The sequence below is a fragment of the Platichthys flesus genome, chromosome 1 (assembly GCF_949316205.1).
Source record: "Platichthys flesus chromosome 1, fPlaFle2.1, whole genome shotgun sequence".
Lineage (NCBI taxonomy): Eukaryota > Metazoa > Chordata > Actinopteri > Pleuronectiformes > Pleuronectidae > Platichthys > Platichthys flesus.
The window spans coordinates 13,786,782-14,075,139 of record NC_084945.1 but is presented as its reverse complement, the minus strand read 5'-3'; the positions used below and the strand labels follow the sequence as shown (position 1 = coordinate 14,075,139).

At 42.7% G+C, this 288,358-nt stretch overlaps 1 protein-coding gene across 1 annotated transcript; it reads right to left on the bottom strand.

Annotated features, from left to right (window-relative positions):
* Window positions 1-97,706: 97,706 nt before the first annotated feature.
* zfhx3b (zinc finger homeobox 3b) lies at window positions 97,707-231,332 on the bottom strand. The gene is made up of 11 exons (XM_062385771.1): window positions 230,903-231,332; window positions 182,845-185,346; window positions 182,107-182,686; window positions 179,465-179,961; window positions 154,984-155,215; window positions 124,544-124,651; window positions 114,137-114,273; window positions 113,447-113,647; window positions 110,789-110,912; window positions 104,735-110,326; window positions 97,707-104,431 (listed from the first exon to the last, which is right to left on the bottom strand). The coding sequence occupies exons 2-11, from the start codon at window positions 185,308-185,310 to the stop codon at window positions 102,639-102,641; spliced, it is 11,730 nt and encodes a 3,909-aa protein (XP_062241755.1). The 5' UTR covers window positions 185,311-185,346; window positions 230,903-231,332; the 3' UTR covers window positions 97,707-102,638.
* Window positions 231,333-288,358: the final 57,026 nt, after the last annotated feature.

The window sequence follows — 288,358 nt, the reverse complement described above, 5'->3', positions numbered from 1 at the left end:
GTTGGACAGAGGCTTTAGTCCAGCGTGCCTGATGCTGCTGCAGTGTCGTCGACGCAGAGGGAATCAAAGCAGACAAGATGGAGACCAACACAGGACCCAGGATAAACCATGATTAACCATCGGCAAACGGGTCGACAAATACTTCCATGAAATCAGGAAAAACCAAGAATTGAAGAAAAAAACATCTCTTTCCATTCCTGCCCTTTTGTCATCTCCGTGTCCACTTCAGCTTCTTGGAACAAGTCATACAAAGGAGGCTGGCTGTTATTCCTAAATAAAAAAATACAGATTATTCAGAAATCCATTTCATGGATACGCTCAAAACGTGTCTCATCCGTTAGCACCCGCTTCTGTGTGCGATCCACACTGATAACCCTGGTCTGGCTTTCTTTCCCTCACAATCGCTCCCTCTCTCTCTATTCTCCCCTCCTAAACTGATCAATACTTCATTTAAATCATGACATTAGCACACTACTAGTGGAAAAGGAGGGCAAGAACAAATACAAATGAGCGTCTTATGTTAAGTGACATGGTAACTGATGTTTTATGTCCGAGGAATGTAGGATTTCTTAAAAATGTAACATGAAAAACAAAGGCAGAAGTATATGCAAGTGTGCGGGGGCTGTACTGCTGGTTTGATTTGAGCTCCTGAGCCTGCACCCTGATCAATACACATTTAAATCCAGGCTGAGGAGTGCTATCACAATATCTTGTCTCATCAGAAAAAGGCAAATATTCTCTCCCAATTATCATCTCAAATGACTCGTGTTGAGGGGACACAAGTTGGATGCTGATAGAGGCATATTTCATATTTATTCAGCAGAATTTTTACATTAGCACCTGAGCACATAATTGCCTAATATATATGCACGCTCACACTTTTATCTATTCACATAATTCACAATGAGCACAATCAATACTTCCCTCACCATGCTCATAAAGTGCGTCTGCATTAGATCATATAATAAGCCGTTCAGAAAACCCCAAACGAGACTGGCTAATTTCCTGGCGCTTGAAATTGCGAGCGGGAGTAACTGGCTAATCTTCCTGTTCGTCATTAAGCCGCGATATTTACCTGAGCAGCGCAGGAGTCAAGGGCCTGGTGCGAGAGCAGCGCATCTCCGAATCTCCAGACGAATCTCGTCCCGCTGGGATAACTGAGAAGAAGCCGATCGGGTCAGGATTTCTCTATTCGGAACCTGGGTGAACAGAGGCGAGGACAGGAGAAAATAGAGAAGAGAGAGGGGCAGACTGTGAGCCCAACACTAGGTGGGAAGTGGTGGAAATAGAGCCGAGTCGGTCACTCGGGGGAAACATGCACTTACATATAGTCTGGCGCCAATGCCGACCAATGAGCAATTAGGCAGACAAGACTAAAGTTATTGATCGGGGTTCAGGCTCTTTTCTCAGGGCTAACTAGCCTGCCTGAGGTTGTGTGATGGCTGCTACAGCTGTGGACTGCAAGACAGAGAAAGGCAGGGCTAGAAGAAGTGGAAGGAGGAACAGGGCAGGTCTTTCTCTCTCCAGGGCCTTCAGCTCTTGAGACAGGGACTGGACATTATCATTTAGGCTGCTATTGATTGCAGAAGGCTTAATAAGCCTTCATATCAAACAGTCACACACACAGGGAAAAAAGCACTTAACAGAATGCAAACATCTGCTCAAAGATATTATGGAAAGTGAAACACTACTGCCATTGATGCTTTGCCAAGATGATGAGGTTTTATTTTCAATTTACAGGGTAATGAGAGAGATTAGTGAAAAGGAACAACTTGACCAAATATACTTATCCAATACCTAAAATGTCAACATGTATGAATAATATAGTTGCCTTCAGTAGATATAGTTTAAAATGGTGAACATACGTTATAATGCAGCAATTTAGCAACCACTACACCTGTTTACTCGCAGGAAGCTCGGCTCAAGTTGCACAAAGCATCTTAGAAGTCCTTACTCTATAGTTAACAGCTTTTCAAAATCCATGTCTCCTTGTCGAGGCACAAGTTTGCTAGCTAGTAACAAAAGAAAGTAAGAAAGTACATATTTCTTAAGCTGTTGATGTGCTTGAATACTAAGTTAGCGAAGCAATTTGTTTTTACCCGATGAGATACATACTAAGTCAATGTAAAGGCGCGAACAGGTCCCTGGCACTGATCCGAGCTAGTTGTTCATCTAACCGGATCAGTCTCAGTTAGCACTGGAAACGGCAAGTCATCGCAACACAGCTCCTGGATAAGACTGTGAAATTCCCAGGGCAGTTCGCACCTCCAGATGTTCTTATGGACACACACATGAAGGCTCTATCTTCTCGGGCGAAAATTTTTAACAGGTAAATGCAACAATTGTCACTTCAGCTAGTAGTCTTCAGGGATCAGGCCACTATTTGCAAGTTGCCTTTATTCGTGCTGTTGGCGCTAGTACCATGAGGAAACACAAATTATCCTGCAGCCAAACACTGGGAATGTAACGTGAAAATGTTCGTTGGTGTGAATGCAGCATTCGAGAGTGTGGAAAAAAACGGATAAATATTTCCTTACTAAAAACCAGAGATATGCAATACAATGACTCGTTTGTCTTCCTGGTTGATTTATCCACATATTGTTAGATTTTGCCTTTATTTTGTCTGGCCTCTGTAGTCGTTACAACCACTGCCAATTGAAGTGATGCATTTCACCATACAATGGTTTAGGTGGGAGGTTAAAAGAAGAAAACTTGGACCCCTTGATTAGATAAGGTTTTACTGTCTTTTGTCTTTTTAGCAGATAGGAAAGATGCATTGGTGTTGATTTGTTTTATTTATGAGGAGGATACAGAGAATGTTTTGTATACACCACGATGAGAAAATGAATGAACTAAACTTATATTCAGAGGCAATGTTTTCCCCTTTTGCTGTAGCTTCTACATAATCCTTTCTTGTGTTTAGAAAATCAATTTTGATATTTCAAAAGACAGAGGCCTGATAATGAAAGGGCACAAAAAAGCTTCTCTCTGAGGCGATTGCTCATTCCTCACAGCTTCTATTGCCTCTGAATCAGAGGGACACCTTTAATATTTTGACTTTCCACGTCACTCTAGGCTAAATCCCTAGCAACCACCGTAGCAACATACTCCGAGTTCAACATGAAATGCATGGCAAGTTCTCTTTTGCCACCAGCCAAAGAAATAAATAAAAGGGGAGAGAAGAAAAAATAATCAGGAGAAAGAGGCAGATTTGCTTGAAAGACCAAAATGAAGTCGAGCTGGGAGCGACACACCACAGAAATGCTCATATCAATTAATCACCCACAGTTAGGATCTAGTTGAATGGTCTTGCAATAAATCCTACAATCATGAAGGTTATAATGTCCAGTCTTTTCTTTAACTGTTTTAGAGAGGTTTTCAGTGATTCAGCGGCATGATCATTTTAGAGGAAGTAGTCCATGTGGTGCATTCGAGCTATTCTCTGATACACAAAGAAACATTTTGTTATTTGGCCTGCCCTCAATAAAAATGGGGTGGACAACTGTCAAGGCAGTAAAACAATGTAAATAACTATCACAATGTAATTTTCATCAATACCAAGATGACCAAGGTTAAATTAATATGGATATATTACTTGTGCATTGTTAACAGTGAGGGGGTTTATCATGTTCTGGTCATAAAGCTGAAAACAACAACCTTCACTCATGAGCAACAAGCTGTGTTTAAACTTCAAGGAAATTGAAATGTAAAACACAAATGATAATTAGCAATTCAGACTAATATTTATTTTTTTTATCTTGATATAATTTTGGGCATTGTCGACCAGCCGTACATTTTTCTATGTAAAGTAATACAATTAAATAACACAGTAAACTGCAGCCTTTACAAATACACTAAAACAGTTGTAAGCTATAAATTATATTTCTCATAAAAGGTAAACATTTACATTCACATGGCTGTTAGTTTGAGCTAGGTGTTCCTAATAAACTGTGAGCCGAGTGTATATGTCAGAGATAAATACATAGTTATTACTTATTAGTTGTCTGTGCTGTCTCATTTTAAACAAGAAAAGCAAATCTCATTTGGGCAAATACATAAATTGGTATATATGTAGTTATAACTAGCTTTGAGCTGGTACAGACACATAGAAAATTAAGTGATGCATAGCTTAATAATTCACAAATAATTATTGTATACAGCATCTTTTGTTGTCCGTACTTAAGTTAACAAATTAATCCAAACCAACAAATGTGAATTGTGAAACAACAAGGATCATACATCTTCACACATACCCTCACATTTTATAAATGGGAACATTATTGACAGAAAAGAGGTGGATTATGGTGCAGGAGTGGTTTTTGGACCATAACTGTTGTGAGTCCAAATTAATTACTACTGCACCCATCATCCTCAGAGCCACTATTCAAGCCCTCAGAGGTTGAGTGATTGATTACATTTTGGTACTATATTCCTTTAAAAAGAGGTATCCCTTTAAAACACTGTGAAAAGATAAACCCAGCCTTGTCCATGAGTATTTATTACCAGTCAGGGTAAAAACACACTCACCAAGGTGCTCTGAGTAGCTATTAAACAAGTGTGGAGGTGACCTCTGTTTTTAAGCGGCTGTATCTCTGGCTGCCAAAGCAGCAGAGGCCATCCTAAATGGATTTTCTAAAGTTTCGTTCAAGAAAATAAAAAATGGAGAGTAATAAGGCAGGGCTGCACTTTCTTTCACAGCTGAGTTTCTATCACATGCCAGGCTTCTTGAGGTCTTCCAATTTTTTGCTTTTTCAATTTATTGTAGTTGGAGAATTTCTGCACAGGAAAGTGTGTTTAAGTAAGAGAAACTTATGGTATAAATATGGCTACCTCATCTTTACACATTAAACATCTTCAACAACATGTGCAACAAACACAATTATTAAACTGGAAATGCTTCTGAAAGAAATATATTGGAGAAAGCTGTTGATACATTTCTAGTTGAAGTTTTTGATATGTGACTTAAAATACCACACTATATGATTCAAGGTTTATTGTTAAAGAAATGAGAAGATATCATTAGCATTGCCCTCACCTCAACAACACAGGCAACAGAAGCTGCTCTCTCAAGATGGCTGGCTGTTAAATAAATGTTGCTACTGTATAGACATCACAGCCCCACAGTTTAGAGTTAACTGGATAGAAAGGTACATTTAAATGAAATCACCCTTTACCTGACCCATAGCCTTTGAAATTGACAGGGGCTTTGTGCAGTCAAAGCTGAACAGGGCTCAAAAGCAGGGCCTGAATCAGCTAGATTGCATCTGTCCTTAAATGCAATTAATGAACCTCACAAAGGAGGATTATGCTGACAGGATTATTTTCAACAACAATGCAGCACCCGCTGCCAATTACAGACACACATACGCTCCTCTTGCAAACACTAACCCTCTAATCCAAACACACATCAGCTCTCCGACAAACACCATCAGCTCTAGTATAGTCGAACGTCCATTAAAGCCACTGACAACGTGTTTTTCACCATGACAAGGATTTGTTTGTTTTTGTATTCTACATATTTTGTTCTTTTACTCCTTATCCGTTTCTTGAGTCACAGACAGAGTTAATCTCTTTCTGGTCTCAAGTGAAATCATCTGAAACGGTGCAGCACTAGTAACTCAATCAAGTCCTGTGAACTTTGCAGAAGAACAGAAATGTTTGCCTTCCTCACTAACTTTTGATCTCCATGTCTTGACAAGGATCTCAAACTGTCTGCAGGCAGATGAGAGCTGTCTGGTATTTCTTAAATCAATCTTAAATCAAATTAGTCAAAGCAATGTTAATTTCAAGCAGCATTTCATTAAAAAGGAAAAGACAATGAGCCACAAAGACTCCATGTCCTTCGGACTAATCTAATAATGCTGCGTTTGTTTGCTTTAATCACATTTAACGATTAAGAAGGAGAGACAGGGCTAAGTCATGTGGATAGAGGGATCGCATAATCTGCCTGTCATGGCCAAAATCTGATTTCCTGCAATTCGTCACAGTATGGATAGAGGGACGGGCGGGTGGTGTTTAAACCCAGGTGCTGTAGCCCCAAGACGGGACTGCTCATCTCCAAGAGAAAGGAGAAGAGGGGGTTCAGGTATCACCTTACCTTAAAGATTTGGAATACCTAACCCAGGCCACAGGCAGACATGGCTATTAGCTCGGAATTCTCTATAACTGGGGCCTGGATGCTGAAAGAATAATCTTCGTAAGTCCCTTTTATACAGCCTTTATTCCCCATTCTCTATTCTGTATAAAATATATGAACACGGAAATGGGGGCATTGTTGTTCCAGCTCTATGCTGGCAGTGGAGGTGGTCAAGGAGTCTGATTGACGTCTGTGTGAAAGGAAGAACCAGCACTGCAGGACAGATATGTGTCACACATCACTCGTTTGATTCCAAAAGGTCTCCATGCTATTTGAACAAACACAGCAGCAGCAATATGCCGGCCTGTTTGGTTCAGTGTAAATAAGAAAATGTGGTATAAACAGCACTACAGCAGGACCTCTGTATAAATTGGTTTACAACAGAGACAGAGATTAGGGAACATCTGTGTTATGCGAAGATCTGTCATGTCAGTTTTTCCTCATGGTTGACATTTAAAATCCTACAATAGTTCACCCCAAAATATTTAACCAACCTTTACAATATTGTTCTGCAGTAGAACAGACCTGCAATGATCACTTTCTTTGTGAAACTTTTCACAAGAGATTATAATTTTTGTATATTTAATATCACTGTGTTGCGGGTTCCATTTCTTGAATTAATTCTGCATTTCTCTATAACTCACAAGGCAGCCATGTTTCTTACTGTAGCTAGAAACTGCTGTTTGTAGAGATTTAGCTTCATAACAGGAATTTATGATGACTGATTATTTCTGCAGCTGGGACTGTGAGGGGTAGGTTTTGCTGAATAAGGGATGAGCAATAAAAGCACTTGTGTTGAATTTTTTAAAAATCTGATCAGATCCTCCTCCTTTAGAAAAAAAAAATAAAAACCATTCCTCATCAGTGGGTGCGATTACGTGAATGGAATCAATCAATTGTGTTCCGCTTGGCTTTGCTCTTCTTTGCTCTTCGTTTCCAAATCCAATCTCTTCCATGTCATCTCAGAGCACAATTTTAAGGGCCCAGCCTCTTGATTATCTCCCTCCCTTGCCGCAACCCCCCCACCGCTGCATGCTCCAATGTATTAAATTAAATGAGGTGTCTGTCCAGGTCACCCTCGCCTCAGCCTCCCACACCCCCCGCTCTCACTGCTGGTAATCAAGGGAGAGGGACCCCTCCCTGCTGGTTTTACGCCAGCCAGGCTGCATATATTAGCATTAATGAGGGCTGGAAAGACCTGCAGTAACAGAGGGAAGGACTGAAAAGAGCAAAAGCAGAGAATGGGTTCGAGAGAACGGCAGTTACAGCTTCAAATTGAACACCCACAAAAGGCTAAATTTCTCAGTGGTCTTACAGTCGTCTTTTTGCACCTATCTTTCCATTCTGTAACCCAGCCGTCGTCTTACCACTGGCTATCTCCCACAGACAGGCTTGACAAAGCTCTGAGCGGTAAAACAGTGGTGGCTTGGGTTCTGGCAATAAATGAATCATAGATGAGGTCGTGCGAACACTGTTAACATAATCCCATGGCTCAAGCTCAAAAATACTGCAGGGCACCGACATCTTTGTTGTTCATCAAATATTGATGCATACACAATTATTTAAGCGTAAGAGTGCAGATGTTGAGAATATGTAGATATATGTCAGTGGCAGACGTATTTCTAGTTTTTATTTTTATGAAATCAAATTGGATTTCATTACCTCGGGGATACAAACGATTATCTTGTCATAATACAGCGATGAACATGAGTGTTTTATATCAACAGTATTTGTGTGTATTCAGTGGACTATGATTTTGTATGAAAAACTGTCAAAGCAGCATCCTGATGTACAGCATCCTGTTGATGTCTGCTCCTCTCTGCTTTGCTCCCTTGTATTCATCTGTGAAAGCTATGACAACTACAGGAAAATCATTACATCACCTCATTATGCTGCTCCCTAACTTGAATTGCTTAATGCATCCTTTACTGCTATATCGCTCCACTCCTTTCAGTTTCTCCCTCCATTTCATCATTCCTCCCTACTTCCCTCAAATTCTCGTCTCCTTCACTGCTACCTCATTTAGCAGTTTTCCCATGGTGATTAAAGTTGAACCATGTGCTGGCCCCTAGTTTGAGGGCAGCAATTGGGCACAATTATCTCATAACTACTCTGCAGTGTTTTTTTTTAACACTAACTCTAACAAAATATCCTATTCAAAGATCATATATCAAAAAGTCACTAAATGTAGTGGTTATGGTTGCTTGCCAAGAGCTTTAGCATTTGAGTTTACATGACAAGGGGTTATAATACGCCCTCGGCAGCACCACGTCTTCAGGGTAGATTGGATGTTATAGGGACTCACTATCAGAAAGGGAAAACATGGGCTAGCTTGTTAACATGGGAACTTCAGTATACCAACACTGGTTCTCTTCAAATTTGGGACTGGTGTCAATGGATGTTATTGTACACTGAGGACTGATCCATCTCTACTCCTTTGATAATTTCAAAACCACTGAAATGTGGGTGCAGCAGATGTCAAAAGCATTGTACTATTCTTTATCAAAACATTGAAAGTAAACGTACGTCTCAATTTGGTGTCATTTTGAATTATTATATTTGAAACTTTGCTATTTTGGTTGATGACGGCAACAGGAAGTGCAGTTTAATAGGTCAGGTAGTTCTGGTGTCAGCAGACGCTCATCGGACATTGATACAGAATTTCTGCAGTTCTCTTGATGCCACAAACTTCTTGCATTTATCTACTGGCATCACACGAACATAGAAATAGTAGTGTTTAAACCATTCACATAAACCTCCTTTCTGCTGTCCTGCCTCAATATGTTTTAGTACATATTACATGAAGGTACACAGACGTAATTTCTGAAGTGTTCTTTTCATAATAGATGAGGTTGATTGTTGAAATTATTTTTGCTTTTCAGATCTTTGTCTAAATAAGGCAAAATATTTTTTATATATTTATGTTAAAATATTGTCCACTTTGAGAACATCCAAAAAGTAAATGCACATTACTTACTATCCAGTGCAGGCTTAACCATGGATTTAGTGAAGAGAAAATGCACCTTTTTTGTTACATCTATATTGATAGTTTGCTCATAAATGGATCACAGAATACAGATATATCGACGATAGAATACGACAAAAATTCTAAAATGAATGCACAATTGACGACACTAGTATGTACCAGTCAGTCCCTCTAGAACTCAAAAGTGCCTTCAGACATCCTCACATTATACTGCACATGCAGGTCCTCACATGTCTATATACTGTCCAAACTTGAAAATTGAAAAACTCATCACTGTCGAATAATGAATGCCTTATCACTACTGGAGAACTACTAGGGCACTGGTATATGGCAGAAGATTAAGAGTCTGGCTGAATATTTAGATGGAAATTCCAGAAAACATGCAAATAATGAATAGTCACAGGTACTGTACACACGTACATAGCGTACACACAACTGCGGTAAGCCATTATTCAGTGGTACACCTCTCTTGACAGCAGCTCCAGGAAAGGCTGTTATTAAACAGCAGCCCAGTCAGTGCCTGTGCTTGAGCAACCAAGCACAATAAAAATTCCTTTTCTTTAATTAACTTTTATGGCCGGCAAAGAGGACACGCTGACACCTGTCTTGTGCAGTACCACTGATTATTTCTTGCCTTCCCCATCTGTGCATGAAGAGAGAGAGAGAGAGAGAGTGTGTATGTGTGTGTGTCTGTGTAGTTGTTTGCCTGCACTGGAAAAGCACTGCATCAAACGACAATCCCACTGAGGTAAAAAAAAATAAGAACCAGTGAGAAAAATCACTATATACAAAAATAATCTATATAACCATAAGCCACACAAGCAGATGTGCACTATCATCATTATGCATGTATGCTGGAGTGAACAAACAATTACATAACAAATCTTTCTTTCCAAACCTTGCATTAAAAATACCTTTCCCTGTCGTATTGCCAGTGACATCTATCTTTCTTAAATAGTTAAAGTGACCTTTTATCAATAGGATTCAGTTTTTTGTGTGGTTTGTATACAGGTTTGAATGATGTACATAACTAGTGTTATTTTTCTTGCATTGCATGTCGTTTATTTCAATTGAGCTAGATATGAAGCATCACAGCAGAACACATGCTTTAACCTTGCAGACAAATTGCTAAAGAGGAAGTTATTCTTGATATGTTGTTATCATGATGGAGATCAGAACCAATGAAAAGGAAATGTCTGCATCAGTCCGATATGGTGAAATAATATTCAAATTATCAAAACCCTAAGTGCTGGTCCCCTGTTTATTACATCTTTATTAATATTGAAGGTACGGTGTATCTGAATCGAATCAAATTCAACACTGCACTTCCTCAGGTAATTAATAGCTGCTATTCAATCTTAAAGGGATAGTTCATAGTAAAATGAAAATTCACTCATTATCTATTCACCAGTCTCAGGGGAAAACAGTGTTGGAGCCAAAACAATACAATTACTGACTGCTTATACTTTATACGTAATAAAACAACGGGAAAAACACAACATGCCTCCATCCTGCTTGTGTGGTGTCATCCAAGTGTCCACAAGCCTCGACATTCAGATTCAACTCTAAACCAAGTAATTTACACCATGTTTTTAACCTTAATATCCGCTGATATACTCCTACCAGGTGCATTCACGAACCCCCTGACACACCATCGTGTGGCTACGTCCTCTAGCTTCGCTACTTTGTTTTCTATTACATAAAACTGTGTATCTTTAGGTTTTTGACTCTTTGGAACTTCGAATCAACAGATTTGTTTATACCATCTGAGTCTTGATCGGAAGACCTCTCAGCAACACTTTCATCTGACTTGTGACTATTGACAGCTATTGTGACAGCTAACCCTAACCCTAACCCCGCCTGTGTAGACACCCGTTCTCAGTTCCATTTCCATGATAACCTTGTTTATTAAGATGGAGTATTCTTTCTGTTAGCCGGTAATATTCACGACGAACGCGAATGTCATGTTAAAATTAGCAAGCTGATTCAATTAATTTCTTTCAGGTTCATTATCTGACTCAGTATAGCCACTTGTTTGTTGTTGTTAGATACGCAAAGAAGGCAATCTGAATTCTAAGTTCTACAATACATCAACTCTTGCTTAGTCTCGGTGTAACCAGATGCTTTTTTGCAGCTTCCACTGCAAAATATATATATTATTTCATTATGAAATAAGATTCATAATAAAATTCCAAAAACATTCACAATGAAATTCTAAACTTTAAGAAGTACAATGTTTGAGTAATTGTTAATAATAGAAGTAAATAATTATAGATGCATCTATAGCTGGTTATTATTACCTATATTAGTTAAAAGAAGATCTATTTGTCATTCTAATAATATACTAGCTGGTTACATTGCTACACATTGGAAAAGAAATCCATATTTGCAATATTTAAATGTAATTCACAAAAATCCCCACCCTTAGCCAATCAGAAAAGTTGATTGCTGGAAAGAAAATTGCTTGCGATACCGAGTTTTGCAATAGAGCACAGTCTCTCACACACATTTCAGGGTTTACTCTGTCTGCAAGGACTTCTAGTGAAAGGTACACAGAACACTCATTAGGGCCAAAGGAGGTTACCCTAGGATTATCTTAATGAGGACTGGGCTTAATGTCCTCACAAGGTAAAATGTCCTCACAATGTTGGTTGTCTGTCAGAGGTTGGTCCTCACAACTAAAGAGAGGCGGTGGTCTAGTGGCAGAAACTTGAACTATGGGCAGAAAAGATCTCTGGTTCGACTCTGGTTCGACTCCACGGAGAAACAACAAAAAGACAAACCTGGATTGATCTGTCCAAAAATCCAAGAGGATTCTCCCTACCCTGTCTAGTGCCCCTGAGCAAGGCACCTTACCCCCCCAACACCTGCTCCCCGGGCGCCGTACATGGTCGCTCACTGCTCTGTGCGTCCTGCACCAGATGGGTCAAAAGCAGAGTTTAAATTTCCCTACATTGCATGAGTGTGCCTGTGCATGTCTGTGCATGTGTTTGGGACAAATAAATGTATCTTATAGCAAGACAAGTGCACTCACGCATACACGTACACACACAAGCACTGACACAAATTGGATGATCTAAAAATAGTAATGCTTTTCAAAAGCACAGCAAAGTTTTGCAGCAGCTAGAAAAGTCCTTGCTCTACAGGGATTTTAATTAGCTTTGCTCAGTCAAGAGCAGAGCAACCTACTGCTTTCTTACTAATAAACAAAGTCATGCTTCTTTTCATCATGAGCTAAAACACATAGCTGGAGCTGATAGGAACAACTATAATCTCTCGCTGCTTGGTTTCATCTCCTCCGTCTTGTCTTCTGTGGCATGATAAAAGAAATGTTGAAGAGAAACAGAAATTAAATCGGATTTCAAGACTGAAAGAAAAGAAAAAAAATTCTGCCCAATATTTTGAAAAAGTACAATTTATACCAAGATGTGACATAGTAGTTTCTCTTTTCAATTATTAAACCCAAATGGATGTCCCTGTTGCAAGATTACAAGATGTACTTCCTCTGGGGAAAAAAGATAACTTTATTTACCCCGTCTTATATATATATCTTACTGGCATCATGTGATTTGCATCGGTGTATACATTGGGAAGTGGGGTGAAGCTACAATCTATTATATGTGTTAGTTGAATTTAAATAAAATGCAACAATTGGAGTGAGATTTGTTGTACACCACAAAAGATCACCATAACAGGAGGTTGGATAGATGTATGATGGCAAGTATTAAACAGTGACCACAACTATTGTCTATCTGGCCTGAAATTGGGATGAATGACACATTCTCTGTTGATTTAATCTAAATTCTTAAGTACATGACCTTATTACGTTATGATTTGGCTCTTAAATTGGACGAAGCAGAATTTCTTTTGTTACAATCAAATCTTAATTTTGCCATGGACTTTTGTGTGAAGCACTTTGTTAGTTGTTTAGATAAGTGCTATACAAATAAGTAATGTAAGTAAATAAAGTTATACTTGTGACGGTATAAACAGTAGCTCCTAATTGTAACCATTGGACCTCATATCAGTTCATATTGTCACTAAACATGCCATAACTAAACTTACAGTATATAAGAAAACTCGATCTTGATTCACAACTACATGTTTATGCCATCTTTTCTCTATATCACAATTTATTTTTCCAAACCCAACCTTGAAGCAGTTAGAAAAAGCTGCACTGAGTTTATGCTACACTGTCACTGACACATATGTTTATTGCTTGTTCCCTGATTGTCCCAGATATATACGGTGTAAAAAACATCTGCCTAGCTAGAGTGACCGAAACTGATTGTCATTTCTATATTTTGGGTCTTGATGGGTGCCACACCCGAGCAAAACCTACTAAATGATTCCAAAAGAAACCCCTGTAAAGGTGGTGAAAACCAATCCTCACTGTGCTTCTTACCGAAAAAGAATGAAAGCAGCGTTTCGATATTATAGCAACAGTGCAGGGTAACACAAACATTTATAGAATCATCTTAAACCTAAACCACAAGTGCAATAAAACAAAGGTGTTAAAGCTAGGATGATGATTCCGCTCATGCACATGTGAAAGTATGGGCAGGGTGTGGCAGACAGGAAGGTCGGATAGAGACAGACAGGCACGCCATTTTGTCAGAATCAAAGGATTGGTTGTCTCTATTACAGACCTGTGAGGACTCCAGACACCAGCTTTATTTATTGATGGCTATCAGGACGTGAAGAGGATTCCAACAAAAAAGATACATACGATTTTTTCAGAAACAAAGGACCAGCAATCAGTTGAATCCCTGCAGCCCGATAACATCAACAACAGATCAGGCACAATCATATTTTTGTTGTGTTTCCTTTGGAGTGGAAAGAAGAAAATTGTGATTTTCCCTTTTAATCCAGAATCGTGCAGCCCCAGTACATAGCATCCACCTGGTCGGAGGGATAGTTCAGGAATATACCGAAATGTCCTACAGTAAGCTCAAAGACCCTGGCTGAATAATATTCCCCATTTTCTCTACCATTTTCCAATCCCTCTACCCTGTCAACTTTCTATAATTAAACATTTTTAAATCAAATCAATATTAATTACTGAATATTTTAATACATGTAAAGGTGGACTAAAATATTAAATATACTTAAATATAGATAAACCCAGAATTACAAGTAGGATAACACAAGAAATCACTCACTAAATGAGGAACCTTTGGGAGAAAAAATAGATATTCTCTTGCAGAAATCATGGGTCTCTGAATAAGGTCATCATTCCCCTGTTCTCCCCAGTCTAAATTGGAGCTAATATTTATAACTGTACACCCATACCAAGAAATTGACTCTCTACATTTTGTAGAAAATCTCTCACCTTACACACTTCTCTGCAACCTTGAGGTGACGGTCAGCCACCAAACACCAGAACCTCCACATTTGTAGAATTCCACCTCACACTCAAGAAGAATCTATTTAACTGAGGGTTGGTGATTATAAGCATTCTGGGAGGCCATTAAAAGTGGCCTTGCAGTGTGGGCCAGAAGTTCTGTGGAAGGAAGAGAGGGGGCGGGGCCATGATTGATGGCCAAGGATGAGTGATTAGAGCTGCAATACTATTCTCCATGGCCAGGCATTCTGCAGGAACCGACCACAGCGCTGTCAACATGACATTTCATCCCAACATGCTTTAGTGTCTTAAAAAGGAAGGAAATGTGCATTTAATACTAAAGCAAGTGACTTCCAAAGCTCATTACCACAGCCCTGTGTCAGTGCATTACCACAGTCAAACAACCATCAACAAACACACAAGTCAGATGCACCTTCCTGTGTTATCAAATGTATGCAGACCTTTCTGGTACAATGGGCAAATACACACAAGCACATATACAAAAACACATATGATATATAACTGAATCAAGTATTTCTGTCGTTTTTAATGATAGATACCACAGTGCCAATATTTTGTTTAGTTAAAGACAGGTTGTTCAAACACACAATAAACTGCTGGTGTATGTACAGTGCACTGTAAACACAAAAATATTACCATAAAATGTTAAAATTGCTTCTGGGACCGTTGTTTATCTCATCATAAGAAAGGCATGCTTTTATTTGAGACAGCCTTTTATAAGAGACAGGCCTTTATTACTAATCTCCCTGTGCGCTTATGTTAGGTGAATGAAATATTTCAAGGCTTGACACTAACTTTTCTTTCCCAAGACACACATGTGCCCCTCAGTTGAAAATTCTGGGAAAACACAAAGAACTTTAAGGGCACATTGAAAATGTATTAAATAATGCATTTTTTCTTAATAAAAGGGACACGGAGAGACATCTACATACATAACGATTCAACAGCTCCAATATGCCTGACTCGCACTTACTTCAGTTCACCTTTTTACCTGATCTATCCTTACTTACTTCAAGGTCTCTTACTGTGCAGTAGCTGTAATGTTATCTCATAGTTGTAGGTTGTTTTGGATAAAAGCATTTACTAAATCTGTATATCTAGATTTACAAAAGTACACTTATTATTTCTACTGTTACTGTTACTCTTTAGTATATATAATCTCCAAACTGTATATACAGTATAACCAGTATAAAAACATCACACAACCTGCAAACACTTACATCCATCAATTTAGATTGATAACTGGATAGTTTTGTACTGTATGTGGAGACCAGAGCAATGAAAAGCAGTCAGTCAATACCAGTCACTGGAGCACTGAGCTGCCCACTACATGTAATATTAAAATCAAATTACATAGTAATCAACTGCGATTAACATGTCTAACAATGATTATAAGATTGTGGAACTATCATTAACTATTAAATTGTTGTATATCAGGATTTTTTTCGTTTAAGTCACTAACACAGTTCTGAAACAATTCCCAGACACAGTAAGTATGCACAACGAACTATGCATGAACAGATAGAGCAGTCTGTGTTTGTGTTAAGTATTCATCACAGTTTCAGTTTACAACAACAAGGAACTGTGCTATAAGAGAATAGTGTGCTATGGACATTGCTTACTGGCTAACCAAATTACTGTGGATCAGAAGACTTGTGGCGCAGAGACAGCACGGAACCATCAACGTGAAAAACTACAGACCAACAGGCAGGGGTTGTCACCGCCCCTGCACCCTATGAATTGTATGAGGGGTGTGTGAAAGACGTTGGAGAGACGGAAAGAGGCAAAAGAGAGGGAGCAATGACTGTAGATAAATAGAGAAGAGGAGTGGAATGGAAGTGAGAGGGAGTGAGGGAGGGAAAAGGGGTGAGGGATGGAAAAGAGAAATTAGGTTGTTATGTATATTGCTGGCAATTCACACACGCACATTCCATCTGAGATCCCATCAGCTGTCAAATTGGGAAAGCAATGGGGATGTGGGACGAGCGAGAATCTCTACAAGGCCTGAACTTGGCACACCACTGAGACCTAATCAAAACACAATCACGTAGGCTGCCGGAGCAGACGCGCAGAGGCCCGCACCCAAACACTCATTCTCTCCACTTACATTCACGCCCAAGCAAACTCCTCGCCACTCCCTCTCTCTTTCACACAAACCCTGAAAAGAAAAATGCACACATGATCATGCACACACTCGCCGAAAAACATTAACTTGCAGTCACACATGGGCACACACATTCTGTCCCATGCAATCACAACTCGGCCTATTTTAAAGTATCCCCTGCTCCAAGGCAGAGAGATGATGTATGAAACTGCCCAGTTAAATACAGGCTCTTATCTCTTGCTATGACCCGTGACTTGAGTTTATCTCCATTATGCAGTGGTTCATTTCAAAAGCTTCACCTCTGTTGGAGGTTATTGGTATGGGAGACGCAGACTGGAGCTGTGGTTGCATATAGAGATCAGCCCAAATGCTTCTTCCTCTGGGTTTAGCCTTCCTTCCTAACGCCCCAGCTGCACTGGACAGTCTATCTGCGGCCCTAGGTGAGCCCGGAGTCCACTCACTCGGGTGTGACGACACCACGGCTGTCCAGCTCCCGGGTCAGCATTCTCGCCATTAATCCACACAGATAGGCCAAATGCTGACCACTAGCAAATAATTGCTTGCAGTTGGTTCTGCCAAAGTCACTCTAATGTGGGAACAGGTATCTGAATGTAAAGAGCATTTTCCTGTCATGTGATTTGTTCAGTTCTGCTACACTAAGAGATTGTGCAGGGTAGATGTTACTGATAAGATAAGGGTTGCTATGGTTGGTGCAGTTGTTGTAATAATGATCCCACTTTAACACAGATATTGACTGTTTATTTTGTCTGTCCTATCCTGGAGCCAAATAATGTAACTGTGTGCCAAGTGCACAAATATGTCTATTGCTTCAATGGGTAAGACTTTGAAGCATTTTCCTATTTACTACCTTCCACTGAATTTGGCACCCTTTCCTAAGAGAACAAAGGAGGCGAGTTGCCGAGGCTCAGCTGTGTCAAGAGCCCTATCAAATACTCCTGACTTCAGCAGCAGGAGAGCAGACGATGGAGAAGCACACTGAAGATAAACCGATGACAAGATAGTGATGCACAACAAACTTGACTTTATAATACAGAAATACCATAAATAAAACAGAATACAGTATGCCCCTAAAAAAGAAAGCAAACAAATGCACCTTCCGCCTCGCCCTCTTGACATGATTTACATTGCTGTTGTTATAGTGATAAGTGGATCTGTCAGATAGTGAAGAAAAGTCAACCCAGTAACGAAATCACAGAAATCTTGTGGGAGGTTTGTGTGGAATGTTGGGACGTTTTCACCACTTTGCAGATTGCCTATTAGTGAAACGCAGGATAACACTGCTAATGTTTTACCGACAAAATCTTTGCGAACAAAAACAGGGTTAGAGCAAGACTATAAAACGTTGGTTCATTCATCAGCATGAAGTCATTGCCAGGCACGCACAGATCAACTAAACACAGGTTTATTTGATCAACATTACTGACAGGTCTTCAGTGGGACATCAGGCCTCTGGAACAGGCAGTGTGCCATGCTAAGAGAATGTGCTCTGTGCCAGAGTCACTCTGAAGGGAAGGATAAATGCTAGAATCACCCACTGGCCTCAGGGGGTCCTGTCGGGCCAAGGAGCAGGCCAGCGACACAGGGGAATGAGAGGCAAGAATACTTTGTTCAGAGAAAGGAACAGTGAATCTCGAGCGCGTACACACTTAGCTGTCCTTTTGAGTTGGATTACGGGGTTTAGGTGCTACAGTGGAGCTTCAGATGTGCGAGTCCACAGACAGAGGCCCAAAGCTTGGTATCAACTTAACACTGACACACCACACCATGGCTTCAGAGATTACAGGGGGGTAGATGTGCCATTTCTGACACAAAGTGCAGTGTTGCAGGGTTTAACACCCCTCCTTCTCTTCATTTCTCTCCTTCTCATCTACTCGTGTCTCCTTTGCAGTCCCTCTCTGTCAAGTGGCACAGGAGGAGAAGAGAGCCGAATGCCTGTGTCTGCTTACTGGGGCAAGTGAACATCTGAAATGACAGAGGGTGACGTTGGCTTGAGTGCTGGAGAAGATGCCTCAGAGCTAAGTGAGGGACCATTAGAGAGACGTGATAAGATGCATGCATGTAGACAGGGCTACAGTGTTCACCTTGAACAGTCTGGTGCCATCTGCTGAGGAGGCCTATCACACAGTGAGAGCACAGCATCAAACTCCAATCAAACTCACTGCTGACAGCAAAATCAAACTGATGCCTACACGCGCCGAAAGGTGCAATGACCTCCACACCCCGTTATTATTCATGCACAGTGACGAGCTATTACTTTGATGCCCTCTCACTTTGGTTGGCATTCCTGTATTGGTCAAATAAGCAAAAAGCTTTCAAGAGCTACAGTAACACTGATGAACTGAAGACTTCTTGTCAAAGGTGACACTTGAAGTAAAGATACAGCGGGTGAGATGAGGCATATTGAGATGAGGTAACACACATTGCAGCTTCACAGCTCAGGGACACAGCTGGATGTTACCTGCCTAGAGGCACTATTAGGACTGGGCAATAAAATATAATGATTAAAATATAATTTTCATCAATAGCGATAAAACAAAGGTCCTGTGATATCAATACAGTGCTTACACATTGTATAAGCACAGTGAGGGTGTATGAAACATGACATCAGATTGTAAAATGTTTTTGCTTTTACAAGTTTTCTGTCAATAAAGAAGAAACAAAACCGTCCCTCATGAGCAGAAATGGGTCTTTACAACTTGTAATAGATTACATTTGTGAAATTTCATTATTTTTAGTACATTAGTACTGTAAATATACTGTAGGTGTATTTTTTTCTGTATCAATTTCTAATAATCTGAACAGTGTTAAAAAACTGCTTCACTTTGCCTCTGCACTCCATACTCCTAAAATATGACTACTGTACAAACTGCCCAGTGTAGAATTTTAATATTAGATGTTCTATATGTATAAATATTTGTCTCGAGCTTCTGGACTAATCATGGGTGAGTGAATGTTGCCCCCTGCAGAAGCTCACCTTGCGCATGTTCAACCTTGTTAGCTGCACCGGTGCAAGGAGAAAGAATCAGAAAATGGCCTCAGTTTGTCCCTCATGGATCACACACAGACACACACACACACACACACACACACACATACTGGTTTCCATGGTTTGCGGGGCGTGCACTTTTTATCATAACCTGTGGGGACCACCCTTTCTAGAGGTTGTGGAAGTATGAAAAAAATCAGGGACACTAAGAAAAAATCAGTTAGTACATACACACCTTAAAATATCTAAATTCATGAAGTAGTGTTTTGACTGTGCAAAATGGGGACCTTAGAAAAAACGGGTAGGTATGGCTGATGGGGACCTCATTTACATATCATTTGCATGACTCACACAACTTGTTATAAGACTAATGGGGACCATACTTCAAAAAGCATTTTTATATACATTATTACTGATACCGTAAGTCCTTCCATTATTACATTTGTTAGAGCTGTTTGTTTAAAACTAATAAAGTCTAGCCAAAAAGAACAAAAGTTGTTGATAGAAAATGTAGAGATATAACATGATACCTGTAAATGGTGATAGGGATGCAAAGCATTACTTTGTACAGAAAATCTTGCTGTTCATGAACTCCGCCTTACAATGAAGCAGAATTTGATAGGACTATTAGTGTAATGTGGTTGAAGTGAATATAAACTTATCAAACAGTGACGGGCTATCTATATCCCTACAAAGAATAATTCTTATTCAGTCAAATTTGTAAGATATTTTTAATTTCAGACAACCACATAGCAAACGCTTACTGGTGGTAATCTTCCCATTGTTTACTTAATTTCCTCTTGTTGGCTGTAATGCGGTTATATATGTAGAATTTCACATTCTGCCAGCTCCGGTCCTTAAGAGCTTCTGGATCAGCCCTTAAACACTTCTCACAGTCAAACTTTGCTGGAGCAATACAAGATGTGATGAATCGATTCATGTGCCTTTCCACTGCCTTCACTTCTGTCTCCTTCCAGGGTGTTTTCTTCTTTTGGGCAGTTGTACCTTTAAGTGGTCGGAAAAACACATTTGTAAATACAAGGACTCCAAAGTGTGTAAGAGTTATAATCCAAAGTTACAAGTTCTATAAAGTATAAACTAACTTCTACAGTATAAGAAAACTAAAATATACAATTACTCTGCCAAGAAAACACTGATATGTGCATTCTGACTGAAATTGTCAGTGGGAAAGAGGATTTTGATGCCATTTTCTTATAAGCTGAACATGCTGTGTTATATTAACAAATAAACTGTTCAATGACATGGACTCACATTCACTGACATAAATTTCTCAAAATTGTCATGAAGAAAAAACTGTATTTATAAAATGTTGGATCTGTTGGATGAATAAATACAATGTACTGATTCACTCATTAATCTAACTAACTATGGAATTGTGAGGACGTAGGACAGGTGTTTGGTATAGGGACTAGTTGTTGTTTGTATGTTTATACTATTAAAACTGTAACTGTTATGAGTCCTACTTTAAGCACCTAATATACTCTAGAATCAGCCAAACAACCCTTTATCTGATTATTGCAGGCATGAATATACAGATAAAACTACATTAAATGGGGGCAGCAACAGTTATGCGGCAAAGGTCTGAAATGACAAAGTATTGGTGGCAACATCTTAAGTTGGCAACACTGACAACAGTCTCTGATCTGGCCTTTTTTTTATGACTGCTATCTAACGATGTCCTTTATAGTCTGACTTGACCGGGGTTCTTCTACTGCTCTGGGGGCTTCAGGTGTAATGTTTTGACCATCCAAAATCATGTTTAAGAGAAAGAAAAGTGTTCTTAAAGTTTAGTTGAACTGAAGCATCACTGTCACTGTCACTTTCGGAGATGGTATCTGGTACGTGATCATCTGCACTCTCTGATGACGAATCAAATAGTTCAGAATCTTCCAGATCTGTGTCTTTCATCTAAAAAAATTAATGAAAAGATTATAAATATGTAGAGCTGTAACAGGTAGATGAGAAATTATTCTTTGTGCTGTTTTGCCAGTTTTGTGTCATAATTTGATTATTTTAGCAGTTTATATTATAATAAGCAGAATATTTTGACTGTTCTGAAAAAAAAAAAAGACTATATCGAATTGCAGCAACTTGAAAAATTGAAGTGCAACTGAAAGTTATTGTAGGCCGTCTTAATTTTGGTACAAAAGTCTCAGTTTCATTTTTTGAAGTCTGTAATCTGAAAATAAAGGCACATATGCAATAAATAATTTAGTAAAAGTGCATATAAGAATTTTTGAGATCAAAGTTGTGTCTGCTCTGCTAAACTAATTCTGAATTCACAATCTAGAAAAAACATGTTTCACACATTTTAGACAACATTAGAGTTCATCGTGGGGACCAGTTTTATCTAACTTTTCAAAAACAGTTACTACTTGCACACTGTCAGAAGGTGTGTTGTGGGGACCACGTGAATACAAAATGTAGAGTGATAATTTATCAAGAAAAAAAATACTGTGAAGTTTGAAATCGACCATGAATATACCTCTACCACTAACCTTCAAGATGCCATACTTGAAATGTCATTGTATACCAATTTACATAACTTCTGACCAGTAAAGCTATTTCTCATTCACACAACTTAACACATGCGTTGTGGGGACATTTTACACACAACATTATAGTTCATTGTGGGGACCAGTTTTATCTAACTTTTCAAAAACAGTTACTACTTGCACACTGTCAGAAGGTGTGTTGTGGGGACCACGTGAATACAAAATGTAGTGTGATAATTTATCAAGAAAGAAAACACTGTGAAGTTTGAAATCGACCATGAATATACCTCTACCACTAACCTTCAAGATGCCATACTTGAAATGTCATTGTATAACCAATTTACATAACTTCTGACCAGTAAAGCTATTTCTCATTCACACAACTTAACACATGCTTTGTGGGGACATTTTACACACAACATTATAGTTCATTGTGGGGACCAGTTTTATCTAACTTTTCAAAAACAGTTACTACTTGCACACTGTCAGAAGGTGTGTTGTGGGGACCACGTGAATACAAAATGTAGTGTGATAATTTACCAAGAAAGAAAATACTGTGAAGTTTGAAATCGACCATGAATATACCTCTACCACTAACCTTCAAGATGCCATACTTAAAATGTCATTGTATAACCAATTTACATAACTTCTGACCAGTAAAGCTATTTCTCATTCACACAACTTAACACATGCTTTGTGGGGACATTTTACACACAACATTATAGTTCATTGTGGGGACCAGTTTTATCTATCTTTTCAAAAACAGTTTCTTCTTCTAACCAGCGAAGCTCTTTCTCGTTCACACAACTTAACACATGCTTTGTGGGGACATTTTACACACAACATTAGAGTTCATCGTGGGGACCTGTTTTATCTACCTTTTCAAAAACAGTTACTACTTGCACACTGTCAGAAGGTGTGTTGTGGGGACCACGTGAATACAAAATGTAGTGTGATAATTTATCAAGAAATAAAATACTGTGAAGTTTGAAATCGACCATGAATATACCTCTACCACTAACCTTCAAGATGCCATACTTGAAATGTCATTGTATACCAATTTACATAACTTCTGACCAGTAAAGCTATTTCTCATTCACACAACTTAACACATGCTTTGTGGGGACATTTTACACACAACATTATAGTTCATTGTGGGGACCAGTTTTATCTAACTTTTCAAAAACAGTTACTACTTGCACACTGTCAGAAGGTGTGTTGTGGGGACCACGTGAATACAAAATGTAGAGTGATAATTTATCAAGAAATAAAATACTGTGAAGTTTGAAATCGACCATGAATATACCTCTACCACTAACCTTCAAGATGCCATACTTGAAATGTCATTGTATACCAATTTACATAACTTCTGACCAGTAAAGCTATTTCTCATTCACACAACTTAACGCATGCTTTGTGGGGACATTTTACACACAACATTATAGTTCATTGTGGGGACCAGTTTTATCTAACTTTTCAAAAACAGTTTCTTCTTCTAACCAGCGAAGCTCTTTCTCATTCACACAACTTAACACATGCTTTGTGGGGACATTTTACACACAACATTATAGTTCATTGTGGGGACCAGTTTTATCTAACTTTTCAAAAACAGTTACTACTTGCACACTGTCAGAAGGTGTGTTGTGGGGACCACGTGAATACAAAATGTAGTGTGATAATTTACCAAGAAAGAAAATACTGTGAAGTTTGAAATCGACCATGAATATACCTCTACCACTAACCTTCAAGATGCCATACTTGAAATGTCATTGTATACCAATTTACATAACTTATGACCAGTAAAGCTACTTCTCATTCACACAACTTAACGCATGCTTTGTGGGGACATTTTACACACAACATTATAGTTCATTGTGGGGACCAGTTTTATCTAACTTTTCAAAAACAGTTACTACTTGCACACTGTCAGAAGGTGTGTTGTGGGGACCACGTGACTCCAAAATGTAGAGTGATAATTTATCAAGAAAGAACATACTCTGAAGTTTGAAATCAACCTTGAATATACCTCTACCACTAACCTTCAAGATGCCATACTTGAAATGTCATTGTTTACCAATTTACATAACTTCTGACCAGTAAAGCTATTTCTCATTCACACAACTTAAAACAGGCTTTGTGGGGACATTTTACACACAACATTATAGTTCATTGTGGGGACCAGTTTTATCTAACTTTTCAAAAACAGTTACTACTTGCACACTGTCAGAAGGTGTGTTGTGGGGACCACGTGACTCCAAAATGTAGAGTGATAATTTATCAAGAAAGAAAATACTGTGAAGTTTGAAATCGACCATGAATATACCTCTACCACTAACCTTCAAGATGCCATACTTGAAATGTCATTGTTTACCAATTTACATAACTTCTGTACGGTAAAGTTATTTCTCATTCACACAACTTAACACATGCTTTGTGGGGACATTTTGCACACTACATTATAGTTCATTGTGGGGACCAGTTTTATCAAATTTTTCTGAAACAGTTTCTTCTTCTGACCAGCAAAGCTCTTTCTCGTTCACACAACTTAACACATGCTTTGTGGGGACATTTTACACACAACATTATAGTTCATTGTGGGGACCAGTTTTATCTAACTTTTCAAAAACAGTTACTACTTGCACACTGTCAGAAGATGTGTTTTGGGGACCACGTGACTCCAAAATGTAGAGTGAGAATTTATCAAGAAAGAAAATACTGTGAAGTTTGAAATCGACCATGAATATACCTCTACCACTAACCTTCAAGATGCCATACTTGAAATGTCATTGTTTACCAATTTACATAACTTCTGTACGGTAAAGTTATTTCTCATTCACACAACTTAACACATGCTTTGTGGGGACATTTTGCACACTACATTATAGTTCATTGTGGGGACCAGTTTTATCAAATTTTTCTGAAACAGTTTCTTCTTCTGACCAGCGAAGCTCTTTCTCGTTCACACAACTTAACACATGCTTTGTGGGGACATTTTACACACAACATTATAGTTCATTGTGGGGACCAGTTTTATCTAACTTTTCAAAAACAGTTACTACTTGCACACTGTCAGAAGGTGTGTTGTGGGGACCACGTGACTCCAAAATGTAGAGTGAGAATTTATCAAGAAAGAAAATACTGTGAAGTTTGAAATCGACCATGAATATACCTCTACCACTAACCTTCAAGATGCCATACTTGAAATGTCATTGTTTACCAATTTACATAACTTCTGTACGGTAAAGTTATTTCTCATTCACACAACTTAACACATGCTTTGTGGGGACATTTTGCACACTACATTATAGTTCATTGTGGGGACCAGTTTTATCAAATTTTTCTGAAACAGTTTCTTCTTCTGACCAGCGAAGCTCTTTCTCGTTCACACAACTTAACACATGCTTTGTGGGGACATATTACACAAAACACTGCATTTCCTTGTGTGTACAAGTTTTACCTAATTGTTCACACACAGTTTCTACACAAACTCGGAACAAAGAGTGATCATATAATGATAAAACAGTGATGGACATGAATTTACCTCTTCAGGTGTGATCTTTGGCCCAAAGGCACAAGCCACCAGACTCTCTGAGTGGACAGGATCTGAATCATCCTCCTCCATGGTGTTAACAGTGATGCTGGTCGTCTGTAAACAAAAGTAAAACGTTCCCAATATTTACTTATATTATATTCTAATATTTCTATTCAGATAAAGTTTTGAGATTACATCCATGTCATAAGCAGGACTGGATACATTTGGCAAATGACCCTGATTCTTTAACATATAAAGTGATAGCATTTCAATGCTTTTTAATTATGCCCAAACCCATTACCCTAACCCTACCCCTTGTTTTCGAGGGTATTCTTGCCCCTTGAAACAGAGGTTGAAATCTTCCCCATCTAATTGGGACAGCCCTCCAAGAGCTGTTACATAACCAGTGGTCATCGCAAAAACCTGCAACGACATCAGTAGTCTTTGATGTAAACACAAGCGACAAAAGGTTTTCCTGGGTATGTCATTGTAAAAACATTATTGAGATCTCTAATGAACCAATGCTATTGTTTGCATTCACTAAAGTGACAAACCTATAATATCCTAATATCATCTATGCTAATGCAGGTGAATCAATGACTTTTCCATTCATCCAATGGAAGTTGAAAAGTTTGGACACTCTGCACTATTTCACATATAAATCATAATCAGAGCTTCAGGCTGCTTGCAGAGGTTTGTAGACAACCCTGCTAGGATGCAGTGTTAATAGAGGATCATTCAGTTCAGTAACATAATATCTATAATGATCTAAACTGACCTTCAAAAGCTTCTTAAAACTTTTGTAAATTAGATTCCTGTTTGTTATTTCATGTTCCTGTTATTTTCACTACACTAAGTGGTCGCTCATACATAGCAGCTTAAAGCAGGTTGTGATAGGCAATCCTGGTATTTTTTGTATATGTAACGTGTACATGGTTATAACAATATTAATACAGCCAAATTAGGTCCACATATTTCTCATTCTACTATTTGTTGTGATACTTGACGCATTGTATTTGCTGTGTTCTGTGCTACATACCTGTGTTTGCCATGGGCAGTCTTCACCTCCATAGTTATAGGCGATTTCTTCTCCTTCCTTGATGTCATCCAGGGCAAATAAACAAAGGTGGGGTTCTCCATTAACACCAATTTTTTTCATTTTGGAGTAAGGACGTCTGTGTTCATCATTAACTTGTCACCCAATTGAGCCATCTTCTCTGAAGGCATCAATACTTGAGAAATTGGAAAAATTGAAAAAGAAAAAATACAAATGTCACAATATATCACAATAAAACCAGAGCCCCACTTAGTATAACTTAAAATAGTATATGGAGTGTAGTTTAGGAATTCTTAAGTCCACTTGAAGGCAAACATGAATGCAGCACATCAGGGGTGGTAAAGTTTTCTTCTTCTCTGGGATTCTGCATCACTTATTATATCCTTAAAATGCAGATGCAGATTAAGATGCATTTATCAGTCCCAAACACATGCACAGACATGCAAAGGCACACTCATGCAGGTAGGGAAATTTAATCTCTGCTTTTGACCCATCTGGTGCAGGATACACAGAGCAGTGAGCGACCATGTACGGCGCTCGGGGAACAGATGTTGGGGGAGTAAGGTGCCTTGCTCAGGGGCACTAGACAGGGTAGGGAAACTCTTGGATTTTTGGACAGATCAATCCAGGTTCATCTTTTGTTGTTTCTCCGTGGAGTCGAACCAGAGACGAACCAGAGACGAACCAGAGACCTTCTCTGCCCATAGTCCAAGTTTCTGCCGATAGACCACCGCCTCTAGACCTCCCCCCTATATATAACAAAGTTTCCTTTGCAAATTGTACCCTTTGCAAATATACCACATCCTGCAAACAATAAAAACATTTTCAATAAAACAGGAGGATCCATTAATTCTATTCCTTGACAATGAGTTTATGCTAATATATACTACAAAACAAACCAAAACTGACCACTGCAGCATTCTAGTCCCTATTAAATGTACTCCTGAGCTTTTCCTTTGATTTTAAATGATAATTATTTATTGATTATTTACAGCAGATACCACCTTACCTTTTGCTGCATAAATGTACTGGACCTCTAATTTGCAGATGTGTATCATGTTGAATTGCTGGTCCGTGGTGGCATTTCTGAAGGAAAAGATTAAAACAAATGAGTTTACTTTAAAATAATTGTTTGATTTGTTTGCTTAGTAAGATTTTGTGGTACTACAAATTGTTGTTGTTGCCTAAAACCTCATGAGGATTGTTTTTCTTGCAAAATTCAACTACAGAAACATTCTCCTTCACTCTCTGTCATGAGTAACGTTCCTGCCTACAGGATGATGCATACTCCTGTGCGTTGTTGCATAAACTATACACATCTACAAACATATATGCACCGTATATCTGTCTTGTGCATGTGTGAAAGCTAAACCGGGTCAAATCTAAAGCCAATTCTTTAGATTTTACCTGCAGGTCATGCCTGAAAACACCTTAAATGAGAGATGATTATGTCTGAATAATTATGAAGGAGTTTGGCTTTCACATATAAAGAACACAGCAGGAGAATTCAGACAGGAGGAGGCGCCTGGGTAGAGCAAGCCAGAGGCATGACATGATGACAAATTCAGTATCAGAGAGCATAGTATTTTTTTTTACAGCACATCAAAGATGATGGCAAAAGAATGTAATTGTATTTAGTTTTGCATTTACACCAATGTTACAAGCATTTGAATATGTCCTCATTATCAACAAAGAGTCAACAGGGAGATTTTTCATGCGGAGATATTTTTATTATCCCAGTCTCACGTGTGTGAGCTGTTAAAAACACTATGAATTTGCCTACTCGCCGGCTCTGAATCCTCCGGATAATCTTCTACTGTATTTTCTCAATGGCTTATTCGGACAATCTGCAGAGAGAAGAAACTCTGGATTATCCGGAGCGTTTGCGTTTTTACAAACTGTCTGGATAGTCTCTTGGTATCATCCAGATTGCAGTGCATGTTTAAAAGCAACTTAAAGAAAGTAAAGTAAGAAGGAAAACAAAGCAGCAGCTATTTTCTGTTGTGATTTTATACGGGAAATAGATGATTCACTATTTTAACTTCATTTAAATTCAACAAATGTGGTGTTATTCCCACATAATAACTGGTAGTGTTGACACCTTTTCTCTTATCTACCAGGGCAACACAGAACAGAAGTGGGTTAAATGAAAACCATGAAAGAATTATCCATAGACTATTCAATATTATTAAGATTAAGATTAAGATGCATTTATTTGTCTCAAACACATGCACAGACATGCAAAGGCACACTCATGAAGGAAGGGAAATTTAATCTCTGCTTTTGACCCATCTGGTGCAGGACACACAGAGCAGTGAGCGACCATGTACGGCGCTCGGGGAGCAGATGTTGGGGGAGTAAGGTGCCTTGCTCAGGGGCACTAGACAGGGCAGGGAGACTCTTGGATTTTTGGACAGATCAATCCAGGTTCGTCTTTGGTTGTCTCTCTGTGGAGTCGAACCAGAGACGAACCAGAGACCTTCTCTGCCCACAGTCCAAGTTTCTGCCACTAGACCACCGCCTTATGAATACAAATACACCTTTCAATTACATTGACCTCATCACACAAGAACTTCTCTCTCCCCTGCTTTAGCTGTACAAACACTTTAACTTTCTATCTGCAAAAAAAGTAATATTCACAGTAAAATTTCTCAGCTTTTACCTGTTTATTTGCCTGACGTTAATAACCTACTGCTCTACTTTACTATTCTAGACATTTTATCATATTAGTGACTTGTCATTTGTGATTGTAGCTAATTTAACTTAACTGCAGGTTTTAGATTTAATCTTCTATCATTTAATTCCAGATTTATGCCTCTGACCATGTTTCTTTAATAACCTGCTCTGCCTCTTCCACATGAACCTGCCCATGTTAAATAAGAAAATAAGTTAAAAGGGCTGGTTCATAACAAGCTTCCAAATAGAGGTTATCCAGAGCAGCCAGGTTACACTTCCTCTGTTGTTTAAAATTTAAAGCCCCTCAGCGGAAGCTACAGTCAGACTTAAATTATTCTGTATAATGGTACTGTGTAAAATGAGAACAGCTGTAATTTGAATTGTCTGACTATAGTCAAAACCTGTGCTCTATAATGTTCTCTATTAATTAACTTAAACATACTAAATATAGCATAACAGGGCTTATATTGATCTTAAGTTCATCATAACAAAATGAGACTCAAAACTCAGAAATGCTTTACTTGATTGTCTCCTTCAGTTTACATAAACTCCTACACATATGCATCATGCATGCAAGTAGTAATAGAAATGCAGTAAAACATTTGAGGTCTTACACTTAGCCTTTGTAGCTAATCAGAGCTATTAATCATGCTAGCTAGGTACAAGTAATACATGCAATTTGAGGATTCAACACTGCTTATAATTATTTAAGATACAACTGTGCTTACCTTATGCTTTACTTTTGCTCCTCTGCACATGTTCTTATCTTCTTAGCTAGTTTCTCCAGCAAATAATCTTCTTTTACTGTTGATAGCTACCTCTTGATGCTGAAAATGTCCTCGCTGCTTGAATCATTCCTAATGGGGACAAGGAAGTGGGTGGCACCCAACCATATTTGGAAGATGTGTGTGTGTGTGAAGCAGTGGGTGCAGTACTAACTAGAAACAGTAGGGCCACCAATGAGCAATGCTCACACACTCACACTCACCAAAAAACATGTCGTATGGGCCAATGCTTAAAACTTCACGGGCACCTTCAGAGTAGCTCTAGTAGTCATTTAAAAGGGTTATCCTCATGGGGACCGGGATTTTGGTCCCCAAAGCGCAACCGGTCCCCATGACGTGACTGTGTAAACAGTCAACGGTCCCCATCGCGTGATGATTACCAGAACACACACATCCACACACTTTCCTGTATCTTGTCTCTTTCCACCGGTGTTTGCAGAGGTGGAAATTTCTTAAATAATTTATGCTGTTAATAACCAGCTCAGTCTCTGTGGTACAGAGCTGTTCTGTTCAAACACAGGTATGCATGTGTGTGTGTGTGTGTGTGTGTGAGAGTTTCTGGGACAGTGTTTGAACAGTGATGCGAAGGTGTACGTATTAATGTGTATGTGATTGCAGTGTGAGTTATCACAGACTGGGTCGAATTGACTGGTGTGAAAGTTGCGGCTGGTTATAGGGTGGACTCCAGCACTGGGAACACTGGGAAACCACTGATTTCCTCCAACAATTTAGGAGCTGAAGGTCACACATTGAAAAATTTCAGTAAGCACGAGGTAGATCGAATATTGAAACACGCACACTGTAGCTTAGACCTATGTCAACGCTGGCAACCTGCATTACAACATAAGTACTGTACAGGCATAACCAAAAACAGTCAACACCAGACTTGCAATGTAAAAATAGCATCTATAGGCAAAATTCAAACACAGCAGTCAGGGGTAGAAAACACAATTAGAAAACACTGAGCAGTTAGTGCCCTATTAAGGAAGTGACTTGATTATTGTCTTATCCTCAGCATATCATGATCAGCCTTCCCCACTCTGAGTCTCAGCTCGCCTGTACGGTCTCTGTCTTGATTCTCTTTGTGACTTTGTTACAATCGGACAGTCTGCCTGTGAGCTTACCATTTTCTTGCCTGTTTATCTGTCTGTTTCTCGAGATGGAAGGTGCGAGGAAGAGGCGGGGGCATACTCTCAGCACCAATGACCTTGGCAAAAGTCTGATTTGAGGAGCGCGGCAATATCAATAATAATGGAGAAATTAATAAGCTGGTGCACTGGCCTGAGGGTTAGACTACAGGGGGTGGAGGTGGGCGGGGGGTGGGCAGTGACAGCCTGTAATAGTCAGGTTGGGAGGGGGGCATGGATAGAGGATGGCAGGGAGGAGAGAAAAGAGAAAAGGGTGGGGAGGTTAGGGAGGGGGTGTGGGAGAGGGGGTGGTAAGTGCACGATTTCCTTAGCAGCAGTGTGGTGCTGCAGTCCATGCTGTCACACGTCAAAGAGGGAGCAAATCAAAGGCAGCTCTTTTGATGAATATAAAACAGAGAGTCCTGCTGAGAAGCACTCTCCCTCCCTCCCTTTCTAATCACAGAGCCGCAGAGGCGGCGGGCTGCACCAATCCCCCCCAGCCCAGCACAAAATGAAAGGAGAGCCGAAACAAGGAGAAGGGGACAGAAAGCGCACGTGATCAAAACAAAGGCTGCCTTATATTTGCAATAAACATTTGTCCTCTCAAGACATCAGCACAAAAGGATGCAGCGTGGCAAAATGCGGGCGATGCTGGAATAGCATCTACACATTTTTACCCCCAACCCATCCTGGAAAAAGGTTCACCTCCAGTCTCTACAATATGGTTTATGTAAATGTGTCTGCAAACAACAAACAGTCCTCCACTATACCACGCACTGAAGCATTTTGCTTAGCTTGCAGGGTTTTGATAAAATGTCTAATATTCCCCGATGAGATTTTGAAAAACACCATTACCTTATGGGCAAAGGTCTAATTAAACCATGCATTAGAGAAGCTGAAGTGCTGACTGTGCTTCTGATGAATATATAACAATCCTTCCCTAACTCTGAAAATGCTATTACGGTAAGATTATTGCAAATTCCCATTAGCATTTCTCTTGGAACAAAGGCACCAAAGCTTTTAACAAGCAATTTACATGTATTGACAGTATCTCTTCAAAAGCATGTGTATTTAAACTGAAGTTCAATAATGGCAGCCATGACAGGGGATGTGAGATGATAAAGGGCACATGCCCCCCCCCCCATCTCTTCCTCTGTCTCCTTTTCCCTCATTTCTTTTCAGTGTTGACCCTAAAGTTCACAGGCAGCAGGCCGTCACAATTCGCCTTCCTTTAAATTATTCACTTCTTATTTAATATATGCCTTTTTATTTCTAATGCTTAACACATTACTATATATATATATATATAGAGAGAGAGAATTCAATTTTATATATCATTTAAGGTCACTTAGCTGTGCCTTCATTAACTGATGAGGTGCATTTACAGACCTTTTCTTCAAGGCGGCTGTATAGAACATTTTGAAAGGCTATACTTTACTTGCCAATTATTCCATGTACATCAAAAAAGTATGAGCCTATGAACATTTGAGTCATTGCAGCCCCCACGAGATTGAGTCAGGCTCTACAACAGTGCAATGCTTTAACCCACTCCAGTCCACACAGCCTCCAAAGAATAGTCATCACTGTATTCGAACTCAACTCGGCTCCTGGAGCATTGCCTGGCCTCTCCTCCCCTGGGCAGTGCTCCTTTACTGCTCCCCAGGCAGCATTTGAGTGTGACACCAAAGCCCACTCCCACCCAAGCCCTGAGCCCGGAACGTGACACATGCATGGGTGTCGCTGCCGTTTCACCTCCTGCCTGCTGAAGTATGAGGCAATTTCCTGTGAGTGGCGCATGGTGAGAGAGAGTTGGAGGCTAGGCGCAGCCCGGCTCCGCTGCCTCTCTTTGATACTGTCAGGGAAGAGTAATGGCTCTCTGTAGCAACAGCCACCACCAAACTAATGTAGTGTGACTTTGGTTCTCCTTTCCAATGCATTACCACCATAGTGAATAAGAAAGGGATGGCAAGAAGACAGACAAACTGTGAAGAATGTGGGAGGACGGCAGGTCTACATAAGGAAACAAAGAATCCTCCACAGTTAGCATTCGATTTAATTTACTCTTAGTTAAAAAAAGACGTGACAGAGATGTTTCTGTAATCAGAAGACATTAGTTTAGTTTAGTAAGTAACTCTTACCACCCAGACAGGAACACATTATAACAGTGCCTGCATAGGCAAAAGCCAGTCCTGTTAGTTTGGTCAGCTCTCACTAATCTTTACATGATTTCAAGGTCACAGTGCTTTAGTACACAGAGAGAGAGAGAGAGCAGCTTATCACTGGAGGGACCTCATCTAATTGGGCAATCTTCTATCTCAGCAGCTATCACAGCCCTATTCATTGTGCCTGACCTTGCAAATTTAATAAGCAGAGAATAAATGTTGTCTCATTATTTCTGCACATTTCCATATCCAAAAACAAAGAGGAAACTGTCCTATTTGCAGGGCTGCTTGCCACTCTAGTTGAACTCCTGCTCCTTCAGTTACACATGAAATTGTAATAAAATTCCTCCAGAAATGATGGTAATTATGCAGAATTAGAAGCTGATTCAAATTGCACAATATCACAATTCATTAGAGCTAAAGCGAATGCCATGGACTTTAAGCTGGCTGCCAGATGTGTGAAGATGTCAAGAGATAGTGGGTCTTCTGTTAGGCCTAAAGCTGCTGATTGCATTAGTGGGACAGGCCGCTGTTCTACTTGGCCTTGGTTCCCACATTGAGTCTAACATGTGCCTTCATTAGAAATCCAAGCAGCCTTTTAAAAAGCCCCAGCACTGAGCCAGAGCTATTATGTCCTGTAATAACATTACTGTGCAATTCATACATAAAAGTATGGAAGCAGTGATCCTCATACAGAAACAACCCATTCACTGAGGTGCTTAAGTTAACGTGCAGTTCAGCATAGGGACTTTTAGTTAGTGTGTTTTCATGTGTATATTTCTTTGGAAATTAGTTTCCAGTCAGCACACAGCTGTAGCCTCAAGTAATAACAATTGGAGCCTACACTACTCACTTCTCATGCAAAAATTGCTTCAGAATAAATTCATAAATACATTATAATTGTTTAAAATGTTCTCAGCTTCTCAAAGTATGATTGAAGAGGCCCTACACCTGTAACGGCTCTTTAAAAATCAACAAACGAGTCAAGGGACAAACATCACGAGTCGGATGTGTCACAATTCAATGGTTTCATTCAAGAAATGCCCGTCTGTAATCCTGCCATTGCTTAGAGTGAATTCTGAGGTTGTTGGGTTTACATTGTAACTTGTTGTAAATACCCCTTTTCACTAACGGCATCAATGGCCACATTAAACATTTATAAACGTGTAAACATGTATACAAGATTAAATTAAATGGACAGAGACAATAGATCAAATTTAAAAGTGAAGCTTGTTGTTCCCTCTTCAAGTTTCTTGGCTATTTGCCTGTGGTATTTGTATTATTTCATCTTGGCAGTTGGAAAGGGTTTGTAAACTGAATGTTATGATTCAGATATTTGTGAATTGGTACGGTTACAAGCACAGAATACATACCTTTTCTTAAATCTGTGTTATTAATATGAACTCTGTATCTTTAAGATATAAGAGACAACAGCAGTTGATATTGCAGAACAACCTTTCAACTTGTTCCAATAATGTTCAAGTCACAAAGTTTCATATATGAGAGTATGCTTCATAATGAGAGTATGCATTGTTTATTTTAAATTTCCATTCTGGATTTTCTGGATTTATCTATTGTTTGTGTACGTGCGACACCATGCCCTGCACCAGATGGTTCAAAAGCATGTGTTTGGGACTGATAAATGCATCTTAATCTTAATCTTAAAATGCTGCATATTTTAACATAAAATCGTGATAAAGTCTTAATAGCACAGAAAGTGTCCTTGCCTGTTTTTTTTACATGTCAACACACTTTTCATTCAGCAAGTCATGAAGTTGGATGTTTTGGGTTTTCCAAGGCTTAATCTAGATTACTGACGTATACTTAGACATGTTTAATCTATGGAAAACACAAATTTATACATCCTGATTGAGTACACAAACTGATTTGTTTTGAATCAATGCATAGAGAAGGGAAAAAGACAAATGGAGAGAAATAGAGAGAGAACTAGAAACAGAGCGCAAAGTGAGGTGGATGAGGGAAGTGTAACGAGGCAGGGGTTGTCTGGAGCCCATGGCCTGGGGCGGTGCATGGAGAGAGATGAGCTGGCGTGCACACTGCAGGGCTTCGTCTGAGAATGGTGAGGCTTCTCTAACAACTATCGGGGCCAGGTTTTTAGCTCAGTGGGTCACGACCTACTGGTGTCGGGCATGTTTGTGTGTGGGTTATAATGATGCATTTTTTGCCAAAAATTGGGAAGACGTGCAAGACGGATTAAGTTTGAGAAATTAAACAAAGGGACATCGGAAATTAAAAAGACTGGGTTTGGAATATAATTTTGTCTAATGTGCGTTTACCAGTGCTAGGTGAAGGGTTCCCTGGCCTGTTAGTAGTAGGGTAGATGTCCTCAACCCTCCCAGCCTCTTCAAACAGGCTTCCAGGAACACACAGTGCCGTTTCACCTATGAAGCCAGTCTCTACGACTACCCTCTACCAGTGCCTCCCATCTATTTTTTCATTGTTGACTTGTGCAACACTGTGACCTGGCCGCATGTTTACCCATGCTTCTTTGTATCCACCTTTTCTCGGAGAGCCCGCTTCCATGTGTAACGTCCACATTTGAGGAGCTTTGTGTTTCCAAAGGAGATATTATAGCATGCTCATTATTTCTGACCTGATACCAGCCACAGGAGTCCTCTTGCACTGCTTGAAATGGGTGTTCTAGTTCTTCCTAAACCTCAGCATTAAGTAGCCTCTTTGATCTCTCTCCACTGTGACAAAGCAGCACCACCGGGCCGCCTAAATGAACCACTCAGACCTCAAGCAGCGGGCAACAAAATCAAGTAGCGCTGGGGAGAAATATGCAGATCCACAAGAAACACTGGAAAAAAAGGAAGAGATGAGAATGCAGGGTCTTCAGTATAATTAAGTACAATGAGCTGGAGGCAGATGTGTGACTCCACAACATAAAAGAAAAGATTACTGGCAGCATTTTTTCACAAATTGCTCGGTAAATTAGGAGTTTACTTAATAAAACCTTTCTTCTTTTAAAGGTTATTTGTTATCTCGAGGCGCCCAGAAACTACTTCAATTGTCTTGATCTTAACATGTTTCAGTGGCAATCATTATGATGCTAATCACAGATGATTTTCCGGATCTACAATGAAAAACCAAGCTAGTGGAGAGAGTCCTTGTCATCTCAGGATTCTGAAATATCCTTCTATTGCATGTGAGGGGGAAAAAGCTTTTTGACTATAACACAATTAATCCTCCAAAATAAGGCCTGGTTAAAGTAGTGCTGAAGTAGTGCAGGTGCTCCCTGGACTCACACAGGAGAGGCTCGCCCAAAGGCCTGTTTTGTGAAGCAATAATTATCACAGGCACTTTGTAATGAGCCCTCCAATTACAGATATGGAGTTCAATTCAGCCAGCACCTTCCTGTCTTATAAATAAAACATGAAAGGGTTTAGGGTCAACTCCTAAAAAATAAAGTTCTTTAAGTCTGTGTTGATAGAGTTCTGAGACTAAAACTAAACATTAACTGATTTTAAAAGCATATTATTTGAGAGAATGTTTAGGGCATAGCAGTTGTAATGGACAAACATCCCACTAACTATTCAGCCATTCTCTTCCTTTTGAATGTCCTTATACTGAAATTCTAAATAACCGAGAGAGGATTTTTAAGGAGTAATTCATCAACTCACTGTAAAATTGTTTAAGTAATTCATATTGATCTTAATAGTGATAATATGGTGGGCATTTTAGGGTTATTGCCAAACCTGCCTGCAAACCTACCAAATCTAAATCCCTTGTACATGTCATCCCCACCTCAATTAGTTCTTTTTCTAGCCAGACACTGTAGGTTAAATGCCAGAGGTCAGTCGTCTCACTCAGCAAGAAATCAAAATGATAATGACTCCTTATTAGAAATTCTATCTGGAAGTGCACACAGGAAACATCAAAAGGTACTGACAGGTTGACTAGGGGCAATGATGAGGCTCACTGATAATCCACATCAAAGCAGAGGCTCAGGGTGTGGGGACATCCATCGGGGAACTGGGACCATAACACGTGCGCCAAAAATAAATACAGGTAGACAGAAATTCTCAATCTACAATTGGGATAATTCACAGCCATGAAATTGAAATGTATTATTGGTAACCATTCCCAAAAGGAAAATGGCACTTTTGGTGGAACTGATGAGCCCAGTTCAAGGTAAGCCAGAGCAGATAGGATGATGTAGTTTAGTAAATTAGAAATGATTGCCACAGTAAAATGACATAAAGGAAATAAAAAAATAAAACATCTAGAGGAGACATGATGAACGTACACTGGAAATGTGCACTTCAGTAAACAATCAGCCGAAGTCAATTAAATGTAATTGGGCTGGCTATGGAGCATTTCTATTCTGGCACTGGCTCAGTCAACCTTTTAATGGCGGCCTGTTAGGTAATAGCCCCTCTGTCTGTTGGTCTCCAGTTTAAGTTCCCAACAAATCCGCTTCACACAGATCCATTACAGACTGGCGGGACTGGTTCAGAGCTACTGGAGTGGCCTTTTTTCAAGGAGTTTGGGAAAACCAATCACTGTGTCCGGAGACTGATGGAGCTCACAGTGTCTGTCACCTGGAGGCAGAGGTCAGTGACCCAGACTTGACCTCCCTTCCTCCTCCTCTTCTTTACTATCCTGAGAGCCACAGCTCAGGCACATGACAGGCCAGTGTACAGTCCATTTACAGCACAGGTCACACAGTGGGAGGCTCCACAGCTTCACTGACCAAACATCTCACCTGGCTACCAGCACGGCCTGACATCATTCAGGACTGCAGCAACTGTGCAGGAAGACAAAATGAGAACATGTCTCACAATCCTGAGACTCAAGGTTATGGATCCTCTTCTACTGACAGACGATTCCTTCCAATCATTCGTGTGGCTTTTTCACTTGGGTGAAAAGGGACTGATAAACAAAAACTAGCAATGATTACGACAGGAATTATTCTTCCAACACCAACAACTGCATATGCCTGCAAAACAATACAAGTAATTATTTGTTTTTTGGGGATTATGATGATGAGTAGGGGTAATGTTTCTACAAAAGTTATTACTATCCAGATATTTACTAGCCTCTAATCCCAACGGTACTGCTCACACCATGTACACCTAAAGATTAGGCAGCAGGACTGCTGACTTGTCATTTTCTTGTCATCTGCAGGGGCAGAAAATTTGCTTGAGGCTGCAGTTGGCCACCACATAGCTCCTACTCTCTCTTTTCATTACACAAAACCATGCATTTTCCAATTATCGAGTGATATAATTATATTACACTTTAACAACTGAGAGTTCAATCACACATGGATTTGACAGCATTATACTGCAAACTCAGCACAATGCAAAAACTGCTCTGATGGGTTGTAAAGAAATGCATACTTTATTAAAGTTTCATTTAATTACACTTTCTATAAACCTCTTATGAAAACATGATGGAAAATACAAAGCAACATCCATCTTAGAGGTAGGCAATGACTTTAAATATCAGCTGAGAAGTTTGATTTATCACACGGCATGAAAGGTGCATCGGATCTAACACTATTGCTGTGTTGATTCGTCTATAAAGTTCAACAATGAGACAAAATTTAATGTGAATCATACCTGTAGCACAATTACATACAGGGTGAATGATTACAAAATTGGTGCTGGGTGATGGAAATAGATATGAATACATGTCCATGTGAGTTAAATATTTGCTTTAAATTTGGTCTAAACACACCATAAGAATAAATTAATATCCTCCCTCAAACAATGGATTCATGTAGAAAGGAAAAAGATAAACAGAATGAATAACTGTGTCAAGCCTCCAGTGTTGTGGAATATGGTTGTTCTGGTCAAGCAGATCAGGTAGTAATATTGCAAACCGTCTGTGCATCAAATTTATTCTCAACTTCTCCAAGAACAAATACATTATTTTGGCACAAAAATATAAAAGGATTTACATTTTTGAGGAAATGTCTACCAGGATTTGTCTGTCATATTACATTCTGTGAAAAAACGGTTTACGTTGTCAATTTTTTTCCTGTGCGTTGTTTTTGAAGAAGTTGACTTGGTATTCACAAAAATTGCATATTTGAGATCTATGAGATATACTGAAACCAAAATAGCAGAAATAAGAGCAGTAGAGAGCAAGACAAGGCCTCCATCTAGCTCATTCCCATTTTTCATTCCATATTCTCCTCTTTCGCCCTTTCTAACCCCACCCTCCACCTACAAACCCCCTTCTTCAACACAACTGGGGAATTTCAATCCTATTTCATATCCTGGAACAAATTCCAATCCTGATTACTGATGCATTTCAAAGCAGGCATCATTATATTTTCAGACCACTTTCTTTTAAAAATGTACTGAAAACCTTTATGCTGGTTCCCAAGGGCCCCCTTCTCCTCCTCTGTTATGCTCTTATTAGTCTGTCTTTCCCCCTGCCTGCTGGGGGATTCACATTGCTATTCGTTTTCTGTCTCTCTGACCTCTGTGTGGATGGAATTCATCTGGCCTATCCCTTGTTCTTTACATTACTTTGGAGACGAGCAGCTACTGTCTGGTGCAGCTATTAAAACATAAACACCATTAAATAAAAATGTGCAGCAGTAAGGCATGTAGAAAGGGCAAGAGTAAGGCAGAGGAAAAAAAATCTTTCTACTCTCATAGTGGTGTGTATCTATGTTTGTCTCCTTTCTATTTCTATTCAAATCTTTTGCCCAATACATTAGAAGCTAAAAGATAAGAAACAGACGTCAAATTTCAAAAGTTACTAATTTTGAATACAATTATTTTGAATATATTCATAATATGGTCATGTTAAAAAATGATTAAAGCATTATGCATACCTACAACCAGGGAGGAAGATGAACCCACTTTATAAACAATAGTTTAATACATTTAACTTCCAGTTCTCCCATTTTCAAAATATACTTATGTTTCAAACTAGAGTGTGTTAAAAATAATGATGTATCTTCAGATGCATGTCCAGTTAGACTGTCCAGAGAAGCTACATGTGCATTCATTTGAAATGCATTCTGAAAATCGAACGTTATTATTGTTTGAGAGTTAGTCCGCTATTGTGGTCTTTCAAAACATTTTTTGTTCGCCTGCCTCGCTCAATGTATTGAATTGAACGCATATAATACAGTAATGCAATTTTTAGTAGGCAAGTAACTTTAACGATAAGAAAAATACAAGGAATGCATTTCCACACTCACTATTGGTGCTCTGTTTAACTGGACCTGGTCCCAAATGGCAGAAACAGCATTGTGTTAGCATAAATCTAAATGTTTTTTGACCACCAGGGGGCAGAAAGCCTTGAAAGATTTTAACCGAAATATCCAATGTGTTTGGGTTGTTCTATCAAACGACACCCTACATACACATTTAATAGACACACACAAATATCACACTAGGGTTGTGTTTCTGGCCACTGACAGACAAAGATCGTGTTTATATTTCCAGGTAACAATAACAATATTTTAAGTTAGCACTCTGTCCACGAGGATGGTTTGATTTCAGGTTAGCCAACAGTTCAATTGTGTTAACTAATTTTATTGTTGATTGTAAATTGTTCGTCATTTCATGTCTAATTATACAATATATTAACGCAACATTCATATATTTGCCTAGTTAGGCGAAATGGCTGAGGTGATTTAGTGCCATCTGTGGTCACTGCAGAAACATATTTATCTACTCCGTGTGGTATTGACATAAAATATAATCAGTGTCTGTTCATTGTTCTCGATGTTCTTGTGGACCTTCGAACAAGCTCTGATGGAGAGAGCGGCTTGCAACATCTCACAATGGGTGATGAGAGCTGTCAGACTCAACTAAAGTCAATCAATATGTTTCAAACCAAAGTACTGAGCTAAAAGACACAAACATCTGCATAGAGACACAGCGATGGATTTAAATATTGTGTTTGGTAACACTTGAAGTAATTTCAGGGGGAAAAAAAGAGTAATTTTGAATTTATCTAAAACAATATGACATTTGATTGACTTTTGTCCTCAGAGCTTTATGTTTGCATATTTTTTACAGAATGGTGTAAATGAGGGAGCTAGTATAATTGAATGTTATACTAAGAGATTTAATGGGTTGAAAGTGGGAGATGGACAGAGCAGGAAGGGAGGGGCTTTTATTACAGGGTCTTTAATGTGAACCCTGAGTGGCTGGTCTGGCAAGGAAGCCCTGCACAGAACTGTTGGAGTTGATGAGGTATTCCAGCTGAATGATATACATCGCCGGCCACAGGCGAGAGCTGTCCATTAGTTACAGGGGTTCCTGTAATGCCCAGCTCCAGTACATTATTTCCAAATGCATCAGTCAGCGTCGTGCAGCACAGATAAATTCTAATGCTTAAGATCTGTAATGCATACTCTCACCGCTGCTATATTACGCTGCAGGTTAGGAGGGCAGGAAGAGAGAGGGGGAAAAAATGTAATTTATTTTTCACTGCAGCCAGTAGTCTTCCCATTAGCTTCAAATGTGAGATAAGTTATGGACTTTAACGAGCGCCTTTAGCCACCAGAGCACGCTGCACACAAGACTGCAGGCAGAAGACGTGGGCTCAGGGCCAAGGGAGGAGGGACTGTGCAACCTGGATGTACGCCACTGATGACACGACACATGTACCTCGTCACTGAGTTCAGAACGCAGGTTCACCAAGATAGTATGAACAAGCATTTGAATCCAACCAGGATATTGTAATTATGCTTTGTGTTAACCACATCGATAACTGTAAACTAGGTGTTGTTCATATAACAACAAACTGCTGTCCCACAGAAACAATCTAATACTGGGACGATATGCAAAAGCAGAAAAAGGTGGCCACACAGCACAATGGTAAACTGCATTAAACAGAATTTACAGCAGGTGCAGCCTGGGGGAAGCAAACCTTCCCCTCTTCCAGATTAGGTTTTTGATGCATTCAGAATGAGCTTTGTCTTCCACAGGCACACACTCACACACACACACACAAACATTTATACCACTGCCAGTCAAATGTCACGGCTGGAAAAAGCAGGGCTCTCCTGACCTTTTAAAGAGCTCTGGGATCACTTTCTTTGTTTCAGAGGGCTGAGATAGAAGAGTGTACTGTACGCTCACACAAACATTAGACCTATAGCTGGGGCTGTCATGTTTTGCAAGACAATCTAATACATATATTCAAAGTAATCTCTTATTTATCCTTCCATACTTGGCCTGAAAACATTTATTAATGTGATATATCAAAACAAAGTTCAGTTCTCATGTGTTTACAATATGCATTCACTTTGTTCCTTCTTTAGGAAGCCTTGAGCTGTATCTGTCTATCTGCTGGAATACATCATAGTCTCTACTATTGAAAAGTGACTAATTAGCTAAGGGGCTGGAAGATTTTCCTTCAGCTGCATTTAGAAGATTATGAAACATGTATAATCAATACTCAGCTATCATCTGTTGCTATATGTTCAAAGTATTGGACTATAGTCACTCAATCATATACTGATTAACATTTTTTATTCAAATCACTAATACCGCTTAACAAGTTTAATGCTGAATGTCCTAATGAGCTTATCAATGGATATCTAAATAAATAAAGACTGTTTTCTTATTTACTCAGCTTATTTCCTTGAACTTGTTGCCCAGGTCATTTAAAATAGTTCTAAATATCTTACCAAACTAGTAAACAATTCAACTGCATAATCATAATTTAACCACCCAAGAAAATCACAGGGAGGCGGAATCCAGAAGCTTTATATAAAGCAATCCATCGATCGGTACAGCCTAGGACGCGTGCCTATCACAGGGCGTACATCATTTTAGTCTATTGTAAATCTAGATAAAAAAAAGTAAACAAAAAAATCCCAAAATTCAATTCAAGTGATCCTACAATTAACTTAACCTAATTTGACTGAATCCTGATGACAGAAAAAGAGATTAGCGGATAAATGTTTGCACTGTATCCTTAACGTTACAGTTAACACTAACACATGTTAGCAGCTGTTAGTGTTTGTGGTAAGTACACAGGCAATTGAATTTATTATTAACGCAAATAGCTTTATATTGATATGTTTTCATAACATGCATACACATCATTCGGGGTTAATTTTGCATGTTCTGTGTACAACAGATGAGGCTGTGTGGGCGGAGTATAGGAAGAAATATGGATTTTATTTAATCAACAATTAAACCCTCCACTGCCAATGTTCTACCTCCACCCTAAGTAGCCGCAGGCTAAATAAGAAAATATTGCAATTGTGTGCACAAGTGCCATGTTGTTTTATCTAACATCACATTATGTGCCAGCTCATGTTTATCCTGGCAAAACTGCTGGGCTTTTAATGCAGATAAATTATGAAGTGACTACAAGACTCTTAATTACCCCATCCACCCAGTCTGAATAATGCAAGATTCTGCTTACAAGCATGTTAGTGCGCATTACATGCAATAGTTAACATAACTGCTTAACACAGCCCTGGGGTCCCTTGGACTGGTGTGTATTTCAGGATTAGACTAATTAGAGATGTGTATGCATGTGTGAGTACACAGATGTGTATGCATCCATTGACTATGGCATGTGGTGCATGCTAAATGCAGCCATTCAGCAGACGTGTGGCAGACGTGTGGCAGTGGACATGTGTACCCTCTGGCACTTGTCTGGTTCATTGGGCGTGAGAGGACTGGGGGCTTTGAAAGCATCTGCTGGTTAGAGAGCAGCGCAGTGCAATGAGGCAGAAGACTCAAACAAACACACGGACACATGCACATACCTGTGCAGCAACAGCTGCCACAATAAATGTGAAAATATAATTATGCCAGCACAGTAAGTTTATCTGCCCTGCAATGATAGACGTGCCAGTGACAGATACACAGAGTGAACTTCATGTTTACAAAGAAAAGTCTTTCTGAACTGCTGGTTCATTCACAACAAAATGAAGATCTATTCGGTGTTAACACGAAAATGCTACAAAGCATTGATTTGAAGTTCAATTTGGCAAAACTCAGCTGTCAAATCTTTGAAAATGTTCATGCATTTTCATCAAGTTTCCGAATATGCATCCGTCCTTCCACAGCCTTCTCCATAGTGGACAAAGCTTGGCGTACTCTGCAGTATCCTGACCTGGTGACGAGCCGGAGACTGAAGATGTCTGTAGAGCCATTAGCTCACAGTGATGAAATCAGTGGCGTGAGAAGGCATGGAGTTCAGTTTAGTCCTTCCCACCAGTGTCCACTCTCCAGGTATTTATCTGGCCTGCAATGCATGTCTTGGTTGCTCAACCTCAGGAACATTCTACTGCCCACCGCTGACAGGTCACGTCATATGAAGAAAGACTGAAGCCTATCCAGTTTACTCTGCTCTCTTTTGTATAGAATCCCTCCATTGTGAGACCAGTGAACTGAGGTCCTTAGTTCTGCTGATGTTGTCTGGCAGCATCTTCTTAAACCATTTAACAGCACTTACCTAGGACAGTGCTGCGTGGGTGGTTTGAGAAGTTCTGTTCACCTTCTTAATGCGACTACAGACGAACCCTGGAAGGTTCTGACCCTTTGCTATTTTCATAGTTTTGAGTTTTGTACAGTGCCGTCTTGACAGTTTTAGCAGAGCTAACAGGGGAGGAAAAGTAAAGAGGAGAGCGGAGTGCAATTAAAAGAGGGTCAGTGAGTGAAATGTATTCTGTCTCTCCAACAGTCTACTTTCTCAGGAAGAAACACAGCTGGATGATGTGGCAGGACCACTCTCCTCTCTTGCTTTTTGTTTTGATTGGCTGCTTACACAAGTCCCTAAGTTGTGCAGAGAGTACACACATATCATATAAGGTTGTAGAACCATGGCTGAAACCATATTTTCAATTATTCTGCAAACACACAAAACACAAAATGATACATTAATGCACACAACTGTTAAGGCCAAAACTACCTGGTAACTACATAAACACCTGCCTTCCCAGACATAACGCAATATATGTCCACAGAAACCTTTTCAATTCCCATCAAATCCTAAAATCTCACAACGTAACATGGAGACTTTTCTCCAAATGGAAGAGGAGCAATTATATGATCACACAAAGAGCCCAGGCTTACTTTTAACATTGTGTGCTTTTACATAGGCTGCCTCAATTTTTTTCACAGATGCACTGTATTTATGGTTAGACCCATTTGCGTCTACGTGATTTCAGATGCTGTTACCCAGAATGCTTAAACCTTCATGCAAGATTGCCACTTTTATGGGAACATCTTGTGCGGAAATAAATCCTCCCCTACTAATGCGTGCTGAGGGGTCAAGGGGTGCAATGAATGTGAAGGGAGCTTTCAGTGAGGGTAGCATTCTAGCCCGCTTCTCATTCATACCTTCCCTTTAAAATACAATCATTGGGTGTCATATTTTTTAAACACATGCTGCTACGATTCTTCAAAATTCACCTGGCTCATAAATATTTGGGTTTATTGTGATGCCTGGTCAACAAGCAACAACTCAGTTTGTACAACTGGAATCAAATGCCAAGCAAACTTGAAATTAAATGTAGCCAATTAATAAACTGTATTTAGAGGGTTGTCCAACACATAAAACAGCGACTCTTCTATAGCTTGTGTTCATGGAAAGTGTCTGATATAATCTACAGGGACCAACACAATAGAGACAAACACCAAAATCTGAAGCAGATATGGTTTATTAGAATGGAAATAATAATACAGTTAATGAATTTTGATTTTTTTTCATATGTTGAGGTCAAACATTGGAGTTTCCCTGCATCTCATTCTGTAGTTGCCATGCACCCAGAGTTCAACAGCTAGATATCATATAGTTGTTTCTATTTCTAGTAGTATTTGAGTTGAATGTCAGGGTTTACAGACACTTGGACACACTGAAGCAGTATGGAGGCATTTTCAGATTTTTCTGTCTGTTGTTTTTTACAGTTACTTCAATTGTATTGGATTTGGCTTCAACACTGTTTACAACTGAAACACCAAAAGTGTGTTGTGGATTCAAACACTCGCCCATTCTTGGGGGAACAATCCCTTTTAACACCCTTTGCCTGGTATAACACAAAATGACAGTCACAAGTTACTGAATGAGGCATATTGTGAATTGCCAAAAAAAACGGTATCAAAAACATTCAATATGGAGAAATCCCTTTGATTTTACTTAACCAAAGACAGTATCAGTTAAAAGGCCACAACTTTCATTAAATTTAAGATCAAAGCATTTTCAAGAAAAGAGGCTGTGGATAACATGAGGAAACCTTACAGTCAATGGAGAGAAGGACATTGGGCCTACATATAGTCTAAACACTGTCTACAGCTCCGCCAAGCACATGGAAAATATGGATAATGATCTAATAGGACATTAAAAAGACAGCATGGTGATGTATGACTATGGATATTGTGGGAAGACATATTATCCGTGGGTCCTAAGTACCCTTCTTTCACACTGAGGCTTTTTGCTGAGGTTTTTTCAAAATTACCACTGCATCTTTGGCCATTTTCATGTGAAAACTGTTCCAATAATATCTGCACATGTACCATAACAGTAGCCATGTCAATATATTCCCTGTGTGTTGTACGCAAGGACCAGCATGAAAAGAACAGTTTGTGCTTTTCTTACTCCTCTGTTTGAAATGGGAGAAAACTACTGCTTTGATTGAAAATCAGTGGGCTGTACTTAGTTCTAAAACGTATTTAAACCTCTGTGATTATACAATTTGTTCAACAGACATGAAAAGCTGTCAGTGCTTCTTCTTTGGAAACTCGCTGCTTTGGGCAATTCTTATTGCCAAATCTTTGTCATTACTACTTTATACATGACATCACAAAACAAGATCAAAAAACATATGCACACAAACTGCACGCAGACATCTGCACACACAACTCGACACACAGAAATCTAAAGCACATTTCTTCTGACACTGTCAACCCAAACTAATATCATTTTGAAAGTAAAATGACACTTCAGTGCGTTTCTGTCAGTGTTAAAAACTTTTCACATTGTTTTTTTGTGTGGCTTTGTTGTGGAGAGACTTTGACAGATAAAACAGCAGTGGTCGTCTCACAGTGTCAACAGAAGTTTGAACTAAAGTTAAATTAAGCTTCAAAATGTGAAGAATTAAATAAAATGTTATCTCTGATGAACGTATGAGCCTTTCTTACCAAGTCTAATGCCAGAAAGTTGTCCAAATTGAATCCGATACTCAGCTACCATAACTTCTGTATGGGTGTACATAAAAATATATGTTGTTTTAACTCCTGTTCATTTTTTCCATTTGTATTAAATTTGGATGATTTGAACAGATTTTGCAGCATGATGCAATCTTTCTTCATACTACTTCCTTTCACGTGTCAGTGTGCTCATCCCAACATACAGCTTAGGCCCATATCTAACCCAATCACCTCAAACCCGAAATATCCTCTAAACAAGGATTAAATCTTTGACTAGCCATTCAAATCCTATTTCATTATTTGTCCCTCCTAACAACTGCTATTTTACTAATGTTATGAAGTAACATATAAAAGCACTTAATGCAACACTGGTTTATCCAAAAATGATAGGAGCATTGAACTTATTTTAATGCAAAAAATAAAATAAGATGTTTGATCTAACTTAAGCTCATAAACAAGAATGTATGAAAAAATAACCAATTTGTGCAATCACGACAACCTGGATAACATTTTCGAAACATATTAAGATACAGAATTCAATTCCTTATATTCCACATTGAAAAGAGTGATTAATTAGAGATAATGAAAGGTCTGTGCGGTATAATAAGCTGCCAGTTGAATACTAATTCCAGAAAATAATTGCTTACATGAATTCCGTGCATACGGAAAATTAATCTTAGCAATCTCACAGCGTCACTTGATAGAAGGAAAAAATAGAATAAATATGAAACACAGAACCCTGAGGACATTAAATAGTATTAAATGATGATCCTGATATTGTAATTAAGAAAAATCCGATTTGGAATTAGTGACACCAACCACAATCAAGAGCGCGAGAAAGAACCACAGCCAAAAGGTGAAATTACACAAGAGAAGAATCAGTATTTCCATGGAATGCTCCTCTGTCCTTGTTCCAGTCCAAAGTCCTGATACAGCAGCAGAGAAGGTGACACTCTTCACGTATTTCAGCACGTGTGTGCGTCTGTGTTCAAGAAGGAAGGACACACACATCATGCTGTCTTACATAATGCAATCTCCTTTGTCCCTCTCTGCTCATAAGCACGCGTGCCCACACACAGACACCCACACACGTCTGCTGCTCTGCATACTATGTCCAACGAGGAGGGAGCAGATGCCCCTTTAGGCTAAGGCGGGCACACTCACTGTGCATTGGGGCAGGCTTGGTACAAACACCTTCCTACAATCTCAAGCTCGGCTTTGTCCAAGTGTGTTAAGAAAGATAGAAGATGTGCATTTCGTCTTCCAGCACAGAGGCAGTTGATGCAAAAATATGACGACATGATGTCTGGAATTTCTGTGAGAACAGGCCCTGAGGAGGAATTCAGAAAAACAAACAAGTTTTTTCCAACATTCATGTCCTCAATGAATTGAGTGCAACGGTTGAAGCCTTCTCTCCAGCGCAGTCCCCTGTGGCTTTTTTTCCGTCAGAACAATAAAGAATTGTCTCTTTAGCCATTAGTCTCACACATCAACTATGCGAAGCAGGCCAATCATCACAAACGAGTCGTAATAGAATAATTGCGGCAAACAGAATCCTGCAGGGGAATGAGAAGCCCAAATAACTGGTGTGCAATTTATATCACACATCAGGAAGTGTCTGGTCCTGGTCTCCCTGGATACAGCCTGGATGCTCAGTGCTGGGCTGGGCTGGGCTGAGTGGTGGCATCCCTGGGTACTGGTGGAGAGTGACGGAGCCCACATGCGCATGCCATGAGATACAGCCTCTCTCTCCTTCTGTGTTTCTCGCTCCTCTCCATCCCACCCAGTTCTCAGCTGCCTTCATCCAACTGACTCAGGAGGAAATCTCCTCATGGGGAAAAAGCTGCCAGCTCCAATGACAGGGTAAAAAATCTGAAAAGCGGGCATCAAAGACCAGAGAAAGAGGGTAGAACCAAAGCTCTTGCAACAAGACGAAAAGAAAAGTCAGAAATCATCGTCGCTCCGCCCAGCCGAAATCTTCCGCCTTTGTTTTTTGTCTCTCATTTTATTTAGTTTTAGAGAATTAACATCTGCTACTGAGCCTTTGTAGATTTTTTCCTATACCACCCGTCTCGTCCCCCTCCCCTCCCTGTGCTTGCCTCCTTATCCCTCATCAGTCTGCCAGACAAGTTTTTTCCCACCCAGTCATCGTACCCAGCCAGCAACCTCTTTTGTGGGTGTGCTTGTTTAGTGTGGGTCTGGTCTGAGAGTATGGTGCATGTCGTGCCAGCTTGGATAGGAGGGGAGAGGAGGAGGGAGAAAAACTCTTTGTAAGTTATGGGAACACTATGAGACAGACACAGGCGCTCATAAATTATACGCTTCATTTGCATATTCCTGGCATAAGACATTATGCAAATAAAGGACAATTTGCATAATGGTTTCCTCTTGTTGCCTCAATTGCTTAGCTGCTGGTTTTTATTTAATAATGATCAAAAAAAACAACAACATAAAAAGTGTGTAAAACAAGAAAGAACTGTACATTTGAGCTTCATGAAGCACTTTTCCACTGTTTTCTTGAAACATCGCTTCCAAATAAGGGGAAGAACATTTCTGAGCTCAGATTATCTTTACTTATGCTGCCAAAAAAATATCCAACAATAAATGTTCACAAGACATATACAGAGATGAGAACGAGAGAGAGACTATGTAAGAATTCATACGGCTTCCGCCCGAAAGGATTCGGTATTTACGGGCATTAAATTTTCCTCTTAATTAGTATATTCTGCCTCGACTATTAAATCAAGCTGCTGCACTGCTAATTAAGAGCAGAGCACATACCCTCATCTTTGGGAGGGGGATTTTATTTAATAATTAAAGCATTTCTGTCTCCCGCTTTTAACCTTATCAGCTCCGGACCAAGCACCAGAATAAAGAGCGAAAAAGCGAAAAAGCAGATGTGGCCAAGGTAATTATCTAATGAAATGTGCACTATGGACAAAAAAGCTAATGACAAAAGACAGAAAAGATAATTACTACACGTATGTACAGAGCTTTATAAAAAATGGCGGAATACACGCTTATTTGTTTACGCCCGGTTACACATCTTAGCCGTGTCCCTCAACAGTAACGGCAAAGCAGATGGTTAAAATGCAGTTTAATTATATTACAGGGAAAGTGATTATGATTAAATTAAATGATTAATTAGGAACAATTACAAATGCGCGAGAGATGTGGGTAGAACTGGAGGAGAGGCAGGTGAAACAGGGACGCATATAGAAAGAAAAAATAATAAAAGGTGATAGAGGGAGTACTTATATTATCTATGAAACGCCGGGACTACACTGTTCAGTGGAATCAGTCAGCAAAACATCAACTTTGATTCGCTTCAGTCGGAGAAGCGGCTTGGTATTTTTCACTGTGTGCGGTGGCACATACAGACACAGCTCATCATAGTTTGTTGCAATACATTATAAAGATGATGGGTCGAATCGCTTTCTTTCGCAATCCAGGACCCGTGCGGAGGAAGGGCAAAACGGAGGCATAGCTGTGCCAGGCACCGAGTTTATACTGCAGGATGCAAAACGACTCAGTGGACAGGTAATGAGTTGTTAGAGGAAGTCATCTTTTAAAATCAATTAACCAAAATGTTAATTAATATCAGCCCATTGAAGAAAAGAGGGCAGTGGAAGGAGGGTGTATTGGGCATGTGGAAGCTAGAGAGAGGAGGAGGGTGGGTATGAGTGGGACTGAGAGAGAAAGGGGATGGGCAAATAAGGGAAACAAGGAGCGAATGCGGTCGATGGCAGAGAGAAGTTGGCACAGTGCCATCCATTCAGTGGCAGCACCAAGGCGGACTTCTGTTTGCTCTCAAGGGTAGGTGGTTAGATGTAGCCTGGGCGGCAGAAGGGTCCTGCCGTAATTTCCGCAGCTTTGCGTGCTTTGAGATGGTATTTTCACTCGTTTTTTTTGTGGATTTTGGGCTTGGTCTTCTAAATATTAGAAGTTGGAGTGAAGATGCAGTTGTCTCGGCACAAAGGCGCCATCCTTAACATCACTACCGCCTTGGAGGAAGAGTAAACATCTGCTGATCACAACTTCAAGATGTGACCTACACCTGAATGAATTTTTGGAGCTGCCTGTCAAACGGATTTCTTGTGCTGCATGGCACCACGAAGATGGTACAGGGATGGATATCAAGGATTCTTAAACACAGCTAGACTGGGTATCACAGAAGATCTGTGACAGGAAGTGCACCTACCGTGAAGGTGCCATGTGGATAAGAGCAGGACAAGGAGACAGTGTCACACGGGATTAATGAAGGAGATGAATCAAAAACAAAAACATTAGAAACTTGGGTCTGTTTTGTTGCCCTTGTGATAAACTGGGGGGTGTGGTGGTGGCACAAAAGGAAGCTCCTCCCACTCGCTGCTTCTTGCTCTGTTTCTCTCTCTAACCATCGGAGGCACACCTCTCTGTGCCAGGCAGCCAGCCAGCCATCTGGGCAGGAGAAGCCATGCCAACTCATCTGTTAGCAATAAAGGATGCAACCTTGGAAGACGACAATCACCATTTCAATCTCACAGTTGGCATTTATGGACTTGGGTAAAAGTCGTTGGTTTGGATGATGCCCGAGGAGCAATAATTTTGCACTTGCGGGTCTCTAGTGATTTGCCAGCGGGAATGTGATGGCATCTGGCAAGAAAAAAAATGCGAGCGACGAAGGAGATATGCCACAATTTAGCCAAATCGACACAATCGGATACCCCTTCGAGAATCGGTGGCCAAAAATGGACAAAAGAGCTAACAGAGTCCTGCGATGACTAATTAGGGAGATATTTACTTCGTTAATTAGGGCATTACTACATCAAGGGAATCAACAGAAGAATCCATGATGGAGGTAAAACCACAACAAAAAAACAAGGCGAAGACAAAAGCATCGAACTATTAGCAGAAGGTGTGAAGTGAGTGTGAACTGCCATTTCTTATCGCACTGGCTGGTAGCCACATTGAATGTGTAACCATAGGCACTGCTGCAGCAGATGCTGCCAATCTGCCAATCGCCTGTGTGCCTGCCTTCATCAGGAGGAGGGGGGAGGATGGACCTGAGGGACTGCGCCTGAAGCTCAATAGCAGCTGTTTACAATGTAACAGACAAAAAGAGGGGGGAAAATGCACACGTGAGAATGCATTCTAATGAGCTGCCAAAACAAATTATAATCTGAGGACAGAGTGGGATTCCTACATTTTTTTTGAGCTGCTCAAAATTTTACACACATCCTGTTTTCCTTTTAGACATTTTTCGACAGTTGCAACTTGGAGAAGAAGTTTACAGAAGTCCTAAAAGACCATAAATGTATCTTTATTCACATCAATCATCGTGGACCTGAATTCTTATAGGCTCAATATAGTACCCAGCAGCATACGAGCCAAGTGAGAGAGGTGACAAGGACACAAGAGGAACTGGAATGGGCACAGAAGGCACAGGGGAAGGAGGCAACCTGAGTTCAAGAGACACTGAGGGGGAGGTGCTGACCTGCCTGCAACCAAGCTGGGGGTAGTGAGGCCATGGGAACTCATTACATCCTCCACACCCACACCCCACATCTCAATGACTTTTTTGCCCCCTTCTTGCCAACCATCCAAAAGAAATGAACAAACTCCACCCATTCAGGATTTCCCCTCCTGCGCTTAACTATCATAAACAGATGCAACACAGACTCACCAACTGGTCTGAGTTGCGGTTCAGGTGCTTTCTGGGTCCGGAGGAACGTTTCTGTGTATCCCGCGAGGTGTGCTGGCATCGGGCACGGAGCCAAGGATGGGCATCGCCGTGAAGACGCACAACGGAGGCTTTCATCAAGTTCGTTTTCGTTGTTAATATGCAGAGTCGGAATTAAAACTGTAATTAGCAACGCAAGGATATTCATCCACTGGCAGCCAACAATTATTGTTTTAATTTTTTTTCCCCTGCTTTTCTTTGGACAAGAGGCATGGTTGTGCACCATGAATAATTAAGGAAGTCATCCAAAGGGAGGGATTATAGCATCTTTGTGCTTGCTACCCAACCTTGGCACTACCAAGATGTCTGGATGTGGTTGTGCCAACACTGCGGAAGGATCGCTTGAAAGATGGCATCTCTTTGGGAATCACAGAAGCGATAATTTAGATCGCAACAAATACGATTAACAGTTTCATTTGTAATTGATGCCATTTTTTCCGTATTCGTCATTGGGGAACGTGGATATTCTAATCTTTCGGACCTAATGAACTTTGGATAATCACCCTTTTATTTAATTCCATAGGGGATGTTAATTGCGCAGCGTCTTCATTACACAAATGGATTACCAAAAAAAAAAAAAAAGACTTGCACGAGAGCAGAATGGAAGGGGGGTGGAGTGTGTGTGTGTGTGTGTGTGTGTGTGTGTGTGTGTGTATGAGAGAGCGAAAGAGAGAGAGCGAAAGCAAGAACGGGATATTTTTCTTCCTTCGTTATATGCCAGTAGTCAAATAATGCCACAGTACTCACAAACAAGCAGAGAAAATCTCTTGCATTGCCAGGGATGCTCAAGTGCTCTGTCTTGGAAATCCTGGTCTCTTTGCTCTATGCCTGCTCTCTGGAGTAGCAACTCTCCCACTGAAGACTGCCTTTCCTGCTTCTGGATCTTACAAAACGGGAGCTGGATGAAACCTGCCTGGAATCTACTTTCTCACAACTTGGATATTATTTCTTTCATTCAAATGATTAGTAGATTAGCAGCATTGATCTTTATTAGAGTGGTGTTGTTGGCGCCTAGCCGAAGCGGAATGCAGAGGAGACAACAGACACTGTGGCGGGCACTGGCTAATGTCCTCTGTGCTTAATCATCCTACAGCAGAATGGTTTTATGCATATTTCCTTCGCATATCATTAAATCGCTAGGGCATACGGGCAAATGGCAGCGGAGAGCGAGGGAGTGGAAACAGAAAAGCATAAAAATATCAAGAAAAAAAGCGTCTCATTATGCGATGACAATCTTCAAAGATGTGCCGGATTCCTGGCAACCTGCCAGTTCGTTTAATACAACATTAATTAAAAAGAGTCAGTGCGCTCAACCTTTCCCGACACAGATTAATTGAGCACCTTACAATCTGTGCAAGGAGCCATCTCATACAGTGGATGTGTGTTCATGTAGAACTAATGGATGTTTGTGGATTAGTGAATGAAACATAAATTTGATTATCATTGTGTTTTCAGCCGTCATGAAATATTTGCATGTGACCAGAGAAGTTATGAATACATAAAGGTACAATTTGCCGTTAATTTCGTGCGCGTTAACGTCGGATTTTAAATTGTTATACGAACGAGGGCAGAGCAATAGAGATGACAGTTGTCAGCAGGTGTAAACCAGGATAAGTGGAAGCTTAGTGACTAGGACACCTTTTTACTTCACAATAAGATATTGTTGCGTCTTCTTCCACCATCCTACATAAGGCGATAATGTTTTTGACACATAAACATCACTTACCCTAAAATATACCTCACAACTAATCCCATTTGTGACTCTTGCCTTAGAAACTGGCCAATAATATTTAAATTATTAGCAATAAAGTAATTCCTCCTACATACACATGCTACACATACTGTGAGACACAACATTTTAGACACTTAAACTTGAACTTGCATTAGAACAATAACACATTTCAGGCACTGTGACACATCATAGCAAGTTACCTGCCTCATTTTACATAGATTTAATTTTAACATAAAAAAATGAATAAGGCTCCTAGAGCAACTAGATTACTGTTACTGAAACTGGACAAAATAAGTTTCCGTAAAAAACAACACCCTGGTGAGGTACAAAATTAACACCTTTGAGAACTAAAATTCTGCGGCAGAATTTGACTCCACAGAGACCTGTGTATCTAATTGCGGATCCTCCCTTTTACAGACATCCTTGCTTAATTCTTCCCCAATGCAAGGCAAATCACCCCCCAAGCCAGAATATTCAAATGAAGTGAGCTTCACGCCTCACACAATTAGCCATGTTTAGTAATTTGAGAGATGAGTGCCGCAGGGGCGAGGAGGCGGGGCAGTACAGATGGGGAGCAGGCTGGCAGGGGAAGCCCAGTGAAGTGGGTGGGTATGAGCCTGGCGCTTTGTATCCGTGGCACATGCAGATGTCGCTGTAGTTCTTCCAAAAGCTTCTACCAACTGAGTGGGAGGGAGGTAATGAGGAACTCGTTTGGCATCACACACCTCCACCATGCATTTCAACGGCAGAGCGTTAATGTGCAAGGCTGGTCGCTTGTGGGAAGGGGCTGGCAGCCTGAGCCAGAGGACCTGACGAGGGTGGGACCGGGTTAGAGGAGATCCCTCCCTGTATGAGTCAATGTGGATGCAAACAACCACGGTTTAGCACAGGAGAGGTTGAGCAACACCAGTGAGGTGTGTGTGTGTATTTCTGAGCCTGTAATAAGATGTAGAAATTATGCAGAGTGCAGATATTAATATGCATGCGGGTCCTCTTTATTACGCAGCTCAGCGTGAGGTAATATTGCGACTGTCTGAGTACCGTCTCTGTCTGAACAAACACAGCCTTTATTTCCTCACCCTCTTCTCAACATGTTTAATTATCAATCATATCCACAGAGGTGATTTTGAAAAAGAAAAACTGAATATCAAGTGATAACCGGGGACAAAACAACAGCATGCCAGTTGAATGATATGGTCCATATGTTACCCAAAAGTATAATTATATTCAACTGCATACAAACAATGTTTTTGTAAATGGCTGCACTTATTAACATCAACCCATAAACATTCAGTATCTGTTTCAATACTTAACTCAAGGTAACTCAGGGACGCTTAAACCAAGGACATATTATATTGTATCTTTATGTTTGTACATGTGTACTTTATGCAATGACTGTACCTAAACTCCTGATGATCTGGAACTTTAAGGTCTTTGTCCATTTTTTAATAATGTTGTAATTGTGAAACAACTACTTGTCTGACAGACTCTAAGCTGTAACATTAAATATGTTTCATACAGTGAGGTGCGTAAAACAAGTTTACTCCATGCATACAGTACAACGACAAAAAACACAAACACACGTCTTCTTAACACAGCACACACAACATGATGGTTCCCACTGCGAGGTATTTCTGCCCTGCCTCGGTTCGTGCACTCAAGAGTCAGCTGCACCACGCTGGGTCAGTGTAACCTCACCTAAGCATTAACACAGCCATGTTGCCTCACCTTTTGGTTTATCTGGTGGGAACGAACCACTCCTGCAGTTAAATCCATCCACGTATCTGCGGGTACTGCCTATGCCAAGCTGAGAACCTGCACTATCGCTTTAGACACCGTCTTGTCTGGGGTCTGCAGATTAATTGGTTCTTGGTAATTCTATCAGATTAGTATTAATATGCTGACACCGGAGTGACCCACTCTTTTTTGTCGGTTCTTCACAAACTGGTGTGAAGGTCAACTGTCAATCAAGCCACACAATATGATAATCAGTCTTTAAAGTCAGACTGAGGATGCCATTAGCAACAGCAGTAATGGCCAAAGAAAGAACTGCCATAGCTACAAGCCTCCAGGGATTGAATGCTTATATATTGAGAGCAGAAGGACAGAGGAGACGGAAGAAACTTAGAATGAAGCAATTAGTGAAATTTGTGGTATTCCTCACGGACAATATATAACAAGAAAGGTCATATTTATTAGGCCCCTTTACAAATATTAAAATTTTGTGTTGAAGCAGAAAAACCTTTTATTCAGGGAAACTACAAAAGTAAAATGACCTTGCACTTGAAGGAAGGAAGTTGACTGCGAACTTACTCCTCTAACAGAGCAGTCCTTAAAGTATACTATGGCTGTCAGAGATAAAGATGTACCATTAGTGTGTGGCCATTCTGCCTGGTCTATTGAGAAGCTGCTGCCTGTTTCAGAGAGGGTGGAATTGACTGCCCATGAGAAACCTATACTGAATAGCTCAGGCCATCCTATGGGATATAGTCACTAAACTCCCCTCCGGAGTCCTGCATGCTCACTGACATTCCGTATGTGTGTATGTGATTGTTGGCATGCGTACGATTTACTATCCGTGCAATAGAAAGAGACAGACAATATGAGAGGCATGCCATGGTCCCTGTCCAGGTCAGGGTTTAACAACAGAGAGAGGGAAGGAAGTGAGGGAGGAGGGAAGTGCAGGAGAAGAGACAGAGTGAAGGAAAGTGTGTCTGTGCTGTGTCCCACAGGGCCTGAACTGGGCAGCTGGCAAGGGAGCCATTACATGCGTGTCTATGACAGCTCACTCTCTCATTACGCAGGCAGACAGTTAACACCACCACTCTTACACCACCTCTTTGTAATGCAGACTACATCATCTCCCAACACACACACACACAGACACACACAGACACGCACACACACACAGACACACGCACACACACACACACACACACGCACACACACACTTAATAGTTTTAGTGGCTGCTTTGATATAAAATGCATTGAAGGAGCGAGTTATAAGCATGCTACTTTACATTTGAGCACTGCAGAGCCATTAAGCCATTTCTTCACTGCAGTTTATGTCTTTGCCTTGGTCAGGCATTTTCATAAATAGATGTTAGATTTGCTAAGGGTTATGTGAACTACATACGAACAAATTTCTGGAATTTGTAGATAGATACCAAACAAACATTGTTTATAATAATAATAGTAGTATTAATTACAATAACTTTATTTGTATAGCACTCATCTAAAAAAGGTTACAAAGGACAAATCATGTCATAATATGGTCAAGACCTTAAGATGTTTAGAGAAACACAACAGTTCCTACTGATTTGCTGTTGCAAATCAGGAATGTGATGATATCAAACTATGGGAAAAGCTAGAGCATCTTTAATTAAATGTAATTTGCACTGTCCATTAACTGTTACTATTACTTTATGCTATTAAATAAGATGTTGCGAGCAAATGTTGACTAGCAGGCAAGAGGGAAGCATTTACTAAGTGGGAAGGAGGTTAGGGAAAATACGGGCCACTGTTTGTCACGTGCAGAGGATAGCAGGAGGTACAGTGCATGAGATAGCACATGGGAAGAGTTTGATATGCTTGGCCAACCATCTTGTTTACATTAGGTGTTTGTCTGTATCTACAATAAATGCATAATGTTGCAGTTCAGGCCATAAAACTGTCTTTTTAATGTGTATACACAGGGAAGTATATTTGGATTGGAACAGACGGCATCCCGGAGTCATTTTCTCATGCACTTTTCATCATCTTGGCCTCTCCCTTCTTTCACCTTACCTACCCTGTTAACCCTGGTTTGCTTCTATCCCATTAATCTAGCTGTATTTTTTTTTTATATATGCAAATTTTTGTTTTGCTCATCTCAATTACTCCTCTGTCCCCCTCCACCTTGATAGCATCGCTTAATGCACTGAGGCTGTCAAGATGATCCCGGAGCTCAGCATGTCAGATAGACAGCTATAATACTACCTACAACTGGATGTTCTCTGTCCCATATGCCATGCTGATCTAATAATACTTAAGTACTGCTGAAAAACTATGAGCCTGCGACACTGAGAGGCTCTAGAAATTACATGTTACTCACAATTTACAGTACTGTCAGGAGACAACCTGTCTGGTTGGAATCTCCCCTGTCCCACCCACTCAAAATGAGCTGAGTTGTGAATGTGAAGAGAAAAAGGCAAGAAGCACTCAAGAATAGAGCGAGGCAAGCACACATGAACATGACCTCTGCTGGCTGTAAAAAAAAAATCTGCTGCCTCCACACTTTACTGCTAAAGGGCAATGACAGACTTAATTGGACTGAAAAAGACATTTCTTCGAGACTTTTTGGCAAACCCAACTGCTAAGGTTATGAGAACTGCTCAAAAGAAGGAGCCAACTTAAACAATAGGATCAGTGAAGCATAGAAGATGCACATGTAGCTGTGTAAGTACTGTGGGCATCACTCAATTCACTGACACATGATCTCGGTATAAATGCAGCAAACAATATCTGCAGGGGGCTGTTGGCCGTTTCTTACAAATCTTTCAAAACATGTCATTTACATGAAATGCTACATTTTACTAATCAGATGTTTAAAAACTATAGCCATGTTCAAAATGTAATTTTCAAGCTTGCTGTGAAAGTGCACTTGAACTTTCTGCTATTGTAACTTCACAAAAATGGTTGTTTACAGTCTATTGCCTGTTTTGTTTATGTTTATGTATGTTTTGTTTTGACTGTGTGTGTGCATGGTTCTGTTTTATGGTCTTTATTGATTATGTCATCATAGGAACACAATTTTTTGTTAACAGGCTAGTAACGATTGTCAGTCTTTTTTATCTTGAATTTATATCTTAAGTCTGTATTATTAATGTTGATCTCTAGAGCTGGTAAGAGAAGCGAGGTGAGCTTCAGTGCCTCTTCAGCATACATGTCCAGTCTTATATATAAATGCGGGGAGGACAGCGGGAACAGACATACCATAGACTAAGGCCTAGTTTGACTGAAACAAGAGGCTTGTAATAAGGACCTTGAGACCCATTTTCTGTTTTTACCAGCGAGCCAAAGATATAAAGCAGTGTTTTCAGTGCAAATCTGTAGAATTTCCTCGATCATGGCCAGAATAAAAGCAGGAAATGTGCCTTTTAGAGTTAACACCCATTTATGCCTGAGAACCTTTTATAGATTTGCCTTCTTCTTGTGAGTCGACTGCGAGGAAGAGGTTCATTAAGATGAAATGCCTATTTCACCCTATATTGCTCTATGTGGTGAACAGGAATATTAGCCAATCTCTGTTAGAACTAAAAAGCTAGACTTGCTCCCAGCCAAAGCTCTTTGGTAATGTTGGCTTCGTTACAGCGCTGTGCTCTAGCCTGCCTTCCATCACGCAAGTCCCAGTGAAGAAGATCAGACGGAGCAGACAAAATGTGGTGGGGAGGGTATGAAGAACAAGGAACATGAGAGAGAAGAGGGACAGATAGATGGGCATGTCTAAGCATAGGTTATGGAGCAGTAGAATTGAAATACGCTTGGCATGAGTAAGATCCCCACCACTTTCAATTTGACTCCAATGATCATGTAAGTAACAAAAGCCTTGAACTTTAGCACTGGTCAAGACTTGGATGAATAATATTAAGACAATAAAAGGTTGACAGGTCAAATTACCGCAAGGATGAAAGTTAATGCAAAGAAAAAAAAATTCTAACTCTTTACACATAATTTAGCTTACATGATTAGACTTTAAAGTCATATATTAAAAGGGTGGATGTCTCTGATATACTTAAGTCACTTGTTGTGTGGTAGAGACAGTTTTAAGGATGCATCCTTTGGCAATTCATACCTAAGACTAACCTGCTGTCTCATAGGCAGTGAAGAATACTTGGTCAGCAGAGAGGTATTAAGGTAAATGTTGTTATTCTTATTGCTGCTTACATGATCATCTACTTCAGAGTGCTAAGATGTATTGGTCTGCTAGTAGGAGAGAAAGAGAAGCGAAAGGAAACACTGGTGTTAATGCAACAAACTGTGAATAATATCAATGTGTAAAACATAAAATAGGAGGAATGGCACCTGGTTTTCATTTAGGTTTAGTCTTGACAAAACTTCACATCTTTAGTTAAAGTCCAATTTTAATATTTTGAACTTATCATGATTTTAGTCACAAACTAAGGCTTTTTAGTCTAGCTTTCACCATCTTTTTGTAAAACTACCATGGTTAGAGGTGCTGAGGGCTCCATGTCCCCCTGCTCTGCCAGAAGTAACACATTCACTTCAGTAAATCCAGTTAGCATTACTAAACTCTGTCTGTTTGAACAGAACCACTCTGTCGAACGTAATCTCAGTCATTCCTGCTAACTTGACTTTACAAACATTACTTCAGCTGCCTGTCCTCTACAAGAGTGAGTCATTCAGTCACCAAATATACTGTCCGTCGTCTGGGTTTATTTGACAATGTTGGATAATAATAACTTCAAAGTCCTTTAGCAAATATGCATTAGAGATTTAGATGATTACTGTCTGATAACTTCTGAAATGTACCAATCTAAACCTGTGCAAGTGTGCAAGGATGAGGGGGTGGGATTTAAATACACAAAATGTAACCTTTATAATCAATACATAAAAGTAAAAATTACACATCAATATTATTTCATCACTTGTTTACTGGCCAAACACATGTGTATTTAATTACTTTAGTAATGGTTTAATTTCACCGAAGGGTGCATGTTTCAGGATTCAATTTGCATGTTGGCTACCTGGATATGAGGCAAAGACTCAAAGATTTTGTGAATAAAACTTTCCCAAATACCGAGTAGAAATAGTAGCAGTTCAGGGGCCTTGCTTATGCTGATGATCACATCTGCACATATGTGTCCGGTCATTGACAGCACTCATTTAATAGGGTTAGCTGAAATCAGCTTGCAACACAGTTAAAAGTTTATGGTTGAAAAATGTAATAATATCATAATTAAATCCTTGTGTTTTAGAAAAGGTCAAGTGGAGTTTACAAATTACAATAATAAAAGGGCCCTAAAAAGCTATTCAAACACAAATATCTTTATCCATACAAGCAAAAATACAAACAAATAAACATGCTGATTCAAAACAAATAAAACAATAATTCATTATGGATTATTTTGTTGTGAGTATGTGCTAAATCAATGTCTGGCAAGGAAAGACCACCATGGGTATGAACCACATCATGTGTTAAAAGCACGTTGGACCCATTATTACATGGCACATTACATCATTCAATGGGCCCCACTGCAAATATTAAAGCAAAACAAGGGCCTTTGATACAGAACTCTTCTTTACACCCTCCCTACAAGGCTTCAGACTAAATTGGTTTTTCTCTGCACTGTTCTATAATTTGAAGCATCCATCATTTATTATTAAAGAAAGGAAATAAAGGGAAGAAAGGGGAGTACTGCCTTCAGCAGCACCAGAAAGACCTGTGCTAAACCGTTAACAACAACATTGTGCTTTTCAACACCCTTAACCTTTCAAAGCACGTAACTCCCTATGCTTTCAGGATTCTTAACAGAATCACAGTCTGTTATTATGGGTTTTGAATGTATTGAATTTAAACTTGTCAATATATTCCTTGTGATCAATTGATTGATTGCTAGGGTCGCAAAAAACAATTTTGCGGTGTCATAAATGCCTTTTTATTGGAATTAATTAATGAAAAGGCAAAGATTTACTCACTATTTTGAACTAAATATATTGTACTACTGAATATTTTACCATGTTTCGAGTATATTGTGTATGAAAATCTCTAGTAAAATCACACATCTGAGAAAAATAACCTTTGGAATAAGTAATATTTATTCCACAGTATTATTTACCTCAGCAACAAAAGCCAGCATCATTTGTAAGAAACATTTCATTTTTCATAGTTTGTGTACCGCTCCTCTAATGGACCCTGCTTTTGAGGGAAAGAAACTACTTATTTTGTATTTCTTTTCCAAACTTATTAGGTTCAAAAGTATGAAACAGTAGAAATGATTTATATGGTAATGAATGCTTACACAGCAATGCATCTGCATGATGGATATGTCATGTCAGACTGAACAAGGTGAGACACACACTGCTTTGAATGGATCCCACAGAAACAGAAGGTGGTGGTGCATCTCTCAAAGACACCGAGGAAATCCTTCTTAATAAAAGCTCCTCCATGTCCTTTTGTAATCCTGCTCTGCATTATCAGTATGTTGCAGCTAAGTGTTGCAATTAGGCCAGCCTTTTTCATGCAAATCAGTTTGACAGCACAACAATCAGTTAGTTATGGTGGCTCCTGCTCTCTCATTCTCCCGTCTCTATTCCTTCACTCTCTTGCCCTCTCCCTCCCTTCTACATAATTTTCTCTGGCATTTGCAGAGGTTGCTACATTTGCATTATTTATTATATAAGGTTAGAATATGCACCACTCAAGGCAAGGGCATATGGTTATTAGCACAGTATTATAAATGTTAAATACAAAATGTACTCATTTGCCTCACTCATGCTCCAAAGCATCTCCAAAATATAACAGGATCATTCTGCACTTTAGATATTCAAATCAAACATGGGATGAAGGAAGAGGGACCGGCCCAGGGCTCATTTTAAAAACACACTACAAAGCCAAGTAAACATGTTTTTAATACTACAGTTTTCCTGCTTAACATATTGCGTCCACCCCCAAGTGTGGGATCCTGATTCCAGGCATCCAGGTATCAATTTACTAAAAACATGCAGGCCGCATCCAAACTACATGTGACATGCAAACACAAACAGTAACACAATAAGTGCCTGACTGGCTATCATACATGCACATGTTACAGACTTCTCCGGCAGTGGATCCCTCATACATTATGATGCATGTGCTGTTGGAAGGTTGGTCATTGAGAATAGGAGGAGTCCAATCAAAGACATGGACCAATGCCAGCATGATGGATAGATGTGGCTTTATTACCATTAAAAAGCTATTTAAAAGACAAATAGGGACATGCTTTTGAATTATGGTTAGTTTAAGACACACTGGACCTGCAGTCAAAATTACAAACGAGCAGCTGGTTTGCAGTGGTGACATCTAATGATTCCTAAAGATTTCAGCCAGCAGCAGATTCTTTGCGTTGCCAATGGTGGAAATGAACTGAAGAAGTGTGGTGGACACAAGTAGTCAATGTGGCCATAGCTGTTTCATATAACCTTATATCTTTATGAATAGTGTACGTGTGTGTGTGTGTGTGTGTGTGTGTGTGTGTGTGTGTGTGTGATGTGTGACCAGAGGGCCTTTTAGTTTCACAGTGGTGGTGTCTCATTAACGTGCCAGCCTACTATAAAAACGATCTAAATTCATCGCTTCATCAAAGTCCTTAGTTAAGTACAGAGGCAAGATGTGGAGACTGCCAGGCAAAATCAGAAGGAAATAACTGCATGTGATCTTTTTTCTAAGGGTCAAATAAATTAAATCTGACAGAAAAATATCGAGGGAGAATTTAAAAGAGATAAAAAAAAAGAGAGCTGTCGGTGAGGAGAGAGAGAGAGAGAGAGAGAGAGAGAGAGAGAGAGAGAGAGAGAGAGAGAGAGAGAGAGAGAGAGAGACAGAGAGAGAGAGGTGGCATTTATGTGAGAGAGGGCGAGGGAGAGAGAGAAACATAGGCAAAGTGCTGCAGGATGGTTCCATGTGCCTTTAAATTGAGGTCTCAATCTCACGTAGTTTTGTTCCTTAAAAGGAAATCAGAGGGCTTAGCTGAGGCATTGCCTTGAAAGTCATGAATAAACATCAGGTTGCCTTTCTGTGCATACATCATACATCACAAGATGACACTAGCTAATGGAGGAGGATTCTGCGCCCTCCGAAACATGAAAAGGCAGTGAAATTTCCCACCAAACCATGCAGCATGGTTCTAAAATGGACCGCTGAGGGAGAGAACGGGAGGGGCGAAGGGCAGGAAGGAGGAATACTCAGAAAAGGAATCTCTTCCCTCGGTAAAGTGCAGCCCAGTGATAATCACATTCTCTACATTGACCAGCCTGTGTTGAATCCAGGAAAAAAAGAATACATACTGCAATTTTGATTTATAATTACAATGACAGTTCGGTTCTTTTTGTATGTCTCTAGAGGCCATTTCTCGATGCTATGAGACCCCCTCCTATCACTTCTGCACGTCTTGATTCTAATAGCACATTAAGGAGTCCTTACTATTTCAGAACAGACATTAAACAAAGTGACAGAGTTATTAAGCCAGGCTCTATAGGAAATAAATTGCATTTATCAGTGTGGCTGCTCCAAGACAAAATTTGTTTTGAGAGGCAATTGACTGGCAACAGAATCAGAATCAGAAAGGAGCATAGAGGACTCACACTGTGTCACCTCCTAGAATGCGCATTGGGGCAAGGTGCTGCTGGTGAAGAGGGCAAACAGACAGATGCACAATCAGGATAAAGAACACACACAAAGTGAACGGTTACATGAAAGGAAGACTCGGATCGTCCAGCATAGTTGGATGGATGCAGTGTAACTGGCAGACACCCAGTCAGGCTGAAACTGACTCAACCAAAATTGTATTACAAATGGTCACGATTGTGTAAAAATGGGGTTTTACGCACAACAAGACTGGAGCTCTCCCAATGATTGCATTCCTAAAGAGAAAAACTCCTTTCGTAATTAACACAGCAAACATGTAAATGTCGTGGATGAAGTTTGAAATAATTTTCTTAATATAACAAAAGACCCCCAAAGAAAAGGTCTGATCAAAAATTCAGTTGAAAACACTTATGGTAATATGGCCATGAATAATTTGTGGTAGCGGTATGGAGAACAGACTATCATTTTGAACTCATGCTTGTCCTCCATTTCCTATCAGCAAGCGTGGGTGCATCAGTATCTGCAGAGAGCCTAAGGCAACTATGCACAGGACATTTCCACAGAGGATCACTTGGAAAATATCCATCACAGGGAGATACTAATTAGTGCATGTCTGTGTGTGTGTGTGTGCGTGTGTGCCGGCCTGTGCGTGTGCTTGTTGGGGCAGATGGATGTACACCTAGCCAGGCGTGAGAGCAGTGTTGTGCAACCGAGTGCAGTAATTTCTTTGATCATTTTTAATGGCCATTCTTTCATGTGAGGCCGCAGCTCGCACACAGCTCCCTGCAGGTGTCATCTCATTCCTTCAGTTGTGGGATTAGTATGCGGCAGGCAATAAAAAGCCAGGCCATTACACTGTGCAGCACACATACATAATCTCAACACAGTGGGATCATTACCTTTTCAAAGGATGATATCAGCTCACAGTCTGGAGAAAGACACAAAGCAAGTGATAGAAGCTGGGCAAAAGAGGAACAGGAACCAAAAGAAGACGAAAATAAAGTGGCAGCTAACCACAGTTGCAGTGTGGGTTTGAGGGGGTTCGAGAAAGAGCTATCAATCAGCATTGCAAATAATAGCAGACAGGCAGGCAGGAAGTGGTTCAGTTCCCTCTGTAGGCTGGCGTGATGTGGACAGATTGGTACCTGTTGTATTCTGGAACAAAAGTAAAAACACATTCTCACATCTACCATTCTACAGACTTAAAGATATATTATTTAGGCTTTCATACTTTCCTTCTTCTCTAACTTGCAGTATGGCGGAAATAAATCATATATATTCGAACACAAAAAAGAAAAAAGGCCCAGTACCACACCAAACCCTAACGTAAAGCTGAATGTTAAGATTCTAAAACAGTACATCACAGAGGGAAAAAAATCCATCCAGCAAAGTGCTGCAAGTCAGAAAGCTGGCTGAGGTAGAACTTCTAACAGATCATCTCTATAGCCCCACACATTCTGTACTCTAAACAACAAACACCGGTTTCCACCAAGTAAAAAGCTCTCCAAGAGGGCAAAGAATGCTCCCACTGTGCCTTTTAAAAAAACTCCCGCTGCAGTGTACACCGAGCAGACAGGTAAAAGGTCTGTAACAACAACTAAAAGCCATTTTCATATGAGTCTGTACAAACCAGCATACTGTGTCTTTATTAATCATTCTCAGGAGGCTCTGCGAGTTGACAAAGACGGCTGGCTTATCACGTGCACCCTCAGTCTGCATCTCCCATGGTGGTCTACCGAACCCAGTGCAATTTACACACAGTTTTAATCTCTTCTCTCGACTCATATCTGCTTTCCCCTAAGAGAGAAGCGTTTCATCAAGAAGAAGTGTGTTCCTGTGCAGGTACAGATGGGTGTCTGCAATCTGAAGAGCGGGAAGGCTTAGATGATCAATATTTCCATATCTATTTTAAATAGACAAACTGTGATTCTGTATCCGAGTAATTTAATGTGCCATATGCCTTTCTTTATTTCATATGCTTGTGGTTCCTGGTTTATATCTTTAGAGTTGTTATCTACTATTATGGAAACAAAATAATTTAAATGCCTTTGTTCCTCATCTCAAATGGAAAAATACTAATTGTGTGTCCTTGTCTGTTTTTAATATTACAGATGTGACGTTTTAAAGGGCGAGTGCACAAATCAAAGTGTTTTTTTTTATGCTGACAACACTGACAGAAGAGAAGTCACTCACACTGGACGGCCAAAGAGGAGGTTAATCCAGTGTCTTGTTCAAAAGTAGTATAGCTGACTTCTCTCCATTCAGCTCTGGAGCTGAGAGCATCGGAGCAGCAAACAGAAATGAGACGCACTGGTCTGTCTTATAGGTAGATCATTTTGAGATGAACGTGTTTAAGCTGCCTTATAGTTATTCCGTATTGCTCTACCTAAATTATGTATAAAAAAGTGCAGCAAGTGGACAGACCGAATTTGATGAAACCATAGGGCTTCTGGACTGATGATTCAATTTGCTTATATTTCCGAGGCATCCATAACAGTCCATTATTATTATTTATTCACAAAAGCTGTAAACAGTGGTAAAAGCACCATAATAAAATAAAACAACCTAAATTAATTGGTCCAAGCATTTGTAAATTGCACTTACTTGCTGGTTGCTGGTAGTTCAGTCATGGAATATGACACTGCTCCCAAATATTATATTCTGGCTCTTTTTCCATTTGTCCTCTCATGCATTCCTCTCTCTGTTGTCACTCCTAAATGTGCAAGATTTAACTTGTGCCTTTATTCATTCAAATAGTGAACCATACAGTCCTTATTTTGCCTGAAATAAGACCCTTTGTATTGAAAGAAGACAAAAAGTTCGATGGAACCGTGAAAATGGCAATAACTTGTACATAAGTGGAAATGGGAACTGAACGGATCAACAATAGTTAAAAGAGCTATTTTACTTAAACAGAAGATTAGCACTTCTTATGTTTCCCCTTCTCTCTCCAGTCTTTATTCTACACCAAGCTTAGCTGAACGAAGTAATTAGTCCACTCCAGGGAAATAGGTAATATGATTCTTGAGCTTTGCATTCAGGCAAAGCTCCTGAGCTCTGGTCTACTTCAGTAAGCTCATTAATCACCAAGAATCTGATAATATCAATTATTTCAGTAAACAAGGGAGTCGAGATCAAGCCCTTGCCCCTCACTCAATCCCTGCATTAAATCACCACACATAGATTTAGCAACTAATTGGAACAAAGTGGAGCTTTGTGAGGGATAACAAAGGATTTTTATACAGTGTGTCTGTAAAGCCCAATTCATGCTTCTGCATCAAATCTACGCTGTAGCTCTGCCGTAGACGTGTAACCTACGGTGAACCCAGATGTTCACCTCCCTAAAAATGTTATAACGTGTCGAGGCCACACACCGCAAGAGTTGGGATTTGTCTGCTTGGTAGCATCAACTCCTGCTTCGCCACTGTTTTTGAATTGAGTTTAAGAAACGATCTCGAGAAATTTCTTTAAGAAAAGTAATTGCTCCTCATCATCTGCACCAACTCTAACATGATCTGCTTAGGAACACTCGCCATTGTCCTGAAGTAAGCAGAGATGCCACAGAATTTGTAAATAAGCGAACCGAAAACTGGATAAAAAATCCTGCGGAGTAGGTTCGAGTCTGTTTAATAGAGGAATGAAGTATTAAGTGTAGCAGCTGATTGGATTAACTGAAGAAACATAAACAAAGAGAATGGTGCTCAGAGCAGTTGATATTATGATATTATTATTATTAAGTTTAAGCTTAGAGACAAAGGTGATTCTAACCACATTTCAAAAGGTTGCCGACCCAATCTCAGTGTCTTATTACTTATTTAAAATGTATATTCTGTTACTTACTTTCCATCAGTTTTTGTTATTTTTATTATTATATTTGATAGGATGTGCTTTTTTAATATACAGTACATCATGTGTGGGATATGCACACCATCAGAGATGAAATAAAAAATGTCTCTGGTGTCATTGACCTTTGGCCTGCGCAAGCTGCTCTTCACAAAGTGGCCTCTTCCGGAGTGAATATGAATGACTGGAAGTAAAAATATCTCTAAGACGTGTCTGACAGGCCTTCTGATTCCAGGGAGGTTTCCCACTGGTCTGATTAATGGCATGGGTTCCTGCAGCAAATGATGCCTCTCGACAGACTTCTGCCTACACCCTTCTTTTAATTGGCCTCTTCTGTGGCTGTGAACCTTAATGACTTTGTTCCAGGATTAAAAGCATGTTGAGGCAAGGGCTCTAACCTTTCCTTGGCTGCTCCATCTCTCCATGCTACACCCCTCCTTTACCCCAGATTTATCTTACTCTTTCTTACATTGCAGCCTTGTCTCTTTCCCTTTCTCATTTTCACATTAATATGTCATATGTAGGTTGCACACATGTTACAGGTCTGCCAACCTCAAATCCAGAGTCACTTGACATCACAGACACTTGTGCTAAACCACTGACCCATTTACCTTTGGTTAAAGTCTAAATGTTTTTTTTATTTTATCTTTTATTATGCATTATTTATTAATTATTCATTCTCATTTCCCTTCTTCGATTTTGAAAACCCAATTCCTCTGCGCTGTGGTCCTTGTCACATCTAACACCACTCTGCCCTGAAGACAGTCATGACTTTCCTCTGATACACAGCTTTTCACAAGCAGCTGAAAGAAAGTTTGTAGGTATTATGGAAAATTAGGGACAATCAGACAATCTTGCTGCCATCCATCAACTGCTCCAATAGTATTTGATGAATGATTGCTAAAATTCAAACATACTGTAATTACCGCTGCTAGTGTGTGGCCAATACATCTGCGCATCTGCGAGATTGAAATACCAATAGTTTTTAATATTTTTCTCATATTATTCTATTCTACACTGGCAAATCTCGCCTACACTACCTTCAGCATAACATCATCTGCGACATTCATTAAAAAATCCAGTCAGGAAGAGTTAAATCACAGCTATATTGTCAGACTAAAATAAAACTCAGCTGTTAAACACAACATGAAAAGACTTTGTATACTTTGTGTAATTTAGTAATATATTCAGTGATCTAATTATATTCTGCGGCCAGGGAGATTTAACACCTAGACAATGCCTGAGGATCTCTTTGAGAACTGAGAGCACACTATTACAAGATAATGCTTAAAATAATCGAAGTTACTTACAAGATGAAGGTAGTTTGAAAATCAAACGTGAAAATGTCTTTAAGAACTGTTCCATTCTGGGAAAAAGGCCAAATATTTGTGTATCTGCTGAAAAAATATAAATGTTTTATTGTGTGCATGTTTGTGAGATACCTTAAGTGAGGTCATTTCTTCAGAATGGCTGTCAATCCTCCCACACCCCCACCACCCAACCCTCCCTCCCTCCGAGGTGCCCAGCCCCGGCCAGTGCTGAGTGATAGACTAATCGATGTGCGGCCTAATCAGCCAGCTTAACTCTAATACCCTGGACAGGTCCACATCATTATCATATCAGCCTCAACATGTTTCGAGGTGACATCGAAGAAGCAAAAGATTAAAGACAATCTTGTAAAGAGGCAGCACAATTTTTAATGTGTTGACCAACCACACGTGGCCTGTGGAAGCTGAAGGCAGCGAGAAGGAGCTTAAGGAATAAACATAGGTGACCTGAAAAAAGAGAGTAAACCTAGACAAAGACTCAATGTCGGGTTGAGACTGGACTTTCTCTGGTTGGGGAGCATCAAACTGGAGTTTGATCATCAGCATTACTGGAGCACAACCACTTTCACAGGCACTGGTCCCTGCAGCCAGGCCAATGTCAGCCCATGTGTGTATATTAAAGTGAAGAGTTTGTATAACTTAAGCACATATTTAGGAGAGCTCGAGGATCCTACAACTTGAAACCATCTATAAACTGCTATACACAAACTGTTTACAGGCAGTAAATGACGCATAAAGGAAGAAACATGTTGGAGGTTGATGCGGGGAGCTGGGGGCATGTGGCAGATCCGCACCCTTAACGCAATTATCTTTACACAGATACACAAATACACACAGACAGACACACACGATCCGGTGTTGATTACACTAAGCAAGGGTATGATTAGTAATCCACACTTTCCAAATCCTCCAAATGATTATGTCAACACTGTGTCAATAGCAACACAAACACAAGACCAAAGATGTCAATTGAAACTGAATGAATTGGTAAAAACATGAAAGGGTTCATTTCATCTGCGTCTCCTGCTTGAACTGTGCTAAAATTCAAAAAGCTTGCATCCCTCTATCCTTGTCCTATGGATGATCTTCCAAATGACACTAGTCTATGAGTGGGTCTTGTCCCACAGTCACCCTTGCAAATAAGTGAATTACCTAAAATCGATAAGGTCCTAAAATCCATAAGGTCCTAAAGGTGTAAATAAGTTATTCTACACAGTAGTCAGATCTTTATAAAAATTATATTTACAATATGACAGTTATGGTCCAATGTTGATGATCAAACAAACTACAAGAAACTGATGAGAACCCCGACATTTATAAATCTTTAACCATCATAAAGCAGCTGGTGCATAATGGAACGCTAGTTGGCCGATTCTTTGTTCAAAGTGTTTTTGTATGTTTCACTTCACTTTAAATATTACTCTGCTTCAAAATTAATCTCTTTTTCTTAGTCAGGGGTGTAACTCGAGTTAGTGACTCCCCATCATCATTAATGTTTAAGATGGCTAACAACTGTGCTGTCAACAGCTTTGAAGATAATCGACGTGTCAATCAATGACGGGTGTGAGGCCGCCTTTTAGAGGGTCCCTAAGGTGGCTGCTTAGAGCACGCTCAGTTTAACACAGTGGCAATGGGAGAGTGTAAACAGAGAAGAATATAGACTCCAGGATTGACTGGGTGATCAATGCCATTGATCATTTTGCCCACAGTTCCTCCACTTCTTTGCATGGGCTGCTCATTTCCCCCTCAGTCATCCCACAGTCAGCCTTCAACCTCTGGACCACAACAACCTTCTACTCAATCACCAACAAATGCAGCCTGCACACTTAACTCTAGAGGGAGACAGAGAGAAAGGCCACAACAAATATCACATATAGTTAATGGAGCCTGGCTAAGACGTGTTCAAAATAGAGCAAATACACACACACATGGATGTGTGCAAATTTGTGTAAATTGTTTGAATATATATATATATTTATTTATCTACCAACATGTGCCTTTGTGAATCATATCAAATAAATTGAGCTTTACCATAGATGGAGTCCAGGTTGTACAAACGCCTCAAAGGTGATCGAGAGAAATCGTAGGCACCTGAAGAACCTTTTATCCTCATGGCCTTGTCTTTACACTGATACCTAGTGTCAGTTGTGAGACATTATATACATATATATCAAAGATTATCGAGATTAATATGAGGCACTGGATACTTGATATAACAGTTTGTGGTTTCTCCTTTTTAATGACATTTCTGAAGAATATGTCTTTATTTTGTCAATATAAAGAAATTAGTAAAATTACCACATTGGGTTAAGGTTGCATTTAGGGTCATAAAATGTACTCCTCTTTCCAAACAAAATCTAAAATTGTCATAAAGGATCCAAGTCAAGGAGGATTATATTTTTCAAAGCAACTTTTAGTGGTGTGGAAATAGACACAAACTGAAAGTGACATTTAGCGCAAATGACTTAAACAACAAGGCAAACCTTTTGGTTTGATTCCACTTTGACGACAGGCTAAGTCGACCACTTCAGTCATTGTACAGGGTGATCTGTTCTGGCAGCGTTCTCTGTGAACCCCAAGCAAGTACCTTCAAACACAGAGGTAATTTTCCCATTCTAATATATGGTTGGGCATCTTTGTACTGGTGAGATTGGATAGTGCATATTAGTTTCCCCAGGAGAGGCAACATAGCCAGTTCCCTTTGTAAGTCGGGTAACCATTATTTCAGCAACTATGAGGCAATGAAGACAGAGAAAAAGATAGGGGATTTTTTAAAATACTGTAACCCAAATAATGGCAAATATAAAAGTCATAATTCTACAACTATTACTACCCAATCAACTAGATCCAGTATAGCGAGCATCTTTACCCACACACAGTTCCATCAATTCCAAATTTATGATGAATTTTCATTCTTGCTCTTCTCTAAGAGCATCCATTTCAGACGAGATGAAAAAGTAATATTCCCGCAATAAAGCTTGATTTACATCCCCTTCACTGTTCCTCCTCTTCCTTTTTTATTTGATCATTTAGCCAGGATCACATAACTGTATATCAGACACAAATGAAATCAGGTTCCATGCACATTAAGGCCATGTCTTTCTGCAGCTAACATCCCCTCCAACCCAACCACCCAGCTCCACAGCAAGCCAAGGGCAGAGTCCCATTCATTTTCAGGCCCATTTCCTCCTATGATTAGGCGATCAATCAATCCCAGCATTCAATCTCATCAGGCAGACGGGATTATCTGCCCATCTCCCCCCCCTCCCTCTTTCAACTCACTCCCTCCCACACAGACTGCAGCACATTAACATCAGATCAAGTATCACCCAACACAAGCAGTCTACCACATCCTCTGACCACAAACAGACAGCTTCTCATCTTAGACTTCTCTCACTCATCCATTTCATTTCCTTCAACTGACGGTGCTCACTAGTTTGCACACACAGACCAAAAAAAATGTAAATGCTTAATGTGCCATCTATTATATTGATACAAAGATTACAGACATCCTACCTTCAGATCCAAAATGCCAGAACAAAGCAAAGCTGCACAATAAATTTGGGATAAAATTATTATTTACTTTGCATCTTCAGAAAGATTACTATGCATATCCCTTTGGTCTGTAAGAAACTCGTACAAGATGATAATAATAGCTGCAACAATCTGTCGATTCTCATTAAAATAATTAACAACTTACGATAGCCAATATATATCCGATATTCCCCTAAAATAATAAGAGTTTCAGCTTTTTTATATTTTGTTTATTTTTTCCAGTATTTCTGTTGTGCTATTTGAGGTCTAGGAGTGTGGGAATTGACCAATGTGATTTTTTTAGGGGCAATAATCAAGAAGAACAATAATCAATATTTGAAACCAGTGTACGTTTGATACAGAGTCAAATGGATAGTTATGCCTCCGTTGCTTAATTCCACTGAATTACTGAAGTGGTAAGGGGGATAAACACATAAAATATTAAACAGTTTACTCAAACACAAAAGGCAAACTCTCAATGGACTGAGAAATTGCCTTTTAGGATGTGGCCTCAAGCAATAGAAGAAATCCACCATTAAATTTCACTGAGCCTTTATGTTATTTCCAAAACAAATTCAGAGGGAAGCATTATTTACGGAGACAGCATAACATAAATAATGAAGTAACCAGTAATCAACGTGTGAACAATTCCAGTTAAACATAATTGCATATGGAATGACAAATTGTGGTCAAGTCGGTTAATAGCCACAAACTACTAAAGAAGTAAAAGGTACATTCAAACAACTTGGTGACAAGTTTTCTAAAAATCACTAAGGAAAAAAAACGACCTATTTGAGGTTATAGTGGAAAATACCTAATCCTTAACCCACGGATATGGTACAGACTGAGAAGGCCTTTTCAAGAGGAGATGATTATGACAAAACATGATTTTGTTCAATCATGAAGAGAAAATATGAATAAATAATAAACTTGGAGAGAGTAAAAGCACGCATAGAAAAAAGAAATGACTTCTTATGTCATCACTAATATTTAATATTTCTAGTTTTTTTTTCAGATAAGCACTCTGTGAGAGGGACTTTTTCCTCGCAGCTGAAAATATTTAATGAATTCTCCTTAATGGCAAAAAGCTTTTTGATGTAGAAATGCTAATTCTTAAAACAACACTGATGAAACTGTCATGCTGTCAAGACACACCACCTTTTTAGAAAGCATGTTCTAGGTTAATAAAGGTTCATGTCAGAAAGGCAGTATTTCCTTCCAATGAAAGTAGGCAGCAGGTACTAAATCAAAGCTGGTAAAGTCACACTCACAAATAGTGCTGCACAAAAAACAGTGTCACACTGACTTCGAACACAATTGTGGACAAGTGGAGCATCCCAAAAAAAACTGAAATGCACAAAACCATTTCTCAGTCGTCTTCACTTCACCTTTACCGATTCATTCATTCATCAGAGGTGTTGGTGAAGAAAGTGTCCTTGCATCTCATAACTTGTTCAGATTGACTGGTACCACAATACATTTTTTCCTTGTGTTTACTACATCGTGAGTTTATCAGCTTTGTCTCTCTCTCTCGTTACAGCCTGGCTCAGTCATCCAGCTAAGCCATCAAATCAAATCTTATACAGTAAATTGCCCCCAGTGTTTTCATTTTGGGTCATTAACTGAACTGAAAGAACATACATATTGACTCATACCTTAATGAGTCAATATGTATGTCTGTATTTATTATGCATTCGAATATGTGTGTAAGTGGTTGTAAATCCAATTAAGACCTTACTTTCTTAATTAGCATTCTTATATTTGCATTAATTTGCTGTAATCATCTTTGCTGTTAGCGGATTTAACGACCATAGATTTTCAAACACTGATGTCTCATCTTCTCTCTTATCAAAGTAAGCAACGAATAATCAGTGTTGGAGCTGTGTGCTTTACGTTTTTCCGAACTCTGTATGAGCTCTTATATATTTTTACAAACTTCAACCACAGGTGAAGAGACGATGTTTGCCTGTGGGAGGTTACCTGGGAAGCATCCATGTGGAGTATCATCCATTTCGTTATTGCACGATATGCTGTAGACCCTCCTGGCAGACCCTCTGGAACTCCAGCAGCATGTCTATTGGTCAAAGAGTGTCAGCAGATCATCGATGCCCTATCTGTACAAAAAAAAAGAAGTTTCATTAACATTCCACACATATGAACATTAGGACATAAAAAATAACATCCCAGAAGTAAAAGTGAGAAAACACCACGTATAAAAATAAAACCTGCATTCTAGTCATGTCACTTGCACCAACACAGTCCTGTCAAACTGAAATTGCCATGTAATGTGTAAGAATGTCTCTGTGGGACTCTTGACTGTCTGGAGAAGCAGAATCTGCTGCAATAAATGGCTTTAATAACACGCTGAATCCTGCTCAGCCTTTGTTCTATACATGTCATTTCATTTAATTATGTGCTGGGACCTACCGAGAGCTGCATACTCCAAGATGCAAGTCTTGGTGTGTGTGTGTGTGTGTGTGTGTGTGTGTGTGTGTGTGCGTGTGTGTGTGTGTGTGTGTGTGTGTGTGTGTGTGTGTGTGTGCGTGTGTGTGTACCCTTTTACCATCAGCAATTAATCTTCTGTGTGGCTCAGTTTCTCTCACAAGAACATCAGCTAAGCCACAAACCTACCAAGTGAAATTTAGACAGTTCATTTTGGTCTGCTTCTGTGAAAGTGTGGGTATTAAGTCTGTCCACACATGATAAGCAGCCTGATATCCATTGGCAGTCTATATAGGCTGATAGATAACCTCAACACTGGTGTATGATCATAGATTAAAACAAAAGAATAACCATTCAATTCCTGTTGAAGCAAAGCAAAATAATGCACACTTATTTTTAATTTTACCATACGATTACAGCAACAATTATATACAAATGTATGTAGAGCAGTAAGTGGTGACTAAATGCAATATTCAAGATTACTTGTTTCTGCAGGAAAATAATGGATCAAAAAATGTGGGGGCTCCTTCTGCATGAGAGGCTGGTGATATCTCTGGGTGGGGGTTCAGGGGGGGGCAGCTACAGCATATCCTCTTGCAGAGTAGCCTTCACCTGCTGGATGATCTTGATAGAGCTGCCGTCCATTTAATTCATATGGATACGCTAACATCCAGCAGCAGGCCTTATCTCGGTGAGGACCAAGTAATATATTTGGGATTGGATTAGAGGGATCCTGGTGAGACAGAGAGGATAGTACTGACAGTTAGACAAGAAGGTGTGCAGACCAATAGAACTGGTGCTGCCTAAAGCAAATCAGCTTCAAACCTTGAAAAGTTTAAAACAATCACAACGAAATCTTTAAGTGTAGAAAACTATGGTTGTGCAAATTTTAGGTATGTGTTCATTATAAATAAATAAATAAAAAACTGACATAGTAAGTGAAGCAGAAAGATGCTTACACAGAGCATATGATTAAAACACTAAACTACACTTTGTGACTTGTAGATACTTCACGTCCTCAGATGACTTTTTGACTTGTCACAACAAGTACAAATAGAGGTGTAAATAATAAAATTGCTGATGGAGGAATTCCATTTAGATTCTTTGATTTCCGGTACCCACTGAAGTGTATACAAAACTCACTGCCACGGCTAATGAACAGAACTCAGCCATTAATGTTATTAGTAACAACTGTACTTCTTGCCATAAATCAAAATATCGGCCGTGAGAAAGGGATTATATGCATGAGGTCCAAAACTGCTGAAGATGGAATAATATATAAATCATCAAGGGAACTTAAACAGCAGAACAACACATATTTGAAAAACCTATTACAAATAGTAATTGTGATTGGATTATTAAATACCTTTGCATTTTAAGGCTGCTATAATAAAAAAGAAAAAGGATAATAAATGGGTTTGTTGGACGCGAGTTGCTGGAGTGGAAAGTTTATAATACATAACTGTTATATGATCTATTCTTAGGCAAAGCTACGGTGTACGTGAGATGTGAAATGTGGGAATCAAGAAAACAACATCATCAACTTGACGATACATGCACTGCAAAGAGTCTCAACACATGCAAATACAGAAACGCACTGCACTGAAAATGGCGTGAGAAGACACTGGAAATGTTTCCAGTGGAACAGAAGAAGTGATGAGACTGGCTGTAGTTCAATGCTTAGTGAAGTTATTGAAGTGTGCTACCCGTCAGTGGCGATGGAACTGCACCAAGCACTGAACTACAGACAAGTTCATCACATTTTTGGGTCCCCTGGAACCATTTCTGTGGTCGTTCTCGCAATCTGTATTGTTTTTGGGACTATTTGCAGTGCGTGTCGTCTTGTTGAAGTTTTTTTCTTAATTTACAAGCGTTTTTTTCTATTTGTATGTGTTTTTTAATTTGCAGTGGGTCGAGCTCTCTCAGCAACCTTCCAAAAATATTTTTTTGGAACATACTGAAGCCAAGGCAAATCAAACGCTACGGGAGTATCTCTCCGGCACATGACACCACGCAATGATGTCCTGGGTGTGCTGCATTTGTGTCACAGGTTGGCCTGCCGGGCGGTGCTTGAGTTATTGTAGATACTACATAAAGATGAATCATTATCTAGTTAGTAACTTTGCTTAGATTAACCACTTGTTAAACAGATAAGAAATCAACATTATTGTCCTGGCAGTTGATTTGGTTTCGTTATTTGTTTCATGAATCTGAAAAGTCATGTGTGATCAGGTATGGACAATATCCTGCAGTTTTATTAGTCTCTCTAATCCCAGGTGTAAACATATTGTAGACAGAATTTATAACTACAAAAAAACAGAATATATATACGTTCACAAGATAGTAAGTACTCAGAGCATAGTACAAGGTACAACATAGCATTTAGGCATAAGGCACATTGAGGGTAGGGTGAGAGTAGTGCAAACTGGAATAGTGCAAAAATGGATTGAGAGTGCAAAAATACTTAATGGGAAGTGATGTAATGTACATACTCATGATGGAATAAAATACTAGTTAAAGATAGAAGCAGTTGTAGTATTATTTAAGCATTGACAGTAAAGAAAAGGTCAAATTACTACATAAAATGCAAACTTGGAACAGGAATGTTTGTGTAAGCAGACCAACAACCATAGTCTCTTGCTTCAATGCAAGTGTGTGCATCTTAATGACATATTTATTGTGATAAAATATTTGGATAATATCTAACAAATTTATCATATTTTCTGAACTCCACAATATGAGACATGCTTCTTAAATATCCTTCTAGGGGTAACCATTTAAAGCATACTCAAACATATTTGAATAAATCTCTACATTTCTTTTGGATCATAGAATGTTGGTCGCTCAAGACTCTGTGAATATTTAATAAGCATTTAATCTATCTATCACGTTAAATTGTTACATGACGTATACATACCTATTTAATAGATATATTGAGACAGAGAATGACGTTGGATAGCAACGTTTTATGAGGGGGTTTTGTTGAGCAGTAGATTGTGGTCGGTATGAACTATTATCATCACTCAGAGGACAGTTTCAGTAACAGATGGTTTCTGTGTTGGTTTGGTCTGAAACTTTTTCAGCCTGTTCTTTACCCTGACATCAGACAATGCCTAACTGAGTTTTAGGGAATTTGGTCCATGTGTAATATCTTGCAGCACATGATGGAAAGACTGGCATCAATCTCAGATGCATACATATGATTTACCAGCTGGCATGCTAATGGTGAAAGATAAACAATTTTTTGTAAATATTTGTAATATTTAAACATTTCAGCCTGCATCTTAAAGAAAACAACATATTGTCAAGAAGTTCTCAGAAAGAGTGAAGATGCTGGTCACTCAGTCCCTGTCGTTGACGTATTAAATAAACGCAGGGACAAATTTCCAATATGAAACAATGATGATTATGACAGTTTCAGTTGTGTTTCTTGATGTTAATTAAAACTGATGGCTGGAATGAAATCATCAGTTTAGTCAGAAGGTTTCGTGGACAGGAGAGCTCTGCTCATGGCCCGTGGGGATTATGTGGCCAGTAAAAGTGGCTATGTGAGGCTCATAATGCGACTATGTCCTGGCAACATCTTTGTTAAAAGTAAGATTATTAAAAAGATGTCCCCTGGCAACTCATTATACCATCAGCTCAGGCCGTTTTCTCCTTCAGCCTTTAATTAAATTTGAATGATTACAAAAGTACAGAACAGTCAACAGCGATATGACTTCCAGCCTGTGCCGCGTTAAGCCAGAAGGGATATGACATTATTATTTTTTTAAGCTATTTTTCTTCCACATGCTCGCAACTCCTGGCATGCATGTTGGTCTTCACAACACTCACATTTATCACTTTATTCCTGTTGCGTTTCTGTATCCTCGGTATTTTGGATGAGCTTGAGTCAGTTCAAACAAATACTATATATTTGTGATATTTATGAGGATGGAAATGTTTTGAAAATATAATGGCTCGGCAAACATGAGTAGAATCATTGGTTTGGAAGGACACGTTTACATTAAAAGACATGGATCCTTCCTTTAAAATAAAACCAGGTCTGATTCTAGTTTTCCTTTGTTTTTTAAAAACAGTTACTTTTATTTATTAACAGTTACTACAGAATGTCAACTCTATTGCCTCAGCAAGGAGTGCTTTGTTCCTGCCCACAACTTAATGGTTCTTTATGCAAAAAATGTGGTAATTGCTGTATTAGTTAAGTGGGTAGGTATGCTGAAAGCAAGCGATGCCATTTCAATGGTTATTATTTAATCCTCTAGTGCTTTTGAGAGCTGGAAATTAAAGCAGCAGGGCTTAAGCAGCAATAATATACAGCACAGTCAGTGAATGTCAGGAGAAGTACACAATGCGCACTGGGACCCGTGTTGGTTAAGGTTCCTCTAGCATCTATATGTCTCATTCAGCATTTAAAAACAAAACATACTAAATACAATTGAAGTCTTTGTGAGCACAGAAACAACTACTTCCCACATCTCTGTCCTATGGTTGATAGAGACATGTCTGAACCAACCATGACACTCCGGCTCACTCATGGACAAAACTCTTCTGTTGAACCATGAGGTTAAGCTAGAACATGTCTGTGATGAATGATGTTCCATGGCCACGGAAATTATATACATTGGGGTCCAAAAGTCTGAGACAATTATTCCCATTATTCCCCATTAACTTTAAACATATGAGGTGAGCCACATAACTTTCTGTTGACAATGGCTCTGTTCCAAGCTTTATATTCAGTTATTAGTATATTTGAGGATGTCAGTGGGATTTCAAATGAGGGTTTTATTATTTCTGAAACATAAAAGATCTGGTTTCCCCTCAGATCCCTCTTTACTTGGAAAGAGAAAATCCAAGTAGCCATGAGTTGAATACATGAAAACAGTAGATCTGCAAATGTGTGTCAAAGCCTCAAAGACACAACCTGCTACAGGAATCTGACAGTCATGGCGATCAAACCAATGTGTATGATACTGACTTGGGATCAGAAAAGCCTAAAAGCCCTTCTTCTGTTTCACATCTTCACCTTGCAACAGCAACACTATCATTCCTCTTTGGCTTTTTATATGTGTGTGAGGCTTCAGCTGTACTGGATCTATTCTCCTATTGGTGAACATCACAGAGACATAATCAATCTTTCTGTTCGGCTGCACAAGCCATGATAGGTTGTTGTGATATTGCCATAAACTCTTTCAGATATAGTAAGCCAAAAAAAGTTTAATTTTGCCCGAGAAACTTCACAGTGTTATAATAGTGCATAGTAGCAACTGCAATCCTGTTTGGATTGGCCACCAAATAGGACAATAGCACATCAGCTCTGCCTATGCACCCTTCAGGCATTGTGCACCTTTTGAATTAAAGGGGCAGATAAAGTCATCACAGGCCCCTCATATCCAGCCCACGCTAATTGAACTCCTAACTCCCCCTGGCAGGTGCTCCAGACCAACAAACAGCAATCTCAAATCAGCAGGCGTTTTGGGAACAGTATCTATTGCTGTGAAATTACACTTTTTCTGTTGTTGAAGTTTGACAGCCCCACTTATGGTCACTTGTATACATAATACATTCATTGCTCAAATGATAAATGGTTTCCCACACACTAGGCTGTATTTGACTTTTGATACTGCTTGTCAGTAAACAGAGCATCTAACTGCATGAGGAAGTGTGAAGGCTATAGGGCATTGTCACTTAAACAGTGTGTTAGGGATCGGCAGCAGATAAAACATCCCCGGTTTGTATCATTGATGGCGGTGATGAACAGGCAAATGGTTTGTGTCTGTTTTGTCAATAACAAATGAGATGGGGAGGATAAGGCAGGTGACTTTGTGAGTCATTTTGAGAGTCAAGTGTGAAACCTAAGCTCTCATCTTGTTCCCAATTTGTTCACACAACTCCTCACAGCCACAGTGTGTAACTGCCCTCTGTTGGTTCCTGCTGTAGAAACACCGGTTAACATCTTGCTTTGTTTACATGGTGATTTATTGGTTGGGAGATTGGTTTGAACATCTTTCTTCAGTCCACAATTCTTTTAAAATACAGTTGTCTTCCTGCTACCGCACTGGTCTTGGGATGGAGGGATTGTGTATTTGCAGCATTGCAAATAGCTGCAACACAAGTGAGCCGTTGTTTATGCCTGGATAATATCCAATGTGTTCAATACAATCAGTGTGGCCGTCCAAGGAAAAAACTGGGAATTGTCTTTATTCACTATATTTAGAGCATCTATGGTCATGCCTTGGTGTCCTGGCTGCAGCTTGGCCTGCACATGCACCAGGATATCATAAGAAAGTCCTGCTGAGCAGAGATGGGCATGACATCGGCCACAGCCGTGAAGAGTGTGACATTAGCTGCAGCTACGGTGAATGTGACCTCAGCTCTTACAAGAGGACTGTCGTACTCATGATCAGGATGTCCCCTTTATAAACAGTTTGACATGTGCAAATGACAAAAGGCTGATTTATAAATGCATTAATGTATGATTTAAGAGAAAGTGCACATATATATTTAGATAATCATATATTTATATATCTCCTGCTAGAAATTGAACAGAATTTACAGTTTGCACAGGACTGTGTCTGTGTGAATGAAGAGTGGATTATCAATCTGTTTTATATTTGAAAGTAATTAGAATTCTTCATTTCTTTTTGAAGCCCTGCAGAAAGACGCAGGGTGGTGGTGGTGGGGGTGACAGGTTAATTGAGGAATAATGCCCTTCAGAATGATGGATTTTGGTGACTTGAGATGTCAGAATCCATTATGGGAAGTTTAAATTTGCAATTAAAGTGGGACGTTGGGTGCAGAATTCGTTCATTTTAATTCCCCCATTGCCTCCTCCCCTGTTATTATTAATGTTCTGCATTAAACGTGCAGGCCCTCTGTTCTCTGCTTTGGCAGTCACCCACCATCCAACACAGTTTGCCAAAATGAGGCTTAATTAATGAACTCATACATACAGTAAATCAAACAGCGTTCTCAGAGTATGGATGCGGGACTGGGGGGACATTTCGTGGAGTAATTGAAAATATGCATCTCATCATGTTAAAAATAAAGAAATGAAAAGACCTTCAAGCTTTCAAGCTTTACCATGTTTGGCCTCAGATTTGTGATTGCCGCGTTTTTCAACCCTCTTTGAAAATGTAACATTTAATCTTAGTCCGGTCAAACCCTATTATTTTTGTGTGGTGGGCAGTAGGAACTCACTTTCACAAGACAGATTTCACTGCTAAAGGACATAGGCTGTAATGTGACGCTGATAATCAGCTGAGTAATTGTGAGAATATTTCTACAGTATGTCAACTGTTCACTAACACCAGAAGATGTTTGACCTTTAGCTGGTTTATATTAGCGCTTGTTTCAATTAATTGTGCTATGTACATTTACTATATATAATGCAAAGCTATTATATATGTATGTATTTTAGACACTGCTGAGAAAGCAGAGAAAGAGGAAAAATAAACGGCAACAGCAGTAGTAATAGGATGAGAAATTATGTGGAATACAGATGGAGATGATATAAACATGCAGAAATCAGATTATACTTGATTTATTTTTACATAATTATTTGCAAAATACAACAAAACAATGGGGACACAATAACTTAAAAATAATTTAAGAATGTGCAGGTTAAATCAAAGAAACCCCTTGAGGCTTATGATAGAAATATCACTTTAGTAGTATTTATACACAAATACAGACAATTAAAATGTAAAAAAGTTCAAAAGACTCACTTAAGACAAACAACATAGATGAACAAATAACAATTAAATTAAACTAAACGATACAGTAAACGTATGTGTTTGTTAGCTTATGTGTTATTTATTGTGTGCGCACGTGACTGAGTCTGTAGGCACATGTGTATCAGTGTATTGCATACAGATGCACCAGACGGATATGGTCCTTTTCGTTTGGCTCATCAGAAAGAGCCAAAAGCTTCTATTTGAAGTTCTGAAGTGAAGAGAACTGATTAGCAATATGCACATACCTGTTCCATAATATCTGATAGAGCATTAATAGAGCCCAATGCAGAACATTGGGAGGTGTCAGCATTTGGCCTGTCGCGTACGTACATCACAGTTACACATATATTATACATACATACACAATGCTGTGTTTTATCCAGATGTGAGGTGTGACGCATTTACTGGTGCACGAGCCATTGTCTCTGTTCTTCAACAATCCAGAAGGGGAAGAAGGGACTGATGTACATTATTTGGTAACCATTGTCAAAATTGAGGTGGTGGGTGAATAAATTCAGCATTTTCCTGGGAGGACTGTCTGCTGCAGCAGCACATTAATGCCACTATCAGCTACTATATCACCAGTCAAGGTGACAAATGGCAGACAAGCGCCTCTCAAATATTCAGGGAGGGTGGAACAGTGCAGCGGTGTTAATGGGCGATAGTGCTTTTCTCTATTTGGCACAAGGATTTGGTGTAAAATTTTGGGGAGAGAGATTGCTTGAGTTAAAAGTAAAAAAAATAAGTAAAAAAAAAAATAAGAAGCTGTGTTTGGAGCTGTGTGTCCGCATGTCTACACGACAGTGTTTTAGAGTGTTGGAGAATGAATGTGTTATTGTCCTTTTGGCACTCCCCCCCCCCCCCCCCCCCCCCCCACACACACACACACGCACACACACATGCACACACCCTCATCTCCCCCATCATTCGGACAGCTGGAAACAGAATTCATCCGATTCGTTCTGCTGCTTTTCTCTCTCCAAACTGCCCCCCCCCCCCCCCCCCCCACACCATTCCCCAGTCCCCCTCACTGTCGTAATAGGATCTGCAGGAATCATTCAAAGGCTAGATATAATTTACTGCTTGCCGTGCACAATACCCCCTCCCACTCTCACCCCCTTTCTCAATCGCACAAGGTGCCCTGCGGATGAACTAATCATACTTGAAATATTATTTCTGCTTCTTATTCCTCCATTTTATGAACAGCTCCTTTTTACGGTGCAATGGATTTAACCCCTGCCTGGTCACACTCACACTAGCCTGTGCAGGGAGAGAGAGGGCGAGTGGGTGGGTTTGCGCGGAGGCAGCAAGTCAGAAATAAAGAAAAAATTTAGTTTTTATATTTCTTTGTTTACATTTCTGTATTCTTTGTGTTGGGATGAATTTATTTTTTAACCAACACTTGATCACCCCAAATGACTCCATCTTAATAAAAAGCATTGCTGATAAACAGTAGTAACACAGACCAAGAGCCTGCCAGCAACACCATATAAAAACACAGAAGAAAAAATTCACTGGGCTCTTTTACCCACAATCCCCTTGCTCTCTTTATACAATCCACATATTTGGACAAGTAACTCCTCTTCATTCATAATATATACACCACAGTAAATGCTCTCATGCATAACAGCTAGTATTAGCATATGGGCTCTGCTGCTCTTTAAAAAGGAATGAAAAACAGAAGCATCATTTTAAAAGTACTAAAAATGCGTATTTTTCTCTTTTATTAGGTGTCGTATGGCAAGTCCTTACTTCTCTTTGAGAAATGCCACTGGCTCCGTACGCAAGTGTTAAGTATGTTGAATATCACAGACAGAGGGAGACAGATCCTGGGCCAGTACAGTTTGGTGAACCCTGGGAAACTGACTGAGACTTTTATGAAATTCTATTGATTTAGCACTTTGTCTATTGATCTGCTGTGGGATAAGAGATGTGGATTAGGATTGATGTCCTCTAAACCTGTTGGGGACTTGACATCATGAACGAATTGCCTCAGCAATTGCCTTCTTTCTTTCAACTTGGCAAATTAACTTCTGGAGAACTGATTCATGATGGGAACCAAATTAAGTAAGCGCCAGCATTAAAATAAAAGCTGAGATTTCAATGAATTCAGAAGGAGCCCCAGACTGTTATTCAGACAGAATATTAAGTGTACACCTTATTATTTCCATGGACTTATAGAGTGCTACAAAAAGTCCCTTAAACATTGGTTTTTATTGCATTTGCATCGGCAAAGTGAAACAAACTGAGATTTGAAATTTGCCTGTGGTCTATTCGTATAAAACCCCAAACTGTCCTGAATCTCAATAGCTCATTCAGCCGGAAACCTGATGTCTGTCAGGATGTTGTCATGTTGCCCTCTGTATATTTATTTCTCTACAGGAGTCCTGCCAACTATCTGCACCACAAGTAGTGGTAGCAAAAATAAATAAGATTTGCTTTCACTTCATACTGTAGATTACACAATCATTTATGAAGGAATTATCACTACAGCGTGATAGTAGACTGGTGTCCATGCTGTGCTTTATATCTCAGACTTTGTTAAAAGTTGAAGTAGAATTTTTTCAGTATTTTCTCAGATGGTAGCTACATTGACTTAACAAGTGTTTGTCGCTGTGTTTCAAACTATACCTCAGGCAGATCTAATATTCCTTCGGCAAATGATGTATGGAACCATCGCTTCTCAGCATTTGTGTCGCAGCAATCAGCCAAAGGGTAAAACTGCAATACAACTACAATAATTAAGTAAGGTTAGCTGCAACAGCACTGTCCTTTTGTTAACAATACCTGTCTTAAAGATTGATCTGCCTGATTTAAAGAGTTTATAAATAATTAACCCAACTCCCTGGATGGCTTCCACAAACAAGTAGCTATCGCAGTAAGAAATGTTGATTTAACATTAATTTTTTTTTTACCCTGACCTGGTATCTACTCGAAGAACAAACAAAACAAATGCATTTATCTGTCTGCACTCCTTCATTTTGATATACACACACACACGCACACACAATCACAAACACAACGAGTCATGTGTTCTTTGTGGAGTAAGTACATATTGGCTCAGGAGATGGAGAGATGGAGAGTAAGTGATAGCGAGTGAAAGGAGACACAGAGGGTGAAGAGGAGTAAAAAGGCAGAGAGGAAAAGAAGATGGTCAAAGAGAGCGCGGTAGACAGAGGGCAGCTATCAGCTGTTCACTTGTACTTAGGGACCACATTTACTTGCCATTGATTTCCAATGCTTTAGTCAATTTCCTGTCACTTTTCATTGCAAGTACATGTGATCTCAGTTTAGCTGCTTGCAGGAAAAAGGAGAAAGTCCAGAATGGATTTTTTTTAAGGAAGTCTATAGCAGAACTGCTACGGGCAGTGTAGTCCAATATTACTCTTGGCAGGTGTACGTCAAAAAATAGCTATTAGGGAACAAGTTATTAATCAATAAAACACAGTTTCATAAAAACAACTGAGTAAAAATGATACTGTGTGACTAGAAAAATTATCAATCGAGAAAAAGTACAGCACAGAGCAAAGAAAGTTAAACACTTACTAAAAAACTAAAGCTCTCACGAACCAGATGAAAGTAATATGTCTCTATCCCAAAAAAAGAGAGCAGTCAGCAAACCGCTCACTAACAGGTGTGTTGTCCAGCAGTCGCCATGAATCACTGAATCCACTTTAACAAAATAATGTTTTGCTTTTTTTTTTTTTTTTCTTTAACCGTGGTTTTTATACTTTTTCTTGGAGTCGTATTTTCCTTTCTGTCTATTTCCTCTGCTCGCAGCTGAAAGGGTTTGAACTGTAGTCCATGTGTTTTTCCAGTCTCCCACATCTTTCACTGCTTTTCTTTAATGCAAATACTCATTCACGTAGGGTTTTTATTTTGCTCTTTCTTTTCTGTCGTCTGCTGTCAGAGAGCATTGCCAACTGAATATTCAGGTTGAAATAGCCCAACTCCAAACAATGGGCATTTTTTCCTCAGCACATCTGCTTGCAAGGGAGAACGGGCCTTAACACCTGGAAGTAATAAAAGACCAACACTGAGAGAGAAAATAAGGTAGGATTATTGTTCTGTGTGAGGAAGAGATTATGTTCAGAGAAAAGACAGGGAGGCATGCGGCTAAACTTTCACCTCAAACAACGGGACTAGAAAGCAGCCACTGATTAAAACTGAAAAGAGGGGAGAGAGAACATCTGAAAATGAAGCACACTTTCTTGCTGAGACAACAAGTATAAAGCTTTATCTTAAATGGAAATAAAATAAGACTGGAATATTCCAAAGCTGCTGCAGCACCATTACTCAGTTACAGTGTCATTATCTTACCACAGCTTAAAATGATCCTAGCAGAGAGAAAACTGCAAAGCATTTTCTCATTTTTTGATGAGACTCATTTGTTGCATCTTCTTTTTTCTCTGTTCTGTATTGAAGATGTTGTGCGTCTGTCAGCTTTTTTCCCCCCACAAACCCAATCAGCCTGTAATTTCATCACAGTTGTAGAGAAAATGAGATTCCCTGGATATGATCTCATTTTTCCATAAAAGCCATTCTAATTAACTTCCCTTTGAGAAGGATATTCACTATAAACACCTCACAAAAGTGAACATTTCTCACTTCATACTTTAAAGCACAGTCAAATGAATCCAGGCCGTGGAAAATGCATTTCTAATTATTTGCAACCCAAGACAGAGGACAGGACAAAAACAAGCAGGAGGAATGCCTCCGACAGGTAATTATTCCGTGGCATCCAGACACCTATTTCCATTTGCAGGCCAACATCAAAGCATCGGGATGTGAGGAAAATACAGAAACAACAGTGGATGCTCGTCTCTCCAGGTATACGACCTGACAATGCCCTTGCACACAGTATGTTGGCCCATAACATCCAGCACAGTGCAAATAATTCACACTAAAGCTAATTCAAATCCAGGAACGGGAGCGAGGGATCCGAGAGTCTCTCCCTTTCTCATCGCTCTCCCTCATGTTGACTGGAATGACATTAGATGCCAGGGCTTGTTTGTGCTCTAATGACAAGTAAGAGGGGACTGCTGTCTCCATGGCAACAGCCAGGGCTCAATACATCATACCTCGTTACAGTAGTCAAGCGGGGACGTTTGGTCAAAAATTAATATGTCAAGGGAAGAGGAGAGGGAAAGAGGGTATTGTGGGTAGATTGCCCAGCATTTGTTACGAGTTTGATATCTGTAGCGTTTAAATGGTGGCCTTATTAATTTTAAGCTGCGGCAGTATAGGCAACGATTTAAAATGGATGCTCAGTGACCTTGGCTAGATGCAGGGGAAAGTGTCACGTCCATACAAGGAAGACGGTGAGAAGGATAAAGAGGCAGACCGGATCATAAGGGGTGTGTGAGTGTGCGATGGGGGCAGGGACGGGCTGCAGGCAGTATGGTGCAGATTAATTGCATATGATTCACAGTCGTAGGAATTGTAGCACAACAGATACTTTAAACTCAAACGACCAACCGCTCCGACTTCTCTCCAGCGCTTGACTGACTCCTGTTACTGTGTGGGTGGTGTTATATGAACTAAACAGTGCGATTTGTAGGATGACGAGGAGAGAAAAAGGAAACGGGTGAATGTGTTTCTCGTTGGACTTAATGTAGAAAAAGTATATATATGTCAGAAGGAGGTTGATAGAGAAAACAAATCCAGCTGTAGGACGGAGCAAAGATACACAAGGACACAGCTCAGACCATATGACTCCTGCCTTCTTTAAAACAAACTTAGGCATTTTAATCCACAGACTTTGAATACACTGTATATTATACTCAGACAGGTCAGGTGCAGTGACAGCTCTAGAGGAATGAACTCACATTAAATAACACCTACTTAAATAGAGCAGCTGAATTTTCATCTGGAAACCACCTATCCACAAAAAGGGCTCAGTCGCTGAGATCCTATTTCACTGTGGTTCAGCCTGACAGAAGTTACACCTGTCAGAAAGTGCTTTTTGTTCTCTCACACACAATATATGCTTAAAGCACATCCACACACACTTCCACTGGCTTTTTATTTAAGTTTTCTATCACGCGGAGCAGGCATTTCTGCTTCCCCTAAAATTATTTGGTGAAAAAAATAATTTACTCAATATGAAAAGCTACATTCTGAAATGGGAACCCGCATCTTGGCTCACAAGATAAGCCGTCCTGAGTGACAGCCTTGTTAATAGCCAGACAGGGTCAATCAAATAGGAATCTGCCTTTCTACAATATTCTTGTATTCTTGTGGTTTGACTAGCGTTTGCACGCCTGTTCATACGACCCACACCATGATTGCCCCTTATTCGTGTGGGGATAATGAGTAATTCAGTCACTTGACAAAAAGGCCTCAGCAGGACCCTGTTAGATTTAATTATGGGATAATCTCTGGAAGACAATAGTCGTTGATGATAAGAGAGTCATTCCTATTTGTATGTAATCAATGTTTAATATTTATCATTCAACAAGCTCTTATGGAGAAGACTTTAATGAGGACTTATCTTCACTTGAGTCCCTCTTCAACATTTCCAGCTCTCTCTCCAATTGACATTTACCGACCTCCCGTAGAAGACAGAAGTGGGGCAGACGGTTTCTCCCACAGGATCTGGTAGGATCTTTTGAAATATGTTCACAGGGGGTTCATGTAAAGGGTTAAATTGTTGATGTTAAATGGCATGTTGGATTCTGCTAGCTGTCTGCTAATTAGATTGTAATTACAACGGAGCTTTGTGAGCATGTCTGTTCAATTAGAAACACTTTTGTGGCCAGTCTGCTTGACCTTTCTTTTAAAACTCCTCTACTTTAAGTTAATAACAGATACAAGGGATAAATGCTCCAAAATAGGTTTCCTGACTGCTCAAATTATCATATTTCTGAATACCACAGAGACACACATGCTCCTATAACTCAAGCATTAGACTACATTTGGTACATTCAGACAGTATTTAGATCCAGTTTTTCCACATTCTGTTATGTTGCAGTCTTACGCTAAAATCAAAAACACCCCACAATGAGAAAGCAAAAACAGGATATTAGACTTTTTTACTTATTCAAAAGAAACAAACTGTCGTATCACATTAACATAAGTATTCAGGGCCTATGATGTGACACTTTAAATGTAGTGCAGGTGCCTCCCATCTACCATCTTTGATTTAACATCTTTGATCTATCATCTTTATAGTATTATCTTTGTCTCTAAACCATGATTATGGTAAATCCAATCGGCACACAACAGAGAATGCTTATCAGAGCAAAAACCAGGCATTGGTTTTGGTAAGAGGACTCTTCCTTTAACTGGTCTCTCATCCAAACTCAGAAATTGGGGGGGAAGGGACCCTCTGTGACTGAGGTGGCCATGTGTTTACGTCCCAAAATTAAGTCTTGGTTGTCCTTCATGAAGTTTCTCCCCTCTCCACACATGATCTCTGGAGCTCAGCTCTTGATCACTCTGATTACCTGATTGCTCAGTTTGGTGCCCAGCTATAGGAGGAGTCCTGGTTGTTCCATACAAATACTTTGGCCTCCACTGTGGAAGCAGCTCACTCTGAAACCTTCAAGATCTGCTTTGCATCACAATCCATCTGAGCTCTGCAGGCAGTTCCTTTGACCTTGTGGCATGTCTTTTGCTCTCAAATGCAATGTCAGCGGTTTACCTTTCCAAATCATTCCCTATCAAATGGATATACCAGAGGTTGACACCAATCAAGGTGTAGGAAACTCTCAAAGATGATCAAGAGAAATGTGAGGAACATGAGCTAAATTCTATGTGTCAGCAGAGGCCCTGAATACCTAATGTGATGTTTCAGTTTGTCCTTTTTAATAAATTTGCAATTTTGCTTTGTTATAACGGGGTATTTAGTGTATATTGATGGGGAGGTGGAGATGTATTTTAGCATAAGGCTGCAGGATAACAAAATGTGAGAAAAATGAAGGCGCCTAAAAACTCTGAATGCCTTGTACTGTGTTTTTATGAGAAACAAAACGATAGCACAGCACCAGTTTGAATACTGGTGCATCCTTTGGTTGATGTCCAACTCCAGCAACTATAGCATATATACTGATGTATTTAATGTACATATATTTTTTACATATATTATATAAAGTATATATTTATAGCTATATATGTGTGTGTGTGCATGGTATGGAGTGAGGAATTGGACTGCGGCCCAGTCAGTTTTCAGCAGTGGTAGTTTACCCTCCCTCTCACTGAGAGGAGCTCCCAGACTGACTGAGGAGTATCTCAGGCATCCACAGCACACCTGGTCTCCATTATCTCTCCATTTCACAGGCTTGCACCCCCTAACAGGGCAGCCTGGGAATGGGCCTGGCTCTTTCATCTTCCCATCATTATAGAAGCCAGCCCAGGGTCAGGGCGCAGTCTGACAGGCATTCCAGCAGCAATACACTACAACTGATTTTGGTTAAGGTTTAAAACATACAAAACCATAGTCAGAGAAATATGAATAAGAACAAGTCTCAAAGCAATTGTTGCATTATGAGTTCTTCCCAGAGTTGACATTCTCCCCAAAGCTATGTGAAATATGACGCTGCACCCCAGAGTTGTGCCTCCTGCTTTCCCAACAGCATCACCTTCGCTCACCCTTAAACTGAAACCTCCTTTGCAGCTTATGAACTCTGTCTCACTGGAACACAGATAAACTGTTGTTCTACCATTTGCTGACAAACACTCAGGGAAGATGAGATAGCGTAGCACTTTTTTTTTAAATGTCCAATATGAAAGGAGTGTTTACAAGTGTGCAGTGATATGCTGAGTGTTTGATTTATACCGTTGATTTATCACTCTTAAATCTTGTCCGCAGAGGGACATTTGAAGACGGATCAAGGAGAAGCCAAATTCTTTCCCTTCTGCTTTGTAACTGTTAAAGGGGTTTAACAGACCCCTTCAGACAATCTGTGAAACACATTTATGGAGAAAGGATACACCACCTGATGGTTCAGGTCTGACATGGTCCACCCATTATCATTTTGCATATGAGAACAAAATGAGGTGTGATAATTGATCTCTTATGTACTTCAACTCACTCTCTCACGACACTATCAGCACAGCAGAGACAGAGCTCACCTGGAGCCTTTTTAATGCATCATCCCTTTGAGGTTACAGAAATGACACCAGGAGAAGCACTTTGAAGTGAGGTAAAATTATCCCTTATTTCTGCCCTGCAAATGATTTATTAAAGGGTAAAAAAGGGGGGAAAAGAGGAAAGGCAGAGGGCAGACGAAGGATAGAGAAGGACAAACACATTCCCAGCACATATTCTCTTCATTATGAGTGAGGGGGGGAGCCGATCATTCAATTACTGACTGCCGTCACAGGCTAATATTCCTGCCTGTCAGGGCCCATTCTGGCTCAGTTTTGGTCAGACCTCTTCTGATGGACCTCATTTCCTGTTAAACAGAACCAGAAGGTGCTGTGAAAATGGCGACACCTGATCCTGTGTTTGGGAGACAGGAAATGCTTCGGCAAAACCCAGAGCCTGCCAAGACACCCTCCACACCTTCCCCAGCATGAATCCCATGCGGATGGAAAGCCAGCGAGGTGGAGTTTTGGCAGAGCGGTTTATGGGCCACTCACTTCATCAGTACAGGTGGGGGCTAACACTGACAAGTATATTGTGAGGAGTTTTTGCTCATACAATATAAAGTCTTGTGAAAAGGTCTCAACCCAAATCAGGACACCTTAAGTGATAATTCAAAAGAAACTGATTTGTCCTGTATCATTTTTTTCATCCCATTTAATTTCTTTTTGATCTTTGCTCACCCATCTGACAGATTAGATTGAATTAGTTTGACCTGTCCTCAATGCTGTAGTATAATTTGCCTTTGACATTGATTCTAGAAGAAGACAACGTGGCAATGCAAAGAAGTATAAGTCAGAGTAAAACAGGAAAGAGCCGTAGGTGTGTGATGTGGAGAGAACAGCTAGCTTTCAGGGTTGGCAGTGAAATTCCTGTTCTTCACGGTCATCTTTGTTATTTCAACAGACCAGATTCCAGGGGATTGCAGCAATGCAAGCTGTTCATGTGCACCACAGTTTAGCTTGGTCTTTTCTTAGATTGGTCACAAATGTGTCCATGTCCACAGCATGTAGTGGTGACATACTCCAATTTGTTACTTCAGTGCAGGATCAGAAAAGTTGACACACAATTCTACATTTCCCTAAAGCTTTCAACAGACTTACAGTCTGTGACAATTATTGGCTGGAAAGTGCTGGAAGTATTCGCTATCGCTACCGAACCTATGTTAGCTACCGAGCTAGATTACTTATCCTCAAGTTTGACCTAAGGCCGACTGGACTCTATCACTTATTGAGGTACAAAGTGGTATAACAACATGGAACAGGACTAGCTAGTTATCATGCTAATTTAAGTAGATATCTCTGCAACACACTACATAGATAGTCTGTTCGTTATTATCGATAATTTACATGAATACTCACATTATAGCAATTAAAGCAATTGCATAATTGCAATTTCCCATTAAATCCTTCCATGTACTGTCTGTTACTTCTCCAGCTTCGCAACTCCGAATCATATTAAAGGAGACTCTGGTATTATGCTAGTACGCTTAGCTTAGCCTTGGCTTGTTGATGGTAAGGGTAAAACAGTCCATAACAACACAGCCTTATCCCCTAGTGGCCATTAAACACATGGATTGGGTGATTGAGCATCTTTTGCTTTGGCTGCACCTAAGAACAAATTGACACCTACCAACACTGTGGCAATTTCTGTATATCCTATGTCACACATAGACATAAAAGACACAAGGCGACCTTCATAAAGGGCCAGGGTTAGCTCGTAATGCGTATAATGCTGACTGGCAATTTAGGGTAGTTTCATTGGATCACAGTTGCTGGAACAGCGGGGAACAGGGCATGTTGGCAGAGGAGACTGCCCTCTCTCGGCTAATGGAGTCAGGATGCTCAGGCCATATCAGTTTGGAATTGGATACTGGGATGTGTGGTGATGTTTCCCTTATGCCTTCCGCTCCACATTCCTGCCTTTGAGGTGTCAAGTGGTAATGCCAACCTTAAGCCAAACAACCATTTGTATAGTTTTTTCAGCCATTTTTACAAGAGTCATCCAACATTTGCACCATTGTACTTTTTGCCCATACTGAAACTGAAGTGCTTTGGGAAACAGAAAAAGCCAAAGTAAAGTCTTGGACCTCAGCATGGTAACAGCACCCAGTTTGGGTCAGAGTGTACAAAACACAGTCTGTGATATTCTACCGAACAGAGCAGTGATTGTCTACTGTGCTATGACAGAGAACATTCTGTGGTATGTCATTGGCTATTTGTATACATAAAAGGTTGACTTGTCTAAAGAGACTAATGACTTTAGGAAGCTGTCAGCTCTCTCACTGACCGAAATGACTGAGTTAGTGAGGTGCATTCAGAATGATAATTAAATATGGGGCCTAAGATTGAAAAGGTGGACCCTGTACCTTTAGGCCAGGGCAGAATGGGTTTGGGAGCTCACACTGCCTAGGGCCTACGTTAGACCCAGGCGCTAACCCAATTTCACACTGTGTGACTGGGCCTGGCCTGGTTCAGTGCAGCATCTGAGTGTGAGTGCCATCTGGTCCAGGCCTGTGAAGGAAATGGCCTTGCTTTTCACACTGATCGGATTAGGGTGTTTTTAATTCATTCGGGATGTGCCCTTGCGTGTTAATTGGCTCAACATGGCCAATGAATCTTGCCTGTTGCTTGACACAGGATGGCCTCTTTCTTAAACTCCTTTTAAAGGTTTGCTGCTCCTCACGTTTGAGCACTCCGCATATTTTCATAAGAGAACAATCTGATTTCAGGAAGGCTCATGAAAAAGTATTAAATATCTCAAACTGTAAAGCTATTCAGCTGTGTACTGTACTGTACAGTGGTTAAGAGATCACAGTGGAATAGTAATTATACTCTTTGAGAGAAACAAATGTACATAAATGTGTTCATGTCAACATTTCTAATGAAAATATTCTGGTCCTGCAAGCAGGTTATATTTAAACAAGACAGTCAGTGTTTATGTTGGGAAATGTCTGTAAGAAGTTGTATTTTTATACACACCAACTGTATAACTTTACATTGTTATAATTTTGTTCTCTTTAATAAGCAAGAGAGGTTGCTCAAACAAACCAATGGAAACAGTAGATGCAAAAGAGGCCTAAAGATACAAATTATACCTGCCTTTGAATCAAAATTAACAATTTGATCATTTTTACTGTATCTTAATATTTCAAGGAATGTGTACAAAAACCCATAGTTGAAAACAATATACTTGTTTGCTATAATGCTAATTCTAACCTATTAATATACTTTTCTAGTAAACACTCATTGAGCGTTGACTTTACTACTAAGAATTGTGAATTATTGAATTGTACTTAATGAGCATGAGAGCTTATTTAAAGATGTGCTCTCATGCTCTTTTCATAGAAACTAGTTAAAAAGCATTTATTTTATTCTTAACCTTTACATAATATCTCACTGCAGGTCACATTTTTCAACCTCATTGTCAGTATTTCTGATTACATTAGTTGCACATTGTCACCACTAATTAATAAGAAGTACACCTTTGTTACTTAATGTGATAATTAATGTTAATTTGACGAGGGCACTTACAATCACTACTGGTGGTGTATATATAAGGCAGCAGAATCAGTAGCTGAAGGGATCTGACAAGATCACTTGAGATGTTAATAGAAACCGTTAAGCCATTAGAATTTTAACACACAAGGATTAAAGGTACAATTGGATATGTTTTACATGCTCTTAAAGTGACTATAAAATATCACAGCACCCTCTCAAGTGTTTCTGTACCTCAATTTCTGCTGAAAAGTCAGTTTTGCAGGCGGAGATGGACCAACTTGGTTTTCATTGATTGGGAGAATATCACTGGCCCACTTGCAGTGTATTGCAATATTATATTTCACTTGCAGCCAGAATGGCGTTGTTCCATGCATATCAGTTTGATGAAGGTGTTTATACATGCAGTGCAACATTAAGACTTAAGAAATGACAAAATGCTATGATATGAAGCCCTGGCCTTACTTCCAAGTATCAGTTAGCTAACACCATTACATTTGTATGTGTTCTTAAATAGATGTCGATTAGTAGCAGAATTTGTTACATGTCACAATTTTAAGTGTTTGACAGTAATATACATTGTTAAGTCTTTTTTGTTGTAATCGCTTGGTGTTGTGTTTTCCGATGATTCTTTTGAAAAAAGAGTAAGTAAGTTAACACAAAGGTTTTCCCCCAATATTAAAGTTACAATTTTCAAAAATATATTACTACAAACCAACTGCACATATTATGTTAATAACTAAAAATTGAATTGAATTGCTGTGATTCAGTATAAGAATAATGATATATTTCTAAATTCCGACTTCTTTCAAGTGGTAGTCCATTGACAGCAAGAGATCCTCCCACAACACAGAAAAATGAGTCCAAACCAGTGCGATTTATGCTCATACTTTTTTAATGTATCACAATGAGCAAGAAACATACTTGATGAAATATTTTCAAAGGAGTATATTCAATTACCATCTACAATCAACTTAACTAGGACAACAAGGTTTTGTGACAAAAGTTTCTTTAAAAGTCTGAAGTTCCGTGTGGTTGTATGTATGTTAGTTTCCATGTAATTTGGTACAGTTTGGAAATCTTCATCATATAATTACAGTAACAAAAAAGCTAACAAGACTACAGTATAGAAAAGACATCAAGAACAACATTTTTGGTTTAACTTGCTCTTTTTTGTACATTGCAAGGCTGTTTTTTTCTACCCTCGGATGGGCTGCCTGGAGCCACAGAGCCATGCTTATGAGGCTCGAAGGAGGAGTAATTCAAGGAAACAAAAAGAAAAACTAAAAGCATTAAAAAAACATTGTGGCACCAGAAGTCACAAAAGGAACAGATAGCTCCAAGTAACAGTTCATCTTTCAAGTTGGAGCAAATGGTTGTTTGGTTGTTAGTTTGGTTGTTAATTTTGGTTAATACGCTTTTTTAGTGTAACTGCCTCTTTAAGAATGACACCTTTGAGAACCCTTCCCTTCTCTCTGTTCTCTCTTTAGATATTGTAATCGACAGAGAGAGGGGTGAGCCGCCGTTTGACTGGAGAGCTTTACTTGTCAACCCGAGACAAGCGCGAGGAAATGAAACAGGTAGCAACATGAACTGGGAGAAATGAAGCAAGCATGTCTGTCCATCCTGTCCTGAAACTTGGAAAACGTCCATCAAAGAGCAGAAGCAGAGGCAGAGCTGAAGAATAAAGAGACAGACAGAAAGGGGGGGAAGAGGCAGCTGGAGCCACTTAAGTTCAGTTTCATCTAAGGAGTTTCCTCTGTGTCACACATGTCCATTGGTTCCAGAGTCCATTCCCATTACAGAGTTGTCAGTAATCAAATAAGGAGGTGGTTTTAAAGCTGTTTTTGAGCCTGCCTTTGGCTCCCATGCCCAGTTTTGGTTTGCCCGCAGCCTCTCACGTCCTCCTAACAAGATCTCCAAAGCTTCCCAGAGTCCTTTTTTTTCCTCTTTTCATTACTTCTTCATCTCAGAAAGAAAAGAAAAAAGTTGATGTCTTGTTTTAAATATATCTATATCTGTATACAGGTACACGCTCGTTTTCACAGTGGGCAAAAGATGACCTCTACAGCAAAACCTTGTCTTTATCTCTCTCTTTGTAAATGTCCATTAAATCAAGTATCCCAATGTAAGTCAGTGGATCCAGTTATCCACAGTAACATTTTGTGCCACAATAAAATATACACTTATCTGGGGCACAACTTGTAGTTTTTTTTGTCTTTTTGTTTCAACTGCATAAAGCTTTGGCCACATTCATATATTCAATGAAAGTAAAAACTGCTCAGTGCTTCGGTATCATTATCTCGTTTCTGATCGTTAGCTTTAAAATTTGATTTTCTAAATTTCAGTTATTCATGATCCAGCTTTGTGGTTCAGTTTGTTTTGATGTGTAACATATATAAAAAAAAAAGGCAAACAAAATAAGTTGAATTGATGCTGGCTCTTATGAAACACACACACACACACACACACGCACACACACAAACATACAAACTCACACACAGTCCATGCTGGCTGAATCTAATGTAGAGACCTCAAATTTGTCTTCAACAAAAGAGCCCACAAGATTACACTTTGGAAATTAGAGAGCAAACAGTATCATTGAGACTCGAAGAATGAATATAAAGAACAATATCACACTATAAAGTGGCCAGGTCATATTTTTTTGTTTTTGTTTCTTAATTTCAGCAATTCAAATTAAAGCTTGTGTTAATTTATGATAAAGTAATATACAGAAACTGAAATACAAATACATATGCGAAAATAACAGTACATGTCTGACATTTTTCAAAACTTAAAATAAAGCAAACACACAAGGAAAAACTGTACAACTTAAGATTTTTCCAAAATAAAAAATACATATGAACAGAATTTCAGGGAACTGGACTTAGGAGAGAATTAGCAAGCTTGCAGACCAAATCAACGGACGCTCAACAGCATGCTGTATTATTAACACCAAATCTCTGCGAGACGTACTGTAGCACTTAAACACACTTCTGAGATTGTGGCTGTCTGTGATACAATAGTGGCCAAAGGTAGTTCTTCACAAATTAGAATATGTCTGGGTTTTGGTGTAAAAAAAAACTGCAGATCGTCAGTGAGAGGGCGGGGAAACGTATGCACATCCATTTCCATTGCAACAAGATGAACTGGGTGACTTCTTTGGACATGAAAGCATCCTAAGCATTTGAAACAAGGGACATCTCCAAAATACCTCCTACTTTTTCCAGAAATAATGCTTTGGAATGAAGATGTCCCTTTAAAGACCTGTAAGCTATGTGTGGAAGTGGCATCCTGCAGACCCATGGGACAAGTCACTGGTGGATTTCCCAGGAGACAGGCAACGACACCTCAACAAAACAAGCATCATTTCCCTCTGAGACTAGTTGTATGTTGACTGGCATAAATGTCACTAAACCTATGAGACACATCAGTACCAGATGTATTATATACATTTTTTGGTAACCACTATAACTTGCTTAACAAGTGAGCAACAACCTTGACTGGATGGAGGGATTTTCAGCAATGTTCCATGCCAGCACAAAATGACATTTGGAGGTCACTTTGTTCAGCAACCAATGACGCAAAAATTTACACAACAGTTTACAGTCACTTTAAAATGAGCAAAAAAAATAGATTGTGTCAATTAAAGCAATTAAATGAAATCAGTCCTTGCTTAAGAAAAATCCATTGTGATATTTGGAATGCACTGGTCTTTACAAACGTTATAGATCATTGGCTTCAAACATTGGTCTGTTCAAAAAGAAAATCGGCAAAATGTCCTTTGGAACATATATTCACAGTCTTCAAAGTTCCGTTTTTGCAACAAGGAAAAAAAAGGTGTTGCAGAGGCAAGAAATTGGTTTATTGTTTGTTTTAGTTAAAGCTTAGCCAAAAGCAAAATGAGCATGCATCTAGGTACTCTTTTTTTCTTTCAAAATTCTACATTAGCAGCAAAACGTATGTCCTTGAAGACCAGACCTTATACATTTTCTTTAAAAAAAATGGACATTTGAATGTGACAAAAAGTCAAACAAAGATTAATAACCTCTATCTTACAAACTGCAATGGCTCTGTAACGGTGCTACTCCACAATGCAAGGACATGGGGCCCTTTTTGGTTTTTGGTATTTACGTAAAAAAGCTACCTGTTTGCTTGCAAAGAAGCAAAAACGGCAACTCTGATGCGTACTCCTTTATCTTTTAAAACTTTGTTTTCTTTCCCCTAAAAACAGCAACAAATTCTCAAGTATAAAGAAGCCTCTTCTTTATGCACCAATGGTGAAAGTGTTTAGTCTTTGGATTTTCTTTTTGTCTTAAAGCGTGAGAATTATTATTAGTATTCTTTTTTCGTTTTCATTTATGACAACAAAAATGTCAAGATGAAAATAAAGACTGTAACCACACTACATGAAGAACAAAAGACCTGCTTTGTAGTGTACATATCTACAAACACAGGAGAGCAGAGAAAAATAAGTGCGAAGAGAGGAACAAGTAGAGTGAGAAATATAAGTCAGACAGTGATAAGTGCACAAAGGTAACACAAAAATTAAATAAAATAAAACTTTCAATATTTCACCCAGGATCTTTTTCATCTAGGTTAGCACAGTAACAACCATACCATAAAATTTAAATAATTCTTAAAGAGGTTCCTTCCTTGTCAGGAGGGGCATTTTTGGGTGAATTTTTCCCAAGAAGTTGAGAATAAGACAGAAATAAAGTTTCGATAAATTACCTGTCCATAAATCTAGTCTATCGGAATGACCAAGACAACATCAAATGAAGCGTCTTAAAGGTGGACAATACAAAAGCTAAATGTACACAAAGTTTTTTTTCAACCTACCATACTGTTTAAATTCATTTCCAATGCAACAATCTACTTAACACCAAAAATGTTCATATCTATCATAAATACAGAAGGTTGTTTTTTTTGATCAAAACTTTTAATGGCCCATTATTGTATCTGCAGTGCTCTCCGTGTCTGGGTATTATGGAATTGCTATTTCCCCCCTTTTAAAAGGATTTCTAATATTAAAGTCAGCAAATCATTTACCCTTTTTTGAATGCCCAGAAACAATGCCTTATTGAAATTGAATGCAACTTAAAGCTTTCGTTTACGAAATCAAGTTCTGAAAAAAGAAAAGAAATTGCTCATCTCCTTATGGAAACAAAATGTGTAAAACATGGATCTCTGTAACAGAAAAACATCTGTTAGCTGTTGACCTGAGAATAAAATAGACATTACATTATTCTTTTAGTTTTGCAAGCCATTGGTATCTGAATTCTTAAATAGCAAGAAAACTGATAGACTATTCTCCCATACAGTACATACTGGCTTTTTGTGACTGTGCTATTAAGTAGAAATGATTACAAAACAAAGGGACAGCTTGTTGACGCTTGTTTCTTCAAAAGGGTTCTTGGGCCATTTGTCAACTTTAAGGCAGTCCATTGCCATACAGTACAGCATTCCTCTACCATTACTCAAAACAGAACTGCAGTGATCTTTTCTATTCTCATATATTAGTATGCATGTATTTCAGTTGAGTAAAACAAAAACAAACAAGAGAGACAAGAGAAAAAAAAACAAAATGGAAACCAGCATGTTGATATGGGAAAACAATCCACTAACATTAAAATTTTTGGTTACAAGCTTTGGAATTGCAGTTAGTCTTTACACATCTTTTTCTGAAATTGGTTTGTATACTTTTAATGTATTTTTAACATTGCTGCTTTTTATGTTTTTTCCATTTGTGATTTTTTTTGTCTTTTTTAGTGTTTTTTAAATATTGTCCATCACTGAAAGCTATTTTACAATCTGATGGAGTCTGTTCCTACACTAGCAAGATTACTACTACAACTACTACTGTCTTTGACAAAGCCAGGCTGCTGCGGCTCCTCCGCCGTTATGCCCAGCCTGTCTGCTGACTTCTGACTGCTGTCAGAGTCAGACTCGTCAGTAAAGACGTCTGTTGGTATCGAGGTCTGAACTCCTGAGGTGCTCAATGAACTTGAGGTAACCGTTGAAGGTGAGGACACTGGAGGAAACGAGGAGGAAGAAGAGGAGGGACTGGCATTGGGCTTCCCAGCTAAAGCTCTGGAGAAAGGGGCCTGGGGCCAGGATTTGCCGGCAGCTGTGGTGTTGAGTGGGGTAGTAGAGGAGGAGCACAAGGAAGAGGAGACAGCAGAGGATGGCATGGTGGCTGATGTTGTTGGCGGGGGAGGAGGGCTGCTGATGGGATGAGTGGCAGACTGCGAGGTAGATGCGGTGTTAGGATTGGGGAAGCAGGCTGAAGAGTGAGGTAATAAACTAGTAGCGTGCTCTTTGGCATTTCTGGCTGATCGCTTGATTGTTCTGTGTTTGTGCAATGCCGATTCCAGGTGTTGACTGAGTGCTTTCTCCCCATCCAACGTAGTGTCACAAGCCAGACAGTCATAGAGACTTCCAGCCGCTGTACCTACGCCACCAGGGACACGCAGCAACATCTCTTGCAGGTTTGCCACAGACTGACCGAAAAAACAGTTCGATTTAACGTGGGTAATAGCCGCTTCTTCCTTGGTGAAAACTGCTTGACATTTGCGGCATGCCAGTGTATACTGCACCTTGGGGACGATGAACTGGTCTAGATGGTGGGTACCGGCCTTCCCATCCATTACTTTCTGCTCAGCGGATACTTTACTACGAGAGGAGGAGGAGGAGGAGGAAGTGGGGGGTTCACTATGGGAGTTGCTCTTTTGCGCCTCTGTTTTAGCTGGATCTTTGGCAGATTCTTTACGATCCCCCAAGGACTGAGAGGGAACTGCAGGTTGGCTCGACTTGGGTTGCTGGATCTGCCTCTGCTGCCTCTGCTGCTGCTGCTGCTGTTGCTGCTGCTGTTGTTGCTGCTGCTGTTGCTGTTGCTGCTGCTGCTGCTGTAGTGCCTCCTGCAAGCCCTGCTGATATTGCTGGTAATGCTGCAGCAGGGACCCTGGAGATAGGCCCATCAATGCTTGCGACAATGCTGGGTTGTATGGGAAGAGACTTTCCATACCATACATTGGTTGCAAGTAGCCCCCTTGGAGAGCCCCAGGGATCTGTGGAGAGTAATATGGGGAAAAGCCAGGCATGAAGTAGGGCAGGAACTGGTTTGTGAGGAGAGATGTGGGATCGGATGCCAAAGCTGCCTGCAGAGCCTGAAGCTGGGCAGGATCTACCACATACTCCATGCCAGGTGTGGGCATAGAGGTGGCAGGTACAGCTGTGTCTGGTTTCTCCTTCTTGGCGCTGGCAGCAGAGGTGGATGGAGCAGGAGTGCTTCCAGTGGATGATGGGGTTGAGGGCTTCTCTGTCTTTTCCTTGGACTTCTCCTTCTCCCTTACCCTCTCAGTACTACGTTCTTTGGGGGCTTCAGGCCGGGTACCAGACTGGGTGGTTGAGGAAGTGGAGTTTGATGTGGTGGTGGGACTTGAGTGCGATGTGGACGTGTTGGGCTGGGCTGGGCTGGATGCGGCAACAGATGATGAGGAGGGAGGCTTGTTGGGTAATCCGGATGTAGGGAGGCTAGGTGAGGGAACACTGGCACCAGGCATGTTCAGGAGGTTTGAAGGTTTTGGAGGAGTTAAAGCTGAAACATTTTCAGAAACAGAAAAAAACGGAAGAATTAATTCAGGTTTTTGTTTTGAAAATATTATTCAAATATAACATGTGTGTTTGTTGTTAAGAGTCTGTACTTAGTGGTATATGTCAACCATTATTCCTTTTTTACACTAGTACACTATTTACACCATGTGATTACAACACATGTATTGAAGTAATAGCCATTAAGAGTTTGAATTTATTACTTTACAGTTGAAACAAAACATCTGAAACCTAACAATCTTAAATGTGAACTGTTTTTCAGTAAATTACTGCAAAAATGATGATGTACCTGAATTAGATGAGTTGAAGCTGGAAATAGAGGGGCTGCCAACTCCTGGCAGAAGGACAGGCGGGATGCCTTGCAGATTTGGATAACCTGACTGGAGATTCAGAGCCTGCATTGCCGGGTTATCAAACATCCCCTGCTGCATTGCCTGCTGCTGTGCCAGTCCTAAAACTTCATTGGCCTTCTTAATACGATCCATCTCTTGCTGGGCCATAAGTTGGCGGACAGTGGCTGGATCAAAGTATTCTTTTTCCTTATCGATCTGGCTGCCAATGGTATCCTTTACCTTAGAGATGTGTTGCTGTGAGAAAATGTGATCACGAACAGAGAGGCGAGCACTGTACTTGACACCACACAAAGTGCATTCAATCTTCGGCCCCTCGTAGGATGTGTGATTTATTCCGAAATGCTTGGCCATGTTGAGCTTTGCCTTTTTCTCCTTGGCACGGGCATTTTGAAACCACACCTGGACCACTCTCTTTGGAAGTCCAATGTCATTGCCAAGTACCTCACATTCCAGCATAGTAGGAGTCCTGTAGTCGTTGAAACAGGATTTCAACAATTTCAGCTGGAGGTTGGTCATCTGTGTTCGAAAGCGCTTTTGTCCAGGTCGATCTCCACTGTCAATGCTCCTGGTGCCTGAGGCTCCAGGACTTGGTGAGCAGGGGTCAGCCATGCTAGACGTTTCACTATGGTCAATTATATGTTCATTTTCATAGTCCCTAGCATAATAGCTTGTTGCAGGGCTTACAAGCCCTGAGGACATCTGGTCGTCATTTTCAAGTAGTGGGACTGTGCCTCCAGACTTAGACAAGTAATCACCACTATTCTGGCTGTGCTTTGCATCAGCACTGTCATTATCAGCATTGGCCTCATCACCTGTGGTTGTGTCTGTGATGGCAGTATTCACAGAAGAACAATCGTCATTATCCAGTTTGCTCGGATCAAAGCTGAGATTCACTGAAGACATGGTTGCACTCTCAAAATCTTCCATTCCCTCAACTTTAATGGATGAAGGGCTCAGTAAAATCCTGGGAGACAAATCCATGCCTTTGTTCACTGGTGACATAGAGGAACTTTGTCCATCACTGTTTGTTGAGACAAGTTGGGAGTATACTGCTGTCTCTAGAGCATCAATTTTTATTTGCATACCCTCCTGATCAGGTAACATACCAGCGAGAGTTAAATTATATCCAGCACGTTTGGCTTCATGCCAGTGACGAGAGCGAATGTGGGCCTCTAGGGCAGTTTTTGCTTTAAAAAGAGCTCGACAAAAAGGGCACCTGCGATGAGCTTGAGCTGGCCCCACTGCTCTAAACTGACCTTTTCTCTCTCTTGCTCTGGTATTTTGGAACCAGACCTGCACTACTCTCTTCTTTAATCCCACTTCATGAGCAATGTGGTCAAGCATTTTGCGTGTAGGATTAGAATCTAACAAATACTTCTGATATAGAACCTCCAGCTGCTCAGGTGTGATGGTAGTTCTGAGCCGCTTGTCTCTCTGTGGCTCTTCTCCGCTGTTTGTGCTGTCATTCTCTCCTGGACTAGTGCCAGCTTTCTCCTCTAACTTCCTCTTCAGGGAGTTCATGGTGGAGTTGGGGGTGGACGGAGAGGTGGCAGAGCTGCTGGGGATCTGTGGCAACGCCCCAGAGAGTAGCTGACTCGCCAGGAGTGGATTGCTGGGATCAAAAAGCATGAAAGGCATGTCCATTGGACGGTCGAGGAATTGAGGGTGGATGAATTGATTTTGCACAGAAAGGAAGTGTAATTGCTGGTGTTCCTGCCAGTGCTCAAAGGAAGGGAAGCCAATCTTGCACTGCTCACACTGGTAAGGGATCATTTGTTGTGCCAGTTGTTGTGTGGCAGAGGTTAGGTGTGCATTGAGGCTCATGTGAGTGCTTTGTGACGAGGCTTGGCTTGTCTGAGAGGCTGAGGGACCGCACTGCTGTTGTTGCTGGGAGAAGGAAGGAGATGAATGTTTGATGGACTTGGAAATCGTTTGAATCTTCTCTTCTCTCTGAGGTCTATGCTCTTGAGCCTCGGACTGGGGCTGATGCACAATTTCCTGCTTAATAGAGGTTATATTTTCTCGAGGATCATCAGAAATGTCTGGTAATTGCTTGGGTTTCTCGTCATATAGGTGTGAGGTGGATGCTGGTGATGCTTCCTCTTTCTCGGAAGATGACAGGTGTGAGAATGCTGAAGTTGAGGGTGGAAGTGGGCAGAGGCTTGAAGAAGAGGGCATTGGAGTGTGACAGGAAGACCCAGAGGGAGTATAACATTCATTGGAAAGATCCATTGAATCCTCGTTTTGGCTGTCATACTGTCCATCCTCATCTTCATCTTTGTAACACAGCTTCTTTTGGTGTTTTATTAGATCAAAAATCCGCTGGAAAACCAGACTGCATTTCTTGCACTGGTAGTTCAGATTTGAGGTGCGGATATAGCGGTCATTGGACAATTCTCGTCTCTCACCCTCTTTACTCCCCTCCCCTTGGTTTTCATAGTTCTTCCTGGCCTTCTGGCGAGCATTTTGGAACCAGACAACAATAACACGAGTGGGGAGGCCCAGAAGGTTGGAGAGCTGTTCAAATTCATCATCTTTAGGATAGGCATTGGCATCAAAGAAGTCTTGTAGCACTCTTAGCTGGTAGTCAGTAAACCTCGTCCTGGATGATCTCTTACTTCCATAAAATTCTTGTTTCTGAGGTTCAGGTGAAGGAGGTTTAGAATCAACTTTTGTATCTTCTAGAGTTGTTGTTGGTGGATTATTGAAATTGTATGGTGAGTCTTTGTTGCGCTGTCGTTCTTTAAAAAGGGTGTTTCTGAACCAGTGCTTAATGACTTTTTGTGGCAGCCCCGACTTGTCTGCCATCTCTTTGATTTGTTCCTCATTTGGTGAATTGTTGATATCAAAGTACTGTCGCAGGACCCTAAGCTGGTCATCTGTGATGCGCGTCCGTGGCCTCTTGTTCTGCTGCTGCTGTAGCATGGCTGGTGTAAGCTGTTGTTGATATAGCTGGGCCAGGTCTGCGGCCAGGCTTGGCTCAACTGACTGTAACTGGGAAGTCAACTGAGTGGGCAAAGACTGCATAGACATAGATTGCATCATGAGTGGTGAGAAGAGGGGCAAATCCATTTGCATGGAGATTTGTGCCATTGAAACTTGTGGATGTTGGGGAGGTACAGTTGGAGGTGTAAGTGAGGCAGCAGAGACAGGGATATTTGGTGTGGGAGCTCTTTGGGGTGGAGGGGGAGGAGGAGGAGGAGGCGGTGGAGGAGCTGGAGCTGCCTCTGGTGTAGGGGGTCTCAGTGGATAGAGTTTATCATAATGCTCTCTGTATTCCTTAGCAAATCTCTCTAGGGATCGAAATGGAAAGAAAGCCTGATGGATATGCTCCTGGTGACTCTTTAGAATCAGTATGTTTGAAAACAGCTTGCCACAGGCTTCACATTCCAGTTTCTCTAATCCCTCAATGGGGTCCACCACTCTTGTTATCCCACCTGGACCACTTGATCCTGTAGGTCCAGCTGTTTTTTTCTGAGCTTTCTGTTTGTTTTCATTGTATTGAATTACTAACTCAAACCCAAAATTTTCCAGCAGGGCTTTGGTTGCATTTCCTCGAGCATCTGAAGCAATCCTTGGTGGAGGCAATCCAGTATCATGGTTTATGTTAATTGAAATATGCTGAATATCTTTCTTTTCTCTTAGCTTGCTGTCTGCAGAATCTTTGTTTCCATATTCGTCATTTCTTTCATTTGAATCCCTCTCTCTTTGCATTTCCCTCTCTTTCTCATTCTGAGAGGAGGAAGGTTTCTGCTTTTTTTCAACCTGTTGAAGGAGAGATGCACTTTGCTGAAGCAATGCCATCTGACTCTGAGCGTGTGCGTGAGACTGCTGCTGTTGCTGCTGCTGTTGTTGATGTTGCTGCTGAAGATGGTGGTGCATCAATTGCTGCTGCAAGCAACTCTGCTGGGCCTGCTGAGCAGAATTTTTGAGATCTTCCAGCAGTGAGGCGGTGGAGGATCCTGCTAGGCCAAGTGCTGAGTTACTGAGGCTCATTTCTGGGTTCAGCTGAAATTCTGCACCGGGGATGTAGAAAGGGAATAACAATTGCTGTTGTTGCAGGGGGAGAAGTCCATCAGTTGTCATTGGGAAGTGCTGCAGAAGGGCTGGGTTGAACAACTGCGATTGTAAAATAGCAGCCTGCTGTTGGAGCTCTTGCTGAAGCTGAACTTGGGCTTGGGCTTGAGCCTGAGCCAATTGCTGTTGCTGCTGCTGAAGCTGTTGTTGGTGTTGCTGCTGCTGCTGCTGCTGTTGTTGTTGTTGTTGTTGTTGTTGTTGTTGTTGCTGTTGTTGTTGTTGCTGTTGTTGTTGTTGTTGCCCCCTTGCTGACAGCATGTCTGTAAATTTATTCTTCTTCACCTCATGGTTCTCAGATTGAGAGGAGTGGCAGCTCACTGATGAATTCCCAAGGGTTTCAATGCAGTGGCTCATATGGTTTCCTCCGAGAATACTCTGAGTTGTTTGAGACCCAGAGGAACTGTGGTTGGTTGAGCTAGTAGTTGAGTTAGTTGCTGGGATTGGACTAGATGTTGAAGTGCTGATACTGGACCCTCCTCCACTTAATCCAGGAGTACTCGCAGAGCTAGGGATCCCTCCTGCTGCTTCGAGTTTGGCTGCCCTAGCTTTAGTTTGGTGTAGAACAGAGCGCATATGAATCTCCAGAGTTGAACTCTGGCTGTATGCCACGTTACAAGTGCTGCATTTGAATGGCTTGTTGTCAGGACTGCTAGTAGGCTCAGGTTGACCACTAGTGGACTCCTGTAGAGCCCTCTTCACCTTGTGAAGGTGGGACACAGAGTTGTAGTGAACCAGAAGAATGTTCTTCTGTGTAAAAGACTCTTTGCATACAGTGCACTTGAAAGGACGAGATGGATCCAAAAACTTCTCCATAGTAAAGTTGGGGCCCTTTCTGAATGGTAAAGCACGTTTAGGTTCAGATCCATTATCTTCTTGCAAGGAGCCAGAGTCACTGCCTGTTGGGCTTTGCTTCTCTTCTTGGTCACTTTCATCTCCCTCTTTGTCGTCTTCTCCCAGAGTTACATGCTCCTCTCCAAGGGATGGGTCAGCCATTACCATAATGTCACCATTCATCAGTAGGCCCCCATAAAGCTGCTGGATATCTGCTTCGCTCAGCTCCAGGTGGCTGGTTTCCAAATGTTTCTTCAAGGCCTGTAGTGTTCTGAAGCTTCGCTGGCAAAGGCAGCACATGGTGGCTGCCCTGATCACATGATACTGTGAGTGGAGCTGTAGTTTCTCTACAGTCTTGAAGGCCAGACTGCATTGGTTACAGCGGTACTTGTAGACATGGCGATCAGAAACAGGCAGCTGAGGCCTTTTGTTGTGGACTTCATTGAAGTGCAACTGGAGGGAGTTGGAGGACTTGAACACTTGATTACATCCTTTCTTCCAGCACAGGAATCCTGTGGCATCATCTCTCTCTGACTGTTGGTCTTCCAGAGGTGACTTGCGAGCCTCAGCTATTTCTGCTGGGAATGACATACCCTTCTCTGGATCAGCATCTGATGCATCTGTGAATAGGTAAGCCGGAGATTAGAGCAATTCATTAGGTGCCTACATATGCAAAGCATGTTTTTTCCCACATCAGTGCCTAAAAAAAGTGATCAAAGTACAAATCATGGACGTGCTCTCGGAAAAGCAAAGACAATTACGCAGAGAGTGAACACCAATTATCTTTCACTTTTTTTTGTTGTTAGTGAAGGTATTGGCATAAAAAGTCAAAACATGTACTTGAAACAGTTCTTTTGGGAACCCGAATAAAGACTCTTTATTTTCAGTCTATGTAATTACAATAACTGACTTCATACAAAGTTAGAAAATGTTCAAATTAGTGCAATATGATTTATTATAAAGTCAGCCATGGTTCCCTTGAGTGCCTTTAATGCACATTACACACCTAAACTACTGTGGTTGATTGACCTTTTTAAGAGAAGAAAGTTCACTCTAAATGTTAAAGTGCATCAGATACTAACCAGCTTGCTTCTTTGCATCTTCAGAGTTAGAATTGGCTGTGGCATGAGGGGTGCTCTGGGACTCTCTGTCTGGACTCGGTACAGGTATGAACATGCTTGCTGGCAGTACTTCAGTTGCTGTCACCTGGAAAAACAAAGCACAAAGGAATCCTGGTGTTAATTTTCTCGCTAAGAGACAATGTTATATTTTTGTTAATAACCTTCAAGGGAAACTGCAGACCCAAACAGGGGGCTACACAAAGCATGTACCAAGAAGTCGGTTAGACGGATAAATAATACTGTAATGGTGCAAGTACAATTGTATCGCTAAAAATATGCATGTTTTTTTTTATATATTTAGATCCTTTCACTTTTCTAATTCCATCACTTCAAAGATGAAGTATTGATTGAAGAAGTACATAGGAAGTACCCTAATTCATAATTTTCTCAATTTGTCACGTGTGAACGGCTGCAACCTCAATTTATTCGTGCCTCTTCCTATTCCGGCCTCTCATAGCCTCGTTTTATGACTAAAACCTGAGGACTCATCAACAACATCCTTATTAGATCCCTATCAGATCTGTATGTCTGATGCTTTAATCTACCATATGCACCACATGCTCTCTAATTATTCCTCTAATAGACCCAGCGAAAACACAGCTGAATGTAGTGTGGCGTGTCATAGAGCCAACAGGCCAGATCCAAATGGAGCAGCATCATCCTCAAGCAACAGCGTTTTCAAGGTTAAGAAGAACACTGTCCATCACAAACTATCTCCTTATTTGTTACCTCTATCTCTTCAAAAATAATACGAGGAAAATTGATGCAATCAGCATGGAAAGTCACACAAAAAACAATGAGTTACATTACAAAGTGGACTGTTTCCAGACAACTGCTCCATTTGACGATTAGAGGAGAGAACACAGCCTCCCAAGGTCACTTTTAATTTGGACAGCCAAATTGGCAAACACAGTTCAAAATCATCCAGCCAGACTCCGAATTAATGAAGTGCAATTATTTTCATTACCCCTATCTTATACAGACGGAAAAACGAGACAGGGTGAGCGAGGTAGGAGTGAGGGAATGTGTATGTATGTATATAGTTGTAATATATATATGTGCAGCAAGACATGAGAGACAAGGGGCAGGGAGGAGGGGAGTGCAGAGACAATGGGTGGATGGAGGGTGGAAGAGTGAAAGCATCATTATGCATGCTTGACAAGAAATAAAAGTCACCTTTTTCAGAATTAATTAGGCTGCTCTCCTCAGACATGTGAAACGGATAAAGTACCTTTCCATCTGCATTCACCAGTTATAAAAAAGGGTGCTGGCTTTAATGTGTGTTATATTACCTCTGTTCTATCACAGTACTCTTATAGTGGCTCAGTACATTACTACCTCCTATAAAATAAATAAATATTGCCGTCTACCATACTAATGTGCTTGCCATTTACTTTCTAGATGGGGGATGATGATGGCTAAGCAGCAGACAGAGCGATGTTTTATTCGGTGATTGTCCAGCAAGCTATTTAGCTTCGCGGGATAGAACAGAACAAAGATTTGCTCAGTGATTTACAAGAAAAGAGGGCAAATAAAATTGTATTTCCCCTTGATGAGCATTAAAGAAGGCAAGGAAAGTATTATCTCATGGTAGACACGGACGTACCCGTGCAGTGCAGCGGATGTAAATCTAACTTCAGGACTTGACAGTCAACGGTCACACGATTGAAGCTGCAAACACATTTCTGTAGGAGTCGACCTGAGCACTCACACAACATTTTGTGCGCACTGTTGTATACACTATCTAAACAGGTACTTTTTATATAAAAGCAGATTTTAACTGATTTGCAGTTAAAAATATTATTTTCATTGTATGTACTCTACAAATTGGTGAAACTGTTCATTAAATCTTGACTTATCTGTGTCTCAATTATTTTTTAACATTCATAATAAAAGACATTGTTTGGACTGGCACACAGGTGATCACAGTCATGGCATGATCCCATTCCCTGATCATGCTCATCTTAAAATCATTTAAATAATACAAAAAACGATTATGAGTGCCCCTCCCTAAATGACTGTGATTAGAAGAGAGCTAGAAAAAGGGCTCTCCAATGATGGACACATTAAGACAATGACAAAGAGGAGAAAAATATGCGCCTTGAAAGAAGGGCCCAATCATTTCCAGTGAACCAATGGGATTGCCTGCAGCCATTTCAAAATTAAAAGAATTCTTTGTGTTTGATAAAGGACTGAATGTTGGCAATTTAGAGGACCGAAGACAAGAATGATAAGTGTTCGCACGGCTACGCCACTCCAGGGTGACGGATTGATTGAGAGTGAGTGACTCATCTTCTTGGCATTGTTGAATCTTTACACTGGTCCTTGACCTGACCCCACTGTCTGCAATATGACTGGCTATAATGTGTATATGTAGTAATATGCCGGGACTATAGCGGATACAGAGCAGCCTCCACTGGCTTTGGCTTCCTCGCCTCAAGCACAAAATATAAATAACAGTGTGGAGATAATGAAGGACGAGAGGGACAGAGTGAAGTTTTGATGATGATTCAGAACAATCATGATGTTATCGACTGCGCTTTTTCTACTTCAGCATTCTATGACTTGACTTTCCCAACCTCCCGACATCCAATCACGTACACACAGTTCAGCACTTACTGTGGCGACGAGCTTTTCAACGCAGTCAGGCGCCACACTGTGGAGGTGTGTGAGGTGGAACTGCAGGTGGATCTTGTTGTTGAGCATGTCCTGGCACAGTGGACAGCGTAACATGGGCTGGACAGAGTGCTGTGTCATCACGTGCATTCTGAGACGATTCAGGTCCGTGTTGGTGAACTTGCAGTAAGGGCACTGGTACATCTGGGTGGAGGTGAATTTGGGAACAGAGAGAGGGGGGCAGAGGGTTAACAGGGTGAACTGGGTGTGGTGGGTGCAGTGAGGCCTGCATGAAGAGGAGCTGCAGCTCCGGGGTAAATAGTGCCCCCCCTCCCCTTGTAGCAGGCAGATCCTTCTGATCACAGAAGTGTGTGATACTGAGCACCCACTTCAAAGTGCTCTCATCTGTCAAAGACTATATTGATTTTCCACCTTATACACAATTAGCAATGCAACTGCAGCAGAAAGGCTAAAATAATTTAGAGCATATTTGAAAAAAAAAGGTTCTGCGAGATGGTTAAGTAACTAAATAAGTGAATGTTATTAAAGCACATTTTTACTTTTAATTGATGTGTAAGTTTTTTCTTCATAATGAGGCCTTGGTAATTGAGGATGAGATAACCTTAAGAAATTCAAAGAGTTTGATGAGTTTCTTGAACGTCTTTGAACTAAATCCTCTGGTTTTTATCTCACCTGCTCTGCAGCGCTCTTCTCAGCCGTCCTGGGACGCTTCGAGGACAGTGGGCTCTCTGACGTCTCCGACCGTGAAGAGGGCCTTTTGGAGGGGGCCGGGGAATCCGGCTGGTTCCGTTCCAAGTGGCTGGACAATGCTGAACATCGGCAGATGAACATGGAGGGATAAAGAGAGGAAGAGGAGACATGTCAAGACAAGGTGAGGACTTGGCAGCCTGGGAGGAGGTCAGTCAATATCACTGGATAAAAGGCTTTGGAATGTCTTTTATATAACTGCATTTAATGGGAACAGGGCAGAGAAAGTGTTGTTAGCTAACTCATGTCTCCCATGCTGCTGCACGGACAACATGCTCCGATGGGCTGCTCATACAACACCATAAACAGATAATACAAATATTAGTTGGCCACAGGGTGCAGCTTTAGGTTTCACACCAGCACATATTTTCAGTCCACATGAGACAAGGTACACAAACATCTTTCGACCTCATCATACAGTGAGGAGGTTAAAGAGGAACACAAATTGTTACTGTGAATACTTTGCTTCAGGCACGACTTATCTTTAGAAGAGATTGCTTCACATACATGCACATTGGCAATTGTCTTATATTCCTTGTGATTAAAATAATGCCGACATAATAATAGTAGCATATTCTTCTGCATTTAACCAGATTTTGTCCTTGCCACAGAAAACAAAATCAACAGTAAGAGCTGAAGATTTTTTTTATTTGATATCTGAGTCAAACGTCCGCCTCTGCAGAATTTTATTTAATAAGAGTGATCAGGCAATTTTAACTTGGAGGCTCAATTGAACCCAACTCAGAACATTTTCTCATCTTTGTTTCCATAAGCAGCTGAACACCGGTGAAATTTTCTGTTAGACCCGAAATTCTGTTCTCAGCTAAACCTTCCCCTGCGTGTTGTAGTTCTGCACAAGTGGACTGGGACAAAGAAAAATAGGACAGCGAGATTATAAAAGCTCTTTGCAACCCCTGAGCAAATCTAGATATTTCCTCAGAGCTGGGTTGCATACGACAACAAGCTTTCATTTAACACAGAGATTTTCAAGACATAAAACATGCCACTGGGCTCAAGGATGGCATCAGACTGATGATTAGTCAAACTCGGCATATTAATAGGACACAGCCATGCTTTGGTGCTTTGTTTGTGGAAATAATATTAAAAAAAAGGCTAGTCGCTGTCGAGTGGCTTCAGGTGTTTGAGAAGGTCTCCAATCGATATAGTTACTGCAAGCTTGATCACACAGCTAGTCCTTTTGTAAGCAAACAACATTAATATAAACAAAATCACATCTTTTTCTGTCCATAACTGCGGAGAGAGGCCTCACACAAGAAATCCAGCAAGCCAATTTATGAAGCAAAATAAAAAGGAGAGGTGAGACACCAAAAGTGAGGTGTCAGTGAGCAGTGAGTGGAGCTCAGGTCCAATGAGGAGCTAAATCCACATGGAGCCAGCAGGGGGGAGCTGCAGTAGTAATACTCTTTGTCACCAGTGGAAAGAATTCAGAGTGAAACTTAAGGAAGTGTCTTGCCAATCCCCTTAACAAGCCCATAAAGAGTTAAATTTGGCCTGATTTGTACAGTCCTGGTAGGGCAAATTGGGAACAGAGGGCATTGGTACGGGAGGGGTGGCTTTGGTGGGGGGTCAGGTTAAGCGGGGCTGACCACGCTCCTGCTCCAGACATTAAAACGTCAGCTCCAATCAGGTCGAGGGCAGTTGAGCTGATTACCCAGCGGGGGACCTGGCTTTGGACAGAGCAGCCTGCGAAATCTCCCAGAGACACTGGGATCAGCCGGGGAGGCCCTATTAGGGTCCAGTCACAGGCAATCCTATTAAACACATCCGCCAATAAACAAAGGGAATGTTAAACAAAAGGAGCCTCCCATTCCCTGACATTAACCTCTCAGTCATGGCACTGTCCTCAACAATTCTTCCTCGTCAACTCCACTTCAGTCCACTCCTACTTCCCCGGAGCTCGAGGAAAACAGTGCCGGTTGTCTGTGGTCACCTTCACATGTCAACAGTCTGACTGGTCATGGGACTTTTCACTCTATCCACCATACCAGTTACTCAGTATTTCAGGTCCTATCTCCATTTGATTACGATAATATCTTTATTCTATTAATTGCATCTTCTTTCTATTTTTGATGATTCACAGTCCGCTAGGAAACACGATCTCTACACACAGACCTTTCTTCTCTCCTTCAGCAGCGTATTCTACTAATGAATCCAGAGAACTCTGTCTTTCTTTCTGTCCTTCGATTTTCTCCACCACAGCTCTATGATCGACTTCGAGCCTTGCATGTGTTTTTCCGGGGACCCCAGGAAGTGCAGTGTTGGCTGAGAAGTGTTTTGGACGAGTGGTTCTCCCGACCCCGCTCCTTTCATGCCATTTATTTTAAACTGTGCATGCTGTGACATCAGAGAATGATGAGTTTGTGAATAAAACAGATTACCTCCATCAGGTTATTTCTTTTTTAACACTGCCTTACACCAACAGGCCCATTTCTAATGGATACGAAGCATAGTTACTAGTTTATAATAATACAAGAGGCAGCTATTTTACTTTTTTCACAGCTACAAGATAAGGGAGGGGAAATAGCTTTTTCTAACTAACGAGCAAAGCTTTCAAACAGCTGCCTAAATCAAACAACATCTGTTAAAGCTGTTTGTTTCATCTAGTGCTAAGCACTTTTTGTCCTAAGAATACATTTTATTTAGAATGAGTTCAGTGACTAATCATTTCTTATGTAAAAAGGAATTCTTTCACCTGCTCTAATGTTCACATAAGAGCAGGTAACACAGGGCTTGAGCCGCAGCCATAAAGTGCATGCATACAGTACATAGAGTGAGCGTGGACTAAGTAGACCCAAGTATCCTCTCAGCCTCATGATTAAGAGGATAAACATAATTGATTATAAGTATATTCCACTTCCACAATTACTCAATTAGCACCAGAGAGGGGAAACAAGTGGCTGTTTATGCTGAGGCACTGGAGAGCTGCTGTAAAAGGGCCCAACCAAGCTTTCTCACTCAGGATGTTTAATGTTTATGTGTGTGTGTGTGTGTGTGTGTGTGTGTGTGTGTGTGTGTGTGTGTGAGAGAGGGAGAGAGAAAGTGAGAAAGTGAGAGAGAGAGGGGGACAGATGGAGGGCCTACCCAGACGCTGTCTCTCGTCACGGCCAATTAGGACCTCATAAATCTGATCAATCTCGGTCTCTTGAGAATCCTACACCCTGACACCGTCACCGGCACTGTGACTAACATCCAACTACTGTATCCTGTTCTACTTTGTCGACGGTGATCGAAAAACTGACCGAAACATTGGGAGAGCTGTGAATGAAATAGAGGATAACTTGTGTGTGTGTGTGTGTGTGTGTGTGTGTGTGGGAAAGAGCGGTTACAAACAGTCTAACATGGCAGATTGGACACCGGTGTCAGAGCATAGAGGCTCATACGTGAGAGACGTATGTCCGAGATTTGTTCACAACCACTGACCACAATACAGAGTTCTGGTGGACAAGGGTAAATGAGTAGGAGAGGAGCAATTTAACATCAAGAAAGAACAGAACAAATCAATTGAGAGAGGAATAATTGTAGTTTTACATATGTTAAACTACAGTAACTTTGTCCATATTGCTTTGAAGTTAATTCTAAGTTGTTTTCACAGAGTGGCAAGTTGAGGAAACCTAATAGGAGTATTTATTATTTATTTAAGACTCAGTGGTTGGTGAGATTAACAATGCTCCTCTGATTAATGTGTAAACCCACACAGAGACAGCTATCCTCAATCAGTGACCTTAATATCTGTCAGGAGTCTGTTACCCTGACCTCCTCTGCCCGGTCATTAGACCCCCCCGCCGCCCCATCCACAACAAACCTCTTCTGACAGATACTCGGGGTGGGCTTTTGTTTGAAAGCACAAAAGGCAGAGCAGGAGTGGAGCCAAAAAAAAAAAAAACTAAGAGTCAATTAGGTGATTATTAATTCATGTCCCTTTTCCGTAAACCAGAGGCTTTTGAGCTGCCGAGTCCCGTAAGTGAATTGGACTTTGGCACCTTGTTTCACCTCCCATAGATACACTGTATTATTCAAGCAGCGGAGGGGCTGTCAGCACAGTGCGATGGTCTTCGGAGCAATCGCAGCCTCGTCGTTGCTTTCAAGAGGAGAACAAAGATGGCTGCTGGACAGAGTGACTGACACGGCAGGGACTGAATTAACCACAACAGGTCAGCTGCCATTGAAATCCCCCAGGAGAGCAATCACAGCGGCCATTGATGTGCTTTGTGCTCTGAAGAGGTTATCCATATCCTAAATTTATGAGTTACAGCAAAAAATATGTGAGGAAGTGGTAGAAAAGAAATCCTGGTGTTTCTGAGGGTATTTCCCGTCCTACTATTCGACATGGGGTCCTCATCATCTCCGGAGCCTCTGCCCCCTCATTACCACAGTTCCTGTCTTGCCGTGGCAGCTTCAGGCCTCCGGTTGTAAAAACATAAGCTATCATCCAGCTCGTCCAAAACCGACGAGGCCGCATAGCTTTACGGTCACTTTGCCCAGAACAGCCGCAGTCTGCCAATCGCTTTAAACTCTAACTCACACCCACAGTCCCTCCGCACATGTGAAACACAAGGATCCTCAGCGGTGCACTCTCTGCAAAGGGCGTCCTCTGTTCCCCGGCTCCCTGGAACCTTTCACCTTCACACTGCTGATGGCTCCAGACACCCCTCCACTTCGAGAAAATCCCCACCTCCATTCCCTCGGCATGTTGGCCATTAATATGGAGATGATTCAACTCCCCCAGTGCTACAAGTCATTCTCTTTTAATGCTATGCTAACAATGCCTGGATATTGTCTTTTCTCTTTCCTATTCCTACCCAGCTTTTTTTTTTAATCTACAGCCTGTGTCAGAGCCCAGAGCAATAAGGGGCAGTGTCCCATTTCATCTTGCAGGTTCTCAGATAATTATTCTGCTTTGAAATGGAAACTATAAGAAAACTAATGAGGCTGCATATGAAATCACAACTTATTATTTAAGTAAATATGTTTAATGTCTGTTTCAAATGTGCCTGTCGGGGGGAGGCATTGTTACATAAAAAGATAGAGGTGTTATTGAAAAGAATTGAAGGACAAAGGAAAGAAATAGATTTCTGCTTTTATTAGTTGGATGTCTGCTTCTGCATTAAAGGGACTAAACTATAAATGACATAATGTCCTGGTCTAAAGAGGTGATCGAAAGAAAGGCGAATCCAAGATGAAGAAATGTAGAGGGGTTATTAATTAGCAGCAGCATTAATAATTTCCAGGCCAGTGAACAATAGGACGACGTGATGTTCACCTTTACAGGACACACAGCTCTGGTGCTTGGCCATTAGACACCCTGTGGTAAAACCCATAAACACTGAGCTTTCAGGGAGTTGGCTCACAAACAAGGACAATTTATGGCCTATTATCTTCAAAGACAAAAGGAATTATAATTTGAGGGATGACAAGCACTCCAAGGACGTGATATGAATATGTAAACATTTTCACCGCTGTCTCCAGATTTCTTATGCTACTTAGGGTTTTAAAAGCAATAACAAATCACCGCTGCACTGAATGTCTCCCAGCTTGGAGGAACAATAACATAAAGTTGAATAATTTGATTGTAACTAACCATGAGCATGCAATTTCAAATTCCGCCACAGCTTATATTAAATCTACATATCTGCACTGTTATATGGGGCACGATTTATAGCGTGTGCTGTGTCTGTTCCTGAGTGAGCAACAGCGGAGGACTAACAGCACAATGCAGGGCACAATAAAAAAGTGAGCAGACTGCAATGCCACGGTGCTGCGTCTAGGGGATGCTAATCATCATGTTCATTACACCCGACTAAATGAAGCAGCTACAGTGAACAACACAACAGCTGCTTCTCCTGCACACAGCAACAACTGAAAGTGTGCGTGTGCATGTGAAAGCACATTTAGGCAAATAAACAGCAGGATGTGGCGTCAAGAACACGCAGAGACACCCTTGTGGTGGAGTGGAGCTCGGCCGGCAGCTCAGTCTCCACTTTAACAGTTTCACACATCGGGTGTCGACGTTGAACTGAAAATCATTTGAATTTTTTTTCTTTATTTCAGCTGCTCTGTGTGAAAATCTACTGCAGGAGAAACTCAGCACCGGTTTGGAGCGTCCTGCGGAGACAGGTGCTGATTCTGGTTCTGTTCAAGTGACTATCTCACTTTGCATCTGTGAGGACATGTCTGGTTTTAACATCTCATCACAAATAATACACAGTTGCTCCTGCGACTCAAACGTCCAATGCCTATTACCTCGCCACAGAAGTCAAAACAACACTTTCGCGGTGGATGTTCAGTCAGAAGCGATTAATTATGCGTGTATCTAAATTTAGATTTTATTTATCAGGCCCGATATGTGAGAAGTAAACAAAGCAATGTTTTGGGGCATAATGACTGAGGAAAATATGCACTATTCGCACACAGCCACTGTGTGCAGCAGCTAATCAAATGGTAAATTGGAACCCGCACATCACTTATAATTGGGGCTTCAAAAATACTCCCACGCAGTACCTTAACAACACCAACATTTAAACCCGAGCCAGCGCAGACAGAGTCCTGCATGGCAAGGGATAATAAAAATGGATTTACTGCATGCATACAAGCTGAATACATGTTGTGTTGTATGCACTTAAGACTGTGACATGACTGCTCGGTAATGGCACACATAAAAAACAGATGTGACATAATTATACTCAAAGTAGACGGATATATATTTTTCTGTGCTTCTGCATTACTAAAATAACTCTACATAGGTCAAATTGAAAACACATTTAAAACTGAGTCTTACCAAAAAACGATTGGTTACAGGGTATTAATGAAATACTTTAAACCTTTATGTGTTACCCTCCTTGTTTTTGTCTAGGGCTTCATGGACTTTAATGGTCTTAAAAAGGTGGATGATCCTGCCTGAAATATAATTGTTCACCTACCTTCCTTCATCCCCCCTAAATTGAATGTAGGGAGAAGGGTGTGAAAATGATTATTTATCAAGTCAATTTCAGAGGAACGGCCATCCTCCCAGCACCAGAGTGGACACACAATCCCCCCCCACACACACACACACACCTCCTCACAAAGGGCCCCCAACTTTCAACACAAGCTCTCTCATATATTTATGTTAAATATGTCAAATCACATTGTGTCCAGGTCTGCAGGTGTATTAACCACCCCCTCCTCACCTTCCTATCTCCCCCTGTACTTCACCACCCTCCTGCCTTTCTCCTCGCTGTATCCCCATACATTCAGGGATGGTGTATTCATAAATACACCACCCGCTTTAATGGGGGTAAGGATCCTGTTCCTGTGCAGGCGCTCATCCCCTTTTTTCGCCGGTGCTGTCTCAGCTAGGTGAGGAAGGTGTGAGGGAAGAGGAAAAGCAGCTCGTGGCTTTCCGTTTATGCATATTTTATACCTTAGCATTAAAAATGACCCTTTGAATTACTAATCACGCTGCATGATTAATTTGTAGCTACCGCCAACATGAACATTACTGTCCATATACGTTAGGGTCTTAGTATTCCACCCGTAATTACTTTTACTGTAACTTACACTTTCTTCTATCTGCATACATATCCTAATGATGATATACTTCATAACCACACATTGGCTGAAGGGTTGGAAGCATGTGACACTTACATATGTCTGAAAGCGTGCACATGTATATTTATTGTCTATATATACGTCTTTTCTTTGACAGAAATATAAAAAACAACTGAATAATGAATGCATCTTTCAAGAGATGACAAGCCAAATACATATGCATTTTACAAAGGCTTCTGGTGTACCTCTAAATGATTTTAATGAATACTGAGGAGCCGTGGAACAAGAAAGAGAAAATAAGATTGACAGTGGCTTTAAAAAGGAGGAAGCCTTTATTCTGTGTTCGCTAATGCCGTCTGTCTGACAGTGACTGTCATTTGTAAAGGAACAATGTTGTGCTCTGTTCCAACAGCTACATGACAGCGATGAGACGAAATACTTCAGTAGTTCTAATGATGGACCTTAGAAACAGCTCATCCTCAGACAGTGGGAGACTGAGCACCTTTCAGATAAATAACAGGTTGGCCAAGACGCTCGTGCACCGTATTCTGCCATCTGTGTGTCTACTGTACAAACATCTTCAGACGATCACAGGCCCGAACAAGTGCTCCTCTGTTTACCAAATGCATTGTGAGGTCTCCCTCGCTTATTCTCTACAAGACAGGTTTTCTTCGCTAGCTTTGAATGGGCATTGTATTCATCAATCGCGAAAAAGTTTGAGGCACAAAAAGAGACCCTTCCATTAAACTACAGCTGTCTACCTTTCGCTGACAACACAGCCTTGAACCCACCACCCCAACCCCCACCCACCTTTTTCACTGACATCAAACAGAACCTCAGACCTGGTTCCCTAATGCACATGCTATTTTTAACTAAGCGTTTCTAATAAGCTGCTGGGAAGCTGTAAATTTTTCATATGCAAGCACATATTTCCTTTGTGAAAACACAGAAACACACTTATTTGGTGATTAGCGACTGACAGAGGGGAGGAAAGGAACTGAATATGCTTGTATCAAATTGCATGCCTTTCAAAAAGGAGGAGTCCTAATGCGAGGAGTCGTCTTCCTGTGCACCACAGGTATGAGTGAATTATTAATCGGCCAGCTCATTTTAATGCTTTTTAAAGTGCTTTATTTTGATGTGCTAAAACATACTTTTAGCCATATTCAGTCAGGCATGCATATCATTATTTCTTCCATCAAAGAAGAGTGTCGCCCTTTCAAAGAGCACAAACAACTCAGCCTCATTTAAAATAGAAGTTCGAATATCAAAGACATTTTACAAAGGCTGGGCTTCAAACACTATGATGAAGTTTTTTTCCTTGCACTTTATAAAAAACGTAGGTATGCAAAAGGTCTGAATTGTTTTCCAGCTTTTAACCTGACTAGTGTAAATCAAAACATCCTGCAGTAACACACGAAGTTAGACAAGTGAGAAGCATCTAGCCAGGCCTGTAACTGTTCAGTGTCATTAATATCAGAAATCCTTCCGATTGAATAAGGGAAGTCTCAACTGGCAGCATTAGGTTGTTTTCCCACAACACAGGCATACAGAGTAAATTGAGCATAAAAAGAGGAATTAAACTAACTTCTTTTGCACTGATATGTCGGAAATCTGAATAAAGTCACTCAAAACAAAAGCACTGTATATGCAGATGCAGTGAGTCGAACGCAGTGAAAGGTTTATAGGGTAAAAAAACACATGTTTTAGAGTCCCGCTCTAAACTTGACACGACTTGAACTTGTGTTTGAGACCATGTTACATTTCTTTCGAGCAGTTGGGCAGCAGTGCCAACTTCCTCTATTTTACACATCTGACAATCTACGAAAAAACTCCTTTTAACACACAAGCATCAGTGTTAGTAAATTAACAAACGTTTTTCAAATCAAATAAGAAAAACTATTTGTTTGAAAATACCAAAATAACCAAACGAAAATGACAACTGCTCTGAGAAGCAGAAATGGATCTTTTACTTTAGATATTAGCACTGTCATCACCTATCATTGCAGAAACTCCAGCCAATACTCAGTTACATTTTTACAATGTAGTGCACTATTTGTCATGATTGACCCCACAACGTGTAAAAATAAAAAATCCACACATGCATGAAATCAAAGTTCACAGTGTATCAATGCAGATCCATTCAAACTCGAAACATTCTCCAATTCCAAAACCACTTCCCTAAAATGTTCAGAAACTTTTTGCTACAGAGCTGCAGCCTGCCCTTGTCCAGAGATTGTTTAGGCCTGAAGCCCCTCCCCTCAGCCTACAAGCCCAGCCCCCTGCTCAGGAGTCACCACATACACCTGTCAATAAAGAGGGCCACATGTGCAACCGTCCTGAGAGTACATTAAAAACACTGGTTGTCTGTGTGTGCTGCAAAACTGAGAAGAAGCCAGTGATATCACATGTGCACACACACGCATGGCCCCAGCTGGAGTTCCGCATGCAGGCCTTTCTCCTCACATCACTTCCTGAGCGGAGACAAAACACGGGTCACATGTCACCTGGACATATTACCCAAATTGACAATTTATCCTGAGTGTATCTGATGGGATTTAATGCCTGGAAACCTGCAGCTGTGAAAGAGCAGCCTCTTAGAGTCAGAGCAGGGTTTAGGAGGTTTTGGGGACAGACAGTTAAACGCTTTTTAAAAAACAAGGCTGCCCATATTTTTGTTAAAAATGTAATAAGATGCAAGGCTCAGAACCATTCAGGAGCAGGGTCACATGGTTCCTGTGAATATTAGTCCCTAAATATGTGTGGTGGAAATATTGGCCTTACCTGTCCCTTTGGTGAGCTCCTTCTCCCCCCCACTTTCTCTGTCTTTGGTTTGGTCCTCCTGGTCTGTGGTGGTCTCACTAGCAGCCTCCACATCCTCGCTCAGCTCTCCTGAAGGGGGAGGGAGGACGGGATATGTAAATCACCACGCCATCAGAATTGGTGGAAGCACTTAAAGGGACGGCAGCGTTTTTTTCTATAGGAGCTTGCAACAATTACATTTGCTGACACACAGTTGCAAGGCTAGCAGACAAAGAGGGCAGAATCTGCTTTCTGCTCTCTGTCCTGCGCCTGTGTCTGATCAGCGCTGTGAAATTCATTTTGACAGGAATTACTAAATCTGGGTGGAAGTGCAGGGGAAGAAAAAAAGGAAAATTGTATTATAATTGTAATTATTATTGCTATTGTTATTAGTAGTATTATTAGTAGTATTATTGATGTTATTATTATTATTATACTGGTTAGTAATTTATTCTTTTTCTCCATCTATTCCAGACCATGACACATATATGGCTTTTTCGGTTTAATGTGGACATAAAACTGCAGAAAGCAAAGCACATGTGGTCTGAAGTGGGCAGATGGTAAAATAATTGTCCGGCCAGTATCCTTCAAGAGAAAGACCTTATACCAGACCAGCCCCTATTCTCTTTCTCACACACACATGCACACACACACATACATTAACGTCCCCTGCTGCAATCTGCTAGGTTACTTACCAACAACACACGACCCATTCCACCTCATCAGCGCTACTATTGCCAAGAAATAAACCATAAATATTTAAAACTTCAAAGCCACAATTCATTTGACTTTTTATGCCAAGTCAAAGGCAGAAATCCCCTGTAACCACCTTAAAAGCCTCAGCTCAATATATCAGGCCATTTAGGCGCATTGAAGTCCAAACAATGGATATCCGATAATGCCATTTGTAAGTAACACACAGAGGAAAAGATAGCAAAAACAGATAATAAAAAGGGCATCAATCTTCTTTATTTCCCTACAGTGCCCCCTGAACATCCCCTCTGCCTGTTAAGTTTGTTTAAAAGTAGTGGGACTTGGATGCAATAGCATTGATTTGACAACCGTAAACTAGGCCGCAGTCAATAGGCCCTATCAGCTATTACACAAGTCAGCTAATTCTCGGCAAATGTACTTAAATGCTCTTTTGAAAATGCTTTCATGCTCAGGTCTCTAGTCTATGAGCTATTGATGTATTGACAATGCTACAACAGCTACTGAAATATCCTGTTCAAGTATTCAGCCCCGCAGTCATCACACATCCAATCTGAGCTCACCACATGATTACCCACAGCCCAAACCACTTTTATGATGTTACATTATCCCCAACACTCGCTGTTTATCCCACCAGTTGTGAAATATCACATACATTGTATATACAGACTTGTCATTGGCGTGTGTTATTATCACAGATGCACTTTCATCCCACCCTTTCATGGCTATTCTCACAGTCCCTTGTCCCGACGTCGTTTCTTACTCATAGATTCTCGTTTTCTGCTTAACAAGTAAAGAGAAGTGACTTATGGAGAATAAGTCATGTTCCTAAATGAAATGCGAATCAAATTCTATTGTTTTCTGACATTTCATTGTCTGTTGCATGTGTGAAAGAAAACCTACTGTATCTCAATAGCTTGAAATCATTTCATGATATTTAAAGTACAGTTGTCTTCTTTGTTAATGGAGCTACAGAATTATAAGAAGTGCGTATTACTAAAAAAAATTACAAAATCCATGATTCTACACACAACTGCTCGCTTCAACATATGGAGTCATTGTGGAACACCATCATGCAAGGTAACAGCTGAGCAGAGACTCGTGCACGTACTGTGCTGTTACACATCGCAGATAGAACAGTACAAGATCCTTTTTTAAATAAAGAAATTTAAAAGGCCCGACTGTCTCCAAGTGAATATAAGTGTCCCCAGTATCCCACATAAGGGAATGCATTTTGTTCTTTTATTTTTATCCATGTTTCTATTATGTTTCCAAGGCAACCAACAAATTCCATCCAGTGCAGCCCGTCCCGTGCTGGTGAGGCGCAGATCTTAAACATTTCCAGAAAAAACTGAAATCTGCTGCCGGGTCCCAAAATCCCGTCCGACTCCTGCCTGCATAAATCTCCACAACTGCGCAGGAATTAGGATACTGTACAGCTGCGCAGGTGCTCAGATTACTAAATAATCCCCAGGTAAATTTTTTCACCTTTAAAAATGGGGCATGGTGTCATTTCTTTGCTGCGTGACACCAGCAGTGAGACTAATTCCCCACCCACACATTAATACACACGTTGTGCTTAAACGTCACAGTGATAGGCAAGATTCTAATGCCATACAGCTTCCCTGTACCCAGCCCTCCTTTTCCGGAACACGTACTGTAACCGCTCACACCGGGATGTTTTTCTTCCCTGCATTTCCAATACATTTTTTATTTAGATGTTTAATCAACGTATATGACACTTTTAGCACACACAACACACAGCCCCATCCATAATTTATGCAGGAATGAAGACATTTAATTCCAGGAGCAGTGTTACATCTCAAAGTGGCAAATGGCTTTTGCCTATTTCTCGTCTCATCTCTAACGGTATTACAGAATGATTAAAGCCGGGCTGACCATAATTAATGAAAGGTCATGAGTGGCCTAAGAGTAGGATGCAAATGGAAGAGACACTAAAACTGTAGCCATAGATTAGCTCTGAAAATGGATGAGGAGAAACACTCAAAGCTATGGCAGCAGGCCATTTCTAACCCAAATTTCAGAGATGTAAAGGACAATAGCCTGAAGGTTGTCTTCTAATTAATTGTCTTCATTAACCATCCTAATACAATGATATGAAACAGTTCCATTAATCTAATCATGCGAGCTGAATAAGCCCATTGCCGACACAGAGATTACACTCATCTGTTCTGAGCGTATAAATATCAGCTCTGCTCTGCCAGTCAGTCAGCGGGGACAGTCCATGGGCTCTCGGTTCCAACATCTTACAGAAGGACACACACACACACACACACACACACACACACACATACAGAAATACGCACTCACTCACACAAGCATCTAGTAGCATAGTAGTCTTCCCCTCTCGTGTTTTGCCGGGGAGTGCAGAGGCTCAATCGGGCCCATAGGTGTCACTCTCTACAAGCCGGGAGAGTGCTACTTGCTCACACGCATTAATGAGGTACAGGGGGGGGGGGGGGGGGGGGGAGCAGCAACAGACAGAAACGCAAGGGGGAAAGAGGAGGAAAAAAGGAGAACGGGGGAAGAAATATGTGGAGATGACAAAAGCAGATGCTGTGCAAGAGGCGTCCGGTGAAGATGAGACACTGCAAACGGCGAGATTACCTTCAGATGAGAGAGAGCAGCCTTCCTTTCCCCTGAAGAGCAGTGATTACACTAATGCTAATCAGACTGACAGGCACAAACGGCCTAATAAATAATTGATGGTAACCACTGCACTTTCCAGTATTCCTTCCCAGACTGTGGAGAAGAGCAGCAACAAGTAATAATAGTCACTCTAGATATCTTTCACTAGGTCAGGCTCCTCCTCCGTCCTCGGCCTCAGCAGAATGTACCGCCATGTTGATGATAGCTGCCTTTCTTAAAGTAGAGAAATACAAGTCCTACCTGAGAAAGAACGGCCCCAGTGTTCCTCAGAGAGTAGTTAGAGCTCATAATATTAATAATAATAATATAAAGTAATAATAATGATAGCAATAACACAGAGTCTTAGTCAACTTCATTGTGTTGTCTATCCCTTCCCTAAGCTGTGGAGAACAGCATGCTGGGGCCCTCAGATGAGCTTCAGCCTCTCCCCGGCTCTCGAGTCCCGGGAGTGAGGCCCGATCCCGGCTCTTGTGTGCGTCTGTGCTCTCATTACTATCCTTATGATTATTGAGGCCGCTGTTATCATTTTAACCAGGTGTCACAGGACCGCACTGTAAATCAGAGGTGCCCCCCCCCCCGCAAACACCCGCTTTATCCAGGGCCGGACAGCTTCCTTTTCTTTAGCGCTGCACTGTCGGATAAAAAGCAATCTTATTTCACACTTCACAGACTCTATCTTTCTCCCCTACTTCTTCTTTTAAAAATCCCCCTCTTGCTCCCCCCATCATCCCTTGCACCCCTTTCCTGATATCAAAGTTGGCCTGACTCTAGACTAGAGGGTGCAAAATGAAAGTGACAGGAGGGTACCATGGGACAATGACACACAGGACCCATGCTGAGGGCTTTCATGCATTGTCCGCTCCTCATATCAGCACCTCTTTGCCCCATATGCAAGACCCCCCCCCCCCCCCCCCCCTATTTTAAGAGCACAACGCACATGAAAATACCCCCAACCATCATACCCCCCCCTCGCTACACAGACACACAGGCAGAGCATCTCCCATCTTGCGTCCTCACACGTTACCTCTCATAAAACCACAACAGAGAAAAACATGACCACAACCTGGCCATAGACACAACGGGCTATTGTTTATGAACAACCAATAAACCACAAAACAATATTATCAGCAGTCATAATAATCAATACAATGTGAAGTCAAAACGTGGACACGTTGAAAAACACATTCATGCTAATTTGTAAAAGTTGTAAGATCCATTAAAAAATGTGGGCTGCGATATTTGAAAATAATTGAAAATAAAACACACGTAACTGCAGAATTAATGCTGTAAAATGTAAGAAAAGGCACCAAGCTCAACTCTCTCCTGCCACATGCACACAAAATGAAAGTGTCTTCTTTCCTTTTTCTCCCTCTCTCCCTCTCTCCCTCGCTCCCACACGCTTTCACACATTTTTTTTGTAAAGAAAAGAAGAGTGAGCTACCTCAGCGCTGCTGGTCGGAGTTACATGTTAGATTCCTGACCTGTCTACGGGTGGTGGTGGGGGGGGGGGCACGCTGTCTCTCCCTGCTGGCCCTGCTGTGACCTCGGGATCTAAATGTGAATGAATACTTTGTGTCTCCATGGGGCTGAAGGCAGGAGGGGAGAGGTGGAGGAGGAGGAGGTGGTGGGACAGCAGAGGAGGAGGTGCAGGAGATGGAGGAGGGGTACGGGGTTAGGGCAGCTAATAACGAAGGAGCAAAAAAGAAAAAGAAAAACTTAAAACGGCGAGTTAATCACAAACAGCAGTGATAGCTCACACTGCCTTAGAACAATATCGCGGCAGCACCCCTCCTCCTCGTCCTCCTCCTCCTCCTCCTCCACCGCTCGCTGCACTACTCTCCCGGTGGTGCCTGCTCATCAAACCAGCCTCATCGTCCACACAACACTAAATTTGACCCCCCCCTCCCGCTGCCTTTTCAAAGTCACTGCCCATTTTAATGGATGCTCTGTGCATTCGGGTCACAAAGAGCCACACGGAGAAGTTTTGTTTTTAATTGTCTTCTCCAGCAGAGAAGAGAAATACACTTAAACACGCTAACTGCCTTTTTGTGGTCTTGATAATTAGTAAATTAGGAACTGTTATTGAGCGGCATGCAAGTATTAATTTCCCCCAAAGTGTTACCTCGTGGGAACAGACACTAATTAGAAATAGTTCTTGTGTTAATGGCATGTTTAGATACATTACAAATAAAGTGGATAAAGTGAGCGCCGCTCCAGTTCCCCTCTCTTTGTGTTTTACTTGAGTGATGAAGGAGAGGAGGATCTAGGTTAATGTGGCTGCACAGGGAGTGAGCATTCAGGGACTGCTCACGCTTCTGCCCCAGCTCACACACACACGCACAATGACTTCCTTGAATGTCCACGATGATGGCCGCTCACTAACGCATATTACGTCCACAATGGAGGACGCAGGCTGCACATTTCCCTGCTAGGATGGTGAGCTAAAAGCCTGGGTGTGTGGGGGGGGGCAACAACATCACTGGGCAGTGCTCTTCCATCTACACCGCCTGAGGGACACTGCTCTGCACAAAAAGTCACTCTGCCTCTCTGTCCCCCCACCCCCGCAGTGCATTTATGCTTATCGTCCTCCATTGCTGCCTCCTCTTAAATCAACCTCCTGTTATTAATGCATCTTTTTTCCCTTTCTTCCTCCCGCTCATATTACAATGCCTTCACCTATTTGCAGCCATTCAAAGGGACCGAGCAGAACTGGGGTGGGTTGACGGAGTGTGGGGGTGGCTCAAGGGGTATATGAAAAAAAAAACATTACCACTGTCATGAAGGGCAATCGCATCAACTCTGAAATATTCACCAGTGGGTTGGAAAATGCGATGGTACAGTTATGACAGGCAGACAGGCAACTCCCCCCACCCGAGCCCACAGTCCCCCGCCCCTCTCTCCATCAGGGCGGAAGCACGGTGGACACTCTGAATATGTATAACCCGGAAAATGTATTGATTTTTCATTTGGCAAAAAAAGGGACACAAAAATCACATAACCTGAAACTGTCACAGCTCTTTTGTTCATAGCTCATCTCTCCTGATGTTTGGCTTTTGCCACAAACTCTCTTTAATTACCAGGTACAGCGAGCTTCAGAGCCCTTCTCCACAGAGACGCAGCCACATACAGCCTGCTGGGCTTAACAAGACAGCCCACATCTATTATATATGACATACACCCAGCAGCTTTTGTTTCATATCTGACTAATAAGCGCACTGAATATGACTATACCCACAGTTTGTTTTGTTATTATACACAAGATACAGTGCAAACAGCTTACCTGATGAAAACCATGAAAATTAAAGAAAAAAATAGACGATCCCATATTAAAATAACACTTTCTTATAAAAACATGTTCCTGGCATTTATTTTATGTGCTCTTCTGAAGCAGTTCTGCTTAACATGAAATGTATCGATCTAAGTTTCCCAGGTAACAGGCAGGTGCCTGTATGTTTGTCTGAGTTTGCACACTTGTGTATGTGTGTGTCCATTAACAGGTACTTATCTGTTTATCTCTCCTTTTAGGCACTGCAGACCAGTACAGGGGACTGTCTGAAAAAGATCTCTGCCTGTCGATTTATTGAATGCACCATTTGCATATCTTTGTAGTGCATCCGTCTGCCTGTGGACTGTTCTGTGGAGGTATTAGCTCAGAAAATCAATGTTGCCATGGTTGGATGTATGTAGCGCCTGCCTCGGCGCGTGTTAGGAGTCCGGCTCACAGCTCCCACATGGGTTCTATTTACATGAGTCCTGGCGGTCCTTCAATCTTTCTAAACTTAAAGTACACAAACACATTTCTCTGCTTGCCCCTCCAGAGTGGGCTGGTTTGCCACCCTCCTCGATGGTCAGCCTGCCTCCCAGTCTCCCTCCGCTGCCGCAGACGGGCTGTTTGTTTATGAAAGCGTACGCCGAGATAAAACAGAATCTGACAAGGTTATGAATACCAATTCCACTAATCAATTTGATTTAAAATATAAAATCTAGGGTATCATTGACGTATTTGCTCTCGAAAGTTTAACGGTCTGATAAGTTCTGATGTTTAGAGATGAGAGGTGGAGGTTGTGGGGGGGTGTGGGGGGGGGGGCAGATTTCGTACCTTATTTATTACATTTATGTTGCTGGTGAAATCACACAGCTGTACGATATACAGTATATAAGGGGACCATGCAATGATTTTTTTTTTTTTTTTGTCGAGGCTGCAATGGCCAACTTTTCTTCTAACAACCACCTCGGCTGGTTGCTCATAGCTAATTGCTAAAGAAATCCAATGATTACACTGTGCAGCACTTTAAAACATCCATGAGAGTGCAACCACTTATTGGGAGAGAAAAAAAAAACCAGACCTGCTACTACCTCCATCCATTCTGTTTCTAATACAAATCAAACACAGCGCGCTTTCTTTCACCATTTGTCTTTCTTTCTGTTCCTCTTTGCATAGCCCATCCATTACTTTCACATGAAATATGAAAAGGCAATATCCTCTCTGTGTTTGTACTGAAGCGTAATGCGATTGTGTTGTCATTTATAGGAAATAATCGCAAACCCCTCTTTCATTTTCCAGTTCAAATAACCATGAAAAATTAGCCTTCAAAGTCAGGGAGGACAACAAAGGGATGCAAACAGACTATTGCTTCACCACCGCGCTTGACATTTCTCCTTAATAGGAAAACGAGTGGTTGTTTCTATCTTTCGTTTTCAATCTTTTTTCTTTTTCTAAACACATCTTTTCCCTAATTAAAAAAAGTTCTGCACTCAGATCTTTGTAAATCTTTGTTCAGAGCCGAGGGTCCGCGTGTGAGGACGGGCTGGAAGACGCTGGTCCTGTGCACACTGGGCCCTGTTCATCAGCCCCCCCTAGCCCTGTCGGCCAATGGCTACTGTTGGAGGGAGATGTCGCCAGACAAACACTATGGGGCCTAGGTCTCCGTGACTACCGTCCAGCAGCCTGATAGATAAATAATTCAAGAGCTATCAGACTCCCTGGCAGCAGAGCAGTCCCAAGAACACACACTTAGGACACAGCTTGTAAAAGCCTTTCTAACTGATCAGCATTTAGCCCTTACAAATGATGTACAACCAGATGTCTGTACCAGACCCCACACAATTAGCAGTAGTCAGTGGATCCTTTTAATTTAGAGAAATCTTTATTTTCAATGTGAGCAGCAAAGTAATGGTAATTGCTTTCTGTATTACTGCCATTAAAGGCTTAATAGGCAGGTTGTTTTCCACTGTAATTATGTACAAAATAATCTACCAACTTTGCCGTGCAATTATCGAAGATGCATTTAACCAAGTTTATTTTTTGCTCGCAACAATAGATATAAAGAAAGAGAAGAAATTTGAATATCAATACTGCACCATCTGATGTCTCCATCTGCGATTATCGAGGAAGGTAAGTAAATATTTGAGGGTATATTGAGGTTATGTCTCAATCCAAAATGAAATATTGAAACAAATATTGACTTTTGGGATTCATATATTTCTTATATCTCCCAAAAAACCTGATGCTAGATTTCATAGAGAAGCTTCAACGTTCTCTTCTTGCTGCTGATTGCAGTGAAAAGAGGTCAAATGACACAAGATCAAAACAAAATTATGACTAGATGTCTATGCAAATACGCTTTTATGCTTTTACTAACATAATACTTTAGCCTTATTTGCATACTTTAAAAACTTGATTTCATCTGGGAGCATGGCTCGTGATGCATACAAAGAAATTACCACTCCAAGGCTAATGAAAAAGACTCATCTCGTGCAATTAGCCGCTCCTTTTATTCACTTCTCCTAATGTATTAATTTATTGTGACATAATTTCTGGCAGCATCATTTATTTATTTGATTATGCGCACACCTTACGATCATAATTACTAAATAGACTCGGAGCCAGTCGATGAGATGTGATGCACCAACTTAACCACCATTTAAAGCAGTTATCCTTATTCTAATGTCAGTGGTATATCCAACCCGTATTAATCTGAGCCTGATCAGTATGCAAAATTACTTTAGGCTTTGGATTTTTACCTCAGCTTTAAAAGTGACTCAGAGTGACACTTGACAGAGCGGGCCTACACAGTTCAGCATGCAAGAGGGCTCTTTTCTTGTTTTGCTGTTAAGTTTATTCAAATGACTGGTTCTAACGCTCGTTCAGTCGAGTGGTGCCTCTCGGAGTGGGTCACATTTACTCTCTTTCTAACCGCAGTTTGATTGTTTATTATCCGACGATAGATCTCGGAAATGACAAAGAGCGGTACGTTTTAAAGGCCTTTGCGCTACACGTATTAAACCCATGTACACCGATGCACAATCGGGGCTTTGTCTGATTCTTCATGAACATGTCACGATGCTGTGAAAGTGGTTCTGAAAACTCCGAGAGGGTAGTGGATCTGCGCTGCCCACTGTGCTGCTCTCCAGAGAACGAGACTTGGAGTGATTACAGTCAAACACAGCTACTCAGTTATCTTTGGCTCAGCCACGGGAGAGAGAGAGAGAGAGAGAGAGAGAGAGAGAGAGAGAGAGAGAGAGAGAGAGAGAAAGAGAGAGAGAGAGAGAGAGAGAGAGAGAGAGAGAGAGGACAAGACAGAAAAGGAAAAAAAAAGAACTGATGATGTGGCTCGAACACGGGCCAGCTGCTCTTAAATGACCAAAATGACTAACATGTCAGGAACATTAAAAAAATGAAATAGACAAAACAACTCAGTAGCAACCACTGAAGCTTCTGGATTGTGAAGTGCAGTCCAACATCCATTTTGTGCTTGGTGATCAGGTATGAGGAGGATGAGGAGGAAGGGGACAGCCGTGATGAAGAGCTGAGCCCACTGGCAGGTAGGTGTTCCCCGCCTGTCCCTCAGCAGATTCCACTAAGCACTTTTCAAATTTATGCACGTTTGTGGAACATCATGACACAACATCACATAATTTAAGATAACTTTAACTTTTACAGGGAGCCGTTATGTTAATGGTGGAAGGATCACAACAGCAGCTTTTGCAAAACGCTGGGTTGTTTGCTACCCTCCTCCACCTCGGGTTAATGCTGACGCTGCACACAGGCATGGAAATGAGCAGGTTGGTCAGCGCTGGTGAGTCCCCAGCCTCTCTCTACGGCCTGGTCAGGGATTAACAGCGTCTGCCCTACGGAGGCACAGCCTGCTGCTAAATTGCTTCTGTGCTATATCGCATATTACGTTTTCTATCGTATACGTGGCTGTGGTTGTTAGAGCTGCTGTTGTTTATATAATGGGCGCCGTTATTGTCCTTGCTGCAGAAGACTCTTCTCACTCATTAGCCAGGGGTTGTAGAGTTAGAGCTGTGAGCCCAATAAGGTACCAAATTAATTATTCATCTCAGCGGTTGGTATTTGGGTGCTGCCGTGGGGCCTGAAGCAGGGACTCTAACTAACAGAGGTCTGCCTCTTGAGGCTTGCTGGAATAAACAATTGGAAAAAAAATATGTTGGGCTGTAGGTGTCAGTTATGGCGAGAAAGCAAACGCTAATCACCAAACTAATCATTAAAACAAGCTGCCTACAACAATAGGCCCCTCTGTGGAATCGCGGTTCCTCCCCTGCGTACTGATCCAACATCCTAAAGCTCCATCATGTCCTCAGTCTGCAGCCTGCTGCTGGCTCATGAATGGGCCCAGATACAGCCCCCTCCTCCTCATTCAGTCATGGCTTATGTTAGCTCCAGTCAGGACCAGTGGCCTCCTGAGAAGGCTGTGATAAGAATTCATTTCTTCCTATTATGTGGCCTTGTCCACTGCCTCAGTTCATCAGTTCAGTGCAACCAAGTCAATGAAAGGGCCTGTAATGAAGCAATCAGATGCAGCCTGGTTCTCTGGGCCCGGCACTCCATCCGCGACTCCCAGACCCTCGCTCCCAGTGCAGGGTGTGGGTTGAGGTGGGGGCGGTGACGAGGGGAGAACGGACAGACTGCATGGACGCATTAATTCAAGACCTTGCCTTTCATATACTGGAGGATAAGCTGCTCTCACATGTGCTTCACACCAGGTCTGCTGTCTCCTGTGGGCTCAGAGAATCATCCAGTTTTAGGGAGCCCCATTAGTTTATAAGCAGGCTCTTCGGCATTCCCACTAAACCAGTCAGTCGGGTTTCCGTGGGATTCTGTTACCAGTGGCGCTGGTTCGATGGAGATCTCTTTCTACACCTCCCTATATCAGCATCTAACCTTTTCACTCCACTTTCTCCCGTACCATCCCTTTTCCCTCCTGCCTCCACCTCTTCACATCTCTTCAACATGTGGAAACTATTACGGGGAGTTTGGGGGAAGAATGTATGTGTTGAATCTTAATCAGTGCCTTAAAGTAGGGGATTCTGGGTCTCCTTTGTCTTGTAATGCTGTGAAAGTTTCATCGCAAATTAAAAAAAAGGACCTTTTTGATCTACCTAATATTGTTTTCTCTCCCTCTGGGGCATGGAAGGGGCGTTATCTTTGATCAGCCTGCCTTCCTTATCCTCTCTCATACGCACACATATACGATACAAACACAGATGAGTGCAGAGCTTTATGGTCTGTGTGAAGGAGCGGTCAGAGTTCAGAGCTGGGATACAGAGGCCTGAAAACACAGATATGAGAGCCCAACAAGAGGCCAGAAACATTATTTGAGGAAGAGCAACGAAGATGTCCTCACATCCTATGCAGAAAGATAAACTTGGATTCCTTGTCGCTAGTAAGGTAAAGTGAAAGAAGGTGTTGCCCTCCAAACCTCCACAGTTCAGCTTCTGGCCGCTTCGGCAAAAAGACCCTGCAGCTGGATTCTACCTGACAAGAGCTCCTTAACAAGCAGCAGTCATTAACCTCAGGAGCAGGCAGCTGCCATGTGATGTAGTGCACTCGGCCTGCTGCAGAAGGGCCCTATTGATCCCGGACATACTTGGTGCCTTCCTGGATGTTTATAATCAATATGCAAATGGCCCGCGGCATTGATTCAATATTAATTTTCAATTAGGGAATTCTCAGGGGGTCCTGCGGGGTCAATACAGAACCATTCAGAGCAAAGGCTTGAGCAAGTTGCAGGCATTGACGTTCCTCTACCCAAGACAACTTACTTACTGTTTATTTAGCCTGCCCTGCTGTAAGACCCGATTAAGGCTTCGGATAATAGGCAGAGAGACAGATGGGCCTTTCTGCACTTCTGCAACACCCATTACATGAACTGGATTTTGATCTAAAGGGCTTGTCCCAACTAATAAGTCATCATCTCACACTTAGTTCAGTTTCTTATTTCGTTAAGTCGGATTAGGTAGGAATATTTAAAGTCTAAAAGCCAACTTCTCCATTATCTTGTTTTTATAGCACCTTAGAACCTCTCCCCTAAAAGTAACTGATGGACATATTATACTAAGTGCCCACAATACACAAGCCTAAATACAGACATAGCCATGTGTTAATTACTAAACATACAACAAAATTAACACACTGGAGTGATACTTGGCAAGATGAAACAAAACACAATTTTTCAGACAAGCATCCGCAATTAATCGAAACCAACTGCAGCCACAACGTCACGCTCATTGAATGGAAAACATTTACTGTAAATGTTGAAGAGTGAAGACATGGAGGGCAGGGCCGGCTGATCAGCATGACTGTCATTTAACACGTTATTGTTTCCACAGCCAGACTTGTCACACTGTCCTCCTCGCTCCTCAACAGTATCAATGCACTTAAATGCAGAAAACCCTGTTGAGTAAAAACATTGAGCAATAAACGAGGTAATGAATTCCAGGTACGACAATTCTTACTTTAAAAGCATGAAACAATAGTATTGATTCATGAGCCTGCTATTAGTTATGTACAGACAGTGTGTCTGTGCGATAGAGCTGTGGTTTGTTACTGGGCTGGGACTCGTCTGCTCGCTCTTTGTGGCAACTGTCAAGACAATCAGGGTTTTGTGGCTGTGGACACAAAGAACCGACATAGCTTTTTTAACCACATCAACAGCACTGCACATAACGTACAATTAAAGGTGTAATATTGACATGCTTTTGGAGTTATTAACCCACACCCTGGTTTGTTACACTGAACTTTTGACTCTGCACCTCTGCACAGCAGTTCGTTTGAGAGAAGAAGAGGAAGGAGGACGTGGAGAACAAAGATCCTCACAGACACTTGCTATTTCAGCTCGTGAAGTTAAAAAAGGGAGAAACAAGTTGGACAGGATTAGGTTGGAATAGGAAGCCGTGACTTTGTATCTGTTGTCTTTTAAATACAGGTCTGAATATGCATTTGTTTGATAACCTGTGGAATAATTTGACAACATGTTTTTCTGGGGGGCCAGAGCGCAGCCTGATACAGCCATGTTAATTCACACAGCAGTAAAGAGGCTGCATGAGTAAATTGCTAAGAGTATAACAGAGATAACCTGGTTAGACTATTTGCTGCGCTTTTTCCTGCAGATGCACTGCCTGAGGTAATTGGTTTAGGGATAACATTAATTACCACATTGCTCATTAATGAACGAAGCCTTTATTGGTTCCATTGATCACCGGGACCTGTTAGCCATCATCCTAAGCAATGGTGGATGTAACAAGCTTACATATTGGCATATCAATTAATGTAATCAATTTCTGTCAAGCAGTTACCATCCCGCCTGTCTATCCCACCCCCGGTCCGATCGCCCCTGTCTCTCTTTTATCATGTATCTGGGCGGCCCGGGGAAAAAAGGGCGGCCGTGTCAAACCAAAGTTTATCAAGAGATTGTCTAATTGTTGCTTGAGTCTGGGTTGCTGCGCAGTGGAGTGACTGATCTGATGTTGGGGTGTCGGGTTAAACTATTGGCCATGTGCAAGACTGGTTCATGGGATTACAGAACCTGAAATAACACAGGAGGTGCAACGTTCATGCAATAGACGGCTGGGAGAAGAAGGCGTATCTGTCACACAAGCTGAAACTAATGTCAGTTGATATTCTAACTGCAAAAGCTCACTATATAAGTTACAGAGTTTTTGGCGCTATGGCACTCTTTTGTTATCCTCATATATTTTGTATCTGTTTTGAGGGTTTGTTGAGTTTTGTGTCCGTCCCACTCGCTCAGTGACTCCTCCTGCTGTCTTCTCACATGAGCTCATATGGACATTAGAGTTTTTACAAGGCGGCTGGCTGGAGAATGTCCGCAGCAGCTGACGTCGGTTCTCTCCTATTTCCAGGAGATTATCTGGAGGTCAATGCACATCTGAAACCAGCTTAGCAAATGGGAAGCAGAATCCAGACATGAGATCTGACGTTCAGTTGGTCTTCCCTTAAATTTACACTTGGATCTGACATCGGAACGTTAACTTCAGTCTCTGGAGAAAAAAACCCTGCTCAGATCCAACCTCCTCTTTTTATATGGGATCAATGTGTCTTTTGAGGAGTCATTGATTACTACTTGGATTCCTCTCTTCACGCGTCACACATGCTCCAAAAGGGGCGACCGCCTTGGAGTACAAGGCTGCTGTGCCCGGGTGTAACATGGTGAAATTGGTAGAACATCAGGGATGAATGAGGGAGCAGGGTGTGATAACTGAGAGCACACCATGACAAAGTGGAGGGATTTACCGTTGGGCCCGCAGCACTTCATTTGCTTAATAACAGATCATTCCACAAGAAAGTGGCTGCTCTGAGGGGGATATCACCGCAACGAGGATGTCTCACTTGCAGAAATCCTATTTGAAGACAACACCTTCTGAGCGCTCATCCTCCTCCACGCCTAAGACGATCCGAGTGCATGACAGGCCCCATTAATATGACGCCCTGTGTAACCTTGCTCCTTCCACTCCTCTTCCAACAGGAACAAAACTGATAGGCCAGGAGGAGGGGCATTACGTTCTGACTGAGCATGTAACAGAGCATGTAACAGAAAAGCGTGGTGTTGGTTTTGAAAAGACGTCTTACGTATCGTCACCTGGTGCCACAGGGTGAGAGAGGAAGGCAGGAGAAGTGTTAGAATTGTGTATGTATGTAATCACATTGGAAGCAATAGTGCCCCCTGTGATGCCCGGGACAAAGAGGTCGACCTCGTGCCCTCTGAGTCTTTTCACGGAAACATGTTTCTTTTTGCAGAGGATTTGGGTTTGTTCACTTCTGATTCTTATCTGAGTCGTCACTTCATCTGTGGCTTACTGAGAAAACATAAACCATAATCTGACACAGGCTGACACACAAAGGCAGGACCTTAAATCCATGTTTCACACACTCAAGCCTAAATTCTTATCCTTTACCAAAAATCATTGCAACGATAAAGAATTTGTCTTTGCCCACTACACTGTGCATTTTTAAAACAAAACACATTTAACAATCCCATATTCTATTGTAGCCGCAATTAATTCTTAAGTACACTGTGTGGAGGGAGCCTCCGGTGAGTGCCGGTGTATTTCTGTGAAGGTCACCCGGAGAGAAAGAGAAGACAACACGTTGGCTGGACATTGCGTTGTGTCGTGTGGGAGAGCAGACGTGCAGGCAGTTAGTCGGACACCCCTTACTCGCATGATGCAGGACCTCCTGAAGGCCCCTGTCCCTCGAGCAACGCACAAGTGGGCTGAGCAATTAACAATTTCATGCTGATTGCCTCAAGCATGTTTTGCTATGCCATAAAGATAATAGCATGAAGGGTGCGGCGGCGGCGGCGGCAGCCCCCCCACTCCCCCGGTGTTCCTCTATTGCTTCCATCTCTCAATTCTCTCCAGTGCAATTCACATGTTGGAATGGCACTCTGCCTGCTTGCTTTATTAAAGACACTCTCCCTGCTTAGAGGACGCATTTAAGTGAAACAAAAAAACATATAAATATATATATATTTAAATATATATATATAAAGATGACTCCCTGAAGAGTAAACAGGGATGATTATTAAAGGGAAGGAGAAAACTAGAGTCTTGGTCTCCCACTGGCTTCTTGATTTGAAAGTCTAATTTGGCAACTGCACACAACAGGCGTGCAGGTAGACAAAACAAACAGGTTCCATTTCCCCAGACAAACAGAGCATGCTCAGAGTGGCTGCTGGTGACAGGCCTCATCTTCTTCATTCCCCCCACCAGGACAGCGATCCTCTTTGACCATGGAGCTCACCGCTGTGCGACAGGAAAATCTGTGCACCTCTAAACCTGCTATTCGTCTACACAGCTGAGCATGTGAACACTACAAGAACATGAAACGTCGCCCCTCAATCACACTAGTAGGTGTGTGTGTAGTTAAAATTATGAAAAAGAAAATAAGGCCTGAATGATCTTTATTTCACAACTGAAGATATTTATTTGTCCAGCAAATAGCACAAAATCACAAGGTCTTGGAATAATGTGTTAAGTGCATTTCTAGAGAATGTGGTATTTCCTTTGTCACTTTGTGACAAAGTACATTGTGCATGAAGACAAACAGATGCAGTCATTATTAATGTGTGGACAACACTGAATGCAGTAGACTGTCCTCAGCCTGGTGAGTTCACGTTACCTTCAGTACAAAGAATCCATGAAATGTCTCATGTTTGAGCTGAAGTGCTGCCTTGATTCCTCTAATGATGTTCCTATGTTAATGAATGCAGATTATTTTGGCAAAGTGAAAAAGTATAATTTCTGACTAATGGTATAAATTCATAAATTTCATTAGATGGAATTTAAAGAGACCATTTCAGTTTTGTTTTACGCTGGGAGAGTCCCTCTATTACCTCCACTTCACTTTGTCACTATTATCATGGTGGCAATTTTGTTTTCTGAATATATAAGTAGAAAGTTAAGAAGAGGAATAATGTATTGATTAAAAACACTGGTAAATGACTGACTGCATTAAGTTTGAGAGTCTCACTATCCAGACAGACACATTATTAACAATGTACCCATGGGGTGATTGTTTTCACTATGTGAAAAACAAACCCTAAAGACATAAGGAGGAGCGGTGGACAAAGGGTTGCAGCACCAGCCCCCTCTGGCCCTCTGGCCCGCCCTCTCTGACCCCCCTCCCCTTCACCTCCCATGCTTCTGGTCGCCCTTCCACCCCTGGCTATGTGTGAACGTGCAGCTGCCGCACTGACAGCCACCAACACCTAAACTGAACATGGTTGAATTACAGACCCCATATTGTTTATGACATGAAGCCTATCATTGATTTGCATTCTTAAGTGGTAAACACAAACACACACATACACACACTTACCCTGTGATAAGGAGAATCATGTTTTTGCATTAATTTATATGAAACAATGTCACCCCCCACAACCCCAGACACACCAACAACAGGCGCGCACGCTCTTATAAATTGCAGTCACATCCCCCAGCTAGGAGGGGATGATAATTGCGGACGGCCAATAAATTACCTCTGCCTCCACATCAATTATAAGCATCACGTCTGGCAATGAGGAAAATGAGATCTTGTGACAAATTTCATGAGGCTTGGCTGCCCAGCAGCCTTTCTTAACATGCTACAGATAGCAATCCCTTATCTAGCCTCTGTAATGGGGAGCTACGGATAGAGAGATGGAGCTGCAGCCATTTAATTAAAAAGCTGGGGGTAGGGGGTGGAGAGGTGTAATTCATTGAAAAGGCACAGGAAGGAGACAAAGCCTTTGTCTGCAATACATATTTTGCTCAATATTGTCACTCATCAGAGGCCAAGCTTGTATCTCTTCTGACAGCAATTCTTGAGATTTTGCCCGTCTTTGTGCTCATCTCTCCACTGTTTTCCTCAGTTTTTTCCTCCCTCTTCTCTACTGGTTTTTTATATTTCCCAGGAGTCCACTGTTTTCTCTGCTGGGACAGCTCCAGCGTTTTTTTTTTACGAATGACTGCGGTGGACAGACAGTGGCACTGAATGAAATGGCCCCTGCACCTAATTGTATTCCCACCTGGGGAAAGCAGGCAAGGGCGGAGGCTTCAAGAGCACAGCAATGAGGATTTATGGCAGATGGGGAGACGGCAAAATAAAACACCAAAAGGGATGGCTCCTAAATCTCATTCCCAGTGCAATATTCATTGTTGCTGCAATCGGGTGTGCTGATAGAGCATTGAAAAAAACGACTGCTGTGTTCAAATTATGGCTGTACTCTCTACTAATATTTAACATCATTAGAAAATCATTAGAAAACCATCATAAAACCTGGGATTATGACCAGAGCATTAAACACAATGATTATTCGGTGTGTTCCTTCCCGCTTTGCTTTGGAAATGAGATTTGCTCTGCTGCGGCCATGTAGGGGAGAAGTGAGAATATTCTTCATAATTACTGTAACATTTGAAAAACATTGGCTTGCATGAATTACTATAACATTATGCAGTTGTGTTTGTCTGCCCAAAAGCAAAGTTGAGGCTTTGCATAGGATATCATTAATGCATTTTCATTGGGGCATCAGCCGGAATAAAGCTAATATTTTACAAAACCCCCACCATATGAAACCATATAAAACACGAGTGTAGCAGGGACACACTGATTGATAGCATGAATAAAAAAGGGAGCATAACAAATAAAAAAAGAGGTAATTTTCTTACATTGTTGGCTGCGTCTTGGCGGGGCATGAGGGACAACAAAGGCTATGATGTCATGAAACCACAAACCATTAACTAGATCAGTAATGGAAAACCAGTTTATTTTAAAAAAGAAGGCAGTGTTGAAGACTGCAAATACACTTGTGTATATCCTCTACTGTACTCAGACGTGTGGCTCTTCTTGAAAAAAAAGGGTGGGCCAACAGTGTCAGAGTTGAGTCTTTACTTTTTGGGATTTCTCGGCAGCCCCATTATCAAGAGCAGCCATCAGCACAAAGATAAAAGATCCTAATGGAGCTGGCCCTGGTGGAGATGAAAGGTGCAGAGATGGCACACTGTTATGAATCTCTAATGCAGCCCATGTTTCTGAGGTAATGACTAACTCTCAGGCCTCTTTCACAGGCTTCCCTTCTTAGGGCCTGAGCGATAAGGTCTCCTATTCCTTGTCATTAAGTAGTCTGCACTCCGATGATCCCCTGTCCTCGTTGGAAGCCATCCGGAGAAGGTACAGATGATTTTAAGAGAGAGAGAAAGAGCACATCTGTGTTTTCTCTGACTTAGCCAATGGATTGACAAAATCATCTTAAAACAGAGGCGAGGCTTGAGATATTACTGAATGTGACATGGTTTATTGCCACTCCCCAAAAAGATTAGATTTCAATGCGAGGTAGCAGATGGCATAAACTTTTTTTTCAGAATAAACATGTCTACTTCTCTGAATTAAACAAAAGAAATGTTTCCATTCTTTCATACGGCGAAGCCCGTTTCAGAGGAGGTGAAGTCAATGCCCATCGTATTCTTTTTGGGTCAGGACGGGCTCAAAGCTAATGTGAGACCAACCCCGTGTAAAGCTTGTCAGGGTAATTGAACTGACACTTATGAGAACCAATGTTCTTTTGAATGCATTAGTTGGCAGATATTCATGCTTTTGTCCCTTAAACTTTGCCAGCAAAGAAAAAAAGAAAAAAGAAAAAAAGAGATGGCCTTTGAACAACGGGGAGAGGTGAAAATACAGAGTGAGAGAAAGAGCAATTCTCCTCTCCAGTCCCTTTCACAGAACCTAATGGATTGTGAGCACTTAATGCATTAATCAATCAATAACTCTCACTGTACATCAACAACGCGACCAAGTTATGAATGACCTCTGGAACAAAAAAAGGACGCTTTAATGCACACAAGATTGCTCCTAGGTTAGTAACTTGGGCCCGGTTTTGATCATGCATGATTACACCTTCACAAGGCAGCAGGCCATTAACAGTGCACTTAATATACTGAGGTTAGTTGTTATACAATTTGCACATGGGTTTGTTGCAGGGAAATGCTCTGAGCTAGGTCTTAGCTAGGCTGCTGATTACAGCATACTTAGAACACATATTTATTAGGAGTTTCCATATCATACCAATAGCACCAATATATTTTTTACGTCTTATGCTTTATAATGGATTATTGGTATCCCAGCCTTGGTCACTAAGCAACGTAAGAATAGCTCTGGCCTGCTCATCATGAAAGTTAAGTGCTCATCTTTGTAGTGCGGTTGGAGCACTACTTTAAAGATGGTCTCTATCTTTAGATAAAAGAATAGGAAACCCTCGCTTGTTGAGAGGAATCATTTCAAGTACTGGTGTACACTCCGGCGGTTGCCCATTGAAAGTTAATTTCTATGTTTCAGTTAAGGTCTATTGAATAATCTGTGCGATTCGCCGATGCTTTGTATCGGCCGATGGTGACACATGACAAGAAAAATAACTTAGAAATGATTAAATATTCCATTATTATTTCACGATTCCAGACATGTCCATGACTGCAAATCATTCATTGCACATTTGCAAGACCTCGTGGCAGCGACGTCTGAACTCACGGAGCGATCAATTTTAATAATTTCTCATTAAATGATGGGATTTCTTCAAACTGATAACAAGAAAAATGTAAAGACTCTCTTCTCAGGGCGAAACTATGAGGAGAGTGACAAGCGTAAAACTAAACACAAAGTAGAAAAAAAAGGCGTCTTTCCTTCACTTTATTTATCTTTTTAATAGTGTAGATAAGCAGGCGGGGTTGAGGACGGGTATGGCGGGTTACTGCAGGACAGGAAGGGAGCGGGGTGGAGGTGCCCGTGGTGGGGGGTATGTTTCTGAGTTCCCGTCCTGAGCTCTGGCGGAGTGTGGAGGTGAAGCGTGGAGACAGAGTGGAACGGACAGGAGCTGACTGCAGAGCGCCGGAGAAAAGAGGAGCCCAGAACAAGAGCACAAGCTAATGCTATTGTGGTCAATGCACAATGGCTCCTGCAAAGTGACTGCAACGGGCCCTTAAACAAAGAAGGCATTTCCATTCACTCTCCCCCACCCAATTAGATTCTTTTGCCCGGTTTAACATGACAAAAACACAGGCCATTTTTCCTAATTCTGGCTGCCACACACTGGCCTCATGTGCCACCTTAAATCGAGTAAAGCCTCCGAGCGTTCGCCTGTGTGTTCGACTGTCAACGACTTGTGACATGGATTCAAACACATCCACTGTGTTCTCCATTCTGCACCGCTCACACAAATATGTGCCCCGACCCAGCTTTCTCAAGTGCTTGGAATATTCTACATATATATGAGAAAAACTCATTTCCACAGAAGCCTCGCTCGTCAGGAACTAAGGTTAATTTGTTTCTTTGGCTGAAAGAGAGCGGAGCCCGGACTTTAAACCAGATCTCGTGTCCTCCAACAGTTCATGAGTGTTTCAAAGAAAATAATGTTCACTGCACATTACAGCAAACAACACATCTTTAAGACATTAAAAACAAGGGTATATTTTTCTGCAAATAGACAGTGAGGAGAAAATGTGATGACGATCATGCACCAAAGTCTTTCAAAGTAATTTAAAAAACAATAAACTGTTAAACTACCGTAAAGTGTTTGTACTGCAAATGGTATTTTTATGGTATACCTCCTATGTGATATTTACCCATTTTTATAGTTTTTTTCACGATAGATAAATATCAAGTAAAGTCAAGTAAAACATTAGACTATTGGCCTAGTGGGCTTTTTTGTAAAACCATGCTACAGTAACGTTATACGTAAGGGCATTTTTGACATGGACATAATTTAATTTCATACTTTGTGGACTATAAATAAAACCCCATGGTATCCATACTGTCGAGTGAAATCAAATTTTATTTAAATAACCAAATATCACAGATTTGCCTCGAGGGGCTGCCTCAAAGTATAACTAGAGGTGGTGAAGGTTTTAAAAATGATTAAGGCTCAGGTTATTTTATGCAACATAAATTTCTTCATTAGTGAACAAATTTATGTTGCATAAAGTAATATGCAACTGCTTCATATTTTTTTGTCTTTTCTCATCAAATACATGGATGAGGATTTTAGTTGCTAATCATAAGATTAATGACTCATCAACAAACACTAATTTGCACGAGCAGCCGTGAAGCTTCAGTTTAACTTTGAGATGATGTGATGAACAGATTAACAACATGCATGTTTCTTAACAGACATAGATGTGTGTATTTTACACTTTTCTACAGCACATATATCGTAACATTACTACAAGTTAAAATGAAAAACTAAATCCTCCTCCTCCTGAGAGGAAACTGGGAAATGTTTTATAACAGCACTAACGTAGGCCAACACAGAAAGGAGACCGAATAGCATGTCCTACCCTCTTGACTGTGCAGCGCAGCTGAATTGACTCGATATGCTCCTCTCTATGCTTCCTGAGCAAGTAGCATGAAAATTGACCTTTGCTTGCTTTTCTAAACAGTGGATTACTCATCTTAATGCCTCAGATTGGTCAGGGTCAGGTTTTCTGTATGTTGGCTAATTTTGTTTCTTTTAAAAGAAGAAAACCAGAGGGATCCGCAAATGTATGTGAAAAAAAAGTAAAGAAACATAAATGCATAAAAACAGCAATGCTTTAGAAATCATAAAATGACTAAATATGCAGCAACCATTTTGAAGGCAATGTTTAACGCAACACAGAAACAGATAATGTTTCCCTTTTTGTTTTACTCTTGACTTGACTTGCCCCTTACTGTTTTTAGTGTTAATACAATAAGCAGTTAAGTCTGTAAACAAGGGACAAACTTATATTTCATTATTATCCATGTTTGTGTCATACGATGCATGTCTTGCCAAACTCACACAGGGATTCAGTAATTCAACATTATTGCTAGAGCATGAAAATGTGTGTTGGTATTTGAGAGGGATACTGCTAAAAAAAAGTTGTTGTTTCTTTAAACTGCAGGGTTCACTTAGAGGACCAACGGGCTGACTCCTCGTTCATTTCCCCCAACCTAAATATCATCCATTACTATACTCCACCGAGCTGCTCTCCTCCGAATGGACAGTGGGAGGAACAAATCCACAGCCAACTGATAAAACAGCAGTGGCAGAGAGAGCGGCGATTCCAGCCAGACAAAGAGAGACTGTGAGGGATAGGTCATTCACTGGACCAGGAGGGACACCATAACTCTGAGTGAAAATGTCCAAGATGGTCACAAAACAAACAGTATTTTGTCTCAGGCTGTCGCTGCACAGGCGACATCCCATCGTGTACAACAGAGTCGGGCCGCGAGCCTGACTCCCTCCGAACCTTCCTTTCTTCAACAAACAGCATTAACACAATCGCTGCTGGACAACACACAACTAGACGCACTGTTACGTTATGTGCTAATCAGCCGCGGCGCCTTTCACAACACTCAGATACAGATACCCACTGTCTCGCTGTGCATCAGGTCTACTGCAACATTTCAGGGAAGCAGTTAAGTGATCTGTGATCAATAGCAGCCCACTGTGGCCTGGTATCACATGCAAAGTGGTGTGATAATTAGTGCCTCCGCCAAGGAGGTTGTGTTTTCATCTGCGTTTGTTTGTTTGTCTGTTTGTCCGTTTGTTAGTTGGCCGGATATGCAAGAACAACTGGATGATTACCATGACACTCAGAAGGGGACATATTTGTGTGAAATTCAGAATAATTCCCAGCATTCACCTGTGGAAAGCTCCCTCTAATGTCACACACATCAACATACAGAAGAGCCTCCATCCCACTCACATTATATTTTTGTGTTTTTCACCAAACTTATCCTCATCCACCCTCTTCTCACCCTCCTCGGGTGCTGTGTAGTGCTACTGTCAAGCACAGTGTGAATCAATGACTGGCGTTCACGCCCACAGGTAAAGGTTAGAAAGGTTCACTACTGAATTATTTCTGCACTTCTCTCATTGCTGCCATCTGCCCAAGCTGCTTTTAGTTGATGCGGTTGAGGCACTGGAGGGGACTCTTTTCACTAATGCACCGAAAACATGGATGCATATGTGTATTCTATCCTGTATTTGTATATTTTTTAGCATAGAATGCTATTTTCACACATGCACACACACACAAACACCCTTTTACTTCTGCACACTCGGCTCACATGCCTATCTATCTGAGAGTGGATAATGAATCACAACATCTGTGCTTTCATCCCGCCATTGTTTCATCTGCCTTTATTCTAATGGAGCCTTCAGAGTGTGAGGGCAACTTGCTGCTGGATAGAGCATCCTTCACTCTCTGGTTTTGTTTTGCTGTCAGCGAGGCCAATCGTCTCTGCTGGAGCCGGGGTGAACTCATCCATAGCACAGATCATGCCCTTTGATCCACCAGCTCTCTCTGGGGGGTACAAACAGCCATAATAAAAATGGCTAACTAAAACTTTCCGAGCCTCGACTCGATAGTTCCCAAACTTTACCCCGGCTTCTCCTCTGATTCTGCCTATGGTGAAATTGAGCCGCCTTATCCTGACAGCGAGCAGCGCTGCTCGCCCGATACCAAAACATAGTAACAAATGAAGCGATCTAAGTGTTTAACAATTTATTGGTTCTGGTTTCTGGACCACCTGGCAAACACTTGCACTACAATCAATATCATAGATGAGAGCACGCTGAATGTGGGATGATAATGTGCACCTAAGGGGGAAATTTCAGTCGGCCGCGATGCAGAAAACCTATGAAATAAATAAAATAACACAACTACACATTAGCAGGAAAGTGCAGAAAGGTGCGTCTCCACTGTAGCACAACAACTTTAGCAACAGGTTCATTATGTGTCGAAAATAGGCCAATTCTGAATTGACTGACATAGACAACGAACCACAGTTGATTCGATAATGAGAGGCATTGGAGTCCTGTTAGTTATTGAGAAGTATCTGTCCAAAAATACGTATTCTCATATAACAAAGCCCCGCTCTATCTTATGCATTTCATATGAATCAGGTTGGACTTGTTTCTCACTCATCTCATGTACCTGTGACATTACTGCTGCTATAATTAAACCCATCATGGAGATTGTGTCTTTGTCACCTAATCTATTCCCTCCTACACTGTCTGGATCCGACTGGAACCACAGACTTCCCGCCCTCGGCCCTGACTGACACCCTCTGTGGAGGCTGTGGTCAGTCCACGTGAGTGACATGAGGGGCAGCAGGGCTACTTCATTACCTCCCTCCCCTCGCTCCTCCTGATCCTGCAATCCAGTACCTCACACCACCTCTGCTCCAATATCCAGCAGCAGAGCCTCTAGGCCTGAAAATAGAACTCATTAACACGTTTAGTAAGTACAAATGAGATGTCTGTCTCCTGATGGACTGTCTATCTTTTGGATCAGCTTTCAAGGAGAGTGTCTGGTAATGACAGGAGAGAGGGAAACCAATATTATAATGTGCTGCCCTTCTCTTCTGAAAATGGGCTTGATGACAGGGAGAGCCTCTCGCACCCACACACGGCCTGGTCCTCGCTGCGGACACCTATGTGCGTTCTCATTTACGGGCTGTGTGAGTTTGCAAAATAAAATCCATTGCGCATTTGCACCCACATGACATAACTGACAGTGAAATCACACACAGGGCAAAAAACATACAGAGCACACACCGGGTGGACTGTCTCCCCATCTACAACCGTAATTTTGAGAGGGGACTTGTTGCTGCACATGTTTCAGCCTGTCCTCATGGAATGTATTACTTCTCTGATCATCTCTTTCTTTCAGCATCTTTGTCAACAGAGTAAAATCTTTGACCTTTACTGCATACTGCCTTTCTTCTCCTTCTAATGCTGGAGGATTGGACAGACTGGCAAACCAGGATCCAGACTTTACCCACCTTCCAGCCTGAGGACAAAGTTAGTCAGTATTTACAGAATGAGGGTTCAGTCAGGAGGTAGTAAAAAATCTGGACACCAGACGTTTTTATTCACAGCCAATCCCAGAATAGAGTGGCGGCTTTCTGGTCACTTTGCTATTACAGGATGAGCCAGCAGCGGAATTCATAGTGAGTCTGTCCGTGAAGCAGGGGGCACAGGGGAAGCAAAGACTTGCTTCTGTTACTTAGTGCAGCACGGTCATATGAATGCTGATACACAACTGGAAAATCTATAAAGCCATCATTTTGGCTTTTTAATAAACGTCTAGTCTTTTGTAATATTTTCAAAATGAAAAGTAATGTATTTATGAATTTCCTGGCACGTTCTGTGGGCAGCAAACAATTTCCTATGCTTCCTCGATGCCCTTCGGACAAGGATTAGCAGGCAGGCGACTGACGGAGGCCTGCCTGAGCTGCGGGCCCTCTGGGGCCCTGCTCATCCAGGCCTGCACAGCCCTCATCCTCATATGCACTCTGCATCAACAGGGCAATAACAGACTTTATTAAAAGCGCATTGCAGCAGTGTCTGTCTATACAAGTTACTTTCAGATTGGCCATTATGTGGCATGTAGAATGGGTCTGGTGGTTAGGGGCTACAATATCCTGTTTCGGGAAAGGTTTACTTTGCATTTTAACAAGCATGAATAAAAGAGGACATTCCAGAAATGGCTACCGTCTGTTTTGCTCTAGCCTGTGGGGGGCAAAAGCTCGGGCCATGGCCTTTGCATGCCATCAGAGTGTGACCCGGCTCACCTCTGATTTGACCTGGCTTTAAAAGCTTTAGCTCCGCCACTGGACATGCAAATAACTTCTGTAAGATAGCAGGGAAAGGTAAAGCCACGATGATTTGGATACATCCCGTCTGCAGTTTTTGAATCTCAATTTGAGCTGCATGGTGTAAATGGAAACCCGGAAATATGAGTGACTTTCCCCTATTTGCTCTATTGGCACATTTTTCTGTGTCACATTCCATTTTCCAGCTTTTTCAGATTGTCTCAAGAATTATGCATGAGGCAGGATGGGAGCGGGCGGGATGTGGGGAGGGAAGAGGAATGCCTCTGTTGTCAGGACAGGCCTTGCTATTAGGTGTGTGACCCTGAACGCGCACCCCTTTTAGTGAAACAAGCAATGGATCTCATATTGGATACCACTATTATGCAGTCATTTGTATGCATCCTTCCATCTCATTTCCATTTAATAATGCACACTGCTCCCCCTGCCCAGTTTCTCAAACTGGTCATTAAAAGTAATGCTGATCTAAAGTGGGGCCTAAGTTCCGCTTACACGTTGGTGGATGAAACAACTGCAGAATCAAAGTAAAGATAACCCCTACCCAGACTGCACTTCAGCCGAGGCATACTCAGGCCCCTGTGTCCAAACAGGACGGGAGACAATGAGTGGTGGCTGCCCAGGCGGCCCCAGCCTTCTCCTTCCCAGCCTTCCAGGCTCACAGACAGGGATTTCCTCCTGCGACGAGAGCCAAGCCGTCACAGCCCAGCGATCAAGGGCCTGCCATCTGTGACTGAGGCGGATTTACAGCAGGAGCTAATCCACACTGTCAGCCACGTTTATTCTCCATCTCTGCCTCGTCCTTACACATACATATAAACACACACACGTACACCAAAGCGGAAAAATACCAATATTTTACCTAACCCTCTCTTTCTCTCTAACACACACACACAAAATGAAGAGAAAACATTCCTTGCAGAGGGGGCGTCCTTTTTGGAGACATTCATTCCATTCTATGCTCAAGAAATAACTTTTGAGTTGATTAAATGTTAAGAAATGAGAAACCTCAATGTGTCACTGAGTTGTATGCCCTGGTGAACATCATTCATAAGAAATAGGGTCATCCTACGCTCAAGTGTCACCCGAGCAAACACGCAGCAGCTCCCCAAACGCCTTTCCCCCAATTCTACACTCGTTCCTGACTGTTTCCTCTTATTCTCCGTGTACAGCATTGGACTCTCGTGCGCCCCGATGCTGTGCGATGACAGTCGTCAGCTGAGCAGTCGCCATTAACCCCCCACACTTGACATCAACATGGCGACAGGTTTTTACTTCCTCTCTGTAACCTCTAAACCTAAAATATATATTGTCTTCATGCTGTCAGACCAACTGTCCTCACACGTGAACATTTTAGGGGAGTTTTAACATCTTCTCTCTCCCCTCCCATGCTAGTTTCCGTGTATACCTGCCACCTAGTAATGACCTGCCACCCTTACAACTAGAACTGTTGCAGCCGGTGCGATGGTTGAAGTCCGTGCTCGGCTTTGTTCAGTGATCTCTACACACCGGTGAGCTGTGTGGCTTCCCTCTGAGGCATTCCTTCTTTCCCCATAGATTAAGGGTTAAAGAAGACAAATGGAGGCGGGGCGACAGGGCAACATGCCTGAGCAGCACATTTTCACTTTGAGCGTGAATTAAAACAATGCAGGCCTGTTATCCCTGCGTTACTGTAATTGGAAAGAAACCTCATTTCTGCTGTTGTTGCTCTTCTTCGAGCTCCACGTCCAGCCCACAGGAGATTTGTGATACAGAATCTCCACAGTATATGTTTGCTGCATCCTCATAAGGGGCATTAACATGCCAAGATATGAAGTGTAAAACATACCAGAACAGTCAGCTACACTTAAAGAGCATGGGCTTAAAGACATTATTGTCCAAAATGGAGGAATTGTATATAAATATTGTCATGCTCCCATTTAAAACCACCGTTCTGTTTAATGTTGTAATCATGTGTTTGATTATATAGTTGCGACCAGGTTTCATATGTTTTGGGAATAATCCCGGGCAGGCATGGAGCCCAGCATCCCACTCCAGCAGAGAACCTCTCATAGGATCACAGAACAGCAGCAGGCAAAGGAATTACTGTCTAGGTGACCCAGAAATCCAGGGGCAACTTTGTTTTAACAAGCCAGTGAATGTTCCCCCACTTTAGCAACTGTGCCTCAACCACAAAAAGAGCTGTGTGCCACAGAAGAACCAGCGCGGAGGAAATGAAACATTACACAGAAGAGAGCGGTTCAGCCCAGTTGCAGGGGCGGAGCTATGACGTGGACAATGAGGCAATTGGGGTGTGAAATGGTAGAAGTGAGTATAACCACTGTCTGCGTGCAAGAGTGTGCACGTGCGTGTGTATGTTCAGTGATGCTGCCCACACACAGCCCTGCTGCACAGGCTCATTATCTAACCTGCTGCTGGGATCCGTCACTGTGGCACACACATAGGCATCTGGCCCAATCAAAAAAAGAAAACAAAACACAGATAAACACATTTATCTGCAAACAGGACAACAATTCCTCCTGCCTGATCGCACAAGAGTGAATTCCCAACCCCCAACCCTTTTAACCTAAATGGCCCTTCCCCTCTTGCATGTTCGTTTGTCCACTGTACTGTAGTCATTAACATATTTGGAGTGCAGCGAGCAGAAAGCTTAATTGTCCCTAATTGCTCAGCTAAATATGTTCTCTAATGATTTGCCTCAGATCTGTGACTGCCTTCTGCGCAATTTCCCGGCCGCTGGGTTCATTATCCCTGCCTCCTTGGAACAAAGCATCTTCACAGGCTGGCCCTTTTTTTTTTTTTCTCCCCCTACAGAACACAGACAGCGAGTATGTGTGCGAGGGAAGGAATGGTTCCCTCTTGGAGGGGAACACAATAGAGCCCCTTTGTCAGGGCACAGGAGTTAAAGTGATTAGAAAACCAAATCTGTGCTAGGAAAGAGTGTTAATTGACCACAGCTCACTCTTCTAAATCAGTCTATAATAAATGAGCAGTCAGGCCACTTTGTTTCAGACATGCTACTGTTGTTGTAGCTGTTGTCTGTTTTTCGCTGGTTCTTGTTGTTGTTGCAGCTGCTGCTGTTTTGCAGCTCCTCTTCCTCTTTAGTCTCAATATGTCTTTAATGGCCCAAAAGGACAGCTCGTGTTAACATGAAGAGCCGGCTCAGCAGGAAAATTATTACTCATGAATTTACCCCACAATCTTTTAGACCTTCACTCAGTTTTTTCAATGATAAAATCAGACTTATTCCTGCGGGTTCTTCCTGTTTTAAAATTGTGATGTACATTTTAGTCTCATAATGGTATTTGAGTTATTTAAGTTATTTTTTTCAAACAAATACAGCAAAAGTGCAACAACGATAACAAGAACCTGAGTTTAAATTATATCTTGTCGTATTTTCTACACATCATCCATTTATCTCAATTCCAGAGAATAATTTGAGAAAGTAAAATGATCAACAGTGATCGCAAAATTTGACAATTCCACCCTGTAGTGTCTCAGTTGAGCGTTGGCTGGGTGTGTGTAAAAGACAGAATGGATGGATCAAGAGAGAAGAGAGGAGACACACACATACAGATACACTTAGAGAGGGGCCACAGGGGCAGGTCCTGACCTGTGTCTGAAGAAGGGCATTTGCGGATGGTGAAGATGGAGCTGAGGTCCTCCTCCTCCTCTGGCAGGCCCTTCTGCAGGCGCTGAAGCTTCCTGAGGCTCTCACTGCGCTGGTGCTTCATGGAGCGCACATGCTGGATCAGGTTGAGCTTGGCCTTGGTCGAGTAGTTGCACAGCACACAATGGTAGTAGCAGGCATCACCCTCCACCGCGTTCTCGTGCTGCTGCAGGTGCTGTGGGAGGGGAAAGTGAGAGAGAGGGCGAGAGCGAGAGACAGAGAGAAAGAAAGGAGGACAGATAAAGAGAAAGAGGAAAAGAGAGAAAAAGAGGTTATTGTAGATGGCATATAGCTGGCTAGGCACTACCGACTCACTTTCACTCGCACAGTTGGCAAATGAACAAATCAATTCCCAATCAAAGACCTGTTGTTTAACATCCAGACCTCTTCCACTCCAGGACAACTGTTTGGACTACGCACTCTGCCTGCGTGAGTGTCTGTATCGGCGGACTAAAAGGACAGGGGAGGCCTGCGAGGCACGCAAACCTCAGGGGCCCCGGGCGCGTGCAGGAATCGCATCAGCCACCCTTCAGAGGCTGTGGGTCCACGGCCTCACAGACGGAAGGGAGCATTGATCCCCTTCACTCAACAGAAGCCTCCCGTCTCTGAAAAGGAAACTCCAAACATCTGCCTGTTTCACGCATGGGATACTAAATATTGATCACGGTGAGTTAAATCCCCGCTCTTATAGAGAAAGAGAGGCGAAGTCAGCCGCTGGTGAGGCAGGAAGAGGGGACGGAGCGCATTCTGAGAGAGACGGGAACATTCCTCAACAGGAGGACAACCTTCAGAGGACAGGAAATCAGCGCCACAACTGACCTGTCAACCCCCGGCACTTCCTCCTAGACTCCACGGCAGGCCTAGCACTGGTCACCAGCCCACCCTCCGCACTGGCACAACACTCCAAGCACCCGGTAGTGACACGTTCCCACCACAACCTCCTGTCACACCACAGAGCTCCAGTCTAATTACCTCCTGCATGGCTCAATCAATGATGCAAGGCCAACACAATATGGCAGGGCCTGGTGTGAGCAACAGGGTTATTGACCATTACCCCGAAGCCTCACACTGATGGTTCCTGCATGTTTACAATAAAAAGCCCCGGTCTCAGTATGGCCACATGTGTCATACCAGGCATGTGCTTCTCCTATATCAAGCTCTGGAGTCTCGCTGCGGATATCTGTGGCTGCGATCGATGTCAATCACCACAAGTTTCCCTCTTTCGACTCTAATCTCCTCGGCCTTCATATCTCGGGTGAGACATGCTGAGGCGACTACAGCATGCTGTCCACGTCATTTCTAACAAGGTAAAATGCAATGATGGAAATTAACCTGCAGATAGAAGAAGCTAATTACTTATGTCATTAAAGCCCCTTTTCCACTGGTCGGAAAAAACACCGACACCAACATCAAGCTTTTGTCTGCAATGGGAATGGATACAATCGGCATTCACTCCCGGGTCACATGACTCTGCTGTAGACACAGGTTTTTATCGGCTCCGATCGGCCCTGATGGAAACGTGACGCCAGCCTGAACGCGCTAAATTGGTAAGAGTGAGAGCACCTCAGATTTCCCAGCATGCATGATGCAACGGGGGAAAATGGCATAAATCAATATCTAAAAGCAAACTCCTCTTCTGCATATGGTTAAAAGCGTCAATCAGGTTTTGTGGGTCAGTGTTTTGAATCAGGATATATACAGCTCTGCATTTAAAGAGCATAAATGCCCCTGCGGTCATTTACCTTGTATTATCAGACTTACACTTAAAAGGGTTTAGAAAACTGAATCATTCTTCAAAAAGAAACTGAACTATCCCCTCCTGCACTGGATGCCATGTGTGGCTGGCTGCACAATGTGAAAGCAATGGAAACATTAGACATTTAACCGCATTACTTCGAAATCAGGTGTTGACAGCCTGGTGAAAAAAAAAGTCATAACAATATTATGCCTCCCTAAAATGCCCTTGTCCCTTTCTCCTAATGTTTAATTTTCTGGCAATATTGTAATATTGCTGTGGGGTTTTCTGAGCTATTGTGTTTCATTCTCGTTGGTTTCATATTTCTCACTTCTACACCTAAAATGTGCATTAAAACATCGCTTCCAGGAAAAGGAACAGGAGGGGTTTTTTTTCTCCTCCTTTTTGTGAGCCCCACAGCTCGGTGTAATAGAGTTATTAGGTGATTGTAAAAGGCTGTGTGTCTCTGTGTGCTCTCCTTTCTCGCCTCGTTTTAAGCCATCCATGATGTCATGAATAGGTGTTGCTGGATATTGTGGGAGCCCTCCACCTCCTTCCCCTCCTTTTCCTCTGTGCACAAATATTGCATCAGAAATAAAGGTAGAGAGCGAAACCTGAGAGACTGATTCAGTTATAGATAACACCAAATCCATCATGCAACCTGCTTTTAGCCATAGCAGATGTCTTTAATTTAAAAAAAAGAGAGAGTTCTTGCCGCAAATGACTCAAGGCTGCAAAAATCTACGAAAAGACAAGTTTAAAAAAGAAATGACAGCACCTGACCGAAAACTTCAAAGCTGGTCTCAGGGGGTAGAGAAAAAAGTCTGAGAGTTTTATAGTTTCCCATAAAAACCACAGGGTTTATATAGGAGTGAACTTGAGACTGGCTGCCCCAGAAATGGCCATAATTCACTGTAAACCTGACTATCCAGGAAGATGGCCTTAACAGGGCCAAAACCGACCGGCCCCAGTGCTTGTAGCTGTGTCTACAATGTCAAACGGTTACACCTGTAAACCAGCACTTTCACCATCCCTGCACTGGCTGTGACCCAAGGCAGTCTGGGGTATTTTGCAGTCAGTGAACGGGGTAAGAGATCAAGCCAATGACCATTGGGGTGGGTCCCTGTTCATTCAGTATTCCAGAGAACGACCCCTGGTCAACTCACACACAATTTTCTTCAAATATGGATTCTCACTGGACTCCTTTGAAATCATACGTGTGAGAAAGTATCACATCACATCTGCAGTATGGACACGGTATATTTGCAGTTCATCTCCCTCTCAGGTTCGTTCACTCACTCACTCACTCACGCACACACGCATGCATACACACTTTTAATTTGAAACATAATAATGCAAGAGACAGGGCCTATGTCTGTTTCCTATGAACCTGCAATGAAGCCCCTAGTTGATAAATCACCTCCAACTGGAGTGCAGGAATTTGGCGGCTTAATGAAAAAGTCATGTCGAGCTGGGAGGAGTTGCCGGGCCCGGCTCTGGGGTTTCGAGGAGCCCTGTCGAGGCCCCGACGAGAGGGGAGCTGTGGAGCACAATGGGGGGAAGCCGGCTTGGTTCAATACCGCTGAACTGTCTGGGAATTTACAGCAGTCGAATAAGAGATAATACAAGTGTGGGACTGCCGAGAATACAGTCATGCACTCAACAGCAACCGGGTGTGGGAGACATGCTGTGTGCAGGTGAAGGCACGGTGTGTGTGGTCTGATTGAACAGATAAGATCACAGTGGCACATGGATTGTAGGTGCCTTGAATGTGACTTGAAATTCTATATTTATGTTGCATTATTTCATGAGGAAAGTGCAAAAAATGAGATGGATAAGACGAACCTTCAACCGATTTAATTACCTTTGCTTTATATATTTCCAAAAATGCACCGCATTATATCTATATGAGACAGATCACCTTTTAATTTGCATTTTCTGCTGAGAGTCCAGTTCTAAACACTGTTTTATACCGTGACACTTTCCACAGTTTAAAAATCAGCAGTGGTTTTTCAAGCCTCTCTTCGTTGGAGCACCTTGTCTCTCTCTGTGGAGGCTGCAGCAGTACTCTATGCTTTTTCAGGTAAAGAGGGACAGGGGCGGTGTGGGCACCACCCCATCCTCTGGCTCACAACTCCACAGTGCACCTTGCTCTCTGAGTGGGCAATGCACGCCTGTATCAGTTTCACCACCCACCCAGAGCACTGCATACATCTGCATTTCCATCCACTTAAATGCAAAGTAAAAGTGCACCTTTAACACAAACCAGTGTGGTTGCTGAGAGAGTCCGGCTCACACAAGATGGAGGTGGGTATTACTGGAAGGGTGGAAGGGAGACAGAGAGCCGGTAATTCCAAAGAATAGCTCCCCATGGACTCATAGAATACAGCATGTGCACGCAACAAACACATACAAAAGTATAGATACAAAGAGTACACACAAACTCATAAACACACTCAGACAGGCACATACACACACACACAGACACACACACAGCCGCATACCATTATGATCATACCCTAATTTCCACCATTAAATTTGGCAGTGCTGTTAATACAAAATTAATGCATTAAAACAGATGACTATCTGTGAGCTAAATAGCTATCAATTCTAAGAGAGCTGCCAAATTCCCTCTGTGAGAGAGAGCCAGTGAGTATCTGCCTGGATATTGCTTTGTAATTGTCTCGCTGATTCTCGGCACTGAGAGCTGGAGTGTGTGTGTGTGTGTGTGTGTGTGTGTGTGTGTGTGTGTGTGTGTGTGTGTGTGTGTGTGTGTGTGTGTGTCTTTGTGTGCACATAGACGTGTTCTTCTCGGTAGGCTTTCACCGGTTATAAAACTCCTATTCTCACCTGAAGTCATGCACTGCAATAGAGTGGACCTGTCTCTTTTTACATATAAATCAAAAAATCTGAGGCAGGATTCTCTATTTTATCACCTGAAAATGCTAAAACGAGTTTCTGGCCTGAAACGTGTTGGATTAAGTCAAGCAGCACCTTTGTTTTTCAAAGACAGTGATGTCATGGCATCAATCATGGCCAATGAGGTAACTGTAATTCACTCTGAATGGAGACAATGAAATGTGCCTGTCGGGCTGAAAAACACACTTTCGCCAAAGGGAGAAGACAACACCCGTATATGGTTTAACAGTCGCTGCGTGTCAACTGTGGCAATAGTACACAAGGTACTCTGGTGTATATGTATATATTTGGTATAAATAGTTTTGGCACTTTGTAAAGGTGTCAACATGCTGTCCACTGCAGAATGTAATGACCCCCGGATTAAGTTGACTTTCAAATCAGATAGTTTTAATGATAAAGATTAAGTTTGGGGTCAGGGTCTTGAGAAGGAAAACATTTCAGTGTAATGACCTCTCTCTTCACAGCGGCAGTGTTTTTGTAAACGTGCAGAGGTTTGTCGGGGGCTTGATTCTCATATATCTGCACTCTGGGATTCCCCTGGAATGTAAGCAGGTTATTTAGCACAGCACAGCAGAGTGGCTGGTGTCAGGGAGAGCTCTCAGTTCGGCCTCCGATTCCCTCTCTGCCAGCAACACAAACAACAGCTTTAACCACAGAGGCCCCACTGGGTGCCAAGTGCGGTGGCTGCTTTGAATTAGCCACTGCAAGCTGCAACATGCCTAAAACTTAGGTTGTGGCTTAAGGGGGCTGTGTGTTCCCGGCCTGAACTGTCTACCTACTGCTTCCTGAACCTCATCCACACCCTTGTTCTTTCTTTCCTTTTACTCCTCCTAATCCCTGCTACCCCTCCACCCCTTTCTGTCCCTCTGTCTCAGAGCCCGTGATATAGTAAGTTGCTTCCTCTACTGCCTTTTCGCTATAGAAATGATCCATCGCTACCGGTGAATAAAAACAAGCTGCATATTTGTCTCTGGGAGGGAAGAGAGAAACAAAACGGTCCTCTGTGTTGGGAGGAAGGGCAGCGAGGTAAAGATGGATGGCTGTAGGTGTCCTTGGAGAGGATGACTTAACATGCGCCCGTGAAACAAAGTAGCCTGAGAGCAGTCATGGAGACACTTAAAGACGATACAGCTCCTGACGCTCCACACCCACCACTCTTACTTACTTTAACATTAAATAAAGCAATAATTATTGAATTCCGTTTGAATGAGTAAGATGCTAGAAAGTAAACAATGGGTACATAATTGCAGAGGGAAGGCAATCAATGCAGGCAGTCATTTGGGCCATGTTGATTGTGTAGGCTGCTGTATGTGCTCTGTGTGTGTGTGTGTGTGTGTGTGTGTGTGTGTGTGTGTGTGTGTGTGTGTGTGTGTGTGTGTGTGTGCATAAGTGTGTGTGCATAAGTGGGTGCACATTTGTGTAGCCCCTGCAAGTCTAAGGTGAGCTAAGGGGAGTATGTGCTGTGACAAGGAGCTGAGTAATACACTCTCCCATACGCACGCACAAAACAAGAGTTGGGTAATCCCTCCTTCAATAATGACCCAGGGCTCTAAACAATAGCTCTCAATCAGCTGATCAATGTGTCCACATAATTCATGTGCGAGTCACTGTCTTTGAAAGGGGTGTGGGGGGGAGGAGAGGCGAGCGGGCGGTAGAGAGATCAATGCCCTGTGCGGTGATAACGAGCCTGGGCCTATGTCCACAGGAGCCCCCCACTGGCGTCCAGGGTCTCTCTCATTAAGAACATTTGGATAAGCGTGGCTATACATACATAATGTGCACTTCTAATCGGAGCCATATAAATACGTTTCACCCGCTCCTTTAAAGAGCTCAGTCCAGCTTTTGTGACGTGACGCAACGACTCCAAATCAGGCAGGAAATGATGTCAATCCCCAAATAAGAACAAAAAAAGAAAAAACAAGCAGAGCCAATTTAACAGCAAGCTGCTGGCCTCCTCTTTCAGTATCTAATTAACAGCTTAACCTCCTGGTGCTTTTATGAAAGCCATACTGGGAGGAGCTCGCCAAAATTGCAGTACAATAAGTCTGCCTGCAGGAGGCGAGGCTGGGATGGGGCCATGGGGTACCTATACAACTGTCACAGCCACTTGATGACATGTGCACTGGCAGGGTACCATCGAGAAGTGGAATGGGGGCAAATCAGGACCTGCCCTGGTCCTTCTCTCCATTACCCACAGTACTGTGTCAACATAACAACCCTCCAATCAGGACAGGGGGGACAATAATTACTCGTACAGGGCTGGAGGAAGAAGACCTTGTTGTTTTCATATCAGCTAAACAGGACGCGCACAGCAGGCTGAGATGTTCCGATTTAGAGATTCAATAATTGGTCATTGAATCAGTGTTTTACAATAGTCACAGCTGTCTCTGTGTCCAAAACTGTACAGGCCACAATAACATTTTAGCTAGACACATAGAAAAGAAGCAGATATGTGCAAGGAACTCAATCGGCTCACGCGCAAGCAAACGTCTTAATTCTCGAACAAACATCTGAATGTTCCTCACAAGGAGACAAAGAGGATTTCATCAGGCGCCCACTATCTGTCATCTGGCTAAGAAATCTGAAACACTGGTGTGACAAGTCAATATTGATTGTATGTTTAAGTTTACAGCTTTTTTCCAGATATGCTCACTGTGATGAATTGGGCAACAACAATCAACCGGATCCTCTGTAGTATAAACGCATGAGAGGCACCACATGGACCGCCCAGATCTGGTCTCAGCCGGACTGTAGGTCACTGGTGTGTTAGTAGGGTAAAGGCAGAGGCGGCCCTGCATCAGCACATCTGACGAGAGCCTCCAACACCTCGCTGCCTTCTCATTTGTCACTGGCCAGCCACACAATGGCAGCGCGGCCTTGTGGAGGCACTCTGGGCAGCGAAAAGCTCGTTAGATGGAGACGGGGGATGAAATAGAGTTTTCGCAGAGGGCAGAGTGGAAGGAGCCCCATCAGAACCAGGGAGAGACAGTGAGTCAGGGGCACCGGGGGTTGTTGGATTAAGATACTGGCAAACACCACTTGTAATGATTAATGCAGTCAGTGGGAATTAAATTCAGAGCAGGAACATTACCCAAACACAATTAGTCCTCAAGAACAAACATCACACTCTGCCGTGAATGCAGATTCATTGCCATATCACTGTGAGGGAGTCGCCATCAGAAGTCAGAAGGACTCCAGAGGTAAAACTTATCACGTCTGACGTGGTTAAGGTTATGTGTCCCCCTCCTTCCTTTATGGATTCTAGGATCCAAAAAAGCCCTTAAATGTGCCCACAGCAGAGGGGGTAACCAAAAGCCATGCTGACTGCACTGCAGCTCGGCCCACGCTCTCACTTATAAGCCTATTGTCATTAGCTGATCTCCTGTTCCACCTTTTCGCTGACGTAACGGCAGAGAGGAGACATAGAATACAGTCTCCTCAGGCTTGTATTATCTAGCTTTCACCCCTGGCGTTCTCAGTATGGTAGTGTAAATATTTCATTACCACATAATTGGTTGCTGCTTCAGGCTACGCAATAAGGCTGTGGTAGCTGTAACACTGTATGTTTTCTAACTATCCCGCGCAACCCCCTTTTTTGAAATGTAAAATTCATAGAAATGTGTTTTTCGGATGGAGGGCGTGGGAGATCTCGTAAAGGGGAAATGTTTCGTTGTTTGTGCTCTGCCCTCACGCAGGCTCGCTAGAGACACCAGCTAATTAAGAACGGTGATGATGTGCTCAGCCAGAGTCAATATTTAACCCAGTCTTACACAGCTATCTTTATGAGCAGCATTGCACTGAGAAACAGGGGCAACACAGTCTCTGAGAGGTCCTCTTCTTAAAATGAAAATTAATGAGTGGGGTTGAGTGGAGTTGAATAGACAGAGTGGGTCTATATGTGGAACATGAAGCACCTTGTTGGAGCCAAACTGCTGCTGAGGGTTCTCCAAGCAATTCAAACACCAACCACCCACTGGTTTCACCTGTTATCTCTTCCCATACCCGCCAACTGAAAAGCTGCAGCTCTAATGAGTGAAACCCTGACATTTCACTTTTGGCATAGACTGAAAACTACAAATAAAAGCTAAACATTGTAAGTGGTGTGAAAACTACCATTGCTTCTCTTCTTTTGTACAATAAAAAACAAAATCACATCCATCTACACATCCTCTGAAACCTTCCTGTTCATTCTTCAGGGAGTAATCTTCAAGCCATTACCGGTGTTGAATTAGAAGCGTGTAACTAAAACGTAGAAGACACAGCTGTTCCCTCATAAAAACAAAACTTTGATTTTTTTTTTTCCTTCATAAGACCTATTGTAGCCTTTGACCCATGCCCACAGGGAGATAGTGCACTTCTGTTGATGAATGGTGCCCCCCTCCTTCCCACAAGCTAACCAACTCTATCACTAATACATCTGGGCCTCGCTAACACTGGCTTCTTTAGAGGGGTCACTCCGTTGGCCCCTGCTCATTAAGCAACGAAAAAAACATAACTCCACTTTCCATAAAACAGAAGCAAAAGTGCTCATTGATCAGGGTAATCAATCGGGGATCAATAACCTAAACCCTCATCGTTTCCAGTGCGGCCTAATTGCAGCTGAGATATAGTTGTCATCACTAAAAATCAAACACAGACCAGACTAATTGGAGGAGGCCTATTGCTTTTTGGTTATGCAGGCAAAAAGCTTTACAAAGCACCCAGCAAGAGTAGTGATGGCCAGTGAGTGGAGCATCCCAAAATAACCAGTTCCTGCCAATGGCAAGTGTCATCACGGAGGTCACTCTGCTGGCTGCCCATGTGGAGACATCTAATACAGGGCTCACACACAAGAGTGCCTTGTATCCCTTCTCAAGTAACTTGTGCACATAAATTATAAGCTCACATTAAGCCCTAATTTTATAGGACACCTTGTGATATTAATGTAAGGTTTTGGAGGAATGTGCTTATTAGACCTTGGTTAAGCAGTGGTCAGAAAAAAAGAAGTCATTTTCCACCCCAAAAGACTAATGCTTGTTGTAATAGACGTTTCATGAACTGGCATCGCAGGTGAGTTACCTTTACCGCGTGTACACAGTTCAATTGTGCAAAAAAAAACTCTCAAACCATACTTCAAAGGATTCCACTTTTCCCCTTCCCGTTTATTGATTAGATAAAGCTCTTGTTCAGTAATTGTGCAGTAAATCAAGCATGGTGTGCACTAATCTCAACCCCGGGAGGAAAGTGTTAAAGGTAAAACCTGCTGGAAAGTGCATAATTACGGCGCTGTGTTCAGCCAGGAGAGAGGATACACTCCTCCCTCTCGCATTTCTCACTCACTGCCTGCACGACCAGAGGCAGCAGAGAGAGGGGTTGGCAGAAGAGCAACGGGAAGTGTATACAGTTTCTAACCACCTCTCACTCCCTCCCTCACTCTTTCAGTCCTTCTCCCTCTCAGTGCATTCCCAACCAAAGCGCCGGGGGCGCCATGCTTGTAAAGAAACCACAGCCTTTTGAGTGCCTCTTGTATTTACAAACGGAGGCATGTTGGAATCAAAGGCATTACCACATGACATAACACATTAAACAGTTGGCAGATTGAGAATTTATAGACTGAAGAGATAGTGGATGGGGTAAACAGGAACAGTGACACTGTTGGATCAGTTTATCTACAGCTATACTTGGTATGAGAGCTGAACTTACCTAAACCAGAGCACAGGAGAGGAGTCAACTGCAGCAGCTCCCTCCTTTCCCTTGCTTTGCCTTCCCTCTCTACACACAGCCCAGGCTATACTCCAGGTGGAGACAGCTATCACTTTCCCATCAACTTCCTGTTCCGCTCGTCTCTCCACCCCCTATTCTCTCCGCTCGCTCACTCCCAGCTGCACAACTTGGTTTTCTGTGCTTTGTTTGAAGACATACAAAGCTGTATCTTTTCCCACATCTTTTGAAACGCTCAAATCTGCAGTTAAAGAGGTTTTTTGTTTTTATTCCTTTCGCTCCTCATCCCTCCTTCTCTTATCCTCCTCCTCTAACATTTTCCCTTGTTGCTGTTCTGCCTAATCTCACCTCAGTTTTTATTTCACCCTCATCAGCAGGGACCTAAAAATAAATGATAAATGGAATATGATATTTTAAAGTCTTATCTCTTATCTGTTCTTACAGGGGAATAATGGGGTAGTTAATCCTGCAGATCCTACTCAAATTGATTAATCAGCACATGCGGACAATCAAATAAATGATTAATATTCCCCAGTCCTGTGGTCGGACAGTTACCCCTGAAACCATCAGTAATAATTCAGTAACCCTTCGCAGACCACAGGCTGCAGCTAGTCAGCCTCACTCAGCATCAGTCCACTGATGTTCAGCAGGACTTTGAACTTCCCGAACAGAAACTCAGACACACCAGGGGTAAAACAATCTGCAGTCTACTCTCTCCCCGAGCCTCGACGCCCGACTACCTGATCAGACTCACACACCACATTACAATGCATTTACAGACTTGAGGGAGAAGGACGGCAACACGCGACAAGGGCTGCTTCATCTGACTGCTGTCAGACATAGGAGCATGGACGCTATCAAAACAAATCTGTGTTCTCTACATTTCTGACAATCGTACAGAAATGTAGACAATAATGCAACATACACCATCCATAAAGACATCCATGCAGTCAGAAAAAAACTTTCCTTTGAGAGCGCACGCGTACCTGGAATGGCGTGTGTTATGTAAGCGCTAGGTGAAATGCCTTAAAAAAATAATGCCACTGTGTTCCCACAGCGAGAGAGCCAGATGTCTCCAGGCACTCACGGACTGACAGAGAGACAGGCTGTTTAGCAGCAACTCTCCCAGGCCTAACCGCACTGAGCACACCCTGTCCTGCTGGTGGACAAAGGAGGGGAATCTCTATTGAAAAAAGGCCCTTCTTTTCTCTCCCATTACCCATGCTATTCTCCCTCCCACAGAGGTCAGTGAGCAGCCATCTTCCTGGCGCTCCTCTGCATCTGCCATGCTATAACTGCTATTAATCAGGGAGAGGGCCGAAGGCAGAAGAGAGCACCTCTTTACTCCCCCACACTTGCACCCGGGCTCGGGAATGAATGGGTGGGGGTGGGTGCCGGGGTGTGACGGGAGATATGTGTGTATGCACGTGTATACAACTTGGGGGATGTGGCTGGGAGGGGGGGGGTGGGGGGGGGGGGGGTAAACACTGCTTGTAGGTGTGGAATGTCAGCTCTGCTCCGAGTGGTCATACAATGCTAAAGCTGTGGATGTGTGAGTTTGTCTTTGCTACTGCTTGGACACAAGTTATGCAGAGCCAGTGCTCTGCTCTATGATCTACATGTATACAGTATATACACACTGCTGCCCCCCCCACCCACCCTAATCCCTCCTCTCTGCCATACAGGAGACTTGGCCTTTGTGATGTGTCTGACCAGCCTGTTGCCTGAAACAGCACGTGCAGCTGTCCGCTGTGACCAACGCACTCCTGCCAGGATCAGGACACAGCGACTCTTCATCGCATTGCTATGTTTTAATATGGCTGCCTGGCATTACTAAAGCCATTTAAAATCCATCTCAGAAGCCACTGACCCCGGGGGAGTTTACACAGGCTGAGAGCACGTTGAGGTTTAGCTATAACACATATTGATGGCCTTTAACTTGTGTTTGAGAACCTTGGAGGGTGGCGCGATAAGAACTCTCCGCTCACAACCGCGGCAACACCGAGCCCTAAAGTGTGAGTGGCCATTCAGCACTCTTGCCAATATGCCCCGTGATATATGGCTTTTTGCCTTTAATAGGTACGAGCATGGCGTGTAGGGCAGTGTCGTGAAAAAGCCCCGTTTTATATAAGCGTTACGGTTCACTTTGATCTCGTCTCCTGCTCCACTGTTTATAAATCAGCCGCACAAATATTTATGAGCGGAACGCAGAAAATGGCTGGTCTGGTTTGTATCTCTGCCCTCCTCCCCTCCCTCCCGCCTGCGTCCGCCCTCCACCCCCCCTGTGGCTGATGTGTGGATCAGGCCACCACAGATGCAGAGCGAGCGAGCGTACAGGCCCCAGGCCACATCCATCATATCTGCTCCGTCTCTCTGGCTATTGTGTGGCCCCGGAGAAGGCTGACCTACCCAAAACAACGAAGACGGCACATTTACTATGGATACAAGCAATAAAGAAAAGTTCATCGCTGATTTAATGAATAAGATGATATGTAATAGGGAACTGGTACAGAGCAAACCATTGCGTGTCAATGTAAGTACAAGGCATACTCACACACGCATGTATGCCCCGGACTAATGCATCACTAGTTCATCAGTAACAAAGGTCAATAAATTAAAAAACGCCATGTTCAATACTTATTGCCTCTGCCTCCATTTTAGCTCACCTATCTGTTTCTGGCTACAACACACACAATGGGTCAGGCCCGGAGCTTCTGGATCCATATGCTTTAATTGCTCCCCCCTGTCCTGACCTCTGATCCAGATCGCTCAGATATACAGCATCTCTATTAAATTGGGATGTAGGTAAATATTCGTCTAATGACCCTGAGTTCTAGCGACACCATTGAAAGTGGAGGAGACAAAAAAAAATCAATCTTCTCTTTTCCTTTTTGCCCTTCACTGACTCTATTAGTTCCCTTTTTTTATCTCAGGGTTGACTCCGAAAAATGCGGAGGGAGACAGAGTAGAATGGAGCGTCTCCCCTCGTTTTGACAGGGAATTGGACTGAGATCATTTCCGTAGCGGCGAGATTACGAACCTATGCTCAGAAGGAAATATCTTTTGAGCAGCATCTTGACTGTCCTTCAAGGCCCGCATCGGGTTCGCTAAGTCAATGGGGGAAAGAACTGTAAGACAGGCTTTATCTAAACAGAGCAGGATGTTGATCCTGCAATCTAGACTCGAGATAATTTAAAAGATAACACGGTTGAAGTGGCAAAGAGACAAACAAACTGGACCCAAATGTTACCCATCATGCTTTGCGGGTTCACAGAGAGATTGCGGTGTATGCAAGGCCATGTGCATGTGTCTGTGCATGTGTGTGCACCCTACAGTAAAAGCTGATGAACTGTATGTCTGTGTGGGTGTGTGTGTGTGTGTGTGTGTGTGTGTGTGTGTGTCTGTGGGCAGGGTGGGTGGGGGCGAGGGGCGGGGTGGGGTGGTGGTGGTAGTGGTGGACTGGCTTGTCGATCGATGCAGTGATTGGCAGTTAATGGCTTTTCCTGTTCTGCCTTGGTAACCCTGGCCTGATGGCTGTTGCTTCTGATCAGAGATGGCAGATGGTGTTTGATTTTCGTATATAAACCCCCGACTTTGTGGAGATGGCTTCATCAGGCTCAATGATTTAAAAGTTGAATACTGGGAATACTCCAGTGCTGGATCTCTCGTTTTAAAAAGCCCTAACCTCCCTTCCAGATGTAACGACTGATCTCTTTTAACTTCATGCAACACTCGTGCTTAGCATTCTGCTATAAACCAGTCAGTCCACCGGCAATAAACCATCAGGATTGCAGTTTTTTTTTCCATGACGTCCGTGAGTCACGTGACCACTCAGAGAATCAAACCTCCCTAATCATCAAAAGATAATCCTCAAACAGAGCCATCACCACATTGTTCATTTGTTTCCATCCAAACGCTACAATTTAGTTAGAAGTTAGAAAGTGAACTTAGGGAAAAGGAGAAAAGGTTTTAAATAGAGGGAAATTGAATGATAAGCTCAATTTGATGCAAAAGAAGAGATGGAAGGTAATCAAAGTAAAACCGAGGTGTTATTTCATGTTTCAACTGGTTAAGTCTAGTCTTTAAGTCGATTTCATATTCATAGAAGTTTTAGAATTTTTTCTCCCCCTAAAAAGATCTGAGTTTATTTGGTTTCTAAGAATAAAAGTTAAATTCAGTAAAGAGAATATACATGTAAAAAATTTATAAAATGTGTAAAAGTGATTCAATCAATAGCTCAATACCATATGATCCCTGTGGAAAATCTCCAAAGCTGCTGTTATACTATTCAAAACATCATCTGTGGGAGGAGGTTTGCTGAGACACGATAAGATGTGTCTGAACATTGAGGAGCACGGAAGCAGTGTATTTTTGTGAGTGTGATGATGATAGTGATGACGAGGATGTGTGTGTGAGACAGAGAGAGAGACAAGTGATAGCGATAGATGGAGAGAGAGAAACATTTAGGTCACAGTGGAACTCACATTGCAAAATGAATACACCCTTACTCCTGAAACATCAACAAATAAAATACTTATGCTCGCTCTCTCTCTTTCTCCCTCACGCTTTTCAGCATGCAAATTAAAACATTGATCATTTGAATAATAATTTGCATCCCAGCTCCTGTAATTCCACGTTCAAACTTCAACAGCTCCCAGAATTTCTCATTTAAACAGGAGCTGCAGAGACAGCCCTTATGCTTCAAATTATTTCAACATGACTATTCCAACCTAACAAGCATAAATTAAGGAAATTCCTATCTAGTGACAGAAGGATCCAAGTCTGAATTATTCAGCAGCCCTTAATTTTAGGGCTAGTGTTGACGGGATGTGGTGATATTATAAAAAAAAAAAAAAAAAAAAAAGAAGAAAGAAACAGAGTGCGGTGGGGGGGCTGGCACAGAAGGCAGTGAGCGATGACAGTATATGATCTGGGAGTTGGCCTCGGAGTTCAGTGGCTGTGGAGACTTCCTGTACTGTCTGACTCTCTGAGGGGATCTCAGAGGAAAGATGATTTATAAAACACAAATGTGTGAATCTGCTTATACTTAACTTTCACCAGCTTTGGCTACTTAAAGAAAACATCTGACACTGTGGCTGCATCCTTGCTTCTATGTTTTTGTTTAAAAACACATCAACTCTGCTACGAATATGCCTGGCCTCCACGCTGCATCAGTCGCTAATGCTAATTAGTTTTTGGAAATGCTGCTTGGGACGGTTTGCTGATTGGGCCTTTTCAGTCTTGACACAAAGCCATTGCTGATTCCTCCGGTTCCTGCCACATGAACTGCTTATGGATGAATAACATCCGACATTAGCTTTGGCCACAAGTACAGAACAAAACATGGACAATCAAGCTTTGCTGACCCTGTCGTCTTTGCTAACAGCTGTTAAATTCTGCTTTTTACAATAATAAAAGGTCCTACATGCAAAAAAACCTGCTCTAAGTTTCCACCCTTGCTGCTCGTTTGTTGCCTAGCTTTATTTCTGCAACTAACAACCGAACGCTTCCTGTTTACACGGGCAGGCGCATGCTCAGTGGTCATGTGATGTGCAATTTCAGGCACGTTAGTCTCGACTTGGATTAAAACTGATAAGGAACAAAAAACACAGAGTAGTATGGATGTAGCCTGTGACCCTGAGGTTAGCCACATAAATGAAGCAGGGTGAGGTGAGGGTGAGCGAGGAACAGACATGATATGTTGGCATGGGTCTGACAGTCTAGGTAGTTAAACCTTTTTCTTTCTACCCCCCCCCCCCCCACCCCCCCCTACACAACTCTTTCTACTCTGGGCATCAGTTTGTCATGAAGGAATGTGAAAGCCATAAAGTATCAGTGCCCTTGAGAAGCTGAAGATCATTCTTGTCCCCAACTCTTAAAGCTGTCTTCCTCTCTTTCACTCACTATCACTTTCCCGGGCTCGCTCCCCGTCTCTCTTACTCCAGCAGGGAGTTTAAAGTAGAACACAGGTGTAGAAGACGGCACCCGTGGGAAAGATAACGTTTGGGAACATTCCTGGGGTAAAAAAAGAACTTTTTTCCCCCTCTGATATTCTTCATCTGAAGAAGTATGTAATTGCCTTGGTTCCGATACTATGCCTTTGTCCCTTTAGAGCCTCCATCCCACACTCCCAATCACTACCTCTTACATCACTCCCTTGTAACTTTCATATAATACTTTAAACAAGGGATTCCATTCTCTGCTACATTTTCATCTTTCCATTTTATCCATCTTTTATACTCGAAAATAAAACGCATGATGAGGAAACAAGGTGCAAAATGATCTTTTCCAGAGCCCCCAGTAAAAACCACATGACACCCTGGGCTGCACTGCTTAATTACAAAAGGATGAAATCTTTTCTTCTACATCTGGAGAAAACATTGTCTGCATAGCACTGATAGATTTACTGCTCCCAGTTCTAACCCTGGACTCCAGCACACAGCAATTAGGCACAACATGGATGGACAACCAGTACCATGAAGTTCAGGAAGAGATGGTTATTCTCTCTCGGAACTTTAGAAAAAAGGCCTCTGAGGCCCCGCAGTTTCAAACAAAAATCCTCAGGAAACTGCTGGATTGTTAATTTGTTTTAAACCTTGACAGTGGTAACAGAGAGGTAGCACAGACTCTTCACTGTGCAGTGAACTTTAAATCAGAATTCACACAACATAACCCATCTGCTTTGAGGAGACTGTGCTTGCAGGCATCAGCATCTATCTATGACCCATCATTAACAACAAACAGCCAGTGAAATCCCAGCGAGAAATTGCTGAAGTTCTGCAATCCACCAGTAATCGATGCTCCACAAAATAGAGAAAGACCTTAGGGACAGATTTGTTAAAACAAAGCAAAAGCTAAGTAAAACAAAAACAGTACATGCCGTGCACTTAGGATCAATTTAAATGGCTGCAGCACTGTAAATCAAGCATGCCTTTAAATTCTGCCTCCGACAAACAGCAAGGCCAACAGGTTGTGTAGTTTACACAGAAAGCTGTCAAACGCACAGTGAGTTGTTTTTAAAAAGTAAATGTGTGTATAAAAATCACTCTATGCTGCTCATAATATCATAGTCGGCTACTTAAACATCCTTTTAGACTTACAAGTGGAACATTACATGTCTAGGGGAATGAACAACAGTCAGGGCCACATATCCATCATTCTCTGAAATTTATCTGTCCCATGCCTCTACTCTGTAGGCCAAACCCAAACAGAAGAGAGGTCCCTGTGTGCTCATCCTGGTACCTAAGACCTCCTCCCTTCTCCTCATCCGTCTCTTCACCCTAACTTGCTTTCATGTACAGCTCCACTGAACACAGACCTCAGAGCAGAGTAGTTTTGCGGCCCTGACCACTCGGGGGCCATTAATCTGGTGGCTAAGCCACTGATGTATTGATGGCACAGAGCCGGTAAGCCTGCCTGCCTCACTCTCTCCATCCCTTCAGCTTAGGAGCTACATAGATTCACATGAGCCTCCATCTGGCCTCATCAAAGCAGCATTTACCTGCCAACTGCGACTGTTAGTCTTTCAGGTGTGGCGGCTATAGGTCGACAGATGCATTTGCCGGCGGAGAGACTTGTTTGATGCTTCATTCAAGCCATGATAGCCACAGCATGTTTGCATTCTCTCAGACGCCTTCGATTAAATCCGAGTTTATGAGCAGTTAAGTCTGTTTTCTGTCAGTTTTTCAAACACACGTAGCAGCTTTCATCTTAATACAAAAAACTGACATTACATAACATTAAGGTCCTCTGCTGATCAGTTTATTACCCCAAACATCAGTAAGAGTTTTAGCGTGACTACGTTCATATTTGTTGTGAGCCTGTAGCCAAACGCATAGCATTTGATCATTAAACAGCATGTGTATGTTTATTAATCAGGTCAACTATTACAGTCAGCCAACATTGCAACTTATTACCAAAGGTTACTACAGTAAAAATACAACATTTTGATTCTGACGAAGAAGAGGAAAAAGAAAAGTTTTTTGGAAATCTTTGTGGTAAAAGGTTTGTTGTCTTGGTGGTAAAAAAATAAGACAGGACCATGACTGATTAGCTGTGATATCATATTTACAAGATAGAGGCAGGCAGAGATATAGTGTAACACAGATTAGATACACAGACCCTCCGGACGGTGTGAGCAGAAGTGTCTTTGGGATGTAATTTTTCTCTCAGTAATGCTGGTGTTGCTGTGATGTAAACAAAAACATGTGATCTCCGCAGGGTAAATTCTGTGTTATGTCCTGCCTCCTGCCTGCTCTACCCAGATTTAACCTCTCACCTGAACGCTCCTGATATTTTCCTCTTGTTCTGAATGTGTCTGACCCAGATAATCTCCTGTTGCGTCCTTCATATGTAAAAGTCTGGATGATGTCTGGACCCAACTGTCTAGACATCTTTCGGGGTTCATGTCTGCGTCCACGTCTTAAGAGTGAGCAGAACGAGTGGGATGGGGCAGGCAGCTGAGGAAAATGTTTAGTTTTCCAGCAGGGTCGGACTTTACATATTTAACCTTACTTATAGCCTCATTTTAGACTACCCATTCTTTCACTATCACTGGTTTGTTTTGTGTGCTTGAGTGTTTCTTATGTTTGAGGGATGAAAAGATTGGAGAAGGTAGAAAACATCAATATAACATAGATAGAGGGCTGAGGGGCAGTGATGTTTAAAAAACCGTTTCCTGTCTCTAAAGGGAATAAAATGTATACACCATACATCACTGCCTCTGATGGCAAAACCACCTGCTGTGCACAAAGTGGAACTTATCTCTGCTTTGAACTGTGATCATTAGACAATGACCAAAAATCTCAAACTCCCAGATGACACAACTCTGTGCTCTCTATAGTCATCTTATGTCCCCCACAGAGACCATATGTAGATCCTATAGGCTGTAATGCACGGGGTTATTTCACCTCTGGTAACTGAGGTGAAAAAACAGAGAAAAAAGGTAGGGAAAAACAATCATCTCCCGTATTAGCACCCCTCCCTCTTTGCTATCTTTTTGTAAAGTCCCAGCAACAGCCAGATCAGAGCAGTTGCACATAGCAGCAGCAGCAGCAGCAGCAGCTGTGCCACGGGTCAAAGCCCGACCTTTTCCCTGGCCTTCTCAAAGGGTGGGAGCTATAAGAGTTGTGAAATTCTTACACGCTGCCAAACACTAAGCTCTACGAGCCCCCCTTATTTGTCTGACAGCCCTCCTCTCCAATCCACCCTGACTCTCTGTTGTGTGCCACTCCTGCCTTGTTCCACCCACCAAGCAAAGTAACTGAGATCTGTTTGAGGTATTACACTGGAGTGCAGCTCTCTGCAGGCAATTACTGACACAAAAAGGGTAAGCAAGGTTCAGGATCATGGCTGTGTTCACTGAGGAGGTGTTCTGGAGACCCAGGATTTAAATAAAATAAACCTTTAGTGTGATGTCACACCATTTATCACATGTTCTTTACTTGTATAAATCAGTTGAGAAGATGTTAAAACAATATATTTCACAAGGCCTATATATGTTGGCATTTTGTGGCACTTAAGATTACAAGATTGCTTTGTAGGTGAGTGTGTGTGTGTGTCTCTCTTTGTGTGTGCATTCACATGCTTGTGCATGTGAAAGGGGAGAATGGGCTGTCTCCCAGGATGTGCAGCAAGCGCTTTATTAGAGCGGTAGTACCAGTAAATCAGAGCTCAGCTCTTCCTGGAACTGCTGCAACCTTTCCCACTGAGCACTATTACTGAACAATCATAGGCTAGCCATGATAATTAGCAGAGTATCTATCGTTCCCAACCCTCCTGTCCCCCCCCATCCCATCCCTTCTCTCCTGTCTGTCTCTCCATCCTTCCACCCCTCCTCTTCTTTGAAATGTCTGGTGGGTGAGTGGGCAAGGCCAGGCGCCCGCTAGATGTCATTTCGCCAGAGGACATTTCACATTACCTGCTGTAATTTTTGTCTTGACGTTGGCCAGAGTGACAATCTGGGCACATTCATCCAGCTCACTATGAGACCACTGAGAAAATATCAAGCAGTGACTATGACATCCAAGAGAAGGGGAGAGGAATTAAACATGGACGTGCCTACCCTGTCCGCGGAATGAAGGGCAACACGATTCCATAATGATCCTGTTAATTTGAAAAATGCATGGGTCCAAAATACACTTTATGTGATTGCTAAAGTGAAACATTTTCTCAAACAGGAGTACAAATATAATTTGCGGTTGTACCCCGACAATTTAGAACTATACAGTCCAAGAGGATTGCAGTCAATCCTGGTGGTTTCTATCATTAATGGGAAGAAGAGCCGAGGTGCTTCTGCTGTGTAAGATCATTAGTGAAACACCTTAATGCCTTTTCATGTAACCGCTCATCCCTTTATTTACATTACAGCCTATTTTCCTCTATTATGTTTCCTTGTGATTATTTGCTCTGTGCAGAGTGTGTAGTTTTCTTTCCACAGCGTTCACTGACTCTGTTGGATTGCACTGAAGGGTCAAATAAGAGCAGGGACTGCATCCAAAATATAGATTTTTTTGTTAATGGGCTCAACTTAAAAATCTGTTAGTGCACTCAAAGTACAGTGCTTTAGATCCAACCTTCTGTTTTTAGGTAAGACTATGTATTTGTGTGTATGTGTGTGTGTGTGTGTGTGTGTGTGTGTGTGTGTTTCTGCGTGTCAGAAAGAGAGAGAGATGAAAAGTTTGTTCAGCTATGTGTGTGCTCAATAGAGCGGGACCCGGACAGAGAGAGGGGGTGACAGGACTTTCTTGGTTAAAGATTCCCCATCTGATAGTAGCGGCACTTTCTCCCTTTTCTTTTCATGGCCAAGCGGCATCTGGAGTGGATTTTGTGCTAGCAGACACCGAGGAACATGATTACATTCGGCTAACTGCGTTCTAAACTGATTATGCATGTGCCAAGCTAATGGACTACATTTGCAAGAGGAAAAATAACATCCAATCAATCTCAATTACCGCCAATTGCACCAGCCCCCGAGACAAGGAAGGTAGCCAGCTAAGTCCCCCATGCTCCTCCCCTTTCCTCCAGCCCTTGACTGGAAACCGAGGCCTGTGGCTGGGCCTGGCTAGGCCACACCCATTCTGTCTGGCTGGAGGAGCAGAGGCCTGAGAGCTGGATTAGTGCCACTCATCTCACCTCCGCACTAGCACATAGCCAAACCCTGAGGACTATACTGCTGATGGTATAAGGGCTATCATATTCACATATATTGGTAGCTGTAAAAGGAGAAAAGTGAAGCTGGGTTTGTTCAAGATGAAGAGAGCCTCGGGGGAAAGCTAAGTACTCAAAAAAATACAATAAACAAACTAAGGTTTGGGTCATCTGCAGTGTAACAAAACCCATATGTTTGTGTTTAGGAGTGACCATGTAGGACAGGATGGGTAACCACCATGCTATCATCAGAGCAGTTAAAAACCCTACGGGGTAAGAGAAGGTGAAAGTTCACTTCAGAGCATAAAGCTGTGCTGGCAGAGCACAGGGCTCAGAATTGGTAACTCTCAACTGAGCACAGGGGAGGACAGCATCACCCCCCGCTGTGTGGTGGTCCATGTGGTCAGGATGGCTCGCTGGATCTTTCTGTGGTCTTTTGGAACATTCCAATACATGGGGTGGTGGGGGGGATATTTTTAGAAAGCTCTAATATGGGCCGCATACCACAGACTCTCAAATTATCCCATCCAGCTTAGCCCTCAGTTTAAACCTTGCTTTTTAATTCCAGTAATTACAGGCTCCAATTTATATGGAGCTGTGCTCACAAAGGGCCTGTTTAATGCAAACCAGTTTGATTTGGGTGATGTGTCCCAAGCATCTCCCACATCTTACGGCCTGTTTATGCTGACTTGATGATTTATTTTCTCCCCAAAAAGGTTAAAAATGGTGCTTTATGCATCAGATTTCTTTGGGGAGGAATAAATGAATGGTTATTTTCCTTTTTTTGTCCTTGCCTAATATACCGAGTTGGCTTTACAGGCTTGTGGGCCACTGTGGGTTTATGCCTGTCAGTATATCTACCAGGACAGTAAATCCAGCACAGTACGGAGACATTGACATTGTCAAGTGGGGAGCCAGTGCTGCCAAGAGACCTCACAACCATGTACTTGTTGTCCACTAATCACATTTGTAAGTCGTAAAATATTGTAATAATTCTTGTCAAGTCGCAAACATCTCTATTTTGGAGCAGAGTCTGGGATCAGGACGGCTTATGTGGACTGCAGTGTCCCTGGGTTGAGAGTGCAGGTAATTTCTGGACAAATGCACACGCTCGTACTCGGAAGATCAATTGGTTTTAAGAAATATGGAGCCATCTTAAGAGGCTTAAGTCATAAAAAATGATCATGCCTGGATGTGTTGTACATATTTAATCCCCCGCAGCCTGAGCAGCAGTATGACATATGTCTCGTCCTTCTTAGAAACTTAAGCAGAAAAAAGAGATGGTCCTGGGCTCGCAGCAAAGTGGGAAGCACACAGATAATGTGATATAGACTGAACTATATCTTCTGAGTCAAAAACAATCCATCCCTTCAAAGGTGTGAGGAAGAGAGAGGGCATTCCAGTGCCTGTCTATTTTGGTCCAATGTGAGACTATCATGTCATTGGAATCTGGGCCAGTAAGTCCAGCAGCTAAGGCCAAGAGAGGATGACCATGTGCTGGGAAAACAATAGGATTTATTGCCATGCTTTGTTTTTTGTTTCTGTTTCACAACTGACTCTACACACTCATGGGTAATGTTTCACATTTGAATTTGTATGAATCTATAAATAAATACAAATGTTGTGCGGCCCTTTTTGTTGTCCTCATGCAGACCACAGACTGAACACCTCCCGTGTCCCCCGGCACCAGGAGACCTGCATCCCACCATTTTGTTTATCAAAGCACTGAAAATTGATTTCTCTCTTTTACTGTTATTTCAGTGTGAATGCATTGTGGACAGGAATCATGCCGTACCAATGGATCTAAGAAACCATTCATAATGCTGGGTGATTTTCAATTGATAGCCCTTTTTGAGAGGCACCACTTCACCTTAATTTTTGTACATAATTAAAAATGTGTGAAGCAATTTTGCACATGCCTATTCATAACTCCTTTTCAAAGGAAGTTGCACGATAATATACAAAGACTACCATACAAAAAATGTTCACCAATCAAATCCTTTTTTTAAGAGTTAAAATACTCTAATGGAGTGGATTAATAAATAAAGGTTATCTACTAGGAAACAGGTATGAAGTGTAGGATTACGTGGAGTATGGGTTGTCCATGTTTGTATGTGTTTTGTTGAGTGTGTTGTATGTATGCTCGTGTCCGTGTGCAACTATGCCAGCTTGGGTTAAGCGCCGAGTGGCCGAAGCCGCAGACACACAGGATAGGTACCTAAATGGAATCAGGCCTGTTAGATTTATGGCCATTTGTTCTGAGAGTGTTCATCCATTGGCTATTATGGAATGATTAGAGGAGAAGGTGAAGCTCCAAGTCCAGCAAAAATCAATACGGCTGTCGAGAACGATTCAGCCTTTCCCGCTCTGAGGAGTATTAGCACCAAACCTCTGTCTCCTCGCACTTCTTCATTCGTCTCCTAGTGATTCAGCCCTAAGCCTCCACACCAGCTTCAGCTGCCATGTTCCTCTCATGGCAGCCGTGTGGCCCCGTTTCTATATGACTAGTTGAGGGGAGGTAAGAGTTAACCAAGAAAGCTATCATTCATGCCTTGGGAGAGTATAGTGGTGTGGGCAGCACTAGAGCATTTGCTGTATTCTAAGAAGGAATATCAAGTTAACAGGGAGAGGATTAAGTCCACATTTTTCCTATTTCTTAAATCTCTGTTCAGTGGGATCACAAAACCTCATAAATTAGATGTATGATCCCAGTTATTTAGACATATTATTTCTCCAGGCTAGCAAATTTTGTAGGTTGGTTACTATGCAACATAAAAAAGTCTAAGTTTAGCAATGAATGCAGATGTGACAGCTCTTTCTCACCAGGTCTGCATTTATTCAGTACAAATGGAAAAAACTCTGATACAATGTGGAGATGAGATTGAGTGGTGGATGTGATGAAGGAGCGTGAGGACCACTCACCTTGTAGACTTTGAGGCTGGCCTCATGGCGAGTGTTGACGGTGTGCATCCTCAGCTTCTCCAGGCTGTTGGTATAGTAGTCACAGGCATTGCATTTCAGGTGCACTGGGTTGCCTATGGCCACACACTTCAGACGCCACTCGTTGCCTTTGCCCCCTTCTTTAATGTGGGCTATGAGCTGGTACTTCTGCACGTGCTTGTCTGTCTTGCAGTGCAGCTGGAAATTGGCCTTGAGCTGAGTGGTGTAGTGGCACAACTTGCACTGGTGAGAGTCGCCCACCACCGCACGCCATTCCTCCTCCGGTAGGCTGCGTTCAGCTCCCATATGCATGCCAAGCACATCCAGGTTGTCGGTTGTGAAGCGGTTGCACACGGCGCACTGAAAGAGCTTGAGGGAGGGATCGCTGGTTTGTGATAGACTCTCTCCCAGGGTCATCAATTCTTCGGAAACCAACTGGCCACCGCCCAGCCGCACGTCCATGGGCAGCTCCCCGCCAACTACAATGTGCAGGATCACAAAGATAAAGAAAAAGCAAGAGGAAACAGGTGAAGAAGTTGCATACATAAATTCATCATGATGTTAGACATATTCAGAGTTTGCAGTCTACATTATAGTAACGTTTTCAAAGACAACTTGTTCATTTTGTGCCAATCTCATTATAATATAAAGGAAAGCTGTTAAACCTTGACAAGCCCTGCTCTGTCTGTAAGTATAATATTGCATCAAGGATGCATGTATGTATTAAGCTGTTCTTGATTTGAGCTGGAAAAGCCTGGGTCTTTCCATAGGGACCCAAAATCTAATGCTTCCAGAGATTGAATTTACACGTTGCCTGTTTGGGATTGTGCAGGTTCATGGCCTGTCTGTAAATCAACTCAAGGGGCCACAAGCTCCACAGAAAAAGCAAGTTATTTTATCATTACTGAAGAACTAAGGACTTCCCAAACACACATTACTGTAAATCAAAACCATTGCCAACGTCCAGTGAATAATAATTTGAAAAATTGCACTTCTTTACTTCACTTGGATTCTTCTGTGTCTTTCTCTCCCGATTGCCTCTAAATCAATATGGATACCTAACAGATTAATTCTGCTTGGTACGGACTCTAAATGCAGGGGAAGGAGGAAAAAACACAGCAAGCACATATCCTGTGTCACCAACCACAGAACTGATGTCTACACAGTCTGGGGACGTTGACTTAAAAAATGAACGCTGAAAAAATGAGGTAAGAGCAGCCAGGGTTTTTGCCTTTGCTTGCTGATCTTTAATCTTTCACTGCCCAGACTGAGCATGCAGGCGTGACCCTGCCTGGCTTTACACTAAATTAATTCCAGCAGCCCCTTTTTATTTATTGCTGCAGTATGCAGCCTGCTCATGGACTTTTCTCCATTACCTGCGTTTTTATAGCCAGGAGAGGGAGACCTTTGAGAAGCCCTCTGAAATCACTCACAGGCCAAGCTCTCCAGTCATAGCTCCTTACACTCTCTCTCTTACAAACACACAGATGCACCCACCCACACACACACACACACACAGTTTCTAGCACAGTCCTGTCCTTTCCTGCACCTTACCATCTCTCATTTCTACCTGCCTCTCATGGTCCATTACTACGCAGATTCAGTGATTTACCACAGACCTGGATCATGTTCCTCACTGAATTCTAGCGATAGACCATTAGACCAAGACAAAGATTTGCAGCTTTACATCTGTTTCCTCAAAGGTTTTTTTTAGGTTTTATTTTATATTGAAACAACATGTAGGTATGTTAACCTATGTCCATATTTATCAAAGATATCTTGCAATGGTTATCAGACTTGTCTTTTTTGCAGTTACACTGAGTACAACTGACAAAAAGTTCCAGCAAAAATGGCTAAAAGTAAAATCCTGCTCCTCTGAGGCACTCCATCTCATATCTTTCCTTGACACCAGTGGCTGAATCTCAGGAACAGGGATCATAAGGACGCTGAAATTGTGAGAGGTCAACGTTTGTTATCTTTCTCTTTGGCAATACACTCAAAAGTAAAAAATCCACTGTGAAGGCATGAAAGAAGACCTTTTACTCCTTAACCTGAGATCTGCTTGCAATGGCAGATTCCCTCAGGAGATTTACTGAGCCATGTGTACCATACTGTCGAGCAAATATCGGTGTCAGGGTGTTTGTGTATGATGACTTTAAGAGTTCCTTTAAGTGTGACAGAGGATGACACCACTGTAGTTTATGGGTCCATACTGTGTTATCATTGCCTCCCTTGTAACATGCTTATTACATCTCACCTCAGAGGAAAATAAACCAGATGGCAGGACAGGGGAAAAATAATTAGTAACAGCAATCAATTATTTTCTTGTCTTTGAACTGGTGACAGTTTTAGACAAGGAGTACTAACCGTGGGGTTGTAACTTCACCTGGCATACCAAACACATAATGCTTGGGGAGGGGGTGGTGTTAGGCAAGCAAAGTCACATTTTAAGAGCTGGGTGAGCTTAAAAATGTATTTGAAATTAAATGAATACTTTGTCACTCACAATTTTTTTTTCATTTGGGCTACTTCTTGTTAATAGAAAAATGCTATGAACTGTATTTTGTGATTTTGAAGGCAAATTGGGGCATTTCTGAAAGCAAAAGGGGAAAGATGGTGCTCACCAAGTGCCGGGGCCAGGGCAGCCATGTTGGGATCCAGGTGGAAGCTCCCCATCAGGAACTGGGCCTCTGCTCCAGCTGGGTCTATCTTGAGGCCTGGTGGTAGGCTCATGTTCTGGGTCAGGTAATACTGGTAGAGCTCAGCCTCAGAGGGTGAGGGCATGGCTCCCAAGCCAAGTCGGCTGTGCTGCATCTGAGTCACATTCTGCTGAAGTAGCATCATGTTGTGCATGTGCTTCTCACTGGTCATGTGGATGCGCAGGTTCCGTGCCACATTGGTCTCATAGTCACACACCTCACACCGCCAAGTAGGTTTGCTCTTCGGCTTCGTTGGAGAGGGTGCCCCACAAGGTCCAGCCATATGAGTGGAGGACTGTGTAGGATGGTGGTGGGGTGGGTGATGGCTACTGGCCTGGGTCACTGAGGGGACAGCCACCACTCCTCCCGGGGTATGTCCAAACACCTGCTCCTGCCCAGAGCCAATAGAGCCTCCATTCTGCAGTGTCTGCATGTTGTTCAGGTGCTTGTCCGACTGCATGTGGATGCTTAAGTTGCCCTTTGTGGTGGTCGAGTAGTTGCAAACCTAGAAAAGAATAAAACAAATTCTTGAATTGCAATACAATTATTCAGACATTACTTTCAAGTATCATTTTACATTAAAATACGTCTAAATTACTTACAAATCAATAACCCAAAAACCTAAATTGTAGTACTTAAATAAATACATTTTTGATCACACACCTCACACCGGAAGGGCTTGTATCCACAGGTATAGCTTTCTCCACGAGCAAGACGAGGGTGGCTCTGGCCACTACTGCAGTAAGAACAAGAGCCTCCAGAGTCTGGGTGCTTCTCTTTCATGTGGGCCTCCAACGTCTGCTGGTACTTGTAATGCCAGTTGCATTTGGGACACTTCAGTGTCTTGCACGAGTTGCGTGAATGCATCATGGTCATGTGACCACCCAAGGAACGTGAGGAACCCAGAACAGTATCACATTTAGGGCATTCTACTCCACTTCCTATGGTGCCACCAAGCCCATGGTTCTGTGAACACTCGCCCATTCCTGTTATGTCACAGGAGCCCCCTGGGAGGGGGTGTGAGTGGCCATGAGATGAAGGGTGTAGGTGATGATGAAGGTGGTGCATGTGGTGATGGTGCAGAAGGGCTCCATTTTCCTCCTCTCCTTCTGCTGGGAAATCATTTGGTTCTGGAGCTGTGGCACTATCTCGATTGGCACTTTCGTCAGCAGCAGCATTTGAGGACAGAGGTGAGGAGGAAGTGCCAGCGGTATCATCCTCGCTCCTTCTGACGGCAGCTGCCGCCATTGCCATGGGAACAGTGAGCCCCTGGCAGTTAAAGCTCAGAGGGAGCTCGGAGGTCCTCCCCCCACCGTCTGCAGCTGAACCCTCTTCCTTGACAGAGGAGCAAGTGGAAGCAGGGGCTTTGCTGTTGAGCGTGGAACTGACTGCAGAGGTGCAGGCAGAAGGCTGGAGAGCGCTACTAGGCATTAATAAAGGAGATTTGGAAATGCTTTGGTTTGAGACAGTTGGTTCCCCCGCTTCACCCCCGCCACTGCTACTGTTACCACCACAGGCCACTGCAGTGCTTTCTGCATCCGCCTCATCTTCCTCCTCACCTAACAACAGTTCCTCTTCTTCTTCTGACCCCTCCATCTGGCTGGATAGGAGTCCCTTGCTTTCATGTCGCTCAGTGTCCCCATCCTCTCCCATGCATGCCAACTCTTTCCCAACAGCCTCCTCAGTTCTCCCTCCCTGTTTGGGCAGGGCACTGGAGTCTTTGGCAGAGCCTGGGGATGAGGTAAGAGTGGATGCTTTGGGAATACTCAGCCCTCCAAGAGAATGGACTGAGCTCAGTTGGGTTTGCTGGAGGCCAGAGTCAGAGTCTTTGTTCATAAGGTTCTCGCCGCCCCCACTGCTGCTACCAGGCTCCAGATGGACACCACTAAATGTGCCAAAGAAGCTCTGGCTAGAGTTAATGGTGGCCGGGGTAGATGGCAGAGGAGTGCTCTTATTTTTTGGTTCCAGAAAACTAATGAGGGGCTCTTTGTCCTTCCCAATGCCCTGGATGATGGCAGATACTTGCTTGTCCCCCAGCAGCCGCCGCTCGTCCTCACACAGTGTCATGCGGTGATCATGGACGGCATGAGTGGCAAAGGAACGCGAATAGCCAAAGGACAGCTTGCAGAGAAAACACATAAGAATGGGCTTACCCTTGCCATATAGGGCTAACCCATCAAATTTGGAGAAATCCACGTTGTTGGGAACATCTTTGGATACAGAGGACTTCTTGGCAGACCCATCGCTGTTTAGGTAATCCTTGTTGCTTTTGTGCCGCACATCGAAGACACGGAAACTGTGCAGGACAGGACTGAGACCTGCCATGGTTGAGGTATTGGGGAAACCTTGGTCTGAAGTTCCAAACCACTTCCCGAAGGACGAGGCTATGTGGAACGTGTTGATGATCTGAGGGTAGACCGAAGATGAAGTCCCAGCAGGTTCGCCCGGTTTTCCCCCACTGGTAATAGAGTTTGTGGGAAGCAGGCCGGGTACCATGCCCCCACCACTTTGGATCAACTGACTGAGGCTCTCTACGATGTAGGCTGAGCCATCCGGCTGGTAGACTATTTCTCCAGCCAGGTTCTCCACATCACTGCTCTCCTCTTCATCTTCCTCCTCTCCTTCCTCACTCCCACTCTCAGGTGCTCCCTGCTGTTGTGTGGGCGGATGTCTCAAAAGAGTGGGCATACCTCCTCCCCCTGAAGCCATTGGCACCCCGGGAAAGGGCTGAAGACTTGGGAAACAGCTGTCAATCTCCATTTCATCTAAGTCGTCAGATTCTTCCTCTTCTCCACAACTGACTCCCTCTTGCTCTTCTTCCTCAAGACCCTCTCCTCTGGGATGCAGCTGGCCCGTAGCAGATCTATCACTGCGCGTCTGGGCTGATGTCTGTTTTAGCTGCTGATGCTGGGACTGTTCTTCTCTTATCCCGTCATGAGTTGCACTGGGGTTTTGGGATTGAGAAGGGTAGGGAGCAGAGAGAGACAGAGGATCCAGGGAAGGAGCCTGGTTGGTGCAAGGGACCTGTGAGCTAGAGTGATCGTTCCAGGGCTGTGGTGGTTGCTGCTGCTGGGAGGAGCTGAGCCCATCGTCTGTCCCAGAAACCACAGGAGACTCACAGCTGTCCATGCTGATGCCTACATGAGGCGTTCATCGCATCCAGGCCTGCAAAGACACAAATTGAGATACATAAGAGGGTGTTGTAGTATTTGGGATGTTTGATGTAACCTTATACGCATATGCTTTACACTAGGACACACAACTCATCATTAATCCGGCTAATGTTTGAAACATACAGGGTTTGAAGTCACCGAAGTGGACTTTTCATCCCCAATGACATGTGTTTTCAAGTGTTAAAATGCCTATTAAGAAAAGATCAGATACACGAATAATGAAAAAGGACGGTATGTACAGGAAGCTTAAAAGAAGAAAATCAAATGGATGGTGTATTGGGTAAGAAGCAAAAGTTTGAGATATAATTGGAAACATGACACCATGCTCATTACACTAGATCAGATACTTAAACACAATACCTGAGACAAGCACTAATAAGCCATCCATGATTCATCTTCCTGCCATATCAGAAAGGTACCATCTTTTATCTTCACCTTCCAAACAACACCCCTAATCTTATATTCTGCAAATCCTACATCCGTTTTTAATTAACTTGCAGTCAGAAAAAAGGAGAAACAGGCTAACTTAATGGATCAAATAGATTCCCTGTGAGATAATTAGACACTGAGAAGCCACCCATCAGCACATTGTACATTTACATAACTGGAAGGAAAAGGGAGAAAGCTATTCTTAACAGTATTATTACCATCTTCAAGCTGTGTATATATAAGAGGAATATGATTCATGTGCATTATTGAAAGTCCTGTGTAGGAAATCTAACAACAGCAATAAAAGGCAGTATTTTCTATGAGCTCAAAATATATAAGCTGGGTTGGGACTTCACTGCAGCTGTGTTTAGATCTTGCATCCAATAACCTCTACGCTCAGACTGGTTTCAAACACTCTAGCCATCCTCCGCCTCTGAAATAATAAATGGGAGCTGAGCTTTCGGGAGCTAGCCATGCCCCAAGCATCTGAGAGGCCCAACACAGGCTGCAATTTAGAGTGCAGAAGAGATAAAATGATAGCGCGAGATACTGCTGAGCTAATAATTTTATTAAAGGGATGCAGCCAACATTGATTAAAGGGGGCAATCGGGCTGAAACCAATAACTCTGGGCTGCCCTTTAACCCACCATCACTGAATATTACATGAGCAAAGTTTCCCGGCACCAAGCTGACTGCCATGTCCCGGTTGATTAGCGCATTCACTGCTTGCACTTGATTTATTTACTTATTTACTTAGGGATGCAAATTTCAGCTGTGATCAGAATGGAGTCTTCCCCCACGCCCTAACATAATAACCACCGAGAGAGAGGAGAGATTGATAATGTCTGTCTGCCTCTTCATGAATGTCTGATGAAGCTCACCTCCCAAGCAACATACCTTAGACCTCTCCAACCTATATACATTTGAACAAAAATATATATATACACTGTATTTTAAAGATGTGCTTTTGTATTTGGACGTCAGAATGAAAAGCTAAAAGCACAATGAAGATAAAGCACTTTGTTTATTTCAGAAAATTTAAATTAAGACTGCAAAGTGTGTCACAAATACTGGGGACGAGACATTTTCTGTTCTTATGGTCAATCGGATGTTTTGTTTACACACCACAGAAGCGAACCCCAGTGACCCTTGTGTTGCTTTGCATACAAAATGAAAGATATTAGACTGGCTGGCTTATTAACAAGATTGCTTTATACTGCCAGACATGATTTAGAGATGGCTGCCATATTGAGTGAGGGGATACAAGCCCTACTGGTCTGTATTTATTATCTGTTCCATTAATAAGAGTCTATGAGCTCAACAGCCATTTCACACAAATGGACTGATGGCAGCGAGACTAATGCAAGAGAAAAAATGTGCCACATGTCAAACAGACACTGACTTTTCAGACTAAAAGTACATGAATAAACGGAACAAAGTGAAATGGAAAAAAAAAGCAGATAATGGGTTTTGTCTAATAGGACGCCCTGTTATAAAAAAGTGTCCAGGTGTCCTGTCTGAACACGGATTGTTTCACCCGTACATTAGTTCCTCCTCCAGATTCCACTGGCTGTCTGCACCAGGCCTGGGCCCACCTGTGCAACTAGTAGTTAAGATTGCCAGTAAATCTAAAGTACTAGTTGACCTCTAAAGTTGTCTCATCTTTGCCTCGATGAGTCTGAACAGAGTGGATACAGTGTAGGCTGCTGTGCTTGGGGTATCTACCCATCCTTTCCCATTACTGCTGTAAGGTACCTGAAGCAATTAGCAGCAGACAGGAAAGCACAATGACTCTTGGTCAGCGCTAGAGCACTGAGCCAGCTTGGTGTGTACACTGCTTACAGAAAACAGGATTGCCCTTTAAAATCAAGATGGTGTAATTCAATAACCTGCAGTGGTTACTGATGAGCAATGGGATTGTCTGGAGTCGGCAAGTCGCAGATGGGCCCACTGATATAGCGCTGTTTGTCTCTAGGAGGTCTGCCTGGCTCAGTGACACCTGTTTAAAGCAGGAAAAGCTTTAATCTCTGGGAGGCACTAAACAAGTCCAGGAGACAGACAAAGAGACGCGGTCGAAGGAGAGGGGAAGTGGAGGAGGCCGGTGTCTCAGTGTGCTGACTGTGTTGATAACCGCAATCAAAATGATGGACCAGCCCAGTAAAGGTAACTACTGCTGAGTGGTATCATGTGGGCTAATATACTGTAACATCTCAAAAGTTTATTTTCTCCTGCATACTGGCACTGATGTTAAGTGCACAAAACAAAAGTATCCTGCCATGGCCTCTGCCCTTGTGCCGTATCACAACTCTCAATGTGGGCTCACTGAGTTGACAATAAGCAGGCTGCATGCAGCCAAAACAGGCTTTAGTTGACAATAAGAGATAATCAGAGAGAAGAAAAGGCTGGATTCCTGAGCTGATCTGAGGGAGAGCATGCCGATGCACAGATCCCGACTCACACTCCTGCTGCCACCTGCCTTCAAAGGGCTACATGCCAGTGTCTCCCTGCTCCTTCTTTCTCTCTCCACTGACGAAAAGTCAAACTCACCCTCCACCCCACCACCACCAACACCACCCTAACAACACAGATAAGGTTGAGTCTTGTGAAAAGGCCTCAGTTCTAATGAACACTGTCAGAGAGCGGGTCTGGATGTCTTTTGGTAGGGATGGAAAATGAGATAAGTTTTAAGTTATGGGTCCTTTTATTAGGTGGGATTTACCAGCCAACTGAGGGAGGAATTAAAGGCTAAGGAACCATCTGATTATAAGCATGCCTGATCACCTGCCTGAAGGCCTGGCCTTGCCTCCAGAGGACCCTTCTCTCCATGGGTTTCCTGAGGGAATTATCTCAGACTCAGCCCTAAGTGTGAATACTGCTTGGTTATGAGCATCATGCAGAACCGGCCCTTACTCTTATCCGCATGCATGTCAGCAGGGAGGGTACACCTTTTTAAATAGGAAAGACACTGCTTCTTAATACGCCTAGAGGACCCCTCACAATAAACCAGTTCTGGTTTTCAATTGTTCCTCTGTGATGTTGCCTGTCTGTGTCTGGTCTCTGAGCCATCACTGAGCCTGGCCAGCCACCGCAGGGTAAGGGGCGCTTATTGGAAAATCAATGGTGTGAACGCTAAGCAAGTTACAGGAAGATGTGGGAAGGAAGGGTTCTTATTGATAAAGCAGGGGAAGGCCTTTGATGTTGCACTGGGGACATGCTCATTGATGGGGGAACCATTGTAGTCCTCAGGCAGAGTGAGGCCCAGGTTTATCTCGTAGGTTTGTTCCAATTAATCACCAATAAAGGCCTTGCATGCATTGCACTCTGCGACTTAATGCCTGACTTGGCTAAGCAAATTCTGGATTTTACGCAGTGCTTCTACAATGAGGGGGTTTATATTTGTAAAGCTGCAATAAGTGTCTCTTCCTGCGCTTACTGTACCCTATAACTTATAAAACAGGTCTGATAATCAAACTAAGGTCCATGTATTATGCTACACGTGAGGGTGCAAGTGATGTCCTAAACCACAGCAGCAGACTGGTGACACTAAGATTTTATTTCTTCTATTAAGAGATGCAGGCAAGTATAAATTATCACGCTTGCTGCCATTAACTTTCCACAATTACTTTATATATGATATAATAAACAGTGACAATAATTTAGAGTAAAAAAAATGCATAACAAGTTTCCCTGTCCAAACAGTACGTTTATATCGGGAACATAGAGTTCTTGTTCTCTCTGATCCCTAACACTGTACATCAGGTGATTAACCATCTTCGACATTGTTGTTTATTGTGCGCTGTAAACATTGTGTCCACTATTCTGCTAATGCAGACATAAGGATGTTTCAGTATTGCTCTGACTGCAGGAGGCAAAAAGTCACCTCAGGTCGATGGCACTCAGCCTGTAAACAGGGCTTCCCGTAAAATCAATGATCTTCAGTTGGAGCTATCAGTCTGTGGAACAGAAATAGCCATGGCTGTGTTGAGTCTGAGGAAGGGAGGAGCAGTGCTGTGTGTGTTTACATGACTGTGTGTGAGTAGAGAGGGTCGGTCGCTGGCATGTCTGGGTGCATTTCTACGAGATAGCAGAACTGAGTCATGCAGCTTTTCTCCCTTCGGCCGCTGTAAACCTACATGTATTAGGTGCAGTAGAGCAAAGACAGTTCAAAGATTATTTCTGATGGTGTTGTGTACATGCACCACATGCATCAAACTAGATTTGGAGCAAACATTGTATATCACAGCTGAAATAATCCTGGTTTATTAAAATATGAGTGAACTCAAATACCCTAGAGGGAGTGTGCTGATTGTTTTAGTTTCACAGCACTCAATTTTAGTAACAATTTGGAACAAGAAATGCTGGCCAGAAGAGGCTAAATTGATTTGTTTGTAGTATCAATTGCCTCCTTTGTTAATAAACTCGAAATAGAACCTTGAAAATGATTTTACTCTTCACGCAACACCATCAAATTCTGCTAATCCATTCTATGTTGCAGAACGGAGGAAAAGTGATTTAAGACAAAGCAGCAGTGAAATCACAGAGCAGCAGAACTGCGTGTTACTTATACACAGGGCAGTCTGATTAAATGATCCGAGCGGAGCTCAGCTAGAGCATCCAGAGCCATCCAGAAGGGATTTACACATGACGCAGGAGTGTTTCCTCAGTTTTGGAGGGTGTGATAGAAACAGCATGCTGGTGTAATTAGAAGTAGTTAATTAGCTGTGGGTTAATTACTGGGATCTGCGGAGTGTTGGTGAAAGACCTGGTGGGGTGGCAAAGCAGAGGGAAGCAGCGAACACACAGCAGGAAGCTCCCAGTCTCCTGCCAATTAGCAAGCAGCATGGGTGGGTGGGGGGCTTCGGTGTGGAACACTACGAGTGCAAATGTGAGGAGGCTCGTATCTTTTCTTTCAAAACTCAGTGCAAGATAAAGTGGGCGCAGACAACAAAAAATTCTATTTAAATATGCTTGGTGTTAGAGACAATAAAAGAGAGGAAAACATTTGCCTTAAAGTCACAGTGAAAATTGTAAAGCGTGATTTCAATTACAAAATCCAACCCTCTAACAAAACTTCAGCCACGAGCTATCATTCTCCATTTACCAAACACACTGAAAGACCGCACTGAATTATTTTCCCGTTCTGTCCCGTGTGGTTTGTTAAGAAAGCTTTGTAATTTATAAGAGCATAAATTATCCTTGGAATTAAGGTATTGATGTATAATCAGAGCAGGGCTATCGGGCACAAACAAACGTTTGCCCCCAGGCAACCAAGTGCACAGAGCACACTCACACACGGTATACACTCAGCAGGGCATCAGTGAAATTGCTAGACAGACAGAGACAGAGAGAGAGGGGGGGGGGAGAGAAAGAGAGAGATGAAGGGGAGTTGTGTCTTTCAAATACTTATCAGATTAGTAAGATACACATCCCCCCATTTCTGCTTGATTTTAGATGAGCAGACATGGATGCTGAATGATTTGCAACAGTCTGACGTGGAACATCACATCCTTTCGCATGCAGCGCCCACTTTCCCATAGTGTGGAATGCAGAAAGGCAGAGAGGACACTTGATACTTTGTACACGGGTCTGTCTGGTACTAATCAACCAGAAAACAACACACTGATCTTGATCCTTGGGAAGGTTTTCTAAATGCAAAAACATTGACAAATCCCAGAAAGACCTTTGCAGATTCATGGTATGTTTAACTGTGTGTTTCTGTTGCGTCTGCAGATTGGCAGGAAACAGAAGAGGGAAGACAGAGAGATGGAGAGAGATTGAGATGTGGAGCTGGGGAGACAGTGAGATCGCTAAAGACACGTGTCCAATGAAAGGTCAGGGACAAAGGGGGGAAATGTGCTGATCAAAGTCTTTGAGCCCCAGGACCTTCATTTCTACTAATTATCAAATCTGCCCCTATTTATATCTGCGGGAAGCAGACATTCTCTCAAGAGAGGATGGAAGCAAAATCTGCTAACTACAGTGGTTTCAGAGCTTCTGTTTGCTCTCGCTCCATTTCATTTCTCTGCTATGGTAACAGGATGAGGATGGTAGATTAAGAGAAGCGATGACTGCAACTTATTCCGGAAAGTTGTTGCTGTAAAAGTAAAGGACAGGAGAGTGTGTACAGAAGAATACAAGACTGAGAAGAAAGGCAAATATGGGATCACACTACTTTTGGGTCGTGGGAAACTCAATTGCGGCCGTCTAGATAACTATTGCCTAAAAGGATAGATCACATGGTGCCACACACACACAAACACACACATACACAGACACACACACAAACACACACAAACACACGTTCCCGCAGCGCTGCAGTTAAGGCAAGCCAACCACAAACACAGTTGTTAAAATGATCAATACCATTGAAATATTAAACCTTAAGAAGCCACATTATTGATTGAGAGCCCAATGATAAAAAGGTTTATTATCACAATTGTGGGCTTTATGAAAATGTTTTGGAGAGACCATCAGCAGTCCATCCACCATGGGATTTGCCCCCCCCCCCCCCCCCCGCCAACTCCAACACTAACTGCATACTAACGTACACATATACAAATAACACACAGATCTGTGCTGACACTGAACAACCTACCCAGCTCCTGCTGACAGAGAGACTGGTAAAAGGGGAAGTGTCTCCCTCCTCAGAACAACTTGGTGGCTCTGGGATGTTGTGTAAGGGGTCTCCAGCAGAACTGACAGCAAACAGTGGAGCTGAGGACCCGGGCTCCACGAGGGGCTAAGACTTTAGTAATGACCCAGTCTTGCACTTGGTAAAACACAGGGTCCAGTGGCACCTGGAATTCAACAGATATCCACTGCAGAGGATTCTTAAAGGGACATGGCCCTTCAGCAAACTCTCAAATGAATGAGAGAAACTACCAACTAAGAGAGACAAGGAGAAATTAGAACTGAAGTATAATTTGAGGTGCAGTGGTAAGAGGGGAGGACTCGAGTCACACGGAGAATCACCAGTTAAACGGCGAGGCCGTGCCACAAGCAAGAGGGTAAGGCCCTGTGTTTGTGAAGTGTCTAAACCTGAGCAAGTGATAGGATTTCTTTTCGAAGGCATGCGAAGGCCAAATGCACGAAACCTGAAAAATGTGGATGAAAGCTGTCCAGGGTGAGAGCAGAGATGTGGAAAGTCACGCAGTGTTATGTGTGGAGAATGGAAACTTGCTATCTCTCTTACACACCTCTAACTGAGGAATATGATTCAGTCCCATACACAGGATGCTTGTGTGCGTGTTATATGCCTCACCACATGTGGGAGCACACACGCACACATGCACACGCTCACATGCACACACACACACAGGGATTAGAGGGTGTCCCAGTGCAACCATTCTGTGGAAATTATTTCTTTGCAGAAAAAAAGGCATGAAAGCCAACAGTGACCTGGCCTCTAATTCTAGAGTAGGATATCCTGGATAAATAATTAGAGGGTTCCTTTGAAGACCTCGCACAGCCAAACCATTCACTCCCCACTTCACATTTGCTAAAGTCATTAATGACAAAGATTTAGAAAGGAAAAGCGAAAATCTTTCTGGTACACAAATACTCTCTTTTTTATGAGGCCTGGCCCAAATTCCTCTCTGCTTAGCTGAAGCTCTTATCCTGGGAAAGAACTGCACCCGCTTTAAACAATGAACCTCGAGGGAAAAGTGTTTTCTATTGCCCCCTTCCCCTGCTGAATTATGGGAGTTAATAAAATTAAAATAATGTGCCCTGTGTTTTAAAAGAGGAAGTGAGCAGGAGATGTTGGGACACTGGATGTCAAAAACATAAAAAAAACACACACACACAGGAAATACTACAAAGCAAAGAGAGAGAAAAAAAATTCCAAACTCTAAAAACAAAAAAGCTGTTTCATATGCTAGAACGACAAAGGAGTGGAATAGCGAGCCTGCTATGAATATTAAAATCCTCCCAAACTTAACCGACATCACTGACTTCTGATTCATGGCTATGCTTGTGACATCTCCAGTTAGCAGTCACGCTTAGTCACAGCATGTGCCACTTCTACACTGTGCTTTGCGGCTAACCAGGATTATTTGTTGGAAATAAACAGAATGGAATTTGACATGTGGAATTACATTCATCACAAACGGATAACTCTCATCTCCGAGGAGGGAAAACGCACTCGCCAAAGTGTATTTTAGATTCCACTGCGTGCTGCTGCGACATCTGAAGAGTATTTCATTGTGACAAAAAGAGAAACATGAATGTGTCTTCAGAAGGACAAGCCCACCAGGCAGTCGTTTACATGCCAATTGAACGCCTAATCTTTACACTAGCAGTTTATAAACAGAACACTCATAAATCAGACCTCGATGCAACTGTCATCTTAAAAGGGGAGCGGAGCTTGCCCTACAGTTTACAAGGACAGATTCCGAGGCGAACGTTGGAAGGTGATGTGCATTCCTACTGGGTGGAGCAGTGATGAGGGACTGTCAACAGACGAAACGGGAAGAAAAACAAAAAGAAAACAACTTGTTAAGTGTATAACAAGGTGGCCTGGAGGGCAACGCTGAAAGACACTTCAGCACTTGACTCTGAAGTGCGCGAATGAACATCAAATAGCATTTCTGTAGCTACACTGAGCACTGACAGAGCCGACCACAGTGTTCAGAGACCCCTGTGTGAAGACAAGGCTGCAGCTTGGCAGGAAATAAAGAGGTAAAATGTGACTGAAAGACAACAGATCCTCCTGCAGTGGTAATTGTGTTAGTATGCACTGAATGTGAGTTTTATTCTGAGCTGCGGAGAACCCTGTCTAACATGAGGGAAAGCTGCCGCCTCACAGACTCCTTCCAAAGTGAGGATTACAAAAATTCCAGTTTCGGTGTATGTGTGTACATGCATGTGCCAGACACAAAGACAACAAGAAACTATAAACCTGTAACCAGTTAATCTGCATTTAGTTAGCATGGCTGGGTTAAGTACCAGTTTGCAGCTGAATTCTGCATTACTACACCAGATTACCGGTATTGACACGCATCGGCCTTGCCCAATAATACACAGTGTTCTTCTCTGGTATTTGACGAAGCGTTGATGGAGACCTGCTCCCATGCTTGTTGGAATGTTTTCATGTTCTTGTCTGGACGGAAATATTTTGTAAGACAAAGGTTGTGTGGACGGAGAGTTTTTTTTTAAACAAGGGGAAATATCTGCTCAAAAAACTAGTAGTTAGTGAAGACCAGGCCGACTACTACCGAGCTGTACATCTGGAAGTTGGAGGCATGGCTGTCTGAAAGAAGCATCTTTACTGCACAGCACCTGAAGGAAAAAACTAACACATACACTAGGGTATATGGCCATTAATGCCGTTGGCAGCTCGGTTCTTGCACCAAAACTTTGCACGGTGGTGTCTACAATAGTCCAGGCACTTTGATCTAGGCCCTCGGGTTGGAAGCGCTTTCAAAAATCCCATCGCTATGGATAAGAGGAAAAAAACGGTGGAAACAGACAAATGGGAGCGAGGGAGAAGAAAAAACTGGTGTGATATTTTAAGATATGTGGAGCGTGTTAATAAGTTCCTCCTCTTCCTCTCCTCTCCTGGCCTGGCCTGAGTGTTGTGACAGCTCCAGTGCTGTGGAGTTATATTTGAAAAAGACCAGCCTCCTGCCCCTCATCGTCACACACACACACACACACACTGCAGCCCTTGTTCATCTGCCTTAATGAAATGGCCACATGCCTCCTCTCATCCAAGAGCTGCTTGCACACTGCAGCACCTGGTAGATATAAATCAGCCCTACTGAGCTGTATTTGGGAAGTGAGGCATTAAGCATGACATGGGCTGTCAAAGTTCAGATCGCAGCGACCGCAACATCTAGTTGAACCGCTGTGGAACAGACCCGAGACCAAGGAGCATGCCTACGATCGGCCTCTTATCTTCTGCCTCCCAGCTCCGCATGACATGGCTGCCACATCTGGGCCCCAGCTGGGTAGCCTGCTGAGCACAGCGTAGCACCACCGAGGCTAGGTAGAGGAAACGCTGGAGCACCCACTCGGCACCTATTCATCGTGAGATTCCCTTTTACAGGGATCATCAGCCTTAAAACAGTGGAGATTTTAATGGTTGTAGCTTGCTTCCATTTATCTGCAGGCTTTCTTATCCATGAGCTGCAGGGGCTCGCTGATATTACTGCTGTTTTTAAGTGGTGCAGGTTCTATTTCTGAGCAAGGAGATAAAAGTAGCTGGCTGCGTGTTGGGAGTGCATACTGTATGTTATATATGTGTGTGTGTGTGTGTGTGTGGATGTGTGAGTGGAATCTCTGTCATGGGAGCCTGGGGTCTGAAGGTCAAGCACTGCAAGAGAACCAACACATTCCAGAGAGGACAGGCGCAAATCTTTGATGCATGCACGTGTCAGCATATTAAACGAGTTAAAGCTCCGGATTTCCACCGCTCCACCAGTCTATCTGACCACTTTATACTTGTATATTAAATATAGGCTCACATGGAATGGGTGGGAATGAGTCTGCCGACAGATGCAGAAGACAGAAAGAAGGGAAGACACAGCACGAGAGGGAGAAAGAAGGTAGAAAGGGAGCGAAGGGGTGAGGATAAAGGATTATCTTTCACAGATGTGGCATGAAACCTTGCTCGTCTTAGCCTGAAGTCGCAGTGGAGAGCTGAGGTGAAGGGGAGCGTTGATTACAAGAAGGAAAAGGAGACAAGCGGACAGTGCAAGCAGCCGAGGTTTAGCTCAACCCGACTGTAATTTACATTGCTGGATAATTAGCTTCAGGATCAGGGGCTCAAACCAATGACAGAGGCCTCTCACAGGGAAAAAGCAAGCATGTGATGAGGACCAAAGCATTACCTCTATGACACATAACGTTCATTGATTCAGGCTGTCAGAGGGAGCGTGTGTCAAGGGCATACGGAATGCAGCAACTAATGAACGTGAATTCAGGACAGAACGTAACAGATGACCTGATTTTAAACGTAGGAAAAAAGATGACATCTGATGGCTGTGATAGTTGAGGGCTCACTTTAGAAATGGATAACATTGTCTACATTTACTCTGTGCAACCACGTGCACATGCATACACACACTGGAAAGAACACTATTACATTTCACTTCAGAGGCAGATGACAGGAGTGACCACAAAAATACAAAATCCATGAGATAATAAACCTTTCCGTAGTGGCACGTACATTCAGCTCTGGCTAGTGGTTCTTTAGAAGTGCGCATTTAATACACATTTAATTAATGATGTCATTGTTTTGACATTGAGAGAGCATGTCAGTGTACAAGATAAACAAGAACAGCTCTGGGAAGAGTGTTATCGGAATACGAAAGGAAACGGAAAGCTGGCAAAGCGGTGTGAATCTTAACCCTGGGCCCGGAGACGGCAACATCCAATTCCCCACAAATAAGACAAATATTGTACACAAATCACCAAGCTGCAGGATCTGCAACACCCTGCACATGCACCCGTATAGAGGGTCATATGGAAGCATGGAAGACTAAGAAGCCACACACAGTACCATAATATGAATGAATTGTCACGCAGCGAGTTTCCACTCTGGCTGCTATGCCAGTGGACCGGGCATAGTTAAGAGTCTTTACACATGCCAACTTGTTCTGGGAATCAAGCCATAAGGCATATACGCTGCAAAGCACACACACATACACACACATACCACAGACAGAAACCAAGCATAAAAAAAACACTGAAAACAAAAAAAATACACCCAGCCACTCATGCGTGCATGAGCAAACTTGCTTTTCCACATTTGTGCTCACCTCCTTGCACATACAAACAGAAAAAAAACATGTTAGCAAGGAGGTGAGAATTAGAGCAGGGGCAACTGGCTCACCCTGAAAGTTCAAATTGTGTGCCACTACAAATTACAAGTTGACAGCGCAAATTATCCCCAGTGTGTGTTTCTTACGATGTATGTGCATGCAGGAGTTTACTGGGCAGCTGCCTCCCGACAGCTGTTCCGGGGTGAGGTATTTGCATGTCAACCACTATCTCTTACAGCAAAAAATTAAAATAGATGAAGGAAAAAAGAACATCACCATATAATCCCTCTCGAGCTACACTGACCAGCCAATGGCCCAGACCAGCCAGCTCCTGCAGGTTGTCAATGAGAGGACCCTCTGCCCCAGATGCCCCATATCTGAGCCATGAGGTGGGCGAACGATAGGAGCAGTGTAAAACGAGAGGGTGACTAATTGGTTCATAACCTGTAATTGGGGAGATGTAATTGGAGTGGACTCGCAGATGCCAGGTGCACCTTCAGGAGGTGGGGCAGCAGTTTGCCCTTTGACTGGCTATAAGGGAGTGTGTGTGTGTGTGTTTGTAAGGAGCAAGTAGGATTAAGTGTGGGGGGAACATGACACTTCCATAGTGAATGCCCCCAAAGAATATAGTTTAGGTGTGGCGTGTGCCTATTAGGTCCTTAAACCACTTGAAAGCCCATATACTCACAACACAGCATAGCCACGCCCAGTGCGTACAGGTACACGTATACAAACACGTACACTCAAACAAAACATGCACACAAGCCTCATGTCCACGGGCAATTTTTGTCCAGTCCACTATTGGGAGGGAGAAATTTGCAGATCAACATTTTCTCATGGTTCACATGGTGGGTCAATGTGATCAATGTGCGCATGGCCTACCTCGCCAATACTACACCTCTCCCAATCAATGTAATGGGGCTAGGTGTTAATTGGGACGTAGAAAGAAGAGGGTGTGAGATGGAGGGTGATGGAGCGTGATGCGCCTCCTGCAGAAGCATCAGAGAAGCTCTACGGGGTCTTAATGAAAGCAGCTTAATGTTGACACGTTTCTTGTTTAATCGCTTGGGTAAGGAATGTTTTTGTACAACAGAGAGAAGCGGATGGTGCGTGTTGAGGTGGATGTAGTACAGCGAGGAAGGTATTTGGAGGAACATCTGTTTTTCCTGCCCATCACCATATGATTATTGGTAATTAACCGCAACGCCTGCAGTTGTGCGGGTGCGGCTATACGTTCCCCTCTTTGAGCAGGCTTGCAGGAAGAAGCCATGAAACATGCTACCACCTCTCGTCCTCTGTTGCCAGCCCCCTGTGTGAATCATGAAATCACACAGTAGTTTGCAAGCAGGACCGTGTCGGGAAGTCACACCCCAAAAGAGCCACTGCACTTCCTCCTGCTTTATTTTGAAAAGCTAAGAATGACACGAGATAGCACTGAATGTCGGCAACGAAATGAGTGCATGCAGACAACGGCCACGATTGAATTTTCATTTACATAAAGGTTTACTTTGTAAAAAGTATCCAGCAAGCGGGGGGGTGGAGTTCCTAGCATCTGAGCCTCAATCGCGAGGAGTTTCTCGCTCTGAAGAAAAGCGGCCTTCACATGCTGCTTTGAACAGGACCACGGTATCCACTTCAAACATATAGTAAATCAATTCCTCTCCACTCAGCAGCCATGCCTGCCATTTATTGGGGAGAAAAAAAGTGCAGAAAATGGCGACGAGAATACCTTCTCACTATTAAGTGAGAAGGTATTTCTGCTGCTCGTATGCGATGTACATGCATTGTTAAAAATAAGACTGTGATATTCAAACATTTAAGCTTCCCTTTCTCGCCACGCACCTTTTGATGGAAATCTTGGGAAACTTCCAGTGAGGAAATGAATAAATTAAACAACGGCGATGAATGAGGGGAGACAGTGTGCGAGGGGGAAGAAGGAGAGAGACGTTACAGACTCAAGTGTTTACCCAGCTTGTTTGGCGCATGGTTGTTGTTTTTTTCTCCTGATGAGTAGCTGGGGCTGACAACTAAAAAAGTATGTAGAGCACAGGAAAAACCTGCCTGACAGATATTCTGTCTGTCAGCTAAGTGGAAGTAGGAAGTGATGGTAGGGGAAACAGCCTCTACCAGAGTAAAGGATGTTTCCCTTGTGTTGCCTGATGTCTCTCCCTGTTTATACAGGGCACAAGGTTAGTCAACGTGGCATTCAGCCCAGAACACTGCTGCACCACACAAGAAGTTTGACTTACTGTGTTAAAGTCCTACATGCAGAATGTAGATTAGCCTTTTTTAAATCATTAATACAAATATTTTAATATAATGCAAAACCTTTTTTTGCATCCTAACACTATTTAAACTATCAATCCCTTCCACCATGAACCATCCATCTGGACCATTAGCTGTAAGCGAGGACATGTGATAGATTAATTACATTTTCCCTCGATCTTCTCAACCTGCTGACACAATGAACACTGGCAGGTCTGGAGCAGGTCTAAAAATCAGGACACGGTTGGTCCAAAAACAAGGTGGCCCCAGCGAGACCCTGACCTACCCCCTGCCTCTAAATTACCTAGGCTGACACCATGCAGGGAGAGGCACGGGCCCACTTTAGCTCTGTACTGAAGCCAGTGGCAGAGCGGGTCAAGACCTCCCCATTAGGGAGCAGGTCAAAGCCACATAACTCTTTAGCTAAGGTGAGGGTCACTGCGATGCTCTGTCCGCCCAGGGTCATCCAGAGGTCTCTGGCCGCTGAGGTTCATGGCAATACAATAAAGTAATCAATCTGGACGCTGGACCTTGGTCAATAATATACTCCCAGGCAGCACAGGGTCACCACCTGTTCTCTGGCCTCTCCTCCGACTGTCCTGGCCTCCTGAAGTACCTAGGTCTTAGATTTCACTGCCCTGACGAAAGACTGGAAGACTGTGGGGGCATGTAAACAAACCTTAAGTGCAGGCACTATGGTAAAATCTATGACAATCATTATGTACACGTTATCTGTAGACATTAATGGAACGAGCTGGACTTTCATTACTATAAAGGCTAACACAGTCAGTGTTTTATCACAAATATGTGCCTTTGCTTTGTCGATGACACCTCTGTTTATACGAAATTGACACTACTCACCAATATAAGATGTATTCTCTTTGAGAAAGTGCAGACGTGCATTTTTCTTGTATTGCATTGTACCTCTATCGCACAGAGAAAAACTCCACATGCAATGTATAGAGACCAACGATGATATTCTGTTAGTCCGGTTTTCGTCCAAATTTCCCTCAGGTTGTTGTGACACACATTGCCAGCGCTGTTTGTTTCCCTCCCCTTCCTGTTCTTCCCTCCATGCCCTCTCACGCTCGCCATGAATGGAGGCAGACAGCATCCGTGACGGCTGCCAGGATGAGGCAGCAGTTAATTCTTGGCTGCCCTCCCTCTGCTTAAAGGCAGGTATAGAGTTTCAAACAGCTCCAGCTGGCTGGATACAATGGAGATCTCAGTGCAGGGGCAGAGTTCCAAGCAGGTGAACTAACCTCTCCTCTTTTCCCTCATAGCTCTTATCGGTCTCCCAACAGCCGAGCCACTAACACCCCTACTGCTCAGACTCTGGGTTTTACTGTATCTTGCTCGTATTCCAGCTGACCCAACCCTGGAGTCTCACACCATTTCCTGGCTGACAGTCACTGCATCCTGTGTCGCAGAGAAACATAAAACTACTAAGATAAGATCTGAAATAGAATCTAACACACTAATGAAACAGTGCAGGTCTATAGACCAGACATGAAAGTCCACTGCTATGGCAATTGTAGTAAAAAATGTACAGCGTTTGTTTATCTGAACATGTGCTTGTTTTGAGTGGGAGACAAGAGCGGTATTTTCAGTCATTTTGTTGCTTCATCTCCCTCCTTACTCTTCCCTGAGCTCTCTCCTGCCAACAACATGACATGTCATTAGGCAGTATAATCAGCATGCTATTTGCATACATCTGCTTTATTTTATTGATTGCCCCTCATTCGTTAAGATTCAGGGTATATAATTAATGACCAACCCCCTTAGTGCCACACCCTGGGGACAGCTAATTCCACTGCATACCAAGGGGATTTCAGCAGAGGGCACAAGTGGGCTTGTCACAACGGGCATCGGGCCAGTATCAGTCCTGGTCGCCTCCCAGCCTGCGGCTGTCCTTGGTCCCAGCCAGCTCCTCTAACAAGGAGAGCCCTTCCCGGGCCGCGTTAACTAAAAGGACAATTATCTTGAGAACAATGATGCTTTTCACATCGGCTGTGTTGTCATTAATGCAGTGGATCTGGTTACAGCAGCCAGCCTAAGCTAATTAAGGAACGCTATCTGTGGACTCTCATTGCTTCTTAATTAAGTAAGATTCATTTCAAAATGAGGACAAACAGACATTTTTTCTGAAGGGGAGGGATGTTGTTTTACCTTTGAATTTAGTTTGAATTCACTGATTTTCATTTGACCAAAACACCTACACTTAGCCACACAGCAGCTTAGTTAATATTCCCTTCATAGTCTCACAGAGCCGACTGTGTTCAAGTCCTTCGCCTGCAACTCAACCAGTCAAACAGAGGAATCTATAATAATTAGGTATAACCTAGGTATAAACATAATTTGAAATATGAAGCCCTTGGAAGCAGCTTTTGATAACGGTAGTAATGCCACAAGCACTGTTCAGGCACAGTTCACCTTGCCTTTTTTGTATGACTGCGGTCAGAAAATGAGTCACTCTGTGATTCTAGACCCCAATGTCTGAAAAACCCTTCTCCTCCTTTAACAATGCATTCTAATTAGAAATGGCTGAGTGACGGACAAACTGGATGCTCTGAGAGCAGTTGTTTTGTGAAAAGACAGCTGACTGTTTCTTTCCAAGGAGCCTGCTGACCTTTTACACAGGAGAGGGTTGTTAGTCACCAGTCACTCAGCACTGCCTGACAACACGGGGAAAACTGAATGAGAGAGAGGGAGCGTGTACACGTGTGTGTGAGTGTGTGACTGTGTGGCATTCTACAGTATTTCCTGCATCTTTGGCTTCTCTAAGACAGACTGATAAATGTGCAAAAGTTAAAATGACACATAAGCTCCTTCAAAGTCAAAGCATATCCTTTCAAATTACACATATTATTGCAATCCAAGGCCTGCAAGACAATAGCTCTGGCTCACTGGCTACTAAGGTTATGTATTTTCAGTTTCTAAGGCGTGTGTGTGTCTGTGGTGGTTCAAGTGGGACCGAGCAAATGTGTAAACACCGACACACATGAGCGCAGGGATCTGGTTTGGCAAGTATATATGTCCTTACTTGCTGGGTATTGTGAAGGAGGTTACAGCTGTTGATTGTGATTAAAATGTAAACAAAAGCCGAGTTCAGAGAAAGGGCGAGTATGTGAGTTTGAGGGTTGGACAACTCTCATACTCCACACCCACCGAGAAACTCGTATTATTAACACACGTTTGTGTACAGTGCATACAGCAAATCTCCTATTATAATATGTACAATGTTGAGAAAATGGTAAAAAGAAAATCGATTAGAAACATGGAGATCCTGTACAAATCCCTGAATCTCTATCAGCTCAAAATGAGGATTCATCTCATCCCTGTGGTCCCCGGGTCTGGGGTCATCGTGACCCCATCGTGACTGCTATTCACATCAACAGCAGCGCTGCTTCTTCCATTTACTCTGCTTTTAGCCTCTCAACAAGAAAAATGTACTGTTTTAAGTAATCCTTGTTTGTACTGACCATAATTGATTGGGTAATCCTGGTTTAACATGCACTAAAGCCAGTGCTTAAGAATCTATTAGGAGGGCTAGCAGCTTAAAGAGGCAGGATCTATCTAATGTCGACTGCTAGATCTGTGTTTCTGTGCCTAGAGGTGGGAGGCATTTGATGACCCTTTCTACGCTGACCCACATTAAGCCCTAACTCTTCATCATATGGCCACTTCCTTTGTCTCTCTCACTCTCTGCTTCACATTTCCTTCACTCGGTTCCTGTATTTCTCTGCCTGGTGGCACAAAAATACCTTCACGTGCCAACGTGCCACCAAGGTTTATCCTCTGACCTCTGCCAGCAAATCTCTTGGCATGGTTCCATCAGCCTGGTGACACAGTTCTGGCAGTGTTTAAGCCAGCTTCCCCACAACCCAGTCCCCACAGACGCCATGCCAAAAGTCCCTGTCAACTCGACATGACACACGCCACCGTGCACACTCATCACTGTGACAACCCTGTCATAATCAACACAAATCTCTCAGAGTCAGCACGAGCAGCAAAGGTATTATGGAATCCGGAGGACGGGGGAGCAGGGAGGGGGGAGGGAGGAGGAAAGGCAGACACACTAAGTGCAGGTGGTGGAACGATCCCGGTGGCTCTGGGATGTGGCACCAAGTGTGAATGTGACTGTGCACGTGGGACAGCCAGGCAAGAGGAGGGCTCATTCCTGCTCCTCCTTTGGCCCTGACTGCTGCTGTGGTTTCTACATGACGCAGGAGGAGGTGGGGAGGTCTCTCTCTCGCTCCCTCCCTTACACACACACACACACACACACACACTCTCATACACACATAGAGGAAAGAGGAGAAGGAGAATAATCCCCACCAAGACCTCTGCCCTAATGGGGCCCACTACTGTAATTACAAGGCACAGATTTCAGATCAGGCACTTAAGTAGCCAGCTAAGAGTGCCCAGAAAACAAAAAGCTCTGTAATTATCGTCTGCCTCCTCTCTCCCCAGTGCAACTTCAGTTACCTGTCATGCTGCTGTTTTGTCAGGAGTCCGTTGTTTCCTGGATTCCCCCTAATCCATGGCTGGAAGCAGCCCTGGCAGTGCGCCTGCCTGTGCAAGATGCACATTTCAACTCGCGGGGGCGAGTGACGACATGGCACACAAAGATAGCAGAAACCTGAGTCCTCGCAGCCCCACAAGTACATGAATGCATTTTTTTTACAAGAGAAGGGAGGAAAAAGAAGGAGGGGGAGTGTTCAGTTTGCTCTAGACAAAAGATCCATTGTGCAGTGAAACTTTATATACATATTAGAAACTTGAAACCCGTAGCCTCTGCGAGCTGGATTCTTGTAACTGTGAACAAGATAACATTACCTACCATTCTTTCCTCCTGTCCAAAAGAAAAGGAGAAAAGCCTTCACTCTTATTTTTCTGCAAGGGTCTTATTCCTCATGATGGATTCCTGTTTTTTGCGGGGTCATCTAATATCAGCGATAAGAGAGCTGTGGTCTCCAGGCAGTTTTGTGTCCCATTAAGTAACACATTCCCCAGGTGGAGCAGAGCAGGAGGCACAGCGTGTCGACAGAGATTTGCACTCAGCATTCTCTTAGCTTACAGTCACCATCCGCCTAACCTCTCAGGTGTTCCAGAAGGAATGTTATGTCCATTCCTAGACTTGCTCATTCACCCACTTCAGCGTGGAATGCAGTGTACGTGCACTTCCTCTCCTTTAATTATACTTCTGAACTGGTTTCCAAACAAAAGCAACATACTGTATGTCTTAACATGCTTGTACTTTTAAATCTCTCGCTGTGTTACCTGAAACGGTTCAGAAAGTTCCCTTTTCTTCAACAGCCAAGTTCAATATCCATATGCACAGTGCTAATTGATCTGAGACACAAAGCAAACATCGGGAGCAGAAGTTGTGATCTGGAGTAAACGACGAGGAGAGCCCTCGAATAAGTTTTAAAAAATAAAGTTGTCTCAAAAAAAAGAAAGAAGTAGTAATCAAAGCCTGGGAAGCATCAAGAATTCAGCGCATCCCAAGTAAGTGTGTGTCCACACAGCTGGGAAAAGTTCCCGCCATGGTGACATCACCAATATCAGACGTGTAATTAACCTGTTGCAGCCATGCAGTCAGGGGGGAAGGCCGGACAGCCAGGCTCATAATGACAACCCGTACAACTTGTAATTATTTTTCTCGAGAGACAAGCACAGACACAGACACTGACACGCATCCACAAACTTACAGACAAAAAGGAGGACCTGCAGTTAATAATGCCTTAAACACAAGCAGCAGCGTTCAAGACAAGATGTGCAGTAACTAATGTGCAACACGGGTGACATACAAATGTCATAACAACCAGCTTATAACATCTAATTTCTGCCTAAGGGCAATGAGTGTGGTTTACTACATAGAAACACAATGACATAATTAGATCAGGCGCTGGACAGTGTTTTGGTGGACTCCTGCTTACTGCATGCGTTCGGTACATTGTCATGTCATCACTGTATTGCTCTTCAACCCAGGTATTAAGCAAATTGAATAACAGTATTTTACAAGGACTCGACTAAGCTGCCGTGTGATGTTTTATTCCTTATTTTTTGTATGCTGCTAAGCAAATAAGGAGCTTTGGTCGGCAATAGCACCCATTGGAAACACATTAACCCAGTAAAGGCCAGCCGGTCCCATTGGGCAACGTTCAGCTCTGTACAGAAACAAGACAAAGACTGAGAATCTAAATTTAAAATGTACTTTTGTTTGGGGGAAAGGTCAAGGTAGGAGAACCATCTGTACAAACAATAAATCTCCAAACCCTTCTTTATAACAGGACACTACAAATATGGCAGAGAGGTGACTAATGCTGATTCTTTCCATTTTGGTTCTGGCTCACTCCTTGTATCATAAAAAAACATTCTGTAAGTGTTTGGATAAAAGACGGCCTCCATTTTTACAAGCTCTATTAATAGGGGCTTGAGGTGGATGATTCATAATGAACCAGACCTGGGTTTTGTCAACCTCACTTGTTCCATGAATGCAGAGGTTAACTTTTTCCACTTATCTCGATCTAACTAATAACAACTATGACCGGCCCACATTCATTTGTTTGAAAACTCCACTGTGCCCTTGTGAACTCACTGCTCACTCCTGTTTGACTGTTGGTGTGTGCCAGGAAAAAGAAACATGAAAGCGTGGTGTTCAACAGAGAGCTAACCACTAGCGAACAATTTGGGGGCCTCGGCGCTCTCTCACGGGGGCTCCGCTGGGTGACGTCCAGTCAAATGATGTAACTGGCGCCTACTGCGAGGGAGCGTAGGTGGCCCTTTGTTATTGCCCCACACCACGGAATGATCATATCAAAGAGTGGAAATCACACTGATCCCGTGGACTCCAAATGTAAAGTGTCTTTGTCTTAGCTCATTCTCCGTCTCACGCTGGGTTGGGTTAGGCCCGGCTGCACTGTGATCGTCTCGGCTGAGCTGAAGTAAGTATCGGGCCTGGTTTGGTGCGGTCAACTTAGACCCAGGGAGCCTTGAGAGTAAAGAGGGCTCTAAGTTCGTTTTAATAGGCACATTATTTCTACCCCTAACACCCGCACAGGCTCCACTCTGAGCCATTGGCTGTTTGAAGTTGGTAACAGCTGTAGTGTTACAGCCTTTATATAGAGGTCAGCACAGTGACTTCACTTAAAAGGAGAGTGGGACTAACGGAGGGAGAGAGAGAAGGGAAGAAGAGAAGGCAGTGGGAGGAGAAATAAAGAACAGAGAAAGAGTGAGAGGTGAAACAATGAGTTAAAAAAAGAAAGAGTTACTAGTGTGGCGAGGGATTAGCTGAGGGAGAGGTTAAAAGTTTGTGGAGTTGCATCTGGCCTCCTGCCTGCTCTGTTGTTTATTGCCGCGGGCCTGAAGATCTGGTGCCAACATTAACCGCACCTGAACTACTCTACAGCGCTTGTGCATACACACACACACACAAAAACACACAGACACAGGAACAAAACAGGAAGAGACATACGCGCAGCCTGCACTTCTCTCCAGTGCTTTGGCAAAATGTTTCAGTGTGCCAGCCTTTTCTCCTCGCTACAGCAAAGTTACTGTGCGTGTGTATGTGTGCGTCTGTGTGTGAACTACACTTGCAGATGCCAAGTCATGACTTCTCATTTGTTAATCCCCTGTTGCTCCTATTACCCTCGTCTTTCCCTTTCCGTCTTTGTGCTCTGTCACTCTGGATGACTGCCTTGCTGCAAAGCCCTCGCCCGCCTCAGCCAAATCTCTCTAACTCGGTCTCCCGGAGCCTGGTCTGCAAACAGCTCCAAGTCCCCTCGAACCTCCACAATAAGTCCAGCGAACACGCGGCAGATGGGAGTTCTCATGCTCCATGTAAGAGTCCTACGTGCCATCAGCGAGTAATATAACACTGACTGCACCAGAGACATACACAGGGTCAGTGTGGGCAGGAATCACACACAAAGAAGAATGCTAGGATGCCACCCACAGCAGAACCCTTGGGACAGACCCTCCTCTGTTCAACTTCTCTCTTTCACTTGAATTCCCCTTAATAATGTGCCAGCTTACACAGTGTGCACGCACACAAACACGTACGAAAATTGTCAAGACGATGGACGGCCTGAGGGGAAAGGAAGGGAGCTTGCAAAAGGACAGTTGGAAGACACTGGGGGAGGGCAGGGTAGTCCTTTTTGCCCCAGGCTGTATGGACAAGCCTGGCAGCCAATTAGTGCAAGCTGAAGCCACCCCCACCCGCCCGACTCCCCTCACCCCTGCCCCTCCACTCAGCCTTGCCCTGGTCTTCTGAACTTGGTGTGGTCAGCGCTGGAATGTTGAAGCAGGTCATGTTCACATGCACATCAAAAGCGATTAAGTGCAAGCCTCCTGGATTAAGATGAGTCTGTGGACCTTCACATCTCGGGCTAACCTCTTGAAAGCACTTGGCTTCCTCCTGCCACAACAGTATCCAAGTTCGCTTTGGCCCGACACAGGCCGCTCCTTTGCTTGTGGAAGTAATACCAGATTACAGAGCAACTGTTGTTAAATGTTGATATAATGTGTTTTCTCTTGCTCTTTTCCCCCGTCTAGTTGTTGTTACAGCTGCTCTTTAACAGCGGGACGACTCGCCGTGCTGCTCTCCTACGGCTTACTCTGCGCAAAATCGACATTTCATTCCAGTTTAACATACGTGAAATGCATAGGCTACACAATGTGGCTGTGAGACGGAACTTCTCTGGGTGATAAAGCCTGTGGGGCTGGACTCATGGTGCATGTGTGGCACATTTCACACTGTAAGGCTTGACCTTTTCCTTCTGCGCCGTTTCACTGCTCAATCCCAGCTGTGCATAGTTTGTCGGATTCCTCCTCAACAGCACGGTGAGGGTTAACTAATTCTCTGTGACTCAGGTATATGGGACATGTCCTGACAGGCGACCCCATAACTCCAACACTCAGTGCAGGGATTTGCACAGCCCACAAAAAAAGGGGGATTTTCACCAGAACAAGAAGGCCTAAGAAAACAAAGAGAAGAGGAAATAGGAACACCTCCTTGACAACATTCTTGTCTTTGTTGAATCATAGAGGATAAAAGAAACACCCATCAAAACACTCATTCGTAAAACATACCACCTTCAGGTGCTTGTGGTGAAAGGAAGAGTGTGACAGGGTGAGAGACAGGTCCCCGGGTGCAGGTCAGTGGGCACAGCAAAGTTAGAACTCACACACAGAGTGTACTAACTGAAACCTGCTCTGTGACTCCCTCGCTCCCCTCCCTCTTTCTGGGTGTACATGTGAGGACCCAGCAGGCTGGAAGCTCTCCCAGGGCCCAGATGCTCTCTGTCAACACCGAGATTCCAGAGAGGAAGCAGGGCTTTACAGCAGCAAGCTGCACACACAGCCAGGACCTGCAAAGACCAGGAGCCAGGAGAGGACAACCTGCTCCACATAAACACAGACCTCCCTGTCTCCTGTCTGAGCCACTAGTTCTGCTTCCTGGCTCGGGGTAGGCTTGGTTCAGAGCAGGCTGCAGCAGCAGTCAAACGCATGGGAGTGGGAGAATGAACCACAGAGTTGCTCTTGCCGGGCCGGGCCCCCTCTCCGCCTGCCACCGTCAAGAGGTAAATAGCTATTGGCTGCTCAATAAGTGGCTTCAGTGCCTTGGATTGAGGGGCCTTTTTCCCCCACACTCTCCCAGCCTTGACAAGCATGTATTGACAGAGCAGTTACACACTAACCCATTGGGGGAAATCCTCCACATTGTGCCCCAGGCAGCTGATAAATGGAACTCATACAGTACCTGTAAGCATGATCTCCTACGCATGGACACGCAAAAGTGCATTTGCACGCACACACAGCTCAATACTACCATACCAATGTAGACATGAGTGCAGAGAATAGGGACTTTATGATATATATTGCAATAAACCGATAAAGCTGTGGAAAGGTTCCGAGAAGGAAAGGGGGTTACATAGAGTGGATGAAGTGAGCTTGTGTTTCTGTCTTACATCTAGAATATATGGGCAGTGTACTTAAGATATGCTGACGACAAAGTCAAATGAGATTAGGGACAACAGTGGTGATCAAGTTTGTCAAATAAAAAATTACCGATTTGAATTAATAGTCAAGACTCAAATATAAAGAAGGAAGAACCAAGATCAAGAAAAGTCTTGTCATGGCAGAAAAATATGTCACTGTCAATCTCCTGTCACATGTGAGCCTCTGCAGCCGTCCAGGGGAGGAGTTAGAGACAGTGAGGGAGAGGAGGAGTCAGGGCCAGAGCCCCCAACGCAGGGGTGGTGTGGGTGGGGGGAGAGTGCTGTCCTGTCTTGTCCTCGCTCCCCTCCACCCCTTTTTCATGTCCGATCCACTGCTGATAAATAGCTAGGGGTGCAGTTCTCGCTTTCACTTTGTGATATGATGTCAGTAACCTTCATTGATCTGCGGGCGGGCAGGCAGGCCTTATCGCTGCCTCTCCCTTGTGATATACTGTGATCCGGGGCCCTGACTGCTTTTTAATACACTGCACTTTAGGTAACGGTGTCGCAGGCTAACCACCCTGCCTACTAACACCTGAGGCCATATTTTACCGCGGTGCTGTGATGGCCAGAGAGATTCCACAGAAACTAACTCAAGGAGAGCCTGCCAGCGAAAATGATAACGCCGGCTAAAGTGGGACAGTGGGGCGGTGAATTCTGATTCCCCCCCCCCCCCCGTGAATGAAGAAGAGAATAAAATCCTAGTGATGAAAATTCAAATACAAACGACTTAGAAAACATGCGTATTTTGACATAAAACCCCCATCAACATCGTGCACTTAGCAGACTAAACCTATGACAGAGCTCTCGTGTCTCTTGTCGGAACATTTCAATCCTGTGACTCCGTCGGAGGCTCTACCTGCGCTGTATTTTTAAAACTAATCAAGTCCCTGTGTCAGAACATAGAGCTGGTGTTGACAGAGCATGGGGCTCTTAGCAGGGCTGAATTTAGTGCTGACAGCCACTTCCTCCCACCAGTTTCATACACGCACACACTCTGAGACAACACCTGAGCGGATCGGTGGGAGTCGAACCCATATCATTAGCAGGTAATTTCACTGTGGTAAAGGAGGAGAGGATTAATGCCACTTTCACGTGCACTGTTAAAGTGACCGGAACTCGGGGCCAAGATGGAGGGAAGTGAACAGTCTAGTGATATATCCAAGCTGAACATTTGGCCACAGGGACCGGACATGGTGACGCTGAGAATAGCGATTAAGCCAATATCAAAAAACTAAAAAAAAAATGTTAAAGGCAAGGTTACATGTAAGTGTAACTATATAACCTCTAATATACAAAGAGGCATACTCCAGTTTACCACCACCCCCATGTACACGGGTTGCGAGAGGCTCCAGATAAAGGAGACCGGACGACTAGCGGGAGAATTATCCCAGCTATTGATTTTAGCTGTTGGGTATTACAGAAGGAAACAGCGGGTTTATCAGGCCAGGATCCCTCTGCACTTTCACTAACTAAACGAGTATTTTCCGGGCTTATCAGGCAAAAAGCCTATTACTGATGGTCTCAGCCTCCCCCACAACTAGACAAAGAGAGAGGTTTGGCCACCATCATGTAGCCACCGGATGGGTTAGGTTGCACTGCTCTTTTGGGGACCTCTAACACTTACACAGCACTTCACAAACCCAAACCCATGTCCATATATTCAGCACCAATATAAAAAGTCCTCAGGGGTTTTGCAAATTGTTCATACTTATGTATTTTTATGGTTGTCTGCTAATGGACTTGTGACCTCCTCAACCTCCATCTTCCTCTTTTGTTGTGTGCTTCGCTCCCTGTGGGTCAATGTCATTTCTATGGCTTCTCTATATGAGGACTATAACCAGAGATAATGGGAAGCGCTATAATCCCTATGAGGAGCCTAATGCCGGCCTTAGTCACAGGAGGAAAAAAAGGTGTATGTTTTAATTACAGAGTGAAAGATCCACACAGATACCTGCGAGGAGCCTCTCCCAGAATCCTCAGCGAGTGTCTTTCTTATCTGTGAAACCTGAGGAAAGCCCTGTTCTCAGTATGCACGCTGCCCTGTGTTAGCTGGCATCAATTAAAAGTGCTCTCGTTATTTTTAAACAAAATTATACCCAGACATTTTGAATGTATACCCATTTCCCGATATTAATAATGAAGAAGAGTAGAGACAGAGAAAATTTCCCTCAGCAATTACTGTGGAAATCCATACACTGATCAATGTGCAATCCCAAGGATTGTCTTAATACATATAAAATATAGACAACAGCACGTGTGTATGAATGTGCATGAATTTATCGTGGCGTAAAACGACCCCAACAAGATGAGAATATTATTGAGCAGATAAAAGCTGTGTGTAATGATTTACATATTTCATCACAGGCAGCAATGAAAGTAAGTGATTAAACACAAAGTGAGAACGAGAGAGAGAAAGAGGGGGTGAGAGGAGGAGTATTGACAAGGCTGAACAAGACAAACGGCTAAACAGAACAAAATGATAAAGAAATAAAACGACTTCCCACTTGGGTCAGCCATCCTAAAAGTCATCATGGAACAATAAGACATATTGGTTGAATATGTCTACCAGATGCTTTAGAGTGTGTGAGTGTAAGGCGGTCTCTTCTAACTAAATATTACAAGACAAGCCTTCATCCATTATGTCACCGCTTAAAGTCTCCATGATCTATTCCACAAGGCGAGGACAGAGTGGAGAGTGTCAGCGGCAGTGAGACGGGGAGGACGACAGGAGAACCGTGGCCCTGACTTGGCACCCGCGAAGGGGCAGTGCTCTTCTGCCCACCGGCCTGTCTTTATGTCTCCAAGTCAGCCCTGTAATTTGCTTGGGGCGGAGATAAATCTTATCTCAGAGACCTGATTAAGTTTTTAATTTACACTCCAATCAATAGCCCGGGTCTATTGGCAATGTGTCTAAAACTCTATTTACCAAAGGATTCCCTGCTATCAATTGATCAAGGACCCGGCAGCCATAAATTATGGGAACATGTGTGTGTGTGTGTGAGACAGAGAGCGAGGGAAACGGAGAGAAAGAAGTACAAGAGTGAGAAAGTGGAAGAGCCAGGTCGTATGTGACTGATTTTAGGATCGAAAAGAGAGATATGAGATGAAGCCTTCCTACGGACGCTCCCTACATGACCTGAGAGTGACACAAACACACAAAGCCCTGCTAAATAATACTTCAACAATATTCTCTTCAAACAGCCGAGTCTACCTATGGCAGGGAGAGGTGCAATGTAAATGAGCGGCAGCATCAATGCAAAAACTCCCAGACTGACTCACTGCCGCGAGACTTTTAAAAGACTCACACCCGGAGCTCCCTTCTAAACGTCTGGACAAGTAATACCTCCCACTTCCGGCCCTTTCTGCATGAGCGCCGTTATCTGTTTACAGTGCCTACTTTCCCAACGGAACTGTAAAAAAGGAATCTGCTGGGATCTGGGTTCCCCACACAGAATTCTTACTTTACAGCTCTCCTCCAGCACGCCCCCATGAAAATCCTGCCTGGGAAACTGAGGGAAGGATTGTTCAGGCCTTAAGTTTACACATATGACATCCAGGGGAGAAAAAAAAAGCTATGTTTTTCGGTTGGCTATTTCCAGCAGTTCACATGTTTGGTTAGGATTACAGAAGATGTGAGGATTAGCCACGCAGCTCTGAATCAGAACTGTAAAGGTCCAATTAATCCTACGCGAGACCACCTTCACCCGATAACCGCGTGAGGTTCTGTGAGAAGACAAAGGCAAAGGCATCGTTCTGTTGCAGAGTGAAAAAGAAACAAGGGCACAGATACAGTTCAGCCTCCTCTCTGCTGTTCGCCCCGCAGAGGAAGTGGAGGGGAGGGGGAAGAGGGCAGCGTTATCACTGTGGAGAAAGTGTCGTCATGGCGGTTCTGCTCTGACCCTGCTGACTCGCCGATTCCTTAACATGAGATCATTTTAGACAGCTGACCTCAATATCATTGTGCTCTGAGGACGAAACGGATCCAATGGAGCTTCTTATTACCCAGCACCTCCGCCACTATCGCCCTGCCTCCAAAACAGGACCAAGACAGTTTACAAAAAAACTAAAATACAGAAGTCTCCCTTTTCCTCCTGCACCACCATTAAGAGAAATTAAAGACAAAGTAAACAGGTCCTCTCTCCTCCTTTTTCCGCAGAGATATAAATAAATGAGAGGAAAGATATTCTTAAGAAAACCCTTATTTGACAAAGTAGATAAATGCAGACTTTGCTATGTCAAGGGAAGAAACTATTCCCACAGCTTCTCAACAGGTCAGTCGGGCCAGCGGTGCGTGTTTCCACCCAGTACTTAAAATTGCAAACGTTAAAAAATAAAATGAGGTAGAAAAATATTGTTGTAACAAATGCTTGGGAGGATGTTATGTAGTACCATGCCATTAGTGGAGAGGCTGTCTGGTAAAATCAAGCATAAACATGTGTCAGAACTGTACATAATTATAGTTGAAAAACTTCCGCATGGGAGTATGAATCACCTCTGCAGCTGGCTGGCGTGGCAGGAGAGCACACAGCACCCTGCCATCCTCACCTTCATAACAACACCGGGGGGGGGGGGGGGGGGGGGGGAAGACAGACGGGCTCACGCTATGTCACACAGCCCAACTCGCTGGTCCTCTGCCGGATTATCTAAAGAGCCACCGACAGATATGTGTAATCAGCCCCATCCCCATGTTTCTCCCTCTCACTCTCTGCCTCTCTGGCTAATGTCTCCGCCTGATTCGATTGAGGCAATTAGGCAGTAATCTATAGAGCTAGGGAGTGATGGAAACATTTCCCACTGTCCTCCTCATGTTTCTCAGAGCTGCTATAATTAGCTAACTTTGTTTCTCATTAAACATCAGAGCAGTATTTACATACCCGGATCCAATTTGGCTCTGTAGCGCCCATTCCTTATAAACCGTCTCGCAACCCTGAAACATGTCTATAAACAAAGGAACGGGGGGGGGGGGGGGGGGGGGGGGCTGTAATCTGCAGTTATTTCATTCAAACATTTATATATATTTAAACAGAGTGTATCTAGAACGCGCGTATTAGAAACAGTGTCAGAGGATGTGTACATAATGCAGCAGCAGATGATCGTTCCACCGCAGTAGAAGTAAATGAATGCTATATAGGCCTGTTATGTTGGCATGTTTGAATTCAGAAATGGAGGATGTATGCTTCAATCCCTGGTTTCAATGAGCCATCGAGGGAACTGGAGCGCTAGACCCACTTTTATTCCCCTGTGGCTCATATCCAGTTAAACCCTTTTTGCAGGGAACGGGAAAATGCTGTATCACACAGAATGCTGGGGGAGAACATTCAAACTCCAATGCACACGGACATATCTTAACTGCCTCATTTGAGAAACTAGAAAACAGAGTTTAACATTCTGTAAATCTTACCCTATGTATGATATGTTAAAGAAAACACGAAGCGAGGCGGAAAAGTTGAAGTGTTAAAAGTTCATTGGTGTGTAGTAGGGAACTTTTCTTGGTGTTTCAAACATGTAGCTCCATTTTATACATCGTCCATCTCCAGAGTAATTGCAGAATTCTTCACATTGTGGCAGCACAGTACTTTAGAGTTAGTGTTAACATACGTACATCTGAACATAATTATTCCCATTCATTTCCAAACATCATGGAGAAGGTTTACTGTAATTGTTTAAATAATATATTCTATAGTTTGAAAGGAATTCTGAATGTCATATTCAAATATATATATTCAGTGAAGGCTGAGAGATAAAACTTGTCCCCCAGGATAATAAGTTCCAGCCACTAAATGACGCTCCTTCACTGCAAACAAAGGGTCAGCTAAATTAAACAGGAAATAAAGTTTGATTTCACTAATATAAAGTTTATAATCTCTTTTTTTGATTTACAATATCCTTTAATATTTCTATGATGTAGATTTTAAAGTCTATCTATGTTTGTGATTCTTTTAAGAGACAGGTAAGCCCATTAAAAACAGCAACCAATCATAAAGCGATACAAGGGTCATCAGGAGATGACTTATCCCCGGGCAAATCTAAAATATCAAACGGCATCATTTCAATAGATGATTGACTGTGAAGTTTAATTAAAAAAAAAACTCAGCGCTTTTGACGTTGTGCTGGAGAAATAAAAGAATTACAGGCGGACGGACCTACTTATCACTATATCGGGGGGGGGGGGGGGGTAAAATGCAATGGAAAACAATTCACAAAGAAATCTAAAATGACATTCAGCAGAAAGGGGATGTAGGACAGCCATGCAAACCCGAGCTGTGGCTGAGTCTGTCTGAGCGCACCGCACAGCAGCCTGTTGAGCTGAACAACAGAGGTCGCAGGAAGACACAGAGAATCCCAAAAGAGTGGAAATCTCTTTACAGCGACTTGGGCCTGTAGCAGCTCCACCAGTCGGACGGAAAATTGTAAACTTTTTTTTTTCCTGTTGAAATGCAAAGCAGCGTGGATAACTTTGTGTCACCATAGCAACGCTGCCCCTGCTTTGCAAAGATGTAATGATTAATGGTGCTTTTGATAACACGGACGAAATAGGTGTTCCGGAACGGACACAACGTGTGTGTAGTGCACGTGTGTGTAGTGCATGTGTGTGTTGTGCAGGGCCAGGGACGGCAGCAGGAGCACTGACATCCTAGTGAGTACCGCAGGCACCGCAGCTAGGTACAAAGCTAACTCTCGGTTTGTGTAGGTTTCTTTAAATTTCTGCAGCACTCTTTACAGAGTTCGAGCAGATTTATCTTCTTTAGAGGAAGCAAACAAACTTATCTAGCCGACATTAAGACAATTTTCTACATTCAGGCCGCCTACTGCCAAAGGTTAGCTGCTTCTTAAATCCCTGCTTTTAACAAATGACTAATGACACTTGAGCAGGGATTTCTAACCATAAGTTAAAGTGCTGCAACAGGTAACAACTTGATGTATATTGTTAAATGCAGCTATACCACATTAGTTTAACATGGATTTTCCTCTCATCTTATATCCCCCCTAAGATCGCCTGTAACTATAATGTGTGCGGGACATGTACACTTTATTTTATTGGAATCAAGCACAAACAGATTACTGAATTCTGACAGGTCGAACAATCCTACAGCTTTAATAGCTTAATGTTGGGATGTGACTAAAGCACACAGAAATCCAATCTACTCGTTGCTTGCCTATGGTGTGATGTGGTGTAGCTTGAATACAGGCTGAGGAGAAGGGTAATTCAATCAGCAGCACTCCAGCCTGACACAGATTCACTTTGTCAGTCGCGCTTTACCAGTAATTCATCTTTCTGAAAACAGACACAAACCCGACAATCATTTCTTTAAACTCCGATACCTGGCAAAGGGGCGGGTGAAAATGTAATAACAGGATTTCATTGGCTAACACCGGGATGTCTTCAGAGGAGCAAGTTTCCTTTTTCCCGATGTCGCTGACAAAGTGAAAGCTAGTTAAGAGTGAGAAAAATAGTGTAATTCCAGTGATCACGCCTTTAAATGGACTATATGAGCGCACAAATGCATTTGACTCCTCGTGGAATGCATAAGTAAACAGAGCCGTGTGGAGGGGTCCAGATGGGCAGGCAGGAAGGCCTGTGCTCAGCACCCCTCTGGCCCTGTGTGCATAGCTGCAGCCGGCCTGGCCTGAGCCACAGAGGGTTAACTGCACTGCCCAGTCACAGGCGTGAAGTGAAACAATGAAATAATGGCAGCGAGTGAACGCTCAAAGGCAGGGGGCAGGGTGGGTGTGTGAGGGTGGGGGCACGCCATAGGCTCCTGCAGATGTTGCCGGGCCTCGGCGGGTCACACAATCACATGTATTAGCATTCCTGATAGAGGGAGCCCGGATTAGGGAGCTGAATGCCTTTCTCAACTCTGTCAGGGTTTGAACACGCTGGACAGGCAACAGCACAAGGAGAGAAATCCCAGACGTGTGGTGAGGAAAGGTGGGAGACAGGCGTCAGGGGAGGACCGGGTCACAGAAAGAGCCGGCACAATGTCGAGGGCACGGAGGGAAGTGCAGAGAAAGGCAAACGCACAGTGAGATTGACAGACAAATTGCACCAAATTGACTAAAACAGCTAATGAAAGAGTTCAACAAACAGACAATAAAGAGAAATCAAGCATGCGATAATTGAACGGTTTTGTGAGGGTGGCAGAGGGAGTGCACATGTGAAACGAAGATTTCTATTTGCGGCAGAGGGAGTGAATGAGCGGAGACAAATGGCTTTCTTTCTTCTTTGTGTGTCTGAGCGAGCCGGGGCGAGCGAGAGAGAGGGAGCAGAGACAAAAGCTTTCCTGAGTGGATGTGTGCCGTCCCGTCCTTGTTTCCCAGGACAGGGGTCTGGAGAGGCCTCATATTTCTGGCTGCTGTCAGGCCGGGGGTGAGAAGCAGAGACAGCGAGGGGCAGCTGTTTTCTACGAGGTGCCCTGACTCCCTCACACTCGGCCTTTTGATCCAGCTCGGCTTCCTTGCCCCCCCCCCCCCCCCCCCCGCCCCCCATGTGTATGTACGCATGAGTGTGTGTCAGCCTATATGTATGTCGGAGGGGGGAACACATGAAAGTGGGGGTGTAATTGGCGTAGTAAGTGGGCACAAGTGGTGGCAAACCACGGAACACACACTAAAAGTGAAGCAGTGAAACCGAGTGAGAGGCGACACTAAGCCCGTGCTCCGGCTCGGTTCCTCTCTCTTTGTTTTAGCACAAGACAAATAATTTCCCAGGAATGCGGCAGGGCCAGTTTGATATGGATGTGTATTCAGCAGAGATTGAAAAAATATAGTGGTGGCAAGACATAGTAAGACACACTAACACAAACACAGTGACAAACTCCAACTCTTCTGCAAATGGAGCTCTGCTGTACAACTAACTAACTTTCTAACTCATCTGACTTAACTTTTGAACTAATCCATGCGTCTGAGGATTAAAGGAGAGCTCCAAGACATACGTGAAATTGTAAATATCTTTTGTTCATATTTCACACATCCTCTTCTCCGGTGACGTTTTAATACAGTCTCTTGTTTGCATATTTGTTTTAATCTTGCTTGCTCCAACACACCACAACAAATCCTTATTATGTGTTAACCTACTTGGCAAAGAAAACCTGATTCTCATTCTTATCAGGTACACCGGATGATAACGTGAAGTCATAAAGCCATTCTGAAGTGTGTGCAAGTTGCCTCGCTTGCAGAATTGCTAATGTTATTTAATTATCAAAAACAGTATTTACACCTTTTAACACAAGCGTCCGATTGTGGTTTCACGAATACAAATAATGATATTTTGTTTGCAACAACAGGAAAAGACTCATATTTCAGACCCTGGTTCTGTATGACAGTAAAAATAGGGCCTCGTATGTGGGCTCGGTTGCACCATCTACGGCTTTGTGTAACAGCAGGTATATTTTTAAACAGGAACATATACAGTACAGTTTGAACATTTTCCGTGCATCCTGCTGTCACCGTCCTTAGATCTCTGACAACAAAGCGGAAAAAGAAAAAAAAAAAAAACCAGGCAGCGACACAGAGAGCACGTAAAACCTTCAGATTTGACAGTTAGGGAGGTGTACCTTTGTCCCCAGCCAATGACTATCAGTTACTCTACAAGTTAATATTTGCTTCTGCCTGCTCATAAATTTGCATTACATTAGAGCCTGACCTAAATGCATTTATATCACCCAGAGTAATTAGCTGAGCATTAAGAGAGGGAGTACTACTACGAGTCTGAATCCTTCCTGAATGGGGTGGTGGCTAGACACGAGCTCCAGGAGGGATAGCTGCAGAGCATGGCTGAGCAGGGCCAGCAGATGAAAGAGGAAGTAAACAGGGCCAGAGTGCTGCCTCTTTAATCTACTACATTAACTCCGACACCACAAGGGGAGGAGCCAGCGTGCAGGCAAACGACACACAGCCACACAAAAGGGGGAGTGTCAATGAGGGGGTAATAAGGAAAGACAATGAGTAAACAAGCAGGGGAAGTCCAGGCCTGGCATGCTAGAAACTCCCTGCTTCTCACTGCCTGGCACACACAAAAGCCCTGTTGTAATTAGCCACCCCAATAGGTTGTTTAGCATTTGCATATAAATGCCCTCACAGGCAAACGCTAAACAGGCTGACACAAGCCATGCCCAAAACAGACGTTCGCCACACCTCTACCCCTCCAGGAGGTCCCAGGGGTCCACTTACGCCGGGGTACCCCCTCCCCTCGCCTCGTGCTCGTACCCACTACAGGCAAGCTGGCATCCATTGCACACAATGAATAGTGTGGGTGACTCGCTTCTTGTTTCTGGAGAGATTGTGAAACGCAGTGTAGCCAGGCTTCCTGTTGCAGGCCCACACAGGCGTCTGTCATGTGAAAGTACATTTTGCCCTGACCACAGGGCTGAGGCTCAACAAAGCCGAGGGTGCAGGTGTCAGTCTGTTGTTTTTCTCGAATAAAAGTTCAACCAGGACGACAGGAAAGACCTAGATAAACTGAACCAATCATGCATCCATCTGCACGTGTGCACAAAGACACACACACACGCACACACAGGGTCAGGGGGGTCTACAAAAAGTGTGAGAAACGAGTGTTCTGTCACGACCAGGGTCAAACATACAGGTTTGTTGAATGTACCCTGTAGTGTTTTATCTGTTGCAGGGTAAAGCCAGGTGGTAGATTAGACAATTTACACAATGTTTAACAAGATGAGACAACTTTTATATTTTACACACTTTCTGAGTTTCGATGCCTTATGACTTTCCTAAAGGATAGTATCAAATGACTTCTGCTTTATTTCAACGCTTCCTCTTCTATCTACTGTTGTTTTCAATGGCGACTTAAACAATAAAAAAAAACACTATTAAGGAAGGAAGTGATGAGACTGGTGTCTGTGCCCTCCCTACCTCCCTACCTCCCTCCGATATGACCACTGCTCCTCTCTTCTCTCTCCTTCCACCAAACCCATATTCTCTCCAGTGTCAACATAGGCTGGGTCATCTGCACACTTGTCCTGCTCCGGCTCCTCCACACTAGGCCTTCTTCCTGTGCAAATCCTCAACCCACGTTGGCAATGTTTTCTGAGCTTTGCTTGTGGCACAGGAGGACAACAGCACGGGAAAAAAAGCCATCGGCAATAAAAAGACGGCTCTCACCTGCCGTGTGGCCTGTTGTACCCGATCGGGGCATGATCCAACACGAGGAAACACCTGGCTCCAACAAAAAGCCTGTTTTACAGCCATGCTCCTCCATGTGCACTTGAGTTGCAGCGACAACACTCACTCGGATTAAACCCCCCCCGATCTCTGAGGCCATTTCATTTATATTACTATCAAAATGTGCATGATTTAGAAGGGGCGCGGGGGGAGAAGTGCTTAAACGTTGCCATGAGGGAGAATAAAATGGAAGCAAAAGAGAGGAAAAGACTTGAAAAGGGGAGAGAAACTGTTGTAGCAGTTGGTATCCGTTTTAAACCCAGCTCTTACCTCAGAGTGACTTCCTATATGTGGTTAGAGTGTCTTTTGTTTTAGTGCTTCACACAACAATACCCGCAGTCAAGGTCTTACCATCTGAAAATAAACAGAGGAGTCAAATATCCGTCCCTGCTAGCGAAATAGAAGTAAATGTCCCTTTTAATTCGACTTGAAAATGAAGCGTGAGAAACTTGCAGGTGATGGATAAGGTGACAGAAGGCATGTTTTAAACTCGAGGCATAATCATTATTCAGCATATGGCCTTCTCCTGTTTGTATTGGGGCCTTCACCAGAGCATCACCCATGGCTGCATGAAAAAAAAAAAAACAGCCCCTCCTCATCTTCATTCATTAAACAGTAGGGAAAACGAATGCCATGGTGACCAGACGAGGCGAGTGACGTCACAAAGCCGAGGTCACCGGTCTGTCACGGCCGTCTAGCCCTGTGTCAGCCCCATGGGACCGCCCCCCCCCCCGCTCCAGCCTAAACCAAATCTCTGCTCCGTGGCAGTGAACGTCAGAAGGCAAACCAAACAATCACAGACGGCTCCGTGTCGAATATGTAAACGCCGCGGCACTGTTGCTGTCACGAGACATCAGCGACCGGTGCAAACCAGCAGTCAGAGCGTGGCCGGCCAGAGAGGTGGGAGCACGAGGACCAGCCTGAGAGAAACGCCTTTAAACCGGAGGAATATACATGTTTTACTTGCTTTGTGTGTGTGCGTGTGTGTTAGGGAGAGAAGAAGCATGTCTATTCCTCCTCAGGCTAAACACACACACACACACACACACACACACACACACACACACACACACACACACACACACACACACACACACAAAGTAGATATCTAGTTTTGGGTGTTGCTGTGTGGGAGTCTGCCTCTCTCTAATCAATTTATTATGGAGGCTCTGAGGTCCTCATGTTTGTTCATTTAACACAGGGAAAATGAGCAAGATCATTTGTTGTAGGTACAGTGGGAGCCAGAGAGGAAATGACACGTGCTTCGGGAGGAGGAGAAGAGAGGGCCGAGGCGAAGGCACACACAGCACAGAGACACCTTTCAGATTAATGCTGAGGTGTAATATTGTGGCTTTGAGGAAATGTTGGTTTAATTGCAGTTTGGCGCAACGTTTAATGCCGCCTGCGTGACACCTGGCATAAATGGTTTGCACTCGGGACAGTGCCAATTATAATCCGGCCAATCAGAAATGGTTCATAAATCCACTGACATGCTCACTGCAACCGCCAGCCGCTTATTTGACGAGACGAGATGGGATGGCGACAGACGCTCGTGCAGTATATCTTCTTTTTAATTACAATGTCTGCAGAGGTGGGACTCTGCTATAAACAATCATCTGTGCAATCAAACACACCACCACCTCCACCAACACCACATTATAATAGTACATCCTCCGACTGAGGAAAAAAAAAAAAGTATCATGCGTATTATTTCCATCAATATTGCCAACTGAAAAACTGTAAAATAACAGTGCATAGCTAAAGAAGTGAGGTGACTCTGGATCATCCAGGAGCTATAACAGCAGGACTTCATTCGACATGCTCGCAGAGTTATAAAAACACAGTAATGTCATCATCCTGCTGAATGCAAACGCTCTAATAAATGCTTAAAATCATTTTCATAGATCATTAAAAGCGTGAAACATGTGAATCCTCAAATGTGCTTTTTAAGGACAGCACGCTGTCAGCACTACAGGTGGCAATATTCACAACCTTTAAATATATATATATATATATATATTTATAATATGGTCTAATCCTAAATGTATGTTTGAACGCAAACAAAGAGTAGCAAGTGAGTTACTTCCCATAAAAAGAGTAGTAAGAGGAGAGTGAACTTGACCTCAGACGAGCAAATGATAAAAAGAAAGGTTGCCTATGTGTTGTTTGGGAAAAAAGGAAAATACAGCGGCAGAAGCCGGAGGAGAGCTGACATCAGAGGACTACAGAGGCTACAGCACTTAGAGGCCATTTTATTGCTTTGCTGTGGTCAAGTGAGGTGCACCGAACTCAATTCCACCACAACAATGGCAAAGAGGGCCGCAGAGACAAAAGAGGGCTATCCCTGCTTCTTAACCCCTTCACTGCCGGCAGATCAGTCGCCTGGGGCTGAGCGAACAACAGCGGGCCACCTCAGGAGAAGGTAATGACAAATAGCGAGTTGCAACGTATACACCTACTGCCTGGCAACAGCCGGCTCCTGCACTCTCTCCTGCACACTCAGTGTTACTACTGACACTATAAAAAACCATATAGGCACACGAGCCCCATCCATCAGTGAGCAGATGGAGTCGGCTGCTTTTCCTGACCAGGAAGAAGCAATCGGTAGCATCACCTCAGCCCTGGAACACACTGCAGCCTCCTCTCTGTGTCTTACCACGTCTGCCCCTCCCTTCCCTTCTCTCCCTGTCTCTCTCTCTCGCTCCCTCTCTCTTTCCTCCCCTGGGAGCATGGACGGGCTACTACACATTTGCAAGTGAATTACACTTTTTGTTGAGATTTTTTTTTTGTGCGTGCGTGAATTGTAAAAAAAAAAAAAAAAAAAAGGAGAGGGTGTGAGAGGGAAAGGGTGCTCCTGCCATCGCACTGCTTTCTTTTCTTCTCTCTATAATCCTGAGGAGGATAAGCTGGGAGGTACACAGAGAGGAAGTGCCATAGACCTGCTGGGGTCCAGCACATCCTAGCAGTACATTCCTGCAGCCCGGCTATCAGACGACACTTACAGACAGATACAGACGAGAACCCTCGGAGCCCACACCTCTGTTTGTCACACAGTCACCGAGTGGATGCAGAGCACACACAGAGAAGGGAATTAAAACCAGTGCGATCTCAATCCGAGCTGAGCTTTAACCAAGATCTGCAAACAGAAATAAAATAAAAATCATCCTACTTGGGGAACGGAGAAAACACACTCGACATATGTATGAAGCAAAAAAATAAATAAACTACCCTGTCAAATACTGTCAATCTGCAGCATTGTTAATACTGTGGATGTTTTGGGAGTAGCAGAGGAGAATGACTGGCAGGATTAAAAAGAATATGGCATCTACAGCAGCCCGAAAAAATCATCATATCACTTTCACACAGCTCTTTATCTGGTCTTTCTAAAACCAGCTCCGGCACCCTGACCGGCAGAGAAGCTCGGAGCTTGATTATACAAACGCACTCTGTATTTGCTGCTAATACAAGCTGCGATGTTGCATCATGGAGTGACCTGGCTGTAAATTAGTGAAGCGGGGCCGTGCTGATAGTGTGAAACGCAGATCTCCTATCTGCAGTACAGTGTGTCCTCTTTTACAGGAAATGTGATTTCTTCCAACGAAATAAAATTATTTTTAATTGTTTCTGTTCACCCTCCGTGTCAATCTGTGAATACCTTATCTTTATATATTCACGGTACATAAAACTGTTTTTATACAATGGGTAACACAGTGCAAAATGTGGTAGACACCATTCAGCTGAGGCACTGTCAATATTTTAAACTTGTCACTCTGCCTCATACACACCCACCCACGTACACGCACGCACACACTCTCTTACATTTCAGTTACACAAAGCAGATTTCACAGACACAGATAAACAATGCGAGGGCAGTTATCACTCCACAGAGCACAGTAACATAGAGGAAGAGGAAGAGGATGACAAAGAAATAGGGGAGGATAAAAAGACGGCGTGTGTGTCGTCAGAGTCACAGGCCAGAGGGGCCCACGCATTGTTCCAGGGCTCAGCGTGGGGAGAGAAAGGCGACCTGGGCCGCCTCTGTCTAAGCGTCCTCCATGTTTTATGCATTCTGTCCTTTGTGATGATAAGCGCCAGTGCGGAGGGTGGAATGCTGGCCTCCAGGGTCCAGGAGAGGGGTGGGCCTATAGGGGGGCTGTGGTGCAGCTCAGTTCAACTCTGCAGCCCTCGGAGTGGTCCCTGTCATTCCCGGCCTTGCCCGCGTGTAGGCACATGTACACACACACAAAACCCGTTGTTTCTCCCATCCCTGAGCACTGGAGCTAGCTGCCGCTGCCCCAAATAGCACAGATACACAGGGAGTCGTAGCTGCCACGCTACGCACACTCACTCACTCTCTTTCACACACACACACACACACACACACGCACACGGGCGGTTTACGGTACTACCAGGGCATGCATGCATCACACAGGTCCTCTACTCGTAGTCGATACAGTAACGCAGGAGCACAGCCGTCTTCATCACTGTTTCAACCCTGCTACCTCACAGACAGCAGAACTGATGGTGTAAATTTATACCGGACGCAATATTGAGATTCTAGTTAAGGACAAACACACACACATTATAACCCCCTTCTATTAACAGCATTAATTTATTGTTAGCAGTGTAAAACTAATTTATATACATTTGTGTGGCATGTTATTGTCCTCGGCTCCGCTATAGCTTGTGAATTCCCTTCATTAAAGGTGAAGAAAATATTTTTTCTCACTGTCTTTCTATTCTGTGGATAATATAAGCAACGCTGTCACAACATATGCCCACTGTCTGGATATCAACACTAAATTAGTCCGAAATTAATACAAATGATGAATAGAAAAAACACGAGTGCATCACAGCAAGGCCTCGGTGTGACACATTCAAAACACGTTACACTTTTTCATACAGCCGGCGAGCACACAAATCAGAATGTGGCTGTGCAGATGCATATGACACGTGCGCATCTTCTTAGTCGTAAATCTAGTCCACCCCTAGGATTTAACCAAGATTGTCAACACAATAACATGTGAAAGAGCAAACCACAAAAACCCTGCCAACTTTATCTCAAAAAAAGATAAAACATGACATTGAAGAAGGGGAAGACAAGATGAGAGAGAAGGGAATTTTTCATTTCTTTAAAAAAAATGGAGGGGAGGGGGGGGGCTGCTTTTTGTCCATAAACAGCAGGCCTCTTCAACATTTGGGTCTGTGGGGGTTAAGGATAAGATGCTTGAATTCATACACAGCATGCGTGTACACACACACACACACACACACACCTGAGCGTGACAGTCATCTCTTCCACTCTCCTTTCCCCCCTCTCTCGCTCGCCCCTGTGCTGAGCCGAGATCCCACCCACCGCCTGCTCCTTTATGATAGCATGACACGCACGCCGGCCTCGGCTGCAGGACAACTGGAAGAACTGGTCCTCGCCGCACGACCACGCGTATTCAAAAGCACACGTCAAATTCAAGGCCACCATTTGTGTCGACCGGCCCCCGTCCACATTGGTCCACGCAGCAAATGGAGCGAGCAGAATTTACATCCTTCTCTGATTTCAGAGGAGCCGCATCCACACAAAGGTAGAGCTGTTCATGGAGGACTCACAGAACAAACGGTGTGCAGGAGAAAGGAGATAATTTAAAGTGACTGGAGACCATTTATTATAACAGCAATTATAATATTTGTCTTTTTTTAGATATAGGGACATAAATTTGTGGATTTTTGCCTTCTGAGTGCAGACACTGTGTGTGACACAACAACCTATGATGTGTTGAATCTGTGTTGCGGTCACAGACTACTGTTCACCCAAAGAGGGCTCTCTGCGACCGAGGACATGGACATGTACGAGCCCAGTGGCCGAGCACGGAAAGGTGGGACTTGAGGAGAGAGATATGCAGAGACGTATAGGGAATGAGAGGGAGGGAGGGAGGGGTTATGACAGCCAGAGGCGCTGTCTCCCATTTTCTAGCCGTTCACCCCCCCCCCCCCCCCCCCCCCCCCCCGCAAAACCATGAAACAAGCCTATCCATGACGACTGCGACCCCTTTATCTCGTTTCTCCGATTGGACGTGCTATTCCCACTCACGCAGTCGAATGACATCTGAATACTCTGAGTGAACCTGTCATCTAATATGGTAATAGACAAGGACCGAGCACAGGCAGTGGAAGGATCAGCAGCACCTGCACATCTCCACAGTGGAAACCGTCAACACACCTTACAGCACCAAACACGACCTTCATGTAATGAATAGTCATACTAATCACAGCACACAGCAATTCTACTATATACATTTGATTGGTAATATCACTGGAATCATGTTAAAACACTAAATGCACACCCTAACAAATAAAGTATAGATATTTTTTTATATTGAAATAAAGTGATATACAACACATTCTTAATTTTGCCTATTTTACATGACAATACATGTAACGGTTTAGACAGTTGCCAAGTGTCATAAAGGTAAAATAACTAAATTAAAATTAATTTTAATAAATTCAAATATAATTAATTCTAATTATTGTATGAATTAAAAAATGTGAAGGAGAATCATTTTAATTAATGTAATGCAATATCCCCCTCAGTTGTGGTAAATACCCTCTCTGCATCTAAATGGTGTTGATTTGTAAAAATCTTAAATATGTTTTAAATCTTGGAAAATAAGTCAATTGAATCATTCCTTGATACATATTAAGTAAAAAAGAAGAAGAAATAACTCTGATCACAAATAATTAATTCACAATAAAGCACATAAATGGTCAAATATATTTGTTTTAAATACTGTGTGTGGTAAAACAAAAAAAAAACATCAGCCTGGTGGCCCTTGAGCATGAACAGAATCCTTCCACTATCAGAGTCAGGGATGAGGAGATACTGTCGTTGGCCACGCCAGACGTACATTTGAAATACAATACATAAAAATGAATGACATTCCTATGCCTTTGCCAAGGAAGTGTAATAATTAAACATATATATATGACAATGAGACAAGCCAGGAGATTCAGACAGGTGAGATGACAGTAAACATTTGTGCTGTCTTTGTTTTGTAACAGAAGACGGAGAGAGGGAGGAGGAGGAAGAGGAGAGGAGTGTTAACTGTCAGACAGGGGAGGAAGGGAGATCACTCCAGTTTTGGCACAGCAGCCCTACCTGTCCTATACACTATACAGCACCGTGCGGTTCTAAACACTGGGATGCAAACACACACACACACAGAATGACACTCGCCGGATGCACAAATTCACGGGGGTTATGAGACGTGTATAAATCCTTACAAAATAAAAAAAGGAGATCGGAAGGAGCTAAACGCGAATCACTGATTAAAAATCTTGGGCAGTGACGCCTGTTTCCTCGCTTTCTCCTGCTGCTAATCTCCTCCCGTCTGCTCCTCTCCAGTCTGAAAGGTAGGGATCTGTTTATCTGACCTCTTCCCCTGATTCCTCCTCGATGGCCCATGGCTATCTGACCCCTCGGCCCAGCCCCCCTCAACACTCCTACCCGCAGCTCCCCACCCCATTTTCTGCCCCTCTCTCTCTCTCTCTCTCTCTCTCACTCTCTCTCTGTCTCTCTCCTTCTCTCCCTCCCTCCCTCCCTGCCAGCCTTATAACGCTTAATTTTTTACTTTTATTACACCCAATGCATTTTCCTTCCTCCCATCCTAAACTCAAGTCATAATCCTGCAGATGCTGACAACCATACACCAAGTGCTTTGTGTGGCTTCCTCAACCCCCCCCAAAAAAACACACACATACACACACACACACACACACATACTACCAACTACCATCACCCCTTTTTCTCCCCAAACACTTGCCAGACCCACTCTCTCCTTCTCATCCTCCCTAGGCTGTTTGCAAGTGGGGGTCTTTCTTTTCTTTCCTTTTTTTTTTATCTCTGCATTCACTCTATGACCCCTGTCCCCCCTGTTTCTTGCTGTCTGACCCACCCCCCCCCCTTCCCCCAAAACACACACTCACACACAGCTTCTCATCCTTCCTCTCTGCCCCCACATATCCTCTCCTCTCTTGCTCGTTTGCGAAACCTCTTTTTTCCTCCTCTCTTTTTTTCCTTTCTCGTCTGTATCTCGAAAAATATCCACGACTGACTTGCTATTCTCTGTTTCTGTTTTCTATTATTATCATAGCTCCAAACCCGTTCGAAAAATCGCTTGCCATTTTCTTTTTAATCCTATTTATGGGGGACTTTTGTTTTGCAATTGCACCTAAACATAAAGATAACCGCTGTATCTCCGCCCCCCCCCCCCCGTGCAAGATCAGATCCAGTTGTGGCGAGATTGGTAACGTTGCACACAGACAGAAATAAAGAAGCGTGTGTATCTTTGGTTTAAAAAAGGCCCGTTCCGGCTGCATGTGCTCTATCTGCCAGCCTGGGTTTTGTTTTCCTAGAAATCATGTTTAGTTTAACTCCACACACCAAAAAAAAAAAAAAAAAACAATACTGCAAACGCTAAGTGCTTACCAAATGCAAGCAGTGACCTAAAGGTTCAGCCCGGACATTATACTACAAGTTTAAGCAAGTAACTTTTGGCATGGTAATGTCTGGTGGAGGTCGGGCTGACAGGGCAGCGTTTTGTTTCCATTCAGGTCAGCGTTTCTCGGGGAATAAAGAAAAAGAGAAAATCGTCTCTAGAAAGTCTGATGCGGCAGCCAAGTATAGTTGGAGGCAGCAGATCCAGAGTGTGTGTGAGTGTGTGTTTTATTCCCTGAGCCACATGTCTGCTGCGAGAGACGCGGCTCCCACTCTCTGTCTGCCCGCGTGCGAGGTCCTGCTGACCCGCTGCTGTCACGCAGGAGACCCGGGGACCCGTTTCCCCCCCCCTGCACACACCGAATCCAACACAACACACACACACACACGGAGACAGGCAAACACGCGCTCGCCTGCCCTTGCACGCACGCACGCACACACACACACACACACACACACACACATGTCGATCGATCTGCATGTGACTTCGCGAGGGAACGACTTAAAATAAGCTTCGAAAAGAGGAGAAACATTCCGCGAGAAATAAAAGAGAAAAGGTGGACAAAGTGCGCTGAGGGAGGAAAGTGTAGCTGTGGGGGATCTGAGGCAGGGCGGAGGGACTCTGCACATTTCACCCAGAGACGTGTATCGGAGAAGAGCAAAAAAAAAAAAAAAATGTGTTTATCCACTCGAGGATTTTTTTTTTTATAACAACGCCACGGTGTGGAACAGCTCCCCCCCCCCCCCCACCACCACCACCACCCCCAGTTTGGACATCGCAAGTGTCCAATCTGTCCAAAAATGAGAAAAATCGGGAGATGCCCGCGCTCCTTCTTTGGCCGGACGCGCACGGACCCACAGGCTGGACTCGGAGCTCCCTTCCTGGGCTGCGCTCATGTGGAGCCGCCGCTGCCTCTCTCCGTCCGCTCAACACAGCTCGCCCCCCCACCCCCACCCCACCTCTCTCTTCTCTTATCGCCTTGTGTGCCTCAAAACACGTCTCTCGACACCGATGAACCCTCCGCACCTTCTCCCGAGCACCGCGAAACGCGCACATTTGTCTCGAAACCGCGTTTTTCCACCGCGATCTGCTGGCTCGTGTGGAGGTTTTTTTTTTGGAGAGGATCGCTGCCTTTGCCCGTTTTCACGTCTTCCATTCATGAGGAGGAGAGAGGACGATCGCTGATGTAAACACAGGTAAAACGATACGGGGAGAAAAGGAGGAAAACACACCGAGAATAAACCAAAGTACTTGCATGAAATCAAAACTTGTGTTCGCCGGGCAGATTGTCACCATGTAACAATCGTAGCCGGCGACAGCAGCAGCAGATAGGCAGAGAGATTCAGACAGGCGAGCGGAGCAGGATCGTGGAGACAGAAGAGGGAAAAAGAGACAAACGCAAAGTTGAAACTTACAATTTCTCGCTGCCGCTTTGTGATCCTCGCGTTTTAATCCAGTATTGAGATGATTTAGCTAAAGATCCCATCAAGGCAGTCCCCGTTTTGGTCAGTTTGCGCTTAGGGTGGCAAAAGAAAGATCATTGTTGTTGCGGAGTGTAGAGGAGGAGAGAAAAAAAAAAGGAGAACCGAAGTACTATTAGTTGTTAAAGGCAATATAAAAATAATTTGGATGCAAAGCGGGCGATGAGTCTTGTGTTAGAGGGAGCGAGGAAGAGGTGAAAGTGAGATCTGATGATTGAAAAGAAAAAACTCTTTGGATCTTTATTCCTGCTAATTAGTTTCCTGCAAAAAAAATGGCTGTGATTAATTCAGTGCGCATGTGCTTCATTACACAGGCACGAAGGGAAGGGCTAATTAGCCGCCTTCTGGATCAATAAGATTCAGCAAAGGAGAGAGCTCGGGAGAGAGAGGGAGGGAGGGAGGGAGGAAGAGCGAGGGAGGGAGGGATGGATAGATACAAGTAAGGGGAGAGGAGAAGAGAAAAAGGAGGAAAGTAATGATCAGGAATTGAAAATATGGAATTAAGAACAGCGGAAAGTAAGAGTTTGATTAGACGGAAGGCTGTGAAAGTTAACAGTGGAGCCGGCAGCGGTGCCGCGGCGCCGCGCACGACGCGTCTCCGCCGATCTTTTTACACTTTTTAAAACAATTTCACCCGTTTTTTTAATTTTTAAATGAAAGATTAAAGAAATAACTCGAACACTGAAAGTACATAAGCGACCGTGCTGTGTTTTACTCTGCCTCTCTCCACCCTACGTCGGTCATTTTGGTTGCGTAAAAGCGGCACAGGACCGTTTCCATATAGTTGCTAAGTTCATTTATTTCTACGTTTGAGCAACTTATTGAAATACATAACATACATGAGTTCTCGGCGGGTTCACGGGCTGAAATGGAAACGTGCACGGTCCACTAGTGATGGGGCAAACATCTGTCGCTTTTGCGAACAACTGGAACAAACACTTGTCCAAAAATTAAATCACGTTTACAGGAGATTTATGCGCGTGTGTGTGTGTGTGTGTGTGTGTGTGTATGCAAAAGACGTATAAAGGCTGCTACTGTAAGAAGAACGCAGGCTGCCACGGTGTGACTGCAGCCTGAACTCAAATCACAAACATATGAATATGATCAGATAACAATGGTTTTGTATTGATAATTATCGATTTCACCATTAAGATGAATTCCACTTCCACAAAGACAGGAGCTGATATTAAATACCCTTCTTCCGTTTTTTTAAATAAAAACTTTAACAAACCTAACATGATTCAACCTGAACCCAGCATTTAGACACATCCCAGTATATTTGTATGTTTACAATTTATAAAAACAATACAAATTCACCGATGATGGTGAATACCAGAACCTAAATGAAAGAGTAATTCCTCCATTCACACATACGTGTGTATGAATTGATTCATTTGATTAAAATCAAGCAAAATTAAGACTCAACTTCATTTCCTAAAAGTAAATCTCAAATTTCTAAACAAAATATGACAAAATAGTAGAGAGTGAGACGATAAAGACGTTTGTGTCGCTTTCACTGTCAGCTCCAAAATATTTGTTAAAATTCACTATAACGCTTAATAACAGTATCGTTATGGATATAAAATAATCCAATTGTTTTCACTGATGTGAGGGCACGCGTGTGGCACAAATATTTTATTATATTTCCATTGGAATTGAGGAATTCAGAGACACTGTACGTGTTGTGCGAGGCAAGTTCAGTTAAAAACATACTTGTTGAAGCCTCGTGGTTTTCTACACGGATTGATTCGATTTTTACATGATGTGTCGCGGCTGTTTGGAGCTGATTCCAATCCCGAACCAGCAGAACCAGTGGAAGAGTTGTAACGTTTGGCCGTAACGTGGAGTGATGATGGGGGAAACAGGTTATCGTGACATCTATTACGAAACAAAGTGGGAACACGTTGTCAATACGTGTGGGTTCTGTTAAATAATAAATGTGACAGACCTTGTATTATGGAGCTTTTGGTCAGCTCCGGCCTGTTTTCTCTCAATCTGACATTTATGCCTCAGAGTTATCCCGGCATTGAGAGAAGAAGCCCTGATGGCCAACGTTCTGATATGTTTCCTGATCAGGGATTTCAATACCGGCGATTTGTCTCCGGTTTATTTTTCTCAATAATCTTTGCGTAAAGCCCTTTGCGTGTTTGACTCGTGTCCCCCTCCGAGTGAACAGACTGTATTCCCCCAAAAAGGAAAAAATCAACCTTAGAGTCTGTCAGTGCTCTTTGTTATGATAATTTTATTGTTGATTCTCTGAGGAAATGGACAATCCCTCACTCTCAGTGCGCACACTTTCTGTGCAAACAGCTCCATATAGAGTCCTGCTCCAGTGAATACAAGTAGCAGCCTCTACTGATCACATAGCGTGCCATGTTTATTGAAACAATACGCATGTGATAGCCTGCGCCTATATGTAGCCATACAGTGAATTCCGATGCAGATTTCACAGAAGAAATGCCACATCTCCCCGAATCCAAACCCTGTGCACACAGGCTCCACGACTTAAAGTCAGGGATGAGACACAACCGGGTTAATAAAACGACCGGAGGATTTCCTTTCTCCTCTTTTCAGACGTGTGCAGGATGGAGGTGCGTGGAGCCGATAAAAACCCCCTGTCTGTTTTTATTTTCCCAACATTGCACACAACTGATACCATGAGCAGCACCTCCTTGATGTCGTGGTATATACAGTGAAGATGGCTGATGGAATATATAGGCTTTATTTTGTTTTGTTTCTTTTCTCCCGAAGGCCTTTTGACTTAAAGGTTTGAAAGGTTATGAAGCACCCATGGGACGCGGCGTTCCTCCAGATCCAATAGCCAACATCCCTTTGAAGAGCCAACCCCCCCAAAAAAATAATCTCAATCCTGATATTGTAGACTTACATGACCAGGACCCAGCTCCCCCACATGCACCCCCCCCCCCTTCTCTCTCCCCCCCTGCTGCTAAAATATATGGGGTGCTGTAACACGGCATTTCCTCTGCACTTTCCTCCAATAAGCCGAGGCAGCCACTCATACCTGCCTTTTAAACAATGTCGCATGTTGCTGTGTATTGTAGCATGTCTCCCTCATTGAAAAAAAAAAAAAGAAAAAGAAAAATCAACAAGGAGAAAACTGCATGGACCCGTATAGAACAGCTTTTTTTTTTTTTTGCAGCGCGAGAGGCAGACTGCAGGAATCTCGAGGATTTGCGACGTGTCTGCTCTCACGGGAAGAAGAGATTGTAAAAATGAATAGGTTGAATATAGCGTGCGAGTGGAGTTAAAGGGGATACGAGAGATAATAAAAGAGTCTGGTGTAATTTGGGGTGGGGGGGTTTGGCAGGAGGCAGCTTTGAGTCGCCTCCAGCCTCGTGACGCAAACTTTACGCAGAGGCCTGAGTGACATGACTCAATCAGTGGCCACGTTCAGGAGGGTGGAATCCAAAAGAGGAGCAGCCGGCAGACGGAGGCCCGGATGTTGTAAGGGCCTGTGCATCACTGAAAAGGGGTACAACCAAAAAAAAAAAGGGGGGGGGGGGGGACTGACAGGGTCTGAAGCTTTTGTGTGTGTGCAGCATTCATTTGCGCCTCTCTGTGGGAAGGATAACTGTCCACGTGCCAGCCTCAATAGGCACACATCGATGAGTGGCATCGCAAATTCAACACAACCTGTGGCTGTGACAGCCCGCGGATGTGACAAAGAAAGGCAGAGTGGCTTAAAATGCAAAATGCTCGCGCTTGACCATCACAAGTGACGGAACAAAACGCAGGGCAACGCTCCACGCTCGTCTCCACAGCGGCGACCGGGGATTCCTCACACAGCACGAGTCCACTTTTCTCAAAGAAATATTTATTTCAACGCATTGAAATGAAATCATGTCTAAAAAAAATGTGTCTTATTTTATTTACGCATCAGCTGCTGCGAGAGCGCGCGCGCACACGTGGACGCGCGCGCGCGCTTGAAGCCTGCACACGCGAACCCAGCAAAAGCACAAAAGGGAAACGGAGGAAATGAGCAGGGGGGAATGTGTGTCAACATAAAAGCTGCTATATCAAGAGAAGTCATATAAGTTTATAAAGAGAAAACAACCATTAGATTCCAGAGGATTCGAGGCGGATTGAAGCTGCTCACGGGGCTGCGATATTAACCAGGAGGGTGTCAGTCATATGTTCAGGCTTTTGTAAACAGATGGAAAAGGGGCATGAGACATTCCTCAGGTAACAGACAGAGTGAGATATGCAATGCACATATGTCTACATAGGTGGAGGGGATGCACAAAGGTGGACACTGAACAAATAGGCAAAATAAATACAAACAATAGAGGGAATCTGAATATGAAACATACAAATTACACCGTTACTTTAGTGGTGATTTTAATGAAAATAAACATTTAAGCTGTGATGTGACACGCAGCCTGAAAAGTTGGATTCTCTATCAGTGGCCATGGGCTCATACAGTTTCAGGGTTTGGAGCCCAACTTTCTAATGGAGGGCAACTCACAAGAGGGATGATCCACATGGGGGGGGGAATTAAAGTCTAACGTGAGGGGGAAACAGCCGCTTAATTTGAGTTCTAAAAAAAATGTGCATCTATTATTTTTCGCGTTCGTCTTTCTGATGTGTTTATATGATCCTCGGCTGGATGGAAGCTCTGAGGCAGCGCCGTTTATCACCACGTCAGCGCGCACACGAGGCTGCTGTCCGGCTCTCCGTGCGTCTATAGGGTGGATAGGGCAGCGCAGCCAGGTGCAATGGGAGCGCCCTCTTATGTTCAGCCGGACCACTGGGATCAAGCAGCGCATCAACTCCTTTACAGGAGCCAAGCGCCTGCGGACCAGCTGCTCCCTGCAAACGCGCACATTTGCCTGTCACTCCAGCATTATATATTAAACACGACCTCGCGCGCGCGCGTGTGTGTGATGTAAATCAACGTGGTCGGGTTATTGCGTGGTCAAACAGAGATTTAGACCCGTGCACGGCGGAAACCCAGCAGCAGTTCAGATGAGCGTGTTCACCAAGTATCAGTCTGTTAAAAACAGTGCACCACTGTCCAAAAGTGCCTGGATATATTTTTAAAATAGCCACTGGAGTAAAAACACAACACACATTAAACGTGAACTTGTTCTAATAAGCGCAGCATCCTGCAGAAATCACAACACAAATCTGCATAAGGAAGAAAAAAATATGATACAAATTTACATGTCTAATTCAAAATTAACCTTTTATTTACAGGCGTCATAATGTATCTATGTCGTAGGTGGAGCTCCTTTCACATTAGATTATTTTCCAAAATTACAGGTTACTGCTGGGCACGATTTACATATTTTTAGTTAACCTTAAATGTTAGTTATTTCTTTAACTGAATAAAAAGTGTTTGCAAATAATCCAATGCTGCATCTTCCTGTGGCCCCGTCGCTTCTCTTTTTATCCTCGTGTCATGTCAACACAGGGGTGTGTGTTCTGTTGTGTGTGTGTGTGTGTGTGTGTGTGCGTGTGTGTGTGTGTGAGAGAGAGAAAGTGTGTATAGCCTTTCTGCATCAAATTCCAGTGTACAGTTTGTAATTGTCATAGCTGCTGTTTTCTTTACTGTATTATTTCATGTATCTAATCATGTATTCACCAGTCAACCGGTTTTAACAGTTATTGTAATAAACATATAAACAGGAATGTGCCTCTTAGTGCTTTAGAACACTTCAAGTTCAAATTGGTGGATATTTTATTAAAATACTTGTTTTGGTAAACGCATGTGTGTTGATGGAGTTTTTGTTGTTCTGTGGATGTTTTGGATTTCATATGTTTTGTGACTGTTTACAGTGTGATTCCTTATTTTCAGAAATATTAAAATGTTTGCTTTGTGATCTACATGCATATTCTTATAATAAAATAATCTTATTAAAACGCTCCTGGACAAAAATCTGCGCATCGTGTTGGTTTTTCCTTGTTTTTAACACATTTTGAAATATGCTGTGATGATGTTTATGGATCATATGATATTTGGTGAATGCAGCTGGAGCAGCAGCAGTGAACAGGGCCGGGGACGAGCGGCCGTCTGGTCAGTCTGCCTCATTTCCATGAGAAACCAGGAGGGATATCCATCCACCCGTCCTGCCACAACTACCTTATTAATGCTCTTATGCATAATTCAAAAACATGTTTTGACGTTTGCATTGACAGAAGAAAGAAACACACCCGGTCGTGTTAAAACATAATCACCCAACATCTGATGTCTGCTAATATTTGAAAAATGTCGTAAAACAGCCCCAAAAATTCTCCGATGTTTTGCTGACTTAACTCGATTGTACAAATTATTTCATCCTGACCACCGCGATTAAATCGAGTCCCAAAAAAATTTGAAACGCACGGTGACACACACACGCCAGGCATGTGCATGGGTCGGCACACACGCACACGCACAAATTCCCCACAAATCAGCGAGCGTGACTCGCTCCCTGCTCCATCCCTCCGTGTGTGGGTGTGTGTGTAAGATGGGTGTGTGTGTATCCTTATTTTGGGTGTTTTTTTGGGAGGTGGGGAGTCGCCTTATATTTTAAAAACCAGATGGAAAAAAAATAAAGACAAAATAAACTTCTATTTTTACTTATTATATATTTTTCTTATTAGTATTATTCTTATCACTGGGGTTCAGATATACACACAAACACACACACACAAAAACAAAAACAACAACAAACCTGCATCCGAGCCTCATCTCACCCCAGCACTTCCTAAACTAGTCCGTGACATTACGCTCACCTGTATAATCCATTAAAACACCTGATCAAGTCATTAAAATATTTGTTTTATGCATTTTCTTTTATTCTTCCCGTATGTTTCACACAGGTTTTTTTTCCCTTGCTGCTATCGTCAGATCTCAGTCTCTTACATGTGCACCAACATAAATCCCAAGCTCACGAACACCAACAACACGCTGCAATCAAATTCGCAGGAAGACACAATAAATAGTGATTTTAAAAAAGAAAACAAAAAGGAAAACAAAAAGGCAAAGCTTACAAACTATCTGGAATCATCACGATGTATCTGCGTTTGTCTGATAAATATGTCATCTCTAAAAACCGGAGATCCATTCGTATGTTTCTAGGCGGAGAGTTGTATGTATATTTACATTTATATATGGTGAATAATGGAGAAATCCTGCATGCTGCTGTCAGAGACTGAGGGTGAGAGACAGGCGGGACTCGTGGGGTTTTTACGCGCTTCGGAGAGAGGCGCACTGGCACAGAGGGATCCCAAATCAGATCCATATGACCACTGCAGGCTACACAAACACTAGATAGTGCTGAACCGACCCGAACAGGAGGGAGGAAGAGGAGGAGGAGGAAGAGGACTGGCGACCACCTGCATCTTCACAGAAATTAGAAAATACCACTCCGCTCTATTCGAACTTGAGTACAACACATTTAGTCATTTTCCCTTATGTCAAAGGGAACGCCCACTCCTAAAAAAAAACAAGAAACACACACACACACACACACACACACACACACACACACACACAGCAGGACGAGATGAGAGATGACAGGTGGAAGCGACACACGCGGCAAATACACATCTAAGATTATCGCCAGGGGTCAAATCCAAGTCCTGCGTCACACACAGCCGCTGGATTCACAGCACCACCCATCTACTGTGTATTTCCAGGGTCAAACAGGACAGCAATCATTTCATCTGTGTGTGTGTGTGTGTGTGCTGATAATTCATAAACCCACAAATAGCATTCAGTGTGGAGCAGTGATGTGGACACACACAGGCAGACACACACACACACCACACCACACCACACCACACCACACACACACACACACACAATGCTGCTGGTCAAACAAGACATGGGAGGGATCTTGCGGAATTGTACATGTGTGGCAATCAACAGCTCATATCACCCTTTTCTCCACATGAGATGCAGAGACGGCTCCTAGTTAAGGAATAAGCTCTTCTGAAGCCTCTTGTGATCAAACCTCCTGTGGAAGGGGGGCCCCCGGGGTCCAAAAGCCACCTGGAGTTCTGTGAAAGTAATTTTAGATATAGCCAAAAGTAAAAGAGGTAGAATTATAGATGCTTAACCCCTACGACTGCTCCTAAACTTCACCTCTGCTCCAGGTGATCCATATTTGCCGTGCACGGTGAGTTGAGGAGGGCCGAGGGGTCACGGAGCGCTGCCTGTCTATCAATGGGTTTGGCCCCTCTGCTCTGAATACCTCGGCAGAGGTATTGGAGGTGACCCCCCCCCCCCCCCCCCCCTTGCCTTTAGTGTTTCCCCGAAGCCAATAAAACCAAGTGATTAGTGGAGCTGCTCCTTTTTTTTTAGGTGTTAGCTCGTTAAGGGAGTTAATAGTGAAGGTGTTTACTTTTGCACGACAGACGCTTTACAGGAGGGGTCAGCCGAGACCTCCGCCCAGGAGGTGTGCACCGGTCCATCTGTGGATGCTCTGCGTACCCGCGTTAGGATGCTGAGATATGAATGCATATATATACAGCAAAGACGCAGTACTGAAGTCAAAGATGCTTTGTAAATGATCAGTGTAATTCACGGTCTGGCCTTTTTGCACGTGGATTAAACATCACGTGGCCCAATTGGCACATGGGGACGAGGCTCCAGAACGACACCTGCCTCCTCGCTCTACCTGCACGCCCTGTTCACATGGCCTGCCCCCCCCCCCCCCCCCCCCCCGCCAGCATCGCTTTGGTGTTTTTGAACCTCAGCACATGTGAAACAATCGGCTTACCTCATTCCCGTGGCAGAAATACTACCCTTCACCTATATTGAAGCACACACTGTACTTTCTGTTGAGCTCAGTTAGTCGTCTGGCTGTCTGTCTACTGTGCGTGAGACACAGGAGGGTTTGGTTCTACACAGAGTGAAACATGACGTTGAGGGGGCCGGGGTCCTATCTTAACACTTACACTCAACACACTCAAACACGTGTGTGTATGTGTGTGTGTGTGTGTGTGACTGCTGTCATATTAGAAGAAATTAGGAACTGTGTAAAACCACTTGCGATGCTGTCAGATATGTGGTTTCTGAATAATTTGTAATGTTGTGCATCCCTACAAGCCTGTGGCGCATCAGCTGAATCTAATCCAGTTAAACAAGTTGTTTTTTCTGCTCATAAGGGCAAAAAGATATCAACATGAAAAATTGGCTTTGAATTCCAAAAGGTCATACCCTCCCTGCGGTCAAATGACAGACAGTGATGTGATATTCTCTCTCATAGCTTAAAGGATAAAATGTGTGCATCGGCTCACAGACACACATTAATTCACTTTATGGCTGCTTGTAAATTAATGTGGAATCATCAAGTTGGTGTTTTGCTGGTTTGACATGATTGAAATTTGCAATGATGTTATGCATAAATAATCTTTTTTCAGGCTCATTTTGAAATAACGAAATCATAAGCAGATCTCTGTAACCGGTACTGAAGTTTGGAGGCTTCCTCAAGCTGCAGCCAATAACACCCAACAGATTAATGCATCATGTGATTGTGTTTTACAAAAATACATTCTCTGTCCGAATGGAAAAACTGATTGTTTTCCCACAACACATTTTCTTTAATTTAAAAGTAATGCAATTCTATATTTCCGTCTCTTTCGAGTGTCTGAAGATTGCAGTTTCATTTCAGAATGCAAACCAAACAGACAATCAGCATTAGCCAAACTTTAAATATTCATGCAGATGTTTAATCTTCAGATTGTGGTTTTCATGGATGTGTTAGATTATCTAGCTTGTATTTGTAGATTTGTGTATTTTTATTTAATAAATTGAACATGATATTTTGACTCTAATGAGGCACATGGCCAGTGAAATATAACCTTCACTTTAAACTAAAATAATTTTCTGTGATGAGTAATAAAGTGAACAATTATTTTTTCCTAACCAAAAGAGTGACATGTTAACTGCAGCTACACATGTAGCATCCTCAGTACTTAAATACACATCCCTCTAAAGTGTCTACTAAAGAACATCACTGCCAGAGTCCACTGGATCTCTCTGTCAGCCCCAACACAGCTTCCTGAGCCACACACTGATAAAGTGGAACTATTGGCGGTGCTCGTGCATTTTGAATATTCACATGAGATATAAAACGCGTAACAAGAATGATAACCTGTGCTTTGTCTGTATTTTCATCTTATGTTTTTGAATGTGTGCAAATACGTTTCCTGGGGAAGGAAAAAGCTGTGGGGGGGGGGGGGGGGGGGGGGGGAACAGAGGACACTGCTTTTAACGTATTCTGTTTAGAATTGTAAATGTATCGCATAGGCCCTGCTGTCCAATTACATATATCTTTCATGTATGAAATCATGCATGTCCTTCTGTCTAAAAAGGGGGAGGGCAGGCACAAAGGGAACAACCCCCTGAATGCAGCAGAACAGTGTGCAGCCCACATGAAAAATAAGGTCTAGTGTCGGAGCCCTGGAGCCCTGGGCAAGTGCAGCTCCATCAGCTCACAGGCCAGGGAGGGGAGCTGCTTCCCCCCCACACTGGAGCCCACTCCACCCCTGACTCCTGCCGGATTAACGCTGGTCTACTCAGAGGCAACTGACCCTTTGAGTCCTGAATCAGACTTCATGGAAAAACACATTTCACATCACGTCCTTAATTAGCTCCGCAATAATAAATATAGTTTCTTGTGCTTTCAAGTGTTTTACCCACATAAAAAAAAAAGAAGATCTTTATTTATTTATTTTGTCTTCCTTCATTATCATTCTCAAAACAATGACTTGCGGCTGGGTACCAAATTTCAGTGACCCAGATTTTGTCAAATTACTTTGAACTTTTCAAAACAGAATTCTTTAGGTCCCTTAACTACTCATCGCAGTGTTGCTGTTTTCACTGTCAACAATATACTCACTTAATGGTATAAACACTTTTTATTTTCAATTAGGCCTGTTTTTATAGCAGTGAATAGAAAGAGGACATGTAGTAGGTGCAGAGCCTTATCTCTGTAGCCCTCTGCCAGGCCCTGTTTGATTCCAAGTCTTTGCCCGAGTAGGAAAATAAAATCATACAGATTCCCTGATCAAGCAGAGAAATTCAATATAGTCAAGATAACCTGGGATCAGGTCTTCATCACTGCTTGAGAGTGTGTTGTCAGTCTTCTGCAAAACAACAGGGAAACTGAATCTTAATAAAACTGGAAGAGAGTGAAGCTGAGCCAAATCAATTTCAAAGTCCCTCTGAATGGAAATACTCATTTCACATCCATGTGCTGCAAAAAGCCACAAAACTCATGTATGCGTCAGAAATGTGCAGAGACTCAAACTCTTACTCTGTAGCTATTCTTATACAAACAGCATACGCATACACACACACACAAATATCATAAAACAACTATCTGTAAACACACGCACAAATGACAATGACATTTTATCAGCTCGAAAATCACTTATGTCCTCTTTGTAAACTAAAAGCACATCTTGGATCCTTCACATATCCCATTACTGACAACATTACAGCTGTAACATAAAGCATACAGTGGTGTGTGTGTGTGTACTGTGGAGGTGTCATTTAAATAAATAAAATTCATTTCCCATCCATGTGTGTGCACATTAACATATGTTGGTCTACCACTTCACGTGTCCTTTCAGCGTGTGTTTGCATGTCCTCAGTTTGTGACAGGTGCAAAAGCTCCTGAGAATGTGCTTGTGTATACGGAGTGTGTGATCCGCCTGGTCAGGCACGCCGAGTCACGTCAAATGTCTTGCACGTTCGCTCAGGCGCTGGCCAGTCATTGGCTGAATCTGCAAGGGGCGAGTGAAGAACCCACAGCGAGCGTCTATCAGCCAAACAACCTCGACACGTCCAGAGCCTCTAATCCGAGAGGAACAAACAAGTGAGCAGAGCATGAAAGCGAAGCGTTTATCAGCCAGCCTCCCTTTTGCACCAGGTCTGAAGACCAGCTAAGCGAGTGGAGGGACACAAACTGGGGACAAGTTAGCTTCAAAGCCCCGAAGAAGTTAAAGGGCTCAGGGCCGGGACAGCAGGAGCAAGGGGACTTCACAGCCTTACCTGATGGGGTTTTTGGTCTGAGTCGCCACCGCACGGAAGCCTCTCTGACTGCGTTTCCTTTTCAAGTGTCCGTTTGAAGTCGGCAGGCAGAAAGGTCACGCCCTCTTGGTCACAGCAGGTTTGTCGAAGCGATGGCGGATGGCCAGCGGCTATTGCTTATGTTCAGACTTTAGTCTCTTTCTTTGCACGAAAAAATAAAATAATAAAGGAGAATGTAAAGCTATTGATCTGGTGCCTGGGCACCTGAAGAACTTTTGGTGATATACTCCTAGAATTCCAGGTATTTCCAGGGTTTTCCAAAGCTATAAGGTTTGGAGGGACTCAGGGACTCCCAGGTCACGAGACAAAAACAAAAAAAATATCAGGACGAATCCATCACCTGGAATAACAAACAGAGAGAGAGAGAGAAAGCGTTAGAATGATGTTTCGAGCAGGGTTTAAAAACGACAACAAAGGAAGAGTTCCACTGCAGCCCTGTCAGAGCAGCACCCACCATTTCTGTACCTCATCCCTCAAATCCCGGCAGATAATAAATGTCTTTCAGGAGAAACAAACCAGAGCAGTATGACTTCCATCAAGACCAAGTCCAAATTAATCAGCTGTTTTTAGAGCCAACAATATGAATCTATAATTATCTGTATGATACGACTGCAGGGCAGCCTCTCATGATTTCAAGATTACATTCAACGGCAAATTAACTGCTGTGAGTAATTTCTCCTCTCGTACCACTGAAGACTTTATAAAATGAGAAACTTAATTTCCCTGTAACCGGAACAAGACGTGTTCCTGTAATGGCATATATAATTGCCTGTTCTGCCGTGGATCTCCAGTACATGACAACAAAGTCTCATAGACAATACATATTTATTCAGCTGTCAATTCCAGCAATGAATAAAATAAAAAAAAAACATGAAAAAAATAAATAAAAAAGACTTTGAATTCCACATGGACCTGGTTTGTGAAGCTGGGTAAATATGCTTGTCATGTGTTCCAATAGTTCCACAGCGACAGAGATTTAGTTTGGGAATACAGGCGGGAGAGAGCAGACAGCTTGTGATAAGTGAATAGCTCTTTTGAAGCCACTTCCCATTTGGAAACACTGTGCGATTATTTTTACCTCTGTGGTTAGACTCGAGTTAAAGCCCGTGTTTAATTGTTCCCAGGAGTTCGTATTGTGGTGCTGATAAGGAGCTCGGGGAGCAACATTTAAAAACTGCTACAAAAATAACTAGACTCATTGGCCACAGGTCTGATAGAGTGACAACAGAGGAGCCGTACAGAGACAGAAAAGATAAATCAGGTAACAAAAAAGACGAGGAGTGAAAGAGAGACAGACGGGAGCAGGGGTCTTATGAGGGGTCTGCATGTGAGCGGTTTCTCTTGGCCCTTATTTGAATGTGCGCTCGGCTTCGCGGAATCACATCGCCTCTGTTTGAAATATCAATTTGAATAATGATCCTCTTAGATAAAGCGTATACAGTACATTAGCCGCTGATCAATAAATTATCTTTACGACAGCGTTTTGTCAGCAGTTGCATCGGACAGAGAGCAGCCCTGTTAATTTGTCGTCCCTCTTCCTTTCTGTCTCGCTCCGTCCAAGGCCACGACTTCCCGGTTTGTCAGGGCAACCTGTGGGAGTGTGTGTGTGTCTGTGTGTGTGTCGGATCAATAGCCCACCCACAGCAGAGCCGCGGGCCATCCCTGACCTGAGCTATTGATTAGGCCCGGCTCAGCTGCCAATAGCAATGTGCTGAATGTGACACCAGGCAAAGACAGGAGCTGAGGAAGGGGGATTCTGAATTGCCAGTGGCAGCCCCACAGCACACCGCAGATAAAAGTCAATTCCACTTAACCAAATCACTGACAACTAAATAGTTAGCAGACAGAAGAATGCAGAGTCTCTGATGGCAGCAGCTAGATGGCTTCGGGGATTTCCTAGCCCCCTGACCTGTGTGGGAAAGCACAACAGGCCATGGGAGAAACGCTGCGACATACGTGGGCCCTTCTGTGCAGGAAGCATGACCCCTGCTTGCCCGACAGTTTCTGTTTTTGTTTTTGTTCAATATGACCACGTCTCATTCTGCAAGTCACACCTCCGCCGCTGACCCCTTAGGGACACGTTCTATCGATGGCTGCCTCAACAGCAATTATCTCAATACATGATCAGCTCCTTGATAATGATGTTTGATCGATGCTCACTGGTATCTTTACACCACACGTTTATTCATCTGCAAATAGAACAATTACATTATCTATAATGAGATGTGGGTGTATTATGATATTAAGTAAATTGGAAAGAATGCGGTTTCTTGTGAATGAGGTGTGGAGTGACATGACTGTTGTATTCCTATTTTATTTGTCAGATCAGAGATTGAAAGAGAGGCCCCTCCGCCGTGCTTCCTGTAACCACATGCACAGATGTAATGCAGTCCGACTGAAGTTGTCCGACTCCTTTCGATCCATCTTGTTCCCAGTCATTACCAGTCCATATTAGAGTAGTTTACATGTCACTTTACCGGCCCTTTGCCTCGTGAATGTAATTCTGTGGCCACTGCCTCCTTGTGCATTCAGCACCTATCTATGGCTCCATATCTCTCGCAGTAATTGCTGAGTGACAGAAAGGCAATACTGACCACTTCATTATGGGACAGCCAGACTGACTGGACACTGGCCTCTTGGCTCTGGGGTCGGCGTGGCCAGACTGACCTTATCTGCCTAGGTCGTCAGGGGTCAGCCACCTAGAATTTATAAGGACTTTAACGGAGTGGCCGTGGGTTCCATACAGCAAGGTCGCCTGACTCAGGCCGACTGCTTGTATCAGGTATTGATTGCAGTTTGTCTACTTCAGTTGAGGCTGGACTAATCTCCTAACACAAGGGTCTCAGGGGCAAAGGCTTCAGAGTAAAGTTAAGTGTTGGAAGCAACAAGAGTGATGGTGGGGGCGAGTGGATACTAGTGAGCGTGAGCAGGACACAACAAGAGAGATGTGTGGCTTTAAAACAACATGAGTAAAAACAGTGAGCTGTACTTGGAGGACTGGAACTATCACTGCTGCTCAAACCTGGAGAAAGAGCTTCTATTCTGCAGGATGCGCTCAGGGAATGGAACTCTGTGCATGACAATTTTTATTGAGTAATGAAATCTTGCTTATAAAGAGGCAGACAGGATACCAATCATTTCTCTGCGTGAATGCTACGTGCGCTATTACTCATGTGGCTTTAAATTGTTTGGTTTTCTGTTGGTGGAGTAAAAGTAAGAAGGCAGTGATCACTATTTGTTCCAATCATCACAATGTTCCCAAGAAAATGTGTTAATCCAGACACAAAAACAATTATCTATGAGTCTTTCTGTCAACCACCTTTAACTAAAACTGATGGATGAAGAAACGTGCGGTTGTTAGTCTGCAACTAGATGTGAATTTGTGTGTGTGTGTGTGTGTTTGTGTGTTCATCTGCACCATCTTGTGTCTGTGTGAGACCCTTTATGTACATACTAAAGCATCCCTGATGCTTGTTAGATCTTGTCTCTCGGCAGCTGCTTGGCACCGTTCATATTAAATCACAATAATGGCAGATGAGCTCTCGCGCTGGAGAGACAAGCATCTATTTGAAACTGCACTTTATTACACTTTGTTCCTTTTAATCAAAAAAAACTACGCGGAAAGATAACCCGGTTTTAAAAATCCCAGATAAACAGCAACGATTGCATCTTTAAATAATAAATGATCCCCTGCTTCTTACAGACGGGAATATAACTGAAAATAATTGAAGACAACAATGTCCTATAAGAGCACCACTCGAGCAGTGCTGATTCAGGATCCCTCATAACTTCAAACATTCAGTCATAAAGTATGGATAATCCGCGAAAGAGAGGCATGAGTCTGTTTACAATTTCCTTCTAATTAAGGCTACAGGACCGGGTCTACCTTTGTTAAAGTTGGTGTGTGTTTGCTAGCCTTCCCCGAGAAACTGTACCAACGGCAAATTAGGGGTGGAATACAAAACGAAACAAACAATAACACTCTCATATGATCTGCAGTCAAGGAATAAATATTTCACAATCTGTCTACATTTGACATAGTTTCAGTTGAGAACAAAGGATTTCTCAACAACAAATTGCCCAAACTCGGCCTTGAGACAATAACCTTCTCTGACCTGCATTAATTCACAAAGTGATGATGGCGACATTCGTTTGCCGACTGTATATGTAATCTGTCCGCAGTTTGTCTGGGATTTAAGGACACATTTTTCTCGACCCCCAGTAAAAAACACATTGTTTGTTGCCATCGATGGAAGAAAAACAGATAGAAACAGACAAAGAAGCTGAAAAACTCAAATCTAGCCCAAATCAGGATAGTTTGGCATGTTTAAAACAATAAATGTGACAAAACCTCATCATGTGCTGCCTTCTACCCATTGGTGCCTGACACTGATCAGCCTCTACATGGAGCCTCAGTGAAGGGCTGGTCTTGAAACCACGCTGATATCCTTTGGATGATGATACACAAAAGCACTTTACTGTACCAGGCCCTAGGGATGGGGCTGAACTAAAAGAGTATGGAAAATCAGGTAAGCACCGTGCTGATGAAGATGACCATTGCCCCACTGTGAGCCGGGCCGGCAGTGGGCTGTGTGTCTAAGAGGGATAAGGTAGTGCTTGATGATTAATCACTGGACATAATAAAGGTTCTCACCATGAGCGCACAGTCCAGCTGATTCGATGCTATGATTGGGCCCGATTATAAAAGAGAAATAATCATTCCTTACAGTGTGCTCATAGTGCACTCTAATGATATCTTGTGATTGGACCTCGCCGAGGAGATAATAAGGGCGGTCTTCAGAATGGACTCCAAGATTATTTCTTTAACTTCATGAAATGGGGCCACGGGCCTGGATGCTGCCGATTTGAGGATTAAGATAAGCTGACCTTTCACATTATGACGCCATGTATAAAAGATGAAGTTTACAGTCCCCTCATCACATTAGACCTTATCAATGGATAGAGCCTCTGTGAAAGCCCTTTGAACATCACAATAGTGTTTCAGGCTGGTATACAACGGGCCTCGACCCCCTGCTGTGGGATTACTGCGTGTGTTTGTGTGTGTGTGTGTGTGTGTGTGTGTGTGGAAAGGGGTGTGGAAAAGACTAAAGTACTAATCTAGTGTAAAAACTTTGTCTCCTTTTCATGGTCATGTGAGACAAAAATAGAAAGATACAACTCAAGACTGGGAGGGAAAATATTTAACGTCTCATTTTAACCAGAGTGACCTGTTATATTAAAGAGATTTGAAGGAAATAGATTATTAGAACAGAACCAGCATCCAATAAGTGGATATTGAACATTTGATATTTCCCACAGTGCTGTCAGGCTCAGGCTCTGAGTGGCCACATTAACTCCTCAGGCTGTTGGGACAGGTCGCTCTGCCCTGCTACTGAGACTTTCAAGAGGAGAACAGCAGGAAAAAAAAAAGAATTCACTCTCACAGATCTGCAAAATGCCATCGTCTGGTGATGAATCTTAACATCAGACTATTCTGAAAAAAGAAAAAAATGAAGAAAATCTGTCAAATGGAAGGCAAAGTGTCACTTGTTTCAGATGCAAACCAGCAAGTTTAAAACATTTGTGTCCCTTCTCAAGTGATATTATGTTTAAACCAGAGGAGAAATCCAGCTGTCACTTACAAATACTGTCACTTGTTTCACTCTCAAAAACAAGTGAAACCACATTTGAAACAAGTCAAGCGATCTCACCCTGGTGGCACATTTGTTTTCTTCTGTTTTTGGGGTGGATACAACTAAATAAAGTACATAACTTTAATTTATAAAAAAAAAAATTGTGGATGCTAATAATAGTGAGTGACGATTGGATGGTGCACGTTCTCTCCGCTGTGGGCTGCACTGAGGAGCTATAGGCTTTTACAGGTATCACAGCACTGGCCAACATCTCCAGGCTGCTTTGATGTGTGAGGCATTGCTTACCCCTATAACTTACAGACCAGCTCTGCAGGGACTTATTTTTATAACCTCTATTATTTTCTATCATAAATATTCAAATCCAGATCTTAAATCCAGAGCTTAGTGAGGAGAATAGCCAAAAACAACATGCAGCTCTTCAGCTTCCCCCGGCTGCTGCTCTTCTATAGAAAATCATTATGAAGATTAACACAAAAATCAAACAGAATGCTGAGAGAAGACTGTAGGACCCGCTGGAAATAATGCACTCATATGAAAAGACTCAGGATGGAAATTTTTGGTCAAGGATCTTGAGCTTTTTTTTTTTGTTGTTGTTCTTTATTTGTTTGAGCACTTTGACACATTCTGCATTTCCTCCTTTTGGCTGTGAATTAATATTTGCAGCTTGAATATTAATCCTGATTCAGTAGTGGATTAGTTTGCTATTGTCCCCTCCGTGCTGAGCCCTAAATAAAGGCACTGACATGGAGAGGAAATCTATAGCTCTCTGCCCCGCAAACAAAGACCTCTGCACCCGGAGATAACACATGTTCCTGCGACACAGACCCCCCTACCCTACCCACATGCTGGATGCACCATCTCCCTCTCCCCTCTCTGTCTCCCTCAACCCTCAATTTCACGTTTCCCCTTCTCCTCACCACTCGCTTCCTCCTTCTATCTCCCTCTCTCTCTTTCTCTCAGAAAAACTTTGCCATGGTAGATTTGCAAGGCAATTGTGCCCTTAAACTGCGCCTCTTCCTCAGCTTATACCATGCATTTTCCAGAGTTTATCAAAGAATACAATGGGGTTATGCTTTCACCATTATTCTCCAGGCAAGAACAGTAATTTAAATGCACCAGTACTACTGAGGCAGGGCGCAGCCCTGCTGTCTCACTATGGAACAGAGAGAGATGAAAATGCGTTACAAAAAAAGCACTGCATTACTTTGTTGACCTTTCCTGTTCTCATAGTTTACAAACAGCTGTGAAGCTCCTTCCTCTGGGCTCTTTGTACATCACAGACGAGGACTGATGGAGGCACGCCATGCTTAAATGAAGGGCTTTTTCTAACTTGCCTCCGTTGTGGCTCACAAACACAACCTAACAAACACACGTTTACTTTATCTCTGCCGCCAAAGCAGTTGCCAAAGTGAGCGGGGAAATGCACAGTGAAACAGATATGATGGAATTATTTCATGTAAGTATATATTCTAACAAACAAACTGTTCAGCAACGACAATAAATAAATATTTTAAACATATGCACGCATCAACACAGCCACCCACACACACAAACACGATTAATTGTCTCATCCATTGTAATAGCATCAGCAAGTATTTTCAAAAAGTGAGTCTGTTTTCATCATGATTGAAGCCGAGGTCGTGCTGCTGTTTTGTTGCGACTAAATTTGTCGATCTCAGACTCCTCCATGAAATGAATGGAAAACTGCCGGCCTCAATGACACTAATCAGCACATACCTGCAAGCTCATATAGTGATGTGTCTGTACACACACACACACACACACACACACACACACACACACACACACACACACACACACACACACACACACACACACACACACACACACACACACACACACACACACACACACACACACACACACACACACACACACACACACACACACACACTTTTTATCATGGTATTGTGAAAGCAACCGGGAACATTGAGTACTGTGCCTTGGATGGCGGCTCTACATGTGTGACCTGAGGCTGAATGCCAGGTGAATATTAACAGCGTACTGAGAGGAGGAGGAAGATGCAGGGGACAGAGATTGGTGAGGGACAAGAAATACAAAAGGAAGGAAGGAAGGAAGGAGCCGAAACAACACGTGGAGAAAGAGCAGTGGGAGTCCAGCAGCAGGCAGTGGGACATGGACTGGACCAGCGTGCAGACCTGGTCAGACTGATGACAACGAGCAGCCATAGTGATGCCATTATGTTGTTAATCAATCCATTGGTGTCTGCGTGTCTGGGTGGGCAGACGCTCACAGTCTAGAAGGGGTTAATGGGAAATCAATGAGAGGGATGTGCTCATGAGCAAGACATGGGGGAAAGAGGGACAAGGGGGAGAGAGTGAAGAGAGATAGAGGGGCGGGGAGGGGGAGATAGGAACATTGTTTCCTGTGATAGCAGCAGACTTCCCAGATGTTATCTGTCATTCAGTGAACCACTCTGGTGACCAGATGTTTAGGCTCAACATGGCGGAGTGGGTATACACCCTACTGGGGGATCAATATAGGTCAAGTGCATGGTAATATTTATCACTGCTATCCACACACTCGACATTGACGTGCTTGCAATGCAGAGACTTTCAGTGAGCAGGAGGAAACCTGTATGAATCCCCTACAAAAGAAATCACAAGTAGATGATATTTATTTAGGAAGATATTTTTAGGGCAAAATGTTTTTTTTTTCTCATTATTATGGATCATATGTCTGGTCTTCATCAGCAGCATCTTTTTCATGTCCATTATGGGAAACAAAGGGGAGAGCTGATTTGGAAGGAAAGGTTAAAAAAAAAAAAAAAAAAAAAAAAAAAAAAAGGGAAAGTCAGCCAGAGTCGTTTTTTGTTAAAGGCCTGGGGGCATCTGGGGAGGTGGGAACGGGGGTACCGAGAGCAGGTCCCAGTGCAGAGAGTCTCTTTGTAGTTTGAGTAGTCTGAACTAGCCAGAGGCTCACTGCTCTAACCCTTACCACTCAGAGAGACTGTTTGGGGAAATTACACCACAGAGTAATAATTAATCAAGTAAACGCCAAACTGCTTTGATTTGGATTACATTAACATATTATCAATAATGTATTAATCAAACACAAATAAGCACCTCCGCATGATAGCATACTTAACGAACTCTATTTTCACACTTCGTCTTCTTTAAGCGATGAGCAAAAACCCACAGCAGACTGCAGTGGAAGCAGCCGAGTCGGTGCGGTTCGTGAACGCAACACCTCTCGGCACTTCACTGTCTCTGTTCATCAACTCCCTTCTTCATCACCGCATCACCCATTTCTCCAGTGCTCTCCTTCCAAGAGGCAACCAAAAAAGAAATTATGAATTCAGTTACTTACGCCCAACAATGGCAGAATGCATCACGCAGAGTAAATAAACACGCCACTGATGAAGCACTGGAAACACAATGCACGTAATTTGTGCAAAGCCACTCCAGGTTTGATTCCAAAAGTAGCTGAGTGGATTGAGGGAAAGAGTTAGTCACTTTTATCATTTGCAGAGGAGTCGAATCAGCTCTGCTTTTGTATGTTCACTTAAATGCATGTTCTGTTTTTCTCAGATAAGTTGTGTTGTTTAAGAGCATCCGTTCCTCGCCTCACGCTTTGTTCATTGGGGGAACTTCATGCCCAGGGATTTTCTAAACACAATTCATCAAAGTGGAACGGCGGTCTTTTCTCTTTTTTTTTACCGCATTTCTAATCCTTTTTGCTGCAGATGAGAGATTTGCTGTTCAGACTCATTAAGATTAAAGCGTTTTGCCGGAGTTATTCAAGAATGCAAAGTTTCATGTGAGACCTCTCAGAGTTCAGAACAGAAGAAAATCCTATCGACACGCTTGGTGCACTGGGGGCTGATCTTAGCCTATATTTCTATATTTGGTGTCCGTGATTGAGTGATAGCATGTGAAATTGTTTTTCCTGCTGCATTATGGTTTAGACTAAGTCACTTTTCCGTTCTTACTATCAGTGGGAGGCTTTGGGCTGTGATTGCTCATTTTGTTTTTCACTTGCAGGATTAATTTAGAAAATGCACTTTCTCCTCGTGTTGTCAAGTTACGTCTGGTTTTGATCAAAAAGTTCATTGGGCTTGAAAACTCAGTAAAACCTCTTTTGTTCAGGGGAGTAATACATGCTATTCCAATTTACTGTAAATACGCAGTCAACTCGTTAGTATTTTGTTTGCTAGTCTTTTATGGCATCAGAGATTTTGGCTGGGAGAGAGTATCAGCCATCTGGCTGGACAGACAATAGTTAATATTCAGCTGGAGGAGATGGCAGTCGATTAGCTGAGAAAGAAATTATCATTGGATTGGACTGGGTGTTAGTCTTCTGCCTAAGGATTTTTAATATGAGCTTTTTTTGGCCGGAGACTCAGTAGTTTTTTTGGCTGCTCTCGAGCTGGAGAAAGACTCAGATCCCGTCGTTGGTAGAACACAGCTCCAGTCTCGGCACCTTTCCCAAACCTTCCCGCTCCAAGTGTCGCAATCTGGTTCCATTTTACAGCTGGCCTTGAGATTGTAACAGAGCTCCTTTCTCTCCCTCCTCAACCGCATATTTAATCCCTGTGCTTATGTCAAACTTAATTACAGGACCTTGTACGAAAAAATAACAAGTGAGCCTTGTAGGGGTGGGAGAGGAGGAAAGGAGAGCATTAAAGAGAGGGAGAGAAAAAGAGACAGCGGGAGAATGCTAAGAGGTGTGAGGAGGGAGGGGGGGGGGGGCTGAACAACAGAGACATTTAATCTGTAGACTCAGCGTGTTAAATGACCAAACACAAGGCTTTGATTCTCATGCATCTGGTTTTTTTTAGCGGACACTGGCGTAATCTATCTGTAGAAATCACCTGATATGAACACAAGAATCCTATTAGTGGCCAAAAATATGTACTATAGGTCAGACCTGCAGCACAAGGATTCTGTCTGTCTTGCACAAACTGTAAAAAACTATAACGGCTAACCTACATTTTCAAATTAGGAGAGACAAGAAAAGTAAGAAAGTGTCCTAAGAGGATATTATAATATAGCTTTTTAGTCACATCCCAGCAAATTCTGCTGAACCCTCGCAAACCAAAAAGAAATAATCATTAGACTAAGTCAGCCACCTACTTTGTGTGTGTGTGTGTGTTTTTGTGCATATAAAACTATTTACTCTGTAGAAGTGGAACAGCCGGGGAGAGAGATGTTTAGTCTGTCAGTTTAAAACTATTACCTCAAACTCTGAAAAATATGAGCCGAGCCTGTCGTGCATCGACACGGGGAGACAGCGCTGTGAAGAACAAACCTTTGAAAAGTCTAAATCAATTTTTGGGGGAGTAACATAACAAACGCTTCACCGCAGTGAAGAAAAGGGGATCTCTTTTTTAACAGTTTGAAAAGCACGTATTCATACAATCTTCATAAGGCAAAACAGCAAGAATGCAGTACACATGAAGCCTTTTGAAAAAAGGGAGATGATGGGAAGGGAGAGAGAGAGAAGACGCGGGGATGCTCCTTAGAGAGGCAGACAAAACAAACAGGAACACCACCATTGACATAGACAGCCCCCGATAATTTTTCCCCCTGCACTGCCCACATTTCACACACCTAATCACCCACCCACCCTTCAGGCCAGGCCCGCTGACTGCGACCTTCCCAGACTGGACTTAAGTGGCCGAGCTTTGGACCAGAGGAGGAAGAGAGGTTCCCATGCCACGGGTGCTGGAACTGGCGCGCCACCCGGAGGTATTTATAGCAGGCCAGCACTAAAGGGCCGGGAGAGAGGGCATGCTTGTTTTCCTTTCCATTCCCCAGGCACTTTCACCAGGCCTCACATGTGGGTGTTAAATATATACCCAAATACTGGGAGCAACATTGTGGGGGAAGAGAATATGAGGCAGTGGGCTCCTAGGAGTAGGGCTGGTTTGAGGGGGTTCATGGAGGGGGCGGGGGGGTGCAGCGAGAGAACGAATGAGAGAGAGAGAGATAGAGATATTTCTCGAGATGCAGAGTTGTGAGACGGAACAAGGGAGTTAAGTCTGGAGTAAGTTGGAAGGAAGGAAGGAAGACAGGGAGGGAGGGAGGAAGGAAGTAAGAATGAGGGAAAGGAAGGAGGGGAAAGAAGGGAGGGAGGGAGAGAGAGAGATGGAGAGAGGGAGAAAGGAAGGAATGAAAGAAAGAAAGAGAGAAAAACTGATAATATTAATAATAATAATAGTAATGTGTGTCTGTTTATGGTTCACATATCTCAAGAACACTTAATTTGATCACCTTCACACTTGGCATGCGTATGGTTCATGATCAAAGGAAGTGCAGTGTCGAATTTTGGACAAACAACACTCAATTTCAATATCAAAAAAAGTTGAATAAACAGTCGACCAAAATTCCGAAAGAAAGCAGCAAGTTATGGGCGTTATGGTTATTGTTCTGGCACTGCACTATAGTAAAAAGGGATACATATGAGGGAAGAAAGGAAGAGGAATACATTAGTGTGGGTTTTCCAAGCTTGTGGGGCCTTGAGAAATACAAGGATCGGACATTAGGGCCCAGGTGGACACAGGTCATTGCAGACTCCCTAGTGGAAAAATAAGTTCAGGCCAAACAAAGGGGGGGGGGGGTCATTCGCAGGGAGGTAGTGGAACAGTCCTGTTGTTGTGGCCTCCTCAACATCAAATAATATCTGGATCCAAGAAGTGGCCTTCCCTATCTCCAGCTGCTTCCTATATATTCTCCGTGATGTACGTCTCTCTGTCTCTCTCTCCTTCTCTGCATGGGAATTCCAGAGTGACATTATTACTACGATGAAAACAGACCCTATAAATACCGAGCACTGTGATGAATATAACAGCGATTATGGGGGCAGCGATAATTAGATCAGGAAAGAAAGAGAGACTCATTGAAGTTTGCTCTGTTTTTGTGTTTGGGAATTCCTTTCAACCTTGTGTCTTAATGTATGAAGAATTACAGAGGCAACAGTCGTGTGGTAATCATCTGGGTTTCTAGGAGGGCCTCTTGGGGCCTCTTCAGTGATCCTCTCTCCTGTTTCAGCTCTCTGCTCCCGCTCACATCTCTGTAAAAGCCACCCCACTGTCTGCTGTTTTAAATGACGCTTTGGCCAACAAACAATTAATAAGCTGCCCCACAGATATCTGTTAAAAGAGGGAAAAAACAGGGACTATATGGAGGGCTCAGAAATGGGGCGGTGCGGCAGCCCCGGCAATCTTTCCACGCTGTTTTCCTCATCAGGTTTTAACCTCATCAGCAGCCCTCGAACACACCCGGGTCCAGCTTAGATCTTTAAGTCCTAAGACTACAGCTTTAACAACAGCCTGACCTGAGCCCCTGTCCAAATCCCAACTGCACAGCAGCCATCCCACTAGCTGATTGCGTCAGAAAGATTCCACAGCCGTGGCCTCTGTTTTTTCATACTTGTGGGAAAATAGCAGTTCGTGTTTCTTTGGATGCTTCACACATTCCTCACCCTGTCTTCACATTGCCGGGGCCCCAGGGACTGGGCAGGGCCAAAGCCACTCAAGGGGAGGTGCTTGGCAGATAAGAGGTGTGGCTAAAAAAAAAAAAAGGGAAGGGAAATAGTTCTTGTATATTTAGGGAATGAGTTGCTAAGCGATGTGAACTCAAAAAAGGCACTAATTACATTTCCCCGAGTTTGATGAGAGTAGCAGAACTCGGACAGAAATGTTCCAGCTCATTGAATCTCTCAGAACACAGCTGGGAATTATAGATAACAGAACATCTGGAAGTCACAAAAATACTTCTCTAGCGTTTAATCCAAACTGATTCAAAAGTCACCACATCCTGCAATGAACGACATCCCAAAGCTAACTCTGGGACAGCTCTAATATTTCAAAACGTGTTGTAAAGAAAGAAGGTTGACATGTCTGAATGGCACTCAAGTTGTTTGGGCAAAAGTTCAGTCAGAAGATCATGCGGCGTCTTTAGGAGGTCATGGAAAAGAACCGTAGACCCCAAGAGATTTTCAAACATTAATACAATCTCACACACCGTGCAGTATAGTTTAGGTTACATATATTCACATGTGCCATTGTTTTCCAGCACAAAAGACCAATGGTCGAACCAGACATATTTCAAACACTATGTCATGCAATGCTGTTGCAACACACACGCACACGGATTGTACTCTGCACGTTCGAGTTTGGTCTCATCCCAAATTCCTGACCTCAAAATTTCAAGACAAAGGTAGTTTGTCTTGATTTATGCACGCTTCAGCTGAGGATGAAGAGAGCAGGACACAGAAGCAAAGCAATTAATTCTGATGTTGAAAACATTATTAATGGTAATGTTTAAAACATCAAAGCGGCGGCTGAGAGAGACACAGCATCTTAACTCTGACAAGATGGAACAGATGAGCTCACTCGAGGCAGTCAAGGTGAGGCACTGGGGAAAATGTAATTTCTCTCTCCATTGATTTTCATTGAGATTACTCGAAGAAGCTGCAGTTCAGAGCAGGTTAAACTCATGTGCCTGTAGTGTGTGCTGTGTATGGACGGGCCACTATATGAAGGGTTGTGTCTGTGGCTTGAATCTCGGTCTACATGCCACAGATGCATCATTGTTGGGATTTGCCGATGACAAATGGTTGGCATGGGACAGTAAGTAGGAGGCGGTACTTGCTCTTGAGATCAAAGGATGCATTTAGCCTGAGCTCGGACATTGGATGTAGAGGAAGGCGGCAGCGGCGGGCACGCCAACGGTTAGAAAGCATGAATCTTAAGTTCATAATGACTCGGTGGGCTAGTGAGGAGCCCCCTCCTCCGTCTGCGTGGACTCCTACTGTAGCTTTGGGCGAAGGGATAAAGCTTCTCTAACTCCCACATATTCATTTACCCCCCACCATCACACCAATTGAACCGGGGAGTCTGGGGGGGAAGCCACATTGATATTCACTTCACATCTCCATCCCCCAGCCACAGCCATCCCCACTGGAAACATTATTTCATTACATATATTATGCATTCAGCATAAGGGAGTCGGTGAATGTGCAGTGTGCAGATGTGTGCGGGGTGTGGGCGAGCTCAGATGTTGCCTTCTATGTGTATACATGGCTGTTACAAGCCTGTTGTAAAAAGAGTTTTAAAGAGAGCGTAAAAAGATATAAAGCCTCGGGGGTCCAGCGTTAATGGCACTTGGTTTACTTTGTGAGAGGGAAGACAAAATATTTATTTCGTACTGTTTTGTGTCAACATCATGTGATTCTGTGTTTTTACAATTCAGAGGGACCACGTTTCCCGCAGAGTTTGCATGATTTTTTTTTTCTCAGTTCATTTGAGCACGTGCGACTATATGTGAGAGTGCAGTGCGTCACATACGGAGCGGGAGATAAAAGCATACCCAGACAGAAAAACAGAGGAGAGATGAAGATCGAGACAGACAGACAGATCTTTCATTTGGCCCGCTGCTCTTTGGGCCCTGGTCCAGATGTCACCAGAACAGTTTGTATTTGTTAATGTCTTGTTTTAAACGTCCTCTTGAAAGCGCCTGCCGCCTCTCCCCTAAGTCTTTAAGTGGCTCAAACACAAGACACTCTTGTCTGATCTGAACTGGAATCAATTTGGAAAAGAAACCATTTCACCTCTGATTAAGCACTGCTCTGTCTGTGCCGTGGCATGCTGACCTTTCCAGAGGTCTGTCTTGTGCTGCGAGGAGGAGCCGGCCAGATCATATGCTGGGTCTAATTTGACTGATTGACGTCAGCAGGCAGGGCCTGAAAATGGCTTGTGTTTGAACCCGCAGCCGTTGGCCAGGACTCACAACTGCATCTCTGTCAGGGGCCCTTTGAGTCTCACAAGTCCAACCCAAAGCCTCATTTCATTTTTATCGACTGCATAGTCAATCCTTCTTTGCAAATATCCATCATGCATTTCCCTTTTAATAGATGCTTTCCTCTGACTACAGGCTCAATCAGAAATGTGACTCCTCTCTGTACTCTTATGATACACTGAGCCTTGTGTTCACTGTATCCTAAACTAACACCAAGCTTTGTATTTTAGATCAAACATCAAACTCAAAATAATAAAACATGGTTTTGCCATGGATTCACACCACTTGTGATACTAAATCAAACTCAGGCTACATCCACACTACTAGGCTTTAGTTTTAAAACCAGATTTGAGCACCTCAAATGGAGAAGTTGTAGCCGTGAACACAGTTCGCTCCATGTTTAGTTAAAAAACACCGGGGATGTGTAGTATGGAAGGACAAAACCGGAGATGTCCGTCACCCACATGCGCTCCATGACAGGGTTCCACCTCATTGTCGGTCCTTCATTTTCTCTATTTTCTTGTTTGGGACGTTGGTATTTGCTGGAAATAAGCAACCAATCGAGAGAAGCTATCCTTCCACCTGTTTACACCAGCACACATGATGTATGTTTTCAGGTGTGTAAAATGCTGTTTGGAAATGAAAAATGCATCTGTATCGATTTAGCCTCAGGCCCCTCGGCCTCGACTCATCTTTAGCTTACCCTCTATGAAGGGTCTGCTTCTGGTGACATGTCTCTGTGTCATCCCTGTGATCACCACCTTTGCTCTCTGCACTTCTTATCATTTCCTCCATCCCTCGCCCTTGTTTATTGACACCAGCTATCAAGCTGTAATTATAGAAACATATGTGCAGGTTGAGCATCTGTGTGCAACATATGAAACATGGACGTCCCCAGAGCTGGACAATGTTGCAAGTGCTTTGAGAAGAGAGTTCAGAGGGAGGAAGTGGACCAGAGATCAGGCCGCAGTCCAGCTTCCTTATTCACCTGGAGAAATGTTGCCTAAAGAGAGGCCTGGCGGAGAGAAACATCACCTCCAGTTCAAGCGGATTCCTCTGCCCTTTTATTTACTCTTGTTTGGCTGCAGGGGCAACGTGCTCCACTCTGACCTGGGGGCACTCATCCAATCAGCTCGCTATCTGCTGCAAGGGCCTCCATAATAGTGACATTTTTCCACCTCGTCAATAAAGTGGTGAAAGCCGCCCTCCACCCGCTACTTGACCATTTAACTTCTTCCTGAAAAGGCCCTTTCTTTCCGTCTGTCTCTGTGTCTGGCTGAAATCAATAAAAGCAGAGCAAGGAGAGAGGCCAATCCAGCAGCTGCATTAACTGGTGGTCTCAACTGCTGTACAAAGAGGATGGCTGGCAGAGAAAAGGGATACATGAGAGCCGGCAGCTCCGAGTCGTGCTCATTCATACAGCAATGGGAGAAAGATGACTCTTCTTCAAACTCTATGTTGTTGTTTACTATGGACAAGGATATTCTGAAAATGCTGAATAACAAACTTCCCGGCTTGAGCATGCAGCAGAGCACACTCACGTAGCCGAAAAGCCATAAAACAAAGTCAAAATTGAAAAACCTCCACGTGCGCACGAAGACTGAAAGGTGACAATCACTTGAAGCAAAACTGACATATGCGTTAACAGATGCAAACTCTCTGGTCTCTAATGATCATTGCTTGCCATGACTCATTTAGCTCCTGCGTTCACACATCACCACACGTCTGCAGTGATTGACACGAGGGCATCCGAGTGAGAACAAAATGTCTTCCAGTGAAGGAGCAGGAGGGAGAAAATGAGAGAGATGGGTTACATCGACGCCCGTGCTGAAATGAGTGCAGCGCTTTGTTTGGTTATGCTGTCTGAGCTGAAATTGATTTCTGTGAGAAGCATGCACCAAAGAGCCCCAGCATTCAGATGAAATAAATAACACACTCTCTTAGAGGTGGGAGGGTATTTGGAAGAGGGAACAGAAGGTGAAAATTGGATAGGGGAGGAGGGAAGAAACAAAGATGGATGAGGTCAAAATGAATTTATAAGAGGGGAAAAGAGCAGAGATAAAAAAAAGAAAGAGAGAAGGAAATGGCTGAAGGTGGGGTGCTGAATGTCATGTCTTCAGTATAGTACAGCACTGAGGAGCGAGAGGGACACATACAGCCTGGAAGACATCTGGAGTAGTGGAGGATAACAGCCACACACCACTCTCCAACCACAGACAACATGATGAGGGATTAAACTTCATTACAACATGTTATGGTAATGAATGGTCTGTGGCCAGTTCTGGATGTGTTAGAGTAATTACCACTCTCCAGCATATGTGTGAGTGACACTTCCATGATGTGTTTGCTCAGTGTCTGTCTGTGTGTGCGTTCCGTCATGTTCCAAACAGAAACAACTGCTGCAGCTAATTAAAAGAACGCAGCTTTGAGGCAGCTACCGTTGCATGTCTCAATCTTCCATGGATTTGCTTATCTTTGTTCTATGACAGAAGATGGGCTGGGTGGGCCCAGCCCAGACTCTGCGGTTTGGTTCTGGGTGTCTGGGCATAGGGGTCGAGGGTACGTGCCAGAGAGAGGGTGGGGGGGGGGGGGGGGGGAGGAGCCGCACACCCCAGAGGGACGAGGTTGACTCGGTGTCAGAGAGGCTGTCTGGCCTTATGGCTGACAGATGTTAGTCTGGTTCAACAAGAGTTGCTATTCTGGAAAAAGTTATACCACAGTGCGTTCCACACTACAATTATCTGCCCTGTGTAAAGAAACATCCCGTACATCATCGCTCTACGAGACATAAGCAGAAACCCCTCCGTGAATTACAAAGGCTTTGATAAACCACGACACTCGAATCGACCATATGGTTGTATGCCACTGAAGCCTTTGAGTCTGTCAGTAGCTTTCCCGAGTGGAGCAGCGGTGTTCCTGCTGCAGACAGTGCACGGCAGCCCGTGGTGGTTAGTGCGCTGCTGCTAATGTTGCTAATGATCCCAACAATGTAGTAAGAAAGACTGGAGCGAAGCACTTTCATTTACAGTAAGTTTCACAGCGAGTGTCTCTGGAGGGAGGTAAGGATGAGCGCCAAGGGGAAGTCCTTTTCCCAGACTGCTGCCTATTCCCCTCTGACAGTGCAACAGGGACATGCCGTGCACCGGCGTCCCTCTGCACGGTGCCAGCTTCCCTATATTTGCACAGGCTGCGTTCCATGAGGTGTGTGTGTGTGTATGTGTGTTTTTTTTCTGCGTGTGTGTTTGTGTGAGAGAAATAAGGGCAAGGTTTCTAAGGTGACACATTTTCCACAGTGCACCAGGGCAGCGCCGCAGAGGAGGAGTGCTTTCTTGCTAGGAGAGGAGAGCAATGGGAAACGGAACGACAGCGGATCATTAGACTGGGATTGCCTGCAGCTCGCTAATTTATGCAAATGACTTTCTTGGCTAATGTGAAAGGAGAGGGAGCGGGAGTCGCAGCTTGGCCAGCAGTCAACATCGTGCAGCGAGGGGTTTAACTGCCGCTTTGGCGGTCTGGAAACTTTAGCAGCGAAAGCCAGGGAGGGCTGTGGTTATAGCAAGCAACTGTGACCAGGAGCTGCAGACTATGCAAGCCCTCTTCCTGGCAAGGCAGCCAGGACCGACAGCCAATCAGCTCCACGGCGGGCTCTCGCGCTGGCGAATGGCATGGCATGCTGGCCCTCTCGTCGCCCCGCCTCCCCTCCCTCCTCCCCCCCCCCCCCCCCCCCCCCGCCGCACCGCAGCTGCCCAGAATGATTTTATAAACATTTTGCCAGTGGATCAATACCTGTATTGATCAACCATTGTGAGAGTGATCCGTCTAAAACCCAGAGCAGCCTAGAGCTCAGAGATGGGAGGAGCGAGAGAGAGTGGCTGCAGAGAGGATGGAGAAAGAGAGAGAGAGTCTGCAGCCACAGTGAAAGGGAAAAGAGGTGCAAGGGAAGAGAATCTGAGAGAGAAGCAGACGCAGAGCAGAAGGCAGGTGGGGAGGCAGGTTTTCGGACAACGCTGCCAGGCCACTGGGACTGGGGGAGAAACCGATGGTAATTGTTTTTCTCGTTTAGGTAGGGAGGGTTAGAGCGACTAATGAATACTGCGTTAAGTATGCGGGTAAGTGACAGACGGATAAACAGTGCGGAGAATTGTGTAATGCGTACAAGAAAAAGGGGGTGATTCCCTCACCTGAGATTGCTAATTCCTGCTCGACTGGTTTGGCCTGCTGGGTTGTACTTTCAGCGGCATTGATGCATGTGCATAACTGTGCATGACTTGCGTGATTATCAACTATCAGTGGAAGGGTGTGCAGGGAGGTGGGGGATGCAGCTGATGGGGAATTCAGATGTTCTTCACAGAAAAAAGAAAAGACGAATATTCTGCATTATTTATTTCTGCTATAATTTGATTTTTAAGGTTTTGACTAGAAAACCACTGGAGTGTGAACGACCTGCAGCCTCGATGACGACGTGGGACGGAGAAGGCCCAGCACAGACTGTGCTCATGAGTTCGGCTGTTCTGGTAAAAACTGGAAATTCAAAGAGCAAGAGGAATGGAAAATCCTGCATCCTGGATACAAGCACATGAGGATACAAAAGGGACACTCACGATCAAGGCAAAGTTGAGTGTGTCATCAACACTGATGTCAAACTCAAAGATGAATGGCTGCGGGAACGTAGTGTAATCTGTGGCAAATGACAGATTGTTGTTGTTTTGAACTGGTGTGGATAAAGCTAGCTTGGGATCTTTCGGACAATTCACTGGATTGGATTACATCTTTATTCATATTTTGCATTTTGTTGGAGTTTTGCTGAATGGACAACTGACTAGAGTGGACCCCTCGACACAAGCAATGAATGTTTGATTCAAGGCCCCAAGCGGGGCTGCACCAGAGGAGGAGTCAAAAGGCTTTTGGGATCAATCCCCCCCCCCCCACTGCTAAAGGGAAATCAAGTTTTCATTGATTGGTTTAAATGTGACTTCCCTGCGCATAATCCTGGATCTGAGGGAAGATACAATCCCTTGAAACAAACTGTTGATGCCAAGCAACTCACTTTGTTCTTTCCTTTGTAACACAGAGAAAAAGGCCTAATACACACATACAGGTTCACTGCTCTGACAAAGTGACATTTTATGAACATTCTTTGCCAAGGACAAGAGCCACCTACAGTTGTGTTTGTTGTAAACTAAATAAACTATTATTGTGTGGTGCAAAATGTTAATCTTCCCAAGTGTGTAGCAGTGCTATCCTTGGCTCTGTTCAGGTTCCTCTCGGCATGCTAACACAATATGAATGCACTGTGTGTGGGTTTGAGAGTTAAGTGTGTTAACAGTCAGTACACAAGGAAGAAATGACAGGAAATGATTCAACATTGTTCCTCATAGACTTCTGATTTCCAATGAGGAGAAAAATTTAAATGTTTTTAAATATTTAATGACTTAATTTTTTTTGTGTTTTCTTTTTTTCTGAAACTGTCTCATCTCACTCAAACTAATAAGGCAAATTTAGCATGTGTCATGTATGAGTCTATGCTATAACCCTAACCTAATGTACTGGTAACCATGGGAGACTCGATTAGTGTTTAAGAGAAAACTAAACAGCACAGCACCAGGCTGCTGGCATCAATGGTGTTCAGTGTACACATTGCACAGATGATGTGTTCAGCGTTTCTCATTTACACTGACTGGTTAACTACACAGAGTTGATCAGTTACAGAAGGAAACTTTCAGGTATTTAGTCACAAATGTTCCTATAATATCATCGACCCAAATATATATGTAATGTTGAGTTATTAAGCAAATATTATGTGTTTATATTTACTAAAAGAGTATCTCTACACAAATAGAGTTCGGGGCATACATGTGGAGATTCGGAGAGAAACATCCCTGCATTAAAAAGATACAGCTGGCTGCACCGGCGTGTTAAGATATTGCCGAAGCAATAAAATACAATCCAGAAAGTCCAGTTGAAATAACACAGTAGAGATTAAAAAGCTTATCAGCCTGAAACAAACACTGTGCAATGGTTTGTAATAGTCACAGGCAGGATTTTACAGCCCTGTAATGTTATCACAGCCGCAACGATTTGTATCTTTTTTCCACGAGGATCGCAGAGTGAACAGCAGAAATACATTGTGCCTGTTTCAAAACAACCAGAATGTGTTTGATTGGCCAATGGAGTGACTCGTTGGATGGTGTTGCATCCAGTTGCTGAGCAAGGTTAGACTTTTTTTGCAGGAACACTCTGTATTGTTTTACCAGCACCCTCATGTTACCACTGTCCAGGGTGCATTACAATGAATCACGGAGCAGCGTTTATTCACACATTTGTCGGAAACACCGCCTTAGCTTGCTTCAAAAACAAATCCCCCGTAAGAGGAGGATTCTTGCCCTCATTAAACTGTACTACATGCAACATGCACTATGTGCCAGAAATCAATCCAAACTTTTGCCAAGACTGAACCAAGCCAAGTCTTGCAAATCTCGAGCCCATGGCTCACAACGTAAAACAAATGCATACCAGTCTTCTCAGCCATTGTCTTAATTGTGTTCAGCGATAACTGGACTAAAATGCTAAATAGAGCACCTTCAAAAGTAATCCACTTTTTAACAATGTTAAAACGTTAATATCGCCATTTTTTTTAGATGTATGTGATCAATAAATAAAAACGTATAAGAAACATTATTTTAAATCTATTAGGACAAATAACCAAAGGGCAATAAGGTTGCACTAAACTCACGATGGCCTGTTCCCATATCGTTGCCTCCCTATGGTCTGTATCAGCATCATTTAATGGAGACAAACATCCTCGTTAAAGTCATGTGTCATCAAAGCAGCACTGAGACACTGAATCGTTGTCTTGTTCCCTTTCATCCGTCGGTTTGATTCCCGCTCTCAAAAACAACCCTTGGACGAGTGCCAAATAATAAATTAGGATCTTCATTAGACACATCAAATCTAAATTACTATTCAATTAGCAGGCCAGTCAACCCGAACTAATCAACCAATTAGGCTGTGTGTGTTCACAGAAAAGCTAACAAAAGCACACGAGTCCCCTGGGAAAGCTGTAAAACACTGCACAAGAGTGACAGTGCAAATGAGCAGGGCGACTGGTTTAGGAGGATGAAAGCCAAACTGGGATCAGAACAACCTTCATCTTTAAATTTTAGGGAGTGAAATTAAAAGTAGAAAAATAAAATTTGAATTAACTAAAGGGTGAATTAAAAGACACTCCTAGAAAGGAAAAAAAAGAATACCAATGGAAGCCATGACAATTTGCATTTTGCATAGTTCCATGGGAAAATACTGTTTTCAGGTTCATGTTTAACTTAAACACTTCTATGCTGAAGTGCTTGACAGAAATTACGGCAAATTGCACCTCTGATTATAACACTGTGTTCAGGTAGAGTCGTTACAATCCTCAAATCAGGTAAAGCATGAGGATCATTATATGAGACAAATTCTATGTTTTCCATTGCGTACGTCAGACAGGATATTGTTGTGTGCAGTCAGTCTTTTGTTGAGACACATCTCAGGTGGAGACACAAAGTACATTGAAGTCATTGTAGTTGACAGAGTGGGAGGTTTGGCGATGCCTCGTTCGCTGCGACTGTGTTGAACATACCTGAACATGGGCCACAGGAGATGTGGTCGGCAGCACAGGCTGTTCAAACCTCCTCTTCACACACAGCACGGTGCAAACCTGAGAGGGAAACAAACACACATATGTGACACAACATCAACTGTGTGCACAGATTAGCCACGACGATACTGGATTTCGCAAATATTGATATCAATATTAAAGCAAGCTGGTAACGATAGCTCAGTATTCATTTGAACCGTAGGAATAAAATCTTAATATTGAGCCCTTCGAGTTTTTTTCTTTTTAGTCGTTAACAACATACATGTTCTTAGTGAGACATTTCTTTCCCTTCCAGCCTTCACATCCAAAGCTCTGAGGTGAGCTGGCGCTCCATTACAGGCCAAAGGGGCTTGTAGAGAGGAGAACACCATTATTGTACTTGTAAATGTCAGAAACACCCCGTCTAATTGTGCCACTAATTCATGTTTATTAATGCGGTGATGTATGATGGCACCACACACAGACCGAGCCTGTCAGCGTCTGTCATGTATGGGGCTGCAGGGAGGGCGTTAGGGACTGGGTGGTGCATGCGGTGGGTGTGGGGCATATGGTGCATGTAGTCACAGTGCCAAGTGGTGTGTGACTTTAACATGAAGGCAGTGGGGGTGAGGGAGTTGACTGCTGGTGTCTTCCGCTGGCCCAGTGCCAGGGCCCCTGGTCCCCAGTGCCCCAGCCTCTCGCTACCCCAGAGCCTCTGGGCAAGCACTACAGTTATTGTTTTCACTGCTGAGCAATTAGTAGCACTTAAGATTTATTTAGTCATGCTCTAATGTGTGGTAATTAGCTCGGGGCCCAAACAAGCCCCTTCATCGCGCCACCTTGTCGCTCGCATCAGAGCGATGCATCAGCAGGAGACAGTGAGGGAATGTGAGGGAGGAAGCAGGAGGTGCAGAAGGCGGGGGTTGTGTGGAGGGGGGGAGCGGAGCAGCAGGATTACAAGAGCACCAGCCCGGCTCTGTGGATCAGCACTTTTTAAGAGATCTTCAGGGGCCTGTTGGCTGAACGCAGAGAAGGAGGAAAGGGCAAATACAGCCCAGTTACACTTTTATAGAATGCTTTGTGGAAAAACACCCCTGACACACACCTCGGCCTGGCAGCTCCGTTTGTCATATGGCCCAGGGGGCTCCGCTGGCCTTTCACATGACCACCGCAATGACCTTAAAGCGCTGCACTCCGCAACGAGCTCAGGCCACTCCCACCGGCTGCAGTGCTCTTTGGGAAATGCAGTTTGGGTCACTGGATAATGTGTGATGCACTCTGACCTCAGGCGGGGAACCAGGTAGCCTAAAAAAGGTTATGCAAAAGCTGCCATGTGGAGTGAAAATATACCTAAAAATACTGGATTCTCTGCTGTTGCTTTTCTATTGTGCTTTTGGGATTTTATATAATATAACACATTATATGGATGCTTTATGTCATGTGGCCTTGCAGTTTGAAACTGGTGCAGCAAATCGTACACCTTTATATGAAATGCTGATTGGACACCAGTTTGTCTTAGAGGAAAACATTATTTTAAATTCTTATGCAAAATCTTTACTTAAGTAAGTTACCACAATAAGTATCCAGACTGTTGTTACATTGTCCAAAAAACACACGATCATTAGAGAGTTTTTTCTTCAAGCCCTAGCTGCTCGGACAGAGCTGGTAAAGTTGCCTTTTGTTTACTTGCATGCTTTGAGCTGCAAGACTTCCCTAAATAGAATATTTACTCTCTCGATATGTTTAAAACCTGCTTAAAATCAGTTTGCATAGTTATTTTTAACATGTGCCTTTTATTTTTATAACTCATTCTAGCCATTAATTCATGTTTCCATATATATATATATATATATATTATATCTATATGTATGCATCTCTTTTTTATTTATTTATCTATCCAAGTTTGTATTTATATTAGAAACGTTTTTACTTCATTGCCGCTCATCTTGAGAAGGACTCCCTGGCAGAAGAGATATTCTATCTAAACGGGTCCTTCATCGTTATATAAAGGATATATAAGATTTAAAACAATATGACCAATACATTTACTTCAGGTGTCAGGTGCACCTCTATGACGAGTTTGTGTGTGGAGAGTTTCATTTAATCTTTTTTTACGGTTTCAGTAACCTACTTTGGTTATATGATTTTACCTCTATAAGCTGCGTATACTCAGACACCAGGCTCTCAGGTATAGATGTCACACACATCAGCCACAGTTTGGTTCTTAATACATTCACATGCCAGAGAGTGGTGATCTTCTAACCACTGTGGTCAAGGCATGAATTAAATATCACATTCAACGAACAACACCCGACGACTAGAGATGGTTGAGAGGAATAGAAGAAAATCAGCGAACAAGCGTCATGCCCCCACATCTCTATTGAAGCACGTACAGAGTAAAGCACATTTTCATTTTCCAAATAAAGATACACAGAAGCCTGAGAACTGAAGAGAATCAGTACTTTGCGATTTAGTATCGACTTCAACAAGAAATATTTGTTCTTTTTAAAACACTGTTCAGTGAATACACTGGAGCAGATGAAGGTTAAAGGTTCAAGTTCAACTATATATGCATTAAAAAAAACATCAGTCTTTGCAGGTTGGAGGGGTTGGGTTAAATCACGACGCATTAAAAACAGCATGTGGAAAAAAAAACTATTCAGCCTTTGCTCATAAAAGAAAAACCTGCAAAATAAAAAACTGCTGATGCAACACATTGGAGGAGACATTTTTGTGTTTGGTGTTTGACTGTGAGATGCACTCTAATCATCGCAGAACTGGAACCTCCTCATGAAACGATCACCTAAAATTGCTCCGCAGTCTGGCAGGGTGGTGCTATAAAATGAAATATCACTTTCCGTTTTATCTACGGAGGCAGCACACGGCTCTGAACCAATCAGAACCCCGCGAGCTGACCCTTGACCCTTTTTCATCTCAATATGACTACCATTATCTCGCCGAAAATTAGAAGCATCTCGCTGCAGTTCAGGAGTGACGGAGGGGGGGGGGGGGGAACTGTTTAAAGATAAATGCTCTAGTGTTCATGATCCATGTGGCAATCACACACCACCAGCAGAGCGGAGGGGGAACATGTCTGCATGAGTGCACATGCGCACATAAGATGCTGCGTGTAAATGGATTCAGGTGGAGTGTTCGGTGCTGATGCCGCATTGTGTTTGCCCGGTAAACCCGTTTGTCGGCAGGTTCCTGTGGAGGATCTTCCGTTATTATGAGAGAACTCAAATGGACAACTTTAATGTACAATTTAAAGCAGAAGTCTTTGAAAGGGAACTCAGATGATGATGCAGGCTTGATTTCAGTGGTCTCCACAGGCAACTAGGATGGCCTGAGTAGTGAGAGGGATAATATCCTCCTGGTAACAATGCCACGAGGTGACGAATGTGAATAAAGCTGATATAGGACTGAAATAACAAGACATCATGATGCTGTGGCTGTGAAAACTAGATGAGCATCTGTTCACCTTTCTGCACTCTACCACAGAGGAAGACACGCAGCTGCACGTACAAGGTTTAACCAGATGAAGAAGGAAGTGTGTAACCTCTGCAGGTGTGAGTTCAAGCTAAGAGGCTTTAATCTTGTATTATACTTATGTGCAGATGTTGGCTGCAACATTCACATTGAATCTCAAAACATTTATTATAACTTGTTTCATTACAGCTGTACAGGATCTCTGTCACAGGAAGAGATTTATACCTGCATCTTGAAATCCACATCTGAAATGAGGAAGCTTATAACAAACTGCTTAATTCACTGATTTAAAAGAAGCATCTATCAACATTTATTTTAAGTTCTTATCTTCGCTATAAACCGATAGAAAATAACTGTTTTGGGAAAAGGAAAAGCTAAATATTCATTCACCCACAGTCAAGAACAAGCTTCGTAGTAGATGAAATGTTTTGTCTTCTAAATTCAAATATATCCACAAAGCATTTTAGTCGTGTGGATTTTTTATAGCAAAATTAGAGCTAGTAGAAACCATTTGTTTTTTACAAAAATCTAAATAATTTCAGGGCTAATCTCATCACCTAATGTGTTACAGGACTTTTCAACAATATCCCTTTCAAATAACACATTTTCTAAATAAACTAATATCCATTGAATAACCCGAGTACACACACAGACCATCGTCACACAAGCTGTGCAAAATAAAAACCTAACTCATCTCAATCTTGTTTCATTTCGCTACATTACAATTTGTCAGTTTGAAGCCAGAAAATCCTAGAAGTCATTTCTGCTCTCTGATGTCTGTCAATCAGAAACTGAATTGGAATTGTTTTTGAAAAACGATAAATGTTAAATGTTGCCCTGCTAAATATCGTCAAGAACGAACTAGTGCATCCAGCATTTTATTAACATATCATATCCAATTATTATAATAATGGTTCACTTACAATTTCAAAATGAGCAAGCAAGAAACAACAAACACTATGTGTGTCCATATAACAACAATATACAACAACTAAGGAACCATCCTCTATGTGTCACTTGTTCAGTCTGTTGTTAGAATGTTGTAAAAACCTAAAGTTTAAACAAATGTGCAAGACAGTTGTTGTTGGATTAAAAAACTAAATGTGGGATACATATCAGAACATACTGCATTTGCCTTTTTATAAATTGTAGTATGTCTCAGGTTATGAGATGGTGCATTTCACTATATTCTCATGATTCTTATTATTGTTTCATTGTCACAGAGTTTTTCCAAAATTCTATGGCTGTCTCATATTTTGGGTGATTTCTGTGGGCTTAACAAAGGCACAATACATAATAACTCATATATGAATTGTCCACTGTTGGGGACAGAAGTGACACTGAACATGAATTTGCAGTAGTTCTGCTGTAAGCATGTTACTGAATGTCATAAAACAGCAGGATACCTGCAGTTACACCCAACATATGATAATAGCAGGATATGCTTACTAAATAAATGCATATATTTATATTTTTGTTCGTTTTTCACTCCCAAAATTAGTTATCATCTATTATGATGCATGCATAATGTTACAGAGGGTCACGGGATAGCTCTGCTTTAAATGTTATATTTCCATGATTGGTTCATTCCCTCCATTTCCTGTTCATTGTGTGCGAGCAAACTCCATTGTCTGTGGGTAGATTCTGCTCGGCCCTCAGAGGGGCCATCCCCAGGGAGCACTGCATCTTTTATTAATCAGGGGCGCTGCGCCACAGCCCCGCTTATCTAATTTAGCAGCCCGCCTCAGAAACAACTATGTTGGGCTTGCTGTGGAAAGAGGGGACACGGGTGCGGGGGTGCAGTAGGGTGTAGATGGGATGGGGGTTGGGGTTTGTATACCTCGGTTTTTCCATATTGCATGGTTGATGCATGGGGGGGGGGGGCAGAGAGGTAGCGACTTATCAGACACCTCGTCACCAAGTTTTAGGACTGAATCACAATACAGCAAATTACCTTCTGCTGACAAGAAAAAATGAGCGCGGCCCCCATATGAAAAAAAAAATAGGATTGTCAGGAGGAGGTGACACATTGATTGCTTAGTATGCGCATCCAGAAGGCTGGGGTTCAGAGGCGTCCTCCCTATATATATGTAGAAGAGGTGCAGCAGTGCACGGCACAGCCATGAGGGGCGAATGAGAAATTGAAATGCCATGTTAGATTGGAGTCTCTTCCTCAAGCCAATCTCTCCAGTCCAACCCATATAAGAGCACCATATCATAGTGTAGCCTTGTGTGTTACAGTGAGCATCCACGAACCCTTGGGATGCTTAAAGACCATTAGGTGATCTCTTATATCACAGCCGCCGCTTACAGCTTATATATTATTGTATTAATTTAAGCACAGAACGCAAGGACCTGGTACGAGCACAACCCGGTCTCCATAGGTGTTTTATACTTCTTTTCTGGCCGCCCCTCCTCCCCCTTCTCTCCCATCTGTGTCATAGCTCAGATGAATCAGTGTCACCGGTGTTGAGAGCACTTACTGTCAACCCTGGTGCCCTGGGCTACAGCACTGATGGACACAAACTATAAAATATCAGCCCCCTGGGGAGACATCGCTCAAGCACTGCCCCACAGCCCCGAGGGGGTGTGATCTGGTCAGTGTGTATGTGTTTGTGTGAGTGTACCGGGAGAGCCAATAGGCCAATGTGTTTGTCTGCGTATCAGATGCGATCCCGTTAGCATGGCCTAGCGTGTGCATTCATGCGGGCGGTTTCCAAACCATTTGCATGCGAAGGAGATGATAAAAAACCTCTTAAGATGAAAATATTTGTCGTTTTCATAAATGTTTTGTTTATTAGAATGTTTTCGAGAGGGATAAGAAACTATGAGATATCTAATATCAGGCTTTTTTCACATTTACATTTCTGCACCACAGTCAACAACAACCTCCGAATTCCATAACTCCGCGTCTACGAGCTCAGCACCCCTGACAACTGCATGGGGAAAACCACAAATGAATCAATCAATAAAATCAATGTCTCTGTCTGAGGACATGTCCCGTATCAGCTGATAAGTGGTATAACCCCCCCCACCTCTACTCCTCCTCCTCCAGCCAGGCACAGGGAGTGCACGAGGAGGTCTGAACAGCTCCAATTGGAAGCGAGAGAGGAGGAAAATCAGGAAATCAGGGGGCGAGGGAGAAAAGAAGCCTTCCAGCCCTCTGAATGACCCCCCGGCTGCCAGTGTCGCTCCCTGCCCTCAGAAAAAAAAAAAAAATCACCCATAGGTCACTGGGCGGCTATTTTCTCCTTCTTTCAGTTCTGCAAGGTCAAGGTTGCTGCCTGTCAGTGTCGGTGCATGTTGGAGCATGTGAACAGCCGCTCTTAGGTAAAATAAAGGGAACACACCTTGGCTACACATTCTTCTATTTCATTGGATGAAAGGTTTAAAAGGAAAAAGATAAAACAGATACTCTTATCTCCTAACACGCCGTCACCATGTGTCTGAATATTGACTATTCATTTACACTGTCTCGGGTCTGCGGCTGCTTGATTCACCTAATAGAATTATATTAACAAGGCTCTTTTCAGATTCAAGGACAAAGGCATTAAGAGGAAAAGCAGGCCCGGCGGTAGTTTATTGTTGGCCAATGTCAACGGGACATATGACAAGACTTATGTTGCATTGTACTATCACGCATCCCATTGTTAGCAGTGGAGCTAAATGGCTTCTCGAGTGGTTCGGATGAACACGTAAATGCAAATAGATCAAATCAAAGGGAAATCTCAGATTGCTGTTTGTCTTTGTTTTGTTTTTTTCCTTCCTATTTTTCCGTTTCTCGGCTCAGAACCATAATGGAAGAGTCATGAGACCTAACATAAGAACTGTATGATCAAAAACAGTTATTCTTAGTGCCTGGCAGGTAAATGACAGAAGACAACAAAGTCTCCTCCGTTTGATCAAATACATTCAAAGGTAGATGAAGGTATTTGACGACCGATCAATTATAACTGTCACAGGCTTTGTTTATGTACTTCTGTTGGCTTGAGGCTGGCCATTGTTCACTATACTGCATTTTTAATGTACAAATATCCATGTTTGACGAACAGAAAGGGTCCCGCACAGGATTTGATTTGGATAAAACCGCTTCTTCTGTTGTATAAATACGTCCTAGGAGTGGTGGAGTACTCCTCTGCTGTCAACTGATCTGGCTAAGATTCTCTGGGGTGAGGCCACTTAGATAAAAATGAAAGATAAAAAATCCAAAACACAAATTCCTAATGGTAGCAAAGACTGTCTCAATAAATTGGGGACTCCTGCAGACCCCCAAAACAGACACTTAAGGTAAGCGTTAGTCTGCCAGGCCTGCAGCTGCACAATAAAACTCATCTATAATTTGTGATGAGTGTAATGCCGTCCTCACTTCATGATTATGTGATATTCTTCACCTCGGCCTCAGCCGATGAGCCCAAGAGCTGGCAGTCCTAATGAGGGGCCTCGGAGTTCAGCGTTTAGGGGACGGGGAGAGGGATGGAGGACAAGGGGACGAGGGTTGCAAGACTTATGCAAACTGGATAAATGGAAAATCAAATTATTAGGAAATAAATTCAACGTTAAGCATGTTTTTGGTGAATAACTACGTCACTAAACACGTTCCTCGCGCGTGGTGAGCTGAAAGCCAAAGATTTAACATCTTTTGGTAAAATGTAAGCCCACGCACCGTATTGCACAACTCATTCTAATGAGACGTACTCACAATAAACAGTGAGAGAGAGTCATTAGGTCTCCGCACAGAGATACAAAAAAAACACTTGTTAAGGGAGGCATGGCATCGAGGATTATGTCCACGAGGGAGATCTCATGAGAGAGGCCCTTAGACTCATTTTCAGTGCAGTGCCTTGCTATGCTCCTATGGTTGGTCAAAATGTTATGAATAAGTAAATAACAACATTTTTCCAGTCGTTTAATCTCTGAGTACTGCAATTAGTAAGTCTGTAGTTTGTGCTGCCTTTTTTCTGCCCTTATTATTGTTATTGAAATGTCACGCTCTTATTTAGCTCAAGGATGAATAATAAATAAGCTATAATTACTGTCTTGAATGAGCTGACAGCTTGGCTGGGTCAATAGTAAACGGAGCCCCCCCCCCCCCCCCCCCCCCTCCCTCTCTCTCTCTCTCTCTCTCTCTCTCTCTCTCTCTCTCTCTCTCTCTCTCTCTCTCTCTCTCTCTCTCTCTCTCTCTCTCTCTCTCTCTCTCTCTCTCTCTCTCTCTCTCTCTCTCTCTCTCTCTCTCTTTAATTGGATCTTGTAATTAGTTTCTCTGATGGATCTGGGAGGTCTCAGGCATCCTCTACAGCGTTCATTAGTGTTCTTGGAGGAGGGCTCAGCTTTTTAAAAGCTCCGCCTTTGCTCTGTCCCTCAGATGTCATAACACCAGATATAATTCTGCCAAACACAAGAAGAGCATCATTTTCACCCTGGGTCAGGTTTCCCCGTATAGCACCGAAAACAAAGTAGCTCAGCACAGTGGGCCTTCAGGGAAACCTTGAGACAGCTCCTTTGTAATACACATCTTTATCAGCGTTCATCTCTTTGGGAGAATTTTTACACAACTTTGCAGCAGCTCAGAGAATCAGGCGCTGTATAAATACTGATGAATGAAAGATGGTGGACAGAGTTTGATATTGAGGGATTTATTTTAAAGATATTAAAATCAGACACAGCTCGACTTTACATGGCTGAACTTAGATCTAATCTTTAACCCTAACCATGATCAATTCATACCTAACCTTATCCTAACCACAATTCACATATTTTCATTAACCTTAACCAGGACCTCAGAAATGACGTTTTGCCTCATTTGGGCCGGGTTTGGTCACCATTAGGTCTACTGGTCCTCACAAGGTCAGCTTTTAATGCAGGTTCCAAAGAGGTCACTAAAATGAGTACAAGCACACACACACACACACTTTTCGTATGTACATATTTGGGGACATTACATATACTTTAATTGATATCCTGGAAACTTATCATAAACAAAACTGCGAGTTGCCTAAACCTAACCTTACCCTTATTTTAACCCTCCCCTTAAACGCAAGTCTTAACCTTAAAACAAGCCTTTGACAAAGTAAGGACCGGCCAAAATGTCCCTACACCATAAGGTTTATGCTAAAAATGGTCCTCACAAATACATAAATACACAAATACAATACAAGTACATACACACACAGAAAAATTTTCAAACCCATAATATACGACCCCCCCTAGCACCCCAATACCATTTCCCACTTTCCGTCCCCACCCCTCTGCTGGCCAGGCTACACTACACATCTCTCCCTAATCAGCAGCCTCGTCTCGCTCAGACTGGTTGCCATAGTAATATGCCGGCTGGTCGACATGGCAACCACTCTGAGGTCCACTATTAAATGAAAAAGAGGAGAGGGAGGGATGGGGAGAATCGAGTCGGGATGAGAGAGAGACAGAGAGGGGAAGGACGCGAGAGACAGCAAGAGACAGAGAGAGAGAGCGATTGTCCAAGATGGGGGGAGGGGGGGGGGTTTCAGGGGTTATGTGGTGGCAGGAGGGAGAAAATGAAAAAAGGGGGAAAAGCAAAGCAAAATTAGGGACAGAGAAGAGGAGGGGCAGCTGGAGGAGAGATAAAGAGCATCAGTGGTGCTGCTCCAGTTATACCTACTGCATTGTACCGTATTAAAAGCTTCTGATACATGTCACAACAATGCAATTAACCTAATGCATGACGTCATTTACTTAATGCCTCACGTTTATACATTTAACATGAAAGATGCATGTGCGTCCCATCCCGGTTGAGATAAAGGATCATAAACCGATATCACGTTTTGAGAGCCGCCCACGACATTATTGTCAATCGACCTCAAACGTATCTTAAAAAATTATTTAAGGAAATTAATATTTATAAAGAGTAGCCGTGTCATGGACAGCAATCCTGTAATGATGATCAATGAGGGCATATGAGGAAGTTAAGTTAAGACAAAAGGGTCATGTTACTTTTATGGGATTTAACTTCCAATTGAACAAAACTACGGAGGAGCTACAACAGGAAAACATTCACCTTTAAAATCTAGATTTTTTTTTGGGTGCAGCATCACTCATGTGCTTCAGGAAGATTTGGCCCATCCCTCACAGTCCACTTGATATGTCAGACTGGATGGACTATGTAGATTGAATGTTTTAATATTTCTACTACTACAGCACAGGCCTGCAGTGTCTGTCATTGAGCCGTCAGTATAGTGCTCTCTTTCCAGACCGAGGTGAAAATTCACCAAGGCTCACATATCTCCCTCTGTCTCGGGTGCGATCTACCTCCATCACTCTTTCCTCACTCCTCCTATCTTGCCAACTCTTCCCATCTTTCTCCTCTCATTTTTTATTTGCACCTCACCCATATCTCGGTGTCTCCTGCTCCCACTGTGCCTTTTTCTCCCCCTTTTATCACAGTCCCTCTTCCTTCTCTCTGACTGCAGCTCTCTTTTCTTGCTTTGCCTGATTGTCTGATTCTTTAACGAATGAAATGCCATTCCATCAAGATGCCACTACAGCAGTGACACAAAATAGCATTTGTTGCCTTGTGTGCGAAAAATTCCTTTATGAATTGGAGCCCTCTCCTTTTTTTCCCCCCGAAGCGTCTTATGAAAGATAGCTAATTGCATGTCCACATTGTGCCGTCAGTCCCTGCTTCCCTCGTGCGCCATTCAGAGGCAATTAAAGTGAGCTTAAACAGAGTAAGAAAGTGCGTCATCCTCTTAATGCAATTAAGGAAGTGTGCACACAAACATACAGTAATACTCTGCAACACAAAAACAGGAACACAGAAAAAGAACAGAAAAAGAAGGCAAGCGGAAAAGGTTCATTTATTAGGCACAGTTAGCCAATTTTACTATTAAAAACTGCCAAATGTAGTAGATTTCTGTGTGTAAGGCACCAAAATCAACATATCCAAGCTTCACTAGCAGCCCTGCTCTATGATATCAGCCAGCTTAGTTTTATAATGTGACTGTCTCCTTATATCAGTCTTTTTAACGACATGCTGAGTCCAGTTTGTAACAACTCTGGGATCACAGCGAACTCTCGAATTTAAATGATGAACCTAACATTCAAATAATGTCTTCTCTCCTACTGTATGTGGAGCTGTGCTTCTCAAGCCCCTGAACAGCAGCGTATGGCAGCAAGAATAAAAGTACCTAGTTAGGGAGCACAATCACATTGACTAAACAAGCCTGCAATCTATTTAGTTGTGGGTGGCAAGGGATAATTTTATATAATAAAGAACACACACCTTAAAGTATAAATGCCAAAAGACACATGAGGTGAAATGAAAGGCTTCTTGTCATAGAGGTTCTTTTTTCCACTATAACAGTCATGCTCCAACACTTAAGCCAAAGCCTCTGACATACAGTATGTGATTACAAGCACTGGGTGATCGGCCAAAATCAAGCAAGGCTTTATTACACTGTACCACTGTTGCAATGCCCACTTAAACCAAAATGAGAAATGGATATTTGCTGGATGTGAGGTGATTTTGCATCATGTGCAGATTCCTTGTTGTTTGCCTAACTTAATAGAAAAATGTAATTTGTTTAAAGGCAGCAAAGTGATTTTACGGTGCCTATCTGGACATTCTGGGGAACAGCTTGGGAAATCAAATTTCTTTCTGTGGTAGCCTCATCGCTTGTGGGACAACAGGCCAGAACAGAAAAGCAGCCGTCCAGTTTTCTGGAGGAGATCAAACAAGCCAATAAGGGAATTTAAATAATGAATATACTGAAAATGACGACAGTGGTATTAGACATGAAGGCATAAACACATTTGAGAAAATAAAAGTGCTTATACACGCCAAAAGCACTAGTTTGAACTAATGCTGCCTGTTTTATACATGAAGAACTTATTTTTTCGATAAGCTCATTAGAATATTAGTGAACAAATTATTTTCTGTATATCAGACAAGTTTGTGCCTTAGTGACAGGATGCAAACTGAGATCCCTCTCTGCCTATTAGACAGAGTAAAAACGAAATAGCACTGCAAACATTCACACTTATATTCTGAATTTTTTTTCTTTCGTCATACTTTTCTATTCTTTCTTCTGCCACTCACAATTTTTTAACATACGCATGAACACAGACGCACACACACACACAAGCAAATACACATTGCAACACAATTCTATATCAACATAATAAACGCTTCAAGGGTCTTTAAAGGTGGGACACTTTCCTTACAGGCCGACAGGGTCAGGTAGAATAACTGACCCAGATTGACTGACAATGGCCTTAAGTGAAAAATATCATATAATCTAACTTTCGTAAACATTTCACACAATTTTACAGATTCACCTAACAGAGCAATGTGTAAGAATAACATCTCCTGTCTCCCTGTCCTGTCTCCGGATTCACAGAAATCAGAAGGAAACCGGAACACGAAATGAGCAGCACAGTCCTCCGTCACTGAAAAGACATGCCCATCCATCTCCATGCATTGTGGAAACAAGGCATTGTCTGTTCGGTCGGACCACAGATATTTGTTTTTTAATGTCAGAGAGCACGGCTGGGATGTGGCCTCTATGCCCTGGGGGGCACACTGAGGCAGAAGGGGGGGGGGGGGGGGCACTGTGCAGTGCACAGACAGACCTAGAATGACCCTAATGGTGCTTACGGCTCGCTTCAATTAGTATCCAGTAGTGCGTCGTAAAGCATGCGACTGAGAATTGTCCAATTGATTAGATAGATGTGTCCAAAAGCCCCACATTCACTGACCTCTTTACTTCATGTTTTCTTTTAAATCTTTTCTGCAAATATTAAAGAGAATCCATGATGTATTTTCAGGATATAGTTAATTATTGCTGGTTTGTGGATTGATCTGAAGAGGAGGGTTGGCATATGGAAATCAACTTCCCTGTTCCCTCATTCGAGATAGACAGTGAAGAGGTAGGAGAGAAACACGGAGGCCTTCATCTCAGACAGTATATACCGTATATGTAGATATGAAATGTAGATGCAAAACTTATTTGGTTATTTATAGCAGCCAATTTGAATAAACCAGACTGTAATTACCCAAAGACAGATGGAGACGGAATCATTCAACTACAATTCTCTTTCACACTGCACTTTCCTTGTGGCTACACTCTTGACCTTTTGTAGTCGTGGACAAGCCGAGGCTCTACGCTCCAGGGCATCCTGAGCAGGGCCGAATCGGAATTCACCTCAGTGGAGGTGACTGCAAGCACAGAGGTAGCCCACACTGCTGGATGTGCTAAATTATTGTATAATTTAGCCATTATACAGCAGAGTTGCTGCTTAAACATATAATCTCCTGCTAGCTAAGACAAAAAAAAAAGGTCTGAAAGATGTTTTGGGGTCTGGCGTAATTGATGCCTGTTGCAAAAGCAAAGTCTGCAGAAGTCTAAAGTGTTTGTGATGGAAATATATCCATCGATGCTTCAAAGTCTTACAGAAGATTATAAACTGGTTGTGAGTTCGCTTTAAAAGAAATGCCTTATTCATAAGCTATTGTAAAGTAGAAAATTACGAACTGTTTTAGAGAGAAGTGACATTTACCAATGTATTACATATCAGAATTAAAGTGTATATTCTGAGTAACAAGGCGCCATGTTCATTACTTACTTTGCCTTGTAAACGGTCCAAGTAACAATGAAATACTGCAACAAATAAAAACAATTCTAATAAAAATAGATACAAAATTAACAAAGTGTTTTTTTCAAGCACAGAATCTAGAAAATACAGGAATAACATCTAAGCCCATCCAGGTAAACATGTGACCTCTAGTTATTTCTTCTTTTAGGTGCATTGAATTTTTCTTTTAGCCGTTCTCCGAAATTTGTGCCAAGATGTTCTGAACAACAACTGAACAGTAACTGAGACATGTAAACTATTCATAGCTGCCTCACAATGGCCTCACACAACTTGACTGTAATGGGGGCTTTGCCACCTCTGTTATTCAGCCAACACAGTCACCATCACAACCAAATGTAAAGTCCAACTGCCCTCCAAATCCCTCCCAATTATAAAAGGTCCTTGAGTTGCTGTTTTGCCCCCTCTCCAGCTCCTGTCTGATTACTGAGTGTGGGGCGAGCTGTGCAGGCAATCAGCCGCAAAGTGCAGAGGACCAGGAGGACCGGGGGAAAAAAATCAAATCCAAAACACTGCAAAAAATAAACTACAGGGGGACTTCTGGACTGCAATTACAGGCCATCCAGCCAGGCCTCTGCTCCAGCACTCAAGAGCCGCCGTGATTTCCGACAGAAAAGGTTATTAGTTTTTATTGGAGGAAATAGATGCTGGGTGGCTTTAAATGGCACAGTAATGTAGGGAGGCTGTAGGGAGACCTCCTGACCCGGGTCTCCCAAGGGTCCCATTGCACCGGCAGAGGGACACGCAGAAGCCATCTCACGCCCTCTCTCCTCCCCCCCCCCCCATCCCTCGTTCTCCTGCTTGAACTCTGAGACAGTGCCCTGGTCCTTGGCCTTGAACTCAACCTGGACTCACACTTCTCTTCCTGATGTCTTCTTAAATATAAGCATCACTGCTGATGAGGTTTCTATAACCTCACATCCGGCCTCCACAGGAGAAAGCTGCTGGGAAATATTGCCAGGATTACTTTTTAAAAATTGGTAGAATTATCAATAATTTTAAATTGTGATGTTTTAGAGATATGATCACCGAAATAAACAAAAAACAAATAAACAATAAAACACTGAAATCTAAATTATGTTTTGAAATGACAGTTTTCTTTGTGCATGGGAGAAAAAGCTCCTGGTGTTGACATGGTTTTATTCCACCCAATCCCCTCACATAAATTCTATCACTATATTGTCATGCTGTATTCGTGCATGTGTACACACACATACAGGCGCGTGCCTATATGGCTCCAGCACAGCAGCGGCACATGAGAAAACATCATCAGCGAGCGTGGCAGCTGCGTGTTTGCTCGGCTCGGTGTAATGACTGCCTGCAGATTTCCTGTCACAAGCACGTGAGTCTCTGGCTCCAGAAGGAGAGGAGAAGTATGCAGCCATATTTGCCTTTGTGCTGGGCTGCCAGTGTGTGTACTCTGCCGTGTGTGACGTTATTTCAGAATGTGTAAGCTATGATCTGCCTGCACCAGATGAAGTGCTCTCCACAGGCGTCGGCGTGTCAGTGTCCAGCGATAGGCAGCAATCAGACACATGCGCTTTTATCAGCCGGTGGAAATATATGGAAATGTTTTTAATGATTTCTCCTATTATCCCATGTGTGTGATGCAACATCTCAGTCAGATAGGTGTGTGCAACGCAATTACTTTGATTATAAATGTGTGTGTCAAAACTGTTGCTGTACGTCAAAATAGATAATATGTTGTGAGCGTGTGTGTGTGTGTGTTTGTGTTCATTGTGCTTGCTGCCCATACTCTCCTCTCCTAATCTGTATTCAGGGCAGGTAGGCTCTAGCACGGACCCACAGCTCAGTAACTAATGGAGGGGCTGATGGGAGCCTGATGACGACCACAGGGCCATTTGTACACATGCACACACACAGACAGAGACACACACACGCACACACGCAGGTACGCACGCACACACACACACACACACAAACGAACACAGATACACACACACATATACAAACAAACATTATGTTCATTTCCAACCACATCTGCACCCATCATGCAGCCGGGAGCCAGGTAAGTTGATTACACTGACCACTTAATATTGGTAATTTTTTTTTTTCTTTATTGTGCAAGGGATGCAATTTGATAAATTTCATCATCTTTCTGAGTAAGTGAGTAACAATTACAGCGCAGGGCATCATCCTCCTCTGCCTCCGTTGATTCCTGCTGCTGCTTAGATTCCTGCCTTTAATTGCCTCGACTGCAAACTTTCCCAGCGAAGCACTGCCCCTCTAAGTTGATTGCCAGGAAGTGCAGGGAATTAGAAAATTAATGTCACACCAGGGTCAGTGCATTAGAGTGGCACACACGTAGACCTGCACAATGAGTTTTCTCCGCTCACAATAATGCAACACCTGTGACGCAGGTGCTGGAATATATTTTTGACGCAATTTTCTGCACTATAAATTCACTGCAATTATTGTATGGAAAGCTGTGGTGAAAGTGGTCACTTGCGTTTAACACATATCTGTGTAGAAGCTTTCCCCTAAATTAATAAATAAAGAGCTGAGTATGAGGTCATTCAAGTCTAAGTTTATGTTCAAGTTCAACATGTAAAATCGAATGATTGTCATAACAACTACTGTAATTGTACAGCTCTGTTTCATGTATCAGGAAGTCTGTTTCTGTCTACTTCCCTCCTCCTCTCCCATGGTCACCTCCCTTTTCCATTTCTTCCTTCCCTTTCCTTTCCTCCACTTCCTCCTCCTCCTCCTCCTCCTCCTGTGTTGAGCCTGGGCCAAAGAGCTGACAGCCAGTGACCTAGGAGCCTCTGAGTCTCCCAGCGAGAAAGGTAATGGGCCCAACCCCGGAACGCACTCTCACTCTCGGCACACAAGGGGCTGCCGGCCGCTTTGATCCGGTAGCCCCTGCTCTGGTCTCCTGACGCCGGGTGAGGAAATTCATAGGAACAACTGGAAGAGGCCTGTGTTTATTCAGCTCCTTTAATGAGGAGGGAGACGGATTATCTGGGGCCTAGATCTCCCCGAAAAAACACAGGGAAAGAAAACTGCTGCTCCTTCCAGATGTTGCTCTATCGCCGGTCACTCCAAAAGAATCCAAATGTGAGAGAGAGGGAGAGAGAGAGAGGGAGAGACAGAGAGAGAGAGAGAGAGAGAGAGAGAGAGAGAGAGAGAGAGAGAGAGAGAGAGGTGGTTTCAGTATTCAAGAGGGAGAACTAGTGGTCGGAAGGAGAATTTCCCCGTGTTTTCTCTGTTCTTCTGTCTGGCCAGATGTGGGAGCTGGCCGGCCCTCTATGGTTGAGCCCAGAGGAGAGCAGCCGCCCAGACGCAGTTGGGAGAGCTGGGGGCTCTGACAGGGAGCTCGCAGACATGTGTTATTTTGTTGAGGGGGGGTTGGGTGGTGTAGGTTACTAAGGCTTTCATGAACAAGCTTTACTTTAAGCAATTTGTGCTGTCTTACAGAAAAAAAGAAGTTATTTCCTGAGCTTGTCACACACTCTCTAATGTGTTATTTTTTTTCTTTTTTGGTTTACACATAGCCTCATTGTAATCCTAATTAACATGGCATATATTGCAAGTAGCCGGTTGGACCAGATGTCCGAAGGCCTGTCTGTTACTGCTGGAACAGAGGCCTGATCCATGCAGTGCCTACTACAGGTGGTGGAAAGACAAAGGGAGCTCCAGTGATGATAACACCACTCTACCTGCAGACACAAGGCAGACTCCGGTGCGTGCGTGTCAGGCTCTTGACCCTTTAGCCAGACGGCTGACCAGATCAATACGTCTCTCTATTGTCAAACCATTTAGGAGAGGATTACGGGTCAGCCACTGGTCACAGATGCTCACACGCAGAGGGCAAAGGTCAGTCTGTGCCGCACATTTACATGTGAGGTCCAGACGTTGAATCGTGTGTTAAGAGCATCACCGGTTAGTACAAGAAGCTGCCGTGCAGTGTTGTCCGGCCCACATCCGATCGTGACTTCCTCTTTTCTCTTTATGTTTCACTCTAAAATCATTCACTGCTCCAATATACACAATAACACGCCCTGAACCTTTGTCATCTGAAATCCTACCCCCCCCACCCCCTATAGGTACAAGGTCAGGGTAGTGACAGGATGAAGGGGAGGTGTCTATTGCATGTGTTTATGTGCAAGACGGCTCGAGATGAGACAAGATCTCCGAGGAACCGTAAGAAAACATGAAGGTGCCGACAGATTAACAGTCGGGATTCAAGTAGACCCACTGCACGGGGCCTGTGTGTGAAATCAAACCAACGAACATGAAGGAATAGAAGGTGACTTCACAGCTGCAAGACTGAACTCGAGTGCAATGGAATTAAACGTAATAAAACATAAATCTACTCTTGTTGATTAGTATTTCTGCTCGATATAAACAGCAAAAAGAGCTTGAATTGTTTGCTTAATTAGAAAAATCATCCACATACAGTTTCTGCTCTGACATTAGAATCTAAAATGCTGTATATGTATATGAGAAGTTTTCCGTAAGACATAACAAATTAATCAATAACCTCCTATAGTGCTTGATTGTATTGATTTTTTTTTTATCTTGACACAGTATTTGAACACCCCCTGATTATATATATATATATATATATATATATATATATATACATAATCTGTGGGTTTTTGTCCTGTGACTGTCACATACAAATTAAACATACATACATGAACATACATACATACACAAGTTTGTATCTTCTAATTAAAAGTAGTAATTAAAATATGATTGACCATTTGACCAGCTATTGGTGACAGCCATGCCCACTACAGCATGTTAAATGTCATGTTTCTGCTTAGTTAAAAGGAGAATATATATTGTATATATACAATACATATTGTTATGTTTGGAATATTATTTGGGGGGCAAATTATTGTAATTTTTGTTTATGTTTGTTTGTGTTTTATTAATTTCCTGTGAAGCTTTTCAAACGTATTAATCTTAAGATATTTCAATTTGATTTAACATATCACTCACAGTGTGAGAAATAACAATGAAAAAAAATAAAAACAATCACTCCATTACCTCCATTAATCGTCATCATTTATCCATTCTACCCGGCAACATATTAGAAACTGATGATGGACATGATGTGTTTAAGGCTGTTATTTGTTCACAGGGTACAAGCGGGTTTATTCAAAGAATGTCACAAGAAGAAACATGACAACCTTTTGTTTCTTGTGACAATAATAGAGTGTGGTTGAGGAAGAATGGGGTTTGTGGGTGTAATTGATCTATCAGAAGAGACTTTCTGCACGCCCTCTTATCATTTAAAAATCTAAACCCTTTGGCTGATACCTCTCTTTTCCAGTCAAGTTCACAAGAGTTTGCTCGGAGATTAAATCTGTAAAAATACGAACTTTCCTCAAAGAAAGTCTTTCTTCCAACATCTCATACATGTGGCGAAGCTACAGTGAGAAGGGGAAAAAAAGTTTCAAGGAAACACTTACCAACTGTGAAGAAGAGGACAGCTTCCTTCACAGTCCTGAGGAAAAACAAAACACAAGGAGAAATGCATCATTGTCCACAAACTTCAATGTGTCAAAAAAGAATGTGAAAACTACAGTGGACCACAGGTCTCACTGGTTATGTGCGTTTATCACAAATACTATTCATAACCTTTTGCCAACATCCTTCTTACTGACCAATAATATCTGCCCCGAGGCTGCACTCAGATTGCAACAACCTCTTATGTATGAATGGATACAACCTGAATAAACTGGTAAACCACAGACGGTCATTATCATTATACTGTATTGTTATTTTTCACTCATTTCCGTCTCCAGGCCTCGTGCTGTTTGATATGAAGTTTATTAAGACCTGAGGGTAGGAGAAGGACACTGCACAGACACACTTTGCATGAAACAAATACAAGCCAACGTAATATTGTGGTTTTCCTGAAAAAAAAAAAAGACGCACGTATGTAAATCAAAAAACTTCTCCTATCTTAAACATTCATGGCATTCTAGTATCTATCATGAAAGGAAACGGCACGTTGCTCTGCAGTCATCCCAGATCTGAAGCCTCCTTCTCCCACCATTAGAGTCACTGTTCCTCCGACAACTCGGAGCAGGTAAGATCCTGTTTGACCCGTCTCACCAAGCCACTGCAGAGCGGTGTGTCCTGCCCACTGTTCGACACCACAAAACAAAAGGCCCCGCTCAAATACAAACTGTTCCCGACGCAGCGCTTGTGGTATGTGTTGTGATATGTCTTTTCTTATTCTGTTTGTCTCCTAAGTGTGAGGATGATCCGTATCCTCGCGACTCGCAACACACGCCGTCGCACCGAGCTAATGATCACCACGCAGAGCCCAACTTGTTGTGGCTGTGGTCGTGGAATCCAAACTTTAAGGCAAAAAGACATTTTGTTTCCCACAAGGGAGTTAAAATATCCACCTCGGAATCAAAACAGTGAAAGTAATTTTCTTCTCCGGTTTCATTTATTGCGAAATAATTACTGACAGCGCTGCAGGTTCCTCAGTGAACAACACACAGATGTTTCATTTTGGTGCATAAGCTACAGCGTAGACTGCGTAATTGCTCGCCTCACGCCGGCAGAAGAAAAGGTGTGTCTCAGGATACTATGAATAAAAGACGAACAGACAAAGCTATTAAATTGAATATAAACACAGACACACAACACAGTGGGGTAACTATAACACACACATTAAATAATATACATAGTATATCTGACATTTGCACTTCATTTCTAATCATATTAATATTATCAATACAACCTTGTTTCACTGTACAGTGCAGCGTGATGATACCATAGCCTCAATCAGCCTTTAACCCCTGCCCTCAGACAAGGTAAATGCAGCCGTTGCACTGACTCCAGGTCAGTAAGTAAGCTTGTATTTTTGGACGCCTGCTGCCGATTGTCTATGCACTTTAATAAGCGGGCCGCAGGTCAGGCAGATTTATAGGCCCGTGGTGGGGTGTAGGGACCGGACTCCCTTGGCCTCCAGCTTCCCCCTGCGCCATTACGCCAGAGTGAGATATAGTGGGATATTGATCCCAATGCCACTTCATTTCGCAATAACTATTACACAATATTCTCCGGGGCTGCGCGTGGCTCCTGATTTATGCTGCCTTGCTATTTACATTAGCAGTAAGTGTTTTTCTATACCAACTGAGGACGATCTTACAGCCACACAAATGGACATGTGAACATTCACATTCGTTACCATACCTGGCTTCTTGCTGCCTCTGATGTCTTTTCAGAGTAGCAGGGGTGCTTAACACGCCGCACAGGCTGCTATATGTGACTGATGGAAAATACAGGCATAAACATATTGAATGATACATCCCAGCTCTTATTACAGCTGCATGAGTGACCTTGAGGCAAAGTTATTCTCTGTATTATATCTTATTAAAGATTTCTGCTTGATCACATCCACTCTTTAGGATGTGATTATATTCAGGGAGAGGATTTTGAGATATTTCATGTTGTTTTATTCTCACTTGCTGTTTAGTGTTGTGTATTGTCAAACTATAGAAAGAAAGACTAAAATAAAGATGACTGCGGAAAATATGTTGAGAAACAAAATCATAATTTTTATATTGTGGCATATTTACATTTAGAGAGTACATCTGATTAAAAAGTATATGGATTTATACAGCCCCTATCATGATGTATATGACTTAGCTTACATTCAGTGTACATGCGTTTGCCACAAACATATTTAATTGAACGTTCCCAATTAACAAATTATATCAGGTGACAGAAATTGTTCAGTCATGATCAGGTTGTAGAGGTTAAACAGCCGGGGCCTCCTGAGCGTGCACCGTCATCAGCTGCATACTTCAGCGCTGGGTCTTTGCCAAAGTGGCTTCCCTTGCAGTGCCAGCCTGGTGCTGAGTGTTTGTTTACACACAGAGCGAGGGCTGTGTCAGTGGCAGAGCAGGAGACATGAATGGGGAAGAAGGGCGGGAGACAGACCCTCCATAGTGCTGACATTCCCACGGGCCCCCCCCCCCCACAGGTGGCACTGCGCCCCAGATGCTTTCACTGGCTGATCGTGCCACGACAGAAAACAAAAAAGGGCTAATGATCCTTAATTGCTCTGGAGCCGTTTAGAATCAGATGAGTGTCGCCTAAGCTGCGGTATGTAAATCAAGTCCCCCTCCTCGCCCCTCTTCCCCGTCTACCCCCTAAGCTCTCTCCCCTGGCACAATC

Coding starts and splice junctions, on each gene's coding strand:
- zfhx3b (XM_062385771.1), bottom strand. CDS start 185,310: ATGGACAGCTGTGAGTCTCCTGTGGTTTCTGGGACAGACGATGGGCTC. Junction 182,687..182,844: donor ACAAGCCCTTCCGGTGTGAG/GTGTGTGATCAA, acceptor ATTCTTTTCTAG/GTTTGCAACTACTCGACCAC. Junction 179,962..182,106: donor TGCCCTGGCCCCGGCACTTG/GTGAGCACCATC, acceptor TGCACATTGTAG/TTGGCGGGGAGCTGCCCATG.